Genomic DNA, 288358 nt, shown 5'->3' on the forward strand with positions numbered 1-288358 from the left:
TAATACAGATATTGTTCCATTTGGATTGGTCACACATTTCTCAATATTGTTTCATTCCTGGTGATCCTTTTATCTCTCTCTGTGTCAGCTTCTATGCATTCCTGTTCTCTGGTTTCTATTCCATCAATGGCGTCTTGCATCTTATCCATTCTGCTTATAAATCCTTCCAGAGTTTGTTTCACTTCTGTAATCTCCTTCCTGGCACCTGTGATCTCCCTCTGGACTTCATCCCTTAGCTCTTGCATATTTCTCTGCATCTCCGTGAGCATGTTTATGTTTTTTATTTTGAATTCTTTTTCAGGAAGACTGGTTAGGTCTGTCACCTTCTCTGGTGTTGTCTCTGTGATCTTGGTCTGCCTGTAATTTTGCCTTTTCATGGTGATAGGAATAGTTTGCAGAGCTGGGACGAGTGACGGCTGGAAGAACTTCCCTTCTTGTTGGTTTGTGGCCCTCCTCTCCTGGGAGAACAGCGACCTCTAGTGGCTTGTGCTGGGCAGCTGCATGCAGAAAGGGCTTCTGATTCTTGCCCGGCTGCTATGGAGTTTATCTCCGCTGTTGCTGTGGGCATAGCCTGCCTCGGGCCGCTGCTCTGATATGGTGGAGCCGCATTGGAGGGGGAACGGCTGGGAGGCTATTTATCTCCATGAGGGGCCTCCTTGCTCCCTGCTGCCCAGGGGTTTAGAGTGCCCAGAGATCCCCAGATTTCCTGCTGCTGGACTAAGTGTACCAGGATGCTTCCATCCGGTTTTGGGGTCCCTGTCCCTTTAAGACTTCCAAAAAGCACTCGCTTTTCTTTGTCCCAGGTGCAACGTCTTCAGGGACCCGCTCACAGATCTTACTGTCCTGTTTCCCTAGTTTCCAGCACCTCATGCATGCACTGTGTCTGCGCTCTCGTGTGGATGGCTGGGGCTGGGTGGTATTTAGCAGTCCTGGGCTCCATCTCCCTCCCACTCTGACTCCTCTCCTTCCGCTGGGAGCTGGGGTGTGGGTCGCTTGGGTCCCACAGGGCTGGCGCTTGTATCTTACCCCCTTCGTGAGGCGCTGGGTTCTCACGGGTGTGGATGTGGTCTGGCTGTTGTCCTGTGTCTTCTGGACTCTCTTTTAGGAACAGTTTTCTTTATTGTATTTTCAAAAATATATGTGGTTTTGGGAGGAGATTTCAGCTGCTCTACTCACGCTGCTATCTTGGCTCCGCCCATAGCTCATTATTTTATATAATGAAAGCTTCATGCTGCTTAAATTTGGGCTGTGCCATCCTCATGGTTATCATCATCACCATGGTCACCGTCATAACCATGGTCACCATCGTGATCACTGTGGTCACCGTCATCAGTCATCACCATGGTCACCGTCATCACTGTGGTCACCGTTATCACCGTGGTCACTGTCATTACCATGGTCACTGTCGTGATCTCTGTGGTCACCGTCATCACCGTGGTCACTGTCGTCATTACCATGGTCACCATCATCACTGTGGTTACCATCACCATGGTCACCATCACCATGGTCACCATCATCATCACTGTGGTCACCGTCATCACCATGGTCACCATCATCACCATGGTCACTGTTGTCATCACTGTGGTCATCACTGTCATGATGCTGGGCCCTTGTACCTTGTCAGGCACTTTGCTAAGCACTCTCTGTGCTTTATGTCACTAATTCTGAATAACAGTCTTTATTCTATCAATGACAGTGAGGTGTAGGTTTTTTACAGCGTTTACAAATGAAGAAACTAAGGCTTAGAGAATTTCAGGAGCATATACAAGATGACAGAGATTTGAACCTACATTTCCCTGGTATCAACTTCAGTCTTGTAACCACTATGCTTCATTAGAGAGTCCACCGTGTTGTAAGAAGGACTACGATTCTTGGCTCTGTACTTCGTACAAACCATTATGCTATCTGGACCTCCATCTCCTCATTTCTACTCTGGGTTTAATCATACTTTCCATATTTCATAATGCTGTGGCTTTGACTGGGTTTTCCCAGATAAAGTGGGTCACTTTTTTTTATTTCACCTTTCCTACTTCACAATTTGACTTTTGTCTTCTACTGTATAATAATAATTTTTGGTCTTCTTGGATCTCCCTTTCTTTACAAGGTACCTTCACCCCACTTGGAAGTAGATGGAATATTATTAAGTGTACAAAATAAGGCTAAAATATATTATGACCGATGGAGGAAGAATAATTTCTTTCCAGGTTGAAGGGAATATGCATCACAGAAAAACAGAATAAAAAGGATTGTGAATAGGTGACTCAGGTTAAATCTACCACTGAGATGAATTCTAACAAACTTAAATCAATATGTAAGTAGGGACAAAAAAATCTCATGCAAAATTTGAATTTTGGCAATAAAATTCTATTAAAATGCTAATATTACATTTCTTCTCATTATAGAAAGCAAAGCAACATGCAGTTTGAAATATAAATTAGAAACAGACACATTTGAAAAATAAGTTTACAGAATCTTCTCACATAAAATGATTAAAGGGAAAAGGAGTTTGTGAAGTGAAGGAAGGGAAATAATGTATCTATTTTTTACAATGCATAAAATTGTGAGTTAAAATACCAATTCTAATAACTTCATTCTGAATTCTGCTATGAGAAAAAAGAAATGTTAAAATCCATAGTTCAAAAAAAATCCATAGTTCATATAATTTTATTGTGGGAAGAGCCTTTCTAGAAAATTCTTTCTAACCTTCCATTGTAGAAATGGGGAGACTGAGACTCAGGGAAAATAGCTTGCACCAGATTACACACTGCTAAAGCTGACTGAATAAACCTAGGAATCCTCTTTCATACTTAGTGTTCTTACATAATGTGACAGTCCAAGTAATCAGTCTAATATAGGTAACAGCAGTAGAGCTGTTGTGTGTGCATGTAAGATATCCTTCCTTTGTTTTATGTCATTACCCTAGATCCAGACCCACCATCAGATTTCCTGATTTTTGGACAGGAAGAGAACACAATATATTTGTCCTGGCAACTCCCACAAGGAGGCTTTGAAAAGTTTCAGGTAAAGAGCAGAGCTACTATCGCACAACCTTAATGTTTATTGATGTCTTTATTTCCCTCTTGCTTTTCTCCTGATTTTACATTAATGGTTTTAGAAATTATTGTTATGGTTTTAGAAATTATACTCCTTTAATGTAAGATTTTACTTAAAGGTAATTTCTCTAAGTACTGCATCAAAAGTACAAACTTGTCATCGGAGGTTCCCACATCTGAGTAAAAGCTGATATTTGCCTTTAGAAGAGTTTGGTTTTCACTGGAGATAGATAGACATATGCTTCTGCAGTACAGAAGTGTGCATAAGGAATGTTGGTGCTGGAGGACAATGCTGACAGAAGCAGCCCGAAGGAAGATTCCAGAAGTTAGAGCTGGTGATGACCAGAGGCTCTCTTTCAATTTCATCCTAGAGGTTTAGTTTAGAGGGAAGTTTAGCCCAGGGAGAAGAGCAGGAGAGTAATTTATACCGAGAAGCCACTTTTCAACTATGTCTGCTGTTATTTGTAAGGTAAATGTGTACATTTTTGTGTTTTTTGTTGTTGGTAATGTAACCTGGCATCATGCGCAGAAACATTATACATGCCCTCAGGCTTACACTGTACTGTCTGCAGACAGAGTCGGCTTCCAGAGACAGCACTGTTGCTTGGTACTCCATGGGAGCAAACGACTTCTCCACACTTTCATGTGGTAGGAGATGGTAATTGTAATTATAGGCAGAAAATAACCTGAAAGTTTTTAAGCAATAAAGAAAAAATGTATTATATTAATGCAAGAGTGCTTCATGGAGACCAAGGTAAGTAATTTAACTGAGTGTTGGGAAGAACTGGAATCAGATATTTTACAGTGATTGAGAACCCAAAGATTATTGATTATTTTCTTTCTGTCTACTTCTGCTCATCCAATCTTTTTTTTTTTTTTAAAGCCAACTTTCTTTGCTAAGCAATCCATGTGGTAGTGAAATAATGCCCTGCAGAAATTCCAAGTACAAACGATCCATTATCATCCACAGAAAAAGATTCTCCCTGCATTCCCAAGGAAGGGACTGATTATTCCAAATTCGATTACACACCTGGTCCAGTTTCAGTCAACTTTGTAGGTCCCACATCGTGTAAAAACTGGTGGCCACAGTCTGTGGTGATTTGGATTATAAAGAGAATCATTAGCATCTAGGCAGATACAACAAAAGATGTTTCCTGTAACTAAAAAGTAACATAAAATTTAATAATTTATGAACTGAAACAGTCTAAAATTAACTAGCGCAATAAAATTACCAGGTACTTGCTAATTAGTACATCTGGGTTTTATATTTGAGTTTGAGTTTCTTAACAATTAAGGCTAATAAAAGGAACAAGATAATAGTCACTACATGACAGGCATAAAAAGAATCCACATTTATTTATTGTACCTGGTATTAAAGACAAACAGATAATATTATAGATCTATCTTTAAGGCTTGTATAGAGTATAAAGCCTTCTAGTGGCTCCCACTATCTAATAATATACATCCTGCTTACTGTCATCTTCAGAGCCAGACTCAAATAACCTCTCTAACCTGTTTTCCCAGTATCCCATATTTCAGTTGAATTGTATTGCCTACCGTTATCCATAAATTTTGTGTTTTCCAGATTCTATTTTTTTTCATATTGTCATTCCAAACAGAATACATTCTCTTCCTTGTTTTTCTTTGATTCTTCAAGACCCTGCTCAGATAATCACTCCTGCCATAAAAACTTCCTTGGACACCATTTATCGATCTCCCATACTAGAAATTTTAGTGTCATCCTTGACTTTTCTCTTTCCTTCATGTCATACATACTTGCTCGCTGAATCTTGATGACTTTAACTTAGAATTACTGTGAAAATACTTCCCTTCCTTCCCATCTCCATTTCCTCTGCCTTGGTTAAGCTCCTATCATCGCTGTTGGTTCCTTTCTGCTCCCAAGATCAAGCCATGCTTCAGAACAGTTCTTCTAAATCTGTTGAACGATCACCTCATCACCTTTTCCTTCACTCATCTTAAATTCCAGATGGGTATTGTAATTCATTAGACATGTTAGTCTTTCTTTCCTCAATAGCATACACCTCTTTGAAACTCATCTCTGCAGATATTTTCCTCTCTGAAGGCTTCATTTATATATTCCTCACTCTTACCATGTTTTTAGGGATGACTCCCCAGCTATTTCTAAACGTAGTGATTTAATCTCTTCTCTGACCCACCAACTGTCTGTGCATGTTTTTATCATAGCATTTATGCAATACACTTGTTCTGATGTCTGTTCAGAAGCAGACGTGATTGCCCATCAGGAATTTATTTGGATTCAAGGCAGGTGATGCAAACACACTCATCTGTGATTATGAATAAAGTACATTTAGTATTCATAACAAATTGAAGATTCTCAGAAAGAGATAGGCTCATGCGGGGGTCCAGTGAGAAGGGGAGCAGATAGGAGGGAGGAGGACTTGGCTTCTGGTTTTAATTGTAATTAGAAGGTAGAGCTGGGGCAGGGACTTTCTGGAGGGCTGGGAAGCTATACAGTTTGAATATTTTCCCAATATCAGAAGCTAATCTAAGGCCTTCTTATCTTGAATGCCAGATGTGGGTTAGGCTGGGAGACAGGTCGAGATCTAAAAGTTGTCAATAGTCAAAATAAGAAATGGAATTAACCTGTTAATTGCAGTGCTTAATTATGTATAAAGATGAAAGGAAATGAAGCAAAAGGAGATTCTTTTATTTTTTAGTGATGGGATATTATGCATGCCTTTAGGCTGAGTTGAAAGAGTCCTGGAATAGTACAGTTTCATTCATTCAAAAAATTCAACTTTGACATTACAAGAATCCATTCCTTCAGCAACAAATCTGTGTCTTCAGGGTGTTTACATTCTCAAATAATTGCAGAAATGAGTTAGTTCCTAGAGCAACAGCTCAAAAGAGATTGTAGAGGGTAAGATCAAGTCCAAATCCTCTGAGACCAAAAGGATGGGTGGTACTATGTGTTAAAGATCTAGTTGATTAATCGAGGCAAATGTCAAAAGGAACTGTCTTAAACAAATAAAATATTTAGTTCACCAAGTATTGTCAATTCCATTTTTGCAACATAAATTCCAGTTTTTTCTTAAAGGGTCCTCAGAAAACCAAACTATCTAAAAGGCCCTACCAATGTGACACGATGGAGTCTATATGACATTCAAGGTCATTCAAGTCTAAGTCATAGAGAACATAGAATGCAAGTATCTTATGTGTCTCATGAAATCACTGGACATCAACTTCAATCTTAAGCTCTTAGTGATATACTTATGCAGAATATTCTGGTGATGAATTTTATGACAGGGTTTTCTTTATAAAACAGAAGTCCTTACTTTGTTTAGCCCAGCATTCTGAGAGTTCAGAATAGAAGGAACATTTATTAGTATGGACAGACTGAAATTCATTTAAACACTGAATGTTTGTTTTAGTTAGTAATCTCCTGAAACTATTAGATTGCTAGATTTCTTTACATGATTGCTGGGAGTACAAAAAGATTTATATCCCTTAGAAGAATCTCAGAGCTATAATGAAGGTGCCAGTGAAGCCACTGAGTGTGTTCATCGCCACTAACTGGCCTTGCAGGCAATGCTGAAGAGACTTCTTTAAGCTGACAAGAAAGGGCACTAGTTATTAACAAAAAAACTTAGAAAAGTATATATTTTGCTGGTAAAGGTAAATGTAGTAAAGGTAGTGAATTAGCCACTTATAAAGCTAGTGTGAAGGCTGAAAGATAAAATGCAGTAAAAATAACCATAACTGAAATAATTACTCAAGGGGTACACAAAATAAAAAGGTGTAAAATGTGACATCCAAAGCACAAAAGATGGGAGGGGGAATAAAAATCCTGAGTTTTAGAATGTGTTCAAATTTAAATTGGCTTCAGCTTAGATTAGACTGGTGAATATAGTCTGTTATATGTCAGCCTCATGGTTACCACAAAGCAAATACCTATAGTAAAGACATAAAAGATATTGAGAAAGGAATCTAAGCATAATGTGAAAAAAAGTCAAGTCACAAGGAAAGAGAGCAAGAGAAGAAAGGAACAGAGAGGAGCTGCAAAATAGCCAGAAAGGAATGAACAAAGTGGCAGTAAGTACATACCTGTCAATAATTCCTTTAATGTAAATGGATTAAATTTTACAATCAAAAGGCAGAGTGGCTGAGTGCATAAAAAAACAACTCATCTTCAGATGTAAGGAATCACTTCAGATGTAAGGACACACAGAGATTTCAAGTGAAGCAATGAGAAAAGATGTTCCATGCAAATGGGAATCAAGAGAAATCGGGGGTTGCTCTAGTTATGTCAGACAAATTGGACTTTAAAATAGACTAATAAAAGTCGAAGAAGGTAATTGCATAATGACAAGGGGTTCAAGCCAACAAAAAGGCATAGGATCATGTAAGTACATAAAGACATTTTAATAGACCTTAAGGGAGAAATAGATACCAATATAATAATAGTGAGGGACTTTAATAGCCCTCTTACATCAGAGGATAATCACCCAGGCAGAAAAGCAGCAAACATCGACCTGTTGGTGTATGTCTGCTAGCATCACTTCTCCACATCCTGAAAGAATATTTAGCTATCCTTAGGGGTGGAATTCCAAAGTTATTATATACTGCATAAAGCAACACTTCCTTTTATTTGTCCAATAGTTTCTTCCTTCCCAGCTTCACATGCTAGTCTTCTAATACAGTGCAACTTTGATGTGCATGTCTATGGTCAAGTTCTCTTGCATAATTTTACAAAGTGTGGTAGGCAGTATAGTCAAATGGGAGAATCACAGCCCCCAATCCCAGCTTCACCTCTCCTGTGAGATCTTGGACAAGTTTCTATACACCTTTGGTCCTGTTTCTTTATCTGTTAAAGATTATTGTTATTCTATAGAATTGTTGAGGGAATTCAATGAGATAGTGTATTTGACAAATGCTCTGATGTGTAAATTGTCTGAGAGAAGGCCTTTTGTCTGCTTTGATCACCATTTAGTACATTGCTGAGATGAGGATCTGACATAGAGCAGGAGTCAATAAATGTTTTGATGAGCGAATGATTCAGTTATCAGTTTTCCTTTTCTTAGTTTTCACAGTTCATATTTCACAATCAAGGAAGCTTAATTTTAATACGATCTATTATGATCTATCCTTACCCTCTCCCTTGCCACACAGCATTCAGAATGCTCGTTCTTAAAAGCAAAATAGTTTTTTGTTATGTCGTTCTTGTGTTTAAAGGACTCCTTACCAGGTGGCAAAGATCTGCATTTCCCCTGTGACCCGACCCTGCTGCCCCCAGTCTCCAGTCTCAGAAAGGGCACTGCCCTGAAATCACTTCTCTGTTATCTTTGATTCTTCCCATTCCCTCGTCCTTCCATCCATCAGAGAGCTCTACCACTTTCACCTCTCAAACCGATCCCAGTGTGTCTACTTCTCTCCTTTTCCAGTGAACCACCCTCTTCCTAGTCACTATCATTTTTTATGGAGACCAGCAACCTAGGTGACGACACACTCTCACCTCCTAACTGGTCTCTGTTTCCTTTCTTAATTTCATTAGTCTACTTTTTACATAACAACCAGAGCATGAAAGTGAGAGAGGGAAAGAGAGAGAGACTGTTAAAAAAACACAATGTCTCTCACTAGTTCAACACCATCCCGTAGATTTCCATTGCTCTTCAAATGAAATCCAAGTTATCTGTCATGGTCTGTGACTGGGTCTTTATCTAACTAACCTACTTGCTCAGTTACTATGTTCCAACTACATTTGGTTGTCTTTCTATTCCCTTGGCATGCCAAAAACATCCCTACTATAAGGTTTTGCTCTTCACATTCATTTAGCATGGATATCTTGCTTCCCAATTTGGTTGATTTTTTTCCTATCACTGAGTTCTTAGCTCAAATATCATGTTCTCATCTCCTTCCTTGATTACCTAATCTAAATAAAACCTCTCTTTCCTTTCGCTCTATGATGTAACTGCATTATCCCATTTATTTATTGAGTTGCTTGTTGTCAGGTGCCACTACTAGAATGTAACTGCCCTGCAACCAGAAGTCTTGTCTATCTTCTTTACAACAGTATACCAATACATAGAATAATGCTTGCCCTGTAATAGATGCTCAATTAATATATGATGAATAAATAAAACTGCATAGCAGTGTTTCCATATATAATTAGGATGATTGTAGAGGGAATTATATCAATAGTGAATATAGTTGCCAGGAAAGTGTGCAACTTGAGATGAACTTTTAGTAACAGGTAGGATTCAGACTCATGGAGGAGAGGATATTCTTCACAACAGGTTCACAAAGTCAGGCGTGAGCATTCTATTTGTGACTTGTAAATGTCATTCAATGATAGTGGCATCTTGAATAATAAATCATTCATGACAAATGTGATCTCTTTTAGACTGATTTGATTCATTCCTATATTCAGTGTAGGTATTCTCTAGTAAAAAGTCTAAGTATTTTTAATGTTAAGTGTAAAAGATCCACGTTATTTCTCCTTGTCTGTCTGTCCTAATTCTCCTATTTCAAGGTGAATACCAAAAGTAGTGATCTTTCCTTGGGGTTAAGCGAGGCCTTAAAATTATTTATTGTCAGATAAAATATATAACCCTAAAATTACTTTTTACTATTTTTATATGAACACATTTTTTTCAGAGATTGATGTTATGAATCTATTCTTAAGTGAAACTTATTTTAAGAAATCATATTGTTACTTTTCAGGATTCCAGTTATTTTTATTAGCTCTATTATATCATTAATGGTTATCCTAGTCTTTCTCAACCAATGAGATTATTTGTTAAATTTTAATCAATTAAGCAACAGTATCCTGGTTGCTTAGCAAAGTGTACTTGCATAATTGGGATCATTTTCCTAATCATTTAAAATTAATTGTCCCAGTTCTTTAAACCATGCTTTAAAAGTAGGAATAAAGCGTGAATTGCATTTCTTCAGGTGGTTTCTGTTAGACACGTGTAGTCCACATACTTGGAGAAACAAACCTCCAGTTTTCAAATTGTATTTTGAAAAATTACAAATATGTTTTTCAATTGTAGATCCCTACAATTTCTTTTCCTTCATTAGTGCCTTAATATGACTCTTTGCATGTGTGAATTTAGCACTCCATTAAGACTGCATTCTGCTATCACATGGTCCTCTCTCCTGCCGTCCTTTTTCATACCAGAAGTTCTCAGCATTCTCCTCACTCTTCCTGTCTCTCCATATGCCAGACAAGCAGGTTAACTGTCAATGATGCCTTATAAATCAATAAGCACTGATATGCTTCTAGACCTCATGATTATCTTCCCAGATTGTCTTCCTAGATTGTCTGCCTAGGAAACTTATCTGACTCCTACTACATAACAATTACTTTTTAAAGCATAATAAGGTTTAAATAATTTGTAAGATTAAGCAGATTACTTTCATTTAGATACATCTTTTACTTCCTGTTTTACAAACATGAAATATGGGGTGAAGAAGAGTAAAGATTGTTATAAGTAGCTTTTAATGAATAAACAAATCTCCGAGGTATGGGAACTATTAGGTTACTGCACTGAACACTTCTAAAGGTAATGCCATTTCTCAAAACTTCAATGAATAATTGATTCACCCAGGTTATGATGAGAGATATGCTGGCCTAGAGTGTAACGTTTATCATTTACCCATTTAACAAAAAATTGGAGTGTCTTTTCTATTCCAGGTATCTGTTTCTGCTGTTTTCTCTCTTGCTATTTTTTTTCTCCTCCCCTAACTAACACTGAATGACATTTATTGAACAGTCCTTTGAATCCTGGCTCTCTCCCGAGGCACATGTGTGAGCTCTCTGGAGGACTCTGGGCGTTATCTCCACTGCCCACTTCCTGGACATGACAAACCGAGCTCTGGCTCAACTTCACCCAGCTCCTCTCAGCCCTTTCCTGTGGCCTTATATCCCACTGCTTTTTGCTGCAAGGGTCTCTTTGCCCAGAGGCCAGCCTTCTTGGATGGGATACTGGTAAGATGGTCCAAGCCTGATCACTCTCTGGTCACACTTGACCCATAGGAGATTCTGGCATCTTGTCAGGGCAACGATGGGAGTGTAATTAGATCCACGGCTCTTGTCTTCACTCAGCTCTTTCTCCCCAGATTCCCTTTTCTCTGATCAACTGGGCACATGAACGGGAAGTTTGCTGCCTAAGTGTATGTCCTTCCGGGAGGTGTCATTCTTTCTAGCACCTTCAATTTATGTAGTAAAACACATGGGGCCCTCCTCATTCAGCTGGGGTGTGGATGTGGGGAGAAGCACCCTATTTCCCATGACTTAGGGAGTCGGGGAAAGCCGTGGTGTTCTCCACTAGGCCAGAAAAGGGACTCCAACGATTCTTGCTTTCTTCTCCTCCAGCCTTCTGCTCACATGGAGTTGGGAGAGCGAATATGCAATCTTACCTAATATTTTTTTGCTTTCTGATAACCAACAGCAAAAGTCCCACTCAGTGTATTTATATATATATATATATATATATATATATATATATATATATATACATACACACACATACATATATATTTTAAATTCCATTTATCTTTAAGTGAAATTTTAAAAACACTTTGAAACTATTGGTCTTTTAATGCATGTACTTCAGTCCACTATGTTCATTATTATGTGAACTTCACTAACTTACTTATCCTTAACTGGCCCCTGACTATTCCTTAGTGAAGATAGGAAGGACCATACCTACCTGTGGTATTAATTAATGTGAATGTGACCAGTACAGAGTTGGTGCTAAGTCAATTCTTTTTAAACCATGAAAAACATAAATTTATCTTTCTTTTTCTAGGTATCCTACTGTGTGGCCTCTAGGAAGGAGAAACCTTTTGAAATAATCGTTTATGGCAACAAGGCCAAAGTAAAGACTCTGACCCCAGGTGTGGACTACATGTTTCATGTGGAGACAGTTAGAGGTGAAGATCACAGTACATCTGTAACGGAAACAGTGACGACAAGTAAGGGTGTATCATGAATAGATTTTTCACTGATAGTGTTATAAGAACTCAAAGTATCTTGGCTTGGCATAAATGAAGCTATTTTAAAACATAAAGCCTGATAGTAAAGGAATAATGATGATCATAAAAATATGATTAAGAGAACTCTCAAAAAGTAGGTAAACTTAAGTAATGTTTGTACATCTAAATGTATTGGGAACTGCATAGAGATTTAAAAAATAGTTTGTATGTATGTATATGTATACGCACAGATGTTATATATAATTTACCCTAATGATCTAAACACAATTTATGTTCTACTGAGGTAGGGATTTGATAAACAGAGAACTTTTATCTCCTCTCTGATGTTTGTACATTCACTGTCAGTCAGTTTCATAGTGTTTTGGGGTGGGGTGGAGTGATGGTATTTGTTATCAGCATTCTTGTGAAAGTCTGTGAGGTCTCTCCCTCCGTGGAGACCAAATGAAATGTAAGAGACAGCCCTGCTTCCGTTGCAAAGCAGATTAAAATGCAGTGATACAGGAATGCTAAAAATTCTAATGCAACCAGAAGAACCGCATTTGAAAGTACCCTTGCTTCTGGCTCTCACCTCCTCCTCACTTATTTGTTCTGTTTCATCTTTATCCAGCATCCAGCTAACTGCGAGGTGGCAGCTAACACACACTTGTGATTATTTTGTGTAAGGGAACGTCTGGTTCTGAGCACTCAGGAGGCACAAGTCTAAAGGAAAGACTACTGGGAGTGATTTGTGATTGACGGAGAAAAGATCTTTGGGAACTAGGGAGGATATTAGAGTGCCACTTAAATTAAAACTCGTATGTAATGTCCTATTTCTCTATTTGCAATACTGAACATGTAGGATGTTATACATGAACAAATTCAAGGATTATTACAAGATGTTTAAATGATATTAATCCTGTTTGCTTTATTTTTGCATGCATATATGCAATTTTTGTTTATATATCACTTACCTTTTCAATAGAACCATCTAGGATATGTGGTTTAACATTAAAAGCTGTGAATACTTCTTCTGCAAAATTAATGTGGAATCCAACAGAGACCAACTTCACTCAATACAAGATTTATATATCAAACAGAACATTTGTCAAAGAATATCTTATTTGGGAAATGATGACTGAACACACAATTACAAATCTGACTCCTGGTGGAATATATAACATCATGGTACAAAGAATGCGAGGCGATGTTGCAGGATCTGGCACATTGATCAGAGTTGTTGCAGGTATACACGTTCTTTAGATATTTTACAAATTCACATTTGTACTGCATATTGTACTGTTCTTTTGAGCTGTTTTCCTTTTTCGACACTGGTCATGGGAGCATATTTCTGCTTTTTCTCAGCTTCTCCAAATGCATTTTAGGTAAATTTCCTGAAATGCCAGAGCGCAAAGTTGAGAGATGCTTTAGAGCTGCACTGTCCACAATGGATTATTTGCAACATTTGACTACTGAGTGTTGAAATGTGGCTAGTCCAAATTCAGATGTGCTGTAAGTGGGAAGGACACATGGGGTTTCAAAGATTTCACGTGAAAAAGAAAGTGGTTATCACAATAGATTATATGTGAAATGATCTTTCAATATAGTAAGTTAAATATACTATTAAAAGTAATTGTATATGGGTTTTTATGATTTTAGTTTTTAATTAATTTTTATTAAAAAATTTATAATGAGGTACACAGGATAAAGTGCAAAGATCTTAGTGTGCAGCCTGATGAATTTTGACATGTGTGTGTATATTCATGTAACCATTGTCTAGATCAAGATATCAAACATTCTCACTAATTTTTTCACCCTGCTTTTTAAATGTGACTCATACTATACTTTTGCTTGGATGCTGATGCTTTAGAAAATCACAAAACTTAAGCATATTTAAGGCTCTGAGATTCCTACAATAAAGAAAACTCTTTAATTTAAAAAAGGAGCTATTAGAAAAAGTGGCTTAATCACCTAACATCTATTAAGCTCTAAGAACTTAGGATTCTGAGGATTAACTTTTGGAAAATTCTGGCCTAGAAAAATATCTAACTAAGCCTAGAATTCCATTTGCTGGGCTTAATTAAACTAAACACATTATGATTTTTTTTCTCTTAAAACTGCAAATATATCCACCTTCAATCTGAGTTTTATTGGTTAGTAATAATTAGGTTGAGAGTGCTATTTTTGTATCATATTTTCCCACTTTTTGAGAGGTCAAATTCCATGGAGTGCAAATCATGTATTTATTATGGATTTTACTTTCAGTTAAATGAATCTTCTAGTTCATATACTGGAATCCTTACTCTTCCACAATGACTTAGGCATCAATTAATCTCTATTACCTTTTTCTGAGGGCACGTCTCCCTCCTTTCCACCCAGATGACCACAGTATCCTACTAATTGACTTCTCACTGTCATTTTTGCCTCTTTCAAAATCATACATCATCCATATACCATTCCAGGGTAGTCTTTAAAAAAAAAAAACAAGTCAGATTGCTTTCCTGATTAAAATTCTTCCATGTGTTCCATTGCATTTAGGGGAAAAAAGTCTAAAATCTCTATTATACACGATCATTAGGCTGTTCTTCTTAATCCTAAAAACAGGCTAGCTTTTCTCAGTTCCGCTACATTCTGTCCATTTCCGGGCTTCTATCCAATCTGCTCGGAAAGGTCTTTACCAAACTGTCTTGAAGCTTCCAGGACTTTCCTTTTGATCAGATTGGCACATTTCCAAACAAATATATTCTTCCTCTTCTTGGTGAGACATGCTTGTTTCTTAGCCAAGAGTCCTTCTCTGTGTAATCTTAAACCACGGTCTAGGAAATTGCATCCTATCTCACCACCATCCCAGTAAGCACACCTTCATGACTTCCTTTTCCTTCCAGTCTCATCCCTGTCTTTTTCTAGTTTCTTGCCTAAGAATTCACAGATATTGGTTACTTTCTACCACCCCTGAAGAAATAGTATTGGCCCTCACATAAATTAATAAGTGGAGCAGTAGTTAGTGGGACTTTTGTCATGTTAGATTTTTGTCTATTTTAATATGGGCTGGTGAGGAGAATCAATCTCTTTTCAGTCAAGCTTGAGAAAACAGAGGACATAGGTTTGTGCAGAATGATCCAGGAAAAATGCCCACAGCTATGCACGACAAGGGAATTCTGCTCATTACACATTGGATATTTCTCTGATCTTTTACCTTGGATTTACAGTATTTCTGAGGAGTTATTATAAAACTACAGTGCTTTAGATGAACAATTGGGAGATGATGCCAAGAGAATGTTTGTTTCTGAGCATGTCAAGGTAGAAATCAATTGATCAATATCAGTTTGGGGTACTAGGGAAACATTAAAAGCATTACAGGAACTTTTCAGAGATAAAGAAAAAAACTTTTCCAAAAGTATTCCCCCTCTCTCCACACCAGAAATTAAGAAACTGACCTGTTAATGTTGATTTCTATTTTAGGCAACATACCCTAACAGTTTTTTTAAAGAAATGTGCATTTTATTTTTTTAAATCATCTTGGTAGAGGGGGTTTTAAAATGATAAAAGGAGTTCAATGATTAATTTCAGACTCCTTTCTTTTGGAAATAGTATTAGATTGGATCTTAGATTACAGACCCAATCTAATACTTACACATGCTTGGTTTCGTAACCTCTCTTTCTCCCCCTATATTGTTTGTCTGGAATCTGCACTAAAGATAAAGCGGTGTGAAACCCTGACTCCTTGATCACCAGTCAGAAGTCGTTTACATATAAAACTCCCTTCTAGGAGGTACAGGCAGCATCAACAAAACTTTGGGAATAGTGGAAGCAAAGGTAGAAAAGTATGGTTGAAATGGCTAGGACAATTAGTATTTATTACTTCAAAACTATGTAAAAAGTTAGCTTTTCTTTTAAAGAAATGCTTAGCTGAATATTCATCAGAAATGCTCACCCTTTAAAAAAATTGGGCAATTTTGGTTATTTTTTTTCCAATTATCTTCTGTTTGATGAATATCCAGGTAATTGGATAAATAGTTCGTACTTTGCTTTAAAATGATTCAGTTTTTCAATTAGAGCATAAGCTTTAAACAGCAATCTTGTCAATCAATAAATTTTAGTAGGTAAAGAATAGCCCAGAAGCAGATACACAAATTGATGCATAATTTCTGATCGTCATACTTAAAACTAGCCATTGTTAAAGATACACATGCCTAACATTGATGTATGGCTAGAGAGATGATTTAAAGGACTCAATGCTTTCTAACAATGTGATTATTTTGAAACTTGACAGCTTACTGATTTTCATATGTTCTTTGAAGTTTTAGGGGAATAACTATTTCAAACCTCTGTATTTCAATATCAGAACCAGAAAAACCCACGAAACTTAAAGCCTTCAATATTTCTGCGTATTCCTTTTCTCTGTGCTGGAGCCTGCCCTCTGGCCACGTGGAAAGGTTTCATGTGGATCTTGTTCCTGACAGCGGCTTTGTTACTATCAAAGATCTTGGAGGTGGAGAATATCAGGTATAGTTTTCATTATCCTGTTTACGGAGCCAACTTGTATTTATATTTGGTCCTAATAGGAAAGTTGTTTATGAAACTCATCCACCATGAAAACTTACTCCTTGGAGAGTTTTTAAATGCCTATGATGAAGATAAAAACAAGCCAAACTGATGAGTGTAAGTTTCAGTATCGGTTGACTGTTACCTCAGCAACATCTATGCCTTTTTTTTTTTAAGTCTGCCCTGAACCTACAGCCGGCCATCCAAGGGTTCATGAATAGTTTAGCAAAGAAAGGGCAGAGCTATTGAGTAATCCAGGCTCATTAATTGTGTGCTTGCCAGGAGGATCTGTCTTTAAATCATTAATGCAGGCAACATTTCTCTCTAGAGCCATCAATGTGATTCCACTGCCTGAAATATGTAATAATGATGGATTTTCTTATCATTTTTCTTTTGCTTTTTATTGGAACTTCAGAGACACAGGTATTCCATATACATTCTTAAAAACCAGGGATAAGCAATGGACTATAGATTTCTTAAGACTCTTAAACAGTTGTTTCTTATGACAGTGAGCTAGATAGAAATACTGATAGTCTTTGATAATGCAGTATATTGTCTAAGTTTTTGTTATGTTATTTGTTAAATATGTGATAGAACAAATTTATATTTTAAAATAATATGCCCCTTGAGGTATTTTAAATAGTGCAGAGTTATATAGTGAAGTGATATTTTATTTATTTATTTATTTATTTATTTATTTATTTATTTATTTGATTGTGAGAGATGTATTATTTTGGCTTTCTTGCTTTCCAGAAGGAATTTTACTGCATGAATTGTCTTTGGTGTTTCAGGTTGATGTTTCTAATGCTGTTCCTGGTACTAAATACAATGTAACCATTGCTTCTATTTCTGCTACAACATACAGCTCACCTGTCAGCAGAATAGTCACAACAAATGTAACAAGTGAGTATGTTTTCAGTCAGCCTTTTTAATGAAGTATTTGGAGCCCGTATAAATTTATTGGGTGGAAATACTTCTATTAGCAATATATGCATTATAGGCCTGAAAGCTCTTTAGTTATTAAAGCAAAATGGAAACTTAAGAAAGTGATCTGTTTAGAACCTGTGTTCTACTGTTTTTTAGCTTCCTTTACTTCCAGAGAAGAAGCATAATTACTTTATACTTTTTTGTGAAGTGGATCAGAGAGACTCTTAATGATGATATTTAAATAACACAGAGCTATGAAAATAAACTCACTACACTCGCTCAGGAACAATTACTCATTTTGTAAGACTGTTTTCTTAGTTTCTGAGTGTAAGCCTCGCACAAGTAAGTTTCTTTATAAAATGATCTGGCATCAAAAATGTATTTGGCATGTAGTATTTAGTAGCATTCCATTTTTTACATTCTTTATATAAAAGAATGTTTTTGGTATTCCCCTAAGGATTTAATTTTTTTTTCTTTTGGTAGCAAAATTTGAGGGAGGATAAACACATTCAAGACACCATTAGTCTTTGTGAATTTCAAAAGTCTAGATTTGTAAAAATATAACAGTTTTACCTAGGACTGAAAATACAATAGTTCTTTGATGTTTCAACACTTTTTTTAAAAAAAATAGAACCAGGGCCTCCAGTCTTCCTAGCAGGAGAACGAGTTGGATCTGCTGGGATTCTTCTCTCTTGGAATACACCACCTAATCCAAATGGAAGGATTATATCCTACCTTGTGAAATATAAGGAAGTTTGTCCTTGGACGCAAACAGTATATACACAAGTTAGAACAAAGCCAGACAGCCTGGAAGTTCTTCTAACTAATCTTAATCCTGGAACAACATATGAAATCAAGGTAATTGTTTGGCTAGTAGTTATTTAGTATTAAAATACTTCATCCATTTAAAAAGTAATGAACTTTTGCCACCTGGTCAGGCCTTCATGGCGGACCCTGTAAGTGACTAAAAAATGATCATTGGAGTTGCGGTCTCAGTGCCCATCTGGGTTCTTAAAACCTGAACAAATGTTGTAATCTCTTTTCATTTTTTTGTGTATTTATATAATTTATCAATTTTAGAGAGCATTAGCTTAGTAACTTATCAAAGAATAAATCAAGTTAAATACTTTAGACTTTATAAGTGAAAATATTCTGCCTTCCATAAACTTAAAGTTAGCTTTGTTATTTTTCTCTTAATCCCGTTGTATTTATATGTTATCAAAATTTTGGATAATGGTATGCATGTTTCTAATGAGCCAATTTCTCAAACACAATGAATTCAATTCAGTTCCATTAAAAAATTCTTTAACGTTTACTATATGTTTTGTGTTTATAACAATATTTAGTCCTTTACAGTGTTAAATATGCAAAATTTAACATCTTACTTAAAAATTAAGGAAGAGTATATAAAAAAAGGCACACCTAAATCAGTTAGGCTATTTGAAAATGCTTACAATTAAGATATGTATATGGTAGTTCCAGGGGATAGTAAAAAAATAAAGCTATGTTCTTGCTCCTCTCTATACATCAGTATGTTCTTAAGCTTTGAAAATAACGATATAGAGAAAAAAGTTCATAAAAGATATGTAAATATGTGATAAAAAATAACTAAGATGGCCCTCTCGATGGTAAAGAGATTTTGCCGCCAGAGTTTCCTTACTGGCAACATGCCTATTTGTGGAATCAAAGAACACAGTGTAAGAACTGGAGAGCACATTACAAAAGTGAGACTTCTGCAAATGAGAAAAGTAAGAAACAAACGTTTACCAATGCAGAGCTCAACATCAAAGATTTGTGGTGGCTATTTCATTGCAGACACATGTGTTAAAGAGTAAGAAACCTTCTTCTGACATCTGAAAAATGACATAGGACAGATATTTTCTATTCGTAAGCACATACTCAGATGAACTGATATGTTAAAATATGCTACTGAAGGTAATGCATAAGGATTAAATGTTAATGTAATATAAGAAGCTGCTGCTGACAGGTGATTTAGCCAACCTATTTCTGCTTAGATCTATTTTTGTGGCATTTGTATTGTTATTCCTTTGAATTCTCTTATTCCAGGCCTATTGGGAGACCTTTGTTATTCTTCTCATTCCACACTTCATAAATCATAGTTGTGACCTTTATGCCACTCAAATAAATGTTAGCCATTGCAGAATTCCCAAGGGTATTTGGCATTGTACATATGATATCTTCAGATGTAGATATCAAATCTACATGATATGGGGAAAATCCTGTTAAGCATTTTACATGTGTTATTTCATTTAATCCTAAGAACACTCCTATGACATAGATGCATTATTATTCCCATTTTAAAGAAAAGGAACATGAGGACTAGAACATTAAGTAGACTTCCCAAGCTATTCACCCAGGAATTGGTAGAGTTGCTGTTTTTATCAAGGTTATCTGGCTCCAGGTAAGGCATTTGGAAGAGCTTAGGAGTAATCATCTCATTTGCAACAATTTCTCTGCCTATTTTAGTCAATTTGACTAGACAACCAAGTTAAAAATAATTTGTCCATCTTTTAAATTCTAGAATTACTTAATTTGGCCTACTTGTTTTTAAAATTGAGTATCTATTTGCCTGATTAGACTATAAACTCTAAAGCCAGAGAGCAGATATACGGTGGTGTCACAGACATAATGCCAGTGTCCTTCATGGAGTGAATGCAGAGGGGAGAGCCTGCACTTCAGAAGAAACATCTCAAATGAATTCTGGTCCTACTACTTATTGCTGTGTGACTTTGGGCAAGTTACTTGACCTCTCTCAATCAGTTTTCTCATTTATAAGATGTTTTGACTACACCTCTTCTGATAATGTGGATAAAATGAGATGTTTAAAACCTAGGAGATCTCCTGGTTCATGGAAGTTGCCTATAATACTGTTACTGCTACTATCAATAGGCTGTAAAACTTGATTATTAATTTCTCCATTAGGAATCTGAGAAACCTGTCAAATCAAACCATGTTGTAAATAATACCCTCAGGGGAAATGGAAATATGAAATAATCCCATATTTGCCTTCCACTTCGGGTGTATTATAGGAATTAGAGGAAAGAGTGTCTTGATCACTTAAAATGTAGACAAATCAAGGTTTTTATCATTTCAGATTCTGTTTACATAGAAAATAAAAAGCTTGAACATAATTTGTTTGGTTTATTCTAGGTTGCTGCTGAAAACAGTGCTGGCATTGGAGTGTTCAGTGATCCATTTCTCTTCCAAACTGCAGAAAGTGGTAATTTTCCAAAATAGTTTATTCCTAATTAACTTAGTTATGAGTTTTTGTCATTTAAAATAAACAGGAATATAAACAAAGTTTGATGCCAAAACGCATAAAATTTTCAACAGCATGGCCATTCAGTTAATTTTAGAGTTAATTTATTCAGTGAAGTATATATTCTTTCTGATTCTAAAAGAAGGAAGTGTTATCTTAAAAACTTTGAGAAAAACAAAAATCTAAAGCACACAATGTTGTATCTATGATCCTGTTATATAAAAGACCCTGTTACTATTTTGGGGCATTTCTGGCTGGTCTTTATTTTCTCCTGTGAATATATATGTGTGACTATATATTAATCAAAGTATCCGTGTGCCTTTTATGCAAGTATATAGCCTGTTTTTCCTGTTAACATTAAATCATAAGCATTTTTATGACATTAGGCTTTTGGAAGTATGAATTTTAATGGTCATTATATTATTCTATAACGTGTAGTTATTACCCTGCCAATTCAGAACACCCCTGTTCTTCCAGTGGCGGAGAGAACATCTTGATGTTACCTTGACTCCTCTCTCACACAATACACTCTCATCCATCTGTGGTTGTGATAGCACCATATCAAAACACACCTGAACCTCACCCCTGTTGCTCATCACTAATCCATCATCATTTCCTGCCTGTACAACTGAAAGTCTCCATGTGTGTTGTCCTGCTCCCATTTACCTGCCTACAGGTGACTCTCTCCACAAGTTACATCATCCCTTGGAATACAAGCCAGACTATAGCTTCTTTCTTCCTAACATGGTTTGTATCGCATTCAGAATAAGACCCGAAGTCCTTCCATAGCCTCGTGCTCCGTGCTCTTTCTCCTCTCTGACTTCATCTCTTACCATTTGCCCCTCCCTCCATCTAATCCAGCCACACTGATCTTCCATCTCAGGACCTTTGCACTTGCTGTTCCCTCTGAGTGGAATGCTCTTTCACTAAATATTCATAGGACTCTCTCTCCTAATTAAAATATCATGTTACCTTTTCTGACTACAGTTTCTAAAATAGCCCCTATTTATTCCTGTCCATCTGTATTTCCAAAAAATTTATTTTTCTTCATTGGAACAGTGACATAATTACACATTTGTTTGCTTATTTTTTATTGTATACATGACCTTGTAGAACATAAACTGCGTGATAAAAATAAATTATTGGAGATGTTTTGCTTATTTAATAATTCTGCTATTTATTTATAATAACAAAAGTGAGAACCAATGAATAGAAAAATGGGTAAATAAATAATGGAATCTCCATTCAACAAGTATTTTCTGTGGTGTTTACATTCTAGTGGGGTAAAATAAATAACTGAGTTACTAAGTAATATGTCAGGTTGTTGAGAAGAGCTATAATTTTTATAGTTTTGTGCAGTTATAAATGCCGTACATATTTAAAAGATAAAAATCCCCCAGTGGTTCACTGCCAAAGGAATAAATTGAAACAGACCCTGTGTATCTAGAGAGGATGGTGTGATGGTCAGTGTTAAAAATTTTTTTTGCAAGCTTTATGGCCCAGTTCCTATTTGAGACTGCATCCTGAGAAGCACATGAATACATGCTTTATTCCATAAGAATTAAGAGAAAAGTCTGTAGTTTCTGTAAAATTATAAATTAATGATTCACAATGTCTAATTACTCTTGTTGATTTCAAACATATTGGCTTTCAGATTATTAGCACAATAAAAAATCAGTTGGGAAAATTATCATTTTAAAATTAAATATTCACTAGGGCATAAAGAAATATTTATTCCTTACATTTCTGGTTTTAGGGAAATTAATTGGAATAGTTTTTAAATGACATAGCAAATAGTTTTGTCTTTTTTTTAACCCTTATTTTGGTATGGCTTCTGATGAAGCATACTGCTTGCAGATTATGTTTCAATATGACAGTGTTATGAAGTTTATATATTTCGTATGTTTGCTAACTGGCATAATTTTTAGAGATATTAATTTTCTTGGAAAATTATGCTTGAGAGAAAGTAGAGAAACTCTAACATGTAGTAACAATAATTCTGGAACAAAGTCTCACTGTTTCTTGTGTAGCTTAGGCAAATTGCATAATTCCATAATATTTATCTTTCCTTTCCTTTTTGTAGATGTAAAGAGATACAAATGTAATGTAAACCTAAATTTAATTAGAGTAGTGATCTCCAATTTGTTTTCCCCAAATACTCCTTTTATTAGTTATGCTTCATGGAATCCACATTTAAGGAATATTTCTGTGGAATAAGTAAACTGCATTAATTACTGTTAAATCAGACATAATTTCTTTCCCCATAAATAAAAATACTCTTGGGAAGAGTATACAAGTTAATCAGTATACTGTACTGACCTAATATATTCTCTCCACAAAAACAAAAAGCTCAACTTTGTAACTTCCTATGCACATTATTTCAGGTAAATGTAAAATTTCTTTTGGCTTCAAAATATTAGCAATGTCTCTTGCACCTCCATTTCCAACTTGATGGATTCTTGGAAATGCAGGAAAATGCTTTTAGAAGTTTTCTGTATTTATGAAGTTTCTTTATGGCTTAATGAATGAATGCTTTGCATAGGTTACAGTTTGCAAAGCTGTAGGTACTGTCATATATGAACACGTATATTTATAGATGTCACCGGTCTAGATACATACTCAAAGTATTAGAAGACACTTATCTGAGAGATTAAATGACTTTGTTAACAGAACTTTTTTCCTATTTTAGTATCGGGTCTTTACTTGGGTCAAGATGGATAAATTCACTGTATAAAAATCAAGAGATAATGGGATTTGGGTACATAAAAATCCAGACGTAGAAACTAGAATATTTAAAATAGGGAAAGACCTGCCAATTACAGACAAGAGTGAGAATTAGTCTTCTGACACTAGAAAATCACAAAAGGAAAACAAACACAAACACATTTTACTGAGACAAAATAATTTAAAGCAAGTTAATAAAAAATACCCTCTTTTTGCTAAATGTTGTCTAAAAAATTTAATTAATTTCTATTTATTTAATTTTTTTGGCCTACTTTTCTTAACATTTTGAAATCATGCTATGGAATTTAGTAAAGGTTTGGTTACCTTATAAATTTAAATTTCTCTGTACTTGAGCAGTCCCCTCTGACTGTTGTTAAGGCCCATTTGGAAATGTGTCAGCTTATATTTAGTTTTATATATATATGTATATATGGCACACTTATAAAAATTTTGTATAGTTTACACAAATAAGAAATTCAAAAGGATGATTAAGATTCTTGAGGAGATTAAAATGGCAGTTACCCAGGGTTGGGGGTTGGGAAATAATGCTGATGTTGTTTAAGGGTATAAACTTGTAACAAGTAGTGAGTGAGCCGTAGAGGTCTGATGCATGGGGTAATGAATATAGACAACAATGCAGTCCTCTAACTATGTGATATGCTAGAAGTGCTAAATATTGCTCAGACAACAACAGTAATACATGTATCAAATTCACATGTATCCTGAAATTTACACATCATATGTCAAATATATTCAATGTTAAAAAAGTTCATGGTAAAAGTTTTAATTCTTATAATTCCATAGCATCATGTATTTATCAAAAGTTTTCCTTTTGCTTTGCTATGTTTTAACCACCCAAAGGAAATTCCAGTGTTAAATATTTACTATCAGAGAATTATTATATTGCCATTGTCTTCTTAAACTTTAACTAATTACATTGATGAGTTTCCCTTGGAGAAAAAAAATTCCATCCATTATTTCATCCAGTATTCATCATTAATCATTCTCCCAAATTGCTTTATTTTATTCTTTCCCATTAAGATGCAGCAGTCCTTTAATGTCTTAGTTTCTACACTTTAACTTACATTATTCACATATAGCCCTCTTTCTCAGGACCTAAAATTCTTAGGTTTATATTTCACAGGACTTCCATCTACAAATCACATTTTGGCATTCTTCTGTACAATGTACACCTAAACTCTGGTTATTTGGTATCTTCATATGTGACACTTCTATTATCACTTGCATTGTTTTACCCCAAACATTTGGTTTTGCTTTGATTTCTTTTATTTGCATGTTTGTCTTGTAATCTAAAAGATCTTGATTATTTACTCTCTGTGGTCAGTTTTTTAACAGATAGAAATTAATAACAGAAAAAGCATCATGAATTATGATAAAAGTTGATTTGAGGGTGTATGAAGCTCAAAATATAATAAATACAACCAATTAGGTGGTATCCACTTTATGTTATATATTAGGTATTTATTTACATTCCAGAAATGTGCTTTTTGGTACAGATTGTTAGATAATTGTTTCAATTTGCCATTTCTTCATTGCCTAATGAATTTGCATAATTCCAATTAGGAAGAGATTCATTATTTAAATGTGTTTGTATATTCATAAATAATTATTGATTGAATATTTTTTCAGACTTATTTAAAGTAGATCATCAATGGATGTATTAGCCAATAATCCTGAAATAAGGTTTATTTGAAGTAGATTTTTTTCAATGTATTGTACATTTAATTTCACATAAAATGGGAAATGTAATAACCTCAAGCTGTATAAATGCCATTATAAGTTTATAACAGTGCTTTTTCCTCCCTTTTAATCCCTCTCATTTCCCCAGCGCCAGGAAAAGTGGTGAATCTCACAGTCGAGGCCTTTAACTATTCAGCTGTAAACCTGATATGGTATTTACCACAGCAACCAAATGGCAAAATTACCAGCTTCAAGATTAGTGTCAAACATGCCAGAAGTGGGATAGTAGTGAAAGATGTCTCCATCAGAGTAGAGGACCTTTTGACTGGGAAATTGCCGGAATGCAATGTAAGTATCATGGGACACCTATATCTCAAAAATTTTATGTAAAGTTTTATTTTGGATACTGCTGTTTCATTTTGTTTTTCTAACAGAGTGGTCATTGGTTATTTGATGACTTACAGTATTAAGTTATAATATGTTATACACAATTGGCTATCTTCACAGTAGAACAGGGGAAGGGTTTGAGAATTGGAGTGAGATGTCAAAATCCCTTAGGGAGCCGTAGAAAGAGTAGCATTTGTGATAGGTTTTGGAGTAAGGACCGGTGGAGATTGTGAGAGGGAGTCATTATGGGCAGAGAATACTTTATAAAGCCCTGAAGTAGGAGGTTTATGATATCCCTGGAAGAAAGATAATATGTGACAGGAGGGGACGGGAACAGTCCAGGTTAAGTTTGTGGAAGTAGATTGTTTTTGCTGTGCATATCTTTGGTGAAGAATTAGTTACTGTTCTAGTCATTGATTGGAAATCCCTGGAAATACTTTAATAATGCCTTTCTAAAACAATTCTGGTGATCTTTGTGATTCCATTGATGGAAACATTGTCAAACTAAATTATTTTTGTTTTAAATACTTTAAGTTATGGAAATCTCAAAGCCTTTTTAAAATTACGATATATTTCTAATACACACACAGACACATACACATATACCACATATGTGGTAAGACTTTAGCTTTTGAGTGCTTATGAGAAAACAAAATGATAATAACAGTAAGAAAGTGACCTATACTTGAAATTTCACAACAGGGAAAATATTTCATCTCTTTGGCTCTTGAACTTTCAACATGAATTTTAAAATTTCTTGTTAATGATTTTGTTACAGTTTTACCTTTATTCTAATCCCCTTGAAATCCTATTTGTAAGATTAAGGAATAAAGAATGCAATAAATATATTCTATTCTAAAACTGTAGACATAAAATGGGTTTAATTAAAATCTAGCAAATTTGTACATGACTTGAATGGATAACTTAAGCTGTTAAAAATCTTAGCCAATCACACACATATACACTAATTTAAGAAAAATATTTGTAGTATAAAGAAAAAAGAATGAATTAGGTACTTCTCATGTTCACGAAGAGATACCCCATTATTTTTTCACTGATATTTATTTCACTTCTAGGAGAATAATGAATCTTTTTTATGGAGTACAACCAGCCCTTCTCCAGCCCTGGGTAGAGTCACGCCTCCATCACGTACCACGTACTCATGGAGCACCTGGGCACGGGGCGAGATGAGCTCTGTGTGGAAAGAGCCTATCAGTTTTGTGGTGACGCACCTGAGGCCTTATACGACATACCTTTTTGAAGTTTCTGCTGTGACAACTGAAGCAGGTTATATTGATAGTACGATTGTCAGAACACCAGAATCAGGTATGGTTTCATTTGTTTTTGTAGAAAAGGAGCTGAATCACTTATAGAATAATCTTTCATTTTTTTCATGTAGGTCTTTTTGTTAAGATCTTCCTTCTTTTTCAATATCTTTTTCCCCTAGTAACACAAGAAGCATTCCATGTAGGCACCCTCAATTTCATACTCTTTTATAATGTAAGCACCTGAAAGGAGACAGGAGATTTGAAAGAAAAGGACACTTGAGCTAATTAATACCCATGGTCCTAAGATCAGCTTCTATCATTCTGTGACCTCAGCAATTTTTTATAATCATCTCTGTCCTGCTACATCTTCTATAATCATCAGTACTTTTCTCTCACTGATATTGCTATTGCCAAATATGAAGGTAACACCTGCAGTAGTAGAAATATGTGATTTACATTTCAGTATCAGATAAAAACAGTAGATTAGAATAAGCCTACTTGTATCCTCTTTGCACTGTAGTTTCCTCATGTGAAAAATGAGACTGTCTTCCTTCCAGTGGTGGTGGTACTATTAAATGAGTATACCTCAATATTTTTACTACTTAATTCCAAGAGTACATATTTCTAAGTAGCATTTATGTAGTTTACTGTGGTATTAGGGTATTACAGTATTATGTATATGTAAACTTATGTAGATCCTGACATAATACCATACTAAATATATGGTATCACACATTCAGTTGTAATTGGCAACTTTTGAGGTTTGGAAATTATTACTGGTCAGATAATTTCATTACAGCATAGAATTTTTTTATCTGATAACATTGTTGTCAGCTTCTATCATTTCATGACATGTAAGTTTGGAGTTTTTTTTGTTTTAAATGACAATTTTGAATCATACCATTTCCTCCTTCCATATACCTTACTTGTTATACAGTAAAAAAATGAAACATTTCATGAGGGTCACATAAAGTGGAATTTAGTAGACAAGAGCTTTGTTTTGAGAAAAATGCTTGAAATATTTCATTTCAGTTAAAAGAACACAAAATATAGAAACACATCTGAAAAAGACTTTAAAAAATATCATTATTATTTTTTCTATGTTTCCAGTGGTACATTAGAATCTGCTCACTGTAGGTTATAAGTTTCTTCTCATAACCAAATGCAAATATTGATACAAATAGTAAAGGTCATTGCCAGTAGATTCTGAAGGTTATTTCCCTGCCCTTCTGGGTCAACCAGAGGAAGAGTGTTTATCAAGCCACATACTCAGGCCTTGCTGAACACAGTGTGAGTATATGCATAAGGGCTTCAGGGCGGTGTAACTTTATGGTGAACTACGTATTAATAAAACACCCTGTGAAATCATATACAGTATTAAATAAAACTGTTGTTCATTTTATTGTTGTTGTTAGTTTTAGTAATTATTGCAGATAAATCCATCTGATCATCTGGCATGTCTTATTCACATTCTGTTACATTTTTTCTTTTTTTTTCAGTTAAAAAACCTTTGTTGTTAGTGTACTATTTTATTTTCTCTCTGGTTTTATGCTTTATTTTGTGTGTTTAATAAGGTGTTATTTATTTGAAATATATATCTATTTATTGTTATTATTATTATTATTATTTTTTTTTGGTAATCATTTCAGTGCCTGAAGGACCACCACAAAACTGTATAGCAGGCAACATTACAGGGAAATCCTTTTCGATTTCATGGGACCCACCCACTGTAGTAACAGGGAAATTCAGTTACAGGGTTGAATTATCTGGACCATCAGGTAAGTCATATTAATTTTTCTATTTGTCTTGGAGTAAGAATTATATAAAGTATGTTACTAGTATCAAACTTTTAAAAAGTATCCAATTTTCAAAGACCCTATATGAAGCAAATCATAGAAAGGTAATAAGGAAAGGTGAGGCTTTTTGAGCTTTTTGTTTAAAACCATAAAAAAGTAAAAGAATGGCAAAATATTGTCCATGTTCCATATTTCATGAGGAAGAGCTGAAACAATAAGGTATAACCTCTCAAGAGGAGAAGTGTTAGAGGAGATATATGTGTTCAAATACTTTAAGAGGAGGACCTTGACTTACTATGATTGTAAATATATTCATGACAAACAATGGAGTTTGGTTATATTAAATCAGATTTCTGCTTAGAACATGGAACCCATTTTTATAATTAGAGCTCTCTAAAAATAATCTGGACAACTGTATGATGTGGTGAATTCTCCATCTTTGTGAACAAAGAGGACCTGGACATTCACGTTAGATATTTTTGAGGGATTCAAACACTGTATCATTGAAAGTTAATTAAGTAAACTCTAAAGTTCTTTCCCAATATGAGATCCTATGATTCCATGAACAAAGTTTATTTCAAATAGCATAATGCCCACAAAGTGCATCCATGTTGTCACAAATGACAAGATTTCAATCTTTTTATGGCTGAATAGTATTCCATTATATATGTGTACACAGAGACAAATACATCACATCTTTTTTTATCTATTTTTGTCCATTTATCTATCAATGGATGCTTAGGTAATTTCCATATCTTGGCTATTATAAATAATGTGATGAACGTAAGTGTACATATATCTTTTTGAATTGGTGTTTTCATTTTCTTTGGATAGATACCCAGAAGTGGAAGTGTTAGATTATACAGTAATTTTATTTTCAATTTTTAAAATAATCTCTGTTTTATTTTCCATAGCAGTTGCATTGAATTTACATTACCATAAATAGCACACAATGGTTCCCTTTCTTCCACATCCTTGCCAGCACTCATTGTTTCTTGTCTCTGAAAATAGCCATTCTGACAGATGTGAGGTGTTATCTCTTTGTGGTTTTGATTTGCACTTTGATGATTAGTGATGTGGCGCTTCTTTTCATGTACCTTTTGGTCATCTACATATCTTCTTTGAAGAAATGTCTACTCAGATCTGCTCATTTTTAAGTTGAATTATTTGTTTTTTTGTTATTGATTGGTATAAATTCTTTATGTATTTTGGATACTAACACCTAATCAGATATATGATTCACAAATACCTTCTCCTAATCAGTAGGTTGCCTTTTCATTTTGTTGATATAACAGGCTGTAAGCAGAGCATATGGGTGCAGATGCTGGTAAGGAAGTAATTGTGTTGGTGGGAGTCTATGGCAGATCTTTTCTGATTGATTTAATTTTTCCAATGTAATGAGAAGCAAGACCCTCCACAAGTGGAGCAGCAAGTATTTGAAATCTGGGGAAGAAAGAGAAAATATAAAACAATCATCTAGGAAAGTAGAGGATGATTGGACTATGGAAGCTGAGGAGGGGGCTAGGCACCATTTAGGGCTCATTTGAGGTGTGGTAATGAATAAAGTGAAATCGGTCAGAGTGGATTTGTGTTTTTCTCCAGCTCCCTTCAATAAGGGAAGTGCAAGGGAACTGAAGTCTTGTGTCAGGTAGCGACTGTAACTGAGAGTGACACTGAGGCCGCCCCCAGGGGTGAGGGACCAAACAAATCAAAAGAGGGGGAAGATCAGGAGTTTGGAGGTTCCAGTGAGCTTAAAGAGTGGTTAGCTCAGGCTTCTAGAGTAAACAAACAGTTGAAAGGAAAGAATGGTCAAGGAGAGTTGAATGAAATTGAGATAAGAGAGGATTTGCAGTAATAGTGGTATCTAAGGTATGACCATGAGGGATTGGCTGGGATAGGGTGGAGGACTCGATTATTTATAGAGAGCTTCAGGTGTTTACGGATTATCCCTAGGGATATTGAGATCACCACAAAATTAAGACGGTAGCACTGAAGAAAGTGACACTGAGGCAGGAGCTAAAGCATGCAGAATGAGGTGAGTGTCCCTGGGCTTAGAAGGCGACTGCACCAGCAAGGCTCGTGGATGTCACCGATGGCACGAGATCGACAGCTGTGAGCTTCGTAAGGCGGGGCCAGACTGGTGTAAGAGGAGCAGGGACACCGCCCACCACACCTGAAGGCAGTAGCCTGAGGACTGTGGGGAGATGTGGGTGCCACCGCCCGGGGTGGTTGCAAGACAGAGCAGAGTTCTTAAGGGAGAGCCAGGTGTCAGCTGGAGCAAAAGAACTCCTCAGAGGTTAACCTGAAAACTTAAAGAATATTGCCGATGGGCTATTTAAGTCATTTAGCTCAGAAACTAAACTAGGAACATTTTCTAAATGTATGTTCTCATAGTAGATAATGAGAATGGTTAGCATTTTGACTGAATTTCAGTATAAAATACTACCTGTTTTTATATGGTAAAATCCAATGTTCTCCTTTTAAATATGTCAAAAATAACATGATTATGACAGGGCTTTATGATTTCACAGGTTATTTTTAACTTGGAAAATCTTCATGTTCTTTTCAGTGTTTTAATTAAATTGATAACAATGGACTACTAAGCTAAATGTTTAAAATATATTCACTTTTAAAATTGCAATATCAAGCACTCACGCATAGGTTTGCAACTTAACTGCTATCCTTGGCTCTGTACTTACATGTGAGAATAATTATACATGCCTGATGAGAAAATAATCCACGGTATCTTCTGCCTTTTGCAGGCCGGATTTTGGATAACAGCACAAAAGGCCTTAAATTCGCATTCACTAACTTGACACCATTTACAATGTATAATGTGCATGTGGCTGCTGAAACCAGTGCTGGGATTGGACCCAAATCAAATATATCAGTATTCACTCCCCCAGAAGGTAAGAACACTTTCTTAATGTGTTCATATTTTTGCTCTGTGAATTTTATTGCACTTGCTACACATTGTATTAGAAGCCATTTTGCTTGTATTTACTGATACATGTTATTTCAATATTATCATATTATTACCTAATATATTCTGAACATGGGCTCCTCAGAACATTAAACCCACAGCATGCCTTATACTAAGAGGCACCAAGATGAAGGTTAGAAACACTACACCACAGTCTCAGCCTGTTAGAGGTTCCCGATGCAAGTGTGATTCACAGTGAATATTGGTGAAACCTCAGGAGGTCTTAAAGTAAGCAAACACATTTAACAGTGCTTAACACACACTTAATGTAGAATGTATTTTTCTCCCAGAATAATGTTCTGAGAAATCCATATATCCCCAATGCCTATAACAAATACGTTTATAATTAAAAGGGTATTTTAAGCAAGTGGAGATTACTGGAGGGTGCATAATACAAATTTACCAGCATAAACTGCAATTATTAAAATAATATTTTCCCCAAAGAGACTTTTTTATTTGCATGTATTAAACATCACAGTTTTAGGAAAGCTATATATAGTGTTTAAAAAATATTACCATATCGCTTCACAACACAAAACTGCTAAATGTCTTCTTTTCTATTTAGGGATTGGAATTATTGAGACGAATACAATAATTTTTTTACAACCACATTTATACTTGAAAAGTTCCCAGGTTTTATATGAGTGAGAGCTAACATACAGTAACCTGTATATTAAATACACATGGTTGTGCATGTGCACACACATACACACATACAACTAAAGATTGGGTGTATGTTCATCACACAGATCACTCAAGCACTTGACCATTAGAGGGCAGCAACTATTCGGGAATTTTTCACTTTTCCCTTTCAAAGAACAAATAAAACGTTGATAATATTTTCCTTTTGAAAGAATGCAAAAATTATGTTTTATATCAATTTTGAATGAAAATACTTACTGTATATAGTTTCTATACACATAGTAAGAAAGAGATGAATACTTATAAGAAAAATGTTCTCATTTTTTTCATATTAAACATTTCCATTGTGTTTCTATCAGTCTTTAAGCTTTGCATGTCTTCTCCATTAGATCTTTAATTTCCCCCACACCCTTCTTCACTTAAAAACTGCTCTTAAGTATTTCCAAGAAAGCTAGACAGATTTATGGATGGCTCTCAAACACAGCAGAGCAATCGCCCTCATCAGACTTGAGTCCTTGTCTTCAGAGTCAGTAGCATTTTCTCAACCAACTCAATTGACCAAGTAATTTCTATTCTTATACAATTAAATAAATTCACAAATTTTGCCTTCTTTGAAATCAAGCCAATTTTGATGCTTCTAAACTAATCAGTTTACGATCATTATTTTATTGTCATCATTCTTGGCCTATAGCATTTGACAAAAATAGGGAAATAATACATTGCCACGTATGATGTCATGTTGTTTATTTCAGATAGGATTTAAACAGTCATTTCCCTTTTTTTGTTTCTGCAGTTTTAATTCACAAAATAATAAGTGGAATTTAAGGACATTTTTCACTATATGGCTCATGGGTTATTTTTCACACCAAATTGTTTTGAATAGATGACTCTATTTTCCTTTTATAATTAGCAGTTTATCCTGGCTTTTACCTTACTACCTTCATGAACAACTCACCGTATAAATCACTTGGATCCGAGTGGCTCTGCAGCAATCCCACTGACCACAGGTGTGCTCCAGTAGGGGCGGGGACAGCAAGGATCTTACCTCTGCCTGCCAGCCTTCCTCCATGGAGTTCTTGGGGCACAATTCAAGCCTTAGAGAGAGCTTCAGGGGAATGCTCTGGCAAGAGTAGTGAATGTAGCTTTCTACTTTTGACACACAAATTAATCCTGGTCCCACTCATTAAAAATTGTAATAAAGGAGTATTGAAACTATATGAGAGCAATCTAATAACTCATTAGGACCTATACTTGCAACTAAAATTGGTATCTTAATTTTAAGCTGTTCTTTTCCATTTATTAATAAAACAGGGCTCTTTGTATTCTAATTAAGATTACTCAATTCATTTTCTTCTCTGTATTTAAAAGTACACTATAGTCTATTGAAAAATTCATTAGCACCAGTTTTTAAATTAATATATTTTAATACAACTGGTGTTCTAACAAATCTCTAGGTATTTATAGAAATATGTTGAATTGACCTCTTACAGAAAATGGTATGTGCTATCACATTATAATGGGGATGATTTTATTGACATTGGGCATGTTATGGTCCGTAGTCTACTCTGATCATCAAAGTGAATCAACATTATGATGTTACGGCAGTTTTCATAGAAATTTCACAAGGTGCTGACATATTCCTTAATATTCTACTGAGCAGGTTTTTACAGAGGCATGAAGAAGACGTGATTTTGGAAAAAATTTGATAGTTTAATAATCTCCAATGTTATAAAATGTCACAGAGTTGTCCATTCCAAAGGGAGATGATGCTGTTGAATATAACATAGGCAACGGCATTTTCTTACTACTCATATGGGAGTTAAATCTTAAGTAAACTTTGTAGTGCTTCAACGTCCCCTAATAACTTTTCTGTCACTAGTGTCAAATACCAGGTGGTTAGCATCATTTCTTAAAAGCAAACAAGGTATTGAAAGCCATATTTACTCCCCCACATATAGACTATGGAAGTGAAGACTTTTGTCTTCAATGACTGTAACTTGTGGTTTTCTGCACATAAAATCTTTTATGGGGAAATCACTGACAGACTGTCAACTTTGTGTTTCTCAGGATTCTCAATAACTTATTTTTTACTAGATTTTTCTCAAAATGCACCTCTAATGGCATGCTTGATTTACTAGATGATGGCAAAAATTACTTTAATGTATTTTCTTTACCCCAGTGCTATTTGTCTCCATTTTATTTTTTCTAATCATTTTTCATTTAAGTGTCAAATAATTTGGCATATTATTTATCAACCATATGTCTACTCTGTTTCCCATCCTTTAGTAAAATTTATAGGTGTGTTGACTTGAGAATGATTCTTAGGTAGACCCTGTGGACAATACCTTCCGAATTGAATCTGAGCCACGAATAAATTACTTTGTGTGTTTGATTTTCTTTAGTTAATTTGGTATCAATATTAAAGGAGTTTCGTCTAATCCATACTTCTCTGGTTTCCCCATAAGAATTCATGGTGTAACAGATCAAGTATCGCTCTAAAGACAAGATACAAGGTTGTCTACTCCATTTCCTTCATTCCCTAAGCTTTTTCTTGTTTTATTAGGAAAGAAAGAGAGGTTTACAGTCATTCTTACACAGGTTTGGGGAACATTTTTTAGGGTAACATAGAACCACAATCTTTACTTGACATAATTTTAGGCATTAGTGTCAGGGGCAATACTTACTAAGTTATACTGAAAAAGATAGTATAAATTAGAAATAGTCTGCTACTATTGTTAGGTTTGACTAACTAAATTAGAGACTCATGCATGTATTTTTTTCCTTTTGTACTGGGTGGTTTTTGGAGTCCTACTATACATTAATGTGTCATATCAAATGGAACTGAACATTTCACTTATTTTCTAGTAGGCAGGGTTTTGATGCCTGATTAATTTGTTCAGTGAGGTCATTAAATGGGCATCTTCAGTTGAAATTCTACGTGAGTTCAAATTAAACGACAAAAATGGCAGAGCTTGTCTATGATTTATGTTATACAATACTGGCTAAAGCCTCATCTATGTAGTGACTTTAAAATAAAATGTAAAAGAAAGGTGGAATGTTTGCTGTTTAAATGGCTGGGTCATTTTCACAGTTCATTGGACAGTTCCTCTGCCCTTGAAAAATGTGTACTCGTAAATATGATGATCGAAACCTAAACTCTAGGAAGAATACAGGTCAATGAAGTGAAACTTGTACAAGAGGTGATCTGCGCAAAGGCCTTTATCTAGCTTCTTTCTCCCTCTACCCTCAAGTGCTCAGAACAGAGACCATCTGATGAGGGCTCAGTCTGTTCAAGGATGAATGGCCAAGTCGATGACCACGGGGTCTTAGTCTAGAGCTCTTCCTCCACCTTCAAGATCAAACTGTTTTTCCTTCAGTTTAGAACTATGGTAGGATAAAATCTAGAGTTGTCCTTCTACAGAAAGATATACTGAAATGCTTTTAGAAAAAGAGATTCAAAGAATTAGCAAATTAGAGGTGTATCATTGTGCTTATCTCCCAGTTTTGAGCCCAGGGTTTACCCGTGCCGGACACTAGAATCTTGTCTGCAGTAATCAAATAGAGAGCTTTTAGGCCAGAGCAGCTTACTCATCCACCTAGCTATTAACTATTCCAAAACGTTTTAGAAATATTGATATAGTTACAATATCTAGGGGGCTTTTTAACGGTTGCTTCATAGAGACAAAGGAAAAAAACTCAATCTATTAGATGAAAACTCCGTATGATTTACTACATAGTAAACTTAAGCATAATTACTTTCACTAATTATAAATAATACTTACGGGAGTTGTAACAGAAATTTTCAGTTCCTTTCTGTTATCTTAAAAGGGAATAGGGTCCTTCTCCATTTTATATTATATGCCTAATGTGTTTCTATTCTAACTGGAATTTGCTAAGCTTATACTAATGTGTAATAGCTCAGTTTATGGATATGAATTTAATGTTTATCACATCCTTATCATAAGGGACATTGTTATGTCACATTTTTTCTGTCTTGAGCCAACATTCTATAAATTTTCTCGAACCATTTGTTCCTTAGAGTCATCTTGCAGAATAGGAAGAATGACATAATTACACTCATTTTATAGATAAGGAAACTGAGAGTAGAGGGTGAATTGGCTATTAATATTCACACAATGAATGTGATATAAAGAAAAAGTGGACAAAAGCCCACGGTATGTTTATCTTGATCCGTTACCTGGGGGCCTGGGCAGTTTCCTAGATGTCTCTCTCTTGGTGACTTTGTAACAAGCATTTATTTAAGTACTTTGTACTGTGCTTAGAAACAGTTGTTCATTTGTCCCTGTGTGTCTTCACTACTGCAGAATGTAAGGGCACCTGAAACTTGAGACTCATAATTAATTTGTAAAATAAGCAGACAAAAATAAATCTTCAAATATCTCATGGAATAGGTTAAAAGACAGCCTGATTTAATTTACTAACTACCTTTCAAAGTAGTTGCATTCAAAGTCTTCTAGATCCTATTTTTTGATATGCTGTGACTTCCATAAAGCCTTCAAGGTTTCTACTGGGCATTAATCATCTGTAATCAGCTTTTTCTGGGAAATCATTTTTATTAAAGAATTTGTTTCAAACAATTGTTATAACACTTTATTTGGGGAAACTATTCCATGTTACCCAATTTCTTTTTTTTTTATTTTGATATCATTAATATACAATCACATGAGCAACATTGTGCTACTAGATTCCCCCCATGATTAAGTCCCCACCACATATGCCATTACAGCCACTGTCCATCAGCGTAGTAAGATGCTATAGAGTCACTACTTGTCTTCTCTGCTATACTGTCTTCCCCGTGCCCCATGATATGTGTGCTAATCATAATGTCCCTTATTCCCCTTATCCCTTCTTTCCTACCCACCCTCCCCAGTCCCTTTCCCTTTGATAACTGTTAGTCCATTCTTGGGTTCTGTGATTCTGCTGCTGTTTTGTTCCTTCAGTTTTTGCTTTCTTCTTATACTCCACAGATGACTGAAATTTGGTACTTATCTTTCTCCACCTGGCTTATTTCACTGAACATAATACCCTCTAGCTCCATCCACATTGTTGCAAATAGCAGGCTTTGTTTCTTCTTATGGCTGAATAATATTCCATTGTGTCTATGTACCACATCTTCTTTATCCATTCATCTACTGATGGGCACTTAGATTACTTCCATTTATTGGCTATTGTAAATAAACATGGGTGCATATGTCTTTTTCAAACTGGGATCCTGCATTGTTACAGTAAATTCCTAGGAGTGGAATTCCTGGGTCAAATGGTATTTCTATTTTTAGTTTTTTGAGGAACCTCCATACTGCTTTCCACAGTGGTTGAACTAATTTACATTCCCACCAGCAGTGTAGAAGTGTTCCCCTTTCTCCACATCCTCACCAATATTTGTTGCTGTTTGTCTTTTGGATGGTGGCCATCCTAACTAGTGTGAGGTGATATCTCATTGTGATTTTAATTTGCATTTCTCTGGTACTTAGTGATGTGGAGCATCTTTTCATGTGCCTATTGGCCATCTGAATTTCTTCTTTGGAGAAGTGTCTGTTCAGATCCTCTGACTATTTTTTAATCAGATTCTTTGCTTTTTGCTTGTCAAGGTGCATGAGATCTTTATATACTTTGGATGTCAACCCCTTATTGGAATGTCATTTATGAATATATTGTCCCATACTGTAGGATGCCTTTTGTTCTACTGATGGTGTCCATTGCTGTACAGAAGCTTTTTAGTTTAATATAGTCCCACTTGTTCATTTTTGCTATTGTTTTCCTTTCCCGGGGAAATATGTTCATGAAAAAGTTGCTCATGTTTATATGCAAGAGAGTTTTGCCTGTTTTCTTCTAAGAGTTTTATGGTTTCATGACTTACATTCAGTTCTTTGATCCATTTTGAGTTTACTTTTGTGTACGGAGTTAGACAGTAATCCAGTTTCATTCTCTTATATGTAGCTGTCCAGTTTTGCCAACACCAGCTGTTGAAGAGACTGTCATTTCCCCATTGTATATCCATTGCTCCTTTATCATATGTTAATTGACCATATATGCTTGGATTAATAATGGACTGTCTATTCTGTTCTACTGGTCTATGGGTCTGTTCTTGTGCCAGTACCAAATTGTCTTGATTACTGTGGCTTTGTACTAGTGCTTGAAGTTGGGAAGCAAGATCCCCTCTGCTTTATTCTTCCTTCTCAGAATTGCTTTGGCTATTTGGAGTCTTTTGTGGTTCCATATGAATTTTAGAACTATTTGTTCCAGTTCATTGAAGAATGCTGTTGGTATTTTGATAGGGATTGCATTGAATCTGTAGATTGCTTTAGGCAAGATGGCCATTTTGACAATATTAATTCTTCCCACCCAAGGGCATGAGATGAATTTCCATTTACTAGTGTCCTCTTTAATTTCTCTTAAGAGTATCTTGTAGTTTTCAGGGTATAGGTCTTTCACTTCTTTGGTTAGATTTATTCCTAGGTATTTCATTCTTTTAGATGCAATTTTGAATGGAATTGTTTTCCTGATTTCTCTTTCTGCTAGTTCATCGTTAGTGTATAGGAATACAACAGATTCCTGTGTATTAATTTTGTATCCTGCAACTTTGCTGAATTCAGATATTAGTTCTAGCAGTTTTAGAGTGGTTTCTTTAGGGATTTTTTATGTACGATATCATGTCATCTGCAAACAGTGACAGTTTGACTTTGTTCTTACCAATCTGGATGCCTTTTATTTCTTTGTGTTGTCTGCCGTGGCTACGACCTCCAGTACTATATTAAATAAAAGTGGGCACCTAATTTTTATTCACAATTTTTAGTGTAGTCCATATTTAATTGTTAGTAAATTAGTAAATTGGCTTAGTCTATTTTCTAATAGAATTTCTTATAGATCTTAAATCATGAGCTAAAAATTTAGACAATTTTTTAAAATTTGAAAATGTAGTTTCAAATTAGCCCCTTCTTATTCTTTTTTTTTTTTTTTTTTTCAGTTCCAGGTGCAGTATCTGATTTACAAATTGTGGAAGTAGAAGCTACACAAATAAGAATTAGTTGGAAGAAACCACAACAGCCCAATGGAATCGTTAACCAGTATCGAGTGAAAGTGCTTGTTTCCGAGACAGGAGTCGTTGTGGATAACACTTTGCTCACAGGAAAAGATGAGGTATTGAACTTTCATTTCACATCTTGGTGAGGCCTTTCTCCTTTGTTCTAGCCCTGGTCACTTGGAAGATTTGCTAGCTTACTCAAACATAAAATATTGGCAAGCATCACAGTACAAAGGGAAATAAACTTTGCCATGTTGATAATCTAGGTCAGATTTCATTTTAAAACATGTATGGTTAGTTAAGTGACATTATTCTTTTTTTAGCACTTGAAAAATGTTAATTGAGCAATTATACAGGACTAAAAGTACTTCTAGGAGTGCTTATTATTATGGTACCTTAGTGAATGAATTGTTCAGAAACTCCTGTTAGGATTTAAATACTCCTAGGCTGTATTTGAAGTTTGGAACAATTGCCAATGAAAAGCACAGTGAGTTAGTAGCTGTTGTTGACAAATGATTTGTCCTGTTCAGTCTTTAGAAACTAAATTTCTCAGAACTGCCTTAGCTAAAGAAGGAATCAAACAAACAGTAGACATTTGATTAAAGAAATCGAATAACTAAATAAAAGAGATTAACCTATTTCATAGATATAAAATAGGAGAACAATGTGTTTGCTTCTGTGTACAAAGAAGTATTATTTTCTTCCCATTCTGTTAGCAAGTACAGGGAACACTGATTTCCAGTCAGTGTCTTCATTCTCCTCATCCAGCCAGCTATACACCTGTGAAAGCCATACAAGATACCAGACCAGTCAGATCCATATACTGACTACTCCCGAGGCACACACAAAATATACATACTTAGGACAGTGAGTACCATGATCTCTGGGCCTGGGCAGTACCACCTAGTGCTTATTCAGTGACTGGCTTCCACTGTTTTGTTCCAGAACCATGGTTTCTTCTGGCTGTACTGTTGTTTTCCTGCACATGTATTTGTCCACTCTGTTTCTAGTCCCAGCCTTCCTCACTCTGGTTCTTACCTGAAAGTTAACCTTACTATGTGCTCAATGCACTCTGGCCACCCAGGACTTATTACTCCAAGATGTTCACCATCTCCAGTCCAGGGTTAAACTATAATCCAATGTTTCTTGTTTTTCTATGTGCAAAAGATGTGAGCTAAGCTTTCTCTGATACTCTAGTTGACAACTGAGGCAAAGGACAAAAGCTTAGCCCTTCGCTCCTTCTGAGAAGGTCTTAAAGTAGATCCTGAGCTTTTTTAGGACAAGGTGACAGGCCTCCCACGTCTGCTTATGACTTCAGCTGGATGGCCAGGCAAACCTGTTTTTCTCTTGAAGCTAAGAAGGCTTCTTTCTGATTCTGCCTCTGTCTATAAGGCCTGCAGCTCTTGTGACATCCTAGAACATGAGGTTTGGGGCCATGTCAATCTAGGTTTACACCCTGTTCACCTCCTGAGCTGTGTGGGAGAGATGAAGAGGGTGGACCTGCAGGAAAGAGCACTTGGGTTTAAACCCTGGGGTTTTGCTGTTTCAGATGGTCTAACCTGGGGAAAGTTGGCCTGACCTCTCTGAACTTCACTTTCCTCTTCTCAAAGTCAAGGATTATAGGCATCTCTCTAACAAAGCAACAGTAATTTAGTGGGTTAATATGTGGAGAGAGCCTAGAACTGTACCTGGCCAGTGGTTCATGCTGTGCTGAGTAATTGTGCCCCATTGTGATTATTAATCATGGCATTGGCCCTGTCACCCTAGTTGACACTCAGTATTAAATTTCCGTATCCTTTTCCAATAAAAGGAGACATTAAGTTTCTCTTTATTACTGTGATAGTATCTCTCTTCCTTGGATCAGGCCCATCGTTGATATTTCTGCTGCCCTCTGTGACTGGTGTTGGGGTTCACTGTTCAGGTGGTTGATGTGGGAAGGCAGATGAAGCAGAGGCTCAAATCTGAATGGATTGGGTCCTAGCCTCTGTGACCTTGGACAAGTCTGCGTGTGGAGGCTTGGTGCCCTCATTTTTTTTTTAATATTATGGTATCATTAATATGCAGTCACATGAGCAGCATCGTGGTGACTAGATTGGTGCCCTCATTTTTAAAATGGGACTTACATTCCACTTTACAGGGCGAGGAGTATAGGAGACAATAGCTAAAAACTCTGGCATAGTGTATTCATTTATTGTCCTTTTCCTTGACCTTGGGACAGAAAAGGGCTCTCTCCTTCCATTCACTCTTCAGCTTCTTAAAGTACGGCCTCCACACTCTGGTCCCAAGAATTCTTTAAATCCTTGAAATCTTGTTAGAAGTCGCAGTGACCTCTGTGTCAGATAAGGTGGCTGCGTATTTTTAGCTGTCCGCGTCTTCCTTGTCTCCACCAAAATCCACCCCTCTCACCCCTCTTCTGTGCTTTGACACTCTGATTTCCTCCTCAATATTCCCTCCACTTTCATATACTATGACTGCAAAATTTGGGCCTCATGCAATGAATAGTGAAGAAAATTAAGACACTAGCTCTCTTTCTCGCAGTTTTCAACTCCTGCCCTTTAGAAGTATCGCCGAGTTCTGTTTTTGGCCGTCTCGTCACACTTCCTTCGGGTCATCTCACAGCTTCAGCCGCTGCTTCCTGCCCGTGCGACGCTTTCGCCTTGCTTTCCACGCTGATCCTTCCCGGGGCTCTGTATTCCCGATGAGAGCCGTTTCTGGAGAGGTTCTGTCAGGGTGTATCACATGTAAACTCATTTCCCCCATAAAGCAAAACAGACATCCTTTTTGGGATAAGAGGGCCTGGCTCATGACTGGGAGGAGAAATTGAAGTTGGAATGAGAAAAAGACACTAGACAGAGATCCTGGCGCGGTGCTGGGACCCCGTGAAGGCTCCTGCAGGAACACAAGAAGAAAGTCTGTCTGGGCAATGAATCGTTTCAGTGACTTAGAACGAGGCCTGGAGAGAGGCTGGCTTGAAGCCTACGTATCAAATAACAGGCTTAGCATTTCCTAAACCCATGGATGGTGCACATCACAGATCTCTGACCTGAAGGTCATTGACTAAGTATTTGGAAGGCTTTTGGGGATTTTCATAGGCCTGATGCTTCTCTTTTTGGTTAATGGTACTGTTATTTGCTCTGTCATGAAGGCTTGAAACCTTGGGGTTTCCTCTGACTTTGGTTATACTTAGAATTCAATAGTCACTCAATATTAAGGCCAATTATTTCTACCACCAAAGCGTGATCTTTATACATCTATAGTTCATCCCTGGGTACCCACCCCCAGCTCAGGATTCATAATCTCTCTCTCGTACTATTGTTATTTTACTACATTAGTTTTCCATTGTTGTATAACAATTTGCCACAGACTTAATTGTTATGCAACAGCTTGCCACAAGCTTAAAACAACTCATTTATTTATTATCTCACAGTTTCTGTGGATCAGGGGTCCAGACAGGTCAAACGAGTTCTCTGCCAAGGGTCTCATAACACTGCAATCAGGTCGCTGACTATGTTGTGTTCTCATCTGGAAACTTAATTGGAGAAGAAGCCACTTCTGGACTAACTCATACTTTTAGCAGATTTAACTTCCTTCTGACTGAGGGTTCTACTTTCCTGCTAGCTGTTTGGCTGGAGACTACCTTAGCTCTAGCTCACAGAGTTCTCCCACAGTGTCCTGCCGCAAGGACTTTTCCAACATCACCACTTACTTCATTGTGCCAGCAAGGAGAGTCTATTTAATATAATGTAATCATGAGCAAGACATTCCATCACTCTGCCTTATTCTATTGGCTAGATGCGCACCACAGCTCCCACCCAAGAGGAGGATATAGAAATGCATGAACAGCAGGAGGTAGGGACAATAGGGAGACTGCCTGAGAGTCTGTCACCACACTGTTCCAGACTGTTATTTTATATTTCACACATCTATTAGAATAATCCTCCCAGATTTGGGTATATTATTTAACCTAGAGAAGTAAATAAATAAGTGTTGAGAACAAAGGGAGACAGTGAGTATGTATCTAGTTAAGTAATCTAACTCCTCACTCTCATACCAGAAAGACATTTCTCTAAACTGTCAGTGTTTGTCACTGGTGGGCTTGAGAAGAAAGCCAGCTAAATGCTTGGCCAATTGCTGCTGAATGAGGCTGAGAACAGGATTTGAGAGTAGTTTAATAATGCCTGAGGCAAGTTTTTTGAGCATTAGGAACACAAACAGAATCAAACCTTTAGGATTCGTCACATAGGTAATGTGCAGAACGATACAGTATCCATTAGGAGGTTTCCAAACATATGCTAATAGCTAATTTTTCTTTTTTACCCCTGCTTGATAACAGCATAAATCATATTGTAGTCTATACTAAAATACAGAAGTGTTTTAAAGAGTAAGTCAAATTTTTTTTGTTCATTTAATTCAGCAGACTTCCAGTGAGTCTGAAGTGATGGATTAATAATAGAAGGTTTTTTAAAAAAATAAAATGAAATCACATTAGGTGTAATGAAGATTATTACATGTAGAGTCAGGTTGGTTTATTCAGGTGGATTAGGAATTTAACTCTGAATACTTCTAATTCTTTCACATAAATTCCAAAGATTCCTGGGAAGCCCAGGGGAGGAACTTCATGCTGATGAATGGCAGCATTCCTTGACTTAGTCGTTCTCAACCAGGGGCAGTTTTGCTCTGCAGGAGACATTTGGCAATCTCTGGAGACATTTTTTATTGTCACAACTGGGAGGCTGATTCTCCTGGGAAGGGACAGGGATGCTGCTAAACTTGCTACACCACCCACAACAGCTCCCTGCAACAAAAATTATCTAAGGAAGAATATCAGTAGTGGTGAGGTCGAGAACCCTGAACCAGCTAGATGAGTCCAAGACTTGGAGGTTGCATTAGGCCTTTTCTCTTCTATTTCCCTCATTTCCACACCTGCTTTCGCAGTCCCTTCCCATTACTCTCTTAAGTTCTGATTACTTCCCATTACTTCTGCTCTTAAAATGATTCATTTTTCATCCTTTGGAAAATCTAATCTATAATGCCTCTTTAGGAGGCGAAGTATGTGAAATAGTCATGACATGGCAGTCTTGGTGATAGTAATGTTCTGCACTGCTATGAAACCAGTGTTGAAATCATTACCCTAGTTAAGGAGCGTCTTTCTGGATTACTAGAATTTTGCAGAAATTCAGATAGCCAAAATTATTCAGGTCAGCTCTTACCTTGAAATGGCCATTTGTCAGCAGAGATTCATAACTTAGTTAATTGATGGGATGCTATGGTTTAATTCTCAATAACTTATCTGACGTGGGGAAAAAATATTGAGAGATTTAATAAAAAACCATAGGTCCTAGGGAAATTCTTTGTACTACTTCCTTGTACCTGCTCGAGTGCTCTGTGCACAGTAGAGTCTCAAAGAGCAGCCGATTGATAGTGAAAACAACTGTGTGGCTCAGGCATAAACTATTGACTAGAATACCATAGTATCTCTGAATCGTGTTTGTGATTCACACCCTCCCTGATTTCCTGGAGGAGGCAGGGCTGGAACTGCTGGACGCCAGAAGACCTTTCACTTGTCTCGTAGAAGGTTCCCCGTCCACGTTCTTCATCACCAGCCTTTTAGAGAAGATCTTAGAAGTGTACCCCTGCTTTTCATCACAATACTTTTCTGGCTAAATATGTAGCAAGATTTAGATAATTTTATTTTATAAATATTTGGAGCACTAGAGATTTCCTTGGATCTTTTCTTCATTCTTCTGTCTTTGAGAAAAGTTGATATTAAGTGACATGTCTTTGCAGATAATTAAATAAACTGTCTCAAAATTACTGGCCTTCCTGAGATTTTTCCTGAGCATCTACTATTTTTTTAAAATAAAATACCAAGTGCTTTATCCTAATAGAAATAAAACAACCTACTTTTGGCTTTAGGAGTAAAGACAACCCCAAATCCTCTTAAGATAATTAAAAGACTGTTTACCAAAACTTATAGACAGTAAAACCTACATTATGAATTAATTATAAATTCTGAAGGTATGAGACCAACCATGGACTTGAGAAGGAATAGAATGACTTTTTCTTTTTAAACAAAAGGGTTTTGGAGGTGAGTTTTGAAGGAGAACTTGAAAAGGAATTGACTAAAAAAAGAGTGATTTTCAGTGTTTTCTTTTTTCCAAAACTATTTAAGTTTGGAAAATTGTGAATAGGTATATTAAAAAAGAAAATATATAATGAGAACCCACTTACCCATCCTTTGCATTCAGTGATTATCAGATTTGGCCATTTGTGCCTCAGCTATCTCCCATTTTTGCTGCTGCTTCTGATAGATTTCAAACTAAATTACAGACCACATCATTTTTGCTCCCATATGCCTAAGTACAAGTCTCTAAAACACATGCACATTTTAGTTCTTTCCATACTTCGATTTCCACAACTAACAAAATGACTAATATTGTCTTGGTATCATCTAATACCTAGACTGTATTCAAATTTCCCTGATTATCTCCAAGTCTACATTGTTTAAAATGTACTAATTAAAATCTGATGTCCACACATTGCTTTTGGCTATTTTCTTTGATTAATGTGTACCCTTATTTCCAAGGTTGACAATCTACAAAAAATACTACTACCTAATACTCTTTGGCCCCAAAACCCTTTTCTCATTCTATCAGTTATGCTGTGTGGGGAGGGAGAAGGGACAGAGCTGTCTTGTCATCCCAACTGTGGATAAAGTGAAGGTTCCTGTGACCAGGATTCTCATCTGGCCCTGGTCGGCTAGCTCACTAAACATGTGTGGGCAATACACGGCTGTGGACTCTATAAAGAGCTCTACCCAGTGCTCTGGACACAACACAGTGGCAGGGCTGCAAGGCTGCAGGAGAACAGAACAGAGGCTGGAGTGGTGGCAGCGCCGAGGACAGAGGCCCAGAGGACAGCTGTGCGGGTAGAGAGGCCCAGAGGCAGAGACTGGCTTGCTACATGCAGACTCGCTCTGAGTGAATGGGATTCTAGTGACTGACCTTCCATTGTGGGAATAACATTGGGTATAACCCTTTTAATCCAAGAACAATTCACTGCCATTTTTTTTGGTCTCATTGGATCCATAGTGAACTTGTCCGGGGCTGAAACTCATTGGCAAGACACCAACAAAAACTTCTGCATTTTTCCATGATCTGCTTCTGGTATTTTTACTTCAATATTTGCCACTGTGGTGAACTTGACATACATGACCTAAGTCATGAGATCCAGGAACTATCACAGTTATTTAAAATATTCCTTAGGTCCTAAGCCTTGGGTAGGTCTGCCATGAACCTTGCTTGATAATTATGCCATTTGGCTTTGTTCATGTTTGTCACTTCACGTTCATACATAAACTACTATTTTGACACATATCAAGCAGGCATGCAGGTCTCTCACACCTGGTATACAAATGAAAACACACAGAAAGTGAAGCATAACACATTTTAATAAAGGAATATACTCAGAAGGTTTACCTTTTTTGGGGTGAACAGTTAAAATATTTTAGTCATGACACCTTTGCATAAGGATGTCTAATTTTACAATAAAGAACTTAACTCAAGTCAGAAACAAAATATCTACTTCTTCCCATAATACAATATTGATCTCTTAAGATATTATGATATGTTAGTAATCACAATATGTTACAATGATGTAGGGTTTTAGTACCTTCACAATGAAATCTTGGAATGTTTATTAGCTTATTAACTATTATTAAGTACAATGGTTTAAAGCTTTGTAAATATCTACTTTGAATTACAGTACATAAACAACCCCATAGTTCCAGAAACAGTGAATATAGAGTCAAAGACAGGAATATTTGAGGGTTCAGCAGAGATGTCTTCTGACCTGTACTCACTTGCTTCAGTTATGTACAATCATCATCTGTATAATAACTTTCCTGCATGGAATGGAGCTGAAGACCAGCATTCAGCAGTTGGTAGGTACAATTTTTATGTTCTATGAAGTATATTTAAGTGCCCAGTATTAGCTGGCACAGATACGTGCCTTAGCTTAGAGTTCAACCAAATTATTAATGGTTCATGGACAGGAGTCAGATTTTTTTTCTCCTCTGACTGTTCGGATAACCTCATGCAGCAAATGGAAATGCCACACAGGCAGAAGCCAGCCCCTCCTAACCCATCTGACCTTCCTTCTAGAGAACGTAGCACCCTAGAGTCTGTGGGCCAAGCTGCATAGACAATCAGTTATTCCAGTTGCCAAAGCAGGTGTGATGGGAAGGGATTAACATATCTTCACATCATTTACAGGCCTCACACTCTCTGCAGCTTTTGACTAATAGGTTTTCAAATGTCACTAAAGGTAAATAGGTCAGAAAGTTACAACTTGAGTGATAAACAGGTGTAGATGATCCAAACGACCTGATGTTATTAGTGTACACACTTGCTTTTCAGGGTCAGTGGATCTTATTGTTTCTATAAGAAGAATGCCATATATAGCAAATAAAAATTCTTGGTTAGATGACATAGATCGAAATTATCTCCCTGGTTTTTCTAAAATGCTAAGGGAAAATAATACTTTTTTTTTCATTGCCTTTTCTCTGATTTGGTATTTGTCCCATTCTACATTGGAAGTGTTTTTTTTTTATTAATAGTAAAATTAGTCAGAAATATCACATTACAATCAATATATGTTTATTTCAGTTATTGTTTGTTTTGTACAAAGAAGACTGGGGCCGACAGTAACAATAAAGAGGCCTACAATTTCTGGTATAGATATTTCCTTAAATGATTTACATTTGCTCTAATTGCCAATTAACATTGTCGGGAGCATGAACTAATAAAATAAAAGATAAACTTTAAGGTAAAAATTTAAAAATTAACAAATTAATGCATTTTAAAAATCTAACACTATTTGAAATCTCTGTTCAAATACATTTATGTGTCAGTTATGTGCGCTGTAAAGCTTTATTGGGTTTAATAAAGGTATGGTGAATTCTGAGTCCAAATAAAGGTCTAATTTCTATAACTTTCCCATTATAACCTCGCATTGATTTATAACACTTTGATTTGATATTATTATCTAATCTGTCTTTTCAGAAAAATTCCTAGACAGTCCTTTTAGAAAGTTACATTTTGTCAAAACACTAAGCTCATGTTCTAGGATAGTATATAATAAGTAGCAAAACTGTATAATGAGCACAAACATGTTTAGAGATACTGTTGGGGGGTATTCAGCATATTTATTATTAATTGGACATCTGCCTTTCATATAAAAGAGCACGTTAAGAGATTAACACATAATGTGAAATCAAGTTTAAGATTTCACTGTGGAGCAAAAATAATTTTAATTGTGAAGTCAAACACCTTTTTATAAACGGATTTCCAATAGGAACGACAAGGAATCAGCATATCACTGACCTCCCTGCTGAACAGCTGTCTCACGTTATCAGGGGACTTGTACCTTTCACGGAGCACATGATTAGTGTATCTGCTTTCACCATCATGGGGGAAGGACCACCAACGGTTCTCAGTGTGAGGACACGTGAGCAAGGTAAGAATGTATTTCCTCTGAAACAATTACCTGGCAATATTGCTCTTGCACATTGTAATATTTTTTCTTTACATTCATATTCATTGTTCATTCTCCTTTTCAAGTGCCAAGCTCCATTCAAACTATAAACTATAAAAATATTAGTTCCTCATCTATTTTGTTATATTGGGACCCTCCAGAATACCCCAATGGAAAGATAACTCATTACACAATCTATGCAGCGGAACTGGGTGCAAACAGAGCATTCCAGATGACTACTTCAGACAACAGCTTTCTCATCACAGGTAGGATGCACCCTTTCTTTAACTTTTCTATTCTGATGGAAAACATGCATCTTTCTGTATGACTTACACATGCAGTACATGTGCTGTATCATTCCTGATTTTGGTGGGCTGCCATGGATATCTTGAAAAATATGTGCAGAAATAACTTGATTAAATGCGTTTTCCTTTATATCTATCAGCCAAGAAATAAGATCATCAGATCACAAGGTCATAGGAATATACTTAACCCAGGGAATTTTATATCTGAAACATTGAAATACCAGGATTGAAAGTATTGGATGCTTGGATGAATGACTGTGGAAATAGGCTGAAGTTATTCAGCTGACAGGGTGTTGGTGCCAAACCAACTATATATTCCTTACAATGTGCCAACATTATTTTTCAGCCTCAGATTATTGCCTTGATAGTTGAGGGAAAAACTAAAAACACATAATCCACATGGATAGCCCCTCAAGTCAAGGAGTTTTGGGAGGTTGGAAACAAAACTGACTTGGAGAGCCAGTCTCCCAAATAAATTATTTTCCTTATTCTATGTCAAATGACACTAATCCAGGAATGGCGTATTATGGATTTTAAACAAATTACCTATTGTCATTATAGGGTTAAAGAAATACACAAAATATAAAATGAGAGTGGCTGCCTCCACCCATGTTGGAGAAAGTCCTTTGTCTGAAGAAAATGACATCTTTGTGAGAACTCCAGAAGATGGTAAGAATATCAGGTGCAGTTTTCGTCAAAAGAAGCAAGTGGTGTTTCGTGCTTACTGCCATCTACCTCACTCTGCCTTTAGTGCCTGTAGAAATAAGCATTAAAAAAATGCATGTGTTTAACATTTTGTTTTCTTTCCCCAGAACCAGAATCATCACCTCAGGATGTGGAAGTTGTTGAAGTTAATGCAAGTGAAATAAATTTGAAATGGTCACCACCTGAGAAACCCAATGGGGTTATTGTTGCTTATGAAGTTCTCTATAAAAATATAAATACCTTATTTATGAAGAACACCTCAACAACAAACATCATTTTAAGAGACTTGAAACCTTATACCCTCTATAACATTTCTGTCAGGTCATATACCAGACTGGGTCACGGCAATCAGTTATCTTCTTTACTCTCTGTAAGGACTTCTGAGACTGGTGAGTTTTTAGTTCTTTGTTTAATAATACACAGTAATGAAGGAAACCGTTGCCATATTGTTTATATTTTATATGATCTAAAACATCTCATTATTCTGCTTTGTATAATCCAGGGATTTAGTTGCTTTTTCTGGTAAAGTGTGGGGAAAAAGACTTGATGTGCAAATTTTTAAAGTCTGATTTACATATAAGGAGACTCCAAAATAAAAATTCATTTTTAAAATGAAAGATGTTGAGAAACCAAAGATTCTTCCAGTGGACCTATACATTTGGGGTTGAACAACTATCTGCCTTCTAATTAGGTAAAAGCAGAGGCACACGCATAAGAACAGATTCCTATACTCTAATGAGGTATGTGGATAGATAGAGGTGCCGAGTGGGAGCTCGGAAAGGCATGCCTAGGGGAGCCTATGGAGGAGTGGCATTGACCTGGACCTTAAGGAGTCAGGTGGAATGCACATGATAGGGGTTGTTGGGTGGGCAGCGAGGAGATAACCCACCCGAAGGATATTACACAAGCAAGGGGTCACTTGTGTTTCAATTTCAGTGATGCAAGAGCAAATGGCATGAGGCAAGACATTTTGGCTAATGATCTTAATTTATTATTTATATTATGTTTATAAACATATTGGAAGCATCACTCTTAGGCCAACTCTAGAATGAATGCTCAGAAGTAAGAACTAAATGTAAAGGTACTGTTTCATCTCTATGTTAAAAAAATGTATTGCCTTGCAACTGGCTGAACCATATGGAATTGTTATTCCTATAGGTCATAACTGGCCAAATATCAACAATCTCATATGGCTCAAAGAGATGCTGTAGGTGAGGCCCTGTCCATGGTCACAGCACTTAATGAAACGAGACGGCACAAGAGGGCCCATAGAGGACAGCAACAGTTGTAATTGCAAGAATAAGACAGTAGTGAAAGCAGCATTTTATGTCACCAGGAGTTATCCCTTCACATAACTCTAATTGGTATTAGACTATATATTGGCATGTTTCATTGCTTTTATAGATATTGTACTTAGAATATGTATTTTGGGGAAAATATCTACTCTTTATGCGACCTAGTTTTATTTTATGCTGGGTCAAGGAAAGAAATAAACATATTTTAAACACCTGCAAATTGCCATTGGCTCTGCTGTTGGCTTTCACAAAAACTGTCTTTTTAGTTCTAGAATAAAGCATTAAGGTATTATCTTCTTTGACTAATGAAAAACTGAGCTGTGAGACGTTCATCCTTTCAACAAATATTTACATTATGCCAATTCCTTTTGGGAACATAGCACTGTAGAAGAAAGTGAGTTTCCTCTCTTCTAAAGTTCAAATTAATTGGTGGGTGTTTAATTGCTTAAGGTCACCCAGCTGTTAAGAGATGGAGCTGAACTGGAACCCATATCCATCAGACTGTAAAGCCCATTTCCGTTCACTATACATGCTGTTTTGGAAGTCATGGGCAAAACTGGTAAATTAGAAAATATATCTAGGTCCTTTCTGTGTTCACTGAGTGATATTTTGCTGTTGGGGTTCTGCACAGCACGCGGAAGGAAAATAAGATCCTGTTGCGATATTAAACAATCACCATATTCATGAATGCTCATCAAATACTTCACTATTTAAGTGTTCCTAGTATCAAGAACATCTTGTTTTAATGATTACCTATAAAATAATCTTTTTGTTTGCTAATTACTACATGCATGCTTTCACTTAGTTTATGAAAAAGTGGATTTAATTTTTCTTTCATTATCTGTTGTATGAGCTTACTTCTAAGGCAGGGATAATAAACCTTAAGTGGATATAAGAATTTAACTTGAACTGTAGTTTAAAATGAGAATTTTAGTTTTGGAAAGTATCTTAGGAGACACATAGAACCCTTTATTTTATAGACAAGGATATCTAGGGGTATTTGAGTAAAATGACTCAAAAAGAGTAGATAACAAGCAATATTGGGACTTGAAGGTAAGCTTCCTGACAGCTGTCTCTAGGCCCCTGAGCTAGTGAGAAAAAGAGATAGAGGAACCACTTATACTGGGGCTCACTGGCTCACCCTTTTGGGTGGGTATATTTGGGTCATCTTGACACTAGATTCTTCAAAAGCAAAAGAAGCCTACGATAGAGCATCAGGTTCAATGCCCACACTGCTAGCTTCCGCCTCTCTGTCCTAAGTTAGGGTACTCCCAAGACCAGTGTGTTCTCCGTCTGGATGGAAGTGGACTATGGAATTGACATTAGTGACTTTTTCTAGATCATGTTTGCTACTATTGAGCCACCAGTTTTAGTTCTTTTTGCAGAGAGCACTCTAGAATTTTTTTTGTTGGAGTATCATTGATATACAATTGTATATTGTTTTCAAATATACAGCATAGTGTTCAACAGTTACCCAGTTATTAAATCCTCACCCCCACTAGTGCAGTTACTATCTGTCAACATAGGAAGATATTACAGAATCATTGCTATATTCTCCATGCTGTACCACCATCCCTGTGACCAACTTATATTATGATTGAGAATTTCTGTGCCCCTTTATTCCCCTCACCCACCTTAACTCCTCCCCCATTGTAACCACCAGTCACTTCTCAGTGTCTATGAGTCTACTGCTGTTTTGTTCATTTTTTTTGTTTTGTTTTTACATTCCACATATAAATGCAATCACATGGTATTTCTCTTTCTCCACCTGGCTTATTTCACTGAGCATAATACCCTGTAGGTGTTATGTAGGTCCATCCATGTTGTTGCAAATAGCAGGATTTCTTTCTTTTTTATGGCTGAATGATATGATGGGAATTTTCATTGCTTCCACATCTTGGCTATTGTAAATAATGCAGCAATAAACACAGGAAGCATGTATCTTTTCAGATCATGGATTTTGCTTTCTTTCGGTAAATTCCTAGAAGTGGTGGAATTATTGGGTATTTCTATTTTTAGTTTTATGAGGAACCTCTGTACTGGAGAAGGCTAGAATTAAAGTAGAGTCTCAAGGTGCTATTTGAAGCAGGATGTGCTCAAGAAAGACTATCTATTCCCAAGGCTCAAAATTCTTATTAAATACAATAGATTCATCCTCTAATTATTAAAAAAAGAGCCTGTTTTTCAATATTATTTCATGAGAAATTGAGGGGTGTGCTCAGGAATGTGTGAATGCTGCTAATTACAAATACTAGGAAATTATTTATCAAATGCTTTATCTTGATCAGGGAATCAGAGTTTACTAATGCTTGAGAGTAAAATACTCTTGTGTTCAAGCAGGAAAGATCAATACAATTGATCTCACTGTGTGTGTGTTGGGAGGAGAGAATGTGTGTGTGTGGGGGGGTGTTAAATAGAGAATGTGCAGTTGACAAACAAACAAGATTATATTTTCTCATATTTAGGGTTCAGTGATCACATAAAGAACTTTTAAGTTCTCATAAAAATACCTTTTGATGATCTATATATATTCTCTTTCCTTTTTAAAATAAATGTTCTTTACAGTAAGCCTTTAACCAGATACTTTGAATACACACTAGTGGCAACAACCACTAGTGGATAGTAACTCAGATGTTGACCAAAGTTTTGGGTAGAACTCTATAAATTTATTTATATTAATGAATAGCATTTCTTAACTTCTCTACATATTAGTAAAACTCTGCATGCCAGCAACAATTCTTTGGCATACTCAGAGTAACTTTCACTTCCTCCTTTAGTATCATCATGAACTAAATTATTTCTTGTTTTTAGCTTTTAAATAGATTCAGCATATTCTGATTATAATAATTACTTTTTATTCATAACTAATCTATATTATCTAATACATCTACAGTTGGAAACATTGCGCCCTTTCAGAAACCTCCAAGTGCCTCGTCACTTTCCCAAATCAGGATATAATTACGTCTGTCTTGTTTTTCTCCCTTGCTAGATTTTCCCTGAAGACCCAGCACTGCTTATCCCTTAAGAATTGAATAAAAATGCAGAGGATTGCAGCCTGGGGTCAGGGATGCATATTTGTGTCCTGACTTCTGGTGGTAGGAAGGCAAGTCCAGAGGGACAATTTTGCAAATTCCAATGAGAATTTTTCGAAATCAGAAATTATGCTAAGTTATGAAATTCAACCATAGCATTACTAATTCCTTTTATTCTTGCAATTAAAGGCCTATTTAATTCAATCTTATTTTTCTCAGCTGTGATTTTTTCTCTTGGTTTTAATCTATTCTCCATCCTGTTGAACCTATTTATTCATTCACTGCACAGATTTTTATGGCTTCTACATCTTGAGCTACCTGTACTGGATACAGCCGTAAATCAGACAAAATTCCTGTGTTCATGGAACTTAACATTCTAGAACTTTCACAGAATAAACAGTTAACAAATAATACAAATGACTTTTGGTAGTGGTAAATTCCATGAAGAAAATAATTTCAGGGAAAGAAAAGAGAGAATGATAAATTAGTGAGCAGGCTATTTGAGATAAAGGACTGGGAAAAGGCCTCTCAGAGGAGGTGCTATTTACCCAAAGGTATTAATAATGTACAGGATTAAATTAGATGAAGATAAGGAAGAAAAGTATTCTAGAAAGAAGAATTGCAATTGCCAAGTTCCTGAAGTGGGAAGACACTTTATGTGGTTGAAGAAGAGCAGACAATTTCTGTCATTCGAGCAGTATGAGTTATTGGGAGGAAATTAGCAGATGAGGAGAGACAGGCAGAGCTGGGCCATGAAGATTCTTGGGTGCCATTTTAAGAAGTTTGGAGTCTAACTTTAGTGGGTAGCTATTGAAGAATTTTGAGACAAGAACATGATGTAATTTACAATTGTAAAAGATTGCAACTGAATATGTTGGATTTGGGAGTAAAAAAGAAAATTCACAACTGCTAGGCTTTTGGTCTGGGTGAATGCTGGTGACATTTACTGAGGGAAGTCAGGGGAAGATATCAGTTTGGAGGAAATTCAGTTTCAGTTTTGAACATGTTTGAAATATCCAAGTGCTGGTTATCAAGGCAATTGGATATGTAAGTTTGAAATTCAGGAAAAACTTACTTTATATAATGTGTGTGTTTCTGTGTGTGTGTATATATATATATACATACAGTGTAGAGATAATTCAGCAAAGAGAGAAAAACCAACAACAGAGAAAGAATGCTTCAAGTCTGAAGTCTTTGACTGGATTGATGGAATGGAATCTCATGCACAGGTAGTGGGCTAGGATTTGGAAAGATGGAAGGAAGGAAGACCGTCAAAGGAAAACTAGTGGTAGAAAGACAATGTCTGAGTGTTTATTTCCTCAATGAAATGAGAAACAAGTTTGTCAGCTTTAAATAAGGAAGGGGAAGTGATCCTGGATATTTATGGCAAGAGAAAATGGTAAAAACATACATTGACTGAATGGGAGACTGAGTTGACTAAAAAAATACATATAGGCTGTTGGTTGGTGAAAAGATTCATTTGAAATTTGAGGTCATAAATTTAAATGAGGCTAGTCAGCATGGAGTTGTGTTTAGTTCAGACATTTTCAGCTGTTACACTGCAGATGTGGACCTAGCCCTGAGTTCATCTTAACGCAATTTGAATTTTGCCACAAAGTAAGACTGGAAAAGTAGTTGATAAGATTTCTGGAAGGTATTTTAGTGATTGACCCAAGTAAGTAGGAAGATGAGAACAAAGGGGAGGTGATCAACAGTGCAGATTTGATGAGGGTCATAGAATTGTTGGATTAGCCATTCAAAGTTCATTAAACTGGAAAGGTAAGAGGTGGTCACCAAAGAAAGGAATACTGGCCGTTATTGAAAATGACAAGGTTGTGGGTGTTGCCATGAAAGCTAGTGGTTAAAGTGAAATAGAGGGAAAGATGATTGGAATTATGGAGATAAAAGAATCAGAATCCAGGGAAACAGACAGGTCATTTGCATGGTAGAGAGGAAGTCAGTCATCCAGGTGATACCACTTTTAAGATGGTTGAAGAAGTTACAGTATCACTGGATGACCATTTTAAGGAGGTATAGCATACAGAGCTCTTTAGGAAAGAAGAATGAGAAAAGACCTGGTTATTGCAAACAAGAGCAATAAATACAACTACTGAACTCCTGGGTCCTATGGTTATAGGGCTTATAGGAGAAAGATGAACAACTACCTGTTACCCAGAAGGACTGAGATGTAGTGTTCTCTGCAAGTCCATGATTTTACACTGAGCCAGAGGTTTAAGAAAACATTCAGAGTATTTGCTGAGGATTTTTCTCAATGTAATGGGTTGGCCTGGGAAGGCATTAGAGAAGATTTTGAATGTTTGGGAAGGGGCAGTAGGATTACATTTCTACTACATCAAACAAATTAGAATCCTTTCCAAACTTTTAGAACTTTCTTATGTCATTTTTCCCTATGAAGTCTGCCTTAGAGGTGACACACTGCCTAACAGGTAACAGTTGGCGTTAGGGGGACTGCAGTACACTTCCAAGGTTTCTGAATTTTTTTCTCTTTATTAAATTTATTACTAGCAGTTTTTATATTCCATTGTGTTAGAATGCCAATAAAAAAGGTCCAATTCGCTCTTTTGAAAGGAAAGCATCTTAGGACTCTCTATTGGCAATAATGTTCACATTGTTAGTTTGTATTGTTCAACTCCCCAAATTAGTCATTTATTGCTATTATTCTATGGAGTCAATTGTTAAACATTATCTTGGCAACTGTGGTCTTTCATCTCCAGTAAGTGTTTTTCTGCCTAAAGTTTGCAATTTCATTTATTGAGGTATACTGATGGTATTCTCTGTGGTTGTGTGAATGTGTTTTTATTTTGTTCTTGTTAGTATTTCTGGAATAGAATTCCAATTGTTTTTTAGTTGAGGTCAGTTGTCCTTTGAGGTCTGTCTATGTAGATGATCTGTTATTTTGCTGGTGCTGTTAAGATCTCTTTGGTATTTGTACTTTCACAATGATGTGTCTAAATATGATCTTTAATAATTCCTGCTTAGAATTTGTTGAGATTCCTCAATCTAAAGTTTGATATCTTTCAACAATTTTGAAAAGTCTCAGCCATTAACCCTTCAAAAAATTCTTTTTTCTCATTTCTCTATTATCTTAGCACTCCTCAGTATAGTCTCTATGTCTCTTAATTGCCATTTTATATTTTCCATATTTTATTCTCTGAACTACCGTCTTGATTTTTTTAAAATACTATCATCCTTTTCCTTAAATTTCTCTCTAACTATGATGTGTCCTTTTATACACCAAGAGAATTTCTGTTATTTGGTTTTCTATTCTAGAAGGTCTATCTGGTTCTCTTTCAAACCTGCTTGGTTATTTGCATTATTATCCAAAAAGTTTAAAATAAAGTATTTTCTAGATACTTTCAAATCTATTTGATTGTGTGAAATATATTAAACTTTCATGTTTCTATATTTTGATAATTTCAATATCTGAAGTCTTTTGAAGTCTGCTGGGTGTGTGTGTGTGATCTTTTTCCTCTCCTTTGCTGACTTTTAACTGTTGGTGCCTGGTTTCCTTGTGCATTTCGGGCTTTTTATCAGTGAGCTCATATTCCTTGAAATTTCATCTGAGTTAATTTATCTGGCCTGAGTTGAACTTGAGTTTCTTCTGAGAGAATTTATGTTTGCTTTCGCTAATTGCTTATGAGCAATAGCAGCTCAGGATTATAATTATTTTAAGTTAAATTCTGAAATAGCAGTTTTTTCCAACTCTGTGGGCCACATATGTTCATAGGGATAGGCTTGCAGTTCCAAACTGCATACTTTTCCTTTCTTTTTCACTTCTCCATCCAAATGCCTAGACAATAAAAGTTTCCTCTCTGTCCTGTTTTGCCTGATGGGTTTACTTCTCATTCTCCTTTGCCTGAGAGACAACACACCACACTGCGAACGTCCAGGAGTTACCACTCACTCTGACTTCTGTGATACCTTGCAGAAGAATTCGAGGTGCCCCCTAGAGTTTCTAATGTAATGACCCTGGTTGGGATTGCATTCCTTTGGGGTTCCAGCTCTTTAGGCAGGGATATCCCTTACCTTCCTCCTACCAGCCCCCAGAGGCTTCCTCTTTATCTCGTACTCCGCACAGCTATTAACACAGAATCTCAAAGTCACAGGACTGACCAGTACCCTCCAAAGGCAAAGCTGGCTTTCTATCAGCTTCCATTATCTGTTTTTACTTAAAAAACTTCTTTTTTTAATTTTCTGATTTTGTTTTCTGGCTACCACAGTTTGCTAACTTTACTGTAAACTCTGCGATTCCTTTAAAGAAAAAATTTGTTTTAATTTCATGAAGAGTTTTAATTATCTTAATAAAGATAGCCATTCAGTTTAGGATGTCCACTCCAGTATTCTGCCAGAATTAGAATCCCATATGTAGTATTAGCATTTGAATATATGCAGAGAACTATTTTATAACCCTTGCATTCAGTACATTAAGAATGTTAGTAGACACATAAAACTAATTTTTATTTAATGGTATCTTTGCTACCAGGTCATAATATGCAACATTATATGTATGAAAGTTCCTTGCCTTATCAATTGATCTTGTATACTAAAACTGATTAATAACCTTTTATATATTATTATTATTATTAATGAAAGACAGAATCAATTTTTAGGTATTTTCAATCTTCTTACTTCTATCTGTATGTTCTGCAATGCAAGACAGCTTAATGCCATCCCAAATATTCCAAGAAAAAATACATCATATAAGCATTTTCTATAGGATTATAGGGTAAATTCTCTTTTGAGATGAAATTTTTCTTAAACAATTTTAAGTGTATAATTTATCTACACCTTACTACATTCAGGATGTTTATCTGGTGAACGTTCATATGTATACATATGTTAGTGCACTTGGGGAAACTTCAGCAGAATAGGTTTTTTTTTTTCAGGATAGATTTATAATATGGAATTGTTTTATGCATATATATCTTTGTGTTTTTTTCCAGTGCCTGATAGTGCACCAGAAAATATTACTTACAAAAATATTTCTTCTGGAGAGATTGAGCTATCATTCCTTCCCCCAAGTAGTCCCAATGGAATCATACAAAAATATACAATTTATCTCAAGAGAAGTAATGAAAATGAGGAAAGAGCTATAAATACAACCTATCTGACCCAGAACATTAAAGGTAAAATAAGCCTAGTGTTAGGTATTTACCTTTATATTGACAGCATGGCCAACAAATATTAACTTGTTATAAATGGTGAGTGTGATTAGTTTTATACAAGGTATGACCATTCTGGCTTTGTGGTTAAATAAGCTAAGATTTTATTTCAGGCCACTTGAAAGGATACTCTAGATCAATCCTTTTCCACATTACCCTATAACATAATGGGCCTTACTATAAAAAAGAGCTATATTCTCATTTCGTTTTTATTTTGGAAGAGTAAGAACCATTTCATAGTTTGCCTCTTGTACATCACTCAGTGGTATTTTGTAAGTCTTAACTTACCTATTTTATTTCTATTTAGGACTGAAGAAATATACCCAATATATGGTTGAGGTGTCTGCTAGTACACTCCAAGGGGAGGGAGTGCGGAGTGCACCCATAAGTGTACTGACAGAAGAAGATGGTAAATACAGTATACCTTGAATCCATCACATCTCATATAACATGGATCTAGAATGCAGATTTAATGTGAAAATGCCCCTCGCTTGAGGAATCAGTTGTTTGCCATGCCAGCATTATGCCAAGATTTCACAAGAAGCTAGCAAAGTCAGATTCACATTAAATACAATTAAGTTTAAGTCCTTTAAAAAAAATTCTGAAGTCATCTGTACTCTGTAAAAAATCAATAATTTTTTTATGGGAATTTTTAAGGCTAAAATTTTGGTTTGAATGGCTTCAACATCAACTACTGTATGTTATGACTTCCTTTTTTGAATTTTAACATTCGTAAGAATAGACATTTACATAAGTTTTGTGGTAGATTCTGTTATGTCACTGTGCAACATTTTTATTATATTTGATTAACTTGCTAATGAGTTCAGGCTGTTTTCCAGATTTCTCTACATTATTTGCCAAAATGCTACTCCTAAATGTTAATAGCCTTTATATTAAATATTTTAACATACCTTCTCCTAACCTGAATAAAATCAATGTTACTACTGAGACTACTTTAAACTAGTACATCACCATGTTATAAGCATACATCATACTAAGAAAATTACTTCTGAGGGATATTTTTGGGATTTGGATTTGCATTTTATGTTTTACACATTTATCTTGTAAGATTTTTTTTTGTAAAAAGAAGCCCTATTGCCATGAAGGGTGGGCCTGGATGTATCATAAGTGTTTGTAGAGCATCCTTTTCCCCCTTTCTTTCAAGGTTCCCCATCTTCGTGCTGGGCTGCACCCTGTGAGTGTCCCGATACTAGTCATTCACTGGACAGAATCTGCATTCTATACTTCTAGAAGGAAGGCTTTTTTCTGCATTATTCTTAGTTTATTCAAAATAATAAAGTCTTCAGAGTCCTCCTATTTCAGGTTCCTCCCTGTTTTGCCCTCCACCAAATTACTTCACCAAAGCATCCTGGCAGGGGCTTTGGGTTGCCCCAATTTGTAAGTCTTCTCTCGAGGTTAGTGTTCCTTAGTGATAGACTCAACTTACTATGCTTGTTTCACCATTAAAACTTATGTGTCCAAATTTTCATTTTTTCATAGATTCTTCTTGCTATCAAACTGGACATTAACCTACTAAATGAATCCTTCCCAACAGGACAATGGTTAAAGGCTAGGGGAAAAGCTTCGCTCTCCTTTCTATCTTAGATAATGTCTAAGAAAGGTGTATTAAATCATCTTAGCAATGCCTTTCTTGATATAGTAGCCATTTATTTACAAAGAAAACTGGACCAAGAGTGAACATATATTTTGAACAGGCAGAGGTTTTTACCATTAAGTCAATAGTTTCAAGTTAAACCAAGTATCTGATTTAACCTGGGCTATTAAAAATACAGTGATGGTAAACTTCCAAGTCCTTGGCCGAGTGACTGATATTATTGCTGAGGAACAGAATGAAGAATGCCCTCATGGAGTCTGAAGCTTAGTAGAAGTGATCTAAATTTGACAAGTGCATAGAAAAATACTTTTTATAATTTTATTACTGGTGTAAGTGTTCCCCAAAAGTATTCAACAGAACAAAAGAGATTTTAGCTACTCTGAGATATCAGAGAAAGTTTAACTGGGGAAATTATATCTAAGCTGTGACCTGAAGGCAGATGAGGAAAGAGGGAGGGTGTGAGATCGGGAAGATCATGCCATGTACCGAGGGTGAGGGCCTTAAGAATACCCTTCTCATCAATTCTCATCTGCTCTGTCCTGATGAAATAGATAGACTGCAGAAGATATTGTATCTATTTATTCCAATCTTATAATACCAATAATAATACCAAATGCCAAAGTGATTAAAACTTAGTCTACTATAGTAGATACGTAGTATTTTTAGATAAGCATGTTAATTACATGTGCTTAGCAATAAAAATTTTTACATAAACAAGAAAATACCCAAGCATACCCTGAAGATTAAATATTAAAAAAACCAGAATTGTCTGACATTCTACATTAAAGCCTTAAAGCATATTATAGAATAGAAATGCTTAGTTACAACATTTTATGTTCTAAATCAGTGCTACTTTTAATTGAAATCCTTTTTTTCCAGGAATAAACAAAACTTAAATGTTACAAAGATGTTAGGAAAAACATTTTTCCTAGGCTCTCATTTTGACAAATGAGAGTTCTCAGAAGTAATTCATATCTTGGGAAAGAGACGTCTCCAAATGATACATGGATTCTTGTGGTGACCAATATTTGATAGCATTTTTATTGTAGTCCCAGTGAGAATACCAAATGAAAATATAAATACAGCTCTCACCATTATTTCTTAGAGTTTATCCCATAAACCTTTTCCTGCTCAATACATTTTTTTGAAAATTATTGTTCTCAAAGTAATGAAAACACACACATACATGCATGTATACACACACAACTATAGCTGAGATTATTCAGAAGATCAAAAGGAAATTTAAATAATTCAGGTAGCATTTTTCTCCAAATTATTGGAAAAAGTGATGTCGACACATATTAATTTATCAATTTTAATGTTGCCCAAAGAGCTGAACAAATTCCCTGAGTATCTGTTAGCTACATGAGTTATAATTATAACAAAGAACAATGTTTTAGTAGTTTATACCCTTTTATATATAAAGTTATATGCTAATATTTTAAGATATTCTATGCTGTTACACAGCAACTGAAAAATGCCAATTTAAATGTTTTACCTGAAAGTAAACTTGGCTAACTACTTGCAGTAATTTTTTTAGTGTTTATTCAATGCAGAATAGAAAAAGTATTTGAATTCTTATACTATTATAGTAGATCAGAAACAGACCCGAATTAGAATCAGTCTATATTTTTATTTATGTGCTACGTTGTTGTTTCCTTTGCAAACCATTCAATTCTGAAGACTCAGTGAACAGATTCTGATATTATTTTACAGTTTAATGACACAACTGAAATTGAGGAATGTAGTTTTTATTTGTGAGGTCAGTTTTTAACTGCTGTCCCAATTTTATGCTTATCACTTTCCCACTTCTTGGATGTCTGATTTTTTCCCACCTCTTTTTATTGTTTGGGGAGCCTTTTAAACTGTATATTATATTCATTCACCCCAATAGTTTTACTTTAACTAGAGGATGATAAATTACCAAAATGTCTTGAACAGTAGGTGAATCACTGTGACATGTCCCTTGTTCTTTTTTCTCATGAAATATTTTTTTCCATTGAATCACAGAAACAGATGTTCTAACAGCACCATGCAAAATCTTTTCTCATCTCATTTTGAAAATAATCAGTTAGTCTCCTCTCCTCATGGAGAAAGGACCTTTACCTTATTCATTTACCAGAATGTTTATAATAAACACTTTGTACATTTCCCTTTTATCCTTTTCTCATATATGTTTAATAAAATGAATTATTCTATACCTTAACTTTCTAGCTCCTGATTCTCCCCCCCACGACTTCTCTGTGGAACAGTTGTCTGGTGTCACAGTGAAGTTGTCATGGCAACCACCGCTGGAGCCAAATGGAATTATCCTCTATTACACAGTTTATGTCTGGTAAGATTTTTTTTCTCTTTTGGAAATAGTTCTGAGAACAAGTATTAATCTGTAACATAACAGGAATGTAACTTTTTTATTTTAGAATGTGATGCTACATTAGGAACCTGATTATTAATAGGCTAGTTAATGTGCTTTTATTAAGAAACAAGTTTTTCCCATACTATGTAGAGGTCCAAGAATAGTCAAATAACATAATGCAATGTGCAGCAATTATATATTATGTGTAACTATACTAAATTTCTTCTCCTGAAAATCATTCACTGAGTAACTTAAATGAATACAAGAATATAATTTTAAAGTCTTTCAGTTTTACACAAATATTCTATGTCACTCTCTTTTTAAGTTTCCTTGAGCAGAATAATTTTAACTAAAATTTAATTGAAAGATATTTCTTCAGAGATGTCATTTAAGGTCAATTTTCCATTGAAATATAAGCAATGTATTTCTTTTTTTCCTTACCACTTTTATCTTCATTACCTATTTATGGGTCAGTTGTGAAAAAGATGAAGTCCAATAGTACATCTCTTGTCAGTTAATTACATGGCTGCATTGCTCATGAAAACTCAGTAGATAAAAATCTTAACTTTACTCTAATGTAAATCCTCTTAAAAGGATTCACCAGTTATGCAATATATTTCCTAGTGGATTTTAAATATTTCAGCTAAAAAAATACAATTTACACAGTGTTTGATAAAACATAAACACTTCTTACTTTTATATTCCTAACTTGGAAGGTACAGCATTGAGAGACTATGATGTTTTAAAGAAATCTACTCTTCTTCCTAAAAGAGTTTTCTTTCTCCAATCTCTCTTTAAACCCTTTGCATATTGCTCTTTAAAACTATACTTCCTGTTTTCTTTGTGGCCTGATTCCTAGTTATTTGCCTTCTTATGGCAAAATTGGGAGTGACATGGAAACCTTAGTGGGAAGAGAAGTAGTAGGTAGAAGGTAACCATTTCCCTCTAGTACCCTATTCACTCATTTATTCATTGTTTCATTCCTACATTCAACAATATTGAGAGAGTACCTAGATACCTGTGAACAAGACACACATATGACCCCTTGCCCTCAAGGAGTTTACATTCTAAAGGGATAACTGGATTATATACCCACAAACAGAAACAAATGAGGAGAAGCAGGGGAAAGAGGGCTACTTTTGTTGGGATGACTGGGGAAATCCTTCCTAAACAAGTGGCATTGAGTTGCAATCTGACAAGAAGGAGCTTATTGTGTGAATATCTGCAGGATGGGATTTTCCAGGGAGAAAAAACATCAACTCCATAGGCTCTGTGAAACATAACTTGGCATTTGGAAGACCAGAGAGGAAGTTGATGCTGCTGGGGTTAGAGACAGTTACACTGAGAGGGAGGAGGCACACAAAGGTCAGGGGCTGAGCCAAGGCTTTGGTGTTTCGCTTTAAGTATGACGGGAGTTGTTAGAGAATTCCAAGCACTTTGGATACCTTGGAGAATGAATTGTGCAGGTGGGGATAGTAGGTAGGAGGTATTTTATTAGTCTGGCAGCAGATGATACCAGTGGTGGAGGAGAGAAGTGGCAGCTTTTTGCTACACTCAGGAAAGAGAGTTGACAGGGCCTGGTGATGGATTGATTGTGGAGATTAAAAAAAGGGAGAGACAAGGGAGGAACAACCTAAGACAGGCACAGTCGCAGGGGGGCCATCAGGTGAGAAATTGGGGATCAACAGAGGTGAGGCTCAGAACCTCACCCCTGCTGTTTTGAGAGAAATCTTCTGCATCCGTGGATGTTTCATTGCCCTTGTCTAGCTTGGATTAACACATAGTCTACAGGCACACACCTGATCATCTACATTTGCTCTCTTACAACACTAAACTATGTTTTCTACCTTTATCTTGTATCTACCTACCACTTCAGCATTTTATTAAAAATAATAATAAAATAATAATAATAATAATAATAATAATAAGGGAGAAATGTGGGATTCACATATAAATCAAGTATAAAAATCAAATGAATATTCATATTTGACCTGATTGTTTATAGTTCATAATGTGTGATCAAAACCGAAAGTTTCTGTGACGACTGCCCTTGTACTGTTCACCGTGTAAGAACTTATTCACTATGTAAGAATTTGTTCTCCATGTAAGAACTTGTTCGTTATGCTTCAGAAGATTGGAGACTGATGAGAATTAGGCTTGGGGTGGATTAATGATTGTGCATTGAGTCCCCTATACAGAATTTTATTGTTGTTAACAACCATTTGATCAATAAATATGAGAGATGCCCTCTCAAAAAACAAATAAATAAATAAAAAAGGGAGAGAGATGTATCAATGACGATATCTAGATTTTTGAATCAATGGTGATGACTCCAAGATTTGTGACAGCACTTTACTGAGTTACAAAAAAAAACAAAAGAAAGAGAAGAAAAGAAAACAAGACAAATTAGTGAAAGAGAATCGTGATTTTCCTGGCTGCGGTTTCTAGTCTCACGTTGTACAGTCTCTCCCCAGTACCGTGATCATCGTGTAAAGTTCAGCTCCCCACTAGTGCCATTTCCCTGCTCTTTCTAGGGATTTCCCTTTCCATCTCACTTCCAAAGATGGATTCTAGGTATAGGGAAGCCCACTAAAAATGGGGTGATGGAATTTCATGTTTATGATATTGTGGCTCATCTCCGCTGGTTTTTGGCAATCATTCTGGTGAAAAGGAACCAAGGCCCTTATCTTTGATTCAACCTCAGACCTGTTCTAATGTTTTGCTCTTAATTTAGCATGTCTGCCTCAGCCCTCAAGAAGCTAGATGCTCTTGACTGTTTTCTCTGCATCTACCTTCCCTGGTCCACACCCTTCCCTAGCTCTGGGGGAATCTGCTAGAGGAGCAATTCGTTTGCTGGGCATGGTAACATACTGAGGACAGACACTTTCTAAGTGACTAGTCATTTTTCTCTCCTTCCTGAGCAGAAGGAGTAAGCCCTTCACATTGTCATTCAAACAAAATTATTCAGAGGCACTGAGACAGAGAGAACCTGCTCCTTGGACCAGCTGAAAAGCTTCAGATTGCAGACTTGAGGTGGCTGGTACATGCCTCGCCCTCCAGGAGAACCAGCCTCTGTGGCTCGGGACTCTGCTCCTGAGATGCATGATGAGAAAGTGGTTCTCTGGAGCTGTGGAGTGCTTTGCTATGAATTTTTAGCTGGGAATCCTCCTTTTAAGCAGCAGATACCAAGAGGCATACGAAAGAATATCATGGTTGAATTCACATTCCCTGAGTTTGTACCAGACCGAGTCAGGGGCCTCATTTCAAGACTGCTGAAACATAATTCTAGCCAAAGGCTGACTATGACACCCCCTGGATCATAGCAAATTCATCAAAACCATCAAGTAGCCAAAAAAAACACAAAGAACTAGCCTACAATCTTAGCACTCCTGTGGGGGGAGAAATACTTGAGCCAGGGTTGCTGTACCGTCTGTCAGAAAGAGTCTACTGACATGCTATTTTACTGTTTTTTTTCTTTTATTTTATTTTGGTATCATTAATCTACAATTACATGAAGGACATTATATTCACTAGGCTCCCCCCATCACCAAGTCCCCCCCACATTCCCGTTCACAGTAACTGTCCGTCAACATAGTAAGATGCTGTAAAATCACTACTTGTCTTCTCTGTGTTGCACAGCCCTCCCCGTGCCTCCCCCCAACACTATACATGCTAATCGTAATGCCCCCTTTCTTTTTCCCTGCCCTTATCCCTCCCTTCCCACCCATCCTCCCGAGTCCCTTACCCTTTGGTAACTGATAGTCCATCCTTGGGTTCTGTGATTCTGCTGCTGTTTTGTTCCTTCAGTTTTCCTTTGTTCTTATACTCCACATATGAGTGAAATCATTTGGTACTTGTCTTTCTCCACCTTGCTTATTTCACTGAGCATAATACCCTCTAGCTCCATCCATGTTGTTGCAAATGGTAGGATTTGTTTACTTCTTATGGCTGAATAATATTCTATTGTGTATATGTACCACATCTTCTTTATCCATTCATCTACTGATGGACACTTAGGTTGCCTCCAATTCTTGGCTATTGTAAATAGTGCTGCGATAAACATAGGGTGCATCTTTTTCAAACTGGAGTGCTGCATTCTTAGGGTAAATTCCTAGAAATGGAATTCCTGGGTCAAATGGTATTTCTATTTTGAGTTTCTTGAGGAACCTCCATACTGCTTTCCACAATGGTTGAACTAATTTACCTTCCCACCAGCAGTGTAGGAGGGTTCCCCTTTCTCCACAACCTCGCCAACATTTGTTGTTGTTTGTCTTTTTGATGATGGTGATCCTTACTGGTGTCAGGTGATATCTCATTGTGGTTTTAATTTGCATTTCTCTGATGACAAGCAATGTGGAGCATCTTTTCATGTGTCGGTTGGCCATCTGAATTTCTTCTTTAGAGAACTGTCTATTCAGTTCCTCTGCTCATTTTTTGATTGGATTATTTTTTGTTTGTTCAGGTGTGTGAGCTCTTTATATATTTTGGATGTCAACCCTTTATCGGATCTGTCATTTATGAATATATTCTCCCATACTGTAGGATACCTTTTTGTTCTATTCATGGTGTCCTTTGCTGTACAGAAGCTTTTTAGCTTAATATAGTCCCACTTGCTCATTTTTGCTTTTGTTTCCCTTGCCCAGGAAGATATGTTCATGAAGAAGTCATTCATGTTTATGTCCATGAGATTTTTGCCGGTGTTTTTTTCTAAGAGTTTTATGGTTTCATGACTTACATTCAGGTCTTTGATCCATTTCAAATTTATTTTTGTGTATGGGGTTAGACAGTGATCCAGTTTCATTCTCTTACATGTAGCTGTCCAGTTTTGCCAGCACCACTTGTTGAAGAGACTGTCATTTCCCCATTGTATGTCCATGGCTCCATTACTGTATATTAATTGGCCATATATGTTTGGGTTAATGTTTGGAGTCTCTAATCTGTTCCACTGGTCTGTGGCTCTGTTCTTGTGCCAGTACCAAATTGTCTTGATTACTGTGGCTTTGTAGTAGAGCTTGAAGTTGGGGAGCGAGATCCCCCCCACTTTATTCTTCCTTCTCAGGATTGCTTTGGCTATTTGGGGTCTTTGGTGTTTCCATATGAATTTTTGAACTATTTGTTCCAGTTCATTGAAGAATGTTGCTGGTAATTTGATAGGGATTGCATCGAATCTGTATATTGCTTTGGGCAGGATGGCCATTTTGACGATATTAATTCTTCCTAACCAGGAGCATGGGATGAGTTTCCATTTGTTAGTGACCTCTTTAATTTCTCTTAAGAGCGTCTTGTAGTTTTCAAGGTATAGGTCTTTCACTTCCTTGGTTAGGTTTATTCCTAGGTATTTTATTCTTTTTGATGCTATTGTGAATGGAATTGTTTTCCTGGTTTCTCTTTCTATTAGTTCATTGTTAGTGTACAGGAAAGCCACAGATTTCTGTGTGTTAATTTTGTATCCTGCAACTTTTCTGAATTCTGATATTAGTTCTCATAGTTTTGGAGTGGAGTCTTTAGGGTTTTTTATGTACAATATCATGTCATCTGCAAGTAGTGACAGTTTGACTTCTTCTTTACCAGTCTGGATTCCTTGTATTTCTTTGTTTTGTCTAATTGCCATGGCTAGGACCTCCAGTATTATGTTGAATAACAATGGGGAGAGGGGGCTTCCCTGTCTTGTTCCCAATCTCAGAGGAAAAGCTTTCAGCTTCTCGCTGTTCAGTTTGATGCTAGCTTTGGGTTTTTCATATATGGCCTTTATTATGTTGAGGTAATTGCCCTCTATGCCCATTTTGTTGAGAGTTTTTATCATGAATGGATGTTGAATTTTGTCGAATGTTTTTTCAGCGTCTATGGAGATGATCATGTGGTTTTTGTCTTTCTTTTTGTTGATGTGCAGGATGATGTTGATGGACTTTCGAATGTTGTACCATCCTTGCATCCCTGGGATGAATCCCACTTGGTCATGGTGTATGATCCTCTTGATGTATTTTTGAATTCGGTCTGCTAATATTTTGTTTAGTATTTTTGCATCTACGTTCATGAGGGATATTGGTCTGTTGTTTTCTTTTTTGGTGGGGTCTTTGCCTGGTTTTGGTATTAGGGTGATGTTAGCTTCATAGAATGAGTTTGGGAGTATCCCCTCCTCCTCTATTTTTTGGAAAACTTTAAGGAGAATGGGTATTATGTTTCCCTGTATGTCTGATAAAATTCCGAGTAAATCCATCTGGCCTGGGGGTTTTGTTCTTTGGTAGTTTTTTGATTACCGCTTCAATTTCGTTGCTGTTAATTGTTCTGTTTAGATTTTCTGTTTCTTTCTGGGTCAGTCTTAGAAGGTTTTATTTTTCTAGGAAGTTGTCCACTTCTCCTAGGTTTTCCATCTTGTTAGCATATAGGTTTTCATAGTATTCTCTAATAATTCTTTGTATTTCTGTGGGGTCCGTTGTGATTTTTCCTTTCTCGTTTCTGATACTGTTGATTTGTGTTGACTCTCTTTTCCTCTTAATAAGTCTGGCTAGAGGATTATCTAATTTTGTTTATTTTCTCGAAGAACCAGCTCTTGGTTTCATTTATTTTTGCTATTGTTTTATTCTTCTCAATTTTATTTATTTCTTCTCTGATCTTTATTATGTCCCTCCTTCTGCTGACCTTTGGCCTCATGTGTTCTTCTTTCTCCAATTTCGATAATTGTGACATTAGACCATTCATTTAGTATTTTTCTTCCTTTTTTAAATATGCTTGGATTGCTATATACTTTCCTCTTAAGACTGCTTTTGCTGTGTACCACAGAAGTTGGGGCTTAGTGTTGTTGTTGTCATTTGTTTCCATATATTGCTGGATCTCCATTTTGATTTGGTCATTGATCCATTGATTATTTTGGAACGTGTTGTTAAGCCTCCATGTGTTTGTGAGCCTTTTTGCTTTCTTTGTACAGTTTATTTCTAGCTTTATGCCTTTGTGGTCTGAAAAGTTGGTTGGTAGGGTTTCAATCTTTTGGAATTTACTGAGGCTCTTTTTGTGGCCAAGTATGTAGTCTATTCTGGAGAATGTTCCATGTGCACTTGAGAAGAATGTGTATCCTGTTGCTTTTGGGTGTAGAGTTCTATAGATGTCTATTAGGTCCATCTGTTCTAGTGTGTTGTTCAGTGCCTCTGTGTCCTTACTTATTTTCTGTCTGGTGGATCTGTCCCTTGGAGTGAGTGGTGTGTTAAAGTCTCCCAAAATGAATGCATTGCATGCTATTTCCTCCTTTAATTCTGTTAGTATTTGTTTTGCATATGCTGGTGCTCCTGTGTGGGGTGCATATATGTTTAGAATGGTTATATCCTCTTGTTGGACTGAGCCCTTTATCATTGTGTAGTGTCCTTCTTTATCTCTTACTACTTTCTTTGTTTTGAAGTCTATTTTGTCTGATATTTGTACTGCAACCCCTGCTTTCTTCTTGCTGTTGTTTGCCTGAAATATGTTTTTCCATCCCTTGACTTTTAGTCTGTATATGTCTTTGGGTTTGAGGTGAGTTTCTTGTAAGCAGCATATAGATGGGTCTTGCTTTTTTATCCATTCTATTACTCTGTGTTTTTTAATTGGTGCATTCGGTCCATTTATATTTAGGGTGATTATTGAAAGATATGTACTTATTGCCATTGCAGGCTTTAGATTCATGGTTACCAAAGGTTCAAGGTTAGCTTCTTTAGTACCTTACTGTCTAACTTAACTCACTTATTGAGCTATTATAAACACAGTCTGATGATTATTTCTCTCCCTTCTTATCCATCCTCCTCCATTCTTGATATGTTGGGTGTTTTGTTCTGTGTTCTTTTCAGGAGTGCTCCCATCTAGAGCAGTCCCTCTAAAATACACTGTAGAGGTGGTTTGTGGGATGCAAATTCCCCCAACTTTTGCTTGTCTGGGAATTGTTTAATCCCTCCTTCATATTTAAATGATAATCGTGCTGGATATAGTATCCTTGGTTCAAGGCCCTTCTGTTTCATTGCATTAAATATATCATGCCATTCTCTTCTGGCCTGTAAGGTTTCTGTTGAGAAGTCTGATGATAGCCTGATGCGTTTTCCTTTGTAGGTGACCTTTTTTCTCTCTCTAGCTGCCTTTAGTACTCTGTCCTTGTCCTTAATCTTTGCCATTTTAATTATTATGTGTCTTGGTGTTGTCCTCTTTGGGTCCCTTCTGTTGGAAGTTCTGTGTGCTTCTGTAGTCTTAGCAACTATTTCCTCCCCAGTTTGGGGACGTTCTCAGCAATTATTTCTTCAAAGACACTTTCTATCCCTTTTTCTCTCTTCTTCTTCTTTTTCTGGTACCCCTATAATGTGGATATTGTTCCTTTTGGATTGGTCACACAATTCTCTTAATATTGTTTCATTCCTGGAGATCCTTTTATCTCTCTCTGCATCAGCTTCTATGCATTCCTATTCTCTGATTTCTATTCCATCAATGGCCTCTTGCATCTTATCCACTCTGCTTATATATCCATCCAGAGATTGTTTCACTTCTGTAATCTCCCTCTGGACATCATCCCTTAGCTCTTGTATATTTCTCTGCAGCTCCATCAGCATGTTATGATTTTTATTTTGAATTCTTTTTCAGGAAGACTGCTTAGGTCTATCTCCTTCTCAGGGGTTGTTATTTTGCTCTGTATCATATTTTTCTGCCTTTACATGGCGATAGAGATAGTTTGCGGAGCTGGCGCAAGTTATGGCTGGGAGAACATCCCTTCTTGTTGGTTTGTGGCCTTCCTCTCCTGGGAGAACAGCGACCTCTAGCGGCTTGTGCTGGGCAGCTGCACGCAGACGGGGCTTCTGATTCTTGCACAGCCGCTGTGAAGTTTAGCTCTGTGGTTGCTGTGGGCGTGGCCTGCCTTGGGCTGCTGCTCCAATATGGCGGAGCCACATCAGAGGGGAAACAGCTGTGAGGCTGTTTATCTCCATGAGGGGCTTTCAAGCTGCCCTGCTGCCCAGGGGTTAGAGTGCCCAGAGTTCCCCGGGATTCCCAGCTTCTGGGCTAAGTGTCCCAGATGCTTCCATCCAGCGTGGGGTCCCTGTCCCTTTAAGACTTCCAAAAAAGCACTTGCTTTTCTTTGTCCCAGGGGCGCTGGCTGTAGGAACCCACTCACAGGTCTTACTGTCCTGCTTCCCTAGTTTCCAGCACCCCATGCATGCACTGTGTCTGCGCTCTGGCCTGGATGGCTGGGGCTGGGTGCTTAGCAGTCCTGGGCTCCCTCTCCCTCCCCGCTCAGGCCCCTCTCCTCCCACTGGGAGCTGGGGGGAGGGGCCTCAGGTCCCGCCGGGCTGGGGCTTGTATCTTACCCCCTTCACGAGGTGCTGGGTTCTTGCAGGTGTGAATGTAGTCTGGCTGTTGTCCTGTGTCTTCTGGTCTCTCTTTTAGGAAGAGTTGTATTTGTTGTATTTTCAAAAATATATGTGGTTTTGGTAGGAGATATCCGCTGCTCTACTCATGCTGCCATCTTGGCTCCGCCCCCTGTTATTTTACTCTTGACTTCCTGCCTACAGTCTAGAGCAGTACAGAAAATATTATGTATTTATTTATTTTAACTGAGCAGATAGTACCTCGGCCTCCCCATTCAGAAAGTTCCACTGCAATAAATATGATCCTGAAGTGAACATAGCCGCAAAACTGGGCTAACTTCTCCGGTATCATCGTTCCAAGGCAAGGTTCCATTGCAGCTGCCCCACAGTCTGTTTTGAGTAAGGCATCCTTGTGGAAGACACACCTGGAGTCTGACTGTGGGGAAAGTGACCACTTTACCTGGCTTGATCACTTAAAAAGTGTTCAATAACCATCCAGGGAGGTGAGTGTGGATGTAACTTATTGAATGGCTAAGCCTGGGGAAAGCTATTGGAATGAATATGTGGATCTTTCTTTTTTTGGTATGAAAATAAAGACTGTTTTAAAAGATACATAAATGTATTAAAACTTTGAAGATATTAAAAAATGTATTAAAGTCAGAGAAATCATTTCTTAATATATTAACTCTAGAAACCTAGGTGTCCTAGGGATTAGTTCAGGGGATACAGAAGGAGTTCCTCATAAAAGGTTTTAATATCATGTTCTTTGTTAAATTGGTAGTTGGGCACTTTTGGGGACATGGGTTTGAATCTTGGCTCCCATACTCAGTTATCTGTGTGGTTGTCTTAAAATGGTGGCTACAGTTCGCAGAATTTCTATTTCGGGGGTCCCTATTTGTCTTGTAATTCTCTGTTTCAATTATTTTAATTGCCTAAATAATTACCAAACTCTTTTAAAAACAGCACTCTTGGATATTTGCTATTTTTAGTAATGTCTGCAAAATGCAAGCTGCCTATTATATGTGTTATACCGGGTGATTTCTCTCTTTGCCATGCTTATTTCTTTACAAAAAAGCTCATTAGAAGAATGTCAATCATTTTATGACCACTGTTGTGTGAGTAACATTGATTTGTCAGTGGTATGCTCAGAAATCTGCTTTAGTCTGCTGCATTTTAGAATGATCTGGAGTTTGCATTGTGAAGTAACTTTTATCACCTATCCATATGGTAAAGTAGCATTTTTCCTCAGTTATATTGATAACTGAGGTTATGTCCTCAGTTATTATGTCCTAATAACCCCATCATAAGTTTAAAATATTGGAAGTTGGAAATGCATTTAATATTCTTATTAAACATGACAGCTAAGCTTAGCCTACCTTAAACATACTCAGAATACTTACATTAGCCTAGAGTTAGGTGAAAATCATCTAAGCACAAAATCTTTTATAGTAAAATGTTGAATATCTCATGTAATTTATTGAATACTGTATTGAAAGTGAAAACAGAATAGTCGTATAGGTACAGAATGATTGTAAATGTATAATTTATTTATTCTCATGATCATGTGGCTGACTGGGAGCTTCCTAGCATCATGAGAGAGCATCACACTGCATATTGCTAACCTAGGACAGGTCATAATTCAAAATTTGAAGGTTTCTACTGAAGGTATATCACTTTCACATCATTGTAAAGTCAAAAAATCATCTGAAGTTGAGGACCATCTGTAGTTGAATTTAACTTGGGTTTGTCTAACAATTTGCTTCTATATTGTCAGTAAAATTGAACAGTTTCGTTTATCAAACTTCTAAGTGAATACCCTATAAGATGTAACTAAAAGACTTTAGAATGAAAGTAATGCTGAAAATTCTAGTTTATATATATTTTCTTAGTAGTAATTATGAGAAATAATTGTGAATCAGTCTGACAAATGTTTATTATACTCTTAAAATGATTATAGACTAATTGGATATAAAATATGCCCATGTAAAATAATTTAAACATTCTTGCTGAGCAATATGTTAGGAAGTGAAAACAATGCTAATGTGGCTTTCTATTAAATGTCACTGGTCAAATAATTTCCCCTATAACATAAAAGCATACCTTTGGTAATGGCTTCTATATGCTAAAAAGTATGCCTAAGTCCTATTTCTTCAGTTTTCTAAAATATTTTCACTGTATTAAAATTACCTAATGGTTTGAGTGTCTGATGTGAATCAATAATCAGAATGAGGAGGGGACCATTTAAAATTTCTTGACTTTGTCTTCATTTTTGAAATGAAGGTGGTAAGATAGATTGATAATCAGAAGATCATCTCAGTGGGAATACAGACCAATAGTCCTCCCTTATCTACAGCTTCGCTTTCCATGGTTTCAGTGGCCCAGTCAACCACGGTCTGGAGAACAGAATGATCCTCCCTTTGAGTTATAGTCAGAAGGTCAGTGGCAGCCTAACCCTACATCACAGGGCCTGCACCATTCCCCTCACTTCACCCTATCGCGTAGGTATTTTACCATCTCATGTCATCGAAAGAAGAGTGAATATGGTACAGTAAGATATTCTGAGAGAGAGAGAGCACATGCACATAATTTTTATTACACTAAATTGTTATAATTGTTCTATTTTATTATTAGGTATTGTTGTTAATCTCTTACTGTGCCTAATTTATAAATTAAACTTTATCATAGGTATGCATGTATGTATAGGAAAAACCAGTGTATATAAGGTTTGGTACTATCTGTGGTTTCAAGCATCTGCTGGGGTTCTTGGAACATATTTCCATGGATGAAGGGGAACTAGTGTACATGAAGGCTTGAAGGCAGCATGAATGGACTGTGTCAAGAAGTTGATAAGTAGCATTCCATTGAAATGGAGTACTGGGGCCAGATTGGGATGACAAGAGTTATAAACACTGATAGAGAGGGTGGTTGAGTACAAGGGCACTCTTGATCATGTTTAAGACTTCATTTATATTTATCTTCTTTTATCACTTTCTGTTGGGGGAACAAAAAATAGGATACTGATTTCCACAATCTATGCAAATTTATACAGAGGCCAAGCATATGCCAGTACTATAGTTATAAATAATGAAGCTGAAGTCTTTGTGGACTATTTCCCAATATCTTTTGCATGTCTCTTCTGATGCAACGTGTAATATATCAGTTTCTTCTACAAGATTTTATGATCTGAATGCATTTACTGTGTATTTGCAGGTATAAATGCACATATGCACACATACACCGTGTGGCATACATACAGATGTAGATGATGCAGATGATATACAGATTACAAGGAATAAAGATATTTGCCTTATTTCACAGTCCAAAACCAAGAAATAGGGCAGGAATATCATATATTTATTATGAAGTGCATTAACTACACATAATTTATGCTTGTTTATGTTATATGGCATTATAAGCATAAAATTCTTCCTATAAATTTTTATTTTTAAGTGAATTGAGATTACTTTGATATATTTGTCCAATACATGTGTCATGAGTGTTTGAAATGACTGTGCATTTTATTTAATATACAAAATATGTTCATTTGATAATTCATATATTATATTCAATATTATTTAATTTAATTTAATTTTTTAGCTACTCCACCTGTTATTTTCTTTACAAAATTTTCTATTTTTCTGACATAATAATGCATATTTATAAATTTCTTGATATCTTTCTAAAAATATTTGTTTTAAATTATTGCTTTATTGCTTATATTAGTAGGTACAGACTAGTCCAGAGCTATTATAGTTTCCAACTAAAGTGTCATTTAACTAAAATTTTTTTTCCAATAAGATTTTTCTCTTTGTGTGTATGTCTGAAAATATTTCTGCTTGCTCACAGATGACTACTGCTTTGGCTGAACTGAGAACGCTGTGTTTGAAATTGTCATTTTACTCTGAGAAATTTAATGCAGTGTCTTCTAGTATTCACTGCTGCTAAATAAAAGTATTGTCTAATATGGTTATTATAAATTACCAGTGATTTACTGAGTTCGGTTGCTTTCTGTAAGCTATTTGGATCTTTATGTTGGTGAAAATCTGAAGTTTCGCTAAGTTATTTCTAATACTGGTAATTTCATTTATTCAATTTATTGTGGTGGGCACTCAATGTTTAAGTATTATTCTAGGTTGTAATATAATATAAATAAGTAAATAAATGTATGTATATGTTGCATAGACTTTAATATTTATATTACATTTTTAAATTTAAATTTGTTTTGTTATGTTTCATTGACATATTGATATACAATATTATATTTGTTTCAAGTATACAACATAATGATTGGATAGTTAACTACATTATTAAATGCTCCCCCCAACTAGTGAATTACTATTGTCAACATAGACTGATTTTATAGAATTATTGACTATATTCTCTATGCTATGCTTTATCCTCATGTCTAATTTACATTATGACTGAGATTTTGTGCCTCTTTATCCCTTTCACCTTTTTTACCCACCTGCCTCCAACCTTTCCCCCTGGTAACCACCAGTTACTTCTCAGGGTCTGTGAGTCTGTTTTGTTTGTCTTGTTTTTTTTCTGATTTCACATATAAGAAGTGAAATCATGTTGTTTGTCTTTGTTGATCATTTAACTTGAGGTGTCTGGTGGTATGTTAAAAAACTCTGTCTTGCCTTTCTTGCCAGTCATTTCTATGAACACCTTAGGTGAAAGCTATGTGCCAAGTCACAGACTGGCGACCTACGGCTATCCATGCTTTGCTGGACCTGCGAACTGTTAAATTCAAAACAGAATTGTTAACATTTAAAAATAAGTGGATATCTAGTAAAACTTCAGGTTCTTTGTTTCCTTTAAAAATCAGAATATTTTTGCCATATTCTCCATGATAAAAATCAGCTGGAGTTGAATAGAGGCTGTCTTTAGATGGAGCATTTTCTCTGCAGTCTACCACAGTCCCCACCACAGCTTGCTTTAAATACAATCATTTTAGTCATTTATTTTGCCTGCATGGATCTTTTTACACCTTTAATTTGGGGTCTTTTAATTTTATTTTCACAAAACAAAACACAGCTGGGAGAGATTGTGATTTCCTTGCCTTATAGACTCGGGGAGCAAAATATCTTGGGGAGCCAAAGAAAAGGGCTCAAGAGAGATGGTTGCAATAGCATTTGAAGAAAAAGATGTCCTCTTTCTTACTTATATTTTCTTATGCGTCTTTAACAATACCCTAAAGAGAAGAATATTATCCTCATTTTATAGTTTTGGAAACTGAGTCTTGATAAATTAAGGAGTTACTTAAGGTTACAGAGCTAGAAGATCACAGAGCCAGAAATTCGTACATTACTTCTTCATACACTAAGGTTTGTCTCACTTGCAAATCATGCTTTTTGTACATTGTTAGGAATAAGGGTTATAATTCATCTTTGTTCTAAAAACTCAGCAGTACACTTAAAGGATTCTGGAAGTCTTAGTTCGATAAAAACATTTGTGATAAAGACTTACAGAGTTATAATAAATTAAGATTATTGCAGCAACAGATATGGGATATTTCTACCAAAAAAAATCCCGACTTGATATTGGCCTGAATTAACTGATGTACTGTATGCATTATGAGAGAATATTTATTCTGTTTCATGGGTGAACCAGTTGGATTACTGATGTTCACAGTTTAAACAATATATTGACAAAGTAGACCTTCTTCAAGGGAAGAGTATTGTGAATGGTGGACATAATTAGGATCAAGGCACATGAGCAACTGTAGAAAGAGTAGGAATAGGTATTAGTAAGATTCTTTTAGTTTTTAGTGACCAGACCCAACCTAAATTGACATAAGTAAAAATGGGAACTTATTGACACATGTAGCTGGAAAATCTAGGGTGTAGGAACTCAAATAATTTCAGCAGGTGTGGCTAATAGTAAGACACTTGGTGTGAAAACTCAAGATGTATGCCTCTCAGTATTGTATAGGGTTAAAAAAATTTTTAACCATGCACCCAAAGATCATACTCCTGGAGAAAACACCCCAAGGGCTGTCCACTAATCTTAGAATAAAATTCAGACTTCTTATTCTGGCTTGAGGGACTGTGTCCACTCTCAGGGGATGAAACCTTTCTCCTCCAGCTCCAGCACAATGCCTTCTTTGTCTTCTGGATCCTAATTCTTTATGTCTGCCCCAAGACCATGGTCTGTAAGTGTGTGCGTCCACAGCTTCGACCTCATTCTCTTTAGCGACTTTTCCCTCTAATCTTATAAATGTCTTTTCTGCTAAATGCAAACAGACAAAACAAAATCAAGCCAAATCAACCAGCCAATCAAACGATGATGGTAAGAACAATAGCAACGACGAATGAATACTGTACTCTGATTCAGACCTCCTCTGACCTTCTAGGTAAGCTTTAGGATCATAGAATGTACAGCTTCTTATGCCTTGCTAGTTTGGGGTTGTTTAATACATCATCATTAGCAATTGATGCTACTCAGCTTTGCAGAGTAATTATTCTAGGGTAAGGTGCAACGTAAAAGAGCAGTTTTCTTATAAAGGGAAAATTAGTGAAAATTGCTGGTTCATATGATGAAGAGAATGATTTGACAGAGTCAGGCAAATGGGTGTTGAAATTATTTTTGCAAGTGGTATTTAGCAAGTGAAATATCTAGAATATTTACATATTTTCAGATCAAAGTTTTGAAAGTAAATTCCTAGGAACAGACAAGGATAGTGTATCGTCAGGTTAGATGACCCACAATGGAAGAAAATATCAATTGATGAAGATTAGAATTAAGACCATGACTTTTACAGGGTCTCAAACCTTACGTGGAAAATGGGGAAATAGTGTCTTCTCATGTGGTTTTGGTATTCAAGATTCCTTTGTAGGCAATTGTTGCTTAGCAGGGTCTTGATATAATAAGAGATGAGCAAAAAAGTGGGAAAGCAGAATAAAGAAACTGCTCTTATGCTATAGAGTTTCCTTTATGCTCTAGATGTCAGATGTGGTCTGTCTTTTGAAAAACATAAATTAATTAGAAATAACTTCATCTTAAATACTCCATTAATCCCATCCCAAGACATTTTCTTGGTGTTACCAATGAGTGTGGACAGATAGAAAAACTGTATTTGACATTTATTTAGAATAATTTTCAAGGTCATTCAAATTAGTTTGATTTCTCAAATTCAAAAACACTTTTAAAATCTAATAATTTTCTAGAATTAAATCACTAAAATGATTGCACTGAATTCGATTTGCTAATATTTTGTTGAGTATTTTTGCATCTATGTTCATCAGGGATATTGGTCTTCAATTTTCTTTTTGTGATTTCTTTGCCTGGTTTTGCTATTAGAGTGATGCTGGCTTCATAGAATGAGGTTTGAAGTATTCCCTCCTCTTCTACTTTTTGGAAAACTTTAAGGAGGATGGGTATTAGGTCTTCTCTAAATATCTGATAAAATTCATCAGTGAATCCATCTGGTCCTGGCATTTTGTTCTTGGGTAGTTTTTGGATTACCTATTCAATTTCACTACTGGTAATTCATCTGTTCAGATTTTCTGTTTCTTCCTGGGTCAGTCTTAGAAGGTTGTATTTTTCTAGAAAGTTGTCCATTTCTTCTAGGTTATCCAGTTTGTTAGCATATAGTTTTTCATAGTATTCTGTAATAATTCTTTGTATTTCTGTGGTGTCTGTAAGGATTTTTCATTTCTCATTTCTGATTCTGTTTGTGTGTATAGACTCTTTTTTTTCTTGATGAGTCTGGCTAGGGGCTTATTTATTTTTTTATTTTCTCAAAGAAACTGCTCTTGGTTTCATTAATTCTTTCTATTGTTTTATTCTTCTCAATTTTATTTATTTCTTCCCTATTCTTTATTATGTCCCTCCTTCTACTGACCCTGGGCCTCATTCGTTCTTCTTTTTTCTAGTTTCATTAATTGTGAGTTCAAACTCTTCATTTGGGATAATTGTTCTTTCTTGAGATAGACCTATGTTGTTATATATTTTCCTTTTAGAACTGCTGTCGCTGCATCCCACAGAAGTTAGGGTGTTGAGCTGTTGTTTTCATTTGTCTCCATATATTACTTGATCTCTGTTTTAATTTGGTCATTGATCCCTTGATTATTTAGGAACATGTTGTTAAGCCTCCATGTGATTGTGGGCCTTTTGTTTTCTTGGCATAATTTATTTCTAGTTTCATACCTTTATGATCTGAGAAGTTGGTTGGTACAATTTCAGTCTTTTTTAATTTACTGATGTTCTTTTTGTGACCTAGTATGTGATCTATTCTGGAAAATGTTCCATGTGCACTTGAGAAGAATGTGTATCCTGTTGCTTTTGGGTAAAGTGTTCTGTAGATATCTGTTAGGTCCATTTGTTCTAATATGTTATTCAGTGCCTCTGTCTCCTTACTTATTTTCTTACTTGTTGACCTGTCTTTTGGAGTGAGTGGTGTGTTGAAGTCTCCTAAAATGAATGCATTGCATTCTATTTCCCCCTTTAATTCTGTTTACTACTGCATTATTGCTAGTAATAACCAAAGGAAAAATGAAGAGAAAGACAACCCATAATTTATAAAAAATGTCTGAGTAATTATGATACACCCAGATTAGGCAAGTATAAAAAAAAGACATATCATCATTATTTACTTATGCAAAATAATTCAAAATATGGAAGAATACATACTTTTATAAAGGGAAATAGACTGTAATGGAACACATAATCATATGATCATATTTTAAACTAATAAGAACAAAACATATTTTTGATACAAAGCCAACTAGAGCCCAAAGTTACAACTGATAATGTCAGTGCCAAAGCGGGGTTCTTGTGCATGAGAGGGGGTGACCACCTGAACGGCAGGATGGCTGTCTGAGTTCATTCATCAGGGGGCTGAGAGCTCAGGCCTCCTCCCAGAACTTTATGTGTATTCCCTCCAATCTCTCAGGAGCACAAGAGCCAGGCTGAGTCAGACCTGTAGAGAGCATCACTTCTGTCTTTCCTTCTTGGTTCTGTTACATGACAATCTCTCTCTTATGTACCTAAGATACATTTTAAACTTCTATTTAATGTTGATGTTTAAACTGAAGTTTGTTTATGTCCAGCTATTTTTCCACCTTAGTTATTAACATATCAGCAACAGTTCTAAACTCCAAAAGAACAACAGACAAACCTCAAAAGATCAAGACATATTAGTATCTGAAAATTTTTTGCTAGCTCTATTTTGTCTCTGGAAGTAAAACAGGGTAGATGCAGAAACTATATATATGTGCTAAATGAGGTGAAAGACTGGATTTTGTTTTTCAGGTAATTTATAAAGACTATCTTCTTTTTACTGAATATCTGGATATGTGAGACAAAATTTATTTCAATCTGCATTTTCCAGGAAATTGCCTTGATTCTACATTAGCAACAGAACATAATAAGGGGCTTTTGTTATTGTAAGCAGATACATATCTGCAATATTTTGTTGTGAATATGAGGACAAAAATGTAGTAATACAGGACAGCAAATAACATTTGAAAAATATGCTTGAATAGGAATTTTAAAAATAGATATAATGCAATTAGGTTACTTTAGCTAATTTTATAGCTTTAAAGATCTGACTGGATTAGCTCTCTTGTAGTGTTCTGATGATCTGTGAGCAATGACAAGAGTAGAGAATTGGGTAAAGTTTCTATGACATGGCATCTTTCTCTGAAACTAATAGCCACAGCATTAAGTTTTAAAAGCCCCTCTCCTGTGGTCTCACTGAAGTCAGAGAAAGCTTTCTCTGCTGCTTCTAAAAAGGATGTCTGAAGAAACTACTTCATATTGCTAAATAGCCTGGCTAATCTAGCCTGTCTCTAATCGCATACTCTGAATCCACATTTTTCTCACCACGGTAAACTTTCCGACTGTTTTTCAGATAAATATACATACATTCGAAGTGAATTGACCCTTTTGTAATGGTAAAATCATGGCTGAAATGTATGCTTTATAGATACCTGTAATTCACCTGAAATCCATTATTCCTCTTAATGATTCAATAATTCGAGTATTGCACTGGTAAAGAGCATTTTATATTCAGAGGGAATATCCATCTGTTTCTTTGATGTCTTGTATTTCTAAGGGAGAAGAAAAATGAGATTGCATGAGATATATACTTTTCCTGTGAGGTTGATCATATTTCTTTATTTAAATTCTTGAACACTTAATTTTATTGCTCTTAAAATTTAAATTTGTTTTTAAGTACAGACTTTAGAACAACTCTATATTTACATTCATTCCTTAGATTCTAACTTATATCCAATTCAAAACTGTGGAAACTGAACTAATGACTAAAATAAAATAATTGTAGTGCTATAATACCTAACAACATTTTGTTCTTTAAACTCTTTTTCACTCTTGGGATTTCAGTACTTACTTGGAGAGATTTTAGTCAATATTTATTTGACTTGTTTTGTTTCCTGGAATGACATTTTGAAATACTTCTAAGATTTTAATTGGTTGAGAGATGTGAGCTGTGCTTTTGTCTTTCCTGACGTTACACATACATTATTTTCAATCTCATTTCTGATTAAATAAGCAAAGGATGACCCATAGGCTTCCTATTTAAGGTAATACTATTCAGATATTTACTATTTATTTATTTCAATTGACCTAAAGGAAATATTACTCTTGTACAATCTATGAAATATAAGTTTGTTTGATAAATAGTGTAAATAAGATTTTGCCAATACATTTGAACACCTAAAATATTGGGATGGAAAGGAACACCGTATTTACTTTGAATATACAGTATTCCTAGAGTCCCACTGAGATCAGTCCAGGGAAGCTCTAATATGAACATTTTATTAGCACTTGGTTGGATTACTGAATATGCTTGAAAACAAAAGAAGTTTATTTATTGAATTATTGTGAATTTCACTCTTTTCAGCATTTCAGGATAAGTGGCATCTTTATAGGTCTGGATATATAGATTTTTGTGCATAATTGTTTATTTTTAATAGTCATGTACTTGCACTCAGTGTATATGTATGTTTAATAGTCAGTTGGACAAACACTCTCTTTTTTTCTCTCAGGAATAGACCTTCATTAAAAACTCTTAATGTAACTGAAACATCATTAAAGTTTTCAGATTTGGACTATGATGTTGAATATAGTGCTTATGTAACAGCTAGCACCAGATTTGGCGATGGGAAAATGAGAAGCAATATCATTAACTTTCGAACACCGGAGGGAGGTAAGTTCTTACAGGTGAAGGCTGAGTGAAAGGATATCCTACTCAGAAAAAAATAAGTGTTGAATACTAAAATGTATTATTATGCCTAATATCTTCCATTTGTTAGATGCAAAACTGCTTTTTGGTCACTTGGTAGGTGTGTAATATTGGGAAAGTTAATTAATCTCTTGGTCTCAATTTCCCATCTGTATTATGGGAACAATACAGTACCTACCTCACAGGGTCCTTATGACAATAACATACATTTGTATTTGTAAGTGAACTCAGCACAGAGGTTGACACTTGTAAGCATGTGTTTGTTAAATGAAAATTAAATGCATAAAGTCAGCTCTCTACTTTTGTCCCATATTATTCCATTTTAGAATTTCATATTATATGTTCTATATTAGAAAGTTGTTATAATGTTGTTTTCAAATCTAGGGCAGTAGGCAGGTTTTAGAGCCAGGATAGTGTTTTATGAGTATGAAGTCCATCTTTCCCCACTTGGGTATTGCAGTAAAAGGGTTACAGAGATAGCTCCATGAGCCTTACGGATTTCACTGCCAACTTCTAGTTAGATATTATTCCCAATTTAAGTGTTTTTGTTTGGAAAACAATTATCACTTACCAAAGGCAGGTAAAATTTGGAATATTTCAGATATTTTTGGGGCCACAAGTACAGTTTTTTGTTCCATTCTTTGTTTTACAGCACCAAGTGATCCTCCCAAAGATGTTCATTATGCAAATCTCAGTTCTTCATCAATAATTCTCTTTTGGATGCCTCCTTCAAAACCTAATGGGATTATACAGCATTATTCTGTTTATTATAGCAATACTTCAGGTACTTTCATGCAGGTAAGACCTGAGTGGTCTCCTAGTTTTCTCAGCTTTCAGTTTTATTGATAATTATATAGACTTGGCATGGAGAAAAACATTTATCTTACATTAATAATTATGCATTAGACATTTACAAAATTCCCATTGACATAGAAAAATGTGGTGGAGAGATGTCAGATACCTTTTTATCTATCTATGCATGCTGACACAGACATTTCTATATCAGTTTCAAATGTTTTACAAACAATGAAGCTGCCATACATTTAAAATTCTGTATATAAATATGGCCCTCAAGCCCAGTCCTCCAAGAAGTGTTCTCTGAAAAGTCAATGGTGTCATTTACCCTCAATTCTTTCTCATCTAAAAAGTTTTTCCTTTTAAATTTGTGTACAATATAAATAGTTTTCATGTTTGGATGTGTTTGTGCATTTTTCTTCAATTTAAAAAATGTTTTCAACTGTTAGCAAGAGCAGTTATTATTATTATTACTATTACTATTATTTAATGTTACATGTAATGAAACCACTAGGAATGTGACCATTTAGCTTGAAGTGGGCAGGGTTGGAGAGCTGTACAGTGCAAAAATGGGTACTTTCTGGGATATGAATGATACTAGTTATGAAAATAGCTAAATGCACTTCATTTAGAAAAATATTTTTAGTTTATTCAATAGAATTCCTTCATTTCTCTAAAGGAAATCTTTCCTAGAACTCTAATATATGAGAAGGGTAAAACTGGAGTGGTTGTGATTGAATCAGGAATGGGAACAGTTAGAATATAATTTGGAAAATAGTAATTTAGAAGAAACACTACAATCAACAGAATATGTATCTTACTTGTAGAAACTGTTGACTGCATGTTGATTAGGACTGTGGTCATTCCTTTTCTTTGTATCCTTTTGGGCAGAAGGTAAATAGAGATAAGTCTCAGTAATTTCCAGTTGCTTTATTCCTTTTTTGTGACTGACAACCCAAACTTAAGTATGAGAGTTGGTTCTTGTGAGCCACAGATGTGTTCATTATGCAAATCTCAGTTTCTTCGTCAATACTTCTCTTTTGGATGCCTCCTTCACAACCTAATGCGATTATACAGGAACCGGGGCCTGACTTGCTTTCGTGTGTCAATAGGGCAGTTCAGGATGGTGAAGAGGGTCAGAGAGCAGGACTTTGCCATCTTCTCAGGACAGCCCAGCAGTGAGATGAAGTCACGATGTTGGCTCGGTCTTTACATTCTGTTCAAGGCCCTTGAATAGTGGAGTTGTACAATTAGGAGTATTTAAAACTTCCTCCCAAAAAGAAAACTGGTATACACAGGACACAAATATACAGATACAAATGTAGTTATAATTGTAGATTTTTTTTTTAACAAGTGCCTTAAGGAAGGAGCAGAAGGGAAAAGGGGGGCCCTTTCTGCTTTCTCTCTACTTTGTACATCAAGCATTTTTTGATATTTCTTTTTGTTGGGCTCTACTTGTAGTAGAGAAATGGGATTTGTATGCAATTTGCTATTTTTTACCACAATGCTATTTACACATTTAAGAATGTGTCATTATGTTCAAGAGGCCATTTGAAGCGCAGATTTTTCTTCTTTCATGGATTTAACAAAAATATTGCCAAGTGGTGTCAGTAGTTTTGCATCTTAGTAAAGGTTTTGCCTCTGTAGAATTTACTTTATGACTTATACATAATTCTGGTTTGGTTCTCTTTGTCCACACTTAAATAATCAAGTGTAAACATCTCTGTGGCTTCAATATGATCTTGTGAACTTACTGTTCGAACCTGGGTATATAATTCAATCCCATTTTCAATTCTCTATTTTAGAAAATGTAATCTTTCATTAAGTAAAACTAAGAATGCTTCCAAGTGTGACAGCTGCAAGAGGGCACAGGCTAATGATGTTAAAATATTTCTCGTATTGCTTGAGTTTCATCTGTGCTTTAATGTATTTCTAAAGTTAATGTTAAATAAAGCATCAAAATCTTCACTACCTAATTTTCTATTTGGTATTGGTAGACCAGAAGAAATCCTCAAAGTAAAAATTATATAGCAGAATAAATATGTAGCTTTTATCTTGCACTTCCTCCTTCCCATAGAACTTCACAGAGTAACTCATGCATGGTACCTCATATTCCCTCCTGTCTTGTATTCCTGATGTCTGCTACCTGTCTTAGCTCCCTTTCGCCATAGCAAACAACTGGGGGGAAGGGTAGTGTGACCTTATCTTTCCATCCCCTAAAGTCCTCTGGTACTGTATCGCACACAGACTTAGTGCATAATAAACGTTTTAATTAAAAGAACATAAAGTTATTATAATAGCCCATCATTATTTTCAGTCATAATTTTGGAGCACTTGAATTTGTCATGACGTGATCGTCCTTCTAACCTTGGGGAAGTCAATTTCTATGACTGTTGGCTGCCCACCTGGCTCCTCCTTCAGTACTGCACACTGGGTTTTGTATACACTGCATTAACTCTCGTACATTTTAATTTTTACCCACTTATATCATATATTCTCAGTGGGCCTGATGTAGTGTCTTACTGTATTAAAAAAGGGCTAGGTGAGTACTGGTTGATGAACCAAATTTGGAAAGCTGTTGCTAAAGAACTTCTGATTGCATTTATATACACAATGTAGTAAGCCTTAATTAGGTAATTTGAGCTGAAAGATTCAAATTTTAAATAAATAGATGAATGAAATAATCAGGTAGATAATTGATCTAATTCCAAATTTGTTACATGACTAAGCATGCTAAGTCACACATTCACAGGAATGACTTCTGGGTGATTCAAAATAATTCATTAGTAGTCATCAAGGTGATGGAGAGTCAGAATAAGTTCTGTAACAAAGAAAAATTAAAATTTGCTCCATAAAGCTACATTAATATATTTTTTCATTACTTCCCCATGACTTATTTAATTTATAACTGGCATTCTGTTCCTTTTGAGCACCTTCACCCCTTCACCCATTTTGCCTCACTTCCCTTCCACGTACCTCCTGCAACTAACTACCAGTCTGTTTTCTGTATCTATGAGTTCACATTCTTGTTGTTTTGTTTGCTTTAGAGTCTGCAGATAAGTGACATTATATGATACTCATCTTTCTTTGTTTGATTTATTTCATTCAACACATAATGTCCTCAAGGTCCATCCATGTTGCCACAAATGACAAGATTTCCTTCTTTTTTTATGGCTGAATACCTATGTTAATATTTTTAAGAGATACCTTGTATAAGCCAGTATTCCACGTGTAAAGTAGATGTGTTGGAGAATATGTAAGTTCACAGGTCATATTTTGTGTGAGATTGCTATCTTGTCTTCACTTGTCTGTTCCTAAACAAGTTACCTCAAAACTGAAGTAGATCTTTTCTTACACTTCACTATTCCCCCACCCCAAATTCTAACAAAAGATCCATAAAGATGTGTTGGATTTATTTTTTGATACACAGCAGAACTATCCTTGACTATAAATTTTAGTCAAATTGATTATCTTATGCTATTCATTTAAATGAACTAATTACATTTATTTTTTTAATTGTGTGCCATTTGTGGTGTTAATTGTTTTATGTGCTTCATATCATCTAACCCTCAAAAGCTCTCTATGAAGTGGAAACGATTATTCCCATTTTGTAGTTGAGGAAGGAGAAATTTTTAGATTAGATGATTTATTCAGGGCTACCCCACCAGAATTGAATGTAGGTCTCTAGGACACTAAAAGTTGCGTGTCGATTGGAATGATTCACATTTCTCAGTGGAGTGGACTTTATTATAAAGTTATTCATACTAATTGCCTACATGATTCTTTCAAGTCTATTTTCCTTTATTTTAGAATTAATTTTCTTTGTGTGTTTTGTATTTAAAATTTGATCAGAAGGAGATGATTGCATAAATTCCCAAATCATCAAAAAATGCCTTGGGAAAAATGCACCTAGGAGTCAGACCAAAGAATATTAAATTTTCTCTTATTCTGCATAAAAAGAATGCATCCCACTACCTCCCCAATTCTCCCCATGACTGTAGAAAAAAAAGACCTTTTACAAATGACTAATAACTATTTCAGCTCATAGACAGGTGAACACTTTCATAATTCCTTCATCATTAATAGGAAAAAAAATTAATTTTTATAATATTCCAAAATGTTAAAAAATCTGTAATCAATGTTTCAAAACATACTTGAGTGTTCTACAAGGACTGGCCCTGAGCGGTAGAGCTGCCATATTTTCAGTGGGTCACTGGACTTTCTCCATTACTGAGCTCCGAGCTTCTACTCTCTTCTACCTTGTATGTTGCTTTTATAATAAAAATTGCTACCACCTCTTCCTCTTTTATTTTTAATAATTATTTTTTATTGAAGGGTAGTTGACACACAGTATTACATTACATGAGTTTCAAGTGTACAACACAGTGGTAGAACATTTATATACATAATTCTAGGTTCCAGCTATCACCCTACCAGGCTGTTACAATATCTTGACTATATTCCTTATGCTATACATTACATCCCGGTTACTTATTTATTTTACCATTGGAAGACTGTCCATTTTTGTTTGTTTGTTTGTTTTTTGGTTTTTTTTGTTTTTTTTTTTTGTGAGGGCATCTCTCATATTTATTGATCAAATGGTTGTTAACGACAATAAAATTCTGTATAGGGGAGTCAATGCTCAATGCACAATCATTATTCCACCCCAAGCCTAATTTTTGTCAGTCTCCAATCTTCTGAGGCATAACAAACAAGTTTTTACATGTAGAACAAATTCTTACATAATGAATAAGTTACATAGTGAACAGTACAAGGGCAGTCATCACAGAAACTTTCGGTTTTGCTCATGCATTATGAACTCTAAACAGTCAGTTCAAATATGAATACTCATTTGGTTTTTATACTTGATTTATATGTGGATACCACATTTCTCTCTTTATTATTATTATTTTTAATAAAATGCTGAAGTGGTAGGTAGATACAAGATAAAGGTAGAAAACATAGTTTAGTGTTGTAAGAGAGCAAATGTAGATGATCAGGTGTGTGCCTGTAGACTATGTGTTAATCCAAGCTAGACCAGGGCAATAAAACATCCACGTATGCAGAAGATTTCTCTCAGAACGGGGGGGTGAGGTTCTAAGCCTCACCTCTGTTGATCCCCAATTTCTCACCTGATGGCCCCCCTGCGACTGTGCCTGTCTTAGGTTGTTCCTCCCTTGAGGAATCTTACCCGTCTCTGGCTAACCAGTCATCTTCCGGGGCCATACAGGGAAATGTGAAGTTGGTAAGTGAGAGAGAAGCCTTATTGTTTGAAAAAGTTAGCTTTTTACTTCTTTGCATATTTATGCCCTGTGGCTTCTATGCCCAGCATTTGTCTTGAGGTATCTTTACCACTTGGAAGAATTATGATACTCGGTAAATTTGATATGAGGCACGAATTCTATTTAAGGGTTGTAATTAGGAAGGAAGAAGAAAAGCTATAGAAGTAGCAGGCGGAAGAAAACATGGGAAGATTGATTATTTCTTTGATATATCTTCTTGTAGAGTAACTTCAGCATGTATAGGTTTTAAGCTACTACTTAAATTGCACACACACATTAACATAATAGGAGTATAGTTACATAACCAAAGCATATCTGTAATTACCAGCCATCTGCAGTGAAACCAAGAAAACCAGTTAGGCACCTTAGGCATTTGTGAAAACTTATCTATGATATGGTGGATATTGTCCAAATGAACTTGAACAGTCTGAGAGAAATCAGACAAATTAAAACAACCCATTCCTGGGGACTGTTCACATGCCATATGTTCTTTTAACAATAAATAGTTTGTAGTTGTAAGACTTTGGAGCGCTACAATTTGCACTTCTCCAAATTCTTGGTTGAGTTCCAACAGTATAGATCCAGTCCAATTTTGTTGTTTTACTGTATGCACAGGCCAGCTTAGATATCTCCTTACTCATTCCCATGGCAGGTCCAGGAACTGGTGGGATGAGTGCATCTACAGCTGTAGCAGTGCGTGGATCTTTGTTGGGGTTTTTTGATGATCATCTTCTGGCATGAGTCTTCCAGAGGGTGCAGATGTTGGAAGTTCTTTTTCATATCGTATCTTAGTTCATTTTCGGGGTAGCCCAATTAGGCTTTGATCCTCTGTATAAACACAAACAGACCCTTTGCCTACACTTTTATATGCCCTTAATACCCTTGTGTAGAACTCGTTGGAGGTTACCACACAGGAACTGCCCTTTTTTTTTTTTTTTTTTTTTTGCTATCACTAATCTACACTTACATGACGAATATTATGTTTACTAGGCTCTCCCCTATACCAGGTCTCCCCTATAAACCCCTTTACAGTCACTGTCCATCAGCATAGCAAAATGTTGTAGAATCACTACTTGCCTTCTCTGTGTTGTACAGCCCTCCCTTTTCTCCTACCCCCCCATGCATGTTAATCTTAATACCCCCCTACTTCTCCCCCCCTTATCCCTCCCTACCCACCCATCCTCCCCAGTCCCTTTCCCTTTGGTACCTGTTAGTCCATTCTTGAGTTCTGTGATTCTGCTGCTGTTTTGTTCCTTCAGTTTTTCCTTTGTTCTTATATTCCACAGATAAGTGAAATCATTTGGTATTTCTCTTTCTCCGCTTGGCTTGTTTCACTGAGCATAATACCCTCCAGCTCCATCCATGTTGCTGCAAATGATTGGATTTGCCCTTTTCTTATAGCTGAGTAGTATTCCATTGTGTATATGAACCACATCTTCTTTATCCATTCATCTACTGATGGACATTTAGGTTGCTTCCAATTCTTGGCTATTGTAAATAGTGCTGCAATAAACATAGGGGTGCATCTGTCTTTTTCAAACTTGATTGCTGCATTCTTAGGGTAAATTCCTAGGAGTGGAATTCCTGGGTCAAATGGTAAGTCTGTTTTGAGCATTTTGATGTACCTCCATACTGCTTTCCACAATGGTTGAACTAACTTACATTCCCACCAGCAGTGTAGGAGGGTTCCCCTTTCTCCACAGCCTCGCCAACATTTGTTGTTGTTTGTCTTTTGGATGGCAGCCATCCTTACTGGTGTGAGGTGATACCTCATTGTAGTTTTAATTTGCATTTCTCTGATAATTAGCGATGTGGAGCATCTTTTCATGTGTCTGTTGGCCATCTGTATTTCTTTTTTGGAGAACCGTCTGTTCAGTTCCTCTGCCCATTTTTTAATTGGGTTATTTGTTTTTTGTTTGTTGAGGCGTGAGAGCTCCTTATATATTCTGGACGTCAAGCCTTTATCGGATGTGTCATTTTCAAATATATTCTCCCATACTGTAGGGATCCTTCTTGTTCTATTGATGGTGTCTTTTGCTGTACAGAAGCTTTTCAGCTTAATATAGTCCCACTTACTCATTTTTGCTGTTGTTTTCCTTGCCCGGGGAGATATGTTCAAGAAGAGGTCACTCATGTTTATGTCTAAGAGGTTTTCGCCTATGTTTTCTTCCAGGAGTTTAATGGTTTCATGGCTTACATTCAGGTCTTTGATCCATTTTGAGTTTACTTTTGTATATGGGGTTAGACAATGGTCCAGTTTCATTCTCCTACATGTAGCTGTCCAGTTTTGCCAGCACCACCTGTTGAAGAGACTGTCATTTCGCCATTGTATGTCCATGGCTCCTTTATCAAATATTAATTGACCATATATGTCTGGGTTAATGTCTGGATTCTCTAGTCTGTTCCATTGGTCTGTGGCTCTGCTCTTGTGCCAGTACCAAATTGTCTTGATTACTATGGCTTTATAGTAGAGCTTGAAGTTGGGGAGTGAGATCCCCCCTACTTTATTCTTCTTTCTCAGGATTGCTTTGGCTATTCGGGGTCTTTGGTGTTTCCATATGAATTTTTGAATTATTTGTTCCAGTTCATTGAAGAATGTTGCTGGTAGTTTCATAGGGATTGCATCAAATCTGTATATTGCTTTGGGCAGGATGGCCATTTTGACGATATTAATTCTTCCTAGCCACGAGCATGGGATGAGTTTCCATCTGTTAGTGTCCCCTTTAATTTCTCTTAAGAGTGACTTGTAGTTTTCAGAGTATAAGTCTTTCACTTCTTTGGTTAGGTTTATTCCTAGGTATTTTATTTTTTTTGATGCAATTGTGAATGGAGTTGTTTTCCTGATTTCTCTTTCTGTTGGTTCATTGTTAGTATATAGGAAAGCCACAGATTTCTGTGTGTTGATTTTGTATCCTGCAACTTTGCTGTATTCCGATATCAGTTCTAGTAGTTTTGGGGTGGAGTCTTTAGGGTTTTTTATGTACAGTATCATGTCATCTGCAAATAGTGACAGTTTAACTTCTTCTTTACCAATCTGGATTCCTTGTATTTCTTTATTTTGTCTGATTGCCGTGGCTAGGACCTCCAGTACTATGTTAAATAACAGTGGAGAGAGTGGGCATCCCTGTCTAGTTCCCGATCTCAGAGGAAATGCTTTCAGCTTCTCGCTGTTCAATATAATGTTGGCTGTGGGTTTTTCATAGATGGCCTTTATTATGTTGAGGTACTTGCCCTCTATTCCCATTTTGCTGAGAGTTTTTAACATGAATGGATGTTGAACTTTGTCAAATGCTTTTTCAGCATCTATGGAGATGATCATGTGGTTTTTGTCTTTCTTTTTGTTGATGTGGTGGATGATGTTGATGGACTTTCGAATGTTGTACCATCCTTGCATCCCTGGGATGAATCCCACTTGGTCATGGTGTATGATCCTTTTGATGTATTTTTGAATTCGGTCTGCTAATATTTTGTTTAGTATTTTTGCATCTACGTTCATCAGGGATATTGGTCTGTAGTTTTCTTTTTTGGTGGGGTCTTTGCCTGGTTTTGGTATTAGGGTGATGTTAGCTTCATAGAATGAGTTTGGGAGTATCCCCTCCTCCTCTATTTTTTGGAAAACTTTAAGGAGAATGGGTATTATGTCTTCCCTGTATGTCTGATAAAATTCCGAGGTAAATCCATCTGGCCCGGGGGTTTTGTTCTTTGGTAGTTTTTTGATTACCTCTTCAATTTCGTTGCTGGTAATTGGTCTGTTTAGATTTTCTGTTTCTTCCTGGGTCAATCTTGGAAGGTTATATTTTTCTAGGAAGTTGTCCATTTCTCCTAGGTTTCCCAGTTTGTTAGCATATAGGTTTTCATAGTATTCTCCAATAATTCTTTGCATTTCCGTGGGGTCCGTCGTGATTTTTCCTTTCTCGTTTCTGATACTGTTGATTTGTGTTGACTCTCTTTTCTTCTTAATAAGTCTGGCTAGAGGCTTATCTATTTTGTTTATTTTCTCGAAGAACCAGCTCTTGGTTTCATTGATTTTTGCTATTGTTTTATTCTTCTCAATTTTATTTATTTCTTCTCTGATCTTTATTATGTCCCTCCTTCTGCTGACCTTAGGCCTCATCTGTTCTTCTTTTTCCAATTTCGATAATTGTGACATTAGACCATTCATTTGGGATTGCTCTTCCTTTTTTAAATATGCTTGGATTGCTATATACTTTCCTCTTAAGACTGCTTTTGCTGTGTCCCACAGAAGTTGGGGCTTAGTGTTGTTATTGTCATTTGTTTCCATATATTGCTGGATCTCCATTTTGATTTGGTCATTGATCCATTGATTATTTAGGAGCGTGTTGTTAAGCCTCCATGTGTTCGTGAGCCTCTTTGCTTTCTTTGTACAGTTTATTTCTAGTTTTATGCCTTTGTGGTCTGAAAAGTTGGTTGGTAGGATTTCAATCTTTTGGAATTTTCTGAGGCTCTTTTTGTGACCTAGTATGTGGTCTATTCTGGAGAATGTTCCATGTGCACTTGAGAAGAATGTATATCCCGCTGCTTTTGGATGTAGAGTTCTATAGATGTCTATTAGGTCCATCTGCTCTACTGTGTTGTTCAGTGCTTCCGTGTCCTTACTTATTTTCTGCCCAGTGGATCTATCCTTTGTGGTGAGTGGTGTGTTGAAGTCTCCTAGAATGAATGCATTGCAGTCTATATCCCCCTTTAGTTCTGTTAGTATTTGTTTCACATATGCTGGTGCTCCTGTGTTGGGTGCATATATATTTAGAATGGTTATATCCTCTTGTTTGACTGAGCCCTTTATCATTATGTAGTGTCCTTCTTTATCTCTTGTTACTTTCTTTGTTTTGAAGTCTATTTTGTCTGATATTAGTACTGCAACCCCTGCTTTCTTCTCACTGTTGTTTGCCTGAAATATGTTTTTCCATCCCTTGACTTTTAGTCTGTACATGTCTTTGGGTTTGAGGTGAGTTTCTTGTAAGCAGCATATAGATGGGTCTTGCTTTTTTATCCATTCTGTTACTCTGTGTCTTTTGATTGGTGCATTCAACCCATTAACATTTAGGGTGACTATTGAAAGATATGTACTTATTGCCATTGCAGGCTTTAAATTCGTGGTTACCAAAGGTTCAAGGTTAGCCTCTTTAGTATCTTACTGCCTAACTTAGCTCGCTTATTGAGCTGTTATATACACTATCTGGAGATTCTTTTCTTCTCTCCCTTCTTGTTCCTCCTCCTCGATTCTTCATATGTTGGGTGTTTTGTGCTGTGCTCTTTCTAGGAGTGCTCCCATCTAGAGCAGTCCCTGTAAGATGTTCTGTAGAGGTGGTTTGTGGAAAGCAAATTCCCTCAGCTTTTGTTTGTCTGGGAATTGTTTAATCCCACCGTCATATTTGAATGATAGTCGTGCTGGATACAGTATCCTTGGTTCAAGGCCCTTCTGTTTCATTGTATTAAATATATCATGCCATTCTCTTCTGGCCTGTAGGGTTTCTGTTGAGAAATCTGACGTTAGCCTGATGGGTTTCCCTTTATAGGTGACCTTTTTCTCTCTAGCTGCCTTTAACACTCTTTCCTTGTCCTTGATCTTTGCCATTTTAATTATTATGTGTCTTGGTGTTGCCCTTCTTGGATCCTTTCTGTTGGGGGTTCTGTGTATTTCCGTGGTCTGTTTGATTACTTCCTCCCCCAGTGTGGGGAAGTTTTCAGCAATTATTTCTTCTAAGATACTTTCCATCTCTTTGCCTCTCTCTTCTTCTTCTGGGACCCCTATAATACGGATATTGCTCCTTTTAGATTGGTCACACAGTTCTCTTAATATTGTTTCATTCCTGGAGATCCTTTTGTCTCTCTCTATGTCAGCTTCCATGCGTTCCTGTTCTCTGATTTCAATTCCATCAATGGCCTCTTGCATTCTATCCATTCTGCTTATAAACCCTTCCAGAGTTTGTTTCATTTCTGCGATCTCCTTTCTGGCATCTGTGATCTCTTTCCGGACTTCATCCCATTTTTCTTGCGTATTTCTCTGCATCTCTGTCAGCATGTTTATGATTCTTATTTTGAATTCTTTGTCAGGAAGACTGGTTAGGTCTGTCTCCTTCTCTGGTGTTGTCTCTGTGATCTTTGTCTGCCTGTAGCTTTGCCTTTTCATGGTTATAGGAGTGTTTTGCAGAGCTGGGACGAGTGACGGCTGGAAGGACTTCCTTTCTTGTTGGTTTGTGGCCCTCCTCTCCTGGGAGAACAGTGGCCTCTAGTGGCTTGTGCTGCGCACCTCTTCCTCTTTTAGTGCAAACATATTTCCAGTTTAATTACTGCAATTGTTCTGTGTTGATTTTACTCACAAATTAACATATTAAAATAATAAGAGACAACCAATTCATGGGCAATAATTCTTTGAAGTGCTCATGTATACAAACTCTATACTCTGAGTGATTAAAACAATATGTTTATTTTTCAGAATTTTACACTCCGTGAAGTAACCAGTGAGTCTGACAATCTGACCGCATCTGCAATAATAGATAAACTGGCAATATTCAGTTACTATACATTTTGGGTAACAGCAAGTACCTCAGTTGGAGATGGGAATAAAAGCAGTGACGTAGTTCAAGTATACACGGATCAAGACCGTATGTAAACAAAAAGCATATATTAATCTTTCGTGGGATCAATTTAAAACTTTATAATAATTTCAGAATCTTTTTCCATTTGTAGGTATTGGTAGTAAAATCTATATTTCACTTAGGCGCATTTAACTAGTCATTATAGAAGTTTGAAAATGCATCTCGTGTAGCTATTAAATTATTACAATAATAACAGCTTTTCTATTCATGACAACTGCTACCATCAAATCATGAAAATTCTGTCACATTTATTCCTTCAAAAAATGTCACAGCTGTCCAGTTATCGGCATGAAAAATACTGCTGCATACATGGACAGATTTTCCAATACTTAATATCCATTCATTTTAGGAACTATGTTTTTTTTTTTCTTGAACCACTTGTTTCCTTCTCATTCTTCAAATCCACCTAGAGCTCTATTCAGCATCTTTGCTCTTATTGCGTCTGTGACTAATATACCCAGAAGGTCTTTTTTTTTAACCCCAGAAGTTTCTTGTATGCGGCTTCAGCAGAATTCTCTTTGTGCTGAGTTTTCAGAAAACTATAATCATTGAAATTGCTTATGTTTTTTAGGATTCGGCTTCAAGTGTACAGTGATACCAGGGTCACTGCCTCTATCTTCTTGTGGTTGTTTCTGTGGTGCATTTATTTTTTCAAAGACTAGTCTTTCATTGAGAAATGCTATGGACCTAAACTTCTGCTGAGAGTAGAATGTTTATTGTCTAAAGATTATAAATTGACAGACATTATAAGTATGCTTTCCTTCTTGTTGGAGCAATCTTTTACATAGTTTACACATTGATCAGCAGAATGAACTATGATAACATACGTGGAAATAAGTGTTTCAGAGTTTTTCACTAAAGTACTTGGGTATTATGAGCAGTCAGTATCATTTCAGGTATCCTTTAAATGCAGATCTCCCCCAAGATTTTCACCAGCCTCTACATTTTATCAGTCATTATTATATGCCATGAATACTAAACATTTACTGTGCACTGTTCCAGCTTAGAGGCCCCAGATATCCTATATGTATGACAAGGCTGAGCTTTAGAAGAAAGAAACTAAAAATATTATTTGGACTTTAAAAATTATCAAAATATTTAAGTACGTGAGTAGGCATACACACATACATGTGTATATATGTATAATCTCTATGGTGTAGGAAAGACAAAAGAATACTATATGAAACAATTCTCACATGTGTTAAAGATGACAGAGTTTATTTTGAATGGTTTTTAGTGTAATTATTTAGAAGACATTTTATAATATGTTTACAACATCTGCATTTAAATAAGGTAAGAACAGAGGATATAATAGATGCTGTTTGAGCAATTATCCTCAGTTTGTGAACTTAATTAAATGTTATTTAGGGTGACTAATAATTTTTGTATTTTGCACATTACCTATCCTAGTACCTGAAGGGCTTGTTGGAAACCTGACTTACGAGTCCATTTCGTCAACTGCAGTAAATGTAAGCTGGGGCCCGCCATCTCAACCAAATGGTCTAGTCTTCTACTATGTTTCTCTAAGCTTACAGCAGACCCCTCGCCATGTGAGACCACCTTTACTTACATATGAAAGAAGCATGTATTTTGATAATCTGGAAAAATACACTGATTACATATTAAACATCACTCCATCGACAGAAAAGGGATTTTCTGATACCTATACTGCCCAGCTATACATCAAAACTGAAGAAGATGGTAGGCTGGGTCCCATTTATTGCCTATTAAACAGATTGGTGGTGTTCTCTTATTCACATTGTTTTCTGATACAAAATATTATTCTTAAACTTGTATAGATTCTGTTTGTTCTCAGGTAATTAGCCTTTCAATAAACACAACAACCTCTCCATTGCTTGAATTAAATAATCATCTGCTAATAAAAATTAAGTCACATTGTTGTTAAAGCCTCTTCTTTTTATGTAATTCCCTTGTGTTTCATTTAATATTCTTTTTTTCTTTTATAGTCCCAGAAACTTCACCAGTAATCAACACTTTTAAAAATCTTTCCTCTACCTCCGTTCTCTTATCGTGGGATCCCCCAGTAAAGCCAAATGGTGCAATAATAAGTTATGATTTAACTTTGCAAGGACCAAATGAAAATCACTCTTTTATTACTTCTGATAACTATGTAATACTGGAAGAACTTTTACCATTTACACTCTATAGTTTTTTTGCTGCTGCAAGAACTTTAAAAGGACTGGGTCCTTCCAGTGTTCTTTTCTTTTACACAGATGAGTCAGGTAAGCCAGAAGCCATGCTTCTTCAATGATTTTAGTGTTGCAGCACTTGATCTTTTAAAGGAATAGCAGGGAAAATGGAAGGATATTTGACTGTCTATTTGGTAACAAGCTTGTTATTCATCTACTTTGCTGAACATATTTTTTTTAATTCAAGCTTCAAAATGAAGTGTTGGTTTAAAGCTACTTTGCAACTATGAAGTTCCAAGTAGAAAAACAAAATTACTTATGCTATTTATTTCAGGAATTAAAGCATGATCATTTTAGAAACTTTTCTTAGCCAGTGTCTTCAGGAAGCTAGAGTCATGATTTTTTGATGGTAAAAATGTTATGAATATAAGTTTTATAATGTGTTTTCCTGCAGTGCCTTTAGCTCCTCCTCAAAATTTGACTTTAATCAACTATACTTCAGATTTTGTGTGGCTGAAATGGAGGCCGAGTCCTGTTCCAGGCGGTATTGTTAAAGTATATAGTTTTAAAATTCATGACCATGAAAATGATACTGTATTTTATAAGGTAGGTTGGTTATAACAGTATATGTTTATTTCAAAAATTCAGAAATTGAATTACAACCTTTTGACATACGGGGGGAAAATGGACCACTTTAAATTAAACACAAGGACCATCTTTTTTACAAAACCTTTTGTGTCCAATTAAGGATGTTTGTGGAAAACAGAAAACATTTGTCAGTCGTGGAAGTTGAATACCTCATAGAATGATTTACTGAGAATTTGTACCTTCTAGCTATCTGCAAGTTAAGAAATAACTGCACCATTTTGTTAATGTTGGGAAGTACATAGTAAATTTTTTCAAACTTTTGAAAACCTATTATTATGTTAAATGCAATATATTTCTATTTGTTGTTAAAAGAAATACCAAGTAAACGTTTTTAGCCTTTTCAGAAAAATATTTATACTGGACTTCTAGTAATCTTCCCTGATAGCATATAACCTCACACTAATTGGTCTTTAAAATATATCATTATTCTTTTCCTTTCAGTGCTGATTAGTTTTGCTAAACACCCTTTCCTTCCTCTATTTTTAGGTTCCAGAATTAATGAAAAAATAGCCAAAGAACTAATGTAACAAAGAGTCTCAAATATATTTATATGATTTCTAGCACTTAATTGTCAAAATATGTTATAATTAACTGGCATTTATTTATTTAAGAAACTCTTTTTTTCCTAAGGCAAATGAAGTATGGAATGCTCTTTTTTAGTCACAGCAAGAAGAGTGCAAAAACTCTGCAGTAAACATTGTCCCCACTATTATATGCATTATGCTTTATTACAGATGGCAAATCATTTTTATAATGTGTGGCTTACAAAGCGAATAGTAAAAATCAAAAGCAGTGATTAAGATCATCATAGGCTTTCTTCCTGGAAATCAAGATATTACTTTAAAATCTGATTGGCTGAGTAGAATTTGAATTATATTACTCCATAATGTAATTTGGAATTTGTTTCCCTGAACTGTGAAATTACATTAATGACACTAAGTCTCCACCCTCTAATATCTGTCCCCAGTCTAATCTTCACATTTTGCCATCTTTTATTTGCTTTGTCTGTATGGGTCACTGGGAAATTGCTATCAAAAGGGAAAAAGGAATCATTTTCTTTGTGCAGCCACATTGTTAGGATAATTATGTTTGTGTATTAGAGTGTGAAAGTGGATGTGTGATCTTTTCTCCTCTGAACAGTGATTTCTACCATCAGTGACACTGTTGACATGGTGGTAAATTAAGGGGCATCAAACTACCTGGTCAGAACCCCGCCTTTGAGTCTTGCTGGGCTGCATTAGGATCATTGCTTAACCTCTCATGACTCAGTTTCTTCAAGTGCAAAGCAGGAGTTATGAAGATCCACATATGAAAAGTGAGGATTATAAGGGAACATCTATATAAAGCATTTAGAACAATCACCAGGGCATGATAACTGTGTTAGCTATTGTTACTGTACATTGGGTAAAGAGAACAAAAAATCCACCCAGCACTGTAACAGTGTTAAGCATGGAAGGGCAGTGCACCTTCAGCTGAATGTGAGAACAAGTTTATTCTAAGATAAATTCTGCAGTAAACATTGTCCCCACTATTATATGCATTATGCTTTATTAAGTCTCCACTGTTACATGCATTATGTTTTATTCACTAAGATAATGTTTAGACCTTCTGTTTTCTCATAGAAATGCTACCATTAAAATTCCACTGGCAGCAAAAATATAACTTTTATACCATAAAGTATTAAGTATATCATTTTTGGTGCATAGGGAGTCATTTTCCTTTAAGACCTACTATGCTTAGTTATTCTTTTTACGTCTGTTTTCTTCTCCATTATTTTTCTTAGTTTCTTTCAAGTCCTTCTCAATATACCCTCATGCCATCTTTTTTCCTTCTTAACATTGAGTTTACTTTATCTGCTTTCCTCCCTCTGTTGAGCTTTCTCTCCAAGTGTGTTATTTTCCTTTCTATGTTTTCATGTACCTCTCTGTTGTGATTATCAGTTTCTATTTTTTTCCTTTCAAATTATAAGTGAGTTTGTGGGGGCAGAATAATTTCAGAACTATTCCAAATGCCCCTGGCAGCCCAGCCAATGCACATGGCCCACCCGGACATCACTCAGACCCAGGCCCACTGGCCACTCTGGTCACTCACATTTACCACAAGAAATTATCAGTGCATTTCTGTCAAAATATGTTTGGGAATATGTTGTGTAAATCTGTCCACTATCCCACAAGCTCTTCTCACACTATGCATTACAGTCTGTTGCACTGAGTCATTTCTTTGGGCACTAACCCTTACTAACAAAAATCAAATTTACCTGCTGTGTGTTTAATGTTTACTCGGTAAGCAGTTGTTTGTAGATTTAATTATTATAAAAATTCCTTGTTGACAGGGACTAAGTCTTATGTATCTTTACAATCTCTTGGCTATTTAACAATATGTTTTAAAAATATTAAGTGTGAGAGAATGAAAGGAAATAGTGTGATACAGTGAGTCCCCAAAGGATGTCAATGAATTGCAAGAGATTAATTTGATATACAGTTCTGACTGTAAATGCCCTGGGAGTTAGTATTCTTGCTTAATTTCTGTTACTAAATGTTTAATAATTAAGTCAAAATGGTTTACATTTTTTATCAGATATAATACAATTTTCTTAATATTATGCTACATAGGAGTTGTGTTCTCTTTCCATAAGGATAACTTATTAATTCTAATTGTTCTTTCAGTTGGGACAATTATCTATGAAGGAAAACTTTATACTTACTGGTGCTATTTTTCTACAAGAAAGCTCGGGCAAACCATGCTAAACTGTTTTATTGCTTTTTTTCATTTTCCTAAGAGACTGTGCAAAATTAGAAATCTAGGAGTTGTCTGGGAAAAATCCATAATTTAAGCTTCATGGGAGCAAATATTTTGTCTTATTCACTGCTATATTCTGCATAGAGTAGCTGATGAGTAAAATAATTTATACAGAATATTACTGGGTATTAAAAATGAATTTAAATGAATTCAAGAAAAATCCAGTATAACTGGCCCTCATAAGTTGGATTTAAATTGGGGAGTTTAATTTTAGAAAATTTAAAGGAACTAATCAGTATATAACTTCAAATAGGAACCATAGTTTAAAAAAAAAAAAAAAGGACAATTACGAGATTGTTCAGAGCTCAGGAGGTACCCAGTTCATCCTTATATCATTAGCTGAGCATGCCCTGTGGCACACAAAAATGTTTGATATTTGTTTTATTTTAATTAAAAATACCCATGCTTACTAAATCATAAGTTAAACATAGAATCATAGCTTTGATGTAATAAAATTTTCTTCCACTTACAAACTTCTGATGATTCACTGTGCCTAAGAATTTTTTTCTACTTTTCAGAATATTTCAGGTTTTCAAACTGAAGCCAAATTTGTTGGACTGGAACCCGTCACCACCTATTCTATCAGTGTATCTGCCTTTACCAAAGTTGGAAATGGCAATCAATTTAGTAATGTAGTAAAATTCACAACCCAAGAATCAGGTTAGACACAATTTTTTAATCCTAATATTTTTCATTTTATACACTTTTTCCTTCCTTTTCTCAGTTTATATGATAAAGTATCATTATTTAATAGTACTTTCAAAGGGAATTTGAATTTTAGTGCTTTAAGGCTAGATGGGGTCTTATCTGCAATCCAATATGCATATGTGTTTACACAGGGTTTTCCTCTGAACTGAGGAAGGTGAAATAAAAGACTAGTTTGGGAACAAAGTAGCCTTCTAGATGTTTGTGAAAACCATCTAATTCTTAGTACCATCTGGGACAGCTGGGAGAAAAGGAAGGCATGAACCAGTAGGCACTTTTAACAGGGTGATTTATTTCCTGAAACAGTATCTACGATTTTTCTTGAGAAGATGCCTTGTATTTGCAGAGCTCTAGTCATATGTAAGCTGCTTCTCCCTCACAGTGTTTGTCCCATGTGGAGAGACTATGAAGACTGCAACGACCATCGGTCTAGTTAAACAGCTTACCTGTGTTACAGGCCGTGGGTCACCTGAATGTATACTGATGGTTTTCTTTTATGACTATTTAATGTTGGCTTAGAAAGGTACTTTTCCTTCTCTTACCTGGACCGTATGTTTAAAGGTATCTCTTTCTCACTTTTCATAGTCAGTAATATTGAATGAGCACAAAAACCTGTTCTAGTAATTTCTTCTCTGTGCCTCTGCCTCTGCGTGTACATCCTTGTGTTTTAGTGAATCTCTAAATTGATATTGAAGACCACTCACTGATAAATTAATCATTCTTTCATTAATTTACGAATACCTGAGACCTTTTTTTGTCATAGCATGCCTATAATAAGATAGGCTAGGTAGTTTTTATAGGGATAAAAGTGTGTATGCACTTAAGTCAGAGTATTTAATTTGAAGCTCAGCTCTGGAACTGACGAGCTGTATAACTTTGGCAAAGGCCTTGACTCCTCTGAGCCTCTATATCCTTAACTGAAAAGAAATGCAAATTAGCAGTGGCCACTGAGAAGGTTGTTGTGAAAAACATTTGAAAAGATCCATATAAGGCAATTATTAGACTTGTGGAATACACAGTAAGTGCTCAAAAAATGTTACTGTCACCTCTGTTCCCATATTACAGATGAAGAAGCCATGATTCATGCAGGTCAGATTAAAAGGGCTGAAAAAATTAGTGAAAAACTGAACTAGAACATCAGTCTGTGACCTCTCGTGAAGGGTAGACATAACTGCAGGGAATGCATATGCTGCTCATTCATATCAAATGAATGACGCTATGTACAGATGTTAAACTGATAAAGGAAAAAATTTGAGCAATTTGTACATATTATCAGGTTAATAAAAATCAAGGCTAATCTTGTAAAGAGTGCTCTATAAACCAATAAATATTTTTATCAGTAAAATAGAATTATTCCACAGTTTCTGTGCTTTGATTGGTTAAATAAAAGAAAATTTTCAACTTTAAGAGATAAAATCACAGCTGATTAATTAATTGCTTTTAGGTTCATAGTCGGTGAAGTAAATGTTTACAAAATCCAGGCTTAAAGCTAAACTTAAGCAAGTAACTATCTCCTGTTAACTGACTTTATGAAAATATTGTTACATATTTTTGAAAATAAGGAAACACATAATTAATATTTAATTGCCAGAACCTGCATCAACCAAGAAATGATCTTTTCTTTAATTAAAATGCCACATATCCCCTAAATAATTGTCGTTTAGCTCTGATGCCTTTATCTTATAGAGGAAGAAGGGTTTGTAAAGATAAAAATTTATTCCAGTAGAGAGAACCATAAGAAGTCAAAGACTGAGTATTCTTTAAACAACTAGTTTTTGAATAATGACAGGAGGTTGTTTTCCTTTCAGTATTTGTTGTTTGTAATCCAGAAACTGACTGTATGCTAGTTTTCCTTCTAGCAGCCTGTCTTTAACAGGAAAAGCTATGCTAACAGTAGAGGAAATTAGATAACCTGACATTTCCATGTGAAGTAAGCCGTCTCTCCGATCTGCAGTCACTGACGGGCTGGGGTACTGCTCCTCAACCAGGTTCACAAGATACATGGGACCTCTGAAATACTGAGTTATTTCCATGTAAATTCAGGGAAGTTCTAGAGAAAACTGGGACAGAATTAAAAACTGAGGCTGATTTAAATCTTCCTTGGCATGATTTTTTAAAAGGTACTGAGAGATAAGGTCTTCACAGTTCTTCCACAGAAACCATCCAAATATACAAGGAAAACCCCTAAGTTGGTTCCATGTTGCCTCATACTCTGAGGCCCCGGATGTGCCACATCAGGGAGGCACCTATGTCTGTGTTTTGCATATAAAGTAAAGCAAGCTTCAAGCACTGCCCAAGCTTGAGTCTACACAGCTGTTTTGGAGGTTTTGATGTGACAGCTGCTTGGGCCCAGGTGAATACTCAACGACTGGTTTACAATATTATAAAGATGAACATGATAGCATAGAAAATGGGCCAAATGCTATTAGGTTTGGCCTATGTTGAGAATTTCTTGAGCACCCATTGAAAGGGTGATACGTTAAATTTTTCTTCTGTCTCTGCTCCTACACATGCTAGCAAACATAATTAAATCATTTACCTACGTCGTGTGTATGGATTTTAACTTTGGGTGTTTGTTTAATCTCTTAAGTTCCAGATGCCGTACAGAACTTGTGGTGTATGGCAACCAGTTGGCAGTCAGCCGTGGTGAGGTGGGATCCACCAAGCAAGGCAAATGGAATGATCACACATTATGTCATAACAGTTGAAAGGAACACCACTGAAGTCTCTCCCCGAGATCATATGTATACTTTCATGAAACTGCTTGCCAATACTGCATATGTCTTTGAAATAAGAGCTTCAACCTCAGCTGGTGAAGGTGACAAAAGGACATGCAACATCAGTACACTACCTGAAACAGGTAAGTAATGCGAACTAGGTTAACTAATCCGAAACTGGTGATTAACCTGAAACAGGTAACTACTTGTGGATTGTGTCATACATTTGTCAATACCCTTTGTAATCGCTATAGCACATTTATTGAAAGGTATGAAAGAAATACTGAAAAATACACCACATGCTTTTTTAATCCCCTGAGTACCAGCTGTGCAGTCCATTGGCCCTCTGCACAACATTGTGAGGTTGAAAGTGTCTGTCCCAATAAAGGTGTTTATGGACAGCTGGGGACCCAAAACTCTATGAGCCATGCATCCACTTCCTTCCTATAGACCAGCATTTGTCTTGCATATTATTTGGATAAAAATATCCAGGTCACTAAACTCTAGACTGCAAAGAAGAAAACTCTTGCTCTTCCTAACAATGGTCCATGCTTTATCATGATCTCCATCCTTCTACCTTCTCCAGTATTGTGCCTGCTCATATAAATGAACACTTGATTTCTTCCTGATAACATCACTTCCTCGGAAGTCCTCCCTAATTGGTTGGTGGGGATGAGCATAATTGTTTGCTTCTGGCACATCCAGATCATTTATCTTGGAAACATCTTCTAGCCCTTCTCTTCTTTCGAAATCAGCATCACCCAATTTTTCTCCACTTTTCTATCCTTAAGCCTATAAAACACAGAACTTCAAGACACAGCACATCTTCTCCCTGATTTCAACCTCCTGTTCAACATCCTTTCCTGCTCACCCATCCAGTGCAATGCTCCTTCAGACTTCAGGGCTCTCCTGACTTAGCCAGAATGGAGGCATTTGAGCGACACCTGTCTCTTGCTCTTCACATCTCAAACCATGTCATTGTGACTCATCTTCCAGGAGATTCCCAACTCTGAGAGAATCCCACCGTTTATTTTCACCAGATACTGGCTGATGAATCGTGCTACAAAAAATAGAAATAATTCTACTTTTTCCAGCAATAAACCAACCTTCTCTGATTTCCCAACTGCTCCACAATAGTCTGTATATCCCTTATTTACACTATCAGTTTTTCAAAGGACAATTCTGCTCTTGTTCTGAATGTGGCTCAGTTTATCCCCAATATGATCCATATTTTAAAATATCATTCATTTTACTAATACCATCAAAGATACTGATTTCTCCACCTTCAAAATTCACCTATTTGTTTATGCTCTCCAGATATCCTCTCTCAGGGATGTCATTGCCTTCTCCTCTTCACGATCCTGTCTGCTCTTTTTTGTTTCAATTTCACTTTTCCTCCAGAACATTACCCCATCAATGAAATGTACTTCCTCTTGCATTTTTATCCTCTTCTCTCTCTTGCACACACACACATACACGTACATACAAATTGTTAGAAAATTTCAACTGAGGACCTGGTTGGTATGTCAACCATAAGCACATTCAAGATGGAATTTACGCTATATGAATTCTCATTTTCTTCCTCACGTTTCTATGCCTGTTCTTTATATTCCATTGGGCTCCAAGCCTCATGTTTTTATGTGATTCTTTCTCCTGTCTCTCCTCTATAATCAGATCTATCAGTTGAGTCTCTACATGGCTCTGCAGTTTGCCCCTTCTTCTCCAACTTGACTGTCCCATTTTATATCAGACTTTTGTTGCTTCCTGTAGTCATACCCTGAGTAGCCTCATCACCTACACTTGTCTAGCCTGCCCATCAGCCTTATCTTTCCACCCACTCACTTTGGATTGGCTCTAACACACAATTTAGAGCATTTGTGTATTGGTGGTTCAAGTTTATTATCTGACAGGTAAGAATTAGATATGCATGTTTGGATACCTGAAGCACAGAGGTGGTAATGAAAGACACATGGTGAAGGAGATGGCCCTGAATGGCCCAGATGTTTTACTTGTGGTGTACAAAATATATCCCAGAAGTCTTCACCAGTTAGAATCTGGCTTCTGTCTAGCTTTTCATTCTTATGTCCCTCCATGTCATCTCTTTATATAGTTGATGTCTCTGGCCAAACTTCATTTATTTAGTACATTAGATTTCATATATTCAGTTCAAAAAAACATTTCAATAACTGATTACATTCTCTTCTTTAAACATTCCCAACACTTTTCCACCATCAGATTTCTTTGCTTCCTGTAACTATATTGTTCTTCTCCACTTCTGTCACATAAGATTGCATTCATTCTTAAAAGCCCAGCTTAAATATGTTTTTTCAAGACCAAGCTTATAAGCTACAGATTCTCGAACTTCACCTCAGACTCACTGAATCAGAGCCTCAAGAGGTGAAGCCTGAGAATCCGTACTTTTAAGCATCTCTTACTGATTGCTCTGTAAATTTGGGTAAATCCTGGAGTAGATTACCCTGGAACTTTAATGGCAGGCAATATGTAGCAGTGAAGCAAACAGGGTCAGAGAAGTCCAGAAAGGGGTGACAGGTGTTTCCCCAGTGGGTGGCCCACAGATTACTGCTCTGCAGTCTGCAAGAAGGAAATATGTTCAAATCCCGGCAGGTGGTCTAGCACCAGGTAAAATGGTTATGATCTTTGGACAGGAGTTGTTTTAGAGAACTGGGGAAAAAAAGACAGGACAATAATTCTAAGGTAAAAGACAGGTTCAGGGCTCTGCAAACAAGGCAGAGGACCCCCGGATCACTGAACCCAGTGGGGCTCAGGGTGACTGACTGCTCAGTCACAGGAAAGCAGCAGAGGCTCTGTTAGTAGAACTGAGAAACATACTCAAAGTACAAATATGCACTTGAGGAACTTAAGGTGCGGGTCTTTGTAAAAAATCCTTTAATTAGGGATTTGGACTGGATCTTAACTCAGGGGTAAAATACTATATGGTGGGGGTGGAAAGAATTCTGAATCAATGAATCAGGTAAATATTAGGCACATTGTGCTTAATACTATAGATAGATTCTCAAGGTTTAGGCTTCTGACTCCCTGCCTCAGCATATACATCTCTAAGGCCCTACTTCAGACCTGTAGAATAAAAAGGTGGAAATTAAGACTCACAAATCTTCATTTAACCAAGATAATGTGGGTAATACAGTGCTGAAATTTGAATAGCATTCTATTCCACTATAACCTCTTTGCTTGTGGGGACCATGTCTTATCTGTCTTTATTTTAATTACAATTCCTAGCAGACAGCCTGGGCATTCTAGTCTCCCAAATGTTTATAGAAGAAAGAAATAAATTTTTTCTCAAGAAATTCATAATTTGACACAAGGGTATTTACTCTACCCTAGTATATTTTTTCCACATTTCCATTAGGGCAAAATTATATACATTTTCTCCCAGGCAAATGTACAAATTTTTTTAATTATAGAAAGTAACTCATATGAAACATGAGTGTTAACTGCTGCTTCAAAAATATTTAAATAATTTTTTATCTTTAAAATTAAGTTTCAGATTTAGTATGTAGTTGCATTTATGATTACAATTTTCATTAGGCAAATTATTTGCTTTTATCTTGGTTCACAGGAATTGTTTGTTGATGAGACATTGGTAAGAACTAGAGATTCATTGTTCAGAATGGAAACAGTTTTATAGCTGCTACAAACTTCTAATTTATGGTGGTCTATGATTAGTCACGGTGTATAGTCAGCTTTGAGTCACTGACTCTGTACTTATTTTTGACATAAAGTAAAATCAAATTTGGCTCACGCTCTCACTGCCTAGTGTTTCACCTTAACATTCCTTCCAGGGATTGTTGGGTATTTTTCTCAGTGTAAACTTGGTCATATCTGGGCACAGTTAAGCATGCATCCTGATGATTGAATTTATGAGGGGATTAGTGTTTAGTGTCTGAGCTGATTCCTTTGTCACAGTCAAACATGTTGGACAAGGGCAAATATAGATGAAGGCCTCCAAACTTGGTACTTTTAACAGCCTCTTGTGTCAAAATATAACATATGAACCAATGCAATATTATGACCAGTCCATGTACATGCAAGATGTAACTTGCTGAAAAGAACATTCCTACAAACCACAAATTAGTTCAAATGCATGCCCTTATTCGTGTTATTTTCAACTCTTAGTAAATGTGATTTAATGTTGATTTTTAAAAACTTGTTCTTTCTCGGGGAGGTAATTTTAGTGTGGATTTATTCAAAGCTCTTCCAAGTTTAGTAATTTAGAATCAAAAGAGAAAAAAGTACATCCCTGGAATTCCTAAAACTTAATTGAGGGGAAGTGAAATGTGCAGTTTGTGGTTTGTAGGAATGTTCTTTTCAGCAGTGATTTATTAGCTTTTTGTCCAATAAGAGGAGGTATCAGGTACTTCCAAGGATCCACTGGAAATCCATGGAGCTTGCAAATATATTAACGGACAGTACAGTATGATTCTGAGAGAATGTATTCAGTTCCCCTGGTTTTCTCCCCACTCTTTGGTTCTTTCAAATATCCCTGTCCTGTGCACTAGAATATTATGTATACTCTCATACTCTCCTGAAAAGCCTTGACCACCATTCCCCTCAGAGCTATATAAGAAATGTTTTTCTTAGGCACTTTGGTCCACTTTGTGGACCTCTCTGAACAGTGCAGAGATTACTGAACAAACTGATCTCCATTTACCAGCTTTAAAACAAATAAAATATTTGTCACTTATAAGAATTCATATCACTCTTAAGTACCATTAAATAGGCTGACAGGGGTGGTAAAAGTGTTTCTCAGGGTTGCAGATTAATACACTAATTCCAAAGTTCACTGTTGCCTTTGTCTGCATCCCACTAACATTGCTCTCTTACCCACCTCTTCAGTTGAGAGAAAAGTCAAACATGCAAGAAAATTGCGTGATCTTATTTGTTCTTAAGCAAGTGAATTGGCACATTCTACTTACCAGTCAGTAAGTGCTGACAGCATAAAAGCTATTATAGTTGCCTGTCACAAATCAGAGAGAAATTGCTACTCTAATTGAAATTCATGTGTTTTACAAAATATCTTTCATACAGACTTACGTATTAAGTATAATACTTTTCTTATGAGTGAATATAAGATGAGGAATGTTTTACATGTGTAATATGGTGGACATTTGACCAGTATATACTTACTTAATGCTTACTATTGGAGGCTCTGTGTTTGGGGTTCAAGACCCAAGTTTGAATCCTGAATGGCACTAGTGATTTTTGTTCTTCACGTCCAAATAATTCCACCATTATTGTAAAGACATAACCAATAAATACAGAGCAATTAAATACAAATTTATGTAAGTCTGTTGGTCAATTGTGTGGATTGAAGATTGAATCAATGAGGAATTCAGGCGAAATAGATTTTATTGCAGGCTGTATAAAGAGGTGGGATAAGAATTGGATGTCGCTCACTGGTACCTGCAGAATTGCTTTATAGGACAAACTTGGACAATTGGATATGATGATGTGGTCTTAAACCTGGAATTTCATAGGCAGGTATACTAATGTTTACTTAGAATTTGTAATACAGATTAATGAGTGATTAATGAGTGGCCAAGTTTTCAAAATCTTTTTTGTTGTCCTCAATATGCTACGAGAAAATGTCAATTGTCCATCACAAAGAACATTCTTCTTTTTATATGAGCTGTCTTAGGTTGGTTGGGGGCAGGGACAGCTGAAGATTATGAATATGCTAAAGTGCTCATGGTAAGGCACCATCACTATCCCTGAAAATAGTGAGATTAAAGATAGAGGGGCCTAAGTAGGAATTCCATGATACAGCAAGGAAAAACCTACTGTGGAATACAGGAATGTGCCACTGATGTCAGACTGAGATGGCAGACTGCCCAGTGTATTCAAAAGCATGTAGGAGGGAGATTAAATAACTAAGGAAGACCTGACTGTGCTCTTCATTTAGCATAACTGTAGCAGAAGTTTGGCTATAACATCACGAAAAATTGGGAACTCTGATAAATTTAGAGTAGGAAACAACATAAGCAACTCTAAGAATAATGATTTGTTTTGACCATTCTCCTAAAACACTGCAGCCATCTCTTTAAATGGAGACAACTTTGTTCATTACATATTTACTGAGCCTGCCAGGTCACAAAGAATAAAGTCCATAGTCATTTCCTTGGCTCATAAGGTCCTTTTTCAACTTAGCGTTCTCTTTTTTCATTATGAATATGTCTCCTCTTTCATCTTTTGAAATTTATCTTCAAATGCCACCTCTTCAAAAAGGATCTGACTTATGATTGAAGCTCCTCCCAGCTAGAATTTTCTATCGCCCTTTTCTACTTTACTTTTCTCTATTGCATGTGTGATTGTCTATGGATCTGTCCTTACTACAAGGCATGCTCCATGAGGTTAGGGATTTTTCCTTGTGTAGTTCACCTCTAGGGCCTGAAATGTGTCTAGCTTGCAGTGCTATTCAGTAAATATGTTATGAGAGATGAGTGAATGAATGATGAATCAGCCGATCAATATGCAAGACCAGAAGAGTGATAGACATGCAGTAAACAGTACGCAGAGTTGGGCACCGTAAGTAGAAACATTCAGCCACAAAACCATTAGACAGTCATGTGGTAAATTAAGAAGGGCAGGTCTTCTTGAGTATGTTTTCTTTTTAAACGTCTTACTTACAGAGAGTTGTAATTGATGTGCAGTTCTAAGAAATAATACAGAGAAATACTGTATTTCCTTTATCCAGTTTCCCCCAAGATGTGAACATCTTGTAAAACTATAATACAGTATCACAACCACCATATTTATATCTATGCAATCAAGACAGAGAATATCTCCATGAGAATAATCCCTGGTGTTGCCTTTCTATGACCACATCCAATTCCTGCCCACCACCCTCCTCGCACCTTCCTTCATCTTAACCTTCTGACAATCAGTAATTTATTGTCCCATTTTTATACTTTTGCCATTTCATGTATGTTTATATAAATGCTTTTTTGGGGTATTGATTGATATGTTCATATAAATTTCTTCTTTAGCTTGATAATATAGCAGATTACATTAACTGGTTTTTCTAATAGTGAACACAAGCCTTTGGTCTCTGGAATCAACCCCACTTGATCATGGTGTGCTTCTTATGTATTTCTGATTTCTATTTGCCAATATTTTAGTAAGGAATCTTGCATCTATATTCATGAGGGACATGTGTCTGTAGTTCTGTGAGTTTGGGGTTTTTCCACTGATTTTGTCTCATGTTGGTGTCAGGATAATATTCGCTTCATAATATAAAGCTTTTGCCTAGAGAGAGCAGGATTCCACTAGGGCATTTTTGGTCTGAGCTGGTTGGCATTTCCCAGTGGTGGGCATCTGGGCTATATAAGGCAGAAAGAAAACCCAGGGAACTCACCACTGTGTTGTTCCTTGTTATTACTCCGACTTCTCTCCACCTTTGAGTATTGCATTTATTTTATATTTAACATCCTTGATTTTTGTTGTACTTAGTGGGATAAATAGGGAAAATAGACCTACGTCTTCTTCAAAGCAGAAGGCCATTCATGGGGGTATGTTTAATGGTTCTAGGTAATTTTGCTGTAAGCATCATATATATATATATATATATATAAAATACATATTAATATATATTGCATATTTAATTTACTATCTGAAATTTGGTATTTATTATATTTAATTTTTATTATATCTATTATATTGTAATATGTGTCTATTATAATTATGTATATTATATATATCATATATATATCATATATATTTCCCATTTCCCATAGTACTTTGGAACTCTATCAGTGGACATGTGACAATATACCAAGAACAAACAACAGTGCAGAAAGAAGGCTTTCACAATGCAATACAAAACTCAGATGTAATGTATAGCACAGTGACTATAGTGATCATATAGAATTGTGTGCTTGAAAGTTGCTGAGAGTAGATCTTTAAAATTGTCATTACAAGAAAAAAAGTTGTAACTTTGTGTGGTGGTGGATGTTAACCAGACTTATTGTGATCATTCACAATATATGCAAATATCAAATCATTATGTTGTATACCATAAGTTAATATAATATTACATGTTAATGATATCTAAAAAAAAAAAAGACCCAACCTACAAAGAAGGCGAGAGGGACCGAGGCTGGATCATGACTAATAACAAGCAAATGGTCTAATTACCTGTTGGTTGATAGGTTTTAAAATCTAGATTTCAAAGTGTTAAAAAGAAAAAATCTCAGTCACAAATATGTATCCCAGTATTTGGAAACTGATACCTTTCTTGATAAAGGGGCAAATTTTAGTGAAAAAAGAAAACTGTGATGCAAAGGAGGAGACAAATCAACAAGCAAAAAATGTATGCTATGAATGAAAGGCTTTGAAGACAGGTGCTTACGCACAATCTATTACTGTACTTGATTACCATGAGTATTACCATGAATCTATACAATACGTTTTGAATGTATTCAAGTATTTAGTATTTCACAGTATTTCAATTTGAGTATTCGTTTTCATGTTTCATTATTTCTTTTTTCATGAATGTCCCTTTTTTATTTTTTGTGATTTTTATCTTTCACCACAAAATTGCCTTAGGGACAATTAGTTATGTGCAAAAATGCTTGTGGTGAAGATGTTTATGGTGAAAATACTGGACACCATTTTTAATATCATGCATGATACCCTTTTTATCCGTTTATTTTAGGTTAAGTTATTTAATACATATGAAGTCCTGTGCTAGGGATTACTGAGAAGACTGTATGAAACAGACATTTTTTTCTTGTGCTCTTAAAACTTAGAATCATATAATTTTAAATCTCCATTGGATCTCAGAGATAAACTTATTCAGTCATTTCATTTTGCAAACATGGGAAATGAAGCACAGAGTTAAGTGTCTATTAAGTTAAATGATACTATTAGCAGAACTCTTACACAAAAATCTTTCTACGGTATTGTGACACCTCCTTTACCTTAGAAATTCAACAAATCATTTCTGATCATTGAAATTAGAATAGTTTTTCCCATTGTTTCACAGTATCTAAATAGAATCATTATGAAGTAGGCCCATTATATGAATTTTCTCATTAATTTGTTCAGATACAGTTATGATTTAAATATAGACATACTTTTGCCCAAATATGGATTTAAAATTCAGGAAAACTAAATTCCTATGATCAAATGTGTGCTTAACCTGTATTTCTGAAAATACTATCACTAGTACAATAAGATCTGTAATATACTGAAGCCATTCAGGGAAATTTTTTAAGTTTCTAGACTCATATCACTTGTTTTTTCCTAGATCAGTTTCAAAGGTGTAATGTTTGCTATCATGAAATTATCTTAGGTATCAAATTATAAATTATAAATTTTAAAGTTCTTTTAAATGTAATTCCTTTTGTAAAAAATGAATTTGAGTTACTCTGCATAATTCTCCTTGACTCCATCGATGCTCTACTACCTTTCATCCAGTGGACTCCAGGCACCCACTTTCCTTCATCCCAGCTCCAGCTAAAGCCAGCTGTTCTCAAAGCAGCATTTTTATTGACTTATTTAGGAACTGGAGCATATCTTATTACCCTATTTTCCATTCTTGTCCTATGCAGCTGTAGCTGATACTTTTCATAACAGCCTTTACATATCAACCTCCTCTCCCATTTTGCCCCATTTTTTTTCTTATTCTCTTTTACTTCCCTTTTTAAGTAAATTAAGCATGTGTGTGTGCATGCCAAAGCCCTCTTCTTTTTTTTTGGTAACCACATTACTTGAAAGCTCTGGGAATGTGCCTAGTGTTCCTATGAGATTAGAAGCTTCAGGGAAAAATACTTACTAATGGTGTAAAAACTGAACTGTAGAATAAATGAGTTTTACTGATAGCAAAATTCCATTATAATATTAAATTTAGACTCAATTTAAAACCAATGCAATACGAATACTTTTAAAGGGCTTTGAACAACTAGAAGGTTGTACAAATTATTGTTAACCATAATTTAGTGAATTTCAAGTATTACAAGTTTTATGGCATACAAAAATTATAAACTCTTAGTATATTAATGTTATTGTTGTAATTTGGATTGTTACCACCTGTTATTCACTGCAACCTTGAATAAATCACCCACTGATTCTGTGTCTGTATACCTTATTGAAGAATTATTGCTTTAAAAACAATAAAGTGTGCTTATTGATGCATTATTTACAACAGCCAAGATATAGAAGCAACCAAAGTGTGTGTTAGTAGATGAATGGATAAAGAAAAAGTGGTACATATACATAATGCAATATTATTCAGCTGCGAAAAAGAAAGAACTCCTGCCATTCACCACAATATGGATGGACCTAGGGGGTATTATGCTAATGAATAAGCTAGGTGGAGAAATACAAATACTAAATGATTTCACTTAGATGTGAATCTAAAAACAAAACAAAATGAACAAAATATTAATGGACTTACAGGCACTGAGAAGTGACTGATGTTTACCATGGGTGAGGGGTTGAGGTTAGTGGGTGTAATAGGTTGATAGGATAAAGAGGCACAAAATCTCAATCATAATATAAATTAGTCACAGGGATGAAAGTACAGCACAGAGAGTATAGTCAGTAGTTCTGTAACATCTTTCTATGTTGACAGTAACTACACTAGTTAGAGGGAGCATTTAATAATGTACATAACTGTTGAATCACTACATTGTTGACTTGAAACCAATATAATATTGTATATCAACTATACTTCAATAAATATATCAAAAAACAATTTGCAATGTTAGATAAATGTTATTCCATATGTATCACAATAATAAAATATATACTTACTAAAATATTAATAATATTAAAAATCAGTAGCCCAATTTTCTATTACTAATTGAATTAGCCTACTTTACACAGGATTTTTTTAAAACTGAGATGCCATTCGTATTTTCTTGAACACAAGTACATTAATATTTGTTGTGCATGAAAGATCTAATTTTTTTGAAGTTTAGAATTAAAATGTACAACTTTGCATTTAGGATGTTACTACAGTTAACTGTATAAGACATGCTTCCTAAAGCTGGATAGAACTCTATCCTCAGAAGTACTATTAGGAACTACACCTAGAGATTAAACAGTTATTGAAAGGTAACTGAAATTAGTTGATGACATTCTTGGACTAATTTGTAAGACTTTTTAAATGTGGAAATATGAGAAATACAATAAAGGTCATGATTATTTTTTCTATTAACTTCGTTTTATTAAATATTAGCTAGAAAATATTAGTGTTTAATATTTTAAATTTCTATATAAATGTAATATATGATTTTTATTCAATATTATTGCTACATTTTTATGTGAAAGCTTTCTCTTTTTGTGTTTTTAGGTTTTCTTTTTATGTTTTCATTTATGGGAAATTATTTTATATACAGTGAAATCCACATAATTTAAGTGTATAATTCAGTGAGTTTTCACAGATGCATACACTCATGTAACCACCACTTAAAAACGTACAGAATACTTCCGTCTCAGAAAGTCCCCTTGGACTCCCATGGTCCAAGGCAACCATTGTCTATTTCAATCAACATAAATTACTTTCAGTTGTTCTTGACCTTATGTGCTTTTATGTCTGGTCTATATCTTTCAACATAATGGTAAAACTCATTCTGCTGAGGGTTTCAGTAATTTGCTATTTTTTATTGTTGAGTCATTTTCCTTCATATGAATATGCCATTATTTGTGAGTCTGTTTCCTATGATGGACTTGTGAATTCCTCCAAACTAAGTATTCTGAATGAAACTGCAAGAGATGTTTTTGTATGTCTTTTTTTTTTTTTGTAGAAATGCTGGGTCATAGTCAAGAAAGAGACAGTTTTCTAATGTGGTTGTACTTTTTAAGATATACACCCAACAGCCACGTATGAGAGTTCTAATTATATCTCAGTATCCACAGAATTTGATGTTATCAGCTGTTTTAACTTTAGACATTCTATTTGGTGTAAAAGAATTTCTATTTTATTGTAAACTTAATTTTCATTTCAGTGATGATGAAAAATGTTAAATCCTCTAACATAGTTATTGACCACTCATATATAATCAGTGATAGGCTTTCAAAGAAGGGACATGATTGGTCACAGATTAGGATGTGCATTTGTTATTTATATAGCGATTTTGTAGACAGAAGAATTAGCAGTGACGTTTACTTTATCTGATTATTCATATTAACTTCTAGATTTATTAAATATTATCTAGAAAATATTAGTGTTTACTATTTTAAATTTCCAAATAAATGTAATATATGAGTTGTATTCAATATTATTGCATTCAGTATAATGATAACAGATTTTTAACCTTTGTTTTGGGCAGACATGTTATTTAATTAAACTACAGAAATAGAAGTTCAAGCATATTAGAATGTGCAAAGAGAGGATGTTCTATCTTCTTTTGAGAAGTTTTGTTTAAGTCTTTAGCCCATTTTCCATTGAGTTGTTTTTCTTTTTAGTATTAAGTTATAGGAATTCTTTATGCATTTTTTATACGTCTTTTACTATATATATATATATAACATTATCTCTTAGTCAATGGCTTGACTTTCTTTTTCCTTAATGGTATATTTGGATAAGCAGGTAATTTTAATTTTGATGAAATCCAAATTAGCAATTTTTGATTTCACATTAGTGTATTTTGTGTCCTAAGAAATATTGTGTACTTCAAGATCATGAAGATACTATTCTGTGTTTTATTCTGGAAATTTTATAGGTTTAGCTTTTACATTTGTGTTGATTCATCTCAGATTTTGTGTATGTGTGTAGTATGAGGTATGATTTAAAGTTCATTTTCTATACATGTATTCAATTTTAACAGAACTATTTGTTTAAAGGCTTTCTTTTTCCTTCTTGAATTGTCTTGGTAGCTTTGTCAAATTATTCACTAAATTATTCATCAATGATTGAGAAGGGAATGTTAAAATATCCAACTATGGCTGTGGATTTGTCTAGTTCTTTCAGTTCTGTCAATATTTAATTCATGTATACTTCGATGTTTTGTTATTAAACACATATGTATCTGTGATTGTTACACTTCCTAACTGAACCATTATAAACCATCTCTTAATCTTTGGGAACACTTCTTGTCTTAAAGGTTTTTCATCTGCTATTAATATAGACACACACCTTGTAGTTCACTGTTTGTTTGTGTTGTGTATCTCTTTTCCACCTTACTTTTGGATTATTTGCATTATATTTGAACTGTGTCTACTTGTCAGCAAAGCATGTCTCATGCACAGCATATAATTGGGGCTTTCATTGTTATCTGACAATCTCTGCCTTTTAAATGGAGCATTTAATCTATTTATATTTAAAGTCATTATTAATTTGAGTTTAGTGCTACTGTTTGCTATTTGTTTTTTATTTGTCCTACCTCTTTTTTAGTTCCTCTATTCTTTCTTGCCTTCCTTGGAGTTAATTGAATAGTTTTAGCTTTATATTCTTTTTCTTTTATTCTTTATCTTATTATTTTTAGTGGTTGCTCAAGGGATTACAACATAATTCCTTAGTTTATTATACCTGCCTAAATTAGTATTGTACTCCACATAAAATATATGAACTTTGCAAAAGTACGATTCCATGTATTTTGCCATATTTTGTTCTGATTGCTATACACTTGAAATCCATAAATTTTAAGTAATTTATATCTGTGTACATGTAAACCCTACAATTTATCATATTATTATTACTAACTGAGCCAGTAGACATTTAAATAAATTCAGGAAGGACCACATATCTTTCCTATATAACTAAGATTTTTGGTATTCTTTATTTATTCTGGTAGTTATGAGTCGCATCTAGTGTCATTTCCCTAGATAAAGATCTTCCTTTAGAATTTCTTCTAGCATATCTAGTGCAGATATGCTAATTTCAAATTCTCTCAGATTTTACTTGTTTGAAAAATAGATTCATTCTCTTTGCTTTTGAAGGAATTTTTTCTCTGGATATAGGATTTGATATGTTCCCACCCACCCAATATTTTTCACTTTAAAGAAGTTGTTCCTTTGTCTTCAGTGCTCAATGTTTCTGCTGAGATGTCAGCTGCCATCATTACATCATTGGCTCTTGTGTATGAAGTATGTTCATTTATTCTGGCACTTTTTGAGAAATTTTCTCCTTTGTCTTTTAATCAGTTTGACAATGATATGGTTAATGTGATTTTTGTTGCATTTGTTTTGCTGTGGGTTCATTTAGCTCTTTGTTGGTAAGTTCATATATTTTCAAAATTTGAGAAAATTTTGGCTATTACCTTTTCAAATATTTTTCTGCTCTCTTCTATCTGATTCTTCTGGGGCTCAAATTATGTACCTCTTGATATGATCCTTTAAGTGACTGAGGCTTTATTAAATTGTTTCACCTTTTCTTTTTATTTTTCAGGATGAAGTTCTATTGATATGTTTATTGAGTGTATTCTGTCATCTTTAATCTGGTGTTAAAGGAATCCAATGAATTTTCATTTCAGATACTGTACATTTAAATTCTAGAATTTGCATTTAGTTCTATTTCATTATTTCCACTGCTCTTCAGAAATTTCCGATTTGTTTTCTAATTATGACCATATTTTCTATTAAGTCAAATAAATATTTTAATAGCTTCTTTGAATTCATTTTCTGCTAATTTTCACACCCGAGTTATCCTGTAATCTTTTTCTATTAAACACTTTTTCCCTCTTAAATAGGAGACATTTTCCTGTCACTAGTAATTTTCCTGCCTGCCTAGTTATTTTTACACTTATGTTGGGTATTGTTGGTGATGATTTGCAGAAACTCTGGATTTTGTTGTCTTCTGAATAGTGTTGGATTGTATTCTAACAGGCCATTAAAATACTGGATGGTAATTTAGGAATGTGTAGTTTTGATTTCACCCTTATGTACACAGGAAATTCTTTAATCCTGGCACATAGAGTAAAGTGAATGTATAGCTCTTTTGGAATTTTAATATGGGGCCTGAACTGCTTTCCAATCCCTTACTTTGGTTAGCTTCAAACCCCAAACTCTGTCTCCCCTGCATCAGGTAGCAACACAATGTCTACTCAGTCTTGCATCTGCTGCCCCCCATGTTGTTTGGCATGTTCTTCATATGTGTAAAACCAAGAGATGAACCAAGGACTTCAGGGAAGTTCAAACCCCACTTTTGTGGCTCCCCCCTTTTCAACTATTCTGGCAGTTTCACATTCCGTTATCTGTTACCTCAAGAGAAAAACTATTTTTTGTTTTCCCTAGAGTTCACAGTTGCAGGAGGCCCTAGTCTGATACAAGCTATTCTGGCATCATCAAAACAGATCTCGCAAACATGTTTCAGCACTGGAATATTTTGATATAAATTTTTGGCTGCCTCTGCAATATTAGTTTTTTGCATGATTTTGACAATTCTAAGTCACACTAAGCGCCTTTTTTGTACAATAGCCTAACTGAACATTTTATGATAAATACATAAAAGATGCATGTACATGACATTAAACAGTACATATTTTTGTTCTGAAAAATATTTTGGCAATTAGGGACTCTTCTGTTGGGTACTTTATTTCGCAGTCTCTGATCTCACTCTGTCCTTTGATCTTTCCTCCTCTATTGATTTTTCCTCCTTCCATCTCTCGTTTCACATTTTCTTTCTTTCTCACAGAATCCCTGAAAAATCCAAACTTTTCTTTCTCTCTTATAAAGCATTACCCAATGTTTAGATTAGGACTCCTTTGTATATTTTAATCTATCAAGGTTTTCTGCACAGCCACAGTTCTTAGAAAATAGGAATGGTTTCAAGGAGCATTTGATTACAGTCAGCATTGGTGACACTCATTCATCAATCAACATTGATGACAGCATCGGTGACACTTTGTGCATATCCATGAATCCATCCATTAATATATTCATTTATTCTCCCATTTATTAAATATTTAAGTATCATATGTGCCAGACATTTTCTGGCTTACTTGAGTTTTTATGATCTTTTTCCTATGTTACTTCATTGCCCAACTATTGACTTAACAGAGCCTCAATTCTTTATTATCTGCTTTTCTGATATTATAAATACATCCCTTAAATGTTCATTCACTCTCATGATTTCAAAGCTTATGGATACATATTTATTCCAAATTGTTTTTTCCTGACATATTACGTTAACCTAAGATTGTCCTCCAAAGACATCTCTATTTATCTGCACTAACAAAATATGAAACTAACATTTCATTTGTTCATACCACCCTCAAGCAAATCCCCACAAACCAGTATGTTTCTCATTTCTTCATCAATGTCAATGGTTCAGTTTAGTCTCTGGGTATTAGAGTGTTCCTAATAGACAATGAACTCTGCTTTATGATTACTCTCCTAAGAATTGCTTCGTATTAACTATTGCAAATCAAAGTTGTCATTTTTGATAGATTCTCATGAGATGCCTCACTATATAGAGGTGCCAAACTAATGACTCTTATAAAACATATCAGCTCATTTTGCCTCCAAGTAGAACATATATAACCTGTGTTTTCCTTGTAGTTTCTAAAAATAAAACCATTTTTTTTCCTGGAAATTTTATTAAGATATTTTTATAAATAAGTTATGTGTTCAGTAATACTTGGTTTAAAAACTAATATTGTGGTAGCTAGCTGTGGTCCATAGAGTTTTGGGTCCCCGACTGCCCATCTGTACATGCACTGGGACAGACACTTCAAGAATTTTTAAGATATCTTAGTCCTGCATATGGATACTTTCTCAATTGTCTTTCATGCAAATGGAATGTTTTTAGATGATTTAATTTGTCACACTAATAAGAGTGTGTCAATCCATATTCTCAGCTTTGTAGTGTCACATGAAGTCATATTTGTGTAGCAGTTTCTGATAAATTCTGCCCCAGCTATTCCAAAATCTATCTCTGAATAAGCCAGACTGCCAGAGAGAAGTATATCTGACTGATTAAATTACAGTCTCTGAGGAAATAGTTTTACAAAAACATTTTTGATAATTATTCTACCCTCTCATATTGAGATATTATAAGAAAGCATATTTAATAGTTACAGTGAAAAAATGCTGTTGAGGACATTAAATACGTGTTATCCTGTTTATGTGATTTTGGGGGAGAAATATAACTTAGATCTCATTACCAGAGATGATTGCATTTTTCTTGTTCATTTAATTTGTCTTTATTTATGGTCATTTATAATCTTTTTTTTCTTTTGTATTATTTGCTATAACACAGAGCCAAATCATAGCCTACCTCTAGGAAGTGTACAGTATACATTTTATCTATTAACCTAATTACAGGGTTCATTCCATTTTGTTTTAATCCTATTTCCTCTGTGCCCAATAAATCATCACATTCTACCAATATCCTTTTTCCTTTCCTTTCAACTCTTTTCTTAATTATTCTGTGTTATCACTGTAATCTGCATTGTAATAAACATGTCTAATTAGTTCCTATCAAATTTACCTTTTCCTAATAACTAGCCATATGGCGGCTCAGGCTTTCTTTAAGTTCACCCTTTACCAGTTAATCTCTGTTGGTTGTTCTCCATTGCCTACTGCTGTCATCTAAACTTATCAGTGCTTTTCAATAACACCATATTTGATGGCCTTCCTTTTTTTCTTGTTATTTCCTCACACTCTCTTTTCTCCAGTTTAGCATACTTCCCACCCCTTGAGAACCATTTTGTTTCCACTTATGTTATCTCTCTGCCTACTCAATCTACTTAAACGTCTTTTCTTCCACATCTCTACTAATCTTCAGTTGTCTCTTTGAATTACAGTTCCCAGATCTTCTCCTTTCCTTGAGCCTCTCCATTTGGCACCACCTATTTGTGGTGGTCTCTATTAGCTAAATGTCTTTTCATCTATGTATGAAGAGAGCTTATACTCTAAAACTTACAACTTGCCCACATCATTCAGTGTGAATGTCCAATAAACGCTATTGTTAAATTCAAGTAGGTGCAAAATTTATATCTGGTACGTTAACATTTTCTTTGCACTCAACTTTGCAGGAATCTCTATTTTTACATTGATACATACTATGTTAGTGTTAGTAAACTACTTTTATTTGTGTATGCTCAGATCATATGTTTGTACCTTGTGTTTCTAAAAAGAATATAGATTATTTAAAATTAGCGGAGACAATATTCTTAATTAACTAGGAAAGATGATGCTGATACTTTTGTAAGTTTTATAAATATGATTTATAAATATAAATTTTCAGACATCTGTTTTGCTTAAAAAAGATTAATCTGTGCTTGAAGATAAAAATATATAGTCATAAATAAGGAATGAAATAAACTTGGTCTTCCATATGAGTATACTAAACCAATTCAGTGAGAGGTCAGTACAAATTACCATTGGAATCCTATCATGAGAGATTGGGAACTGCTATAATTGATATTCAGAAGTTTAAAGAATAATTACATTTTAACATATTTTCATCTTCTAAGTAGAATCTAATAGTCACTAAAAACTTACATACATTTAAAACTGTAACAAATTTTACTTCTATAGTTCTACAGACTTCCATTTCAACTATGATGAAAGTATTTCACTGATAAGAATAATTTATGAACAAAAATGTAATTTACGGAATACCTTGGCAGGGAATGTTGATCGCTTCATCACCGTTCAGTCATGTTTAGAAAATCTAAGCAAGCTGCGTGATTACTCCAGGAAGCATGGAATGATGTGTTCAAATTAGTACCATCTGTGGATAGAAAAAGTTTGAGGTTTTTAGTCATTCTTAAAGAATGGAAATCTGATTCTCCATGCTAAAATGAGCGTAATCCTTTTTGTATCTGTAATTCAATAGGGCAATTGCCTTGAAATAGTCTAGTTCAACACACAGTTCGTCAGAAGGGAAGATAGTGGGTATAAATGAGGGTTGCTGCTGGTCATTTATGAGTGCCTCTGAGGTAGCCTTGTTTAAAAACACTGTCTATGAGTTATACTACATATTTGGTCTCAGATTAGATTTATTTCTGGTTGATCTTTCTAACTACATTTGATTGAAAAATGTGGACAACACATACCGCATGAAAACCAAAGGACTGTTCAGTGAACTGTAATTTATTCCTATAGTCAGCACTTGCTGAGCCCCCGTATGTGCCAGACCCTGGGGTCTGTCCAAGGCCCATCCCTGTGCCTGTCACATGGATCCCTGTGCCTGTCACATGGATGGCAACTGCAATTGTTATTACTCTTCTTTAGCCAGGTTAAAAATAACTCCTGCACACACTTTGTTTCTTTGTCAAGTTAAAGTATTATCCTATTTAGACCTTTTCTTCTCTGCAGAACTTCTCCCCAGTACTTATTTGGAGTTGATAGGCTACTGAAAATGTTTAATGTGTAACAAAGTTTGCAATTAAAGTCTTCTTTCCTAAAATTTGAACATTGGAGGGAAAAAAATTTGGTCGTGGAGCCATGGGAATCTAGTCATCCCTCCTGCTGAAATGGGGAAAGCGTGGCCTCCTCTGCCTTCTCCAGTTCATTGTATAGCTAATGCATCCATTTTTTTCTCCCACCTCCAGTTGGTTAGTAAACCCTAGGTAAAGGAAATTGAAACGTGGGAGGGATGGTGGTGATGGACTAGAAAGAAAGGAAAATGTCTAGAGCCTACTCCCTGGCTCTTGTGGGGAAAGAGCAGGGTCTATGTTTTAATGCAAATGATAAGTCGATCTAAAACTTCTCAAGTATCCCCACTGCATTTAGGATAAAACTAAAAATCTTGAATTTAGTCTAGAAGGCTCAACATTATCAGATTCTGGCCTACATCTCCAACTTCCTAGGTTTCTATCCATCTCCTGGGGACCCAGCAGTCTTCTGTAAGTGTTTCCCATGTGCCAAACTCTCTCCTCCCTCAGAGTCTTAACACATACTGATGTTTTTCCTTCTGGGAAACTACATCTTATCTGTTAGTTTCTGACTAAATTATAATTCATCAGGAAAGCCTGACCACTTACCTAAATCAAGTCCCTGTTATATCCTCTTATTCATTTATTCATACAATCAAAAAAATATTTATTCAATGCCTGTTTTATTCCAAGCATTAATCTAGACCTTCAGAAACAATCTAGTATGTTGACATTTTTATGTGTATAGGATATATAAATAAACACACATATTTTGAAGTAATTGTTCAATCTTTTATTGATATGAATGCAGAACCAAAAGTTCTAGATATTTGACATAAGTGTTGGAAAGATGTGGAGATAAAAATAGGATTAAGCCTATTAAAGTGGGTTTTCAGTGTAGAATTAGGATTTTTAGGGAGGTATGTATCGGTTTAAAATATCGAAGGCTGTGCAAACTAATAGAGTTATCTGGAAATAAATGTTAAACGATTTCAAGATTTTGTTTTGAGTTTTGCTCTAGATGAGTAGACATTGGTCTTTCTGTAGAGGGAAGTTGCATTATTTTTCTATTATTATGTCACAAATTTAGTGGCATTTATTAGTGCATGGTTCTGTAGGTCCAAAGTCTGGGCATTGCTGGGCTTGGATTCTCTATTCAGGGTCTCATAAGCTAAATCAAGGTGTCAGTAAGCTGTATTCTCATGTGGAGCTCAGATCCTCTTCCAAACTCTCCTGGTGCAGCAGAATTCAGTTTCTTACAGTGGTACAACTGAGATCTCTATTTCCTGACTGGCTCTTAGCCAAGGGCTGCTTTTAGCTTCTAGAGATGTCCTGAATTCTTTATCATGTGAGCCCCTACTTCTTCAAAGCCAGCACAGAAGAAATTTTTGTACATTGAATCTATCTTTTGCTTTGAATACTGTCCTTTTTAGTAACTAGCCAAATAAAACTCTATTCTTTTAATGTACTTGTGTTATAAAATCAGGCACACTGGATAATCTCCCCCTATTTTAATGCAAGCTAATTTGAATTCTTGATTACAAGCACAAAATTCCTTCACATCAGCACTTAGAGCAGTTTTGGTGGAAAAACAGGAAAAAGGTGTGTATACAGGGGCTGGGAATGTTGGGGAACATCTGCCTATGTAAAGATCAGATATTAAAAAGACAAGTGGAACAAAAAATCATCTCTAAATTTCCCTCAGATATGATCCTGTGATCTTTGTTTCCTTTGCCTGTTGAATGAATTCAACCACCAAGACAGATCTAAAAATGTACTTCTTTCCTATTGCTACCATGTTATTTCATCTTTTTTTGAACTAATCCAGTGTCTATGAATTTGTGTCTTTTCCCCTTGTGCAGTTAACACTGGTAACAGACTTAATAAAATTTACATATGAACATCTCATTCTGACCCCATGATAGATAGCTTTCCATTGCCTGAGGAGCTGTCTGTAAGTCTGTCCCTCTAGAACAGTATGTCCCAGGGTGTTGCACAGTCTCTCTGTTTGTGATTGCCAGCATGAATTGTAGGCTATAGTCAAATCTGACTTAGACAGCATTACCCCCTTTTCTAATATCTTTACCTTTCCAGTCAGTGAAATCCCATTTCACATGCAGTCATTTCTCTTAAAACTTTTCCTGCATCTCCAAGTCAGTCATATTTCTCTGCTTTGTGTTGGAATATTTTGAAACTGTGTCTTATCTTAAGTAGTCTTAAGTTCAAATTTAGTGGTTGAGGTATTTGAATAAATTATGGAAATTCTACATTTTGGCTAATCTAAAGCTTCTTCTATAAAGGTAAATTTTCCTTAAAAATTACTTTTTCTTTAATTTCTTCTCTACATAAATAAAGATAAAGAGGGAATGTATTGTCAGAAGAGTATCAAGCGTTCTGTTTCTAATGCTGTAAAGGTTAATGTTCAGTTAAATGCAGTAAGATTTGATGGTAAATTTTATTATTTGAAACCGAGTTACTGAATCTGGTCATTTGGCTTCAAGTAATTTATTTCTTATTTTCCATGCCATTCGACTTCCTCTTCTCTTCTGGATTTAGGCAAGTATATTAGCACTAAGTCTATTCAGTAAGAATTTGAGAGGAAATTCAGAATTTTCTGAACTTAAGTCCAGACGTCTCTGCAGAATTCCACGCTCTAGTCCATGACATCGCCTTCTGGGTATCTGATAGGCATCTCAAAGCTAACATGCTCGAACTCAGTTTGTAATCTTTCTCCCCAAAGCTTACTCCTTCCCCAGTCATCTCTGTCTTGGTTAAGAGCGAATTCATCTTTCTATTTGTTTGATCCAAAGAACTTAGAACTTTTTCCTCTATTCCTCTCCTTCTCTTTCCTCTGCTGGTCTCTTTCTGTCCCATGTTGCACATCAGCAAATCGTGTCAGCTCTCCTTCAAATTCTATTCAGGATCTGAATGCTTCCTTTCCTTTCTGCTCTTGCGACCCTAGTTCAGGCCGATCGTGGTTTCCTGTGTTCACTTTGCAGTAGCCTCCTGATTACTCTCCTGTTTTCATCCTTTTTGTCTATTGTATTCCCAGCACCTACAGTAGTACTTGGTACAAATTAGGTGCTCATCATGTATTGAATGTTGAATCAATACAATATGTTTAAGACTTAATGAGTTTTCTAACTCATTTATTATTTTCTTATTTTAAGTGTGAATGTTACCATAGAGTTTTCATACAAGTCCTTGTTGTTCTATCTCAGCCTCCTGAGCAAAACCCTCTCACCTATACAGGGAAAGGCATGGTTGAAGAAAGTGCCCATACACTTAGCTAACAGTTCTTTCGTGTTTCCAACCATAACATGCTTATTTGTTGTCCAATGAATGACTATTTTTTTAAAACAAGGTGTTAAGTTATGTATCTTGAATCCCTAACACCAAACACAGAGCCTGACATACAAAATGCATACAACAAACCAGAAGTTAATATGAAACCCAATAAGCGACTCTAAGTAGGACCATGTGATTGTAGGTAATACACAGATACCTTAGTCTTTGTGTTAATATCTATCTGCTGGATGATGATCTAGAAAGGGTTTTGTTAATTTTAAGTATATGCAAAATAAAATAAAAATCAACTTATAAATTATTAATTAACCTTGTTTTTTAAAAATTACTTTATAATCAACATTTACCATATATAAGAGGTACTTGTGTCTACCTAGATATTAAAATATAAGAATATCTCTTTTGGAAACTGACTATTTAAAAATTCTAGCCATACTTAGGGATATACATGGGGTTATACAAGCATGTAGGTTTCTTTTGTACCAGTGCTAATATATGAAGCCAAAGTAATTTTATGTAAGCAACTTAAACCACTTGGGAGCAAAATTGGGAATAAAGCAAATCCCAGTTGTTCTGTCTATCCCTTTGAACCAGTGGTCTCTGAGGTATGACCTTAGGGTGCTGCTCATTAAATGTGGGGGTATTTATCTAAGGGCAGTTGGAAGAAGAAAGCACCCCTAGGTGCATAATAAGGAAATCATTTTAAATGCCGTGGCTTTCTTCTTTCCACAGAATGTTTGGTAATTTCATTTTTTTTTCCTTTTTCCCTTTTATTTTTTAGTTCCCAGTGTTCCCACAAACATCACTTTTTCGAACGTACAGTCAACCAGTGCCACACTGACATGGGTGAGGCCTGACAGAATCTTTGGCTACTTCCAGAATTATAAGATTACTACGCAACTTCGGGCTCAGCAGTGCAGAGAATGGGAATCTGAAGAATGTGTTGAATATCAAAAAATCCAATACCTCTATGAATCTGACCTCACTGAAGAGACGGTATACGGATTAAAGAAATTTCGATGGTATAGATTCCAAGTGGCCGCCAGCACTAATGCTGGCTATGGGAACGCTTCAGGCTGGGTGTCCGCGCAAACCCTGCCTGGCCGTGAGTACTGGCCCGTATAGGTTGATATACTTTTGCATTCAGGGAAAGGCTCTTAAAATGTTTTTGCATTCAAGGAAAAGCTCTTGAAATGGTTTCCCCTAGAAATCACTCAAAATGTAGGCAAAGATTCCTCTTGCAACCTTTGTTTTATATTTTAAAGTAACTGGTTGTCCTACTTGCTTAGACAATATCACTAACCATAATAACCATTAAACATAATTAAGGAAACAAATTTCTATTATTACTTCCTGAATACTGTCTGATAGAATTGTGATGGCTTCCATCTTAATACATAGATATATATGTATATCTCTGTATATACACATATATACACATTGATTTCTGTTATATTCTGTGTCTATATATTAATGATTTCTACTTGATACATTTGTGTGTAGAATTCATGACACATAAATGACTGAGTTAGTCTGCAAACTAAAGTAATATATTTATTTTTAATTGAATTGAATTTCAATGGGAAACTCTATTGCAGTCATTATTTGGGCTTTTCCCATATTCCCAGAGTGGTGCCATGGTCCCAAGTTTTATATTGCCACGAAGCATTACAAGTCTCTCCTGTGGCCGATCACTGGGCCGTACGGATTGCTCTTGAGCACCCTTTGTCCATGCCTACACTTTTCCTTCCTATTTGGAAGCTGTGCTGCTTTTCTGCCAGACTTTACAACCTTCCCAATGACTTCAGGCTTATGCACACACACATGCACTCACGGTAAACCAGATGAAATGAGTCTGCAAGTGGCTTCACAGATTGTGCTTTGCACCTGTACAAAATTCTGAGACAAAGAAATCCCACGGGCCTGGCTCCCAGCTTGAGATGGGAAGAAGAAAAAAAATACCGAGAAGAAACACAAAATGATCTCTCAACATTATTCTGCCATCCGCACATCTTTTAGGACTTTTGCATTCAAGAAAAAACTATTCAAATGCTTTCATAGAAATCACTCAAAGTGTAGGTAAAGGTGACTCTTGCTACGTTAGTTTCATATTTAAAAATAACTCGTTACCCTACTCTCTTAGACAACATCACTATCTGTAATTAAGTAAAAACATTTCTATTATTCATCCTGTCTACTGTCTGGATAGACTTGGGGTGACTTCCACGCAAAACTGATGAATAGCAAGTCAGCTGCTGCAGGCTGGGGCTCTGAGGCTTGACTACACTGTCCTTCAAATGCCATTCCTGCCCCAGCCCCTCCAGAGTGACTATCAGATCGGCCAGGTTAGCCATCCCAACACCAGCCCATGTAAACCCTCCAGAGAAGGAGCCTATGTTACCATCCTCCTGTCCTAACCAGGACTACTACTGGGTGATTCTTTTCAAATCCAAATGATATTTAAAACAAAAAATTTTCCATACCTCTTAGCAGAGTAATGTGTGTAAGTGTGCACACACAGATTTTCAGTGACAAATGGATGCTGTCAAGGCCTTTATTAATTAGGGAAATATTTCCATAATTAGTCAAGGAAACAAACTTTGATCTAGAGGCTTTCTTTTCTAGATCACTAAACAAGTCTCTTCTTACTATACCCTAGAGTAAGTGACATATTATCTGTAAAGTAAATGTTTAATAAATGTTTGTTAATGCAATTCAGCATTTGAGAAACAATCCAGACAACTCAGCCTTCGACACGGTTGTCCAGCCTCGCCTCTTTGTGGCACTTTGATTCTTGGTTTCTGTAAAATCTGCTCTTCTGGTTTTTTCCTACCTGCTTAGTAGCTCTTTCTCAGTCTTCTTTGCTCATTACCCTTTTTTTCTCTTAATCTAGGTTTGGATTGTCCAGAGATCTGTATTTGGCCCTTTTCTTTATCAGTACACAGCCCCTATGAGATCTTACCTGAAGTGGCCTTATTCTCTCCCATGGCTTTAAACTCTATTTATACAGTGATTATTCTCAAATATCTACTTCCAGCTCTGTCTGCTCCCTACAGCCCAGATCAGTATATTTACCTGGTCAGCTGACATCATGGGCCTGTATGTTGAACATACCTCTAAAAATTACCATGGTCTACACTTTCTCATCCTTCACCTTTATTCATCCGGTTGCAGAAAATGAAAATCTAGGCAATATTCTTTTCCACAACTCTGCCAATGACTTACCTCAACAGCACCATCTAAACTCATATTTCCATTTTCACCGCCTTCATTGTAGTCCTGTCCTTTGTTACTGTTCCCACTGCATTAACCTAACTGACCTCCTGAGCTTCTGGCTGATCTTTTTAAACCTAAATCAGACAATCTCACTTCCTTGTTTAAAGTCATCCAAAGAATCCCCATGACTCCAAATAAAATGCAGATTTCTTAACATGATTAACAAAACCCTACATAACCTGGCTTTCACCTAACTCCCTAACCTCCTCCATAGCCACTTTCCCACTTACCATTACCCTGCCCTCACTCTGGACATTTTTTCTGTTGCTTGACCACACTAACCTCCTAGAATTGGGGCCTTTTGACTGGAATGTTCTTCCAACTCCAAGTTTGCATGAGCAACTTTTTATAACTTATACCTCTACTTAAATGATTTTTGCTGAGAACAAATTTCCATGACCACCCAATCTAAAATAGCCATGCAGTATTTTTCTAGAATGTTATTGTATTTTAAAGAACGTTTATGATTACCTGATCATTTTTTATTTTTGTTTTGTTTGTGTTTAAAATCTGTGTTGACCATCACTATTTCTTTATTTCCTAGAATGGTGCTTGGTAACACTAGGTAACTATACTACTTAACTAAATATGATATTAATTTATAATATAGTCACTCTATAATGTTTCCTGAATGAATGAAACTTGAATAAATGAGTGAAAATAGTTAAGGGAGAAAGAATTGTTTTTCAATGCAGGTGATGGTGAGGATGATGGTGTCATAACAAAGAAAAGAAAAATATGGAACAATCAAATTCAGGTTGGGTTTAGTTAATAACTATGGCTATTTTGGACCTGTTGATTTTGAGAAGAAATAACTATTCTAATCCAATTATCCAATTAATAGAAAACTAAAAGAAATAGATGCTTAGAGATTAGAACATAGATAAAGCTAAGGATACTAATTGCTTCAACCAATAAGAATAAATAAAATCACAGGTACAGATTTGATAGAAAAATGGGACACTGACTGAATAAACTTTAAAGTACCAGGGGCAACTGAAAGTTACCTGACAGGGACCCTAATGAAGGAAACAGGCTGATATAAGGCAGTCGGGAGTGGTAGAAACCCTGGCAAATTAACAGAGAATATGCTGTCTAAAGGGACAGTCACTATTCACTTCTGGCCAACTACTGTCCTATAGACAGACCATGCTATTAGAATTTCTTATGTCTTCAGAGAAGATTTTTTTTTTTCTGTAGATAATTATTTTTTATTGAAGGGTAGTTGACACACAGTATTACATTAGTTTCAGGTGTACAACACAGTGATTCAACATTTATATACATGATAATTCTAGGTACCAGCTATCACCATACCAAGTTGTTACAATATCTTGACTATATTCCTTATGCTATACATTACATCCCGGTTACTTATTTATTTTACATTGGAAGTGTGTACTTTTTTTTTTCTGTGAGGGCATCTCTCATATTTATTGATCAAATGGTTGTTAACAGCAATAAAATTCTGTATAGGGGAGTCAATGCTTAATGCACAATCATCAATCCACCCCAAGCCTAATTTTCGTCAGTCTCCAATCTTCTGAAGCATAGCGAACAAGTTCTTACATGGAGAACAAATTCTTACATAGTGAATAAGTTACATGGTGAACAGTGCAAGGGCAGTCATCACAGAAACTTTCGGTTTTGCTCATGCATTATGAACTATAAACAGTCAGTTCAAATATGAATACTCATTTGATTTTTATACTTGATTTATATGTGGATACCACATTTCTCTCTTTATTATTATTATTTTTAATAAAATGCTGAAGTGGTAGGTAGATACAAGATAAAGGTAGAAAACATAGTTTAGTGTTGTAAGAGAGCAAATGTAGATGATCAGGTGTGTGCCTGTAGACTATGTGTTAATCCAAGCTGGACAAGGGCAATAAAACATCCACATATGCAGAAGATTTCTCTCAGAACAGGGGGGTGAGGTTCTAAGCCTCACCTCTGTTGATCCCCAATTTCTCACCTGATGGCCCCCCTGCGACTGTGCCTGTCTTAGGTTGTTCCTCCCTTGAGGAATCTTACCCGTCTCTGGCTAACCAGTCATCTTCCGGGGCCATACAGGGAAATGTAAAGTTGGTAAGTGAGAGAGAAGCCTTATTGTTTGAAAGGTTAGCTTTTTACTTCTTTGCATATTTATGCCCTGTGGCTTCTATGCCCAGTATTAGTCTTGAGGTATCTTTACCACTTGGAAGAATTATGATACTCGGTAAATTTGATATGAGGCACGAAATCTATTTAAGGGTTGTAATTAGGAAGGAAGAAGAAAAGCTATAGAAGTAGCAGGCAGAAGAAAACATGGGAAGATTGATTATTTCTTTGACATATCTTCTTGTAGAGTAATTTCAGTATGTATAGGTTTTAAGCTACTAGTTAAATTGCACACACACATTAACATAATAGGAGTATAGTTACATAACCAAAGCAGACCTATAATTACCAGCCATCTCCAGTGAAACCAAGAAAACCAGTTAGGCACCTTAGGCATTTGTGAAAACTTATCTACGATATGGTGGATATTGTCCAACTGAACTTGAACAGTCTGAGAGAAATCAGACAAATTAAAACAACCCATTCCTGGGGAATGTTCACATCCCATATGTTCTTTTAACAGTAAATAGTCTGTGGTTGTAAGATTTTGGAGCGCTACAATTTGCACTTCTCCTAATTCTTGGTTGAGTTCCAACAGTATAGATCCAGTCAAATTTGTTGTTTTACTGTATGCACAGGCCAGCTTAGATATCTCCTTCCTCATTCCCATGGCAAGTCCAGGAACGGGTGGGATGAGTGCATCTACAGCTGTAGCAGTGCGTGGATCTTTGTTGGGGTTTTTTGATGATCATCTTCTGGCATGAGTCTTCCCGAGAGTGCTGATGTTGGAAGTTCTTTTTCATATCGTATCTTAGTTCATTTTCGGGGTAGCCAAATTAGGCTTTGATCCTCTGTATAAACACAAACAGGCCCTTTGCCTACACTTTTATATGCCCTTTATACCCTTGTGCAGAACTTATTGGAGGTCACCACAGAGGAACTGCCATTTTTTTTTTTGGTATCATTAATCTACACTTACATGACGAATACTTTGTTTACTAGGCTCTCCCCTATACCAGGTCTCCCCTATAAACCCCTTTACAGTCACTGTCCATCAGCATAGCAAAATGTTGTAGAATCACTACTTGCCTTCTCTGTGTTGTACAGCCCTCCCCTTTCTCCCACCCCCCCATGCATGCTAACCTTAATGCCCCCCTTCTACTTCCTCCCCCCTTATCCCTCCCTACCCACCCATCCTCCCCAGTCCCTTTCCCTTTGGTACCTGTTAGTCCATTCTTGAGTTCCGTGATTCTGCTGCTGTTTTGTTCCTTCAGTTTTTCCTTTGTTCTTATATTCCACAGATGAGTGAAATCATTTGGTATTTCTCTTTCTCTGCTTGGCTTATTTCACTGAGCATAATCCCCTCCAGCTCCATCCATGTTGCTGCAAATGGTTGGATTTGCCCTTTTCTTATGGCTGAGTAGTATTCCATCGTGTATATGTACCACATCTTCTTTATCCATTCATCTATAGATGGACATTTAGGTTGCTTCCAATTCTTGGCTATTGTAAATAGTGCTGCGATAAACATAGGGGTGCATTGGTCTTTCTCAAACTTGATTGCTGCATTCTTAGGGGAAATTCCTAGGAGTGCAATTCCTGGGTCAAATGGTAAGTCTGTTTTGAGCATTTTGATGTACCTCCATACTGCTTTCCACAATGGTTGAACTAATTTACATTCCCACCAACAGTGTAGGAGGGTTCCCCTTTCTCCACAGCCTCGCCAACATTTGTTGTTGTTTGTCTTTTGGATGGCAGCCATCCTTACTGGTGTGAGGTGATACCTCATTGTAGTTTTAATTTGCATTTCTCTGATAATTAGCGATGTGGAGCATCTTTTCATGTGTCTGTTGGCCATCTGTATTTCTTTTTTGGAGAACTGTCTGTTCAGTTCCTCTGCCCATTTTTTAATTGGGTTATTTGTTTTTTGTTTGTTGAGGCGTGTGAGCTCTTTATATATTCTGGACGTCAAGCCTTTATCGGATGTGTCATTTTCAAATATATTCTCCCATACTGTAGGGATCCTTTTTGTTCTATTGATGGTGACTTTTTCTGTACAGAAGCTTTTCAGCTTAATATAGTCCCACTTACTCATTTTTGCTGTTGTTTTCCTTGCCCGGGGAGATATGTTCAAGAAGAGGTCACTCATGTTTATGTCTAAGAGGTTTGTGCCTATGTTTTCTTCCAAGAGTTTAATGGTTTCATGACTTACATTCAGGTCTTTGATCCATTTTGAGTTTACTTTTGTATATGGGGTTAGACAATGGTCCAGTTTCATTCTCCTACATGTAGCTGTCCAGTTTTGCCAGCACCATCTGTTGAAGAGACTGTCATTTCGCCATTGTATGTCCATAGCTCCTTTATCAAATATTAATTGACCATATATGTCTGGGTTAATGTCTGGAGTCTCTACTCTGTTCCATTGGTCTGTGGCTCTGCTCTTGTGCCAGTACCAAATTGTCTTGATTACTATGGCTTTATAGTAGAGCTTGAAGTTGGGGAGTGAGATCCCCCCTACTTTATTCTTCTTTCTCAGGATTGCTTTGGGTATTCAGGGTCTTTGGTGTTTCCATATGAATTTTTGAATTATTTGTTCCAGTTTATTGAAGAATGTTGCTGGTAGTTTCATAGGGATTGCATCAAATCTGTATATTGCTTTGGGCAGGATAGCCATTTTGACGATATTAATTCTTCCTAGCCACGAGCATGGGATGGGTTTCCATCTGTTAGTGTCCCCTTTAATTTCTCTTAAGAGTGACTTGTAGTTTTCAGGGTATAAGTCTTTCACTTCTTTGGTTAGGTTTATTCCTAGGTATTTTATTTTTTTTGATGCAATTGTGAATGGAGTTGTTTTCCTGATTTCTCTTTCTGTTGGTTCATTGTTAGTGTATAGGAAAGCCACAGATTTCTGTGTGTTGATTTTGTGTCCTGCAACTTTGCTGTATTCCGATATCAGTTCTAGTAATTTTGGGGTGGAGTCTTTAGGGTTTTTTATGTACAGTATCATGTCATCTGCAAATAGTGACAGTTTAAATTCTTCTTTACCAATCTGGATTCCTTGTATTTTTTTGTTTTGTCTGATTGCCATGGCTAGGACCTCCAGTACTATGTTAAGTAACAGTGGGGAGAGTGGGTATCCCTGTCTAGTTCCCGATCTCAGAGGAAATGCTTTCAGCTTCTCGCTGTTCAATATAATGTTGGCTGTGGGTTTGTCATAGATGGCCTTTATTATGTTGAGGTACTTGCCCTCTATTCCCATTTTGCTGAGAGTTTTTATCATGAATGGATGTTGAACTTTGTCAAATGCTTTTTCAGCATCTATGGAGATGATCATGTGGTTTTTGTCTTTCTTTTTGTTGATGTGGTGGATGATGTTGATGGACTTTTGAATGTTGTGCCATCCTTGCATCCCTGGGATGAATTCCACTTGGTCATGGTGTACGATGGTTTTGATGTATTTTTGAATTCGGTTTGCTAAAATTTTGTTGAGTATTTTTGCATCTACGTTCATCAGGGATATTGGTCTGTAGTTTTCTTTTTTGGTGGGGTCTTTGCCTGGTTTTGGTATTAGGGTGATGTTAGCTTCATAGAATGAGTTTGGGAGTATCCCCTCCTCTTCTATTTTTTGGAAAACTTTAAGGAGAATGGGTATTATGTCTTCCCTGTATGTCTGATAATATTCTGAGGTAAATCCATCTGGCCCAGGGGGTTTTGTTCTTTGGTATTTTTTTGATTACCACTTCAATTTCGCTGCTGGTAATTGGTCTGTTTAGATTTTCTGTTTCTTTCTGGGTCAGTCTTGGAAGGTTGTATTTTTCTAGGAAGTTGTCCATTTCTCCTAGGTTTCCCAGCTTGTTAGCATATAGGTTTTCATAGTATTCTCTAATAATTTTTATATTTCTGTGGGGTCCGTCGTGATTTTTCCTTTCTCGTTTCTGATACTGTTGATTTGTGTTGACTCTCTTTTCCTCTTAATAAGTCTGGCTAGAGGATTATCTAATTTTGTTTATTTTCTCGAAGAACCAGCTCTTGGTTTCATTTATTTTTGCTATTGTTTTATTCTTCTCAATTTTATTTATTTCTTCTCTGATCTTTATTATGTCCCTCCTTCTGCTGACCTTTGGCCTCATTTGTTCTTCTTTCTCCAATTTCGATAATTGTGACATTAGACCATTCATTTAGTATTTTTCTTCCTTTTTAAAATATGCTTGGATTGCTATATACTTTCCTCTTAAGACTGCTTTTGCTGTGTACCACAGAAGTTGGGGCTTAGTGTTGTTGTTGTCATTTGTTTCCATATATTGCTGGATCTCCATTTTGATTTGGTCATTGATCCATTGATTATTTTGGAGCGTGTTGTTAAGCCTCCATGTGTTTGTGAGCCTTTTTGCTTTCTTTGTACAGTTTATTTCTAGCTTTATGCCTTTGTGGTCTGAAAAGTTGGTTGGTAGGATTTCAATGTTTTTGAATTTACTGAGGCTCTTTTTGTGGCCTAGTATGTGGTCTATTCTGGAGAATGTTCCATGTGCACTTGAGAAGAATGTGTATCCTGTTGCTTTTGGATGTAGAGTTCTATAGATGTCTATTAGGTCCATCTGCTCTACTGTGTTGTTCAGTGCTACCGTATCCTTACTTATTTTCTGCCCCATGGATCTATCCTTTGCGGTGAGTGGTGTGTTGAAGTCTCCTAGAATGAATGCATTGCAGTCTATTTCCCCCTTTAGTTCTCTTAGTATTTATTTCACATATGCTGGTGCTCCTGTGTTGGGTGCATATATATTTAGAATGGTTATATCCTCTTGTTGGACTGAGCCCTTTATCATTATGTAGTGTCCTTCTTTATCTCTTGTTACTTTCTTTGTTTTGAAGGCTATTTTGTCTGATATTAGTACTGCAACCCCTGCTTTCTTCTCGCTGTTGTTTGCCTGAAATATGTTTTTCCATCCCTTGACTTTTAGTCTGCATATGTCTTTGGGTTTGAGGTGAGTTTCTTGTAAGCAGCATATAGATGGGTCTTGCTTTTTTATCCATTCTATTACTCTGTGTCTTTTGATTGGTGCATTCAGTCCATTAACATTTAGGGTGACTATTGAAAGATATGTACTTATTGCCATTGCAGGCTTTAAATTCGTGGTTACCAAAGGTTCAAGGTTAGCCTCTTTAGTATCTTACTGCCTAACTTAGCTCACTTATTGAGATGTTATATACACTGTCTGGAGATTCTTTTCTTCTCTCCCTTCTTATTCCTCCTCCTCCATTCTTCATATGTTGGGTGTTTTGTGCTGTGCTCTTTCTAGGAGTGCTCCCATCTAGAGCAGTCCCTGTAAGATGTCCTCTAGAGGTGGTTTGTGGGAAGCAAATTCCCTCAGCTTTTGTTTGTCTAGGAATTGTTTAATTCCACCATCATATTTGAATGATAGTCGTGCTGGATACAGTATCCTTGGTTCAAGGCCGTTCTGTTTCATTGCATTAAATATATCATGCCATTCTCTTCTGGCCTGTAGGGTTTCTGTTGAGAAGTGTGATGTTAGCCTGATGGGTTTTCCTTTATAGGTGACCTTTTTCTCTCTAGCTGCCTTTAAAACTCTTTCCTTGTCCTTGATCTTTGCCATTTTAATTATTATGTGTCTTGGTGTTGTCCTCCTTGGATCCTTTCTGTTGGGGGTTCTGTGTATTTTCGTGTTCTGTTCGATTATTTCCTCCCCCAGTTTGGGGAAGTTTTCAGCAATTATTTCTTCGAAGATACTTTCCATCCCTTTTCCTCTCTCTTCTTCTTCTGGTACCCCTATAGTACGGATATTGTTCCTTTTGGATTGGTCACACAGTTCTCTTATTATTGTTTCATTCCTGGAGATCCTTTTGTCTCTCTCTATGTCAGCTTCTATGCGTTCCTGTTCTCTGGTTTCAATTCCATCAATGGCCTCTTGCATCCTATCCATTCTGCTTATAAACCCTTCCAGAGTTTGTTTCATTTCTGTGATCTCCTTCCTGGCATCTGTGATCTCCCTCCAGACTTCATCCCATTTCTCTTGCGTATTTCTCTGCATCTCCATCAGCATGTTTATGATTTTTATTTTGAATTCTTTTTCAGGAAGACTGGTTAGGTCTGTCTCCTTCTCTGGTGTTGTCTCTGTGATCTTTGTCTGCCTGTAGCTTTGCCTTTTCATGGTGATAGGAATAGTCTGCAGAACTGGGACGAGTGATGGCTGGAAGGACTTCCTTTCTTGTTGGTTTGTGGCCCTCCTCTCCTGGGAGAACAGCGACCTCTAGTGGCTTGTGCTTCGCAGCTGCGCGCAGACAGGGTTTCTGCTTCCTGCCCGGCTGCTATGGAGTTAATCTCCGCTGTTGCTGTGGGCGTGGCCTGGCTCGGGCAGCTGCTCCAAAATGGTGGAGTCGCGTTGGTGGGGGAGCGGCTGAGAGGCTTTATCTCCGTAAGGGTCCTCTGTGCTCCCTGCAGCACAGGGGATTAGGGTGCCCGGAGATCCCTGGATTCCCTACCTCTGGATTAAGTGTCCCACCCTGCCCCTTTAAGAGTTCCAAAAAGCACCCGCCAAACAAAACAACGACCACAAAAAAATATATATATATATATAAAAATTAAAAAAATTAATAGAAAAAAAAAAAATGGCCGCTCGGTCGTCTTTATTCTCCGGCACCAGCCTCAGGCATCTGTTCACCGGTCTTGCTGCCCTGTTTCCCTAGTATTGGGGTCCCTATCCCTTTAAGACTTCCAAAAAGCACTTGCCAAAACAAAACAGAAAAAAAAAAAGAGAAAAAAATGGCTGCTCGCTTTTTTATGTTCTCTGGCGCCAGGACTCCGGTATCCGCTCACTGTTCTTGCTGCCCTGTTTCCCTAGCATCCAGGGCGCCCCGCGCATGCACTGTGTCCGCGCTCTGGCCAGGATGGCTGGGGCTGGGTGTTCGGCAGTCCTGGGCTCCGTCTCCCTCCCGCTCTGCCTGCTCTTCTCCCGCCGGGAGCTGGGGGGAGGGGCGCTCGGCTCCCGCGGGGCCGGGGCTTGTATCTTACCCCCTTTACGAGGCACTGGGTTCTCTCAGGTGCGGATGTGGTCTGGATGTTGTCCTGTGTCCTCTGGTCTTTATTCTAGGAAGAGTTGTCTTTGTTATATTTTCATAGATATATGTTGTTTTGGGAGGAGATTTCCGCTGCTCTACTCACGCCGCCATCTTCAATTAGGGTCAGAAGATTTTTTTAATGTGAAAATACTCAATTTCTTGCATGTGACAATTTAAAAGCATTTAGTTGTTCAAAGTAAACACAGCGGTAGCCCAGATCTGGTCTGTGGGCAGCTAATTAGTAACCTTTGGTTGAAAGAGACCTTGAGCCTGTGTCTGCAGCCACTGCGGGTTCCCATCCTACTTGTATGAGCATCTCACGTGGGCAGCACCTGCATCTTCCTGTTACTCGAGCCCCGCAGTGGCCTTTCTGATTGCTTCATCTTTTCAAAAACACGAGACAGGATGATAGGAATGTTCAGTCCGCATAAAACAGCATCTAACGTGATCAGCTCAGAAGCTGGTAAATGAACCTGGGAAGGTGGACTAGTAAAGAATCCCATTCTGAATCCTGAAAGTTTAGGATTCTTTCCACTTGAATGTCATTGTATCCACCTTAGTTCCTCCATTTTCTACCTTCTCTTAAAGTCTGTGATCCACTTGCTAGAATTTGGTCATTATCCATTCCCTGCTGCTCCATTTTGCTCATTCTGATCTAAAGGGATAATAGCATAATATTTCAAATATTTCACAATCAATGTGAACCTTAAACAATAAAATGAGCATTGCTTTCCTAGTTTTACCAGCATGGCTCCCTGGGCCATTGGCGGTGGATTGGTTGGTCTGCTAGTTCTTGGTATGACAGTAATTTTAGCCTTTCTTACACCAGCTCCCAGGTCTGTCTTGACTAATCCACGGAGGGCCTCCATGTGGAGTACCATGTTGTGTTCTGTCTGGTGTTTTTCTTCTCTTTGGGTCTAGGGTCTCACTGTCAGAGTTGGAATTCACCAGCAGAGAACACGTAAATATGAAGAAACTTACCAATACTTAAGTTCACTTACTTTCTATACTACTCTGATTCCCTTTTCCTTTCCTTTATCTGTGGCAGCTGACTTTCTACTCTCTGTAAATCAATAAAATGTAAGATTATTCCCAAGGGATATATGGAAAGTTCCTTTCTACCATTGATTAGAGAGAAAAGTGAAAAGACTTGTATATTTCAGAATTTAATTTTTCTTGGCATTGTCAAACTTACTAGCTTTTTAGCTGAGTGTTCATATGTGGGTGGTAATAATAATTTACTTAATTGCATAAGTTATGATAATGAGTTGGTTAGTCTTCCTTTAGTCTCAGGAATGGAGGGGACATTTTTCTAATGATAAATATATTTGAATGTCATAATTTTACAGTAAAAGGAAGGTTCTATTTTTTTATGTCAAGCCAAAAAAGGATAGTCTGAGATTGCATTTGATATGAAAAATGAAAAACACTCTAACAGTAAAGACACTAACACAAATGAACTAATATATGATATCGGATGAATAGAAATGAGAACAGTCTAGCAACAAAAATATCATGAACAGCAGTAATGCCTTTAAGATTAAAAGTAGATAATGCTTAGTTGTTGATTCTGTATACCAAAGATGAAAAATATTATAGACATATTGGAAATGTAAGAAGTAATCTGGGTGAAGAAAATTAATAAGTTTGTAGTATTATCTAACATTTATATTATCTAACATTGATTCAAAAAGTGTTATATTGTTTCATAATGTAAGAAGATAAAATGATAAAATGAACAATTTCCCTGAATTATAGAAAAGACCAAACAATATAAATTAGTATAAAACCACTATTTCAGATGTATGAATTTTATTCAAATGATATCAAGTTGTGCCCAAGAACTTACTTATAGAACTTCTTATCAGAACCTGGAGCTTTTTGATAAGGAGCTAGCAACTGATGGTTAGCTTGAAATCAGATTATTCAAAACTTGAACAACTCAAATGAAAGATCACCCAGTTTGAAAAAGAAAGATTATAAAATGTTGTACTAACTATCTGTTAAAGAAGAGCACAGAAAGTGAAGATCCAGAGAGCAAAGTTAGAATGAAAGCTGAGAATTAAATTGGGGTACTTTCTAAATGTGAGTCTAACACTGTACACTAGAGTGAATAAAGGAAACAAGATTCAGCCAAGTCAAGCTAGCATATGTTTCTCCTAGGTACTCTGATCTGGATAATTGAAGCCAAATTGCTCTTCTCCTTAAATCATCTGTATAAAAGCGATAACTCTCTACTTCATGCTGCGTGTGTATAAAAACAAACATAACTACAAAAATTCAAATGACGGAAATATTTAATTTGAAACATTAAAATCTTGCAGATTGTTTTACTTGTATCTTTTCTGATTATTCTTATACTCAAAAGCAATATGAGGTGTGTGCGGGGGAGGAATGTAGAATAGAAAGCCGTTAAATATCTCTGTGGTGCACAGTAGATGCTTATAATGCTGAAGAGCAAGTGTGGGTGTGAAATTCATATGGAATGAAACAGGACTCTAGTGATGTGCATCGCCAATAGACCACCAGGACTGGAAGACAGCAAGAAGGGAGAATTCCTGGGGTAACACTTAGGTTGTGAAGACCACAGGAGACCATGCTCATGAGGAATTTTAACTACCCAAACATCTGTTAGGCTAAAAAAAAAAAAAAAAATTCAAAAAAACATGCCTCATCAAAGAAACTTCCAAGGAATGCATCTTTATGATCTAAAAAGAAGAGAAACCAAATAGAAGGCCTTAAAATTTTTTAAAGTAAGAAATTGTTAATGAGTTAGTATTTTCCTTAACTTACTCTAAATGGTTTAGTGCACTTATAATTTGATAAATGCTATCATAACAGAACTAGATATTATCCTTTCTATAAAGGAGCAATTATATAATGATAAGAAGAGATGTTAGCTATAAATAAACAGGATAATGTAATCCAAGACAAAGAGGTGTATTTGCTGGCAGTGCATTTTTAGAATAGGCTCTATCCTTCTTCCACTAGAAGAAATGAATATAATTTATTTTAGACATGATGGTTGTACTTTTGTGAAATTTGTTAGACGTTGTTGAAAGTCTTCTAAGTTAGTTGCCTGAGACTCCCAAATGTATAATTCAAGATGACATCACTCTCTTCTAGATGCGTAGACTGAAGTTACTGGTATGACCCCTCAGGTTTCCACAGACATCTCAAACCCCATAGCACCCCAGTCCCACTGCAAACCTTTTCCTACTTGAGTGTTCCCTGTTTCAGTGTACTGCACTGTTGCTCATCTAAATGTTCAAGCCAGTAATCTAGGAATCATTCCTAATTCTTCCTATGCCATCCCCACCCCAAGTCAATACCCAAGCTTGTTGAATTTACCTTCTATATATTTCTCAAATTTCTTTTATTTTTTTCTCTGTTGAGGGTCTCTAAGTCCAGATCCTTGAAATTTGTCTCCTAGATGATTTCAGAAGATATCTAAATGGCCTTTCTGTTCCCATTTTCTCTACCCTCCAGCTAAGCCCTGCTTTTGAAGACACCTATCTGACATTACTGCTTAAAACCTTTGATAGTTGTGTATTTTACTGTTGTGTAAAAAATCATACTTTTTAGTATGCTCTGTGAGGTCATTTATGATTTTGCTTATATTCCCCACACATGCCTTGCACTTTCTCCTTTCTGCTCCAGAATCTTTGCTGTTTTTTCTTTACTGTCCCTTCTGTCCTCTTCTAAAGAGTAGCTGCCTTTTCTTTATGTTTCATGCTAAAATCTCCTTTGCAAAGCCTTCTATAAATTGCTCCCCGTTCCCACTTTCCAAAACTTTTATTGCTAAAGTACAAACATATTGCATCATAATTGTTTATTTCTCTCTTTTGAGAACTGAGCTTTTTAAAGCAGAGAAGGCCAGATGATCATGGCTTATGTATGTTTCTACCCTCTATGCTTACTTGACATCTAAGACAGAATGAATATGGCATTTGGACTCAAGGAAGGCATTTGACTTTAATGTGAAAGTATTTCAATGTTGAAATTTTCCGTATTGCAAAATAGTTCATACTAATTTTCTCCAATTACGTTTTGTCTGTAACTTGTCTTTTAAATTCTTGCATGCTTATTGCCAGAATTAAGATTTTCCCAGTCAGTTACTGTCCTTATTTGACATATTTAGCATCTTTTATTTTACAAAGCCAGTCCGTTTTATATCGATTATTTTTAGTTTTCCTCTTCATTAATTAACATAAGTCTGAATTACTGCATATAGAAAAAAATGTGCGTTTATTAAATATAGAAGGATTTCAAACAATGAAGAAAAATAATAAATGCCTATTTCAGCATGACTTGAAGCATTAGTATCTAAATGATTAACAGAGATATACTATTAAAGAATTTGTATAGCAAGGTGGGATCAATAATAGGTTGATAGTCTGTGAAGAAACAGGAGAACAATGTCTAACTTTCGGCTTATTGCAAAGAGAAGCTATTTAGGTGAAATCATAGTAGTAAGTATATATATATATAATTATCTAACAAAGCATTCAACTATATACTTAATTCAAAAGAGCTTTTGACAAGTTTACTAAGTCTTAAAGAAGTTAAAGAAAACATTTTGAAATCCTATTACATAAGCATATAGAATGTGTTTTTCAGCGTAACACTAAAATTCAAAGGCTATTAGGAAGATTATCACTGTGACATTTTAAAAAATCATCCATGTTATAGAAAGCCCAGTTATCATAAGGAAAAAAGAAAGGAGAAAAAAATCTGTCCCCAGTTATAACTACCTGCATTTATCTTTTAAAAGTTCAAATGAATTCTCTCATTTATTTGTCTCAAATTGCATTTATTGTGACACTTCTGAGAAACCTTGTATAGCACAGTGAGATCATAACAGGTTGATAGTCCATGAGCAAACAAAGGAGTACATTTTATTTGGACACTTCTGAAAAATCCTCTTCCTTTTAGTTCAGAAGGAAATGTAAAGTAGGCTCGATTCTTTGTGACTTTTGGTCAGTGACCTCAGTTCAGGTCTGCCTCAGTAGGAGGTCCTGGATCAACAAAAATTTAGCTCCATTTTCTTCAGTATTTGCTAAGAAAGTGGGGAGAACTCTGATTTGACTGTGGATAACTCCCGGTTCTGAAAGGGCCACGGGACTGCTGTACCTGGTGGTTTAAGGCACTTTATGGTTGGGCCCAGGAAATGAATTGAAAGCCCTTTTTGCTGGATAGTTAAGAAGAACAAGAATAGCTGAGCTTATGGAGTGTTTATGATGCAGGCTGGTTCTGTTCTAAGAACTTTATACACGGGTGGTTCATTCACAAGCTTCTTTCATTCCTAGAGTGGAGACTCCTATTAGATCTTGACGAGGACTTGGGTGAAGCCTCATGGTGGTATTAAAGTATGAAGAGGTGGAGCCTTCCTTAGCAGGATTATAGAGAGAAGGTATTCAGGTGAAATCATAATTTGAAGGAAAAAATATTAGACCTATAAAATTAAACTATTTATTAAAGCATTTGAATTCTATATTTAATGCCAAAAAAGCTTTGCCAAGTTGTTAAGCAAGTTTTCCAGGATATAAATAAAAATATTTTGAAATCCCCTTTGTGTTAGCAAAAGGAAGCTCTTTTTCAGCAAAAGCACTAAAAACCAAACAGTTGGGAATTTTAAGGATTGTCACCATGTGATGTTAACTTTGACACCTGGGACTAAGAAAGACCTGGAGTTATCACAGAAGCTTTTAGAAGATAATCTAATCATCTACATTCCCAAACAAATTGGATAGGACTTTGCCTATCACACATCACCTCAAAAAACACTTGTGGTTTCTTTGCTCTTTAATGACACCCTTGGTAGTTATTTTACTCTGATCATAACTGCATACAATGAACAGAAGGACCAAGTAGCAGCATTTATCCGGGCCCTAACCCTCCATTGTGGTGGTGGCCTTACCTGAATTATCCTAGGCTGTTCCTACACAGAGCTTCAGGGCACCATAGAACTGATGCGTTTTTCTTATGTTCTTATGGAACTTGATGACCTGTTATCACTCTAGGTACTTTGGGAATGGGAGGGAGCAACAGTGGAGAGATGCCTCTTTACAGTTTTCCAGAATTAAAGGAGACCAGTCTGTCGAGTGTCTGGATGTACATTTTTATTGTTGCCAGCTCCCAAGCCCACCACCACTACCTCCATAGCCTTAAGGAGGCAGTAATTTAACTCCCCTTTCTGACCTTGTTACCAAGAGTTGTGATCATTGTCCATCTAATCTAAAAAGTAATGGCAGTGCTTTTTAAAGTGGTATGATGATGTTGTAGAGCAGGGTGCTTAAAACTTGTACCACAGGCATGAGAATCCTCAGGAGGGCTTGTTACTCTGCCGAGTGCTGGGCCCTGCCCTGGGCATCGATTCAGTAAGTCTGGGTATAACCTTAGAATTTGCTTTTCTGACAACTTCCCAGGGAACATTGATACAATGGGTATGGGGAGTGTATTTTAAGAACCACTGTTGTAGAAAGTTTTTATAAACATAATGCTGTTCTAGAAAATGATGCCTTACCTGATCTAAAAGCAATAGTACTGATAAAAGAATATTTTCATTCTTACCTGTCAATGCTTAGCAAATTGGAAGTGAGTTTTTTCATTCTGTAGTTTTTTTCAACTTAAGCCAACCTGAAATGACTCAGGAAGCTGCTCATTAAGAGTCAAGGAAAATGGCCGTACAATGAAGTCTCATACTGTGGACACACATGAATCATTTTCAGTACTTATCAAATAGTCTAATTGGATAGATTCTTAGGCTTATAATATTTGCCCTTTGGGATGCCAGCTTGCTATTGGGAAATCTAACTGTAAGACAAAATTAAAGTCTTGTAAAGTGGTAGGGAATATTTCATACACCACAGTAGTAACCAAGATTAGGCAGTGAAGTCATCACCAGCTGTAGGGGAACATTCAACACTGGGGAAGGGTAGCCAATTAGTGCGGTATTATAACTAGCAAGCTATGTCCTGAGATGCTCTTATAAAAGCCTGCATAAATATGGCCAAGATAATTGCTGAACTTCAGGACCCTTGATACTGTGAATTGTTTAAGATTCAGGGAGTCCAACTAAGCCACCCAGCCAATTGTATTTCCTCTAGTCTCGAGAGACACCTAACACTTAGAGGTGATTCTCCTTCGTGTGCTGAATCAAAGCCAACTTGCATACTGAAGGGTTTTAAAACTTGCATAAGCTGAGAAAGATTGTAGTGCTTCATTTAGTGATGATAGCAGCTAAGACTCTGGTGGTCCACTGTACCAAATCCAGAAACTAAAATACCATGAAGGGGTGGACTGTTTAAATAAACTTTAAACTGTACTGAAATTCAAATAGATGTACAGTTTAAATCACATGTGGCACAGAGTTCACAATTTTCCATCTTGTGAGTTGGTGTCAAATCATTCATTTATTTATGTTTATTATTTCAGGAAAGTCACTACACCATGTTGTACTAAATGCCGTAGAGTATTTTCTACAACATTCCTCATCATTCAGTTAAATTTACAGGGACCTGCAGAAGGCAAACTTGTTAATAAGTCTTTGAGTGTGCTTGTTCTGAAAGTATAGTATTAGACACACCAGAATCTGATGGTTCTTAATCAAAGTGCCATAGGTTTGGGGGCATTCAAACTTTTATATATACTAGGCAAAATGATGGTCTATCCAGGCTCACCTTTCAGCTAACACACTTGGCATGGGGACACAGATGGATGGGAAAGATGACCCTGACCCACATAAGACCCACATTCCTGTGCAAGGATAGAAGCATGATAATCAGGAAATGATGGTTGTTAGTTACAGAAAATGCATTATTGTGAAAACCAGGGGAAAAGTGGGGATGAGAGGAAGTGATTGGATTATGGGGAATGAGAATAAGGATAGATCATTCCTACTGAGTAAATTGCTGTGATTTATAAGAGAAAGGGTATAGTGATATCTTGGCCCATTACGGACTAGATTCATTTCACAAACAATCCTAAATCAGAATGTGACAGTTCATGGGGAGACAAAGTCTCCCGAAGATGCTTATATGTTACTAAGCTTTTAAACTGGCAAGAAGAGTTCAACTCTTCATACCTTTATTGCTTTAAGCTTCCTTTATTTTGTTAGCTGACATTCATAATTGTAATTTTTCATTCCCTCTTATGTGACTTTAATAATGGTTTACCATTGCTAGAATAAAAGAGAAAAATAATACTTGATATATTTTATTATGTATTTTTGGAATTTTGATAAATTCCAAGTGAAATTACCTAGAAGAAACCTGAAGATACTGCTTAAAAAATGCCACAATATTCAGATAATATTAATATAACTAGATGCTGTTTTATAATAGAGGTGAGCATTTTGGTGTTGTAAATACTTTAAATTATCTATGAGTAAACCACATGACTACCTTTCATTGTTTCATAGAGTTGAAATGTATATTCAGTTATATGTTACATGCATATAGTATATTCATGTGCCAGTTCAGTTATGTATGTGTTTACTTTTATTTTTTAGTTCATATTTAAGAGTTCTCATTCTACCATATTCTGATTCTTCAAGAAAACAGAATATAATACATGCTATGAGAAATTTTCACAAAGGATTCAACACAGGAACATTTGCATAACAAAACAGGCAATTTCATCAAGTTTACTGAAAATCAAAACATTATTTGAAGTATTTGGTTCTTAAAAAGAAAAGACTTTGGGGAAAGTTCAAGAAATGGCATTAAAGCACAACTCAGCAAGGAGCTAAATACCAGGACATTTTGTAATGACTGATTAGTGTACAGAACTTAAAATGTTTAGTAATAGTGGTTAGTATGTACCACGAATAATCTCAGAATGTCAATTTTCTCTCCACTCTGCGTGGGGCAGTAGACACTCCTTGACGAGGGCTTTGATTGCTATATTAAAGGAATGATTGCAGGGTTGACATTTTACTAAAAAGATGAGAGGCTGAAGCAAAACATCATACTGCTTTCTGAGCCATTCTATAGATGTACTTGCAAGACTAGCCAGGGGTTACCCTTGGGAAGTGGATCTGTCCTCAGTTCTGACCCTAAAGAGCCAAACCTCAGAGTAGAGAGACATAGAAGGATTTCCAAACACAAGCTACCCTCAACACAGTTACAGAAAAATCTTATCAGCTGAGGCATAGAAAACTCTCAGTAAGCTGCCTGTGATATTTGGTGATATACCACTCTGGCTGCCTGTAGGAATGAGTTAGGTTTCAAAGTGTAGTCTCAACATTCATCAAGTTGGGATATTTCATTGAGGTATATGAATCAAATAGATTCTGGGGATAATTTGTCCTCTTGTGATCTAATTAATTTTGACCCATCTTTCTGGTATGAGTTATATACCATGAATCAAAATCTGTGGAGGTACCTTGGAATTCATGATAATAAACCATGGCATTTGTCTCTGTTGTCCATGATAGAGAGCAATTCTCACAAAGACCTTAGATTGGCTGTAAACCACACAGCCTGGCTCCCATTTCCTCTCTGAATCTCATTCCGACTTCCTTGGCTCCAGTCTCACTCGGGTCCTTGTTTTTCCTAGAACACACCAGGCATGATCCTGCCTCAGGACCTTTGCACTGGCCATTCTCCCACCTATGACATTCTTCCTTCAAACATTCCAGTGCTCCTTAAACTCCTTCAAGTCTTTGTTTAAATGTCACTTGCTTAGAGAGGCAAACCCTGACCACCATATATAAAATAGCAACTCCCATCAATATCTCCATCCCCATTATCCTGCTTCATTTTTTTGTCATAGTACATACTAATTCCTAACATGGTATATAATTTATTGCATATTAAATATTAATTTCTCTAAATTTTTATACTATTCCTGTATGTTACTTAACTTCCTCCACTAAAATAGAGGTTCTAGGCATGATCTTTGTCTTGCTGGTTTCTCCAGCACCTCAAAAATAACTGCCACATAGTAGGTGTCCAACGAACATTTGCTGGGTGAAGAAGAGCAGTTAAATACTAGAAGCTCTATCTGTACAGCTAGGTCCACAACTACCTTGATCCCTTCTATAGGCTTTGTATCTTCCATGTGCCTGACACATAGAAGGTACTCAATAAATACTTGTTGGTTGATAAATACATAAATTTCATCCAAAAGCCAATGGAATATTTGGGTATAAATAAAAAGAAAGGGAGGCTAAAATATTTTCCCATCTAATATCACTTGAAGTGTAGGCTTATCAGAAAACTGTTCCTCTCCTCATGGTTCTTGCAGAGCTAGAAGGCAGTGCTTGCAAAAACGTTGATAAATATTAAATAAAACACTATTAAATAGTTAATAAATGCCTTCATACATTTGTTTAGCTTCTAGTCCACTCCCTTTTTATAGAGTCAAAGGCAGAAGGTAGGCCATTGAGTTCCACAAAATATCTTACATTTTTCAGAGCAGAATTCCCCAGGAGGAAAGTATGTAATAATGGTCAGTGATGATGTGCCTGATCCTGCAGCTCACCCACTCCTCATTTAACATTTTGAATAAAGAGATTCAGAGCTGCCATTTGTTCAGCTGCTGCCTGTTAAGTGGGCAAAACACTTCTGAGAAATATATCCAGTTTGGTGAGGAAAAAGGGTTGCCACTCCTGAAGAGGAAGTACATTATTTTGTGAGGGCATCAGAAGCAATTCATGATGCTGGTGGCGGGAGAGCTCTCATAGCTCTCACTTCTCGTGTAATTAAGTGAATTTTGCCATAATTTAAGGAAGTTTTCTTAAATCTAAGATCATAAAGTTAGAGGTAATAAGACTGAAGATCTCAGGAAATACAGAAGGTGTTTAAGTGCTGAGATTCCACAATCTTTTCTACATCAGTTAACAAAGAAATGTACCCAATTCTGTCATCATTATTAGCATCTCTCAGCTTGTCAAATTGATGGATCCTGGAGTGACCTCCTTCACTCTTCCCCCGGATGCCTCTCTGGGCCAGACAGACTGGATCTCTGAGTCAGTGTTCCACGTACTGCGCAAGGGTTAAAGAAGTAACAGTAGGAAGATAGGAATGGCGTTCCAAAGGCATATTCTACAGAAACTTCCTTATACATATTTGCCAGATTCCTCTACAGTAACATTGGAATACTGTTTTAAAATGTTTCAAAGCTACTATTAAAAATTATTTTTATGGGCTGAGTTGGGCACTTAAGTTCCATACGAAGCGTTATTTGTCTTGGAGACATATTCTGAGTACCAGTTAACTCACTCACAGTTCAAAGATTGTCACTACTATTAACATCTTAAGTACCTATCTAGTATTGAAATGGTGTTGAAATAAGCTTTTTGACTCTCTTCAGAGCGTCTGACTCATTTGAACCACATACACTTGCCATATTTACACTATCCCAACTTGTAAGGGATTATCTGAAACTTTTTAAAAAGTCCCTTCCCGTCCTGGTCCTGTATTCCTAATTCTAGGCTAATTTCTCCTGTTGCCAGGTAGGAATCTCAATCCTTGTGAGTTTCTCAGACACTGTGAGTACAAACCCAAATTTAGCATCTCCTTCCATAGTCTCAGTATCTGTTCGTGAATGTGCTGTTGTGAATTTGATCCATATTCTCCCAGTATTAATATGCAAATTAACTTTTACTACAACCTCTATCTCAGTTTTATTTTCTTCTTTACGTCTTCTCAGGAATATTTGTTCAGTATTTGCTCATGTGGATTTAAAAAAATCATAAATACTAGGATATATTTATCCCCCAATATTTAATGTCCCTAGAATTGACTAGGCATCATAGGAGGACAGAGATGTGTATGACTTGGTGAAGGTCTATGTCAAATTAACTGTGACTAAATCCTTCTTAACATATTAAAAACTCTTCTAATTCCTAGCAGTTTCACAAACTGAAGTTTTACACAAGAGTTTTCAGCACTCAGTTCCTTAAACATATTATCTCTTATTTTGCACTCGATAAAAAAGCAACAATAATAAAAGTAGGAAAAATTAAAGAATTTGTTTGGAATCTTAATGAAGTTGGTAAATGTTTACATTTGTAAGAAAAGAGTTGTCTGCATAACCTATTTTCCATGTTACCCCCTCAGTGAAAATAAAACCAACCCAATTTACATTCATAAGAAAGCCCACGTTTAGTGTAATTTGTTGCTTGGGTTTCATTTTTCTATAGTCAAATATGTTTTTGTAAGCTTTCTTAACATTGTTAGGCTGCTTTAAAATAAAACTATTTATCAAAAAAGGCTTATTTTACCAATACTAACACTTTCTTTTCAAAATATCATTTTGCACTTAAAAATCCTATATTCATGATCATTAATCTCTGGCGTGGAAGTTCTTTATGTACAGTAATTATTGGAAAGGAATTACACCTTTAAATTTGCCAGTGCTGTGAACTATAAATTAATGTATAATTCATTAAAATATCCTTTTCTCATGGTCTTTTCTGTTTTGTACTGTAGCAAATACTAACTAATGTAGCAGGATAATTAATTTTCTGTTTCCACAGCTCCAGATGGTCCTCCTGAAAATGTGTTCGTAGCAGCAACATCAGCTTCTAGCATCAGTATCAGCTGGAGTGAACCTGCCGTCATTACTGGACCAACTTTCTATCTGATAGATGTCAAATCGGTAAGGCACATCTCATCTGCAAAGGCAGAACATGGTTAAGAAAACAGGTTTTGGAACTAAGACTGTTTGAACTTTAATCCTAACTCTGTTAGACCTTAGACAACTTACTTAACCTGTCTGGGTTTCAGTGTCCACGTCTTCAAAATAAAGATTGATAATAGAATTCAGGATGCAGAGAATTTGTGTGTAAGATCAAATTAATAAATATGTGCATAGAACTTAAAACATTGCCTGACACGTAATAAGTGCTCAGTAAATGTAAATGAAGTATTATTAACATCATGTTCTTCCCAGGGTATTATCCTCAGAATATGGATGACGTATATAAACAAGTGGTTAAGTTGATCATAATACGTTGGCTTAAAATTCAACCACAAAGAACCCACATTACAAAAGGAGTAAGGAGAAGGAATTAGGGGAAATAGCTCCCACACAAGATAACAGGAGGGCTCACTCTTGAAAAAGTAACTGAGTCAGAACACGAAAAGGAAATGCTAAGAGAAGTGTGAAAAACGGGTTTCATCCAAAACAAAGCTAGTCCGTCAGTCATTCAGGAACTGTGCGAACCTTCAAGAAGAGTGCGGAGAGAGGAAGTTGGGTGAGGATGCTGACTGTACATGGGTACCGAGTCTGGCTTTCACGCTATAGGCAGTGAGTGCCTACTGAGGAATTAAAGCAGTGTTGGGATAGAGGCGTCTATTTTACAGGAGCCGGTAGTTTTAGAGCAGCCCTAGGGGTGCAAAAATTAGGCATGGAGCAGGTAACTGTAAGAGTGAACTGGGAAGAAAAGATAAGGGTCAAGGAAATGTAGTAAGGGAACAGAATGAAAAAATCATTTAAATCTACAGGATTTGGTGAAAAAAATTCGTGGACGGTGAGTAAAAGGGATGCTCGAGGATGACCCTAAGGCATGTGTCCGAAGTGGGTTTGTGGAGGAAAGGAATGAATGAGCCCCAGCGGCCCTGAGTTTGAGATGCGTGGGGTTCCCGCAGGTGCCGTCGCCGTTAGGGTTCCCCGTAGGAACCCTAAGAAGTGTGGCTCCTAGGCGAGCGCTGCCGTGCTAGGATGAGATAGGTTAAGATGGAGCGTGTAGAGTGAGATCCGCTTCTGCAAGAACCAACCTGAGGACAGTACCCTGGGGAGTACAGACCGTTACAAGAGAGGCCGCGAAGGCGGTAGCTGGAGTAGCCATGCAGACAGAAGGAAACCCAAGCGCGAGCAGCAGGCTTTTCCCTGAAACAGGGAGCTCAGCGGTGTAAGTAATGCAGAATGCCGGCTAGGATGAGGACCAGAAAACCCCCTTGGCACGGGCTTGGGTTTTCCTGGGTGATGAGCAACGTCTTCAGGTAGCATCTAATGCATTAAATGAGGTAATTTATTGTGAATTCTCCTCTCCCTTTCTTGGTGTTTTTATCTCTTGTTTAACCTTCATGGTTTTATTATGCTTTTAGGTTATTTTTTAAATGGAAATATTTCTCTCTCAAAAGACTTGCCCTGATTAAAAGAAAATTTGAGGGATTATTGGTCCATTTGTTCTCCAATTCAGTCTGCAGCTTATGTTTCTTTTTTTACCTGTGAAGCACACTTGTGAAGAGTTTTAGTTCATAAATAGCCAGAAATAATCAATACAAATGATGAATGCTCTGGGAATATATAGTAAAACCAAGTTATAGTGATAACATGGCTCTCTATCAAAAGACTGTATTAATGAAAATAGTTCTGTCTTTGAATTTACGCTTTTAAAGAAAGGAAAAGTAAGACATTTAAAAAAGTGATTTATACTCTCATCTTTTAGCATTCTTGAGATTAAAAATGAGCAAGGGAAAAAGAGGATGGAAAGGTAGCTAATATTGTAATTGCGTATTTCATATCAGTTTTTAGCCTCCTCATATACATTATCTAATCATATCTAATGTTTTGGTGTAAATATTATCATCCTCATTTTACATTAAGTGAAACTGAGGTGCAGAGATGATCATAACTTCCCAAATAGTTAAGAACTGGCTAAAACCAGCAGACAGTGGTGTGATAGGAGACAGGAAAAATCATCAGCTAGCAAATAAAATTTTCCAAGTTGAAATATATGCTCAGCAAAACCCCTTTGCATCAAAGATACAAGAATTCAAAACAGATTCTAGTCTGTCGCAGTTTCCCTGGGATTCTTGGGCCTGAGTAGTCATTTAGTTGCTTCTTTCCTGCGTCATTCACACACTTGTAGGTACACCCAGCACTGTGAGAGGTGCTGGGCATGTAGAGCTGAACAAGTCTGATGTGGTCACTTTCTTTAGAGAGCTTATCCACAGCTCATTTCATGAATATGTAACTATCTACCTACAAGAATCATTGGCTCCCAGGCCAGGGAAGAATATGTTCATGAATTCAGGATTTGGCTCAGCTAAACCTTTGCCAAATACTAGCCACAAGGGCATAAAACTTCCCCTGGAAACCTCAAATTAAGCAAAAATTGACAATCTTAAATAAAGACACATGGGCACAGATATACCACCCTGGCTGATTCTACAGGAAATTGATGCATTTTGTAGTCCTTTGTTCATGGAGCCCTAATTTTTTCAAAATAACAAATATTTACTGCTTCAATTTACCAAGACAAGGATGGGAAACAACGCTTTGCTCTCAACTAGCTCATACTCTACAGGGAAACATTAGAATATAAACAACTAATTGTAGAGTGTGAAAAAAAACTGTAGGTATGCAGTTTCATGAAAAACGCTGGGATTATAACTAACAAAATAATTAAAGTGCCTGTTATGGGGGACACAGGATATAGAGGAGACTCACAGAGAAGGTTAAATTTGTTCTGGGACTTGAGGAATGAGTAAGGGTATGCCTGGTGGGGAGGGGTGCAGGTTGGGCAGGGAAAGGAAAAAAAATAGGAGTATGTAACTCCTGACATGGCAAACACAACCACCACCTTTTGAAAGTCATGGGAGACACTTCATGATAGGAATACTAGGTGATCAAATATGATATGAGCCAACTTGGATTTAATTGAAGGGAAATGATGGGTCGAAAAGATCTGAGGTTTGAGTCCTGGGTTAAGTGGACAAAATAATGGTTAACAATAACAAAGACAGACTAAGTTTAGTGAATAAAGATAATGAATTTCTGTATGTGCTCTATTTGAGGACTCAACATTCATTTGGGTTCTATTTTTTAAGATACAGGAGATAACATGCATGTTTTGTCATATTTTTACTGCTCAATGTTTGTCTTCCACTGTTTCATGAAAAACGCTGGAATAGTTTAATTTTACTTGAAGAGAGAAGGCCCAGTGAGCTTGTGATCTTGTAGAGAGATCTGGAATGTTGAAAGACCTGGGGGAAAATCCTGTCTCAGCTACTAAGTAGCTATGGAATCCTGAGGGATTCACCTAAATTCTATAAAATTAGAGTTCAAATAGAAATAGTAATCAGCCAAGCAATGTAAATGAGCAGACAAAATGAAGCCCACTGAGTGGCTTCACTGGAGAGGACTTGGAGACAAATGTTCCATTTTAGGAGTCAGCAGTCAGTCACCTCTAGATAACTGTTACCCAGCATGACTACAAGCCTAGTCTTAAGGGAAGCATTAAAAGCCAGGTTTATATGTGTTTAAATGTTGACAGCTAATTGAATCTCACACTCTCTACCAGTAGGTACATGCACTTGATCAATAGGATCCTTGCATTGATTGTTTTTTTGCCACTTTAGAGAAGTGGAAGTCTTAAGGTAGAAACAATCTATTTGACTTTGCAATGCTGATATTATTTATCAGCCTTTCATTGTGTTTCTCATAGGAACAGCTCCTTTTAGTTAAAAAAAAAACTTTCAGAAAAGAACATTTGAAGAAATATTAAACCAAAGAAGTCTTTCAAAAGTTGCAAGAAAGGGTCAAGTTTTAAATGAACTTCATAGGACAAACATTGTATACAACCTGGCTTTAAGTGTTTCATTCAGGTACAAGTAAATAGCTTGCATCACAGGAGTTTGAATTTTCTGATGTTGATCTCAAAAAAGGCCCTTCTATTTAGTGCATGAAACCATAGCTATTTTAATCCCGACAGTGAATAGGCCAGACTCTACATCAAAGACTGACTATGTTTGAACAAACTAAACAACTTAATTTATTTAACACAAATTTAACACACCTAGGTATAGTCATCTGTGGACATCTAATAATTGTGACATCCATAATTACGTCCTTGTCCACAGTGCCATGCATAATGTTAGATCAGAGTTTTTCAAGTAGTGATAATGACTAGAATTTTTAATGAATTCAAATTAAATTTAAAAGAGCAAAAAAATATCAGAATTCATTTCAGAAAAAAGTTACGTATCTGAACATTGTTTTCAGTTACAAGGAAGTATAGATATGAGCATAACCACACATATACACACATCCTGAATTATGTTACATAATGTGTTTTCTTTTTGTAGGTCATAGTCAAAAAAGTATCAAAATCTCTGTCCCAACTACTTCAGACCTATTTGTAAATTTTGACAAATCTCTATAAATGTTATCATCCCAAGTTTACAGAAAGTAAAACATTGAACGTACAACTGAGTTTTCCAGTGTTGCAGGAGCTATTAAGTGAGCATGTTGGTATTCAAACCTATCTATATTCTTTCTTCCATAAAACTTTGGAGTAGGAAGTAGAGTTTCTTTGACTACAGAAATGATTTCTGCATGTTCGTTAAATAGGTTGATTGATTGTGGTTGACTTTTTTTTTTGTTCATTTCATTTTGCTTTCAGTTGTTGAAATAATTGCTAATCTGTAAACTATTAAAGGAGCACTTTAAATTTCCCAGGGCAATCTGACTGTAGATAAAACAATAATTTAAATCTTGGCTAGATAAATATACCAAATGTAGTTTTGTCTTATTCTGCTTTGAGTTGGAGCTCAAGTGATGCTTCTTTAATTACTAGCTGTCTTTTCTTATAGGTAGATAGTGATGAATTTAATATTTCCATCATCAAATCAAATGAAGAAAATAAAACCATAGAAATTAAAGACTTAGAAATCTTCACAAGGTATTCTGTGGTGATCACTGCATTCACTGGAAACATTAGTGTTGTTTGGGGAGAAGGGAAGTCCAGTGCGGAAATGATTGTTACCACTTTAGAATCAGGTAAGGAGAATTTTTCATCATTACTGAAAATTGAGAGTTTGATCTCTTAAAGTTTGTCATACCCCACACCTCAGAGGGTATGTGCAACAAGAAATTCTTGAAATGTATAAAATATAAAATACAAAATTCAGTGATCCACTGTGATTGACAAAAGTGAAGCTTTCTTTTTACATTTTTGAGGCAAAGTGGAATTAAGTAGAATAATCAGTCCTTGCAGACACAGAAACAAGTCAGTGCGCAATAAAGGAAGTAGCCAGTTGTATTTTTTGCATTTATTTAAAAACCAAATATTTTGGAAATTGAGTTAGCTTGCCTAAGAGATTATTTTTTCTACTGTCTATAACAAATAGCACTTCATCTAAAATCCATTTTAGTTATTTCTGTCCCATGTTTCAGTGTACATTAAGGTAATAATAGTCTATTTTTTAATTATCAAGAATTTAAAATTAGAGTCCAGGTCATGCCCACCATATGTGTGTTGTTGTTGTTCTTTTTTTTTTTTTTTTTGCCTAGTCAAGCAACATGTTTTATTATATAATCTATTAATAAATGTCAAGTTCCTCAAGGTTTTGTGAACAGGGTCTGATTATAACCATAAGAATTAAATGTGGAAAGTCGGCCTCCCAGAACTTGCCTGCCCTCTCCTCCTTAGACCCCTGATGTTCTTTGCCACCAGGTATCTCTTTAGAAAAAGCACATGAAGGGATGTATTGCTATAGTTTATTTGTTGGTATCTATAAGGTAAGTATAGGAGGCAAAAATAGTTTAGATAGTTTTTCATTATGCTATATGTTTGTCTATAAAGTTGCGGTTCTAAATTATAAGATGCATCTTATCCTCAGCATCCCTACATGGCCACTAGTTTTCCTTTGCTGCCTTACACATCCCAGATATCCATTTTCTTTATATTTTTGCACTGCTCCTTCATCCCACCTATCTGTGAGTAAAGATGCTGCTCAACTTACTCACATTCGTACCGTGAAGCATTGATAGTTAGATCTTAATAGGCTCCCTCTCCCAAGGATATGATGGTTTAACAAATTTTTACTAAATCACTCAGAGTAGAATTCCAGACATAAAACCAAAGATATTTGGAGGATAAGAATTTTCCAGCATTGAGAGAATTCTTTCACTTATCCGACTTCAAATCTAATCCTATTTTTAGAGACATCTCTTATAAAAATAAAATAGATTTCTTATGTATCATAAAAATGTATAACAAGAAAATCTTGTGAAAGTATGTGTTGAATGAATTTAAACTTTTCTTTAGCTATGAATTTTCCACTTAAAATGTGATATTTGGCATAATAACATGTTTATCTGCTTCTCTTTTTCCCTCACTGTTATTTATTGACATTTCTCCTGCTTGCTACAGGATATTATTTATAAAGATGTTTGCAAGATAATTAAGCTTGGGCATCTGAACAATTGACAGCCAAATATTAACAACCTTCCTCATGGAAACACTCTACTTAGTATAGAAAACATATCCATGTCAATTTGATCAAAATAGATACGTTTATTTAATCAGTCATTTATGTAGAGAACACTAATTATGCAGTATAACAAGAACTAGTTCATATATTCATAAAATAATTTTATCATGTATATCATTTTCTTTCATGATACTTAGCTGTTATATGTTAGACTAATTTTTATTTATCAAAAATGAATTGGAATAACTAGAATTTATAAAATACTCTCAAAACTCAACACAAAAAAAAAACAATTAGTAAGAGATATGGTTAACAAACTCATGATGAGATAGATTTTCAGAATCATTAGCTGTTAGGGAAATGCAAATTAGAACCACAATGAGATAGCCTTATGCATCTACTAGAACAGATCAAATAATAATTTAAAAAATAGTAGTAATGCTGGCAAAATGCAGAGAGACTAGATCTCTCATACATTGCTAATGGGAATGCAAAAGGGTATAGTCACATTAGAAAATAGTTTGAGTCTTCTATAAACATGTACTTACTACATGATCTAGCAATCTCTCTTAGGCAATTATCATAGAGAATTGAAAACTTATGTTCACAGCTGTGAATGAATATGAATAGCAGGTTGATTAACAAAAAACCTGGAAACAACTGGTTTTTCTATGATTGAACAAATGCTGGTACATCCATAAAGTGAAACACTACCCAGCAATAACAAAGAAGTAGCTATTGGTACATACAACAACCCTGATGGACCCCAAGGTCATTATGTTATTGTCCTTCTTAAAATGACAGAGCTATGGAGATGGAGAATGATCAGTGTGGGGAGACCATAGAGCACACACAGCAGGGGCTAGCAGGCGGGAGGTCCTTTATGGTGATGGAATAGCTTTGTGTCTCACTTCTGGTGATGATTACAGGAATCTGTATGTGGGATGAAATTACTTAGGACTACTCACATGTACACAAAAAATGAAAAATGGTGAAATCTGAATAAGATCTGTAGCCTAGTTGACACTATTCTATCAATAGCAGTTTCCAGGTTTGATATTAAACTACAGTTATATAAGATGCCGCCACTGGGGAAAGCTGCAGGGATTTGCAGGGGACAGTGTGTACTATTTTTGAACTTCCTATAAATCCATATTATCTTTAAAAAAGAAGTATAAGAAGTCATAGAAATGCATTCTGCATAAAAATAAGTATATCTAAAAGTCAAAATAAATAAGTAACCTAACTGGATTACTGTCATAGTTTCTGTAACTATAGATATGAATAATTTTAGCATGCATCAACCATTTTGCTTTATTTTCATAATTTATATGGTTTAAATCATTTGTGTAATAATTTAGTAAAGGGAAATTTGAAGAAAACAAATTGTATATGGAGATGAAAAAGAACACAGATTTTTAAATAATTAATGTCTAAATGTTTCCTTTTAGTCCCCAAGGATCCACCTAACAACATGACATTTCAGAAGATACCAGATGAAGTTACAAAATTTCAGTTAACATTCCTTCCTCCTTCTCAACCCAATGGAAATATCCAAGTATACCAAGCTTTGGTTTACCGAGAAGATGATCCTACTGTTGTCCAGATTCACAACCTCAGTATTATCCAGAAAACAGACACATCTGTCATTGCAATGTTAGAAGGACTAAAAGGTGGACATACATACAATATCAGTGTAAGCATTCATAGTTTTTAATTATTCACCTATTCCTCAGTCAGATTAAAAACTCAACACTCAAAAATACCACAGCTTATGTGCACACAATGTCTGAAATCTTTTTCTGGGATTGTTTGAGATGTGCCAACAGAAAATATATTTAGAGCAGTGAAATTGCTTATTTCCTATTATAATACAGCAAGTACTATGATAATATGGAGAGAATAAAAAAGTTTTCACAATCCAGTAGAAATCCAGAAATTAAAATGAAGGGCAAAAAAGGCATATTAAAAGTACAAAAGCAGTGAAATGTCAAGAAATAATTCTGCCTAAAAGAAAGCTGTTTATGTATAATTATAAATGGAAAATGGAAAAGCAAATCTCAAAGGCAAAGGGCAGAAATAACTATTTGTATGTTGGAAATTCACATGCATTTCACGTAACTATACCTACAGACAACAGAATTTATATCTCTTTAATCTAAATTATCCATTTTAGAATGTATATATGTGTGTTTTATATATATATATATACACCTAGACACATAACACAATTTGTTTCAGAAAATTTGTCAATTTTTTTAGTATGTCTTGAAATTTTAAAATAGAATTATGTGATTCAGAATATCATCTTTTAAGTAACAGATTGCTCACTAAACCTTCAGGTAGCTTAGTAACTAACCCTACCAACTCTTCATGATTATTGATATAATTATCAGAATGCTGTTATTAATAATTTGTGTGTGTATACATATATATATACACATCTTCATTCCTTCACTCACTTTATATCTTATTATATAATTTGCCTTGCTGCATTATTGTCACACATCCCATTAAATGGGCCACCATTGTGAAAGATTTACTATAGGGAGGGCAGTGGTTAGAAAAGAATGAATTGATTTGAGTTCATATTTTGGCTCAACTGTTTTTCTGTTTCTGGGCAATTTCCTCAAATCTGTATCTCAGTTTTCTCATCTGAACAATTACTAATAAGAATAATAACTTCTTTATAGGATTTTTGTGAGGATTAAAGATGTATAGTTATGGTAAGCAGTGAGTGCTATATCCATTTTGCCTTTTGCAAATAAAAGGAAAAATAGGAGATAAAAACAAAGTACAACTAATTCATAATCTAAAGAACCATAAATAAATCCTCTGATTCCTTACAAAGTGCAATTGACAGTATCCTCAACACTTGAGACTTTATTAGAAATGTAACTTTCATACATGTCCCAACCTACTGAATCAAAACCTCATTTAACAGTGCTTGCAAGTGACTTCTTGCACACTGCAGTTTGAGAAGGGCTACCCAACTTTTAATTTATTATCTCACTTCAGTGTTAGGTGTACAACCTTAAAGAAATTAAAGTAATGAAGCAAACCATAATATCACTTTTCACTTTGAATACTTCCTTTCTTAAACTGACAAACTCCAATAAATATTTTCTGTAGATATTTTTTAACCACATTTTTGGGGCTTGGTTTATTTACCATACCCACCACATCATATATATTATTATAATTTTAATTCAATAAAATCATTCTCAGAATATCTATAGTGTAAGGTGGGCCATTACTATATAAAACAAATTAATAATTCTGATAAACTTATTATATTCTGATTTGTTTTTATCAAATATAATGAAAGTGGCCAAGAACTAGTCTTTTTTTATATAGCAAGATAAAATGAATAAAGGAAGATTCTGCATCTACAGCTTTCTAAGCACAGTTAATTGAAAGGATTCACATTTGTGTAAATCACCCTCTGTATATACAAACAGAAATGCTTTATGTGTATATGCTGCATTATGCAGGTTACAGCGTCAGATACTTTGGGGCAGGGGTGAAGAAGGGCATAAAGGCCAGCTTTCAGAGGAATGATTTAATACAGGAAAACTGGCAGGCTGAAGGAATAGGATTTCATCTCAGAGAAGGAAAAAAAGGGGATCTTGAATATGGATTTAAAGAAAGCCAGAGTTAACTACAGAGAGAAAGAGCAGATGTCAGAGTAGATGAAGAGCAGACATAGTGGCTTTTCTGCCCCACTCCTCCTATGGGTTCAAACTGAAGCCACAGCCTGTCACGGTCTCTGCAGTAGGGCTGTGTAGGTCATTCAGCCTTTGTTCTCAGGGCTTAGTATCATAAGATCACTTTTAAGAACTATTTTATTGTTACTGTTCTTCCTATATATATTTTGTATTCATTTAAGTGAGCACAGGAAAAAGATAATAGACTATATAGAATTGTTTTAAAAGGTAGACTCATTTAAAAATCATATATAACCATAATTATATATATATATATGTATACATATATATATACACACATATGTGCAATCACTTGAAAATAGTAACAAGATGTCTTTGTTTTAGGTTTATGCCATCAATAGTGCTGGTGCAGGGCCAAAGGTTCAGATGAGAATAACCATGGACATTAAAGGTACATACAAGTGATGCCTTCACATGAAATAGTCATTTTAATCAAAGAATAATTATAACTTGAATTCTATATTAGAGTTAAGGATGTAGTCAAGCTTTTAAATGATGCATATGCATATGCATTAATGTATGCTTATTAAATCTCTAACTTAAATGTCTAAATAATGATGCAGATTACCATCTTAAAGAAAGAAAATGTCCATCTGCTATTTGTGCTTCTTTTCCTCTAAATTACAACTTTTCTGAGATAATTTTTATAGTCTTGTTATTTTGGTTTTTAATTTATTGAAAACTCATTGTTTAAATTACCCGTGACTAGATTTTGACTAGTTCTAATTAGATTCCTTGATTGATCTCTCTCTTGAAAATCAGATTCTTCTCAGCTTATCAAATAGTGTTTACTGAACTACCACACATTCAAGTTTATGGTTCCGACTATAAAGCAGACCTATCAATTCATATTCTGATGGGTATTTCTCATAGAAAATATAACCATAATTTGAATGCTCTCCCCCAAAAAGTCCACAGAAAACAAAAAAGATTAAGAGGAATTTAGGGCCATTCAACCCTTCAGGGTAACTTCTTTCTGAGACAGAAAACATGCCCTTAATGGTGTCATCTCTCTAACAATCTGTAATTAAACCATCAGAGATCAAAAAAACTGAAGTACATGAACCTTTAGTTTTGAATTACACCCAAGGCTTCTCTTTTTGAAGCAAAAGCTAACTTTTCTCAGTCTTTGGTGAAGACTGAAGAGCAAGTGATCTCATGTCAAACCTCTGTGGTCCAGTCCTGGACTGGCCACTTAGTAACATCTGTTTGACTTTGGGTAAGCTTCTTAGCCTCTATAAGCCTGTAAAATGGAGGTAATACTAATTCCTACCTCACAGGTTTCTGTGAGGCTTGAAAGAGATAATCTTTGAAAAACCCACAGGACGGTGCCTAGAAACTAGTATTATTAAGAATAAGAAATATTCACTGTAAGAAGCTGATATTGTATCTTTCCATCAGTGGGTAGTTTATACAGTTGTCATACTGGTTCTAAGTGTTAATTATTTTCCTTTACTAGATAAATTACGTACCTGGAATATACAAATGTACAAAGTCTTCAACAATATCAGCTATTTTACAAAATGACTACACAAAGAAGAGCTAATCCTACCATCTAAGCTTCTCTTTAGTTATTCAGTGGCAGATGTGTTGGCACACAGCTAACAATAGGTACAGTGCATTTATTCATTAGTGAAACTTCTCATTTCTGATGCTTTGCTTATCCCCAGATAAAGATGATTAGTTCTGACTTTCCACAGCTTACATAGGTCGGGTAGAGAAGATACATGAGTATTGGTGGCAGTGTTTGGAGGCCTAGAGAAATTAATTTTTCTCTAGTAATAAGCCTGATTTTATTGGTGACATGGAATGACACTGAATTAATCATGGTCTTACTAAGTTTGCATTTGACATGATATCAAGTTGGATATCATGTGGAAAATGTGCAATTGGAGAATATAGGTAAGAGAATTTAATTCTTTCTGTGAAGGACCATGTGACTAATGTGCAATATTTTATTTTTCATTCATTATTTGCCATCCATACTAATGTACAGGTTTTAGAAACACAATCCTAGTCTTTTGATTGATGATGAGCTAAGCATCAGAAATGAGAAGTTTCACTAATGAATAAATGCACTGTACCTATTGTTAGCTGTGTGCCAACACATCTGCCACTGATAACTAAAGAGAAGCTAAGATGGTAGGATTAACTCTTCTTTGTGTAGTCATTTTGTAAAATAGCTGATATTGTTTACCTCAGTCTCAGCAATAATTCTTTGCTCTTTATGCCATCAGACATCTGAAGGAGTGATTGAAATCTCTACATTTTACTTTAACGTTTAGCATTTGTAGATCCCGTGCCAGATGCCTCTAACAGGAAACATTTTCTTCGGGGTTCCCCACTGTCCTGGCTCAGAGTTTCTCAGAACTCCCAGAACCTGAGACATTTATTGCTGAAAGTCTCCTTCCTTCTGTCCTTTCACAGGTGTCAGACCTGTTACCTCTGGTTGAGTGTCTCTCGCCACCTACACCTGCTCCCTGTCCCTTTATTCTTCACCGATATTTCCCATAATAGGCTTCCTACACATCTAATTCCATCCTGGCCTTTGCATCTCAGAGGAGTGAGCTAACAGGTCAAGTCAAAATGATATGGCTCAAATCTTGATATTTCCCTTTTATAGCCATTTCCTCATGTATAAAATGGAAATATTGCCAATTTTATGGCATTGTTGAGAAGCTTTTTTCAAAGATATAATGAATGATATTGAGGTTTGATTAAGCAACTTGCTGATGCTTGGGCAGCTAGTCTATTTAGCTATAACATGAAATGAAACAAACAACTTCTACAGATAATGATTTTGGAGATATTTGTGTGCATTGATAGTAAAATATGAATTATCATGACACTTTTAGAAATTGTTCTGGCAATATTTATTGATGTTAAAAAATACATATATCTATTGTTCCAGAAATTCTGCTTTTAGGAATCTATTCCATAGAAATTTTTAAAAATCAGCAAATATGGTTAAACATGTAAAGCTGATTATTGCAGCAAATTCAAAGCCTGTAGGAAAAGTAAATTCCCATCACTAGATGGATGATTAAATATATATAGTGCAGACACACATGATGTACAACACAGTCATTAAGGAGAATGAGTTAGCCCTGTGCTTCGTGACTTGGAAAGACTGACATAAGTCATATTTAAACAAGAAAAGCAGTATGTGGGGGGTAATTATAATATGTAATAGAGCCTCATCAAAAACACAAACACTGAGAAGAACCCACTATGTATTTTTATATGAAATGTCAACATGGAGAAAAGAATGGAGGATATTCTCTATAAATTTATCATAGATAAATTGTGGGGTGCTGGTCTAGAAATTGACAAGCCAGCTAAAGGAGAGAGAAAACCAGTAAAATATTAGTATGATTTGATACATTCATGAAAATTATATATGAGTTAGAGTATACATAATTTGAATTCTTTCAGCATGTAAAGAGAAGTCAGATGCCTGACAATCACACCTGGGCCCCATTATCTCAGACAAGTCTTAGATATGTAATTACACCATGAGGGGGTAATGACTGCTGTACCCAAACAAAATGGTTTTCATTTGTCGTTTGTGTTTGTCATCACCTTGTCTATAAATTACCTGCATGAAATGAGAACTTAAAATGATTTCCTCTTCTCTTCAGAAACAAAGAATCAATCGTATTTCTTCTTTGCTTATAGCTCCAGCACGACCGAAAACCAAACCAACCCCTGTTTATGATGCCACAGGAAAACTGCTTGTGACTTCAACAACAGTTACAATCAGAATGCCAGTATGTTACTACAGCGATGATCACGGCCCCATCCAAAATGTGCAGGTGCTGGTAGCAGAAACAGGAGGTATCATCAGCTCTCGACTTGTCTTGTTAAACTGTAGAGTGAGTTGCTGAGAATGAAAAAAATGTCGCTTCAAAATTAGTAATATAAGGTTGACTCTCAATTATCACAGAACTCTCGAGCTTAATAGATTGTTAATATCATCATTAACTAAACTAACCATTGATTTATGCCTAAAATATTTCCCAAATGAAAAAAAAGGCATAGTTAAAATATATGATTCGTTTACTCCCTATGCTAGTAGGATTGTTTCGATTTGGCAAGAGGGAATCCTGACAGCTTCTTTGTTTGGTGTGAACGAGAGGGATGTGATTTTTCTCCCTGTGAAGTCATCCTCCACAGTAATGCCTACAGATTCTTGTGTGTTGGGGAAGGATAGGGCTGCCTGCTTATCCAGGTAGATCAGCTGACCATCACTTGTGATTCACAGTGACAATCGTTACATCCAGCTTTTCCTCAAGCAGTGACAGAAGTACTCTTTATAACAGTGAAAGTACATTTATGCTGTACTTGTAATCATTATTCTTTTTTTCTGAAATAGCTCAGCATGATGGAAATGTAACAAAGTGGTATGATGCATATTTTAATAAACCAAGGCCATATTTTACAAATGAAGGCTTTCCTAACCCTCCATGTACAGAAGGAAAGACAAAGTTCAGTGGCAATGAAGAAATCTACATCATAGGTGCTGATAATGCGTGTATGATTCCTGGCAATGAAGACAAAATTTGCAATGGACCCCTGAAACCAAAAAAGCAATACCTGTAAGTATAGTTTGTACTTAATGTGCATCACGTGAACAAGCTAGTTGACTTCTTTCATCCATCCATCTACGCATCCTTTCATCTTTCCAGTAAGCACCAGGCATTCATAATGTATTATGACCTGACACATAGTAAAGATCCACAAGGCACTGTCCTTACATTCCATAAGTGTAAGTTCTACAGGGGAAGTAGGCAAGCTTGAAAGTCATTATAATTTAACATGGTAAGTGACATTGGACAATATGAAAAATGTGCAATTGGAGAATATAGGTAAGATAATTTAATTCTTTCTGTGAAGGACAATGTGACTAATGTGCAGTATTTTATTTTCCATTCATTATTTGCCTTGCATGCTAATGTACAGGTTTTAGAAACACAATCCTAGTCTTTTGGTTGATGATGGCTTCAGTTTACCTCAGTTGCAGCAATAATTCTCTGCTCTTTATGCCATCAGACATCTGAAGGAGTGATTGAAATCTCTACAACTTACTTTAACGTTTAGCATTTTGTAGATCATAATAATCTAATATAGTAAAAACCAATGCTGATCTTTTAGCTTTATTAAATGCTCTGGTAAATTGATTATTTTTCTCCAATTAAAGTTACTGTACTATTTTTCTGTCATACTATAATTTTTTAATCTTTAACTTTCAGAATGTAATTTTTGCTACTAAATTTGAAAAATGTAGCTAGTTTCATTTTTGCCTGCTAACTAAAGCATTATTAAAATCTTTAGAAACATCCTAGGCCAAGTTAACATTAGAAAAGTTAGAGAACTTTAAGCTTTTGAGAAAAGGAATGCTCTACCATCTATTATTAAGTATGATTATAACTTTGGTGACTAAGTTATTGCCTGAAATTTAATCATCATACATATGACAGTTGTGAAAATTATATATGACAAAACTTACTATTTATTCAAGTATTGTGTATTTTGTATTTTTTCCAAAACAGACTCTTCATTTTAACAATAAAATCATAAGAACTTGAGAATAGTAGAGATTAAATTATTAATGCAATTTATTAATGTAAATTTGTTTTACATCTTAAAATGCCTGGATATCTAAGGTAATTTTTAACTAAGGTAAATTTTGTTTGTCTCTGAGGATGTTAGAATCAATCAGTGATTTTTAAGACTGATTCTCTTCTGCAGCTATGTTCTATTTCAAGTCATAAAAGAATAGAAAATAACAACACAGCTGAGCACAGACAGAATTAAGAAGCATTGTTTCTTATTTGTTAACAGGTGAACAAGATAAGTTTTACATGAGAATTCTTGATCTGGTTCACAGGTATTTTCAAAGGTGGTTGAAGTATAATAGCTTTTATGCTTTATATTTTTAAGGTATATATTTGTGAAACACTTTCACACAGACATTGAATCATTTTATCCAAAAAACCTATGAGAGGTGATCTAACTTCATCCAATCAACCTTCTGACTGCTCTTGAGTCTGACCAAATTTTTAGTCACTTTCTCATGAAGTTCAAGAGGTTCATGTGCAGAATAATTATTCATTGGACATAAAGGTAGTATATATTTGTCCTGATGGTGATTCAGTTCGAGTATGCATCTTATAAATTCATTTCCTCTTGAATAAAAATATATATATTTTATACTTATTTGTTAAATTATTCATAGAAAAAGGTCATGTGCATGTAAATTGTTGGTTTTTATTTTTATTATTTTTTTTCTTCACAGATTTAAATTTAGAGCCACAAATGTCATGGGACAATTTACTGACTCAGATTACTCTGACCCTGTTAAGACTTTAGGTAAGACATATCGTGTAGCTTAATTTCATTTATAATCTGAGCATGCTGATCACTTGTGTAATGTTCATTAGTAAATATATTAATCCATGACTGAACATTCTCAATTATAAATTCATTTCAAGGTTAATTAGCCTGATTAAGGAAAAGATTGTATTTGTAATATTCTTTTAAGTAATGGATGTTCCACCGATTTGAATCTAGATATAGATTTCAATAAGATACTGGTTCTCTGCTGATGTGTACTAACATTATACTAAGCACATCTTTATTTGGCTATTTAATACGTAATTTTATATGTAAAACATTTTAACCTAAATTTTTTAAAAAGGCTTATAGAAATTTTCCTGAAATAATCCTAAAACTGGAAGCTTACCAGTTCTCTTTAATTTTACTTTCTTTCTAATCAACTCTTACATGAGTTTTTCAATTATTATCCACCCAGTCAAGCCTAAATAAAGCGTAAGTACAGTGCAAGTAGAAGTAGACAGATGCAACTATATTTGTCGTCTTCATCACCATCACCATCATATCTAACACTAAATATTTGTGCACCAGACACACTTTTATGCTCTTTGTTTGTATTAATGGGTGGATTCTTCACAATTAACCTTTCATTTAGGTCAGTGCTTCTCTAACAGAATGCTTTCACTGTCCGGGGACATTTGTCAGTGTCAGAAGCCGTTTTTGGTCGTCACAAAATGGGGTGAGCCACTGGCATCTCCTGGGAGGCAGGGATGCTGCTGGCATTCGACAGCTGAGGACGGCTTCTCCAGCAAAGAACTGTCCAGCTCATACTGTCAGCGGTGCTGAGGCCGCCATGCCCTGGAGGGTGCTGGGCTAACTCCATTTTACAGCCAAGGCCCAGGTTAAGTAATTAAGTGTCTCTGCCAAGATTCCAGCATAGATTTCATAACCATAACACCACAAATACAGGATTTAGACCTGGATTCAAATCTTGGTTTCGCCACTGGAGAAAATTTAATTTCTATGAACCTCGGTTTCCTTATTTGGAAAATGGTGATGATAGTGTATACCTTGAAAGATTTAAATAGGACAACCTATGTAAAGATATTAATATGTTACAGCTAGTAAAATTTTAAATGCTTACTAGCTTCCTTTTGGAGAGGTTATATAACCAAAGATTTCAGAAATACACTTCCTTAAGTAATAGGAAACTATTTCCCTGAAATTTCTCTGCTGGCTCACAACTTCCTGTTTCCTCTGCATCAGGCTCTGAGAATGTGGAACGTTGTGTTTCGTTCAGAACCACAGCATACCATGAGCTGCAGTAGATTTTAGTGAGAGTTGTAGCTGGAGGAAGATGGATTGTTCCGCCATTTTCAGCTAGAAATTCTCATCGGGTTCTGGAACATGAGTTGTATAAAAAGCCAGCTTCTGCAGCCTCCACTTAGTTAAGGAAACTTTTGGTATTGAAAAAATGAAAAAGGGGCATGTGGTTTACATAGATGTTTATAGAAGAATGACACCAAACATATATATATATATAGTCTTTGGCTATACTAATTCAAAAAAATCACTGGTTTGCTTAATTTTACCCAGTAATTCAGTCATTGTAAAACTGGCTGACAAGACTCATGGTTTTGAAGTTGTGTCAAGTGTTCCTTCATTTCATAGATGAGTTTATCACACCCTGACACCACCACAGTAATAATGTAATTTCCCTCAGGTTACAGCACTCAGACATGTACCACAGTAAGTGGTCCTGATGTGTTCACTGATGGAAGATAAGAGCCATAGACAAAGTGGACAGTTATATGTCTAAGGCAGATGACATTTTGTAGCTAAAAAGAGATGGCCTTGCTGTAAGCTGTGTGCCTCAGAGCGCCCTGGTTTCATGCACTGGTGCAAGGACGTGTTCGGTCAGTTGGCTAACAGGCAGATTTGAGACCTACAGGGTAATAGGAATGAAAGAGGGGGAAAGCCAAGCTCAGGAACCACATGGTTCCTTTTTTGAAATTGTAACTGCCACCACCCCAGTCACCCAGAGCTAACGTTTCCGTGCCCTGGTCATTGCGGGCATCTAGAGGGAGCATAAGACGTGGAATGTGGAATGAAGGCAGAACACAGGATCCTGCCCCAGATGGGCAGGGGCGAGGGGTGGAGCATGGCTGCGCAGAGTAGGTGGAAAGCTGCTGGGGTAGCAAGGGGGTAGTAACCAGCAAGTCCCCGTATCTATGATAAAAATTTTCAGAGTTCATGTATTATTTGTGGAACATAAAGACCTCCGTAGTATAGTCTTCCATGGACTCTCTCCTGATAGGTAGCAGCTTTGTAATAGACTTTTGCCCTGTCGTGCTTACTGATTGATCACATGGAGTTTTGGTATCCAGATTGTCATTTATAACTAGTAAAGGAGCAACAGGCAAGAGTGGAGATTACTAGGAGGGCAACCCTCAGTTGCAGCAAGATGCGGTATGGAGGTTTGGAGCATGGAGTATACCGTTGGAGCAGACTTCCTCAGTGACCAGTAAAGTAGCCTAGTAGTTTGGCGGGTTAATGAATTTCTACCATAGATTTCTGCCCTCACATTAGTTTTTTCTTTTTTAAGTATTATTATGGATATTAGGTGTTGTGGCTCTGTGGATATCAGACTCACCCTGATGGGGCACACACCAAAGAACACCCGCCAGAAATACTCTGGCCTGTGATTTGACATTAATAGCAGGTCATGGGGTCATAAGAGTTTCTGGAACAAGAACATTGCCAAGGAAGATAGAGTAGAACTCAAAAAAGAAAGAAAGTCTGCTATTTCTATGCTGGTTAATGGCATAGAAGGTTTCCTAAATACGAGAATGGAAACAAGCAAATAGTAAAATGCATTGACATAGTATTTCTGGTGTCCTAAGATTACAAAGGCTATTTGAGTCCTTTTGGTCTCTCACACATGTCATGCATTGAGATACATGACAGCATTTGCAGCAGGCTCGCATCTCCTGATATTCCTAACATGCCTGCAGAAAACTTATGTGTGTATGGGACCTCAGACAACAGCAAAAGAAGCCTAGGTCCCATTACGTTCTCACACCGCTAGTAAACATATGTTCATTCACTGGATTGCACATCACAGGCCCTGAGCTCTAAGCTGAACTGCCTATCAGTAAAATCTTCAGGATTAAGAGCCTTCCCAAGGCTGTGATTCTCAGTTAGTATAGGGTATATGCGCTTCCAGGAAAGACCATTTTGACAGTGTTATGTCCCTCGAATATAATCTTATAATCTGGACATTAAAATTAAGGGCAAAAGAATCCATACTGATGAACTAAAAGGTTTAAGTTTAGTGAAAGGGGCTAACAGAAGTACAGGTGAGGAGGAGCCAGGCACGGCTTCGCGGGATAAGGACAAGTGGGTAGAAAGAGAGTTCGCGCTTAGGGAAATCTACATGGCCTGTAGGACCCAACATGGAGAATCACACGTGCCATTATTTTAATCCTAAAGAATACTTACAACTTAATTTGATTCTGTTTTCACTCAGGCTTGAGCATTAGCATTCTTATTAACAAAATTCACAGGCATCCTTCTTAAACTTAAAAAATAAATCCTCCTTAGGTCCATCAGTCTATGGAAACTGCTTGTAGGCAATGTTTTGATTACAAAGTTTAATTATAGTGGATTCCTGTGATTTGAAAACCAGAAGCTCCTTTCTGCACCTTCCAGGGCTTCCTTAAAGCCAAACAAAATGAAACCTCAAACCCCGTGGCAAAGACCCTCTGATTGTTTCCTTTTGTCATAACACGTCTTATTTAGTTACTAGGTTAACAATGAAAAGCCCTGATATGCTTACTTAGAAACAGAAATAGGGAGTTGCTATGAATTTTTTTACAGCGAAAGGATCACTCGCCCCCAAGACACCAGAGGATCAGGGGAAAGTTTTATGATGTTAATGAAGCAGTTGGTGATTGTGCTGGTGAGCCTCATACACTTTGAGTCAGGCAGGCATGTTGCAGGCAGTTAGGGCATACAGAGAATTTATGTGACCTTGGGCTATTACTTAAATTAACTTCTGAAATCTTATTTCCAAAACGAGAATCATAGTACCTACCCCATAGGCTAACTGGAAGCCTAAAGGAAATGAATGCATGGATGAATGAATATGAGATGTTTATTAATAAATATCCTAAACACTGTTTATGTGCCAAACCTTTCTTTGAGTATATATATGTATCCTCTTGCAGTCTTCACTACAGCCCTACAACATGATCTGATCTCCTCCTTAGAGGTATCCCCAGCTCCTTGGTAATAGAGCTCAAGGTTACAGAGTTTTGACATAGCAGCACCAGCTTTCAGACCCAAGCAGCATGACCCCAGTCTGCTCTGCTCGTAACCACGGTACCACATTGCCTAGAAGTCGCTGAGAGCCCAAGTAGTTTTCCATTTCATTGCTCTGGGTGATTCTTCTGTTCCCACAGACTTCATGTTCTTGCTCTACCATCGTGTGTTCTCAACATTTTTAAAGATTCTAGCTGTTCTCTTTCCACCTCCTCATCTTAGCTTTTTGAGGTTAACATTCACACATGAGTATGCTCTATTTTTGCACATAAAATTACAATAATCCCTTTTTGTCTTTTTAACAATGAATCAGTGTGAGTCTTCTCTACACCCTGGAAACTACTGTTTATTATGTATTTTAAATATTTTTCCAATCTGATGTGTGAAATTAACATCTGTCTAGGGTGTTTTCATTTATATTTCTTGAATTATGAAATTGAGTGACTTTTACTAAACTCATTGTGCAGTGTTTGAGTATCTAGGATGACTAGTACTGGGCCAAAAGGGAAGAACTCCTTATGCTTAAGTTCTGTAGTAACAGCTTGTTTTCTTTTAAGATCAATGATAATACTAAGAGGAAGATCTTTCACATAATATACATCTATATCAAGAAGTAGACATTATCCTATGAGCTTTATAACTCATTTAACTCAAGCTTCTTCTTAGAGATATAAAACTGGCTTAAAAATCAGATCCATAAACTTAGTTTAAATGATGTTTATTTCAGTCAAAAGATGATATGAAAAAGTAGTGCTTTATAATTATGATTTGCTTAATTGCACTAGTATATTTTATTATGCAAATAAAATATAATTTAATTTGACCTTTCATAAGATTTTAAGTCTAGCCAGGAAATGACTTGTGCTTGTTACAAAAAAAATCAGGTCATATTTTCAAGTGAAAGGATTCCATTCTCTATGAAAGGATTTGGAGACGTGACTTCATTCTGCGCTGCTAATGCTCTGTGGGTATGTGTATAGCATAGCACCAGAATTTGTACTTGACAGTCAGTCATGGTACATTTTGTCCTTTCCTTGTAGTACTTTTGTAATACATGTACCCAAAGGATTACACATTGTTTATTAATACATTATATGTCATTTCCTCACTTCATTTGGCTGGTGCTTTGAAATGCTAAGCTAACCTGAAAAAATTTTTGTGCTTTATGAAATTGTTTTCTTGCTCACTGGGTTCTAAGGTCCAGTGATTAAATACATTACCTGATGAAGATGATTCTTTAATCATCATCATATTTCCTTTCCCAAGCATATTCAGTTAGAGTCAGCATGTGAAAATTCATAAAAATAAACCATTCATATATTAATGTGTAAAAAAGGGTGTATCTAAAGTACTTTATGAACCACATGCTGCTTTACAGTCTTCTCAATTTATCTGGAGATTCTAGCAACCATGAAATTCAGATAACTGTTTAAGGCTTAGTATTCATTCAAATCTGCCATGCAGAAGAGCCACAGAAACCCTTTCCTATTGTTAACATTTCATCTGTACCAATCCAAGAAAAAATGATAAAATATTAATCCCTGTATATTTTATAGAAATTTAATCTATATTATTTTGACACTTGATTTTAATACTTTCTACAGTAAAATTATAAATTATAAATCACATAGCTTAAAATCAGTTACAATTATAATTAATAGTTATTTTTAAAATAAATGATTGATAATTTGTATATTCTTATTTGATGCAATGCCTGATCTTCAGCCTGAGAATTTTTCATATCTATTTCAAAATCAATATTTTTACACATTAGTAAATTTAGCAAATATTTATTGAGCATTGACTATGTCTGGTACTATTTTCAGAACTTTGAATATAGTTTTGAATAAAAGATTTCTGTTCACAGGGAGCTTATGTTCTGGACAGACAATAAAAATTAAGGATAGTAAATAAATGAATTATAAGATATGTTAAAAGGTGACAAGGGAGATAAAGATAAGAAAAAATAGAACGGAGTCAGAGTATGTAGAAGAGCACAGGTAGGAGGTGACAGAGTTGTAGCATTTGATTTTGGCTAGGGTGATACCTTAGTCTGCTCTCTGCCATAGCAAAATACCATTGGCTGGGTGGTTTACGCAACAGAAGTTCATTTTCCCATGCCTCTGGACAGTGGAAGTCTAAGAACAAGTCTCCAGAGCCAAGGTTTGATATGTGGTGAGGGCTCTCCTGGCTTGCCGAAGGCCTCCTCTCTGTGTCCTCCCCACGGCCTTTCCTCCGTGTGTGCACGGAGGGCGGGAGCTGGCGTCGGGGTCTCTTCTCATAAAGACACTACTTCTGTCAGATTAGGGCCCAACAGTCATGATCTCATTTCATGTTAATTACTTCCTCACTCTAAATACAGTCACTCTGCACTTAGGGCTTCAGCATGAGAAGTTTGGAAGGACCGCATATATTTAGTCCATCCACGGTGGTCAGCGTACACTTCAATAAGAATGTGATCTTTGAGCAAACCCTTGAAAGCAATAAAATGACTACCCTGGCAAAATATACAAGGGAAATACCTTTCCAGACACAGGAAGAGCTGGTGTAAAAGCCATGTCAGGAGTGACCTGGTGTGTTCCAAGAACAGCAATGAAGCCAGGGTGGCTCCAGAGGGATGAGAGAGGTCGCGATTGGAGGGGAAGTGAAAAAGGTAACAGAGAGCTGGAGTTAATGAGGGAACAGATTACACAGGCCACTGCAAGGACTTCCGCTTTGCTCTGGGAGAGATCAGAAGGATTTTAAGTAGACAGGTTAAGTTTTAAGAAGATTACTCTTGCTGCCATGTTGAGAATAGATGGAAAGAGGACAAGAATGAATACAGGAAGGCCTGCAGTAATAAGGTCCATGCAATAATTCATGCAAAACAGACGGTGGCTTGGGCTAGTAAAGATGGCGAGAAGTGAGCTGAGCATACACCAAGTTTTGAATGCTGTAGTGAGCCCACACAAAGACCTTATAATGAAATTTAATAATTTCTAACATTTTGCCCCATTTGTTTAATTTCTGCATTTTTTCTGAAGCATTTCAAAGTAAATCACACAAATCATTATATTTCATCCTGAAACACTAAGTATGTTTCTCTAATAAGTATATTTTTATTATACTGTCACAATTAAACAAAACTAACAATAAATCTTTGATATTATTTAATGCTAGATACATTTTCAAATCATCCTTTGACTTTTTTCTTTAGTTTGAATCAGAATCCAAATTAAAGACTCACACATTATTTTTGATTATTGTGTCTCTTCATCTCCTTCAATCTAGAAGAAACTTTTTCTTCTTTTCTTCTCCCCTTATGCCATAGACTCATTGAGGCAACCAGGAGAGCTATCCTGTGGGAGGGCCATGTATCTCAGTCTGTCCGATTGCTCTCTCTTGGTGTCATTTTCTTTTTTTCCTCCTTTCTTATAAATGAGAAATAAGATCTAAAAGTTTGAATACTCACAAGCAACATTTCTGGCAAGAACTTTCTAAGTGTTACTGCTTAAATCAAAATATCTCATGTCAGGAGGTTTATAATATCTAGTTGTCACATTTTCGATGATGTTAAAATTGATCAGTTTAGAGGAGTGACAATATGATCCTTCATTGGAAAGTTGTTTTTTCCCTTGTTACAACCAGCAAATAATCTATAGGGTGATAGTTTGGCATCTTGTAAATATCCAATTCCCTCTCAACTATCCTCCTAATCATTTAAGGATACATTTATTATGGTTACCTTAGTCAATTATTTCATTAGGAATAGGAATGCAAAATTAATTTCTAATTTTATTATCCCTCCACATTTATTAAACAGAGTTATCTTCTAGTGAAGGGCTTTTTCTTCCTTACCTGGAACTATTTTTTTTTTCAATTCATTTCCTGCTCATTTATCATTTCAAAAGAGAAATCCAGGAAAGGAACTCCTTAATTTTCTCCCTTTAACTACAAATTTTTAGAACAAGGAAATGGTAGTCTAGCTATAACCAGCACTTAAAAATGAGTAATTTTTTATTTATTCTTCATTGAATAATACTAAAACTTATGGATTTTATATTTTCAATCTATTTCGACCAATTTCATATTTAACTCATTATAAAGTCTAAATTGTTTCCTTTTTGGCAGGTAGGGACCTCATCAAGATGATCTCTTGTTCTTTGCATACCATTAGCCTTGATAGCTTCCCCATTTCAATGTCCCAAATTTCTTTTGTTCCCTAATCACACTGAAGAATTACTAATTCTCCAAGTTTCCCAGTTTATTTTAGTGAAGAGTATATATATTTTGAATACGGAGCCCATAGGATTTCCTCAGAGATTTCAGATGTATTCTGTGAGAAAAAGAGAGTCAAGTATGGCTCTAAGGGTTTCGGCCTGAGCAACAGAAACAGCGACGTTGCCATCAACTCAGAGGCAGGGCGCACAATTGTAAGGAGGGAGGTATTGGAGTTCAGGTTTGGACTTACTAATTTTGAAATTTTAATGACATTTCTAAATAAAGATATATAGCAGGCAATTGGATAAGCAAGACTGGAGCTTGTAAGATAACAATTAAGTAGTCATTAGAGATGAAAAGTAAAACCAGGAGGCTGAGTGGGCTCACCAAGGGAATGGATTTGGGTAGAAAAAAGAGAATCAAGGATTGAGTCCCAAAGTTAGAAGATCTAAGGGAAGAAGAGGAACAAGCACATTTGCACATTTAATTACATTCTTGAGAAATAAGTTAAGAAAATCTTTACTGTGTTTTGTATTCCTAGATAGTATTTAAAGCTAATGTCTTGCTTCTTCCTCTCTAGGGGAGGGACTTTCAGAACGGACTGTGGAGATTATTCTTTCAGTCACTTTGTGTATCCTTTCAATCATTCTTCTTGGAACAGCTATTTTTGCATTTGCAAGGTAAGATGTGTTTGTGCTCACATTCCTAAGATGCTGTGTGGGCGTTATTCAGTCCTGGTCCAGTCAGGGGGCAGAAACCACAACGGTTACCTGAGTGTGAAACATTTAAAAAAAGAATTGTTAACTACTAGGAATAGTTGACTATTAAACATGGGGAAAGAGAATTTTAAGGGGTCCAGAAATTGCAAGTGCAACCAAGAGCTGCTCTCTAGGCAGAGGTGGACAACACAGGGGCCGAGAATGGAAGACATCTCACTCCCAAGCCTGATGTGGTATCTCCCCCACCGGCACATGCAGCCTATCACCTACTAGTGGGCGAAAACGTCACAGGAGGAAGAGGCTGGAGCTGTTCTGTGGAAGCTACACATCCTTATTAGAGGGCGGGCAGGCTGGAACTGGTCTATAACAGCAGCTCACTCTTGCCGCGTGGTGTGGGTGGCAGGAGCTGGTGGGCGGTGCTCACTGAGAGGAAGAGCATGTACTTCAGAGGCAGCTAGAGCTCGTCCAGGGGGCTGCTGGGCTTCCACAGGGAGTGATGATAACCCAGCCCTGGGAAAAACAAGGGCAGTATCTCCCTGGCCCCGTTGCCTTGTAGGGTCACTCTAGTGTCCTCTACGGACAAGGCTTAAAATCCTGCCCATTGGCAAAGGAGAAATGTTTTACAGTCTAGTTCCAGTGTCAAAAAGTGGATTTAGAGCCGAGAGACAACCAGGTGATAACAAAAGATGAAGGCGCCAGGAGTTCTACATTTTTTGAATAATTAATAGCTTTGATAGATTTTATTAAAAGTATTTTAGTCAGTTCTAATTTTAAGGTTTATAAAGAAGAGATCATTTTTTACAGTAAGGGCAACACTTTCAAGATGTCCAACTTCCTTTCTATCGTGGGCTCCCTTCCTCGTGCTTACTTTACCAGCATGTCTGTATTATGTTTTCCAAGTACCCTTTCCAATTCTCAGTATAGCCTCTTAATTTCCCATTTTTTTACAGAACCTCAGGGGAAATCCTTCTTTTCTTTTTACATTTTTTTAATATTGAGGTAGATAAAATAAAAACCATAAATCTTGGTGTACAGCTTGATGAATTTCGACACGTGAATGCACTCATGAAACCATCACCCAGGCAAGATACCAAGTTTATGGTCATAAAATCTAGCTTGATAAAGTAGATTGCTGAGTTAAAGGGACCTTACATTTATAAAAAGTAGCCATTACACTAAATCCCTAAAGAGCTCAACGTGCTCAATTTTTACTTTATGGGAAGAACTTGTCCTGTATTCTGTGTGCCATACATTATCTAGTTTCATCTTGATCTCTTAAGTCATCATTTTGATGGATAATTTGAAGAACCGAAGAAGATACTTTCTTATGCCACGTACTACTCTCAGATTCAGCCAGAAGATGCAGAAAGTCATTATTCTCAGCACTTTTAAAGATAGGCTGTATAAGATATGGTTCTTGTTCTTGAGGGGCTCTCATTGGCCATCTTCATACTGTGTTCTTGCTCTAATCTCTTCTGAGTCCTCATTTCCTTACAGGAGGAACTCCTATGTGGGCAGGAAATGGTCCCCTCTTACTCCCTACAACGTCCCTACGTACTCTTAGCAGACAGGTGCATTCTCCCCAGAACAGTCCTTAGGCTTTATATAGCTTTGCTCTTGCTCAGTCGGCCAGAAATGCGGTCTCTCCTCCTCCTCGCTCTGGAACACCCAAGTCAGATCCCACTTCTTTACTTCCTCTAAATGCTAATAGTCTTAATCAGTAACATAATACTTTCTAACTAATCAGTTACTGTCCTGTGTGATTTGCATCTTTTTCTCTTTTAATGCTTTCTCTATATTTAGATCTTGCTTCTGAACTAAATTGCAATGTCCTTGAAGACAAGGATCATATTTTATACTATTCCATACATAACTCATAATAATAAATGCTTGAAATATATTAAAGATGGATAGAATAGCTAAATATTATTTTGTAATATACCATACTAAGTACTAGAAAATAAGCCTGTAAAGGGTTTAAAATGACAAGACTGATTTGATTCTCAGATTCATGTAACTTATATTTTTGGACCTGAGCTTTCTGATTATAAATAAATTAAGATATTATCTATCTCACAGTATTTTTATAAAAAGCCAACGAGGCAATTCAAAACAGACTTTTATCTATTTTCCTGTATGTAAAAACGTTTTGTGTATGTAAAAACAATGATGCAGCTTTGTCTTTTAGCACTGGAGCTGATAGCGGTGAGCTCTTCTCACACTGGCATATTTCCTTTTTATGACAAACGTGTGAGATGTCTAGAGGGAGGGAAACAAGTTGTAGCATCAGTCTCATTTGCTCTGTATTTTAAATCAGTGGCTGTGTCCTTAATCAACTAATTATCATTAACATTGAAACTTTGACAAAACGTGTTGGAAAACTATAGCAGAATAGGTCCTATGGAATTAAAACAGGAAAAAGAAGTTGAGTAGCTATGCATTTGAATACATTCAAAAAAGTGATCCCAATGAAGAAATTATTGGACTAATGTAATGTCTTTATTTAAAAGATAACTAAATCTAATTTCAAATGCTTTCTACAATATTCCCTTCTCGGACTTTACTACACTTACTTTAGAATTCGACAGAAGCAGAAAGAAGGTGGCACATACTCTCCTCGGGATGCAGAAATTATTGACACTAAATTCAAGCTGGATCAACTCATCACAGTGGCAGACCTGGAGCTGAAGGACGAGGGATTAACGCGGTGAGCACAGTCCCCTCGGCGAGCAGTGGTCCAGAGGGCCTGGGGCCGTGACCCTATTCTGACCTGTGCTTGTTGGAAGTGTTTGTGGGGCTCCTATTTACACAGGTCATAGAGATCTTCTTTCAAAGGGTGACCTCCATCTTCTACACACTTCTCACTGGTGTTCAGAGAATCACTTAATCTTCCTAATACTTTGAGTTCCTATGAACCCTGGACTATAATGTTCCACCCAGCCTTTAAATTTTTCTGAGACAAATATCTTTACACATTAAACCTTTAAAACGATGTTTAATAATCACTTCATATGATAGATTTATTTTATATGAGATTTTCTGGAAATAGCTACATTTGTAATCACAAGTTTAACTTAATTAGATTTGTAACTATTTGATGTTTCATAACACTATTATGAAAGCCTTTCTTTCCGTTCATTTTAGTATAGAATTACATGAAAAGTCTAAATTGTATATTGATACTTCATTTTTTAAGTTGCTTAGTTTTTAAAAATAAAATACAAAGCAAAAATGACCTTCAGAAGGAAAAGTAAAAATGCCTGTACTAAATATGTGTCATGAGTATGTATTGGAGATAGTACAGAGCTTAATTTTTAAAAATAAGTAATTCTGAGTCCTTTAAAAATCATTATAAATGATTCAGAATATTCACACACTTGAAACTTCTGCCTATTAAGAAAATTCATCAAATTTCCTACTGTTAGGCTGTCTTGCAAGTTTGGATCTTATAAGATCCAGTAATTTTTGATGCTTATAAGCACATGACAGTTGTTACAAAGTACTTGCACAGCTATGTTGAACTTTTAAAAATAATTATTAACTATGAAAATATGGCATCAAAATATAACCAACCAAGTTGGTCTTTACCGAACAGAATGACTTTGCAAGAATATTTGCAGTTTCTAAAAACATCTAGTATTTGCTGTTGAAGGGAGTGTCATCTGAGAAGTGGGGTCCTTCCAGATACCACAAAATGAAGTGTTTTCATTAAATTATGAGGAAATTTGGTTGGATATGCAAACTTACTTCTTTATATTTAAATATTTACCTTTATTTATATTCTAATACAGGTGGTTCCTATCTAAAATGGATAGTGCCCTAAAGACTATGATAAAGATGGTAATATATTACCCAGGACATCACTTGCCACATCAGAGATGTTATATCTGAAAGATCAATAGATTTGCAGGGTAGCCTGGCAAAGCTGAACTGTATCACAGGAATAACAGAGGATGACTAGCACTAAGCGGGATCCTGGTGCTCAGTGTCGTGCTGCACTGAAGAAGGACGTTTCTTTTTCTTCCCCGCCAGAGGCCAATTGAATTTCAGTAGCATTCTCCCAACTCCCTTTCTGCCCTCCTTTCTCAATGCCCTTGTGCCCCTTCCACAGGCCTTGGGTCTCAGTCTCTTTCTTCTCTATCAGAAAGTGTACAAGAGATAAAACTTCAGATCTCTCAATGCAATTATTTCAGTTGTTTCAGCAATTTAGTTGAATCTGTTCATACTAAAATGTGAACTTCTAAGGGTCCGAAAACTTTCAGAGCATTTTTTAAAGGAATCTTTATTAATCCACCAAAATTCTTTAGTAAGTAGATCCTTAGGAGATAGAACATAATAAAATGAAAAAATAATGTCAGTACTAAGAAAGTATTCTTTATCACAGAGGTTACCATTCTAGGCAGGCTATGGGGAGGTCAGATCCCCTAAGCTCTGTGTGTTTTCACAGCTTGCCCCTTTTTCCACTTTTGAAAGCAGCTGTTATCAAAAAGCTATAGATTTATTTGTTCAACAATGTCATGGCAACTAATGGAAAAGGTGGACAATAACTATAAATTCTCTATTATTGGGTACTTAGAATTCAGGGACTGCCTTAGTTAACCGTGACTCCTCATTATTTGTTTTCCTGCTTCCATTTTTTAAATGTATATGTTGCTTTATTTGTTAAAGGATATAGAAATGTCTTTGAAATATATATCGAATAAATTTTTTTATTTATTCTTGCACGTAGAAAATTAGTATATATATTTCTCCTAATAATACCAAAGTTGAAAATTTAGTTTCCATGCTTTTTTCTTTCCCCTTTGTTATGATTCCAGTATTCATGAGTATAAAATATTCTTATTTGTAATTCCAATGGTAGTTTATAATGTTTTGCTTTATTTACTACAGAAATTTATTAAAATAACCATCAAATGGTTTGATATGAATTCTTTTCAATACAGAGACCTATCTCCAACTTTACTATTTATTGAAGTTTTTTCACATTGATAAAGTCACTAATGCATTAGACAATAAAACAAGAAAAAACAGTAACTAATGGGTCCCTAATTAGTTTTGTGCATATATGCATAGAGCCAGCCTTCAGGGAAGATCTAAAGCTCTACACCTGCCTCTCTGGTGCTAGAAGGTCTAAATCTATTCAAAGCCATACGGGTCTAATGTGGGTGGAGCAACAGGTGGTAGACTGGTGGTAGATTCTGGGAGTGAAGAATCAAGGAGTTTGAATTACTTCCAAATTGATGAGTTACTTATGCCTTTTTTTGCAAAGAACTTTGATGATTTCCTTTAAATCTACCCAGCAAGTCTGTGCTCTTTCTGCTTGAGTCTTAGGCATATTCTTTTCCTTCTAACCTGCCCATTGTTTTCAGGCTAATTGAACTTGCAACTTTCCTCAGTGTTATATACCTCCACACATCCATAAAAGAAATGATAGAACAAAAATATATAATAGATAATGAAGTTATTTATTTTAGGCACTTACCTCATTGACAAAATGTCATTATGATGACAGGCACTAAATCCTTTCAAGGATTTGGGATTTTATAGTTAAGAATTTCTTTATTTTTATGATTCTGCTTGCACATTTTACAGTTCATCCTACAATTTTTGTATGTGTAAATGCTCATGATTTAATTGTATTCTACCTTGTTTCACAAAGGATTTGAAGGTTTCTTTCACATTACACTTTTCCTTCCTGAAGAACGAAACTCAAAGATTTAGTATTATCTCCTTGAAAACATCCAGGAAGATGCCAACATAATGTTTTAAATTCTTATTTGGAATGATAAGTATATCATTTCATTATGCATATTTTATACTTAAGTTTAGACAACACAAGCTGTATTTCTTAGGAAGAGTATTGAATATTTTGGGTTCCTGTATGCCATGTTCACCAGATTAGAAAGTGACTCATAAAAAAAAAAAAAAAAAAAAAGAAAGTGACTCATAGGTTATTTATTTGATCAACAAATGAACAAAATGACATTTTGTGATGGCTTCTTCACAACCACAGAAATGAGAAAGATACATAGGAGGAAATACTGGCCAAATCAGTGTAAGCACACGGGTAAAACATAGAAAAGCCTCTTTAAGATTGCTGAATGGCCGCCCCTGTGGATTTCTTTCAACTAATTTAGCTGTGACACAGACTCACCTTGCAAGAGTTCTAACACTTGCAATTAAGTAACCCAACAGAATTTGCACAAGTTGAAGACTCTATTTGCTAAAGAAAGTTTATTTTTTTACTGTCATCTTTCCACACTTAAGTCATAGAAATTTTATTTCCTATGTGACTAAATAAAAAAAAATAGTAGAATAACATTAATCAATGTTACTAATATTCTTATTTGATAGACCCTTGATTTCTTTTGGGCCTCAAGTTTTTCCCCAAAATTTTGTACATCATTCCAAACTAATTATCTGCCTATTTTAGTTGAGTGAATGTAATGGTGTATTATTTTAAGACTCAAGGCCCAATCCAGTAATCATGAATGGAATTCAAATTTTCAACAAAATGAAACAAACAATTGAATTGCTATTTTAAGAGTATCTTTTTTCCTCCAACAACTTTAGAGATTTGCCTGTTAAATTTGTCTTTAGGAAATGTACCATTTAAAAAAATTCTATGAATTTGCTTTGTAAACTGTAAATCAGAATATATTTGGTATTGTCATTGTTATTTATAAACCTTATATTAAAAATTACCCCAATTTGCTTTCACACACAGGGTTTTACTAACATGATAATTAGTACTCTTTATGAGCAATTACTATGTGTTAAATTCTGTGTATAATGACCTCACTTAAATCTTTCAGTCCTTCATGGTAGGTACTCTTATCCCCATTTTAGAAGTGAAAAACCAAAGATGCTTAGAGAATTTAAGTAACTGTCCAAAGTCATACATGTAGTTAATAGAGCAGCCACAATGCTAGCCCAGGTCTGGCTGATGCTGAGGAACCATATAAGCCTTGTGTGTATGTATTTAACTCTTGAGCATACCTAGACGAGATCAATATAAACCCTCTTAAATAGACAAGGGCTGGTGGTATCCTTCAAGCAGCATTTTCTATGCAGAGAGTGATTCTAAGGAAATAACTGCTTCTTTTGAATTACTTATTCTCTATTGATATGAGGCACAAGAATGATGATATTTTAATGGAGATTCAAACTTGTAGAAACTGGAAGTTCTTTAGTAGTACAATTCTCATTGTAGTTTCAATAAGAATGCATATTTGACCTGTATGTGATACTATGTAAAATTGTTAGCATTTTAATTGCCATAAGTTCTTGACAGATTCTGGTCATTAATTTTACTTCTGTCTTAAACCATTTTATAAGCAATAGAAAAAAATATGTGAATGCAAGACAAGAAATGCCCTGAAGTAGAATGAAGCTTAAGACATTAATAAATAATGAATCTTTACTTCCAGATACTCTTCATTTTTCTTTAGACGCAAGGAGATTTTTGTCATCCAGTAAGTTACTGTGTTATGGTGGAAAGATCTGCTGTGATTGTTTAATCTTACCAGGTGGTGTGCTCTATATTTTTAAATGCAGGATCTTGAGTGTTTTGTTGCTATTTTTTCCAAAGCCAAAGAAAAAAGAAAAGGCAAAAACCTGTGGTTTCTACTTACAATATGTTCTCTTTAATATTGCATGTTACTGTTACAGTAAAGTTATTCTTATCAAAATGCACATTGACTCATAATGTGCATGTCCTGAGAATGTGCTGTGTTCTCATGTTGTGTTAGCTTTCACCTAGATTTCTTCACATGCTTCTTGTCTTATTATTACCGTGACGCAAGAGCTGAGTTCTCCATCTGACGGATGGAGTCTGGGTTCACACTTCACATAAGCTCATATCAAGAACTGCAGGTGCTAATATGTAGGAGCAAAATGATGACGTTTCCCATTCTCTGACTCTGGAGTGTACATAGAGCAGCACATTTCATGGAATCTGCACTTCTGCCCTGACCAACAGGTAGCCAGCTGTGCATGCTTTTGGGCACTCACTTCTGCTCAGAAATGCCATTTGTATTCTATCACGAAAATTGCTTTATACATTCTGAGGGTAGCATAGTGAAATGTCAGCATTAGCAGGGACCCCAGCAACTGATTGAACACCCCAGAACTAGTCAGTTTCTTCATGGAAAGGATATGAATGGAGACAGAGAATGAAAATGCATTGACCTTAGAATCTCATATCTGCTACAGAAGAGTCAGTCTCCATGGGCCCCAAAGCTGGATGGGACCAAGGCTCCTGACATTCTCACTGATGGTGAAATAGTACTCAGCATCCTTAAAACAGAGTAAACCAGGACTATTTCTATGCTAATAACATTTAGAAATTTGGGATCATAGGTAGCCTTGTTTTGCTTCATATTAACTAACTGACAAGTTCCCAGTAACAGAATTAAAATAGTTTTATGAAAATATGTTTTCTTCAAAGGACATGCTTGATCAGATTCAAACATTTGTCAAAGGAAGACACTAAAGATTTAAGAGATCACATCACACATAAAACATCCATTCCCAACCAGCACTCAAAGCTGACCTCTCAGCGTTCCAGACTCACAAGTGGTCTGGTTGAGCAACTCTGCTGAATGCCTTTCTTTGTCATTATTAGGCAGAATCCTTTTATGTCTTTCTACTTTATGCCATTAGTACCTCAGAGAAAAATGCTTCCATTTGTATGACACTCTCATTGTCTCTCCTCTATCACTGACTGTTCTCTCCTAGAATCAGTGGAGAGTCTTGCTCAGTTGGAGCTCTTCCTTTGGTAGAGCTAAAACTTAATAGTTTGGACTAATGAGAACCTTTATAGAACACCTCTGCACAAGTCATGTTAGTTAAAGCAGATGGTCTTCTTCCAAATCTAGTCCTCTGAGCTTGCCTTCTAAGCCCTACCAGGGGCGCCACAGTGCCTTCCTGCCTCTCCAGCTAGGAGTTCCAGCTGTTGGACTTCTTTTTTTCCGTGGCATTGTGTTATCTGCCCCTCTTCATGGAGTCCGCACTGAGAGCCTGTGCCCACCTCTTCACGCAGCTGTCAGCAGCCACTTCTTCCTCTCTCTCTGCTGCTTCTGCTCTGTTGCCCCTAAGGCAGCTAAGCATGTGCCCACGGTTTCAATTTAGAAGACGTTGTTGACAAAATAAAACATCTGTCAAGAAGTTGTTTTCGAATCTGCTAATGTGGTGAGGCTTAGTCATAAGGGAAATGTAACTCCTTGCCGTCCTGGGCGTCTTAGCGTCTTGGCATCGGCAAGGAAATTGCTTCCCCTCCCCTATCTGTAAGTCCATTTCACCTTGTGTGAGTAGAGGCTACATCAGGTGGGCACCCATCAAGTGCCAGGCACTGTTCTAGGTGCTGGAAATACTGTGATGTGAAAGGAAGGGATGTTGTCTCCAGAGAGCTGCCCTTCAAATAGCTAAGCTCCTTTCAAACCTGTTTGTTTTCACAGATAAGGGAGGCATTCAGATAAAGTACTTAGATATCACTTACTAATTGTTTTTCTAATTAAATAAGAAAAATATTACATTACTCACTTACTCAGGTGGTTTGTTTACCTTAGAGAGTGAAGTTTCAGAGCCAACTGTACAGTCCAGCCAGTGGTTAGGATTTCACTTCTAACTTTTTTCTGTTCTATTGAGAAATACATGGCATAACATCACCTTATAAGATTAAGGCACACAGCATGATGGTTTGATTTGCATATATTGTGAAATAATTACCACAATAGTTAGTGTCTGTATCCTCATAAAGATACAATGAAAAGAAGAAGAAAGAAATGTTCCCCCTGTGATAAGAACTCTTAGAAATGACTCCCTTAATGACTTTGCATACCATACAGCAGGATTAGCTATGTCAGCATGCTGCACATTACACCCCATCACTTAATTATCTTGTACCTGGAAGTTTGTACCTTTTGACCATTTTCCTCCAATTCCCCCTTCCCACACACTCTGTGTCTGGTAACCACAAGTCTGATCTCTTTTTAGATGAGTTTGATTTTTTTTTTTATTAGATTCTACATATAAGTGAGATCATATAGTATCCATCTCTTCTATCTGACATATTTCACTTAAAATAATGCTGTCATGGTCCGTCCATGTTGTCACAAATGGTAGAATTGACTCATTTTTTTATGGATGAATAATATTCCATTATATATATGTAACACAACTTCTTTATCCATCCATACACCAGTGGGCACTTAGGCTATTTCCGTGTCTTGCCAATTGTGAATAACGCTGCTATGAACATGGGCTTCACATCTCTTTCTGAGTTACTGTTTTCACTTCCTTTGGATATATTCCCAGAAGTAGAATTGATAGGTCATTTGGTAGCTCTATTTTTAATTTTTTGAGGACTGGTTAGGATAATATTTTTAGTTTATGTTGAGCGCCACAGAAAAGTTATTGGTGATTTGATACAAGAATGAAGAAGGATCAGAAAGGATGGGATGTGATTTTGAGGCCTAGCACAAATAAAAACAATAGGAAAGAACAAAAATTAAGATACCTTTGAAAGCATTACAGTAAATGCTTTGGATAAGTAATGGAATATCATTGTAGAAGTAGATGTAAATGTTGGAGTAATTAATGAATTGATGAAATATGTAAACTAAAAGCTCACCCTGAATAGTTTGCAAAGTTTGGGAAGATTAATGTTTATCAGAGAGATAAATTCTTCACAAATGTTTATTTGAATATGAAATCTACATTAGGGTGACAAACATGTTTTTATATAAAAACAATAGAATTAATTTGAGGTTCTTTTCTTTTTAATGTAATTTAACTGGTTAAGTAGAAAACACAGTTTCTCAGTTTGTCCTGTGCTGCTGGTAATGCTGGTTTAAGCTGCTCTTCTATAGGCTGTCATCTATGGTTCTCTACTTGGACGATATTTTAATTCCCTATTGATTTCAACTAATTGACCTTTAGGGAAAGCTGAGTCTGTGTGACAATACGGTCTTCAATCACCACTGCCAACATAAATAAATGGTTCCTCTCTGGATCTATCAAGAGTAATCTGAGTGGAATTGAAGTTTTTGATAGACTTTTTAAAAATGAGACCAAGGAATGAAATAATACCCTTTTCAACAAAAAAGAGCATAGGATTTCAGGCAGCCAAGATTCATGTAATAAAAAGTGTTTATCCCTTTATATTGGAAAATGGTCAGTTATCTTACTGAAACCTGGACAACTCCCAAATTGATTTATATACGAATGAACTGAATATGATTTGACGGTGCCCTTCACTATCCTGAGTAAAGTAAGAGTGTCATACCTGTCTAAAATGCTTCCCAAGGAATCAGTTATTAAAAAGCTTTTAAAAATGTTTTTAAAAAGTTTTCTATCTGAGTCTCTTTGACTGTCTCCACAGATTTAGAAACAGCGTTCCTTCTGAAATAACAGTGTTGACTTTCATGAACGGTAATTTTTGTAAAGTCTTTTTTTATGTTTATATAACCAAAAATTTTTCCTTAAAGGAATTTAATTTCCTCATCAATAATAAGTAAATGCATTTTCTTCATGTTATGCCCCAACTTCTGTTCTAATTCCTTGCATGAATTGTCCAAATTAATATTTTTTAAGAGAAAAATAAAATTTAGAATGCAGCTAATACTTAAGGGAAAAATATACCCATGCAATATGAGGCTCAGAATTAAAGCAGTGATGTTGATACCACAGACAACAAGAAAAAAGCCTAATTTTTATTAGAAACAATCAGGTAACTTACACTGTAATATCTTCACAATTTAAGCTATCCAGACCACATTTCAATTTCAGTTCACACATAATTGTGATGTAAGCAAAGACTAGAAAGTTACATAAAAATTAGACTGTTAGAGGCTCTATTTCTCACATATGTAAATACAAATGTGAAGAACAGATTACATAAAGTGATGGAGTTGTAGATAGAATGATACAAAAGAAAATAAAACCAAATAAATCTTACTTCTTTTTTTGAAGCCTATTTTTTTATTACTTGAATACACAAAATGATCTTGTTGTTCATATACCTAATTTTCTAAGCACTATCTTGTACCTGTTAACTTCTAATGTTAGGAGTTCTGATATATCTTTCTTTAGACTGGTATGTTGTTTATTGGTGCATCTATTCATCATACGTACGTCAAGCTTGGTGTAGGGCCTCCTGAGAATTCTCAGTTGCTTAATATTTGAGTGGATAATTCATTCAATTCTGACATTATCTATAATAATCAGAATACCTATATTTAGCTTGCTGTGTATCTTGCTTTGAATTCATCACAACCGTATTACTTATTGATTCACTCATTGATTTAAAATGACATACTCATTGTCAACAATGTTATGAGGGACTTGTAATAAGCAAAGTGTTAATCCTGTCCCTGCCTTCAAATAAACAAGAATCTTAATGCATGTATCCTTAATACATGTACTTATAAAGCCACAATACAAGGTGGAAGGTAAATTGTGCATAGACATTTGGTTTCATAGTAAGAAGAAATTATTTTCTCTGTACTAGAACTGGGTATGGTCCATGGAAGAGTTAACATTTGAATCAGCTATTAAGGAATCAGTAGAATCCTGGAGTGGTACAAACAGAAGAAGTGGTACTAAGAATACCTGGAGTGCAAATGGTACATGAAGGGTAGTTGTAAGGAATGATGTAAAAAAAAAAAAAAGCAGATGTGATTAGAAATGATTTTGCATGATAATATGAAAACTGAATTATTACAGTCCTTATAGTGTTACAGATTTATTTTGGATCTTGATTTGAGAACTAGAAAACTAGATGTGGATTTCAAGTCTAGATATTTATGGCCACTTTATGCCAGGGCCCTGATTAGAAAGAATAAGAAACTTTGATCTTAATTTAACACAGTCTAGTCCACCCAGTTTTGAGTAAAATTAAGATAGGAACTTCTATTAGAAACAAGCAAAAAAAAAAAAGGCTTTTTTATATCAGTATCAATTGTAGAAGAGATTAATAGGAAGAGATTGAGTTTTACAAAATAAACTAAAAATAGCAATTATAATACTAATGATAGTAACTAATATTTATGTATGGCCTCCAAAGCCACAGTCATTTCCAAACATTTTACATATATGGGCTTGATTTACATATGGTTGCATAATATTTTCTAAATTAGGAACTGAGGCACAGAAAGATTAAGTAACTTGCTCAAAATAATGTAGCTGGTAATTGTTGAAGCAGGTATTCGAAGCCAATAAGGGCAGGAAAGAATTCACACATTGTCTATCCAAATCCAGTGGCTATCTAATTAATGGTTTAAAATTAACATCTTTAAGGAGACCTTTCCAATACAAAATAAAACAAGAATACTAAAGAAAAAGCAACTTTCTGTAGAACCTTTCACTGAAAAGAAATTGACCAAAAAAGTTATATATTATTAAATTAGTTATAATTTCTGAGAGTAGACCTCATTAAGGAAAAAAGCAAGGGTGTAAATAATAATGTGGTGTTTTAGCTATTTCTTGTCCATTTATATTTTGATGATTATTCATGTTTAATGTCTCTTGGGAATTTCATAAATGTGTCCTGATTCCTCAAATGACTTATTGATGGCTGCCCAGAAACTAGCTCTGTTTTAGATTCTAGATAGCCCAGTGAAATATTTAGCTAATACCACCTCAAATTATACTGGATCCTCCAAGAAAAGAAAGACTCTCCCTGCCTTCAGATGGCAGTCTGACTGTCCTTAAATAGACGGGCCATCAGCCTGTCATTAAATCAGATATGGTGTATTTGAATATCACCAATCACAAACTGAACAATGTTCCCTGTTATTATAAAAGTGATCTCCATGCAATTCAAGAATCTCCATTTCTGTCTGGGAGCAGGGAAACTGATCTTGCTAACTCAAGAATCTCATTTATTTCTATCTTAAGCTTAGTTCATTAGGATTTGTCCAACTTAACCCCCCCCTTTCCTTCCCTATTTCTGATGAACATCCTGGCATAAGAACATTGGAGCCTTAGGCATGTTAGGGGGTTTGCGTGGTGTGGCGCTAGCCCATGGTTGTCTTTTTCCTTGCTGGTCTTTCCTGAGGACTAATTATTTCCAAGAGGTATTGATGTTGCCTCCGTCCCCACTTCATCTGTTTGCTGTGTTAGAAGTGTTTCCAGGTCCTCAGTTCAGGCAGTCTTCCTGTCCCAAAACCAAGGATTCTTCTGATTGAATAACTCATTCATCCATCTTCATATCTATATCCATCTAGCTAGAGACAGGATTTCTCTTTTACCTTGTTAGGATCACTCGAGGTATTGTGGGACGCCCACACACTCCTCCACCAAGACTTTGCTCCATTTTATCACTGTGATACCACATTTATGGGACGCTCTGCGAAGTTACACCCCGAGAAGCTGAGAGATAGCTCCTTCTGCTTTGGGATACTTACATCATGAACCAAGAATTCTATCACTCTTCTTAATAATACTTGCTCCAGCATCCCGGTATTTTTCACCAATTCCTGCACTATAACAAAATATATTCTTTTTGACTACATTTTCGTCATTGAACACACTTCTTTGAGACCATTTACAGTATTCATAATGCCATATTTTTCAATCTAATTACTTAATTTTTTTCTCTAATTTTTTCCTTTACTTTGAAAACCACATCCACTTAAAAGCATTTTTTACTTAAGGAATACAGGCAAATCATCTCTAATAATATTTAAAATTGAAAACTCTGAAGAAGTTACATGGTCTTTATTTTATTTCATTGTATGTTGTACCTTTTCTGCTGTGTTCATTTGTTGTGCATGACAAGTATGTTATTAAAGATGTGCCCGCCTAAATTTGTGTGTGTTGCACAGTCTATTTAGGTGTTAAATATTATTTCAATTTTTTCAAAGTATAAGTAACTTGATAAATGAACTGTCACAAAAAGATATGTCTAAAATAACTGAAATGATTTTGACATTTTGTGGTTGTATATTGAAAACTCACTCGTGGAACACAACTTAGGCAATATAATGTCATTTTTCTAAGATCCACTCCTTCTGGTTCAGTGCCCTCTTTGGACAAAGGAAATACTTTTAAAATCCATATTAACTCTCACAGACCAGTAGATGCTATGCAATATGTAAAAAAAGTGATCCATGTTTAATGTAGTACCCCAAATGTCTAACAGTGTAAAAAAGAGTACCTTCTTAACCTTAGAGGAAGCTGAGTTATTATTTGGCCAAATTTAGGTCCAAATAATATAACTTCAAAGAATGAAATTGAATTTAAAATAATGATTACATATTAGTTAAAGGCTTTGACTTTGTACATTACTGATTTATTATTTTTTTCTGATTTTAATCTAGAACTCTTTCAGAAAGAGCTGTACCCTCAACTCATAATACATTTAATACAATCTCTGTTGCAGGTTACTTAGTTATAGAAAATCCATCAAGTAAGTTGTTAAATATCTTTCTTCTTTTTGAATATCAACTCTAGATTCACTGATTCAATGAATCTTAATGTGTGGTTCCCCTTTTGGTATGTTTGTTAGAAAACCTCCAAGCTGCATATAAATCATAAAAGCATGACTAATTGCATGGTAACTGGAGAAATGCTCTCTCTCTCTCTGGGGTGAAGCCTGCATGTCTGTATTTTAGCTTGGGAAGTAATACGGGGATATTTAAACTCCTTTGGGTTTAAAAACCATGTCATTATGAGAATGAGGTCACTGCAATATTTTATATCTTCTAAAACCTTGTAATGTATAAAATGTTTTCTGTATGACAAAGAGGTATTATGTGCTTTAGGATTCAATGATAACTTTATGCCCTTAAATTTACTTGAAAAACTTTCTTCATAAAAATGTTCAATCATTCACTGAAAGTCACTTAAAAACTGAAGGAGTTTTGTACCATGAACACAAAGAAAGCCAACTTAAAGGGGGGAAAGTTAATTTTATGAATATGACAGAGTGACATTAAAGGACTGTGTGGTTTATGGGTTTGAAATGTCCATTGTGCTTTAACTTGCTGACTGTACAGTTAGTACCTGTGCTAAGGCCAGAAAACTCCATCTAACGTGACTTCACTTTATACCTTGCTTTGCTTGGAGGCCGATAAGCAAGAAATCCTTCCTGCAACATGTTGAAGAGCTTTGCACAAACAACAACCTAAAGTTTCAAGAAGAATTTTCGGTATGTTCCTAGCAGTTGTCACAACATTGCCAGACCTCCAGTCGTTTCATGTGTCACATTTCATGTCCATTTTAAGCACACAAGGCCATGAAAGATTCTGGCCTTGATAATCAATACCCAATTACCAGGTTGATTGTTTGGATAGTAATGTTACACTGGGAGGCCTCTGGTGCAACCTGAACAGAATTATTCACCTACTGTGTCAGGAAAAGGTGCTCCTCTTTAGACCTCCCCAGCAATGGCAACCTGGCCTCATTTCTTCTCTGCTCTTTTATGCAGATGTAGGTGCAAATCTGGAATGGTGTGTTCACTAGTTTTTTGCTTGTGTATGAAGTTGAGGTTATACTATAAATGTGGTTTTATATTTAAATAATTAATTTAGATTTATAAATGAAAAAATTCCATTTTCTATTTGTCTGCTTAGTTTACATTAGCAGTACAGATAAATCTGAGAACAGAACTTGGTATTTCCAGAAATTATAAAATTAATGTTTTAAAAAAATTAATGTATAAAGTTATTCCTAGAACTATCCAAAAAAAATTTTAAAAAAACAGGTAAGTAATACCCATGTTTTATAAGACCTAGTTTTAAGTTACTATGGAATAAGTGGTATATATCACATGTGGAAAATATGTATTAAGAGCTTGCCACTTTAACACTAAGATTAATTTACTTGTTCTTATCATTTTATATACCTACCTATAAAATTGAAATTAGATGGAAATATAAGGCATATATTAGAACTACAAGTTTTAAAAATGTGAGCCTCTTTCTTAACTTAGGTGATTTTTTTTTGTATTATATAAATAAAACACATTTCTAAATGTCACCAAAAGCTTTATTTGTATTTTTTCATGAAATTTTTAGTGTGTGAACTTACGAAACAAAGAATCAAACTTGGCTTGAATAATTCAAGATTATATTATTTCAGTCTCTCTGGGAATAAAAGCAATGTGAGAAGATTAATGGCATTTCCTACGGCTTTTTGGTTATGCTTCTTAAGTAATATTGGTCTGGACCTAACAAAATCAATGGTACTATAAAACTCTCCTTAGCATTTGTACAGTGAGGTCGCTCAATTTTTCAGGAGCAAAAGTGTAATTTCACTAGAATGGGAGCGAATATAATTACATTATGTGTGACTGAGTAGATGAAGTTTTATTAACAATAACATTTTCACATGTATTGATAAAGTTTCTATTTGAACTCTTTCAAAGATTATGGTTTTAAGAATGTTTTTAACCTTTTTAATGTAAAACATAGGTTATGTATTATACAGATGTATCTCTACAGGTAAGGAACTTGGGTTTTTTAAAATCATTTGTTATCCTAATGCTGTATTAAATTTTTTAAAGCAAAAATTATGTTTTAGTCAATAAGTGCATATTTGATGCAGATATTTGATAAACCTTTTACCTTGGGTCATGTTCACTGATACCTTAAATACTCATAAGCTCCTATTGTGTGATAAGCATGTATTGCATGGTAACTGGAGACATTTCAACACTAAATAGCTAAACGACCTTGGGCAAATCAAGCTCCCTGTTCCTCAACATCCTTTACAATTTTGGTTTGTGAAATGATAATATCTACCTCATTGGGTCATGAACACTGAAATGACTGAATGTGTGTAATACTAAGAATAGTGGATGGCACAAGTACTAGCTATTATGAGGAAAGAAGCTCATATTACAAGAACTGCAGACAATTACAGTTCATATAAAGTGGTAATATGCACTGTATCATGATAGAGATACACAGAAAGAGGTGGGGATCCACTGTATGCATAGCAGTCAGAAAACTTCCCAAAAAGGTGACCTTCAAGAGAAAGTTTTAGGACAAGCAGAATTCCAGTAAGTAGATGAAAGAGATAGGGTATTCCCAGAGACAGAGAATGAACTCAAAAGCATAAGGATGCAAAACAGTCCCATTTCATCCGTGATCCCCCTGAAAAGAGGCAACAGCGAGAGTAAGAGCTAAATAGAGAGGATGGTTGAGGCCCAGTGCACCTGATGAGAATAAGGCTGAGTGTGACATTCCTATCCAATCAACCTGGTAATTGGGTAATAAATTATCAAGGTCAGAGTCATTTAAATTTATAAATGGAAACTTCTATGTGAAATAATTACAGAATGGAAGTACAACTTCTCAGGAATTTCCGATTCATATTTCCTTACCCCTCTCTCTCATGGTCTCCTACAATATGCTGGCATTTATTCTCAAAACCTTGACACAGGGAAGCTGTTCTAGGATTCTTCACCAGGTTAAAAAATTTTTTTCTAAGCCTTTCCTGCCCACACAAAGTCAGAGGCTCTATCTCCTTCCTCTAACACATATCCACATGCAAAAGCCCAGATTTTCTTTGTGAGGGAAAATAAGGGGGAAGGGAGAATGATCCATTAAAAGAAACAATTTATAATGATGTTGAAAAAATTGTAAAACCATAAATTCTTAACACTTTTTAAGGAGTTTGGGGTTGAGACATTTCTAAAATGAAAAACTATAAATTTCATGTAAATCATCAGCTCAACAAAATAATGATAAACACATTTCCTTGTACCGGCTTTCCTAATGATGAATAGATAATAGGAGTTTTACCAAAATGTCAATAATAGATCTCCTTGACCTTCATCTGAGTCTGATCATTCTTAATCACACCTTTGCATTCCACTTCCATCCAAGGATGCCTACTGAGGATCAGGAACTGACCTTTGGCATCTTCTCAAACTGACCAATGTTGTCCCAATTAATAAGCATGAAATCACACTGCCCGAGGAGAAAAAACAAAAAATAAATCACTGAACTCTCTTCTGCTACTAAGTAGACATTAAAATATTAAATAATACTGACAGCATATCTGAAGAAAGCATTAGTAAAGCATGGAAAAGGGTCACTAACGTGGTTGCGACAACTTAGAGCTCCTCAAAGTAAAAAGAAATTACCCCAGAGAGAGTGAAGCTCAACTGGCCAGTTTTACTCAGCATATTTGCAGTGAAAATGAAGATAGGTTTACTACTGTTAATTTGACCTTGTTTTCACAGTTAAGTGTTTTCCATTTAAAAGTAAAAGGTCTTAGAATTTTTAAAAAGTCTTTTACTAAGTGGAATTTCTGGTTTATACCTCTGAAATAAATCTAAACTTTGCAATGACTTCATTCCACAGGAATTACCAAGATTACTTCAGGATCTTTCTGCAACGGATGCCGATCTGCCTTGGAACCGAGCAAAAAACCGCTTTCCAAACATAAAACCATGTATGTCCATTTATTGTCTCTGTTCTTAACTGTGAAATGTTCTTAAGTAAGCACAAAATGCATCTGAGCGTTTTTTAATTTCTTAAATATATTTTACTACATATTAATTGAATTATAATAATGCATTTTATAAGCAGCAACTTTCAAACTATATCTCTTTTGCTTTGTTAATGCTTATTGAAGTCAATGATTTTCAGCTTATCCCACTTCCACACGTGCATGCAAGAAACTGTAGACCTAATAGTTTCTTACTTTGTAATTTAACCCAAGTAAGGAACCTCTCTAACATCTTCCTAACAGACCTCGTTCTCAAATGAAAGGAAGTACTAACTTTGTGCATCAGTTTCTCTTAAGAGCATGGTAATGCTTTCTTATGCAATATAAAAAAATGCATTGCAAAATATTCCTGGAGGATCAGAGTAAATGTATGCTTACCAGCATTGGTTTTACAGGAGAGGAAGGTTATTCCTTATGATAGTAAACACGTCTTCATTTTTCAGTCAATAAGAAAAGAAACCCTTTATTGTTTTAAGAATTAGCAATGATGTGAAAGGAAAAACGTAACATTCCTCTGTTAATATTAGCTATATGTTTGATATTACATTTTTTGAACAGATGCTCCTACTACCTATATTCTAATTCAATTACACTTTATTTTCCAAAATAAAAAACTGAACTTTGTGATGTTCTGAGGTATTGTCAATATTGTTTCAAAATGTAGAATTTTTAAATACTCCTAATTTTAGAGTTAATATATGTTTTTTTCCTATGTTCTATGCCTTTTCAAACTGTACTGGGGAAAGTTCCATACTTAAAAATGAACTATTCTGTCTAGAACAACATGAACTTAGAGAAGGATATGATCATAAAGGATACGGATAGAAAGAAATAGACCAAATTCTGATATTCTAGAACTGGAGGATAGTTGAGTCATGAAATAAACAAATTTAGGCAAACATGAAATAGGAGGTAGTGATCTAATGAAATCTTGTTAGTTCCCAAGAATTAAAATAGAATAAAAATATACATAGCTTTTATCACTTGAAATCCCTCCTGGAACAAATCATAAGCAAATGACTTTAAGGGCAAGTTCACAAAGAAGATGTAGGAAATCAGAAGTGTTGGTATTTCATCTCTAAATTTCTATGGCATGACTTTTCTCAGTGGGTCTGTGTTTTCCCTTTTGGAGAGTTAACCTGTGTTGAATGCATACATTTAAGAGATGTGGAAGTTCATAAGTGTTTGTATTCATCTATACCTGAATTTCTTCCAGACTGTCTGCTTCATGCTTATTCAGTGATATTCCATGAAAATTAATGCTATCACCAGACTGAATGACAGTTACTATGGAATATTTAATATTCATTTACCTAATATTTATTTACAATTATATATTTGGCTGAAGTAATTCATATCAGTAAATATAAAAGAAGTAAATCAAATATGTCTAACTTATCTCCAAAGACCACAGAGTACCTAATTTAAAAAACCGAGAGCTTAGAAAGATATTTGCTAAATTTAACCTTTAAATGTTTTATTATTAAGATCTCAGTGCATTATTTTCTGGATTTGCATCATGGCTAAGTCAGACAATACTACTTATTACATATAGGATAAGAAGGGAATAAGAGTGGTTGATGGAACTAAATAAACAACCTTAAAGCAAGAAGGACTAAAGAAGTATCATTACTCCAACTCTACTGAGGTGAAGAAAAAAATTTGAATGATGGAATTATGGGTAAATCAAGGATTTCTGGAATAGTATAAGCACTGGATGCATTTTTTCACCTTTGCAAATCAAATGGATAATGTCCAATTGTTTTCTGCTTTCTTTCTGATTCCAGTACAGAAAACTTATGTACAGAAAAAATTTTCAAATATGTCACATCTACATTTAGTACCCCTTACTAGATTTCTAGGGGAAAGCTTTTTCTTAGCTGCCCTCTTAAAGAGTAAGAGGTCCTATAAAAAATAATTTTGTTAGGTAGAATTCTGTGTTTCATAAGTATGTTATTAGTATAATCTATTAATGCAACTAACATATTCCATCTGCTGTACAGTGAAAACGCTAAGAACATGTGGGCTCTAATCAAACTTTCTGGGCTGCAGTCCTGTTACCTACTAACTACCTATGTGACGAGATGCATTTTTCAGTGGTTTCTACTTTATAAGGTTATTATGAGGATTAGATGAAACAGTCCCTAAATCACTCTGCCCTGTACTGGAACACAGAAACCCAATATGTGTTAGTTCTAATAATTGTTAGTAGTCAATAGACTGCTTCTTTTTCAAAGCTGCTAACTTTCTGGGTAAATAAGATTTAGTAACAGGCTGTGACATTACAGAAAGCCACCTCTATGGACAAGTATATCTGTCTCCCACCACCCTCTCCACACATACACACAAAGAACAAACAAATGAGATGTTAAACTATATATATTCTTCCACTGTTGTGCTTGCAGAAAAGCCACTAAGCTGAAGAAATGTCATTTTACCCCCTGTAGAGAATGAATTCATTTTAATAGAGTCTGAATTTTAACCTGAGACAGCTAAGTGAAATACATTGTTTCCCTTGAGTAATGTAGGAAGTAGGATTTCAAATATCGCAGTGCATTTTAGAAGATATTAGCTTACAGGGCTTTAAGATGCTAGAATTAGCAGCAAATGCTTGCAGAAGAAATTTCCAGACCTGTTTGACAGGACAGGATGACCTTCAGAAGTGCTCCAACACCGAGAAAAAAAGTTTAGCTTGTTGTTGACTCACGTAGTTACAAGCAGGCATATTGAGTTAATAGCAACCTGATGGCTTCCCTTCCTTTCTTACAGTACTAGCCACAATGTCACTAAAATAGATCATACCAAACTCAGAACTGGAGGGACATAAATCATTTGCATAAATTTGCTTAACCAATCCCCATCTCTAAATTTAAAAACATTGAGCAGATCATTATGATTACTAACAATATGGCAAAGTCCTTTTACATCTAATGTACTTAAGTTGTAAGGAGGTTCTATGCAGTTTTATAAGTTCTTTAAGCTTTCGTTTAATTTTTCCTTAAGAGGATTCCACAAAAATAAGTATTATAATGATATAGCTGAGGTAAGAAGGAGCAGAGAAGCTAAACAATTCATCCAAGGTCATTAGTATGGTAGATCATCTGCAATTCAAACCCAAATACATTTACCCATTTTTCTCCACTAATGAATGCCTTTCCATTGAATTTAAAAAAAAATTTCAAAATAATTAAGTATTAATGATTATTTTCTATCATTTCCATGTTCTAGTTAAAATTAGTACTGGACATTCCTAATTGCAATACCAACTTGGTAAAAATCCTCAAAAAAAAACCCTTTTGATACTATTCTTTGAAGAAAAGTAATGGGTAGTGGATATCGAATTTTACCAGTTGGGTATTCAAGAGAGAGTAGGGAATAAATTAATAGAAGAGAATAAATAGTCCAGAAACAGGCCTAAGTACAAAAGTGGTGTTTTGAATAAGGTAGAAGGGTGGGATGTTAAAAAATTCAGGACTGTTTGTTATTCCAAATGGCAACAAACATAAAAGACAGATTTGTACATCATTCCATTAAGAAGAGTCCCCATCAATCAAAAATCAAAATACTTAAACCAGAAGCAGAAAAGTTCCATTAGAGTTCTGAAACAAACTGAATGAATTTGTAAAAATAAGAATACTTGTGTGACAAACACCTTTGCATGAACTAACACAAGAAACCATAATGAAGCCACAGTGAAAAATAATGAGAAATTTGATTATAAAAAAATAGAAATTGTACGTATGGCAAGACAGGTAAACTAATTGATAGAATCAAAGGCAAATGACAAATTAAAACGAAAATTTCAATACATATAATATGTTTTTAGTATGAAATAGTTTTTAAAAAGAAAAATAGTACACTATGAAAAGGCAGTTAATAGAAAAGATTATTAAAGTGAACAAAACATAGGCAAAGAAGCTCAATTTCACTTGTATTTAAGGATATCAAAATAAATGCTATGAGACATCAATTTGTGTCTATCAAAAGATCATGAATTAAAATGTTTAATAATATCTTGTGGTAGTGAAGTAAGAGGAAATGTTCACTTTTCAAACACTTTCGTTCTAAGAATGAGTTGATATAATTAGAGAACTATTTGACAATAGCTTTCAAAATTTGAGATGCACAATATGATTTGGGAATTTTACTGTTGGTAATATAGTCTACAAATACACTTCAATGTATATGCAAAAGTTCAGTTATGTTTATTCATCATTTTATAGTAACAAGATGAAATGAATTTAAGTCATCATGAAAAGTTAAATAAGTATATTCGAACAATGACATATGGTTTTTTAAAGTACTGAGCTTCATATCTTTGTTTAAGCTGATATGGAAAGATAGGTAAATGAAAACACATTTGGATAATAGAGTGTGTATCACTCCACTTATGGTTAACTTTCTATGAATATGCCTAGAAATTCTAGAAATACAAGAATATATTAATAGTCGATGTCTCTGGGTAGTAGAAATAAGAGGGAACTTCTACTTTAATTTTATATCCATATGTAATATTCGATGTTATATCATGAAGTTCTTTGTATTTTAATTACTCTTTAATAGTAAAAAGGTAATGGCAATTTAAAAATGGAATTAGTATTAATTTCTTATATTTCCTTCTAGATAATAATAACAGAGTGAAGCTGATAGCTGATGCTAGTATTCCAGGATCAGATTATATTAATGCCAGCTATGTTTCTGTAAGTTGCTATTTTTTATATATTTTATGTTTTTATAAAACATAAATACTGAAGTTATATTACTCTTTCAAGACTATGGAAACAAGAAATTCATTGCAACCTCTATGGATTTTAATGTGCCAGTTCCTTACAACACTATGTACCCCCATTTTGTAGATGGGGAAATGGAGGCTTCTAACAGAGTTTACAATTTGCCAACTATCTTTACACCAGTAAGTGGCAGATGTATAATTTCAAGGTACATATCTTTTGGTCTTTCTACTATTTCACATGTTTGCCAACATATGCTCTATACAAAATGAGGACTACCAATCTCTTTTTTCAAAGAAAAAGTAGACAAATGAACAGTCATATCCATACAATATAAATCCTAATGTGCTCTTCTTCCCTTCTAGATATTCATTTCTTCAGGGGGACTACAATGCCATGTTCTTTTTATCCTCAGCTACTTTTAGAACACACACTCCATTGTAGCTACTCAATAAACATCTTAAATAAACAAACATGGGGTAAATTGTGACATGTCCAGTGTGCTGTCCTGCACATTGTAAATAATAAATGCTTGTTGCATTGGACTTAAAACTGAATGAAACCAAAGTGTCTTAGGAATCTCTCCCTGTTCTTCTCCATGGATCATTTGTTCTCTCAGTGCTTGTCACTATTGTAATTACATAGAAATCTTACATGTACCCAAGACCTCCACTTGGGTTGACACAGTCATGGAATTTGGGAGTAGAAATTGCCTTGGGTTTATTTAATTCAACCATTCACTTTCTAACTCTTTTCCAAAAAGTTCCTCGTAATTAAATGTTAGCTTCTTTTGGCATTGGTTCACCTACTTCCTCCTAAGGCAGATGATTCTGTCTCTGAGCAGCTCTAATACACAGGTATTTCTAAAAACAAGATTTGTTCCCTTTTATTTCCACCCCCTGGCTTCAATTCTAATACATAGCAAAGTTAACCAAAGTTATGGTGGCCCAACAAATGCCTGAGAGTTTCTTCCGCCACCCACACTCCCAGAGACCTTTGGTTTTTCTCTTGCACGGTTCTCACCCAGGGCTGCCGTTGCCTTCGGTCCCATGAGGCTCTACTTCTGTGATGCTCCATCCTTTCCCCAACATCAACCGCAGCCTGTTGTGTGTCCCATTTCCTTCATACCTCTGTTACAGAGGGAAAAAAGCTTCTGTTCTAAATTCTGTATTGGTTCATAATAATTCCAAAATTGCAATCATATACTGTGTCTTATTGTGAAAGAACTGATTAATGGGAACTTAAGCTTTCTTATTAGAAGAAGTGAGGGGGTGTTGGAGAAGTTAAGGCATCTTTTGAACTTCATCCCATTTTTATGCTAGAACTCTAAATCTGTTTTGGCAAATCACACAAATTTACTGTTATGGTAACACACTTTATTCATTTATCAAATAACTGACTCCTTCAAAAATATAATTCTTCTCTAAGGATTTTGGTAAACTTTTGCACTTACGAATTTTCATTGTAGCCTCATTCTGTTGCATGTTGGACTTTTACTCTGAAATACAGAATGATACATATATGCATTTAGATATTTAAATTTAATCAGTGCTCTAATGATCATGTTTTGTGATACCATAGAACAGGACAAGGGCAAATGGTTGTATCAGTGACTTATTGATTTGTACCACTTTTTTCATCAATAAATAGGTACAAATGAATAGCTTATATCCTCTAACGTTCAACTAGATATGGAGTGACATTATAGGATATGAATATGGTTAGGAAGGAAACCAGACAATTTCAGGTGTAACTGAACCACATAAACAAAAGAATATTTGCGAACCCCCAGTGTTCCCTTGGCTAGAGGTTGTCAGGAGACAACCATGAGAAGATGATAATGCAGGACAAGCAATAAACTTAAGAAGTCTGAATATACATGTGCTGCTATAATCAAGTGATGTTGTAATAAATCGTATAACAAAGTTACTATGACCCATATGTAATGATACACATAATCATTACTGAGCTGTATGATGAGCAGGCCCAGATGGAAAGCGCTTTACATTAAAGCAGTGTTGGCATTAAAGTGGCCAGTATATTATATTGCTCTTACTTTACAGGAAATCTCCTTTGCTTGGGATGCCAGGAACAGATGGGAACAGACAAAGCCATGATACTGTAATGGCCCTTTCTTCTCCATCCCCAAACTGGGGTAGTCTTCACCTCAAAGAGAGTAAAGACTTTGCAGAAAGAATGTCTAACACCTCAGTTTCCCCCAACTACACCATTTCATTGCACAGCACTTCCACCTGAAAGTTCATGAACTCTTGTTCTAAGAGCAGAAGACAGAGGCCATCTACAAATGGACTCCAGATTTCTATTTCTTTGGAAGCTAGAGGAAAAGGGAAAAATAAGAAGGGAAGTAGGGAAGAAAGTAAAATAACTCACCTTCAGATGGAAAAAGAAAAATCTAAAGTCTGGGGAAGAGAAAGGGAAGGACTAGGAGGTGGTCTGAAGGATGTACTTTAAGACTGGGAACCTCTAGACCAGAGTCCATAACTAGATTAGTATTTGTTTATTCCTCTGCTCTTGCCTGCTCCTGGGAATTCTGCTCCTGAAGCTGAGAATCATGAAGAGCCTGGAAAGTTTTAAATAAGGAGGGAGTGTGGGAGAGAGGTAGGGAGGAAAGAGATACTACTTCCCTATAAACAGCCACTCACTGTACAAACGAGTTTAGAAACGTTTTCAAGAGAGCTAACAACAATAACATTAGGTAAGGGGCCAGGTGGAGGCCCCAGACCCTCAAAACTATCCTGTCAACCTGAGATGCCTGAAGTTATAACATGAGTGTAACTTTTTACCATAACTAGAGATTAAAGATTAAAGACTGCATGATACAAATGAGCTTGTAGTAACACCAGAACCATCCTATTTGTTCCCATTTGATAAAACTATAATAGTACCAAAACACACTGAATCCCTAAAAAGGTGAAATGAAAATGCCCAGGAAAAACACTTTACAAATCAATCAATTACTATCAATTGTCCTGACCTTTGAAACATGTTCTTCACTTGACTTCTTTGGACCCACCGTTCTCTTGATTTTTCCATCAACAGCTTTGATCTTTCATTTCAGTTTCACTGGTTCTCTCTTATCTCCTTGACCACCAAACATTGAAATTATCTACAGCTCAATCATCGAACTTCCTGTCTTTCCAAACTCATTTCTTTGATAATCTCATCCCTTCCCCTGATTGTAAATAAGATCTATGTGCTGATTACTTTCAAATTCATGTCTCTAGTTTAGACTTGTTTCTGAATTCCAAACTCATATGCCCAATTGCCTTCATGATATTCCCACTTGTATATCTAATCGGGATGTCAAGGTTAATATGGCCATAATGAATTCCTAATTTTCCCTTCAGATATGCTCATCATGAAGTCTTCCCCATCAGAAATGTTTTAGCGTTTAGTGTATATGAGAGACTCAAAAGTTTTATCCCAGATACTATCACTGGCTAGCACTATGATTTAGAAAATCACTCAAGTGCCTCATGAAAGTGAAATAAACTGATTGGATTAGACTTTAGGGTCCCTTGAAATTTAATATGCATATTATTCTTGTATATTCTTTGGCCACTGAGACGATTTCAATTTAAAAATGAATTTTACCTTTGATCTTCATTCCTTAAAATACTTTGAGGTTTGGAATAGATGTAATTCCATGACTACCTTTTTATTTATATAGGACTTTTCTCCAAGAAAAATCCAGAGATACTGCTCAAGTGGCATGCCTGTATTCCAGGTGAATGGACCAAGTTTTAGAACAATCTGATAAAAAGTCTAAGAGCTGCCATAGTAGAGCTGAGACAAATCTCAAGTCCTCTGTTAGTTAAACGACCTTTATATTACCTCCCCATTATTCTTGGTTCAGAGGTCTGGAGGATAAATACTGAGGCCATAGTTTAAGTAGGTAGGCAATATTTTGAAGGAAGAATATGAAAATACCTGCACAAGCCATAAATATACAACAATAATATGGTGCAGTGAGTATGAGTCAGCTCTTGACTCAGCCTGTCTTACCCACTCTGTGACCTTGAGCAAATCACTTCACATTTCTAAGCTTTACTATCTTCTTCTGTAAGTGAGGATAATTTTTTTAAAACTACTAATTCACAAGGTTTTTATAATAAACAAATGGAAATATTAACTATAATTTGCCTAGCATATTGTCTTTCATAAACTGAGCACTTGATTAAGGCCTGCTATCACTATCATTGTTATTTTTTAGTTTTTAATGTTTTATTTGAAGTTAGAATTAATTTTAGGAGCAATTAGTTGTATAGTGTATTATATTGTGAGATTAAAATTATGGAAATGTATGAGTTAGCATTCAAAACTGTACAATAACTAAAAATATTAAGTCATTTTACAACTAGTGTTTTTTCATATATTTCTAGAAAGCTAAAAATTACTATACATACATAAATATTGATGCAGTGTTATAATTATATCCTTCTAGGGCTACTTATGTCCAAATGAATTTATTGCTACTCAAGGTCCATTACCAGGAACTGTTGGGGATTTTTGGAGAATGGTGTGGGAAACCAGAGCCAAAACATTAGTAATGCTAACACAGTGTTTTGAAAAAGGACGGGTAAGTTATTTGGAAATCTTTTCACAAATGTTATTTTATAACTTTTAATATATGTATGACAATTTCAGCTAATACTGTGAGTCATCAGTAACTGGACATCTATAAGGCAGTTTTAACTTAGTATCAATAATTGTGATATATATCAATATAACAGTGGTCCTTTTTTATTGAAGTATAGTTGATATATATTCTATATATTGATTTCAAGTACACAACACAGTGGCTCAACAGTTACCTATATTAAATCCTCATCCCCACTAGTGCAAGTTACTATCTCTCAACATAGGAAGATGTTACAGAATCACTGGTTTTATTCTCCATGCTGAACTATCATCCCTGTGACCAACCTACAGTATGATTGAGAATTTTTCTGCCCCTTTATCCCCCTGACCTTCCCTAACCACCCACCCCAAACCCTGGTAACCACCAGTCCCTTCTCAGTGTCTATGAGTCTCCTGCTATTTTGTTAATTTTGTTTTGTTTTGTTTTTATATTCCACAGTCACATGGTATTTGTGTTTCTCTGCCTGGCTTTAACAATGGTTCTTATGACTGGTGATTTTCCCTGAATACAGATCAGATGCCATCAGTATTGGCCAGAGGACCACAAACCAGTTACCGTCTTTGGAGATATAGTGATTACAAAGCTGATGGAGGATGTTCAAATAGATTGGACCATCAGGGATTTGAAAATTGAAAGGGTAAAAAAAGGCAGGGGAGGGCAACACAATAGTGAATATGAATGTTCTAAATGTCTGAAGTAAAATTAATTTCCAGAACTATCCCTTGCAGTGATATCTATATATTCAACGATGCTATCCTATTATTTTCAAAGCAGAAGTTTTGAACTGGTATTTTATTTCAATTTCTGTGCCACTGTGCTTAATTCCAGATCACGTGGCTAACTTGTAAGAAATGATCATCATATTCTTAGATAGACAAGGGGAAAAAAAAGGAGGAAACAACTAAATTACTAGGTTTATTTTATTTGATGAAGAAACTGTAGCATTTGACTTAAAGCAGGAATTTCCCTAATCATTCATCTTTACCTGCATCTAAATAATTTGATTTTCTATTTAATCCAGAACTATTGCAGATGAGAAGTGTGGAATACTGTTTTATCAGTTTATATAAATGCCTATACTCACAGAAAATGTTAAAAGGACCCTTGTACTTTCTGACATTAGGCACTCAATACCTGTGTTTTGAATAATCGGTGAATATGTTTAAATTTTGGGTCAAAATTGTTTCAAAATCTATTCTAGTGCTACAAAATGATACATTTGCATATAAATACTCTAACATCATCTGTTTGCAAGCTTTCTTATTGTTTCCATTCATACTGAAAGGCAATTTATTTTAGCAATAATGAAAGATCTTTCTTACAAGAAATAACGAAACACAGTTTCCTCTGTTTGGTAAATATTCATTTTAAAAGATCACCTTCAAAAGCTAGGACGAGCTGTCTTCCACTTCCATTGTGGTCCTTAAATAACTGTATCATGCTGCCATTAACTGTCACTTTGTCTAGCATGGGGATTGCATGACCGTTCGACAGTGTAACTTTACTGCTTGGCCTGAGCATGGGGTTCCTGAAAACAGTGCCCCTCTAGTGCACTTTGTCAAGTTGGTCCGAGCAAGCAGAGCACAGGACACCACACCTATGATTGTTCACTGCAGGTAAGAAAGGTATTTTTAGAACCTCATATGAAACATTAGAAATGATCTGTAAACTTAATGTGTTCTTTTTATTATCATGATACCATTGATTACTTTCTGGCAGAATGTTAATGCAGAATCATTCCAGCTTTCAGTTTTCAGAGATTTAATTGGCTATAACAAATCAAGATGTATGAAGGATTAGATGGCAGAAATAAAATAAGTAATGCAAGTGTCTAAAGTAAGGGAAACTCTAAATACTGATACAGTAATTTTCCTGAAATCGTGACTGGATTATGCCTCTCAAAGACTTTTAATATTTTTTAAATTTCAGCTCCTCATTGATGTGGGTGCTGTGTGTGTATGTGTAGGATTTTAAGAATTGTTTGAATGACTAAGCATTAATCCCACATTATTTCAACTGTCATTAGTCTACTATTACAATTAAACTTTTTTCGTAAGAGCAAATTGCTAGATTTGAATCACAAAGGCTAAGTAAAAGGAAATGAGCTTTATTAAAACAAAGATCAAAGTAAGTGACCAACCCAAGTATGATAAAAATTTTTACAAAGTCTGGCTACTCAGATGTCTTCCTTTGACCTAGCTCTTTGAACATGGTAAACAGAATAGGATTATAAATTGAAATTTTCTCCTCATTATTTTCATTGGTATTTAATACTTTTTGAAATAAAACTGAAGGTTGTCCAGAATCAGGATTTTTCTGGGCACCTTAATAATGATTTATGTTTTCTAATATGATGTATCTAAATAAACCTCAACTTGAGTCTTTTCAACAATTGGAGTGTGTAAATTAGAAAAAACGTGGGTGATAATATACTGTTCTATGATTCCATTTACATGAGATACCTAGAATAGGTAAATTCACAGAGACAAAAAGGAGAATCGTGGTTACCAGGGGCTGAGGGGAGATAGGGATGGGGAATTATTGTTTATAGGTACAGAGTTGCTTTGGGGGATAATAAAGAAGTTCTGGAAACAGAGTAGTGATGGATAAACAACATTGTGAATCTGCTTAATACCACTGAAATGTACACTTAAAGACGGCAAAATGGTAAATGCTGATATGTATCTTTACTGCAATAAAAAATTTAAGTAACAGTGTCTTTTAGGAGCATTGATAATGAATACATTATTCTAATAATTCCAACAACTGATCATTTTTCTAGGAGTATACAATAGTTAATGTGATTAAATATGTGAGAAAATATTAATTCATGCAAGGTTTTTAGTTTTATTTAGAGGAAAAAATTCAATATGTATTTTAAATGATTATACATTTTTCCAGGAATATTTTGGATTTTTTAAATTATAAGAGTAATACATAAATGCTTGCTCATTAGAATATATCTGAACAAAGTTTCTATTTTAAAAGCCTATAGAACGGAAAGTAAAAACCTCATAATGCCCTCCCAATTTCATTTCCTGTCCAGATACATAAAATTTTTAACAGATTAATATATAATACAGATAGAATATGTGCTTCTAAAATCAGCAATTGAATTTAATCATCACTGATGAAGAAAACTCTAAGGGCAGTAGTTGCCCTCAGCTCCTCCATGTCTTGGAGGCACTAAAATTCATTACGAAGGAAAAGTAACTTCTCCCTTATAGCCTCAAAAAGAGTGTAGCTCCTCCTTTGTAATTTAAATAGATAAAAGAGGTTGGTAAAAAAAGTATGTTCACCTTTAAATATCATTTTAAAGCATTACATTTTTATCTCCAACCCCAACTTCTCACCTTCACTTTAGACTTACACAATGAACTTCCAATTCAACAGCACAACGTGAATGAGCGAGAAATTCTGAAAATTTGATGTGTCTGAAACACTTGATTCAGTCTCCCAACTCAGTCCTCCTCGTCCCCGTCTTGGTGAACAGCAAGTCCACTCTGCCTGGGTCAGAAACTCGGAGGACAGCTTTCCCTCTCCCCGCCCTCTCACAGGCAGCCCCCAGCCCTCCAGCAGAGGCTCTGATCGCTGGCCCCTCTCTCCTCTCCCCTGCCCGCCCCCTCGCTGGTCTCCTTGATCTTTGAACGCACAGAACATGCTCCCACCCCGATCTGCTCTGCTCCCGCCCTCTCGGGAGACGAAGCAGCTCCTCTCCAGACACCCGCCTTGAGCCCCTCTGATCTCATTCAAGTTCCTCTTCAGCTGTTACACTATCAGAGAAGCTTCCTCTGATGACCTTATCCTACCCTATCTCCCTCTGTTTCCTTAACCTGACTCACCTTTCTACGCAGCATTCACGACCCTGGGCTCATTCTATTCCTGCTTGCTTATTTGTATGCTGCTGTTCTCCATCCTTCAGAATATAAACTCTGTAAGTCCAAGAACTTTGTTTTGTTTTGTTTTGGTGTTAGGAATATTAGTTTTACTTAACCAATTTCACAACTGAATATTACATAAAAACTTTGCAGATTGTACAGTTTATATACAGCTCAAGCTACTACTGAGTGAAAAAGTAGGTCCCACAGACACAAACTGCTGCGCCAGCCAATCCAAGGTGAAGGCGGGTTTGCACACTACCGCTCCCCACGCAGCCCGCGGGTGGTCGTCTCTAGGTGTGAACTGCAAAACTGTAATAAGGTTTCGGTTTCATTTCATTTTTCACACATTTAATGATTGCAGGCCCAGAAACCTTTGTATTGTTTGCCATTGTTCTCCAGATGCCTAGGACAGTGTCTGACGTTCAAAATGAACGGAATGATGTCGTGACTGGCTGCTGTGTCTGGGCATTGTTTATGTGTCTCTGTAATCGGATTTATGTTGTAACGCTCACTACTTCTTCAGGCAAATCACAGGAGAATGCTGACATTTGACTATTTCTTTCCTATACAAAAGGCAGTTTCATGTTCACAGTAACATTTCTAAGACTGGGTGACCTTTCGAATGTCTCTTTTTTTTCAGACGTTATGTGCTATATTAACTGTTAAAGTACCTAGGAGTCTTATTTTTCTAATGGGAATTGCTGAATAAATCTTGTCAGGTTTACCAATTAACAGTTTCTATAGAGCACATACTTGTCCTTTGATATTAAACTAATTATTAAAAGGAAATAGTTTCTCATGGTTATTATGTATAGGAAGTAGAAAAAAATTCTAGGGAAAGAAAGTGAAAAACACAAACAAACCATGAGAGACTATCAGTATGGGCAGAGGAAATGCCATATGGGCTAAACAGTTAAAGTATTAAATGTTCGGCATTTCTTTGGGCAACCAAAAATATGTTCAATGCAAAATTCCTTTTGTTAAGAATTTCAAACAATTTTTAAAGATCTTCTGTATACTTCCCCAACCACAGTCCTTAAAGTTATATGAAAAAAGAGGGAAAATTCAACTGGTTAAAAGAAACTCAAATATTTGATAGAGTATTAATGACAATCATCTTGCTCTGTCTAAACGGTCTTGGTCCCATCACAGTATAAATCCAAAGAAAATCTACCTCCAAATAAGAAAAGAAACTGTTTATAATTTATTGCTGTCATTGGTCATTTTCTTCATCACCATCAAATGAACAACCTTTTGCTAAATGGCATTCATGTAATTTCACTCTACCTATAGTGCTGGTGTTGGAAGAACTGGAGTTTTCATTGCTCTGGACCACTTAACGCAGCATATAAATGATCATGATTTTGTGGACATATATGGATTAGTAGCTGAGCTGAGGAGTGAAAGAATGTGCATGGTACAGAACCTGGTAAGATGTCCAAAACTGTGTGGGCTGTCAGCTCTAGAAGTTCTGCATGAGAGGAACTTAGTGGCAGCAGTCTGGCTGGACATGGACTTGAACCTGTATGCGCATAACAGACACACTCTTTTCCTGCAGTACAGACCTCCTTGTGGGAGGGCTCGGGGAAGGCAGCCGATGGAGGTGATAGCACAGAAGTCCATGTGCCAAAGTCGTCCTTCAGCACTGTTATGGATTGTTCATCCTAACCTATTTATACTGATAAACTTAAAAATAATTCATGAAACTGATTTGTCTATAACATTTGGCATGTTTGGGAGCTTAGGAAATGAATTTCTTTTGTATACATGCTAAAAAGTTGCAATTGGGAAAAGTTTAAAATATTAGCTAAGGGTTTTTGCGTATTTGCTTGTCCATATTTATCCCTATTGCATATTAGTACAATAATGATTGTTATGGCATATTAATCAACTAACCTGGAGTTGTTAGTTTTGCTGCTTTGATTTGGAGACAAAAGTACCTAATTTTTTTTCTCATTAAAAAAACCATGCAATATGATGAGACTAAAAACCCCCCACTGAGTGTCTAGTGGGTTCCAAGTGCTATAGGCGATACTTTACCTGTATTATCTTATTTAATCCTTGTAATCCTATATTTATAAAGCAGCACCAGTGAGACTAACCAGCAGAGTAGGTATTGGCTCTGCTTTACAAATAGGGAAGCATGTGTTCCAAAGAGTTAAGTGATATTAGGAGGTTACACTAGTAAGTGTCAGAGCCAAAATTCAAACTCATTTGTCTAACTATAATATACAAGATGTTCCTACCTGTGTCTTTGGATTGACACTTGTATGTTACACAAGTAGAGATTTTCTCACAGTAAATATGCAGATCTGTAATTAAATTAAAATTAGTCAGTAAATTAAAAGATCCTGCTCTAGACCAGGAGACATCCAGACTTGTTGGACTACATATCCCTTTCAGGAAAAAATGTTTGGACATTCAACTCCAATACATATATATTTATTTTTTAAATGTAGCTTGTATAATTATGTAAATTCTAAAACATACAAAATAAGAAATTGAAAATCATGAGATAAAGATCAAATAGGAAATATTTTGAAAACCTTGCTAATTCTGATGGCTTCATATTATCATTAGGTATTTGCAAAAGACAAAACACAGACTTAGTACAAGATAATTCTATTTCAGTAGTGGTTTTAAATGCGTATTTTATAATTTTTTTAAGTTGATCTAGCTCTTTGTCAGATCTGATTACAATGTTTTTACCTGATAGTATGGCTGTAAGAAGATTCTGGATGTTTGAAGAATGTCAGCTCTGCCACTTTCTTGTCATTCGAGCTTGCATGATAAATATTATCTCCAATCCATAGCTTCTTTGTAGGAATCATTTTCTGCCAAATCAATTCTGTGATCATTAAGTAAAACTAGGTAATGAAATCCATATGCTTCCCTTATATGCTGAAAGAGAACCATTGAGGGAAGTATTCTTCCCTCAGAGTATTTTGGAAGTGGAATCTGACTTCTGAGGAGGGTTGGCTTCATGTGTATGCAACCCATGAAGTCCCAGAGGGTGCTTGATTCAATGTTTGCTGTCACTGTCTTTAAAATCTTTAATAATTTTTGAGGAAGGGAACTTGCATTTTCATTGTGCAGTATACCATGTAAAAAAATGCATAGCTGGATCTTCTCCAAGGCTTTTATGCAGTGTCCAATGTCAATTAACCATTATTAAAACTCAACTTCTTATTTTTAATTAACAATACAGAAAAATAGAAACTTAACATATTCCTCCCATGTTCCTGGGTGTACACATGTGCACTGGGGATGAATGCTCTTGACATTGATCAAGACAGGTTGGTTCTCTTGAATAGGATAGAAGGTGGGACTGATTGAATATTGTTTTCTTCTAGAGTCTAGAGTCAATGTAATGAAAGTTGAATAACTTTTGCCATGCTCGACAACTTCACTCAACTTTGTAAAGAGTGTTCAAGAATGCCTGTTAATAAGTTCACATGATTTAGTACTCAATATACACTATAAACTTCAGACATTATGTTTATTTAGCCAGCCAGAGTAAATGTTGCAGGTTGTGTAAGGGCATGGGAAAAGCATGGATTTCAGAGTTAGAGAATTGAGTTCAGATTCCAGCCCCATATTCGCTTGCTCTGTAACTTTTTAAATTGCCCTCTCTGAGCATTTTTTCTTTTGTAAAATAGCTGTGCTATACTTCTTGCAAGTTTATTACCAATATTAATTAAGAGAAAGCATCTAGCACACCAAGCAGGCAGTAAATGCCCAGCACGCAGTAAATGTCTGACAAGAGTCTGCTGGGTTCCCTCCTTGCTAAAAAGCTGTCCTCCAAAGCTCTCTTTCACCTGAGTTCCTGTGCAGAAGTTATGCCTCTTACTGTCCTTTGTACGTGAGGAAAAAAGGGAATGTGACCACACCTCGGCTCCAGTCCTTACACACCCAGCATCGTCTTGCCTGAGATAGGTTTCTTATTTTCTTCCATTGCACCTGGGAGTGAGTCCAAATTCTATGAAGAGAGCTGTCTCAGCACATGTTACAGTAGCCATGGCAGGGCTGGGGAGGCGGGGACCTGGGTAATAGAGCCCCCGAAGGGGCACTGGAGGGGCGTGGCCCCGCCCCAGGCAGAGCTTTGACTTCTCTCACTGTCTACCAAAAAGCTCACAGCAGCAGCAAGAGATTTAAAAGGATTTTCTGAGAGAATAAGCTACAGTGGGACAATATAATGAGATACTTTCAGTGCCTCAAATAAGGGTTGATCCGGATGCGTCCTTTCCTGCTCTGGTTCTCCTGGCAATTTACAGATGTGAGCTCTTTAAGGTGGAAGAAAAAAATTACTAATACTTGGGGTGCCTAGTTTTTTGCCAGACACTTTACATATGTTAAGTCCTTTAAATCTAACAACATAGGTTTTATGATTCCCCCAGATGAAGAAACTGAACGTCAGAAAAGTTTAATTTGAAGTCACATGACTATTTAGCTAGTGTAGAAATGGACTTGACCTCTTCCCTGCCTCTTTGGCAAGAAGACACCAGGGCCTTGGGTTTTTGGAAAATGTAGTGCTGCCCCACGGAGCTGAGCCTGTGCTGCTGGCAGGATTTACACTCACATTCTTTCCAGTGGAGAAAATGAGAGCAGGACAGTTAGAGGCTTCCCATATTAAATGTGACTTCAAATTCAAAGTGGCTTAAAAAAAATACCAGAACTCATAAATGTAAATGATTGTTTTTTTCAAGGAAATTATATCATGTCAGTATATTTCTGCCACTGTTATCATTGATACAATGTATATTTGAAAACACTCTTTTAGAATTATCTTGAGAAGCAATTCACTAGCCATTACAATAGATTTTTTTATTGTTTTATAACAATACTTCATTTCTTACTAAAATTGAATTATATAACTCAATCATCCACCTCACTTACAAAACTTGATCCCTAATGACTTTTGGATGTTCTCCAAATGAAACCTTTCCTTAAATGGTAAAGAATGGCTAGCCATAAGAATTAAATGAGACTAAGTCAACAAACATTTATTACGCAGCTATTATGTGCCAGGTACTATTAACAAGCAATGGGAATATAGCAGTGAATGTGACAGAGTTCTGCCCTCATAGACCTGACATTCCACTGATGAGATGTTTGTGGAAACAGTTTGTAATCCACAAAGAAATAGATATTCCTAATAATGACCAACAAGTTCTGCAGACAGCTTCAACAGAGGAGTTCCAGAAACGTTTTGAGATACAGTAGCAATAGATATAAATATAACCTTTTAAGATGGTCACTTTAAAGAACATCCTATTTAAATGAATTTTCAGTGTGTGTGTGATATATATATATAAAGTCTTAAACATTCGGTGTATTCCTTTAACATCAGGTATGTTTCCTATGTAAAAATGGGGGTGATTTTCTATGACTGTAACCTTAGCTACTTTGGGGAAAGTTCAACTCAGTTATGCTAACAGATTATACAATTACATTGAATAAATTTAAAGAACTCTGATGGTACTGAATTTAGCCCAAATATTTAGATGAAATGTTAGAAGTCCTTGTAAAGCACCTGGATGTTTAGTTTGGCCAACTGACTTGTATTTCAAATTTGGGATGATTAACAGAATTGTTAATGTATTTTATATGTGCTGAAGGTATGTAGATATACTCATTCACAGATTCCAAAGTAGATTTGACATCTGCATTCCACAGCCATTCTAACAAGAAAACTTATTTATAAGAAAAAAAGGAAACTCATAAACAAATTTAAATAATCTAATTGGCCCCTTTTTATAATTACAGCAAAAAAGATTATATTAACACTTATTATTTAATGACAAGTATTTTAAAAAACTTGAAGCTACAAGAAATCACAGGAATTTAGAAAACCTTATGTTTGCAATGGTAAAAATCATTTATATACATGGCTAATTCTGTGCCTCTAAATTTAGCTCCTTAACATTTGTTGAGTCAATTTTACCTTTCACTATAATCGTATAGCTCCCCTCATAAGAAAAATCTGCACCGCATTCATTTATCTAACCACTGTTTCTTTGGTATCTAGGCACAGTATATCTTTTTATACCAGTGCATTCTGGATCTCTTATCAAGCAAGGGAAGTAATCAGCCCATCTGTTTTGTTAATTATTCAGCACTTCAGAAGATGGACTCTTTGGATGCAATGGAAGGTAAACAGAAGTAATATGTACCAATTTACTAGTTTACTACCTATAACATGAGCATTAATTCAAAAATAAGCATATGTTGAAATATTTAGATGTTTGGTTACTGCATATATCAATTTTTTCATTCCTCTCAAATCCAAATTAGGATAATAGCCTTTCCATCTGCACTGCATTTTTGCCACAAATATTTAAATCTTTTGAACGGTTAACTTCAATTCTTTCTTGTGACATGTTACTATTATGTTACAGGTGATGTTGAGCTTGAATGGGAAGAAACCACCATGTAAATATTCAGACCAAAGATTATAACTGGAAGGTATTTTCAAATCCCAGGGGCCAAAATTACCCCTAGATTCTTCTGAATTGAAATATGTAACCTTAAAGAAATCTCTGTGATTCCCATACTGTGCCTTACTAAATGGACTGACATTTCATGAATAGTTCTGAGAAGTATCTAATTCAGGAGAGTTATTTGTTTTGTACAGAATAAATATTATGCATTTAAAATGTGTAAGAAAAAGTATTCCAGAGATTTTTGAAGTCTTCGATATTTTTGGAATGAGCCAAATATAAAAATTATTATTATGTTAGTATTGATGCTTCAATGTAAATTTCCCCTACATATTGGGTTTAATCTTGAACACGAGTTGTGAATGTTGATTCAGTCATGTTATTTTGGCCTCCAGGGTGTTAACGTTTCTTGCGGATAACTTCCACCACTGTCATAATGATCTGTACTTCCATGTATGCCCCTGTGTTTTGAATCCTCTGTTTTATGAGTGCTGAGATATCATCTCATGATCTTGAACAGCTGAACAGTAACCCCCTGACACTGAAGGGATTACTTAGCCTTTATACAGCACACAGTAGCTCTTCGGGGACACTAGGGCTATTTAAATTGCATTGTGATCTCTAGTTTGGAAAAAAAAAAAGAAAAATTAAACAATGCGATTGCTTATATGAAGGTGTAGAGTACTTTCCTAGCCTCTCCACAATTGTATATTTTCAGGGACAAGCTGTTCCACTGTATTGTGTATTTAAACACATCATTAACTGTATAAGAGTATTTGTTCATAAGATGTATTTTCAACTTAGTATTAACAGTTTTGAAGGGTTTCTTCAGCAGAAATGTATAAAAACATGGAATGTATTACATGCCTATAAACTAATGATGTGTTTCTGTGGTGCCAACAGAGACTTCTGAATAGATTGTATCAAATGGTCTTTATCTCACTTCCCAAGGTTGATTACGGAGGAGTCTATTTGGTGGGACTGAAAACAAAGAAATTAACCAGCTTGTAACAAATTAGAGATTTTTTTTAAAGGAAAGTATTTTCACCTCCTTATCATTAGATACTGACAATGTACTAAGCAAGTTTTGAACTATATGAAATTATGTTGTCATAGATTTCAAATAAATGTCATAAAATGAAATAGTATTATTTATTATATTTCATCTATGATCAAAATTATAGCTTATGCTTATTTCTGCTGAAATATACATACAAAAAATATATGACCAATAAAATTGAGTTTTAAAGAATTGAGTTACTTTGCAGCATGATTTCAGAGGTCCTTATAAATGTAAATTTGATTTTGTATTACATATTAAGATATAGCTGATAACGTAACAAAGTATATACAAATAAATAAACATAATACAGTATAAATAATTAAGATATGATTATTTCTCATGGTACCCATAGAGATAACAGGTAATTTTAAAATCAAATTCATTATCCAAGAAATTAAATGCTTTAGTCTTACAGTCATGCTTCCGCTTTTTTTTCATGTAAAGTAAGTATAAATAAATGTAATATACTACTATCCAACCAGTAAATTTACTCTATAGAAAGCTACAGAAAACAATAAAAAATTATGAGAATTCTAAAAGATTCAAGTTGGAGTTAGAAGTTCTTCTGTTTGCTTCGGATGTCATTCATTGAAAATATGTGGCAAACCAGTACTAATAAATGTGGGGTTTTGTATTCATGGAAGACATAAAACAGCTGTGGAAAGTATTGGTGAGGTTCTTTTTATTGTATTAAATGATAAGAAAATAAATCATTCAATCTACAGGCCAGTCCACACTCTATAATATCTGTATAGCATACTGCATAGTTTCAGGTGTGATGCATATGTATATGCATGTGCGTGTATAAAACAGTTTTAATATAAAGCTTCCTCTAAAACAGTGCTTATCAAAATAACACATATAAAAACCACATGGGGATTATGTTAAAATGCAGATTCTGTTGCAACAGGTCTAAAGTAGGATCTGAGAGTCTTCATTTCTAGTAAGTACTCAAATTATAATATTGCTGCCTGATCTCAGGCCATACATTGAAAAGCAAATCTCTAACAGACATTAGGATCAAAATAATTTCATGTCCACCTGAAATTATCCGGAACATGTTTTAAAAAGATTTGTATGCATTAACAGATAAAAATTATAACAGAGCACCTGTTAAATGTGCATAATTCATAGCTATAGCACAAAATGGTAACTGAAATTGAACTGAAATTCACATAGCTAATTTTCCCCTTAATTATATTGTCAAAGAGCTAGTGTATAGCCAAGTTCTATAGGTGGCTACTAAGAGCTCTTAAATAATGAAGAACTAAGTACTTAAAATAATGAGGAACATCTGTAACATTTTTAAATCAGATATGTCAAAATACACTGAGGCACATGTACAATAAATGAGCAACATGTGTTTCATCTGAACCAAATGAAACTGGAGCCCCTCAGAATGGTTTGCCAGAGACCAGAGCAGCTGTGGGTAGCACCTCTACTTTCATCCCGCTTTAAAAAGCAGAATTTTCTTCTTTCAGTGGATAGGTGAAATGTATAATAAGTCTTTGGTAAAAAGCTAATTAAACCTTGCCTTCTTGGTAAAGGAGATGTCGATTCACTCTCTGCGTCTGGTACCAAACACTAGGTTTTAAAAATGGAATTTAATTTAAGCAAAGTGTTCTGCAAGTCCATAGCATTATTGTGATGAGTTCATTTTCATGGGCCAACTTTGAGAAAGCTCACAGGGAAATTGTTGATGAAGCCTGAAACACAGAATGATCTGAAACTCTCAACTGACTGATATAAAAAGTGAAAAAGTGAAGCAAAGTTTTATAAAACATAATCTTGGCAAAACAGCTTACCTTCTTATAACAAATAATATTTCATATTAAATGACCTCATAAATATGCTTGGAATTTCCATGTGGAATAAGAACTTGTACATCCACCTGTTCATGAGTATTTTCTGAAGAATAGATTAGATCACACATATGAAAGTATTTCAAAAGTACAATGAACTCTACAAAGTTAAGATAATCTTTTGGTCAGTGTGTAATGATTATCAGTAAAAGAATGTTCCCATTCTAAGATTGTATTGTATTCTGTGGTATTAGCTGTCATAATTGCAAATCTGTTTCACATGCACAGTTTGAAGAGAAAATTATAACAGTTACATTGACTTCTGCTAAATAGGACCACTGATACTTTCTTTCATGAAGGATTAAGAGCACCCTCAAGGAATTTTTAGACTAAAATGGATAGAAAAATAAGATAAAATGTTATTTGGAAAACAAGTCAAGAAAATTTGCATTTCAGTTGTTTCAGTTGGACATTTGGAGTCACTGTCTGCTGCAATGTAGTCATTTGAAAGTAAAACTGTAACTTAGTAGAAGGCAACAGAAAGCATTATTCTCTCCTGTTAACAAAATTATGTTTTCTAGAGCCACAAACTTAAATTATTTTAATTTTCACTGAAAGCATTCTTGGATTGGGAAGTCATTTTAGTGAATTATAAACTTTTTAGAATACTTTTACATCTATCATCCCCATTAATACCTTACAAAATCCTCTAAGATCTTCAGGGTCCTATATTACAGATAAGTATAATGAAAGCTTAATTGCTGTGCCCAAGGCAATGTTTAGTAAGCATATGAGCTGCATATCATAATCAAGTTACTAAAAGTTAATGATAAAGATAATATTTTAAAAGGCAAATTTAAAAAAAAGTGGAGACTTGTACAAGGGTTCCAGGATAAGAAAATATGCTGGCTTCTATTCAGAAATAATGTAAGCCAATAGACAAAGCAATGACATACTCAAATGCTGAAAGTACTTCCTAAAACTAATTAAGGGCAACTACAAAATAGCTGGAGCTAATACACTTAATGGTTAAATATTGAACACCTTCACCCTAAGACCAAAAAAAAGACAAAAATACTCATTTTTATAACTTCTTTTCAACATTGTGCTGATGTTTCTAGCCATTATAATAAGGCAAGAAAAAGAAATAAAAGGAATAAGGTTTGTAAAGGAAGAAATAAAACTGTTTATATGAATAGGGGATATAATCATTGATTTGTAATCTTTATATAATTGATATAATTATATTCATAAACATGAATATGAGGAAATTTCTGAGAAATCTACAAAATAATTACTAGATATAATGAGCAGCTTTAAAAAGTTATAGGATATGAGATCAAGACACAAAAATCAATTGTATTTCTACATACTACCAGTGAACTACAAATTGTAATTTTAAATACCATTCACAGAAAACATGAAATGCTTAAGAATAAGTTTTTAAAAAAATGTACAAGATACACACTAAAAATTATATTGATAAGAGTAAAAGAAAATTAAAATTTTTTAAATGCATGTCCATGAACTCAAAAACTCCATAGTGTTAAAATGTCAATTTTCCTCATATTGGTCTATAGATTCAAAGGAATATCAATCTTAATCCCATGAGGTGTTTTTTTTCATAGAAATTGATAAGCTGATTTTACAATATGAGTAGATATGATGCAAAAGATCTAGAATAGCAAAACAATGTCTAAATATAGTTTAATGACTTACACTATGATAGCTAGTATTTCTCATTAAAAGGAAACTAGAGGCAAAATATAAATCTACACATAGCTGGTTAATTGGTTTTCAATGGAGGTGACAAATTCAATGGAGAAAATATAGTCTTTCTAATAAGTAGTGTTGGAATGACTGGATGGATATCCATTTGGAAAAACATGAAGCTTCTTCTCTATCTCATTAGACAAACACAAAAATTAACTTGAAATGGAGCACAGATCTACATGTAAAAGCTAAAACTACAAAGCTTATAGAAAAATCAAGAAAATTCTCAAATTAGAATAGGCAAAGATTTCTTACAGTCCAAAAACATGAAAAAGGAAACAATTGATAATCAGTACTTTATCAAAATTATGCTACTCTTCATTTAAGTCTGGCATTTCACTAAGAATCTGAGAAGTAAGCCACCGGCTGGGAGAATGGGAGAAAATATTCATAATACACGTGACAAAATAACAAGCCCTGAGACTTGTATTCAGAGTACATGTATATTTACAGAATGACACAAACACACACACACACAAATAGCGAGACGAAAAGGTGCTCAACGTCTTTAGTCTTCAAGGAAATGCAAATTAAAATCAGAATACTTAACAGAGTACTTAAATGACTGGTAACAACAAGTCGTCCTGGCAAGGATCTGAAGCAGCTGCCACTGAAAGTAAATGATACAATCACTTTGGAAAACCGAACTGTTTCTTGTAAAATTACATAATACCGTATTACTCAGCATTACCACTCCAAGTCATTTATCCAAGAACAAATGTATTTCCAGAGAAAGACTTGTATTAATACCATGCTTAGCAGTTTTATTCATAATAGCCAAAAAATGTAGAGTCCAATTACTCATCAGGAATGAATAAATAAGTTATGGTATATTTGGACAATGAAATACAACTTGGCAATAAAATAGAAACGAACTATTGGTAGAAATAAGAATAGGAAAATCCCAATAAACATTATGCTGAATGAAAGAAAACAGGCAAGAGAGTACATACTGTCAGAATCTCTTACGTGAAGCTCTGAAACGGGTTAAACTAATCTGTAGCGATGGAAGTCAAATCAGTGATTACCTAGGGTGGGTGTATGTGAGGAACTGACTGCACTGGGCAAAAGTGAACTTTCTGGGGATGACAAAAATTGTTCTATAGCCTGAATGGAGTGATAATTAAACAGATATAGTCATTTGTCAAAAAACTTGCAGTTATATATACACGAGGAGTGCATTTGTTTCATGTAAATTATAATCCAATGAAGTTGAATTAAAAATCAAATGATAATGAAAAAAATAGTTTCATGATATGACGTCCATAAAAATACAGTAAATACTACATATTTTTATGAGTACATCACAACAGAATCATGGTTTCCTCTGACAGGGGGGAGGAATGCAAGTAGGGAGTTGGATTGCCACGGAATCAGGGAGATCCACAAGGGTTTCAAACACATTTGTGAATTTTATCTTAAAATTTGAAGCAGGTATGGCAATACAGATTTGTTCAGGTTAAGTAATAAATGTAAAATATGTTGCTCTTCAAAGTTTTCTTTGTGTTTGAAATATTTCATAATTTTAAAAGTAAAAGTAAAATGTAAACTTGAATCATTTATTAAAATGACATCTAATGTGGATTATTTTCACAAATCTATCGGAGTGTCCTGCTCTCCTACTTGGATGAGCACCATAGAGAAAGGAATATTTACTTACTGTTGTTATTTACTTACTCCATTCCTGCAGCATTAGCAACTGGTGTTTTAAACCTTAAAAATAAAACTTGACATGATCCAAGTGCTTTCCACAGAATTCACTAGGTTCTTATACACTTAGTATTTATAACCAGGTGAGTTGCTGTGGAAGGTATGAAGGACTCACTTGAGGGACTCTCATACTGGACAGAGCTCCTCAGTCCGAGTGCATCACATTCATGAAGTTGATGCATACCAGCCGGATCAACACCTACAATGGGGCTGTTACATCAGACGGTTTACATATTTGAGTTTTAAAGAATACACTTAAAATTGCAATATGAGTAATCTGCATAAAGTAAGTAACTATTGCAATTTTATTTATTGTGATTAATAATAGCTTTCTTTTTTGAACCATGACTGTGTCGGAACTCTTCTAAGGACTTTACAAATATTAATTATCTCCTGAGAATTCTACCAAGTTCTACTACCTGCCTTTTACAGATGAGAAAGCAAAAGCAAAAAACACACAGATGAAATAACTTGCCCAAGGTTACACATGAAGTAGGTGAAAGAGCCTAGACTTGACACCAGAAGTCTGATCTCAGAGCCTGCAGGATCAGTCACACGGCTGTATTACCCAGAGACCGCCAGATATATAATAATGCACTCGATCCTACCTACTTGGACATGGAACATACATGTGGACACTAATTTCTCTCATCAAGAAGAAAGTTTCCTGATATTGCCTTAACAAGGCCTTTATGTAAATTATCCTTTTCAGATAGCCAGTGATAGTGCTGGCCTTTGAATTCAGGTATCAAGTCCAATATTCTGTTTTTTTCTGCCTCCTCCAATACATATTTGGTCCAAACCAAATTGTATTTTTGTTTCCCAGTTCTTTGCTATTAGTTGCCAGATTCGCCTACCAAGCTCTCAGCTCTGATCATTTCACTCGATCTGTTTGGTGGCCCTTCATTGCCTATTGAATGAAGCTTTAATTGCCTTTCCCACTGTATTATTCTCGTTTTCCAGACCTATGCCAAACTGGTACCCCTGCCACCTACTCAAACACCCCCACGCATTCCCGATGCCACGCTTTGGCTCCTAGATTTTCCTCAGTAGGTTTTATCCTCTGATGTTCCCCACTTACTAGACTGTCGGCTGCTGGTAAACAAGGACTGACTTTTTCTCATGATTTTAACCATGTAGCATTTTGTACATAAAGAAACTCAAACAAATGTGTTCAACTGAAAGTTTGCTTTAGGAGAAGTAACATAATGTTGCCTGTGTCACAGTGTTTTCTCCTACCATTCCACACATGCTAAAATATCTTTTCAATCAGGGAGCAAACACCGCTGGATCAAAGATAAATAACCAAGGAAAAGCAGGGAAAACTGTCAGACAGTACTGTGTCATTTGTTCAGGATTATCGGTTGCCCAGTTTGAAACCAAGATCTTGAAAGTATGCAAAATAAAAAATAAAAAAACCTTTAAATAGCTGCACCTGACAAAAAGGAATACCGTGCTTGGTGATTAACTTAGTACAAAGTAGTTCATCAACAATCTTTTCTCATATTTAGACACTTAAACAAACTTGGTTTGCCAGTTCACAGCAGTTTGGAAACAGTAAAACTAATGGCTTATACCCCTTATACTGTGTGCGTGCGCGCACACACACACACACACACACACACACACACACACACACCCCTTCCTGTTTAAAAGCACATAGGCCTTCAAAACAGGAAAATCTGGGACGATTTATTGAAATCCAACATATTTCAACAACCACTGGATAAAACAAAAATAACTATGACAACCAAAGTTCTCTTTAAGAAAACATGTTTTTCTCTTGGAATTACATTTTATTTACTCTTTAAGGAGCTAGAATAGATTTAACACATTTCCTAAAAGACAATGAAACTTGGAACAAGAGATCCCACGAGGCGGGGCAGGCGCTGGAGGTGCAGAGGCAGGTCTGGAATCAGCTGCCAATGTGCACATGCGTGGAGTCAGACACCAGGTCCAGAGAGGACAGTCATGAGCGACAGGTGGCAAACCAGGTTAGCAGGACACACGAGAGTGGACTAGTAAGAGGTAACAGCATATCATAACAGGCAGGTGGAGCAAGGAGAAAGAGAATCCAGGAACTGGTCTATGCGGATCTAAGAGAAGGCAGAGGCGGTCAAGTGGGTCAGCAGGGAGCAGAGGCCCACTAGCCAGCTAGATTCAGAGGCGACTCACTTCCTCAGGAACAGACATGAAGGAGAGAGACCCTCTTTCCTTGAAGATGAATGGATAGATGATGAGATAGAGAAAAATGATAGAATAGATGATAGAGACAGATAGGAGATGATGGATTGATTGATCACTCCTTCACAGGGCACCAGAGTTCTAAATAAATGGGAACTGAATGAACAAATGAATGCTCTAAATAACTAGGGTACTAGAGGGATTTTAAAGGCAAAAAAAGTATCAAAATGAGAACCAAAAATGTATACTGCCAATCTGACCAAAGGAATAATGAAAACAAAAACAACAGTAGAAGTCAAAATTGCCATTATTTGGATAAAAAAATATTGCATACCTAGAAGATACAAATATAGACTGAAAAACTGTAAGTTGTAACAGATTCTCTAATGTTGATGACTGCCAAATAAATATGCAAAAAAACAAGCAATGAATGAAAAGATATAAGGGAAAAAATTAGTTCACTGATAATGTCCAAAACATAAAATACCAAGAGGTTAAACTTATAGGGCATTTCTGAAGAAAACTATAAAACAGAGATATCTAAAATATGATTACATTTTTTGGTAAGGAAACCCTATTATAAAACACATCATTCTTCTCAAATTATATCATAGACTTAATAGCTAATTTAAAGATCTCTATAGTATTAGATCATTTCAAATTTGTAAAAACTTCTTAGGTTCATCTGGAAGGATAAGTAATTAAGAAATAGGTTACAATGTTTGAATAATAAGAATGATGTGGGGAAAACTTCACTTTCATATATTAAAATGTTTTATTACCTAAATGAAGTTAAAGCATATTATCAATATAAGAAACAATCAATACCTCAATGAAACAGACAAGTTTTTCTAATGCAGACCATATTAAAAGATTTTAATATATCAGTAAGGAAGGATCACTTATCGATGGGAAAAAAATACCTCATTCAGTAAATTACAATGTAGAGAAATTGGTTGCTAGGAAAGTCAATGAAATCATGTAACCCCCTCACCATAAACCAAAATGAATTTTGGAACAAATAAATCTTAGTATGTTCTATAACCTTGTTTCCCTTTAAAGACCACAAGCAATTCACTGTCATAGGTTATCACTCTCCTAATGTCTAAGGCTCAGTGGATCCTACTGTCCCAATGGGAAACATTTACATTTTTTCTAAAGTTCATAAGAATTCAAAAAGTGTGCCCCAGAGATAAAACCTGAAGTTTAAACTATTGGGCTACTTTGAATAACCTTACTTCCCAGACAATAAATTAAATTGAAGTAGCATATAACATACTCCATTAAATTTAGGAAGGGCCTTATTCACATAACTGACTTTCCCACATAATTGAAGCTTATCATCTGGAGCAAGACACCTGGTTTCCTGCTCTCACAATCCTCATCTCTGCACCAGAAGCAATTCAGTTTAACCATAAAGCTCAGCCTCACCCCAAACTCTGGGAGGGGTTTAGCCTTTATTCAGGGGAATTTAAGGTATGTTCTTCAACACTCCTGGGTCTAGAGCATTTTGCTACAAATGTACAGGCCCTGTTTCCTGGTCCTAAAACTTAAGATTCTGCCATCTTTGCCACATTCTCTAGTTTTTGTTGTGCTTAAGTTCCTGTTTTATTTGATGTTTTCAAATACTATTCGCTTGATTTTCTCATTTCAAAAGTAGAGAATGCTTACTGTAAAACTGTTTTAATTGCAGAAAAATCTTTAAAAAAAAGTTTATCAACGAAACTCCTGGTACTTAAGGATGCCAATCACTAACAATTCAGAGCAGAGCTTTCCTCTCCTTTTCTGCTGGTCGTGGTCACAAAAAGAAATGCCTCAAGATTCCATGAAAACACCTAATAGGATGATTGGGGAGTCTTTGGCATTGGCTTGAAGTACGATCATTTTGCAAATTATATTTAATATGAATCCATTTAAAAATCTGCTAAATTAAGTCAGTTGAAAGAGAAGGCCTGCTCTATGGAGCTTTCCATTCTTATGGAAGTTTTTCTGAGAAGTCACCGGATCACTATTTTTTAAAATGTATGTTTGCTATATTAATCTCAGTGTTTGAAAAATTTCCTTAATTATTTTTGCCTACTGAATACAAGCTAACTCTACGAAATGAACTTATTAGTGGCTTTTAAACAACAAAGCCCCAGTAAATTTAAACATATCCCAAGTACAAATAGAAATAGAAATAAATATCTAATATAGACAAATGCCACTTCAGAGAAGATGAATGAGGGTTTTGAGAATTATCGCTTCCATTAATTCACTCAGCAAAGATTACATGGTACCTGTTTTCCACCAGGAAGGCTTGTAAGCTCTGGTGACTGTGCGGTTTCTGCCTCAGAAGGGGTGATCTGAACAAACCATAGGGTGATGTGGTAAGTGCTCAGTTATGAATAATCATAGAAGCAGATATTGCAATAAATATGTGAAAAGAGACATGGTGAAAAATGGGTGTAGTTCTCTAGTCCACACCCCACAGACACTCTCCTTGTAAGTTTCTCCTTATAGTCATTAACTTGGGATAGGAACATATAAGTGACAACATTAAGTGCTTCCAAGCTTCCTGTGATTTTATACCTTTTCACCAAATTTTATTCCCAAGGAAATACACCATTAAAAATGTGCTTTACCCTGAGGCATGTTGTGTCAATCCAGTAATACTAAGCATTTGAAATAATTCCAAATTATGCCTTGATGTTCAACACATTGCAATTTTTTAAAAGAGTTTATTTTGATAGAAGTCTGGCAGCATGATTTTGCAAGCCCTCTTTTCCCTTCTAGCCTCTCCTCTCCCTCTCTTCTCTTTCCCTCTTTTCTTCCCTTAGCTCTTCCTTCTCACCTTCCATTACTTGTCTTTACTATCGATAGACTCCCCAAAGCCCCAGAGCCCCAGAAAAGTCTTGCTGCCCACTTCTAAAGGTAAAGCTAAATTACTGCAGCCTCAGGAAATCTCACGCTAATCTTAGAGGATCTTATAAGATCGTGCTTTATTTTTTCCTCAGGCTAAAGTTATTGCTAACTTTAATGTATTTATAAAACTCTTCAACATACCACTGCCAAAAATAGTATTATAGTATTATCGTATGTCCAAAAGCTGATTTTAATTACCACTTTAATCTTCAAAAGATAACTTATTCCATTGAGAAGACTGGGATTTTCTTCAAAGTCAGAAAAAAATAAGGTTTTTGGTGAATTAAATGGATAAAGATTAAAGGAAAAAATCTGCAATGGGAGTTCTGGAAAGCTATATAAAATCCTCAAAGAAGTAAAAATAAAGTTGGAAACATTAGAAGTCTAGCTATCTTAGAATCATATATAGAACATTAAAGAATATCTTCAAATTACTCAGTTCTCTTTTTAAAAAGTAGCATATCTTCTGAGTGCTATCTATTACATCATAACATAATACAAAATCTTAAAGACTAGCCCACTAATTGATCTGAATAAAATGGCTCAAAAATAGAAAAACAGCTAAATATCATTTATTGCACATACTACTTTTAAGCATTAGCAACCACAAAAAAGAATTGCTACCTTTTGGCAAACTTCAAATACAAACATTTCCAGGAAGAGCACCACAGATTGGTCAGGCACAAGGCCACCCTGGCTTTTTGCATTCTTTCTTTGTGATGTGATGTTGTTCAGTGACCTAAAACAAAAACTGACACACAAGAAAAGAGCTTGTCGTGCCGTGGAAAAGTCGTACCACTTCACGGTCCAACTTCATTTTATTACAGAACAAATATTACCCTCATCTACAGCCATTCTTATTATTCATTTTTATGCCTTTTAATCCTCAAAATGCAGGGGTTTCCCAATCATGAATAAAAACTTAACAAGGTTGACCATATTTTACAAAGGGATACAGCAATCATTCCCTGTTTCCTGGGATCTGTTAGTGTTTCCGGTCATGGCTGTCAGATGACCTCACTCGCAGAGCGGTACACACACACCCCTCCCAATCCGAGGGGGGAAAGGATTTTTGCTGTCCGCAGTTTGTAACTAGAAATCCATTGGATCCACTCAGGTCAGGTGTGTGGAAGGATGAATGCAGGTTAGGAGAGGAAACAGTACAGATTTACTGCTGTCAATTACTTAATTATGTCAGACATAAAGTCTTGGTAGAGGGAACTAATTGATTTCGCTCTTTTCATTTTTTAAGAGGTCAAGCCCGAGTCTCCCTCTGTGCGAGGGGGTAAATGGAACAAGTGGCAAACTGCACTAATGATGCTTGACATACTCTAGGGCTCTGGTGTTACATAGTCTTCTGAACACAGAAAGAATGTTCAACAAAATACCGGATCAGAGGAGTTTGTAAAACCTTAAATTACTACAACAGCTGAGAGAAAAGAATAGTTCTATTGAAAGGAAATTAATGAACAAGTGTCAAAATGGACAGTTGGTGTCAGTTCCTAGAGGATTTGGAAGTGAGAAGTGGAGTTGAGGAAACCATGTTAATAGAGCCTTGTCTGTATAAAAAAAACATCAAACTTTACCAAGTATTCATCATAAGGGTCATGCTTGTCCCAGTCCGCATTAGTTTGCGTTTAGTAGAAAAAAACGTTTTATTCCGGTCTATGGAAGCATCTTAGTTTGTTGATCTCCCACAGCAAATGATCATCTGTTTTCTTGGAAACAGTTTAGAGAGAAATTCTACCCTCAGCGATGTGGTAGTTCTTGGACCAAAATGTGCCCATTACTTTTGAGAAAGAAAAGACTCTTTCAAGCTCAAGCTATCTTATTTCTAAGTGAGTTTAAAAATATTTGGAACTAAAAGTTTTAACTTTTAGCCTTTCTCAGTAGTAACCCCATTGAAAACTAAATCTTCTCTATTCTGTCAACTAATAAATAGTAATAAAAGTAAATAAACATTTTCCCCTTGATTAATACATCTAGCTAAAAGCATTATGAATATTGATTGGAAATTTGAAATATATTCTTTCTCTATCTCAGGAAGACATTATATTAAAAGGATTTCTTACTAAATACTTTCTTTAAGATCTGTTAATCTGTTAAACTTCAATGCCAAGGTCTTTCTAAGATCCTACTTTTCCATAATATCTTCCATTTATTCAAATAATCCTTCATTCATGCCATATTCCCTACATTATTCATTTTGGAAATCAACTGTCAACTGATTTGTATCATATGTAACTGTTCCAGAATGTACATAGTTTATCTCTAATTAGATTGTAAACTCTTTGAAGGCAAATAATATATAGACCTTTCTAAGTTTAACATAAAATTTTGCACAAAATAAAGGCTTATTAAGAGAATGAGATTAAAGGGAAATTTTAAAAAACATTTGATGTGGGGTGGAACTAAAGAAGTTTGTGGAAACTCTCTGCACTATTTGCTTAATTTTTCTGTAAAACTAAAACTGTTAAAAAAGGGAAAGCCACCTTGAAAAAAAGGAAGTAAGTACAATAAATATAGAAAACAAAAGTGGTGAAACAAACAGGGATCTATTGCTAGTTAACCATATCGTTTGTAATATAATACGAAATCTAAAAATTCAAGAAGGGTAATAGTAAGTGATAGTTTCTCTCCAGAAGGTACATAAACTTCATGTGGCATATAAATTTTGGTGCGGGATTATAAGTAGGTAAAATGGCATTTTTCAAAAAGAAGCAAAGAACAAGGAATGGATAGAGGCAAATAGAAACTAGAGGATGTTATTAAACTTTTATAAATATAGATTAATGTTACAGAAATCAAAGAAATTAGGTAAGAAACTAAGAAAAAAAATCAAGCAGTAGTAGTTCTAGTGGAAAGCATGTTATTATTCTGAAAGGAGATAGAATATACATTTGCTGTTATTTAAGAATATTCCATTCTTCCATACATACAGCGTAAGAGGGGAAAACAAGGAAAATATATGAAAGTAAATATAAAAGCAAATGGCTTGGAAACCATGTCAGTCATAGGTAAAGTAGGTGTAGCCTATGCTTGTCATCATAGGAAAGGGTGGAGGGCAATTAAGCATCAAATAACCAGGTTGGCCTGCAGCACCCAGTATTCAGGGGGTCTTACAGCAATCATTCATTGGTAAAATCCAGTTTGGCCTACTTAAAAAAGCCATGGCTGCCCAGCAGGTTATAGCTCTTAATGAGGTGTGTAAAGCACCCATGTATTGGTTCCAGACATCTTCCATCTGCTGAAATCCCTTGCTCACCCTCATTTCTAGCCTTTGTAACTATCATAAGTGGGGCCAGTTGAAGGAGAAGGAGGATAGGACATACGAGCATTGTGTAATTTAGGACTTAGAAAGGATGATCTTTCCAGCCACTTTTACCCTGTTCTACTCCATATTTCCCCCCTTGATTCTTACTGTATATTTAAAAATAATGAGACAGACTGTGAGTTTCAAGCTCCTTCGTTCGAGCATCAGTTTCATGACCTCCAGAACAGGCTGCCTGTACGTGGCTGCGTCCATGGAAAATGCAAGTGCATCATCATTTCCCAGTGGGCAGAAGGCAGTTCCAGATCTCAGCCAGCAGCCAGCAGCTATCAGCGCTGTTTCTTTTGGCCACTCTAGTAGAAAAACGGAAGTTAGCCTGCATGTTGCCAAATAAACACGCAAAGGCCCTGTAAATTAGTTTGCCTCTCCATCCCCCAGCACCCACTGGAGACCGTCCTATTGGTCACTGTGAGGAGACTCAGAGTAAGAACTTCTTTTTGATTACATAAATCAGTGCTATAGGAGCCCGAATTTAGTTTATAAACATGATCTTGGGCAAGTAGATTCATTTCATTTTGCTTTATCTCGCTTTAAAATGGAGATGACTATATAACATACCTGATAAAACATTGTGAAGATATAATGAGATCATTCATTTGAAGTACAGGGCCTGCCACTCACTTTTGTTTTTTCCAGAGGTGAATAATGGCTACAACTTTACAAAATATGTATGTAATTACTTTTTATTCTGTATTGGTACTCTAAAAGTACCAATTCTTGAACATTATATTGTCAAACAACTTACATCTCATGATGGTTTATCCTTAAATATAAGAAAATGAAAAATTAATTTAATTGGTTTGATAAAAATGTTATACTTTTATTGTGGAATTATATAAAAAATATTTTCCAATCACAACATCCTGCCCAGATCATGACAATCAGGGAAGATAAAACTTAACAAGATTAATTTTTGTGTGATTAATGACATGTTGAACATGTAATTCCTATACTTAAAAAGCTCCAGATTATGTACAACTTAAACATATCATAACTTTTGGTATGTTTCTACCAATTACTATCCTATCTGAGCTTCTGGAAAAGTGTGAAATGTGATGTGTGTGTACATCTGATTAAACAACTTTTTTCTCCAAACCGGTAGAAAAACTTTATGGAATAAATGTGTTTGTACAGTGGTGACTATTTGTCACAGTGGACTCTGACATAGGTATTAAAGAACCAACTATTTTGGACAATATGTCATACCCAGCCAGTTGGAGGGCAGTAACAAAATACTTGGCTCATCATTCTATACTAAAGACATCTGTTTATCTCAGCAAGCTAGTAACACCAAACGTACTGTAATTTGGATCATCTGAACACCACAGTTCATTTTGTTTTTAAAAGCTGTTTTAAAAGCAACATTGAAAATAATTCCATATGTCTTAGACATTTTAGCCATTAGTGGTAGGTACCATCATGGAAATATGTTTGTGTAATATTTTAAGTTAAAAGGCAATATTTGCATAATATCAATTATATTTAAATTTTTAAATTATGTAATGCAAAATTTACATTACGTAACATTACACGATATACAATTTTTGGTCATATAGAAAATGAAAAAACAAAGAGTATGATTTATTGCGGCAACATATAGATGGATGGTGTTGTCTTCAAATGGTTTACTATGTGCTAGACACTGTTTATGAAGTGTTTCATTGGCATTGTCTTAACCTTTAAAAAAAACTTATAGGGTAACCTTATTTCCACTTTACAGACCAGTTCATTGCGATTTAGAGAAATTATATAACTTGCCCAAGGTCAAATATTAGCAAGTAGTAGAATTGGGCCTAGAACTTGGGTCTAATATCAAACCCCATCTTTGTAATCACTGTAATTTATTTTAAAGAAAGATGTCTACTTTATATATCTTGTACTCTGCCCATTGTTCTTACTTATTAATAGATATTTGTAAGCTTCCATCCTGTTTCTCCAGCTTATTCTGATTTGCGAGGGATTTTCCCAGTTTTAGTGCAGAAAGTTGGGCCTCCTAGGTCCCCATTCTAAGCAAACCTAAGCCAGTTGGTGACCCACTAGAAAGTAATACATTACCTGGGAAGATTCTAATGGTTCACAAACTTTGCTCTCAAATTCATAAATCTGAATGAAAAAATAGAGGAGAGCACAAATATGAAGAGAACTCCATTTCTTTAAGCACTAAGGAATGAGTATTTTTCTGGTAAAGGAGCATTCAGTGTTTCTTTCCTGGAAATTACGCCAAGAAAATAGACGAGCAGCAGCCTCTTTAAGAAGCATTTTGGTGCTCATACAGGAACTGAACACAGGCTTTTGTGAAAGCTGTGCTCTACTCCCAAATGGGGGGTGAGAGCAAAGAGCGAAGTATGTATTTCTTGAAAAACCCAAAGAGCAGCCTGTCTGGGTCCTTCGCTCGTCTTCTTTGGGGCTGGTAGCTCCACAGCAGGCCTCAAAACCCAAATGCCCTAGCCCAGCCCCATTTCTCTGCCACCATCTGCAGATTGCCAACGATTCACCTTTAAGCTAGTTTCTTTTCCTCTGCTTGGTTCGTGCAGTGTTGTCTAAAGTGACTCAAATGTTCTGTCAGTCTAAGTGCAAAACTATTTTTACCACAGTGTTCGGGAATCTCTGGGCACAAACTGTCTGCAGATGAGGTAAATTACAGGTGCTCGGGTTCATGTTACTCATTTAGCTGTGCAAGTTTAAAGCCTTAATCTGCCTCTTCTGAATTCTCCCATTCAGTCAGTGGCTCTTCCTTCACCTTGTTTTCTTTTGGGCCACTCACCAGCTTTACTCATGATCCTTCTAACCCGCAAGTTGAACAAAACTCTGCTCATTCTCTTTCTCTCTTCCTGTCACCCTCAGCTTTCTTCTACCTCCTTTCCTCTCTTCTCTCTCTTCACTGTTGAAAAAGTACAATCATTTTCTGTCTGCCTCTCGGTTTTTCATTTTCTCAGCTATCACTGAAACGGTTTTCTTGGAACTCAGCTATGTGACAATGACAATATTGCCAAACTCCATAGACATGACCTACAAACACCTCTCCACCAGTGTCTGACAAACCCTCATCTGTGTCTATTTCCTCCTTGAGTTTCCTCTTACTGTCACTGCCATCCCAATACACAGGTTTGCTAAAAACCTTCAACGTCACTATCTAGAAAGACCAGCCCAATAGTTTAGGAACTTGAGACCCCAAACCAGCTCGTCTCATGGTTCCCTTTCATGATACTCTTCATTGTTATATTCTCACATTGCTTTCCTCCAAAGTTCCTAGTTCAGTTTTCCTTTGTATGATTTTTTTAATGAGTGTCTGTCCCCCAAGACATTGGAAATTTGTTAAGGTCATAAATACATTAAACAGTGCTATTGGAGTCACTAGTTTCAGTATTCTGATTTCCATTATACCATTAACACAAATCCCTAAATTTATCTTAAACATCTGTCTCACCAAATCTACGTACTTCAGTTAATTCACTATTCTATTTCAATCAGAGACATTATGAATTGAGTAGCAGAAGGAGGGAAATTAACATTTGTTGAGTGCATATTCCAGAACATGAACTTACCATATATTACTCATTTTATGCTAACAACAAGTCTGTGATGTATATGTTATATATGACATTCATCTCTTATAAACCTGAGGCTTGGAACATATAGTTAAGAATGGCTAGAATGTATGTTCTGTCTTACTCCAGTGTCATTTTTCCACCACATCCAGCGCTTTCCCAAAGACTCATAGCTAAAACCCACCACTGACTGAGTTAGCCATCATCCTTCCCTTCCCATTCATTTTCACAAAGAAGAACTCAACATATTCAAGCTTTTGTGGGGATGATGGGAAGAAAATTCATTTACAAATAATTAAGCATCAAGTAAAAATAATGGAGTGGCAAACTGAAAACTCTTAAAATCTCAATCATAATTATAGTCACAGGGATGAAAGTACAGCATAGAGAATATAGCCAATGGTTCTGTAACATTTTTCTATGTTGACAGACAGGAACTGCACTAGTTCGGGTGAACAATTAATATATATAACTGTTGAATCATTGTCTTATATACTTGAAACCAATGTAATATTGTATATCAACTATACTTCAATTAAAAAACTTTTCCAAAAACATGAAAACTCAATTTTATCACCAATGTAGTTTCAGATTTGTTATGAATGAACTCTAGGTCCCTGAAGTGATTTTTTTATACTTAATATTATTATTCTCTTATTATGATTTGCTTTCATCATAATTTTTTTTAAGTATTTTAAATTATTTAAATCTTGGAGGACTTCAGTTTACACAAATGTTTTGACTACTTGCTAAGGTCTGTGGCTCACAAATTCTGCTGAGAAATCATGTAATTGCAATTACAGGCATCTCATATTTTGTAAACAGTTTGAGCTCCAAGAGTTCATTTGTTGATTGTTTGGAATCACTGTGTATTTTCCCATTACCTAATCTAATAAAGGATGCTTATTTCCCAAGCTGGCATTCCCTTTTTCTCTCTTCTTTTTCTCTCTTCTCCCATCTCCCGAAACATCAGCAAAAGAGGAAAAAGTCTGTTGAAACCAAGATGAATAATAACACTAATTTCCCTGACCTGAGTTCTAGAGAATGTTGGGAAAGGGGCTTTGTAATTTACTAAGAAATGATAATTCAATACTGAAGGTCGAATTCACACAAAGAAATGTTACCACTGTCTGGCAGGTTGCTGTTGATAAGCACTCCAAAGCTTTTTCTATATTTTTCTAGAATCTTCTCTTTCCACATTTTGAACTCAACTGTTGCTCCAGTGAAAACACTTGAATGTGGGAAAAATAAAGGAGGAAGAACACATTTTTGTATTCTTTAGCAGGTTCATGATGTGCAAAACACATTTATCTGATCCCTCCTAAAATCAGTGGTGAGTCTAAGAATGGTACATTTTCTATTATGCAAGCAACAAAATCCCTCATAAGTGGTATTTTTACCTCCTTTTTTCTCTACAGTTAATTGCAGTAATAAATGTACTCTTATTTTATGGAGTATACAACATTTTGGAGGTGATTTCATATTTCTAAAAACTTCATCTTCATTCAAAACAACCTTTGAGAGTACGACATCTGTCAAATCAATTTTATGGATAAAAAAAACTAAGAATTTGATGTATTAGGGTTGGCTAAGTCCTCACAGGCCCAAAATGATTGTAATGCAGGCCTTCCACATCCCAGTTCCAGGGCTATTTCTCCCACTTTTCATCTCAGTCAATTTTGCTCCCCCTTCTAGATTCAAACTCCATGAAAAAAGGGCTCATTTTCACCTATTTGTCCTTAGCATTGAGAACACTATCTAGCATTTAGTAGGTACCCAAAAAGGGTAGAATAAATGAATTTCAATTATTGTTATCTTAATAATCTTAGCAAAAATGCCATATAGTTATAATAGTTAAAAAAATTGCTTTTCAGATTGTCTTCACCATATAAGATGCAGCATAAATTAAGACCACAAGGTGATTTTCCATGATGGATGTTAGACTATACCCTGAATCGTTGGAGCCTCCAACCTCCAGTCTCACTGCTGACATTAGCAACATGGGAACTGGTACAAATAGGAGAAAATATCACAAAAGAGGTATTGGCTTCTTCTTATACTTTCCTGTGTTTCCTACTTTTTCCAAAAACCTAAAAATGATTCTCCAACTTGATAAAGAATTATTCAGCTGCCCAAAACCAAAACCGCCAAAAATAAAAAAAGATGTCAAAACGTAACACCCCAAGTCTGTGGCTCAATAGGAACAAGCTGCCCAAAACCAAAACCATAAAAACAGACAAAAATAAAAAAAGATGTCAAAATGTAACACCCCAAGTCTGTGGCTCAATAGGAACAAGCTGTAAAGAATTATCTTCTGGAAGAAGTGACTTTACTCAGAAGGGTACCTAGTGCCTCCAAGTGTCTGACTACTGGCTCCTTGTATTGTCTTCATTCATTAAACAAATGGAGCCCTATTGAATGTAACCTATGATTACCACTGCTTGGGGTAGAATAAGAGGACATTATGTTTCCATCTTTTTTTTTTAGGCATCGCCTATAAAGGCTAAAACCAAAGTTGATCGTCATCCTAAAGGACATTTACAGGTGAGGGAATCTTTCCAGAGCTGTGGGAGGAAAAAGGAAAGGGAAGGGAAGAATAACAAAAGGGAAAACAAAATCGACCTCTGCAATAGGTGTGCTTTATTTCACAAGAAATGATCTTCACACTGACACAGCCTCATGCTTTAAATGATAACTAACGGCCAACAAGCAGCTAACAAAAGACTATATGCTTCATAAGCATGATATCATTGGATCGAATCCTCACCAAAATTCTCTAAGACAAGCACTCTTATCTGGAAGAAATGGAGACTTAAGAAGTACCTTAGCACACACAAACAGAAATTAATTTAGCTAGGCCTTGAAGAGAGTCCTTTGGAATCTAGGACCCCTAAACTTCCTCCTTCCGCTGCACTGCCTCCCCGCCCACCGTGCCTGCATGTATTGGGCCACAGGCAAGCAGAGGCTGAAATTTCTTTCCTTGCCTGTGCCTTAGATGCTACCTTTCTCATCTGGATCTTATAAAACAATTTATTTGGAGTCCATGGAAAGCGAGAACGTGAACGAAAAAGCTGTGAGCACAACACGTATGTACAACAGGAACATAACAGAGGCACCCTGGGGTCAGCGCCACATTGGATCCTGAATTACCAAGTGGCCATAGTGAGGCTTGTTTCCACAAGAATGATTTTTGAAGAGAAGTTATTACATGAATTGCATCTCCGTCCTCTGTCCCACCCCTGATCTCATAGCTACTATTGCTCCATGGTGGAGGGGCACGAAATTCAGATCTTGGTTACCAACTCCCCACAAAAATAAGATAGCCAAGGAAGGAATCTGAGCACCCTCCAGCCACCCCTCCAGCTTCCAAATCATCCTAGAGCTTTGGTAAAAGAGAGGAAAGAGATTTACCTGCTGCTATGGAGGCTGAAGCCTGAAAGTCATGTATGACCTTTGAAGGACTGTAATGGTTTTAATCACAGGAATAGCATCTTTTTGACAGGCAAGAGAGAGAAAAGAGCTGAACCACTCTGCAAATATTAACCAGGCTATTTTGGAGCAATGGCTATTGCATTTGAAATCTTTCATCATTGGTCTATACTTAGAATTGAGAAGAGCCTGGGGGAGGAGAATGGAGCAGTGCTAATCCGCAGTTGTTTTGAAGTTACCCTGTAAACAGGTTAGCATCTCAACGGCGGCAAATGGAAGCATTCAACGCTTTGTTTCAATACGGGGATTCGCTCCGCGTATTTTTTTCGCTGTTTTACCTGTTCTGCATATAGGTTGTCACATCGTTCTAGGGTTGATACTTCTCAGTTTTCTTTCAAACTAGATGTTCTAGAGAGCACTGGCTGTAATCACATTGGGAGACTGATGCTCCATGACAGCTAAAAGTTGGATTGAGTTTCAGGAGCTACTATATATAAAGCTGGGGCGACTTATGTCACCGCACTAATTAAATGCCATCTGGGTGGTTCCTCTGGGTTTTTGAGCCCATCACCCAGTTCAGACCGAGTCAGAGGCCAAGGAGGAGAACATGATGATGGACCTTTTTGAAACTGGCTCCTATTTCTTCTACTTGGACGGGGAAAATGTTACCCTGCAGCCGTTAGAAGTGGCCGAGGGCTCTCCTTTGTATCCAGGGAGCGATGGTACCCTGTCCCCCTGCCAGGACCAAATGCCCCCGGAAGCTGGGAGCGACAGCAGCGGAGAGGAACACGTCCTGGCGCCCCCAGGCCTGCAGCCTCCTCATTGCCCTGGCCAGTGTTTGATCTGGGCCTGCAAGACCTGCAAGAGAAAATCTGCCCCCACCGACCGGCGGAAAGCCGCCACCCTGCGCGAGAGGAGGCGGCTAAAGAAAATCAACGAGGCCTTCGAGGCACTAAAGCGGCGGACTGTGGCCAACCCCAACCAGAGGCTGCCCAAGGTGGAGATTCTACGGAGCGCCATCAGCTACATCGAGCGGCTGCAGGACCTGCTGCACCGGCTGGACCAGCAGGAGAAAATGCAGGAGCTGGGGGTGGACCCGTTCAGCTACAGACCCAAGCAGGAGAATGTACGCGCAGATGCTGCCAGGGCAGGGAATGCAAAGGCGGATTAGACGCTCTCCTCGGGGCCTTAACGTCCAGCTGCTCGGTCCCCTTTCCCGTCCCCCTTCCTCTCCCGCCCCTCCCGCTCCGTCTCTAATGAACCCCCAGTGACCCGTGAACACGGGGTGCCCACAATAGGCAGGAAATTCGTATGCGGCCCTAGCAAGCAGGGGAAGACCCCCCCCCCCACAAGCCCCACCAGCCCACCCCCGGAAGCGACGCTTCTTTCCTAATCTGCTGCCTTGGTTTTCCTCCAGCTTGAGGGTGCGGATTTCCTGCGCACCTGCAGCTCCCAGTGGCCAAGCGTTTCGGATCATTCCAGGGGGCTCGTGATAAGCGCCAAGGAAGGTAAGGTACAAGAGAGGGCGCCGGGCTGCGCTAGAAACATGCCTGCAGGGCTGGGGTGCTCGCTCGGGGCAGAAAGGCCTTCGAACGCGCGCGGGGACGCGCCCTGCAAAGACGCTCCTGGCGCGCGGCTGCGCCGCCCGCCCGCGCTGCCCAAGCGGGCCCAGGCGGGGCGCGGAGCTGTGGTTGTAACTTTCTTGACTGCTACGCGTGTTGTGTTTTTGTTTGTTTGTTTCCCTGCGCTCAGGAGGGGCAAGCATTGATTCGTCGGCCTCGAGTAGCCTTCGATGCCTTTCTTCCATCGTGGACAGTATTTCCTCGGAGGAACGCAAACTCCCCTGCGTGGAGGAGGTGGTGGAGAAGTAACTCGGCGCCGGTGGTCGGGACGTTCTCCACGCAGCAGAAGATCCCACCCTCCCTTCTTCCCCTAATCCTTTAGATGAGGTCACATTACATGAGTATTTAGGAACGCGGACCCAGGAGTTTACGAAAGGGAAGGAGATGCTCACAAAGAAACTTCTGGGAAACTTGTGCACGCCAGAATGAAAAAAATTAAGCCCTTTGGCTTCGGGCTTTTATTTTTGGAACTGCGAGTGGCTTAGGTCTAGCGGCCTTATTTTGTTCTTGTTTGGTTGATTTTGTAATGTATTTACTTTTATTACGGTGATCCTTTTGCGTCATGTTCAAAAAGTTCATTCCTGTCTAAAGCAAAGTGGGAACGTTGCATTTAAATGTTAGTGGTATTGAATATATTTTTGTAAATAATGTTAGTACTTTCGTTTTTTTTTATGTAAACCTAAGAAATACATTTTAAATGTGGAATGACGTATTTGCATATAAAATGTGCGAGGATCCTGGTATTGTAATATTAAAAAAAATAAGTTTCTATATGAACAAAGTTGGTCCTAATTTGATTCAATTGAAGAAAAATGGTTGAGGGCATGTGTACAACAAAGAGGAGCCCTATTTTAACTTGGACACCACACAGCCCATACTTTTTTGGTGTTTTCTAAAAGGCTGGCTTAAAAGGAGGAAAACTGGTAGTTTTGCTGTGCGTGAAATAAACTGTTCACTTTGCTCTCCCACGTAGACTTCACACCTGTGGTCAGGAATGCAGAATACCCAGACTCTGCCAGTCTTTCTTCTTTCAGCATCCTGTTTCTTTCTGTTTTAACTGTTCTATATCTGGAGATGTGGGTAGGATTTACCTTCGCAAGTTAACAGCTGGATTCTCAGTCCAGTGAAATGGCCTTGTTGCAAGAAATTGCCACACAAAAACTTTTTGCTTATTTCCCTACAAAGATCTTCAGCAAATTTAGCCCAAATTGCTTTCCCTCTTTGGCTTTCCCAGGCCCCGCCTTCCATGAAGCAGCCTTCATCTGGAGGACCCAGGGGCTGCCCGGCCCCCTCCCTGGGTTTCTTGAGCTGAACTAGTGGCTAGAACACCAGAATATCCTCACGGCCTCGTGGCCTGGGTTTGTTTTCCAGTCAGAATGCTGAGAGCAGGAGACAATCTGTCTCTTCCGGGAGGGTGGGCTTCTTTGAAGGAAGGGTTGCTTCAGAGAAGGAAGGGTTAAATGGTTGAGGTCAAAAGACACCACCACACATGAAACCTCTTAGCTGGACCAAATAGCAAAGCCCTAGAGAGGCTAGAAACCCCAGGAGCTCCTCACCGTGAGGATTTTACGACGTGTGCCAGGTCTGTTTATCCTGTAACCTCAGGAAGAACCGACCACCATGAATCGCAGTGGGCAGTGAAGCCGAGGGGAGGGTCAGCCATTGTTTGGAATTGCTACTTCTCTCTAACATTCTATAAAAGGCACCTTCACTCTCAGCCCCCTTCCCCACCCTTAACTTCTTCCTTCCTTCTTTTTCTCCACAGCTGGTCCTCGGTTCACAGATGTGGAAATCAAACCAAATTCAGTATTTCCTAGTCATTCTTCCTAACCCTTCAGTCCGGACCTCCCAGTTGCACACCAGATACTGCCACAGACAATGTCTCCTGCAGGCACAGGGCCGTATCTTGCCCCTTTTCTGTCTCAAAAGGCCTTTTCATGAGGGAAATACTTTGTTTTCTGAGCATCTGGATGATTCTAGTTACTCCTAGAATACTTCTAAATGCAGAAAGGTTTATAGAGGAAACTGACATGGACATATAAGCCCTCCCAAATGTTTGAGAAAAGCAGACAGGCATGTTAGTGAATACAAACTGCTGAGTTTCTGTGGCTGTTGACTACCTGGCTTGAGTCCCGGCAACTGCTGTGTAGCCTCGGGCTGTCCCTGCTCCCCTCTTCTCCCGGTTTCCTCATTATAAAGTAATGGGAATGACAATAATGGTGCTTAACTCCTGGGGTTGTGAAGATTCGCTAAAATAACACATGTAAAGTGCTTCGCCAAAACAGAGCACAAAATAAACACTAAATGTCGACTCTCTTTATTTTTTATTCGTAAATCTAAATTGACCATCAAAAGGCTTTTCTTCCACCAAAAGCCAAAGTTCCTTCAGATTGAGTTTCCCAACCTTTGCCAGCTCTGGCTGGGGGAAAGTATTTATAACAATGAGACCAGCAGCAATATGAATGAGCCATTCTTAGCATTTCACATATTTACTCATATAATCCTGCAAAAACCTTCAAGAAGTACTGTTACCTCTTATGAAAACGCCAGCCTTTGAGATAGAAAGGTTCTTGCATTTTAAGTACAGAACCAAAATTTAGAGCCAGTCAATGTCAGTGGCTTCATGTGATCCCTCAATCCCCACGTACCCTGAAAGAGAAACCTTGGGAAAGAAAAAGATGGAATATTTATGATCCATAGAATAATTTGGCTCTCTTTGACAACTGTTTTCCAAAAGCTCTTTCTCAAGAGTGGTTAGCTAGTGGACTCTAGAGCAGTCATTTAATTAAAAGATAAGTGGTATAGCCTTTCAAATTATCTAATTAGAGCATGTGTGGATATGTCTGAGTAGTATGCATATCCAATAATCATGCTTATCATGTATATATAATTTTTTTCCTGAGAATCAATTGAGATTTACCCTAATATGTGTGTATATATAGATTTAACTCAGATTCATGCCACAACTGAAATCAAACATCATAATTGACCAGGTGAATTCATTTACATTATGATTGCACATGTATTTGTAAGATTTGTATTCTAAACTGCTAAGCAGCAGAATGCTTTTATCGATTCGTGAGCTTTACTTGCTGATAGATTTTATTCAGTCTTTGCAAACCAAATCTTCTCTATCTCCCCTAGCTGGGTAACTTGAGAATTGTTTGAAATAAATTTGCCTATAGAAGTCTCTTTGTTAAGTAGAGCAAATGTTTCCTAAAGACTTCACTGTCACCCCACTGCTTTAGCTGACGTGTTAGGCTTTGCAATGAAATCCTTGGTGTGTTTGCAATTAAAATATTTTTTATTTCATATTAATGATGATAACCTTTACTAGGGCCAAAGCCAAAACAAACAGGGCCATGGAAACAGAAAATCAAGATGTAATAACTCAGTAAAGATAAACAACTTGGGATTCAAACTGAGCAGCTTTCCAGAGGCAGGCATAAAGTTACCAAGAATAAAATAATGAGTGACTTTCTTTTCTATATTACTATAGAAATAATTTGTGGAACATCAAATATCAGCTTTCTCAAACTAACTTTAATCATCACACCTGGATCACTGAATTTCAGCCCTGAGCACACTGGAAATTAATTTATGTCTAACAGACTTATTTTGAGGGGAAGGGATCTTTCATATATTTGAGAAGTGAGAGTACCACACTGAAACTCAGTGATCCTCATCTACTCCTGAGCCTGACAGAGAATTCTTGGGTTGCAAAAGTAACCTCTATCCTTGAAAAGACATTATTTACTTCAAGTTAGGATTTATCCACTTGTACTTTTCTCTTAATTATATTTTATCCCATTTATTCATCCCCAAATCTTCTTCCCAGACCACCATATCTGAAAAAACCGTATTAAAATATCTTTGTTTAAACTTTGAATATCTCATTTCCTAATCTAATATATTAGTAAATTAGCAAAAACATGGTATTTCCCCCAAAAAGCCAAGGAATCAGGCATGTCTCCAACAGACACCCCTTCAATCATCTCTTAAACTCAAAAGAAGTGTTACAGAAGGTGACCCTAGTCCAAGAGGTTTCATTCTGAAAAAGCAATTTGGGGCAAGCCTAGTTCAGAGTCACCCTGTGAGATGGAATGGCTATGCCATGTGCTGGAACAAAGACAATGCCGTGTAAGAACTGGCTACTTTCTCTACTCTCAAGGCTGCTAACAGTCCTTCCTTCGGCCTTTGATCTCTCTTGGGAGTCTTCGAATTCAAGCAGAGGCCAATGTCTTCTTCAGCTGTCTTCTGCACAAATTCTTCCAGCAGCTTTGGCAGGTACTAATGTGTTTACTTAGGTGTGCCTGGTTCCCAGAGTGATCAGCAGCTTGAAATTGTTTAGCACATTGTAAATTCAAATATGATAAGCAGAAATCTCCAGAAGAACTCTCTTTGTCCAGGAGTTGATAAGGGCCTCAGGTAGCGGCAGCAGTGAATTGAAATGGGCTTATCTGTCTACATGTATTTGGTTTCTCCCTCTAGGAGACACATGGAGAATTTTCAGTAATAAGAATCCCTGGGGTCTGCAAAATTTACTAGGAAGGGAAGCGCTGAGCATCATTTTGCTGGTGTGGTCTGTCCATCAACACTAGGATTGTTGCCATAATGTTTAAACAAAAATAGGTTCTCTTAAAAAAAATAAAAAGGTTGATAATTACTTAAAGGTTTATGCCATTAAAACTTGTTCATAAGTGTTAACTGTAAGAAAATCAAACATGTATGTACTTTTCTTTGGAATGTATAGTGAAAAAAAATTTTTTTAATTATCTACTGCCCCCAAACTTGGTGGGCTTCATTTATAACAGCAAACATGGCTTAGGTTTCTTCTCAGTCCGCCTCCTGCAAGGCTCTCCTCACCCTCAGGATTAGAATAGCATGTCTAACAACCTGTTTACATATTAAATGTACGTGAGTTTTTGTTGCACGTAAGAAAGGCACTTCTCTGGAAAGAAAGTATTTTCATTTTTTTCTATGAGGAACAAAAGCCAATCTAATCTGATTTTGAGTAAAAGAGCACAGGGGGAGCAGAAGATCTTTTCCAAAGTTACTTTTAACCTTTCTTACACTTCCTTGTTCAATCTCCCCACTCAGAAAAATTGTTTTTCTGCTTACCCGCTTTCCCACTTGCTCTCACGCGGGCTCCCCTCGGAAAAGAGCTACCTAACCTCTCCTGAACTGGGGGACCCCGGGCATCTTTGAGGCGCTGACTTCCTCCCTTCTTTGTATAATGCCTCCCATTTTTTTTTCTCTTTTCCACCTTTCGCCCCTGACAGCGGTTTGAAAGTTTTGTCTCGTTTTTTACCTTGGTGCTCTGAGATCCTGTTTTCAGCACTTGAGTCCCAAGGGTCCTCAACCCCGGACCTTGTGTCCCCCCTAGCGAGTCCCATTAAGCCGCCGGGCGCTTGTGTTTTCTCGGCTTCTTTAGTTCCACTAGCCCGCGGCACTCTGGTAAATTTGTTTTGAGATCACCTTACCACCACAGACAGCCCTAACCTCCGAGAACTCCCGTCACTGACAGGGCCTCCTGAGTGACAGCGTCTTCCCAGGCCCGGGAGGGCAGCGGGAGAAGCCCGACGCCCCAGCTCCAGGGAGTCGGCCCTGCAGCGCTGAGTACGCGCGCGCACTGAGCCCGAACTGCTAGGAGAAAACAAACAAAATTCACATGTGGAGCGCCAGGTCCGGAGAAGGGGATGCCTACTTTTCAATCCTATGCGACCAGGGGCATATTACCTACCCCTTGAGCTTCTGTTACCTTCTATTTAAAAATGGATCTAATAATAGTTCCCAATGAGAGGTTGGAAGTGGTAAACGAGTGGATACGTGGAAAGGGTTGAGAACAGTGCTTGGCAAATAGAAAAGTCTTAATAATTGTTACAAATGCCGCACCCTGAGGGATTGGGTACAAAGCACATTAGGTGCCCGGTGGACAGAAATCAGCAGAAAGGTGAGAAGCAAAACTTATATATTCCATTTAAACTCCAGACAGCATGTTTATTTGTGCCCAAATCATGTATCTAAGCTGTTTTACCTGCGACCAGTGTGGTAACGTCTGGGCTCCGTAGCTAAAAGCAGTAGTATTACTGCTGCTGGTCAGAACCTGTGGGGCCTGGGTGAGAACATCTCTCCAATATTGTACTTCAGAGGTAGCAATGGGCATGCCTGCCAATGCTTCCACCAGTCTTCCATGCCCCCTGGGTCCTTTAGGAACTCGACTCTTAGCTGGTGTAGCCCTGGTACCCTATTCATTTCAAAGTCACCCACTTGTTAATAGTGCTAAATAAAGTGCAGATGGATTTCCCACTGGCCATTTAGGCAGCGCGTTGTTGTGAAAGGGGGCCTGTCTTTCACAGGGGTAGTCAGGGTGTCTTTATTTCAGGGATGCCCTAACGGGAGAGAACAGAGGCGAGCACGTTTCAGCGGACTTTAGTACCTGACACTCCCCCATCCCTGGTTTTCTGGGCCTTGGCTTTGGGGAGTGGGTCTCCCCCTAAAAAAAAGTGTGCATTGCTCCAGCAACCCTTTAGGAAAGTAATTTTACGAAAAAGCAAGAAAAACAGAAGTGCCCCTCTGCCCGCTCCCGACTAACTTTGGAGCCACAACACTTACTGGACTGAGTGAGCAGAGATCCGGGTGAGAACACTCTCTCCTGTTGTAATGGGATCTGGAGGTGGGTTAAGGGTGGGGGAGGATTGGCAAAAGCTGATTAATAGATTCACTCTTACTTAAATGGCAGCCCTCCCCTCTCCCCTTCTACCTACCAACATTTCAAAGACTGCTGCGACTGCTTTTCTAGAAGGCTTTGGTCGCTGGAGTGTGTGAAGTTACTCGGGGTTTGAGGAGCTGGAAATTTTACACGAGCGGAGAGGGATTGCTTGCCGGCAGCTGGGATGCATCTGTAACGGTGTTCGTTTGCCTGAAGGCAGAAAATTAGAGACCCCAAAGCCCAGCTTGGCTGTTTAGTCTGTCGAGATGAGGGGGCGGAGCAGATAGAGAGGGAGAAAGGAGACGTGCCCCTGGAAAAGAGAGTTCGTCGTCCATAACTCAGTTTCCTAGAATAAAGCTCCCAGAGTGGCCTCAGCGCGGGTCTTCCGCCGTCTCGGGGTCTAGCAAAGGCCTGGCCCAACCGGGGAGGCGCTCAGGAAACGTGCAGAAGGGGAAGGGCAGGGAGCACTGCTCCTAGTCACGGGCTCTTCATCCCACCTGGCTTTAGATGAGCAGACACGGAGAAAGAACTCAGAGCGAGCCCTGTCTTGGGGAAAAAGAACCTCTCCGCTTACCCCCAATAACACAGAGCCTATAAAATGAAAAATCTGATCAGAATAGATCTCCCTTAAATCTAGGTTCACTCTATGATTGAAAGTGTCAGTTTAAGTCTTTAGCAACCATTATGTGGTTCACTGACTGAAAAACTTTCCGAGATAACCAAAACTCATGAAAAAAAGAAACAAACACCTAAAACTAAGGTGAATCCTCCTGCCCAGGATTAGAAGGAACGTCGGCTTTTGGTGTCGGCTCAGAGGGATTTCTGTTCATTTTCTTTATAAAAGTGTGAGCAGTTGCTAAAAGTTGGACTTCCTTCGTTCCTTTTTGTCTGTGACACTCTTTAAGTGATTGCTTGGTTTAGGTAATCTGGAGAGAGCCAGTGAGCGGGTAGGCGAGTCAGCCCCCCGCCCCAGCAGAGATGCAGTAAAACAATTAGCATCGAAAGGAGCTGTAAACAGCAAACTGTCTCTAGAGGGAAGGAGGAGGTTTGCCCAGACAGCCCCGGCGGGGGTTGCGGTGGGATATGCTAATAATGCCCGGCCACCTCCCTCCCACAAGAATATATAAAGAGCCCCAACCCTAGAGCGCAGACCCAGGCCGCCAGACGTCTGCCCTTGTTAATTACCAGCAACACAGACCAGGGGGCTCTGCCCGGGATTTGCCCGCCCGCAAGCAGCTCCAGGCGCCCGTTTTCTCCCTCATCTCTCTCGCTGCTGTCCAGGTGCACCGCCTGTTTCACCGCAGAGGATGGACATGATGGACGGCTGCCAGTTCTCGCCTTCCGAGTACTTCTACGAGGGCTCCTGCATCCCGTCCCCCGAGGGCGAGTTTGGGGATGAGTTTGAGCCACGAGTGGCTGCCTTCGGGGCTCATAAAGCAGAGCTGCAGGGCTCAGACGAGGACGAGCACGTGCGAGCGCCGACAGGCCACCACCAGGCCGGCCACTGCCTCATGTGGGCCTGCAAAGCATGCAAGAGAAAGTCCACCACTATGGATCGACGGAAGGCGGCCACCATGCGCGAGCGGAGACGCCTGAAGAAGGTCAACCAGGCCTTCGAGACTCTCAAGAGGTGCACCACGACCAATCCCAACCAGAGGCTGCCCAAGGTAGAGATTCTCAGAAATGCCATCCGCTACATAGAGAGCCTGCAGGAGCTGCTGAGGGAGCAGGTGGAGAACTACTACAGCCTGCCGGGACAGAGCTGCTCTGAGCCCACCAGCCCCACCTCCAACTGTTCGGACGGCATGGTAAGAGAGAGTTCTGGTACCTACTCAGCCACCCCGATCTTTTCCAAAAGTCTCTGCATCCCATTTAAACCAGGTGTGGCCACCAAATATCCAATGGTTATTGGTAGATGGCTGGGGGTGGCAGTGAGGAGGCAGTTGCTGCAAGAGAAAAGAGGTGCCAGATTTAGAGATGCCAGCAAGCAGCTGCTGAACAGGATTTTAGTGTGATTTCCTACCAGGTTCTAGGTATTCATTTTAGGAGAGAGTTGTCATGTGAGGTAGGTGACTGTGAATGATCAATAACATGTTTTCTCCATTACTTGGTTTATTTCCAAAATATACCACCAGTGGACCCTGCCATACAGTTACATCTTAAGGCACTTGTCTGAAGCCCTCACTGCCTCACAGTTTATAAAGTAATGAAAGAAGTGGAAAGAAATACCCACATGGCCCCAGTCCCTGCTCTGCTGAGGCCTGGCTGGAAGGAGATGTTGAAGCATTCTTTTCAGAGGGTGTTTGCTCCAACGCTGCCAGGTTTTAATGTGTTTTTGCCCTGGGAAAGTGTTCTTTCCCTGAATTAGTGTGGCTTCCTTTTACTCCAATCCATTTTGCATGGTTAACCAATGCCCGTTGCTGCTGAATTCCACCCCCTCTTCCCTTTGTTGCTGTTCTCCTCTCCTCCAAGCACAGAGCTTGACCTCGGTGCCCTTGCAGTTGGGTGAGGGCTAATCCTTCCTAAACTGAGGCAGTGAAGGTGACTGAGAGTGGGCAGTTAAGGAGCCAGTGGGCAGGTGCTGCCTCCCCGCTAGGTCCGAGCATCTTTTGCCAAGATCTGAAAACAAACTTCCTTTGTGTCTTATATTATAGCCTGAATGTAACAGCCCTGTCTGGTCCAGAAAAAGCAGCAGTTTTGACAGCATCTACTGTCCTGATGTACCCAATGGTAAGAATTGATGACCACTCGGGTGTTTAAAGATGAGTTCAACTTCCCCATTCTGCCTGTCAAAGCAGAATCAGTTCTTCCAGGCAGTACTGGAGAAGGGGAGAGAAAGCATCCTTTCTTATGGGCAGTTTTTTTGCAAAGCAAAATGTACACATATCTTTTGCTCAAAATCCCCCTAACAGATAAACACACATGTAGACATCGGTGGTTGAAATATTACTAGAGGGATTCTCTGCTCCCTAAATTCACCTAGTGAATTGCTAAGTATTTGTTGCAAATTTCTACATCAGACTTTCTTTGACCATCTGACCTCTGGGTGTCAAAGGAGCTGACCTATTTTTAGGGGTGGCATAAGCAAGTCTGTCTATTTGGGGATTTCCTTTATAATGGTTTTTTCCTTGTATCCTTAGTGTATGCTACAGATAAAAGTACCTTGTCTAGCTTGGATTGCTTATCCAGCATTGTGGATCGGATCACCAACTCAGAGCAACCTGGATTGCCTCTCCAGGACCCGGCCTCTCTCTCACCAGTGGCCAGCACCGACTCTCAGCCTGCAACTCCAGGGGCCTCTGGTTCCAGGCTCATCTATCACGTTCTATGAACTAAAATCTAGTCTAGATCAGTTCTGCCCAGAGGGCCTATTACACAGGAGGAAGGAGGCCTCAAAAGTCCGAAAGCAAGACAACGTGCATACGAAGATTTCCTTGCACTTGTAAATTTGTAAATATTATCTTGCCACTTTATAAGAAAATGTATTTAACTAAAAGCTAAAAAGTCACCTTTGCAATTAATACTTTATTATTTCCCTCCTCCTCCTTCTTCTTTGCTTTAGATACTATTAGTTCCAGTTATATTACTTCTGATAGGAGGCAACTCACTGAAGGTAGCTTAATGCAACACTTAACTTAAGTTTTTTTTAAAATAAATATTGCTTATCAAGATATTATCTCTGGTATTTAGATCTTTATTTTTTCCTTCAAAACATTAGAACAGCTGAAAATCAGTTTCAGGAAGCTTTAAATATATTTAACTATTGTTTTTCTCTTTAGCCCTTTGGTTATATTGTATTAAATAAAAAGGTAACAATACTGCCTAATGGTATATATTTTTATCTCTTCTTACAAAAAATGCATATTTTAATGTAAACACAAAATAGTACTTTGTGGATAATTTCAAGATATAAGAAATTTTGGAAATTCCACTATAAATAAACTTGTTTAAATGAAGAAATGTTTTGGTTCATGATTTTTAGAAAGAACATCCCTAAAGGAATTAGCAGTCATTGACATTAAATCTTTTTAAACAGTTGACTTTGTGGATAAATCTGAATATGTGCCATCTCATGGATTCTGTCTGGGTCCTGTTGATGTCACAAATGAAAATGCCATATTTCCAATTTAATCCTATTTCAAAGGAGCCTACCAAATACAATTTTTTCTTTATCTTACCACCATATCATATATGTCAAGTTGTGTGTGTGTGTGTGGAGGGAATGTGGAAATTATTCAGGACAATAACATATGTTTAAACAAGAAGAAAGTACAACACTACATCATTTTAATTCTTACAGTACATTGGAAATAATGAGTTAGATCATATTTATCTACTTGCCTGAAAATATATCAATACATTAATATATTAATATTGTCAATGAAATACTTAAGGATATTGAGTTAATTGAAGAATAAGAAAATTCATACAACACAGGAAAGTAAGCAGACTGCATTGACTTCCTTGTCTTCACAGGCTTTTTGACTTTGTCAGTCACATTGTGCATGTGAGTGATGGATATGAGTCTGTTGCTGTTTATCAGTAACAGACTCCTTTAGAAAGTCTCCTTTAGAAAGAATTGAGATGAAAAAAATAGGACAACTAAGTGAATAATTAGGTTGAGACAATCATGGGATAATTCTCACAAGCATACCATCGAAAGAAATAGAAAGGAAATATCCTTAGAACATCTGTAGTAGCTGTTCATAGCAAGAACATAAAGATAAATATTTCACCCTCTTATTTGGACATTAACTTAGAATTTGGCTAAGGGTTTGTAGCTACACAGATTAATCAACCAAAGCACCCAGTGTCTGCTAGAGCTTGGCAGTCCTACTGTTCTCAGGAAGATTTCCCCTTCTTTCGGATGTGGAACTTGTGCTTGCCAAGTCATCAGGCTTAAAAGCATAGAAATTATTCCACAAAGGGAGGGAGAGGAGAGGGGCTGATGTCAAAAAGCAATGTAGCCACAGTCAGTCTGTTAGCATTGTGCCCTGATGTGCAATGCTTACTTTTCACACACAGGTCAGTCTTGCTTTACCTATGATTTGGTAGAGTGAGGTTATGAGGTGAGTGGAGAGTTCAAGGGGGCACCATAGAGGTGCAGATACAGTTTCAACCTAAGTCTGAGTTAGTCGCTTTCATTAGACACTAGGTACTTTTTCTCCTGTTTATGCTTTTGTGGAGAGGCTGTAGATTCATTGGTCTTTGTAAAATTAGAAAAAAAGGTATTATCCAAAGATTGTTTTGTGTTTTTACAAATTCATTTAAAAAACACATTACCATACTCTGTTCCACTTAATAAAAGTAAGCAGAGAATGTAATTTTTAATTCATGTAAATAAAAATTAACTTTCTTATGAAACCCTAGTTACTTATATGACTTGGAATTGTATTTGATGTTCTAGTGACTGTTATGATGCTTCAAAGTATTTAGAGATTTCCTGTGGACTGGATTTAATATGGGTAGTGATCAATGTATCATTAAAGACCATGCGCTCCATGTCGGATTGCTTAATTAATGTCATTTCCAGCATACTAGTGTTGAAGACCCGTCTTCCCTCAGTAAACGCTCAGCACAACACATCACATGCAGTCACATATACTTGTCTGACAAAGGGCCTTCTGGAATTGGTTCTCCAGTAGGCCAGACCATCACAAGCCTTTTCTTCAAGAAAGTAAGGGGCGGGGAGCGTTAGTGCCAGGGAAGGTGAGATACTGGTAAAATATTCTGGTAAGGACCGGATATTGCTGTCAGAAAGAAGTCCTCTGGAGTGAGCAGGTTTGGCTGACAGCATGTTTCAGACCACTTCATCTCAGCTGGTGGTAAAATTCAGTTAACAGTCAAATATCCGGAAACAGCTAGGAAAATGGTCCCTTTACTATTTGCAAACCTGAGGAGGAGTAGGTTCACAGGAAATAGAGGCAAAAAGATTCCTTTCTCCTCATGCCTGGGAAATGCAAGCTGACTCAGTTACATAGGGAAACTGTGTGCAATGAGGTTATAGAAATTGGAAAGGACTATTTGGAAGCAGGTTGCTATATAAATCAGAGTGTCTTGATGGTCCTTACTTCTTTCTCTTTTGAAAGATGCAGGTCAGATAAAATTAGTAACTATATTTTTTCTGTAAGTTCTTCATTAAGTTGGCATTCATATATATATATATATATATATATATATATATATATATATATATATATACACACATACACACACACACACACACACACACACACACATATACTTACCTTGAGAGTGGTTATTTCCCGACATTCATTCTTTGGGGTTGTAAGTTACTAGATTAAAGTACTCATTCAACTTTCTGACTTTCAGAGGAATGATATTTCCGGGAATGACATAGAGTACATCTATTTGTAACTTCAGACAGTCTCTGCTCAAATGGCAAAATACCCCTGAAAATATCACCACTGAAAGTTCCCACATTACAAAAAGCACAGAACATCAACTTTATTTCCCTTAACAATTCTGATTATAGATATTTCAGTTAACTAGTGATTTAGTTGTTTAACATGGTACATTTTCGGAGCAAACTCTAGAATTTCATCCAAAGTCTGAAGTGAGTCTGAAATCATTAATGTATTGCTATCCTGTAAATTATACTTGCTACATTTGCAAAATGGAGTAAATGATAGGTTATCATAAGATCATAATGACCACTAAAATTATTTTAATGTTACAATCTTACACAAATAATCCTTTGCAAAGGGAAAATAAGCCAGATTTTATGTCCATCTATGCTACTTAATTCACTTCATTACAGATTAAGTGGGCACTGATGATAAAGCACAACTAGCAATTATTGAGTATTTATTATGCAAATAAGAAAACTGAGGCGTAAGCAGTTTAGTAATTTGCCCAACAACACTCTGTTTGGGCTTCCTCATAGCACATGTCCCAGGAGGCTCAGGCACAGGTTACAAGTTTTCTATGATCTAGCATCGGAAGTCCCAGAAGATCACATCTGCTGCATTCTTCCGGTCGAGCAAGCTGCTACAGCCAGCCTAGATTCACGGAGAAGCAAATTAAACTCCATTTTTCAATGAAAGACTAGTCATGAATTTGTAGCCACATTTAAACTACCACAATGACTAGTATATACTCGCCGTCTCTCTCCTTACCTCTCGCCCATTCCACGCATTCGCTGTCACCGGGCTCTGACTCTCCCACTATCTGTGGTCCAGACAGCCTTCAATCAGCGGGCTGTTCCTGCACCCGGCAAGCTTATACCTCCAGCCCAGATGTCTGCCCTGATCTTTAGAGTTATTCTTCGCATCTCTTGATGTCTCAGTAGCCCCTCCAATTAAACATGCTCCAAATTAAACCTACGATGCTGCACCTCTCTCTCTACCTCTTCACCCAGCTCCCTTTCGGGGTGGACTCTCTCAGTGAATGTTACCAGTTGTGTAAGTATGAAATTTCACTTAATCTCTTGTTTAATTCATTACAAAATCCTATGAATTTATTCTAAAATCCTTCAAATCTCCACCCTCAATCCAAACTATGGTTACCTCCAACCGGGAGTAGCGTAAGAGTCTCTTTACATGTCCTCCCATATTTTCCCTGGATCTCCTACCTCTGGAGACAGCACACAGGGTTTTCTTTGGAAACTGTCCCTTTCCTTTTCTCAGGCCATGTGGTTCAGGTGGAATGACTGTACTTACCCCTTGGCTCCGGAACGACGCAGGTCATTCAGGCCTGACTGTGAGTGTGTCTTCTTCCCGAGCCATAACACTTGTTTCATGGACGTGAGACTTTTATCACTCGTCAGGTTCCTCTTGCCAAAGGAGCTTTACACATTCTCTCTGCCTGCATTGCTCTTCCACTTCACCTGATAGATTCTCAATATTCCTTTAGATCTCAGCTCAGGCATCAACTGTATGGCAAGTTTCCCTTGAGCTCTTTTATAGTATCAAGTTCTCTTATTCTATGATCTCACAAAAAAAAACCCATATACCTCTTCTCTGTAGCATGTCTTATAACTGCAATTATGCATTAATTTGTGTGATTATTAACATTTTTTGCCATCCACCATGCAAGCAAGGACCTGTTTTTCCTCAAATCTGTGTCCCCTGGGCAATAGTAGGATATTTTGTGTATATTTTTGAATGGGTTAATGTTGTTAGAGAACTTGTTACTGTGAAATGCACTCATTTTCAAAGTCTTATTCATAGGATTTCTTAACACTATTTTTTAATTTTTCTACTAGTTCTCTTAATTGTTGTTATATGTTAATTTCTTGGACTGACTTCTCTTATTCGGGCTGATTCTTATGTATTAGTTTCTTAGGGTTCTTTTGTATCGCCTCTTATTTTTGTTCTATTATGGACTATTTCTACTTCCATAGCTTCACAACCTCCTAAGGGTAGAGTTGTTTCTACCATTGTCTTATCTGTAACTTCTAAGAAAAGCTGCCTTTATTTAGCCACTGATTAGCATGATTGGTCTTTTTAGTAACTGTTAGTCAATTAGGGATGGGTATCTGACCTGAGGACAACTAATCCATAGACTAACTAGCATTTATGAAATGCAGAGCTTGATTCCAACATATGAATTGAGATAAACAGATTCCTTTTATCAGGAGCTCAGACTCAGAGAAATACATTGCCATTTAATAGTGGGAACTAAATTGAAAGTTCGTGATGTTGATGGGGCTGGAGAGATTATGATAGGCTCTACATAAATTGAAATTATGGGGGAATACAAGATTTAAATAACCCCAAGAAGCCCATTGGTAGTGGGATAGAGTGGATTCAGAGACAGAATAGAGTGCAGTCCCTGCTCGGTGTTCAGTATTTAGAGGAGATCTGGGGCCCTGAGCGAGGGCTGAAGTTGAGTCCTGCTTATTTACCACTATCTGTGGGAACTTAGTAAGTTACTAAAATTCTCAAAAGCTGTTTAATCACCCATAAATGTGAATAGTAATGGAATACAAATCACAGAATTATTGTAAGGATTGCATGATATAAGGCATGTAAAATACTTGGTTTAGTGCCTAATACATAACAAATACTCAAGAAATGATCATTAATAAAAGAAAGTATAATGGTTCAGACTTAGGATTAAGACTCATAAACATCTCATGGGGGGTCTTTGGAACAGTCCTGATTCCAGACGCATTTTCCTGCTTCAGTACCCATGAGCCCAAGTGATTCCCTTACTACCCTTCACAAATCCTGTGTGTGAGTGAGCTGAGGGGATCTGCAACTAAAAGAATCACATACAAACATTCTCTAAATATTAATCATTGGGTTTTTCCTTTAGAAGGCCGTTCGTGCTTTCAGTAGTGAACTGAAACTTTCCCCTTTGATGGCCATCTCAACAGGGACAAAATCGTACTCCTCTTCTGCATATTCTGTTTCATTTTGTGGCATCATGTGCATAGAAGACTGCCAGCATTTTAGAATCATTTTTGATTCCTCCATTTCCGCAAAGCAATTAATTGAGTTTCTCTGGAATGTAATACAGAAAGGAATTATAAACAAGTGTATTTCCTCAATAAGCATAACTTTCCACACTTGTAATTTATGAATCAGTCTGACTTTTATAGTCTTTGCATACTATGTTTAATGGAGGAAGATTCCTTTTTTACTCAAAAAATTGTTTGAAGTTAAACATCTGATAATCAAAGGGATTTTAGGGCCTAGGAAATGTTGACCCTAGGCGGAAGTTAAGAAACAACATTTATTAGACACTTCCTTTATACTAGAAACTGAGTTTTACATGTCTTATTTTAACTAGTAGATAAAAAATACTTACTTCTGCTCAAGGAGTGACGATTATGTCCCTGAAGCTGTTTTCTAAGTCTGGGATGCATAATATTTAATCATTAAAACAGCTCAATGAAATGTGTATTACCCAGTTCAGGCTTTAGCTGAGCAGGGGCTTAGAGACAGAGGAAAGTGATATGATCAATTTATTATTAGGGTTATCGTAGAACCCTTCTATTACAGCCCTTTGCAGCAACTAGAGAGTTCAGTGAAAACCTGAGGCAAGGCAAGTATATTAAGCCAGTAACTAGGATCTTGAAAGTGGTATTTAGTGTTCCAGTAGTATGGAATGAGGAAAAGGTAGAGTTAGGAGGACTAATTAAGAGGGTTTCCCATAGCCCGACCATGAAGTGACCTTGTTCTATAGGATAGCCTCACTGTGTTGTCCAGCAAAAGTTGGGGGTGGGGGGTTCCTCAATGAAAGTTGTTGACTGATCCAACCACTGAGGTTGTGTCTGCATGATGCCAGACATCTGGGTATTAAGAGTAAAATCCAGCCATCCAGATGTTAAGGTTACATGATACATTGCCATCAAACATTTAAAACTTTTAACTGATTGACTGCCTTTCTTTACTTCCAGATGAATAACATTGAGTTAACTCAGCTTGAACATGTACCAGTTACTAGTCCTTGTTTTTTTTTTTCCCTGTAGGAAATGGCTAATCAAGTTGCCAATGCTGACAGATTACTAAAATATGAATGGTATATAGAACACAGGTGAATGTTGAAATAAGTGAGAGCTAGTAAATAATGAAGAAAGTGAAAGTTTCATATCATCAGAGATGCATTTTAAACTCTGTGGTGGTTTCCCTTCTCTTTATTCAAAGAGTTTTCATTGGGTTGGGTGTCTCAAGCTTACAGCATTACAGTTCTCTAAGTAACTATTATTTTTTCACATCAAAGCTAACTCCCTGGAAATATTTCACAGACAATTAAATGTTAACACTTTCCTTCTGTGCACAGTTAAAATGTGATATAAAAGTGAAGCATTGCAATACCATATTCAGGTCACTAGAAGTAGATTTTATCCTCCTAAATAAATCCCAACTTTGAAAAAGTTGTACTGTTGCAATTAAATAATGGTGGTAACATTAAATAAATCAAGCTTTGGTCTCTGAAAAAATTAGCTCCAAAGAAAAGTAAGTAAAACTTGAAAATAATAATATTGATTTATCATTGAAAATAATGCTTTTTAATCAAATTCGTTCTATACCCAAATGCTAACCTGACTTGTTGAGATGTGAAAGTGTGGGTAAAACAACTGGCGAACTGGGGTTTTGCATGTATGATGACAAAAGATCGGCTGTTACGGGATGGCCATTTTTTCCTTGAAGAAATTAGTGATTTTTAAAGTTACTTTTTTGAATCAATTGTCTGGTTTTACATTCTGTGGCTGGAGATAATAGTAACTAGGAAAGTGAGCTGTCAACACAGGAAAGTAACAAGGAAAATTGAGATGACTTCCTGGACCACTAAACCCAAAACTCTACTGACTTTAGTTGTCATTCCACTGGGGGAGGAACATGAGTTTGTGGCTAAAGAACATTAAAAGTATGGGGTTTTTTTCCTACTAGGTTAAGAGTTCCCTGAATGCAGAAATGCTCTCTGCATCCCTAGTGCCTAGTCCTGTTTTGGACACATAAGAGGTATAAAATAAATGCCCATTGGGTACATTTCTATAATCTCATACTGATTTGTATATGTGAGTAGAACCTCTATTGCAAGAGTTCAAGCTTCTTTCCATATCTAATTGTAGATCAGAGCATCCACCCTGTTTTAAATGCTATAATCTCTTTTAGAAGGACAGGATATATGATATGAATAGTCTCATCTCATACAAATTTAGAATCAATTCATGAAGAAATGAGTATCCACTACAAAAACATCTCTTTACAGTCACAGGCTTAATAACAGAGCTAGAAATAATTGCATCAAAACAATCAGCTGGCCATTGAATGACAGAAAGAAATTTTTTATAAAGTTACATGAAGAATTCTGAAAGTCTTTCAGGCCGGCTTTGCTGGAAGGATGTCCTTTACATTGACATATTGCCAACTCAAAGCATCTAAAAGTCCTTATAATTACATACAAACAAGAATCTGTTCACCCACCTCTGGGCTGGAATGTGACAGCTGTTTAGAGCATAACAACACCACACAACAATGTCAAACAGGATGAATGGCTTAACTATCAAAAATAGAGCCTCCAAGTAGAACTGCTCAAATTAGATTTCTGACCAGGGCAGAAAGGTTCAACGTTCTGCACTGGTATAAAGTTCCTAGGATCTTTGATGATCACGAAAGTCATGTAAGTTCAGCCAAACAATTTCAGATGTGATTCAACAGCTCAAGACTTCTTTAAAATCAGATGGAGGCTTTTTGTGGATTTCAGATCCAACATAAAGAATGTAGAAGCTATGTGTACAGTAGCTAAGGGAATGAACGGTGGAATAAGGGTGTCCTTGGTCAAGTCACAAGCTGTCAGTGTATAAATTGACCAAGCTGCTTTCCATCTCTGTGCTTTATTTCCCTCAGTCATAACATAGGATTCTTAACACTCACCTCTGAGGGCTATTTTTAAGATTAGTTACACATATAATATGTTCCTAGTACATGCAACACACACTATACATGGAGATCATTATTTTTACCTATTAATGATCAGTAGAATTCATACAAATGTTGAGAAGGGGATTCTGAGAAATATTTCCCCATATACTAAATTATTCTTAATCTAGGCATCAGACAAGTTGTTGGCCCAAGAGATAGTCTAGTTTAACTTCAGGTATTTCAGCAATAGTGGTAAATTAAGTATCATAGTCAGAAGTTATGGTTAGGTGGAACTAAAGTAGACATAAGCATACAAATTTTTTCTTTTTTTTTTGTTTCTGCCTACGAATCAATATTTAATCAAAATTCCAAAATAAATTGGTTCGAACTCATTTTTACAAACTCTAGGATTTCCAAACAGATCAACTATTCATTCATATGGGAAGTTATATAATGCTCTAACATTAAAATTATTATTCCTTTGATTTTGGTTAATTTACAAGTCTTAATAAAGTCTTACTTTCTTCACCAAAAACTACATCTTCTCTATCCCACTTCCTTGCTGCACTTTTAAATTACATTTAAATTCATTTTATTTTTCATAATTAATATGTATTTTTTACATTTTTAAATTAATAACTGAAGATATCTTAAAGTGTCTTCATAATATAAATTAAATTCTGAAGTATTAATAAATATATGTGAGCCTATAGTGCAAAAGTCTTACAAGCTATTTTCTAGTAATCCTTAGGGAAAAATAACCAAGTTAAATTTTGAAATTATAGACCAGTGATGGCATAAGTGGTCTACAATCATAGTGTTCTTCAATCTCTCTAGGTTTATGTGGCTATTTCAGTGTACATAAGAAGATCATTTTTAATTCTTACTTGAGGATGGTAGGCAAAACCATCCCTTTTTACATCAACGTATAACAAAAGCAGAGTGGCAAGACCTATAGCTCACTGAAACTTAAATACATGGGATTCGAACTGTTAGTCTAATCCCCTCCGGAGGTTAATTCTTAAAATCATGGCTATTAAGTTTCATGTGTTATATTTACTGCGGCACTTGGGAACACTGACAAAGTGTTGAGTATTTCTGGTATGTCCATTCTAGCTTAACTCGCTGAGCCATATCATTTGCTGGTAAGCTATATGAAAAACTTCTCTTTTTAAGGATGGTATTTTTTTCAATTACTTTTTATATTAGCTCCCAGTAGATGCTGAGTCCAAAGTAATGACATTTTACAAAATGTTGCGAACTCTGTCATGCAGTACTTGTGCTATGTATTCCTAGTTATTGGAATACAAAGCATGGCAGTGTATTTGGATGGAGGAACTATGGATATAATTGCCTCATTACTTTTACATTTTTAGTTTTTTCCAAGTTTTCTAAATACACATTTTAATAAAGAACACAAGACAATATATAGTGACTTATATAAACTCTTCTTATATCAACATTATTTGATCTGTAATTTCTTTTTAGAGAGTTAGTCGACTTTTGAAAGCATCCCTAAGATTTCATGTTCTGTTTGCACATGGGCACATCTATTCTCATTAGATCTGACCAAAGAAGAAAGGATAGTTTGGGAGATGTATAGGAGGCTAGGCATTGGAGTACTTCCCAGACTTACTAAAGCCCCTTAAGCTTATACAGAGCTCTGCTAAAAGCCTTTGTGAAAGCTAGATGAAGTCTATCTCTTTCCCTTCTGCTCCAATGATCACTTAGACTACCCCCTATAGAAATGTTCCCCCAACACACATTACTTGTACTCTGGATATCTTTAAAGAGAACATGCTAATTTTAAAAGCCAGAAAAATGTGGATTTCAACTAAAGAACTTGTCCCAAATCTATTTCAGGGATAAGAATAGGTACTAATAATTGTAACTCCAGTATCTCTGCTTCTCACTAACTAGTCTTCCAATGCAATTATTAGTTTCAACACACTACAGTGTAATAGCTTATGTTAATTCTCTTTGCATAATTTTTATTTTTCTTAATTTTTGTAATAAAAAGGGAAGTGTAGTCATACATCCAAGAATCAAATAAACATTTAAATGTGAGTCTATTACCAGTGTATCTCTTGTTTGTTTTCTTTATTCAGTAGACAGAGCCATTTCCCCTTGATAAAAACAAATACTTAGAGCCATTTGTAGAGCATTCCAGAAGCCCTAGGAAAAAATTAGTCTTTATTGAAGGCTAGAAATGAGTGACATAAAACTGTAATAAAAATCCATGAAATAACATGAAGACACACATTTAATGTGTTCCCTAATAGATTTATAGGAAAAAAAACTTTCTAATGAAAACAATGAGCTTGCTAGCTGTAAATTAGGAAGAGAAACTGAATGAAGAAAATATTCTGGTGGGGTCTTGCTGAAGCAGAATAAAGGGGATTGTCAGGGGTGGAATTGTGGAGCTTTCATAGAAAATCCCACCAGAGGACATAAGAGGCACAGAAGCACCTGGAACACATTTCTCCACTGTTTCTCTCTCCCTCCAAATCCCTTTCCAGGTCTCTGCTCTTGCTTTTACTGCAGTGGCATATACCTTCATATTTCAAACGTTCTTCCAGTGAATTATGAACACCAAATAACTGTGAGTAATGTCTGTAATGCTTGCCTTCTACAGGACTTAAACTGGGCTGCATAGTTTATAGCTGATAAACTGTAATGATGTATTCACTGCACTGAGAACCATTTCCATTGTAAATTAATGCTTGAAATGTTGGACCATAAATGTCATCAGTATCATTACCCAATCTGCCCCCAGAAGAAGCAAGTTGTCAGCCTGCTGCAGGTGCTAGCTTCTGAGAGCGAGGTGCTCCAAATCAAACACATTAAACCATGACTCCCCTTCTAAAAGCAACTCCTCTCAAAGGCCTCCTTACTCTCCGATGCTTGGCAAAGAGATTAATGGATGCTGTTTCTGATATGCGACTGGCTTCAGGGATTTTGTTTTGCCCTTTTGGATAGGGGCACCCTTGAATGCCTCTTTAACAAATATATTTCCCAAATGTTCCTTCTTTAGAAAAATGTGCTAGTGCAGTCAGAATTCATCCTTTTTATGCCCCTACTTGGCATATATGGACTTGAGAGATAACCAGTTGTCATATCTTTATTGAGTCATCAGTGTGCAGGGAATTTCCTGGAGATTATATGGAAGGCTAAAAGGATCAGACCATACAGGGCTGCCCTTGAGGTGCTTAGGTTTTTGTGGAGTGAGGAACAAACCTGCCATGATAAATCAGGGACAAATAAGTGAAGCTAATTTGAGGTATTTGTATATTTTCAGCATTTTCTGAGGAAACAATGTTTTTGGGGAAATCAGAGTAACATGAAGGTTTAGGTCCTGGGCATAGGTTTTGTTGAATAGTACGTCTTTTAGAATTTTAAATTGATTCTACAATCACAACACACAGAGTAGAGAAGAATTTTATAGGCAGCTTTCTTGTTTGCCTTTAGATGTTGTCTTCTTTTTAAATTGTTTAGATTAACTCAGTAGAGTGTGCATAAAATCAAAAGCCCAGGGTGTATTGATTTGGTAAAAAAAAAAATGCTTAGGTGCTGCTGGATAAAACTGTTGTTTTATTCATCTGTCTTCTGATTTTGTATTCCAGAAAAGTACTACGAAAGTGTTCTACTCCTTTGGAAGTCGGTAAGGAAGTGTTAAAAGCCATTCACCTGAAAGCAAAAATTTGGTTGAATAATTCTAAATTGGTGTTCAATCAGTTTAAGTAATGAGCAATGAACTGGAGCCCCTGGACTTCTCACATGTATTTATGTGCCTACATCAGAAGGACTTTAAGTGCAGTCTTGCCTCAATCACAGGTATTTGCTGAGGATTTACCTGAGGGCAGTCATTGCCATCGTTCCTGTACATGCACTGTTATACACATTATGACATCACGCTGAGTATACATGGATAGATTATGAATTTTACTCAAATGTCAGACTAGTAGTGAAGCCCAGGGTGTATGGCAGAACAATTTCCTTTCTTCCTATAATTAGATTTTTCATGTTCAAAAGAAGGCAGAGCGAATCTATTTATGTCTTGTCTAAAGAATTTGTATTTTGTCCTTCTTCCTTCCGCCTTTCCTGGTTTTTACCTCCTCCTCTTCATCCCAGCGCATCAATTCTTAATTTTGCAGGTCAACGTGGTACTGTGTCAGGCCTCCACTGCTGGTGAGCGTCATCAGAAAGCACACTGAAGATAAGTGCAAGGGAAGAACTGGTTATTCTGGACATGTTTTCTTCCTGAGAGATCAACATTATTCAAGGACTTAAAAAGTACTTTATGAGCTCTTCCTGAGTGAACAAATTGTGGAGCCTATTTTCAAGGCTTTACAATCACAAGTAAAGAAAAGAAACAAAAATGTTTGCCTTCAGGCTTCAACCTGACTCTGAAAATGTATTGCACGCAGTAATTACTCACTAATTAATGACATTGTGGCAAAGGGAATCTCACAAGACCCTTTGATCAGTCTAGCAATCAAAAATATTTACTGAGGTTCTTTTAAGAATCTCAAATGTAAATGCTGAGAGGCAATTTTATATACATATACATATATATATATATGTATATATATATTTATGTTTGGAGTTTAAAAAGAGACCGAGATGGAAGTAAAATTTTGAAATTTTTAATTAGCTGGCTATTCACTGAAACCATGAACATTTGGGAGGATTATAGGAAAAAGAGAAGATGATGCAGGAAGGATCTCTGAAGACTGACAATATTTAAATATCAGAGAGAGGATGAAGAATTTGTAAAGGAGGCTGGTAAAGAGCAGTGTGAGAAGTTGGAGAAAACTAGGATAGGAAAGTGTTGTCAAATAGAATGTGTGAGGTTGTTTGTAAATGTTTGTTTTTGTGGTAAGGAACGATATCCGTTGCTCTTGATAGGGGAGTGAGGATGGGGTTATTTATCACTAAACACTGTTTTCTGTAATGCCTCTAGAAAGATGGCGTTAGGAACAGGTTTAGGAACAGAATGCGGGGTTTGGTGGTGGCAGCAGCACAGGAATTAAAGAAAACGAATTGGACTTTTGGTTTCAATTCTGAAATGTGAAAACCTTGGAAATCATCCGCTTGTTCTTACAAGAATAAACCTGAACAAACTGAGTATCGACAAGAGCTCTTGGGCCGAAGAACTGACACCTGCCCGGGACAAACTGCCACCCTGAAATCTGCAAACACAGGGGAGCTCAGGGAAGCAGAGTCACTGTCCGCGCATCCGAAGCAGACGCGGCGGGGGTCATAAACCGGAGGGAACACTTAACGGGTAACCGACAACTTGGGGGAGGGGGAGTGTGGACTCACTTGATTCTCCTGGGAGAGAAAAACTGATAACTGAAGACAAATAAATAAACACGTTTTTTTGTGACTTCTTCCATTTTATCTTGGTTAACAAAGGTTCATCTTTATTCTTCCTAGTCCACCTTTATTTCTTATTTTCCATTATTTTTTCTACATTATAATTTTTAAGGTTTTTGGTTGTTTAAACTTTTCCATTATGTTGTTCTTTTGTAATTTCCTAATTTGGATGAATAGCTCATTTGATCTGATTTCTTTCTTTTTTTTTTTTTTTTTTTTGTAGATAATTGTTTTTTTATTGAAGGGTAGTTGACATACAGTATTACATTACATTAGTTTCAGGTGTACAACATAGTGATTCAACACTTATATACATGACAATTCTACGTACCAGCTATCACCATACCAAGTTGTTACAATATCTTGACTATATTCATTACATCCCGGTTACTTATTATTTTACCATTGGAAGTGCGTACTTTTTTTTGTTTGTTTTTTTTTTGTTTTTGTTTTTTGTGAGGGCATCTCTCATATTTATTGATCAAATGGTTGTTAACAACAATAAAATTCTGTATAGGGGAGTCAATGCTCAATGCACAATCATTAATCCACCCCAAGCCTAATTTTCGTCAGTCTCCAATCTTCTCAAGCATAACGAACAAGTTCTTACATGGAGAACAGTACAAGGGCAGCCATCACAGAAACCTTCGGTTTTGCTCATGCATTATGAACTATTAACAGTCAGTTCAAATATAAATACTCATTTGATTTTTATACTTGATTTATATGTGGATACCACATTTCTCTCTTTATTATTATTATTTTTAATAAAATGCTGAAGTGGTAGGTAGATACAAGATAAAGGTAGAAAACATAGTTTAGTGTTGTAAGAGAGCAAATGTAGATGATCAGGTGTGTGCCTGTAGACTATGTGTTAATCCAAGCTAGACAAGGGCAATAAAACATCCACGGATGCAGAAGATTTCTCTCAGAACAGGGGGGGTGAGGTTCTAAGCCTCACCTCTGTTGATCCCCAATTTCTCACCTGATGGCCCCCCTGTGACTGTGCCTGTCTTAGGTTGTTCCTCCCTTGAGGAATCTTACCCGTCTCTGGCTAACCAGTCATCTTCCGGGGCCATACAGGGAAATGTAAAGTTGGTAAGTGAGAGAGAAGCCTTATTGTTTGAAATGGTTAGCTTTTTACTTCTTTGCATATTTATGCCCTGTAGCTTCTATGCCCAGCATTTGTCTTGAAGTATCTTTACCACTTGGAAGAATTATGATACTCGGTGAATTTGATATGAGGCACGAATTCTATTTAAGGGTTGTAATTAGGAAGGAAGAAGAAAAGCTATAGAAGTAGCAGGTGGCAGAAAACATGGGAAGATTGATTATTTCTTTGACATATCTTCTTGTAGAGTAACTTCAGCATGTATAGGTTTTAAGCTACTACTTAAATTGTGCACACACTTTAACATAATAGGAGTACAGTTACGTAACCAAAGCATACCTGTAATTACCAGCCATCTCCAGTGAAACCAAGAAAACCAGTTAGGCACCTTAAGCATTTGTGAAAACTTATCTATGATATAGTGGATATTGTCCAACTGAACTTGAACAGTCTGAGAGAAATCTGATCTGATTTCTAATTTCTAACTTGCCATTTGTCAGCTTGCAGCCCACAAAGTTTAGCATAGTACTAAACATGCAGTCCTACGGTTTTCTAATATCTATTTTAATCTCTGCTTTGGCCCCCAAATTAGTTAGGATTATAGTTTTAAAATCTTCTAATATACGGGTTTTTGTAACTTATTTTATATTTGACATCTAAATTTATTGCCAGCAAGCATCTCTGCTCCAACGTCCTATCTCCCCAGGCCAACGACCTCTCTCTTCTATACAAGACTATAATCATCACAGGAGAGAGAGAGAGAAAGGAAGGAAAGAAGGCACCCAGGTAGAATGTAAATATGAAGTACAAAGCTTTTAGAAGAAAATATAGAATATCACTGTGATGTTCAGGTAGTGATGGGTTTCTTACATAAAACACATAACACAAAGCACAGAAGAGAAAAGATGACAAATTCTTCTACATTAAAGATTTTGTTAGGTTCATCACAAAAACATAATAAAATATGAGCTACAAACAAGAAGCTATTTTCAACACATAATCAACAAAGAATTGCATCTAATATATATAATATATATAGCATCTATCATATATGGAATATATATGAATATACTTTATACATGTACATTAAAACCTCTCAAAGCAATAATGAAAATGGGTAAAATAAATAACCATCCCCAAAATGGGTAAACTATATATCCCCAAAAATCATAAAGGAGAAACTGGAAACTTGAATAGCCAGTAAACATGGGAAATCATTTATACTTAATGTAATTTTGATCATGCACACATACACAAACAGTTTTGTTCCTAAATATACAAACCCCACAACAAAAGTCTTCAGACTGCATGACCTATATATCGCAAAATGTTCAAAGACTTTCCAAGGCATATGAGAAGATAATATCAAAAGAATAGATTTTCAGATCTTCAGTTTCCATGTACGCACTTTCTTAGAACTGGTGTGCATGAGAATACATTTCAATAAGCCTCTTGTGCTCTAGGAGCAGTAAGGGTGAAAGAGAAAATTTATGACTGGCTTACCATTTTCGTGTATATGCACTTGTATGCATTGTAGATACAAAGTTATTGAAGATTTTTAAATATGTAATAGGGAATCAGACCTGAACTCCTGAGAAAGAACTGGCAGCAAACAGTACAGTTTTTAGGAGCCTGTCGTGTAGAGACCACAGGAGCCAGAAGAGCCCTGAACTTTAGAAATGAATTCCTAGACAAGGAACAAATACCCATAAAAATACCACAGTAGGATGAGTTAAGTTTCTGGGAAGAGAAAACATGGCGAAGCAATCAGATCCAGGCTGTACAAAATCATAGGCACATGGATGGGAGATGAGTCTGGGGACAATCTTAAGCTATGAACAACTGTTGAAGATCTCTCCCTTGACTGGCATCCTTAGACATGGATCCCAAAAAGAGGATTCATGTACAGTAGTTTATTAAAAAGTATTCTCAGGAACCAGGTGAGAGAGTGAGTGGATCGGAACAGGGAAAGGAAGCAATTCAAGACAAGGATGTGGTTTCAGACAAAGATCTAGCATCAATCTGATCCCATGGGGATCTCTTGAGGGTAAATTCTATCTCAGAATTTGTCCTTACTGGAAGCAAAGGAACTGGGCCTTCATAGATGAGTATCAAGTCAGTCATTGGCTAAGAGCCAGGTGGTGACCTTCCAGGAACGACCTGTTCTCTGCACTTGCTGGCAAAGTGGCTTTAGCCAACGTCAGTATTTTATGTAGAGACATGGCACCCAGAACCCAGAGACGGGGGCACAGGCAAGATCAAAGGGCTGTGACGGGACCTGGGCAGAGCAAAGATAGTGTCTACTCCCCTTTAAAATAGATTTTTCTCAGTAGGAGGCAATGCTATAGAAAGAGCAAGCTAGCTTCTGTAAGAAGGTTTAAGTAGGTCATAGACAGGAAGGTTTACAGGGCTCCTAGGAAATTTAAAAATAAAAACAATACCCTCCCTAATAAAATAATTTTTAAATATGTGAGAACTAGAATGGGAGCTAGAGTGTTTAAGGGATATATTACTCCAGTTTTCTTCATTTTCTTTACTGTTATAGGAATGAAATAAGTTTGTCATGCCAGCCATACTACACGAATATAATTTAATTAGATTGTACTTTCTAAGCTTTAAGAAGGAGCTGTTTGGCATAATTTGGAGGGCAAGGGGAGGATAAGGGAGAGAACGCATTTCTTGAGTTGAGCCTGAGCCCGTGCTATGATGATTCTGCTGGGGTGCAAACTGTATCTCTCGCTACTAGAAAAGAAGACACCCAGGATAAGCGTAAGTACAAATGTGGGGTTTTCTTAGGCTTATTGTTGCATAATTGACCAAAATTGTACATATATAAAGGGTATAACTCAGCGTTTTGGTATATGTATACATTGTGAAGGGATGGCTGCAATCAAGTCAATTACCATATACATCACCCATCACCTCACACAGTTACCACTTCCTTTTTCTTTTTTCTTTTCCTTCCCCCTCTTCCTCCTTTTTCTTTCTGTCTTCCTCTTCTTCTGTGGTGTGAATCTACCTCTTAGATTTCAAGGTTACAAATGTTTCTTGGCTGCTGTCAGCACCGTGTAAGAGAAGTACAAATATTGAATTTAAGGAGAAAATACAACAAATAAAATACCAATCGGAGTTATAGTCTAATAAGAAGGAAGATGTGAATCATGGTGCATATTAAATTGCAGTTTGACTGAAAGGTTTAAAAACTCACTTGCTTGGGAATGACCAACTATAACTTTAAAGAGATAAGGTTGGGCCTTTCTAATCATACATTAGCTAGAAATGCTTTGGGCTGAAAGTCACATAAAACTCAATGCTACAATGGCTAAATAAATAGAATAGTACAGGCTAAAGAATAGGGTCTAGACACAGCTCCAACCCTTAGGTAGTAAACATAAGCAAATTATCTCATTTCTCTGTGCTTTAGCATCCTCCTCTAAAAAAGGAGTGGAAATAATGCTAATATCTAGTTTATGTTAGGTTGTAAGAATTAAAATTCATATATGTAAAGTATCTTAAATATACATGTATATAAAAGGGTACCTGGAATGTGGTAACATATAAATAAGTAACTTTAAATTTGTTTGAAGTTTACATAAGTAAGACATAAAGATGGTTTTATTGTCATGGAGTTTTATTAATCTGTAAAATAAGTTACCAAGGAGCTAGTGTCTGGTCCAGCTCTCCAATAGCCCAGGCTTTATTTGTAGCAGAGGGATAATTCTGTGCCTGTTCATGTTTTATGCAAGTGGAACACTACCTATTTTTCTTTATGTTTTGCATCTTGCTTTAAGCAATATGCAGGCATCTTTCCACATAAGTAAATGTAGGTTTTTCTCATGCTTTTCAAGACAGGTAGAGCATTCCATTTTATGACTATACTACCATTTAATTTCACACTTCCCATACTGATGGACATATAGGTTGCTTACAAACAACACTGAAATGAATATCCTTCATACAGATCTTTGAATATTTATATGAATATATTTGGAAGGCAAAAGTAAGAGATAAAGCATATGATGTGGTTCCACTCTGCATAGACCATTATAGTAAAGATTAAGAGGGATACAGAAAGATGAGAAAATGGAAAATATGTTAAAATTAGACATTGAAATATATCCTACGTGATTTAGAACACTATAGTTAAATCTAACTTCTAGATTTAACTTAGTGTTAAAACCAGGGAATGAATTAATACAAATGTACAAAAAACTCATACCACAAACAAAAAGAAACAAAACAAAAATTAATTCTATGGAAGACAAGCCGTTGTGTGGGAGGGGAAGAATAAAGCATACTCTACAGGGCCTGTCTGTGAGTAGCTCTGAAAAACTCTAAGGCTGAAAATTGGGAGTAATCTGGAGTGGGGTAGTATCTTAGCCTGGCTGGCGGATTTTAATTCAAATGTTTGATGTGAGTTCCCAACTGATTTGATCACAAAATCTCAAAAGTTGATTAGCAGATTGGGAGCACTGAAAAATCTGGCCACGATATTTTGCTGTGTATCTGTCAGCAGCTGACCTTGCGGCTTGCTTTGGGAAGTAAAATGTGGTGTACATGTGGTGTACCTGCACGTCGTCCAGGTTCTGGACCGAGGACTCAGGAAGTTCTGCCACTGTGACCTTTGCCCAGTAGGACCCCTGAGCCCTCATGCTGCAGAAAAGCTCAACCCAGGCTTCTTAAAGAACTAAGAGTACACAGAAAGGAAGATGCTGCCATTCCAGTGCCCAGCTGAGCAACGCCTCCACCAACACGTGAACTGAAAGTTGCCCAGCAGAAGAGCTACCCAACCATCCACAGAACCAGGAGAAGGAATCAACTGTCATTGTTTTAAGCCAGTAAGTTTGGGGAGCAGTGATAGGTAACATCTGCTGCTACCAGTAGCCCCTCTTCCCTCCCCAGCCCCATTTGATCAGTCTTACCATGAATATTGCTAGCTGCTACTCTTCCTAAGAAGAGCTTGGTTTCAAATCCCTTTCTAATATATGCTTTGTACCTATTATGGATCAGGCTTTATTTTTTAACATACGATCCAGCCTCAGACTTCATTGTTGGCCCCTTACCCCCATTGCATCGCTTGACGCAGCTGCAATCCTCCTGTTGTGGTGTTTAGCTCATGCCTCATAGGCTTGAAGATATCATTCCCTCTCTCTGGAATAATCTTCCATCCTAATCGGCCTAGCAAATGCTCACCTAGACACATTGTAATACTGCCATTTCTCTGCAAAGTTTAAAATTTGCGATGTGGATCCCCAGTGACCAGATCTTACTTGTTTTTACTCAGCATATTCAAACCTTCCTTATTTTCATCTCCCAGTAGAACCTGTGCCTATGCTGTGGCTCTGTACTAACGGACCAAGCTCCTGCCATCTCCTGGGCACATGGATAAGAGCTGCCCTCGCTGCTTTCTGTGGTATTATTTCCTTAGGCTTGTGAAACCCCCTTGAAGAATAGGACAGCTCTATCAGTGTTAATACAGAAAATTTGGACCTATTGGTAAGATCGCCACAGAAACTCAAGAATTACTTGGTAAACTTTCAGTGTAACAGGCATTGTCAGCAGGCTTGCAAATGTTGCCTATGTCTTGAAGGAATATGCTCCAGGAGTTTTTGACATGAATCCCAGGGAAGACACAGACAAGATGAGACACACTACAGGAAGCTGGGCAGAATAATGTCTGATCTGAATGTTTGTCTGATGGAATAATGCTTGATGCCTGCTCGGGAAGGTCTTCACCTGGTTTCCACATGTGTTCAGGGGAAGAATCACCTTCAGCAGATTCCCGAACTGATGCTGCTGTTGAAAATTTGAAGCTTGTGTCTTAGGGTCCAAGAAAGACCAATTCCTCTACCATGTTGCTCCCGGAGGCGTGGTCTCCCTGAAGCATTAGAATGTTCCAGAACTTTCTTGTGCATATTTTTTAAAGAACTTTTTTCTTTATTTCCCTTTGATATTTTTCTACTCCTCTTAGTAAAGGGGATTTCATCTTTTAGAGTTTGCTTGATTCTTAAATTGTTCCTTTTCCTGGATTAGACAGGTACAAGTAGCTACTATTTGGTGGATTTGAATGTCTTATTTTTTTCATTTCCTGGCTCAGACTTTATTTTTCTTACATCTTCCTGTAGATTTTTCATATTGGTATCTTCCAGACAGAAATATGAAGTTTAAAGAGCTGCTAAAAGCTTCTACTACTCAAACAAATTATGTCCACCTTTATTTCTTCAAAGTCAGATAATCTCACCCTGGAGATATTTTTCTATCAGACAAACATTCAGATCAAGCATGGACTCTATTATTTCATCCTATTCGTCAAGGGGGTTTTCCAAGTGTGCTTTGACTCCTCAGCTTTACTTGAACTAACTTCATGATTCAAGGTCAGTCATTTCCTGAATCCTACTGTTTGTGGAACATTTTAACCTTTTCTTTAAGATCTTGCTTCTCTTTCTCTATTAGAAATTATCATTCTCTAGTTACCTTTTGTGAATAACTGAAATAATTCTGCTATTTGATATATTCTCCTTAAAAGAAATGAGATCTGAAATCCTTTCCTTTTCTTTTTTTTATATGTTTATTGTGACCTTGAAGATCTAATGTCATTTTCCTTTCATATCTGTCTAGAATATCTTCTCTGATCTTAAAACTAAAGAATACTTTCTTTTCCTCAAGTTTAGTTTTTTGCCTTCCTTTATTGATTTTTATTCTCTCTTGTTCCTTTCTGAGTGTATGGCTGAAACCTACTTTTTCAAACCATTTCTTGGGAATCGTGATTCTAAGAAACATGCTGTTCCAGGTACAAACCTCTTTAGTACCTTTCATAGTCTTTAATTTTGCAAATATCTCATTGGGTTGTTTCTCTGACTCTAACCAAGAAGGATTATCCACTTTCTGATAAGTGACTACATAATTTTATTTTATTTTTCATAATTACAAAAATTGACCACCCTACAATGAATACAATCACAGTTTGGGTCACTAAAATTAAAAATAATCGTCATAATTTGTGTAATGCACAAAGCCATAGTCATTTCAAGACTGCGTGGTGATGGTGGTGGAAAGGGTAATGTACAAACACATGGACAAGGAACATGACTCAAAGATATTAGCCCTCACTTTGCTAAGAATGCAGTTTAAGACAATAAAAGGAAGGATGGAATTTTAGGCAGCTGATCTAGCACTGTCATTTAATAATAATTTAAATGATTATCAATTTAAAGACTGAAACTCACTAGTGGAGCCCACTTAGAACTCAATAGCCTGTGCTGTTCAAAGTCCTGATCTGGAAGCCTGGCAGAAAAATGTATCACAAGTGGCAAATATTTCTCTCCCTTATCAGTGTTTGAAAAGAACAAATTCACTTCTCTGTCTCTTTTGCAGTGTCAAGTCAAAACTACAGTTTACAGTCAAGCTACAGTGGTGTGCCTTATAGACCCCAACATCTGCCACAGTCGTTATAGCCTATGTGCTGATGTGCACAACTGCCTGAGGAGAGAGGCCCTGGAGCTGTGATGACCTCTCAAGGTCACAATGACCATGGAGCTTGTACTTACAAAATCACAAGTCCTAAAGCCACTCCACTGAGTCATGCCAGTTTAAAGTCAACTATGCAACCTTAAAAGCATGCCACATAGTAAAATTTTGACTGTCATCGAGTTTAAGAAAAAAAATGAGCACTTGGTTAAGTCAACCTCCACCAAACTTCAAGACCCAGGTATTACCAGAAGCCTAAGGACAGACCATATCTTATTCTCTGGAGGCAAACAGATCTCAAAGGGAGTCCAGAAGCCGGGCCACACACACTTAGTTCCTTCCCTTAAAGCCTCCAAATGGCTGAGTCACTTCTCCTTCATAAGAGGCCTGGGATTTTATTCTGGGTCAGTTGCACTATACCACTAGTTCCCAGCTGGGGGCAGTTTTGTCCCAGTGGCAGCGTCTGGACAAATTTCTGGTCGTCAGAATTGGAGGGGTGTTACTGGCATCTAGTGGGCAAAAGCCGGGGATGCTGTTAAATCCTCCATGAAAAAGGATTACCAGGCTCAAAATGTCAGTCAGGCAAGGCTGAGAAACTGGGAAGTAATACTTCTTCCTAACACTCTGGTTTGCTATCTCACCAAAATTATAAATGAGGAGGTAGACATGATATTCCATAGGATAGCGGAGTGCTGGTAGGAAGGAGGAAGGTACTAGAGAATAAAATGACAAATATCTTTTTCAAAATCATGTGTATGTGTGTGTGTGCATGGATGTCAAATGGTTAAGATTAGCCATCAACATGGCAGTATTTTAGGCAATTTCCATTCTAATGTTTCCTTTTCAATTTATATTTTAGTTTTTCCATAGCAGCTAATGAATATTTTTGTAGTGGTACATTTTAAGGAGGAAATGACTTCCTTTACTTGACATATCCAGTCGGAGGCCAAGTCAGGAGAAGGAGAATATATCTGATAACATGACTCTGAGCTTCCCGAAGACACCAGGGACCCTGTGTTGCAATACTGCAAAAACATACTGTTCAGAATCTGACAGTTCTGCCAGGAATAAAGACGAACTTATTACAATTATTATTATTTATCTTTCAAGTGGCAACAGAATTCTCAGTGCTCTGCAGAATATAAAGGAACACATGAGTTGGCAGATTCTTTATCATGAGTTCTCTGATGCCTGTATTCTCCCCTTTTGTGTCACATAATGGGGGAGACACAGTTGCTTGACTCTTAACATATTATTAAGTCTAAATCACATCTGAAACAGGAGCCCTGCAAGGAGGATTTAGATAACAGCACATCAAAGAAAAAAATGCAGTCTAAAAATATTTGGTTTAAAATCTCATTCACAATGTGCCAAGTATTATTTTCCTTGACATGCCCTCTTGTCTGCCTTTGCAAAACTATAATCAGAATAATTTCACACTCATATTCAATGGGGAAGAGGGTGGGGATTTCATGATCCAGCTGGCAAATTCATAGAAATTGAAGAAAGTTCAGGTCAAAGTACTTTAGAATCATAAAATACTGGAGTAAAAATAAAAATATAATTGCCCAAATTAATTTCCCTAATTTTAGAAGCCTGGAAACTGAGACCCCCAAATGGAAGTGTATCTTGCTGAAGATTGCATAGTGCATTAATAGAAAAGCCAAAGGTCCTAACTAACTCCTGTTCTAGTTCCTACTCTACACTCTGGCATTTTCTCATCTACTGCATTATTTCTTCATCAAATTTTCATTGAACATCCATTATAGGACCTCTGGCAAACCAAAAATAAAGCACAGAACTCTTACAGAGCTAGCAGTTGACTAAGAGAGACAACTTGTGTGTTTATTACGAGAATAGACACTTAGTGACATGCTCTATTAGAGATAAAGGCACTAAACAAGAAAATCAGAAAAATGAAACTCAATTTCCTATAGAAACTAGACAGGTCATGTAAACAAGCAACAGAAGCCGTGTGTGATTAAAGGGATTAGTGAGGATTGTGGCCAACAGAGAATCCACAGAGTTTACAATGTCAGCTCTCACTAATTATCACCAAGAAGAAATGCAGGCCCATTTTTTCTAAGAGAAACGAAGAATCTCACTTTTTATTTTTGAATGGTGTCAACTAAACTAAATAAAATTTGTTTAGAGTTCCCAATTTTGTATGTGCATGGTGGGGAAAAGGAGGAATGATAAGAAGAGAAAAAAGTGGTAGACTAGAGAGATGACGTATGGCTTCGGGGATGAGGTGGCCATTAAAGTAGAGTGATAAATATTATGCAGGTTTGCAACTGATCTTGTTCCAGCAATCTCTCTCTCCTTAGGATCCTAATATGTTCCATACTGACCTTTTTTGGTTTTGTTTTAGAATAAGGTAATTATTGAGCCATCTATTTCCTATGTCTTTTCATTATCTCAATAGTAACTGGCACATTTTCTGAACTGTCTGGCACTACTATTTGCATTTTTCTTACAAATTGAGATGTGAAATATCTCTGCAGGTTTTGTGCTACCCCTTTGAACCTTAGGTGGGCAGTGAATCTCTCTTGTGACAAGTTAATATTGAAACTACAAACAGATGGGAGTTCGCTAGAAATCATAAAGAACAGAGAGAAGCCAGCCACGAATTATGATTGCCAAGAAATCCTCCAATGTTATTCTATATTAACTAGTATGGAATATACTGGAAGACCCAGAATACTGAAAGAATAATGGAGTTCATTGTTTTTGTCAAAGAGTAGTGAAAGTTTTTTGATAGATTTTAAGCACCTGCTTTCCTTCTCCTAGAATGGAGGTGGCTGATGATTTCTTTTCAGATAGGGAGTGGTTGGGGTACAGGATGTGGAAATGCTTGCTACTCAGGTCCTTTACCACCCACAACAGGAGTTGCTGTGCCACTACAGTGTGAAGTGTTGTGTAGAAATGGCACTGCATAGAAGACATAGACTCTCCTTTATGGTGCCTAAAATAAACTATGTGTAGGAATGAATGCTATTTCAGCCATGTTTTAGTGTAAAGGAGAGAGAAATCGAGTTGCTCTTAAATGAAGATAAGGAAATTGAGAGCAATTCACTATGGATGGTTTTCCAGTTTTCATAATTATTCTGTTTTTCAATGGACAAACTATACAAACCTGGGGAAAATATTTATTTTGCACTTAGTATGTGCATGGTCGTCTCCTTGCTGGAATTTGTCAGAAGAACAATGTAGTTCTCGATGTATGCCACCCTCACTTTTAGCCTCTCAGCTTTGGTAATGCCGTTTCTTCTTTCTGAGATACAGTTCTCTTCTATTCATTCTCCAGAGGTTAGCTTAAAGGATCTCTTCTCTAGTAAGACATTCTTGCCCTTGCAACCCTGGATTAAGAGCTCTGATCTCTATGCACTCTCCTAAAAGCCTTTGCACATCTCTATTCTAGCCTTGGACTTCCTGTCCCCTCCTTTAGACTAAAACTGAAGGCAGAGTTTTATTCAACCTTATAGCCTCAATTCTCCCATAGTGTTTTTTTTAATTAAGATATCATTGATATCCCATAATGCATTTTTAAAATTAAGGTATCATTGATATACAATTTTATGAAGGTTTCACATGAGCAATATTGTGGTTTCAACATTCACCCATATTATCAAGTGCCCCCCCAAAACACACCTCACTGCACTCACTGTCCATCAGCACAGTAAGATGCTATAGAGTCACTACTTGTCTTCTCTGTGCTATACTGCCTTCCCCATGACCCTCCTGTGTTGTGTGTGCTAATTATAATGCCCCTTAATCCTCTTCTCCATCCCTCCCCACCCACTCTCCCTAACCCCTTCCCTTTGGTAACTGCTAATTCATTCTTGGAGTCTGTGAATCTGCTGCTGTTTTGTTCCTTCAGTTTTGCTTTGTTGTTTTACTACAAATAAGTGAAATCATTTGGTACGTGTCTTTCTCCGCCTGGCTTATTTTCACTGAGCATAATACCCTCTAGATCCATCCATGTTGTTGTGAATAGTAGGATTTGTTTTCTTCTTATGGCTAATATTCTGTTGTATATATGTACCACATCTTTTTTATTCATTCATCTACTGATGGATACTTAGGTTGCTTCCATGTCTTGGCTATTGTAAATAGTGCTGTGATAAACATAGAGGTGCATATGTCTTTTTGAATATAGATCAAAAATTTCCTGGGTAAATTCCTAGGAGTGGGATTATGGGTCCAATGGTATTTCTATTTTTAGTTTTTTGAGGAACCTCCATATTGCTTTCCACAATGGTTGAACTAATTTATATTCCCACCAACAGTGTAGGAGGGTTCCCCTTTCTCTGCATCCTCGCCAGCATTTGCTGTTCTTTGTCTTCTGGATGTTGGCCATTCTTACTGGTGTGAGGTGATATTTCATTGTGGTTTTAATTTGTATTTCCCTGACAATTAGTGATGTGGAGCATCTTTCCATGTGCCTGTTGGCCATCTGAATTTCTTCTTTGGAGAAGTGTCTGTTTAGATCCTCTGCCCATTTTTCAGTCAGGTTATTTGCTTTTTAGGTGTTGAGGCATGTGAGTTCTTTATATATTTTAGATGTTAACCCTTTGTCAGATAAGTCCTTTACAAATAAATTCTCCCATACTGTAGGATGCCTTTTTGTTCTGCTGATTGTGTCCCTTGTTATACAGAAGCTTTTTAGTTTGATGTAGTCCCATTTTTTCATTTTTGCTTGTTTCCCTTGCCCACAGAGATGTGTTCAGGAAAAAGTTGCTCATGTTTGTATTTAAGAAATTTTTACCTATCTTTTCTGCTGTGAGTTTTATGGTTTCATGACTTACATTCAGGTCTTTGATTCATTTTGAGTTTACTTTTGTGTATGGGGTTAGACAATAACCCAGTTTCATTCTCTTACGTGTAGCTGTTCAGTTTTGCCAACACCAGTTGCTGAAAAGGCTCTCATCTCCCCATTGTGTATCCATGGCTCTTTTATCATATATTAATTGGCCATATATGTATGGGTTGATATCTGGGCTCTCTATTCTGCTCCATTGATCTATGCATCTGTTCTTGTGCTAGTACCAAATTGTTTCATTTACTGTGGCATTGTAATAAAGAGCATAATCTTCCCAGCTTTGTTCTTCTTTCTCAGGATTGCTTTGGCTATTTCTTTTCTCCCTTCTTTTTCTTCCTCCTCCATTCTTTATATATTAGGTGTCATATTCTGTACTCTTTGTCTATCCCTTGACTGACTTTGTGGGTAGTTGATTTTATTTTGCATTTGCTTATCAATTAATTGGTTTACTTCCTTTCCTGTGATTGTATTTCCTCTGGTGACAGCTATGTAGCCTTAGGAGCACTTCATCTGTAACAGTCCCTTTAAAATACAATGTAGAGATGGTTTGTAGGAGGTAGATTCCCTAAACTTTTGCTTATCTGGAAGTTGTTTAATCCCTGCTTCAAATTTAAATGATAATCTTCCCAGGTAGAGTATTTTTGGTCTGAGGCCCATCTGTTTCATTACATTAAATATATCATGCTGCTCCCTTCTGGCCTGTAACTTTTCTGCTAAGAAGTCTGATGATAGCCTGATGGGCTTTCCTTTTTTAAGTGATCTTTTTTATCTCTCTGCCTGCTTTCAATACTCTCTCCTTATACTTAGTCTTTGCCATTTTAATTATTATATGTCTTGGTGTTGCCTTCCTAAGGTCCCTTGTGTTGGGAGATCTCTGCACTTCCATGACCTAAAAGACTACTTTCTTCCCCAGATTGGGGACGTTTTCATCAATGATTTCTTCAAAGACACTTTGTATCCCTTTTTCTCTCTCTTCTTCTTCTTCTGGTACCCCTATAATGCAAGTATTGTTCCGTTTGGATTGGTTGCATAGTTCTCTTACTATACTTTCATTCCTAGAGATTGTTTTCTCTCTCTTGGCCTCAGTTCCTTTGTTTTCCTTTTCTAATTTATATTTCATTTACCGTCTTCTCTACTTCATCTAATCTGCTTTCAAATCCCTCCATTGTATGTTTCATTTCAGATACTGCACTTTTCAAAGTGTCTGTCTCTTTCTTGATGTCTTCCCTGAGATCTTGGATATTTTTCTGTAGCTCCATAAACATCTTTATGATTTTTATTTTGAAATATTTATCAAGATGATTGGTGATTTCAGTTTCACTTAGACCTCTTTCTGGTGTTTGAGGGATTCTGGTTTATACAAAATTATTTTGCCATTTCATGTTTCTAATGATTACTATGGAATAATAGCTTTGTGTAGAAATCACCCTCTAGTGCCCAGAAGCTCTACTCTCTGGAGCTGCTGAGCACCTGGAGCAATGGTGGGGGTCACAGGCGAATGGTACCAGCACCTGCCAGGAGGAAAGAGCTCTTCCCTGCTTCCCAGCTGCAGTGCCCATCTCCACTGCCAGGTCCAGTGAGCTGTGCACACAGCAGGAGCCTCAGTGTTATGCTCCCGTAACTGCCTTAGGTGGGGCCACCCTCTGGCTGGCCTGGTGTGATGGCAGGGGCAGCAGGTGTGAAGACCGTTGCCTGCTGGGAGGAAGGAGCAGCAGGCTATGTATTGCAGTGGGAGGCCTTGGGGCTGTGCTGCCAGCAAGGGGGATGGAGCATCTGAAACTCCTAAAAGTTCCTAACCCCCTGAACTGAGTATGCTGGGACAATTTTGTCCACCTGCCCTTTCTTCTGAGCAACAAGCTCTGTGTAATCTTTGCCCCTTTTGCACCTCTGTCGCTGTTGGGAAGTCTTTCAAAGTGCCCACCTTTTTTGTCCTGTAGGGGCCGGTTGTGCATACCTGCTCTCCACAAGCATCTGGAATCTCAGTCTCTCCAAGTATTCTGCCTGTCTTTGCTGTCCAACCCCACCAATCTCCAGAGCACCATGTAATGTGGGTTCATGCTCCCAGAGCAGATCTCCAGGGCTAGGTGTTTAGCAGTCCTGGGCTTCTATTCCCTCCCTGCTCCATTTCTCTTCCTTTGGCCTATGAGTAAGGGTGAGGGGAGGGCTTGGGTCCCACTGGATCACAGCTTTGCTACTTTACCATTTCTGTGAGGTTTTCCTCAGATGTAAGCAGTCTGTTCTGCAGTCTTCAGGTGGCTTTTTCAGGATTAGTTGTATTTGCTGTATTTTTGTGTTATATGTGGTTTCTGTAGAAGGTTTCTGCCTCACTTCTCAAGCCTCCATCTTTTTTCCCTTCCATTTCCCATAATGCTTATATACTGACACACTCAATGAATGTTTGTTGCCTGAGTGAATCAACAAGTGAAGGAATGAATGAGCAAATGAATGAATGGATGGACGGATGGATGAAATTTAATCCAGAATAGAGTATAAAAGAAGTGGCTTACTTCTCCTCCTCAAGGAATCTGGAAAGATTTTACAGAGAAGATGGAAGATTTTACAGAGAAGTACAAATACTTGTTTGTACTAAGCATTCTTTAATTCATTTAGTAAAGATTTCTTGAGAGTCTAATCTGTGCTTGTTTTGGCAGTAGGAATAAAGTCCAGAGCAAAACTCTCAAGTCTCTGCTCCCAGCGTTTACAGAATAGGACTAACAGACTATAAACGACAAAGAAAGAAGAACATTTTAGGTAGTGATAAGTGCTGTGATGCAAATAAACCAGTATTTAATGCAAGGGTATGAAAAGGGGAAAAAAATGAATACAACTTTTCCTGATTTCAGCTTAACCAGAAGTCTTTGTCCTTTCATTATCTGATTCTGTTGGACTCCCAGGCTGCCTGCTGTGAGAGGTACCAAAGCTGTCTTCCGGAAGGCACCGTTTCTCTAGGTGGGCAAGATCTTCAGGACTTTGCTGCTTCTTCCTCTTTCCATTCCCAAACTCCTGGCCTTTTTCTACTACATACTCAACAAGACTCCACCCTTCTGCTTATGTGAGTCTAATATCAAACTCCGACTCTCTTAGCAAGCAACCTGTATCCCTTTTTGTGTCCCTAGTCAAATAATCCAAGGAGAAAGCAAGGAAATATAAAAGAAAGTGGTGTGTTTTGTTTGGTCGTAGAGTGAAAAGAATGGGTTTTGGGGTGGCTGGTCACAGCAGGCCCTGAGGCAAAAATGTCTTCCTCCAGAAAAGGAAAGACAATACTGTGAAATGTCATTCTTCAGGCTTTCCACACGGATAGGTAGTAAATCTTCGGATAGCGTGAGATGGATGGCAGTCCAAAATTCTCCTGCAAATGTACTTAACTAATAATCAAAGAATTTAGACACTGGTCAACCCAGAACATACTTTGCAAGTTAACAAAACATAGTGGAAGTGCTGAAGTGTCAACAGAGTGGTTAAAACTCCCTCTTTGAAGGTGAGCATATTCAATTCAGGCATTTCATGGCTTATACCCATAGGCTTTGGGGCTGTGTTCTATAAAAATCCCAAAATTCATTAGAAGAGCTATGGATGCTTAATGAGTTAAATTCCACTCACATTTATTGCTTACATAAGCAGGGCTCTTCCAATAGTGATACATAGGCTTAATAGCATACAGACCAGAAGCAGGTCATCTCTGCTGTCTGAAACATCACTGAGCATGAATTATAATGCCCATTATTATAGCGTCTGCATCACTAAGGCAAAAAGATCTAGTTTCATAATAAATTTAAGATGGCTATATTATGTACAGAACTTCTCAATATACAGGTATCCTCTGCTGTTGAAAAGTTCCCATTAAACCACTTGACTTTTATGAAAGACGACACTGAACCTATTTTCACTAAACTCTTTCCCCTATTTGAAAGAAATCCCAAGAGGATTTTCATTTTTATAAGAGCAGGCAAAAACGAAAATCGCACGTTTGGTGTTTGTTTTGCAGGGAGCCGTTCTAGAGGCAGCGTTCACCTGGAGCAGAGAGAGTGGCTCCTGCCCAGCTCTCTCCCTGGGAACTGCACTTGGCTCTCAGCATCAAACCACTGTAGCTTTGAACTGTAATCTGTGAGCATCTGTGCTTTATCTCCATTTATTTTGTGCATCCTTTAGCAAGATGTATCCTAAGGTATCAGAAAAGCTTAAGACAGGACATTTTTTTAGGTCTCAGAATGTTAAAAAAATGTTTTCCATGTAAATTAAAGGTAATTGCCTCTTTGCTTTATGCCATTTCAACTTATGAAAAGTTTAATAGGAACATTTTATTTTTAGGCAGCAGGGGGAAACCTGTAACTTGCTGCTTCCAACTTGGATTTTTTAAGTAAGCAAATAAGCCCTTTAGGAAAACTGCCCTGACCCACTATAACCCAATGGCTTCCTGTTTATTGATTCACTCAGCAAATATTAATTGGTGGATGCAACAGTATGTACTTTCTAATTAGGAAGATATTAATCAAATAATTTATTCAGGTAAAAGTTAAATTACAAATGATAAGCAGTTACAAAGGAGAGAAATAAGTGACAGGAACCTTGATATAGTGTGCAGAGTCAGGAAAGTCTTCCCTGGGGAAGAAATGAATGATGTGAGATTTATAGGAGTTAATCACGTGCACAGATGGTAGCAGGGGAGTGAGACTGGGAAAAAGAGTCTGAGCAGAGTGCAAGTCTACATACTCAGCATACAAAGTCCCTGCACTGAGGAGGGGTTCAACCTGAAGGGCCATGAGCTGAGAGATACGAGTAACTTGACTCCTGGTTTGGGGTCCCACAATAATCCCACACATAAACAGGAATCAGTCTTGCCATAGTATAGAGAATGACTTGTAGGGGCAAGAGTCAGTGTGGAATAACCAGGTAATTAATCCAGGGCAAACGTCCAAGTGAGATATTAGGGGACATTGGACTAGAAAAACAGTGGAGATGGAGAGAAAAAGATGCTTCTGAAAGATACTGGGGAGGTAAAAATCTATAGGATCTGATGTTGAATTGGCTATTGGATGAGAAGAAACATAGGGAGACTTCAGACAATTCTTAAATATCTGGTTCTGATTTTATCATTTTCTGAAAAAGGGATTATTGATATGGGGATTTTTCTCATCATTTTTGATTCGGTTGTACACTTACAATTTTGATCATCTAAATAAAACACATTCCAATAGTGGTGCTCATGAAGCTAATACTACAGTAGTTTTGATTTGATGCTTACATTATGTTTTATTTGATTCATACTCCATATTTTTGATTCATTTAAACTTCAAATAATGAAATGAATTAAGCTGAGTCTAGTTAGCACTTTAGATTATGGGAAGTTACTAGATTAAAAAGTAATATCTTTAATAAAGCTTCAGGATTCAGGGCTTTGTACTTCAGAAAGCATTTATTAAACAAATTGAGGTAGTGACAAAGGAAGCACATAGAGTCTGATAACATAAAATAAAACCCATAGCAATTATGTGCAGCTGGCTGAAGTCAATTTAGTTGAAGCATCTTGCAGGAGATAAACATACACACAAATTTAAAATGAAATTTAAAAGTGAGTATCTCCAAGTGTTAGAATTAATCCTTCCTACTCCTATCTTTCTATTGTGCTCTGTACCTTTATGATAGCACTTATCACATTCTGCAGTGAATTACAATTATTGGTAGTGTATGTCTTATGTCTCCCACCCAATTATAACCTCTTACTGGGCAAAGACAATGTCTCATGTTTTTGTGTCTTACAGCTTGCACATTGCTTACTGCATAAATATTAATTTATCTTCTAAATTAACTTATTGTTATAAGTTATTGATTTTAACTTCTGCTGAGACAATTGTTTTTTAATAGTCTGGGTCCAAACAAGTTTTCCTAAGGAAGTGACTTATAGGCAGGAGACAAACAAGACTGCTGGATCTTAAACCATGGAAACATTGTACTTACATACCTTCTGAACCTCCATTAGAGGAATTTGCCATTTTCTTTTCTTTCTGATTTTTGCTCCCTACTCTTCTTATTGCTATTATTCTGACCCAATTTTATACACAGAGGTAGTGATGTGACTACTGTGGTTTAGCATCACCTTCTGGTATCTGAAAAGCAACTCTGAGGCAAGAAATGATGGTACATCTGATACATTAACAGAGGCTTGAATTTTTCCAATCATCACATGAAAGAGGAAAACAAGTAAATTTGTATGGGAGGGTGCTTAGATCAGTGATCAATAAATTATCAATGTGCCTTAAATCCTCTCTACATACGACTTTTTTCCCCCAATCCCATTCAGTCATTCAGCAAATATTACTGAGTGTTTTAGGTAGTTGGAACACATCAATGAAAAAAACAGCTCAAAATCCCTGCCCTTATGGAACTTATACCCCAGTAGAGGGCATTAAACAAAATAAAAGAGGCAGTAGGAAGAGGGAAAGGGAGAGAAGAGATGATAAGACATACGTTTTGAAAGGCGATAGTCACTAAGGAACAAGAACAAGTAGAACACAGCAACGTGGGTTGGTGGTGCGAGGTGCAGCAACAGGCAACTTGCAACATTAAAGACTGGGTAGGGTAGGCCACACTGAAACCACACCCAGAAGGAAGTCATGAAGGATCTGCAGGAATCAGTCAAGGAAGAAGAGCATTCTGGGCAGAGGGAAGAGCTGGCTCAAGGTCTGAAGGTAGATAATTTTTCGGGAATGGTACAGAGGGCCGTGTGATTGGAGGCAAATGGGCTCGTGGCAGCTGGTAGGAAGGGAGGCATGGAGGTGAGCGCTGGATCACAGCCAGCCTTGAAGGGCATGTAAGAGACTCGGTTTTCATTCCAGGGGAAGAGTCGTTACAAGGTCCTGAGCAGAGGACTGACACAATGGGAGTTGTATTTTTAAAGGACCTGGATGCTGCCTTGAGAACAGCCAAGGGGGTGTGGGTGTGGAATCAGGGAGACCAGTTAGAAGTTATCACAGCCATGCAGGTCAGAGATGCCGGCCAGGGCCAGGCTGATGATAATGTAAGTGGTGGAAGGTGATCAGCTGCTAGATACATTGGGAAGGTCTAGTCAGCAGGATTTCCTAACAGACTGCATGTGGAATGTGGTAGAAATAGTGGATTTGGGGGTCATTCTGGTATTTATGGCTTAAACAGCTGGTAGGGTGGGACTGCCATGAATGAAGATGGGGCTGGGGTGGCCAGGGGTTCAGTTTCAGATGTGCTGGGCTGGAGATGTTTGTTAGTCATCTGAGACCTTACCTTAGTGCTTCTTAACTGGGAAAGAGCTTTGAGACTGCAGCAAATACAGTATTTGTCAGTCTAGTCAACTCCATTTTCCTTACAAAATGAGGGGTTTATTTGAAGAAAAACTTGGATGGCTCACACAGGTCACACAGAACCTGCTGTCACAGCCAGTTGTTCCTTTAAACTGTGGTTCAGGCATTAAATCAGAGCCGAGCTCAGGATCCTCTGGCCTATTTAAGGGAAAACCTGTCAGGGGTAAGGATTCCAGTCATCTGAGAAGGGGCTTATAAAAACCTCCCTTGTAATGAAGACATGCAACTAACACTCATTAAGAGTTTCCATCATGCCAGACACACTGTCTCATGATCTCACTTCAGGCTCACAGTGGCCCCATGTGCCAGGTCCTATCACGATTTTCCTTGTTTTTACAAAAGAGGAAAACAAATCATACAAAGGTTTAGCAATTTGCTACAAGGGACAGAGCTAAGATTTGAACCCAGCATTCTGAGTCTGAAGTCGTGTGCCACCGCTTCTCCTTTTAGCTGAAGTGTTCAAGCCCTGTAAAAACTCAGTTAGTGCTTGGAAGGAAGCGTGACTTTGGAAGCTAGTCACTATGTCTTTTATTGCAACCTAAGCTGTGACAACAGGTGCTGTGAGAGGAAAGGAGTAGTTATGTGTCTGCGGGCACCGGGGAAAGATGGGGGCTGAGGCTACAGAGCATGTGAGAGTTAAAGACCTGGGAGGGGGAAGATTAGAAGCCCCAGTTTTCCAGGACAAATTTCCAACTCAATTCTAACTAAGATTGATTACCCTTTGGATAAGCCCTGTTTAAATAAAACCCAGGGGAAGTTTTTATAACATGAAGTGATTACATTAAAGGTACCTAGCATGTTGATCTTACATATTAAAGAATAATATATTTGAACTTGCCTACAAACAAGAATTTTATACCATGAATTTATTGATTTTATAGTTGATGGGCTGTAGTTTAAGATGTACCGATGGTAAATAAGCTTTTTATCGGCACTTACACGGCTAAGTGAACTTGAGAACTCACTCGTCTTTTCACCTAGCTTTGCTGTGACTGAAGAGAACTTCTAGGGGGGCATCTCGCCATGTCCGCTCTCTTTAGCACATGCGGGAATTCCGGGAAGCAGTCAGGAATATGGATGCATCCAGGAAGCCCGCGCACATCTCCCCTCTCATGAGCTCTGGCTCACCTTCAGAGAGGGCAGACGCCGCTTGCTCAATCCGGACCAACGAAGACGGTTGATAAAACCTTTAAGTATATTGAGCTGGAAAATGGCTAAGATGTTTGTTTTAGCATATGCCTTCTGGCATCCTTTATTTTGACAACAAAATAACCTTTGTGCTTGCCAGTGCACTTTATTTCTTTGACTTTATTTACATTCCTTTTGTGGTGAGTTTTTGACATTTGTCTATTTGATTGAAGAGCCTTTCTTTCAAGGCATTTGTCTGCTACCTGGTGGTCAGAGAGAAAACTGCACTTGCAACTGCTGGTAAACCGTGTCTGTATTTCGGGGCGGCCTTAAAAGTAACACTATTTCCAATTTGCATTCAAAAATCTCTTGTCTCTCATTTTATCAGCAGGTGGGTCCTGCAGTAGTTTAA

The 288358-nt window shown here is 36.4% G+C and overlaps 3 protein-coding genes across 3 annotated transcripts; all 3 read left to right on the plus strand.

Moving 5' to 3' along the window:
• The first annotated feature begins 1341 nt into the window (after positions 1-1341).
• PTPRQ (protein tyrosine phosphatase receptor type Q) lies at positions 1342-219544 on the plus strand. Its single transcript, XM_057488019.1, has 47 exons — positions 1342-1612; positions 2924-3021; positions 11849-12014; positions 16357-16517; positions 17348-17459; positions 18115-18341; positions 20655-20724; positions 25337-25536; positions 26652-26901; positions 28493-28621; positions 31402-31548; positions 39250-39422; positions 47071-47248; positions 48661-48822; positions 48927-49106; positions 49707-49814; positions 49958-50239; positions 59142-59324; positions 59668-59769; positions 63190-63310; positions 83655-83815; positions 84504-84649; positions 96386-96554; positions 97959-98249; positions 98516-98791; positions 99153-99304; positions 102664-102805; positions 105441-105710; positions 128962-129285; positions 153121-153242; positions 158186-158372; positions 161260-161504; positions 163861-163927; positions 167215-167373; positions 167912-168134; positions 169835-169908; positions 178976-179075; positions 181693-181821; positions 195186-195267; positions 198431-198521; positions 203202-203278; positions 207774-207908; positions 208483-208608; positions 209439-209587; positions 213146-213281; positions 217881-218004; positions 218251-219544. The coding sequence occupies exons 1-47, from the start codon at positions 1342-1344 to the stop codon at positions 218286-218288; spliced, it is 7515 nt and encodes a 2504-aa protein (XP_057344002.1). The 3' UTR covers positions 218289-219544.
• A 20781-nt stretch (positions 219545-240325) lies between these two features.
• On the plus strand, positions 240326-243974 carry MYF6 (myogenic factor 6). Its single transcript, XM_036912331.2, has 3 exons — positions 240326-241162; positions 241454-241544; positions 241789-243974. The coding sequence occupies exons 1-3, from the start codon at positions 240644-240646 to the stop codon at positions 241905-241907; spliced, it is 729 nt and encodes a 242-aa protein (XP_036768226.1). The 5' UTR covers positions 240326-240643; the 3' UTR covers positions 241908-243974.
• A 122-nt stretch (positions 243975-244096) lies between these two features.
• Positions 244097-252320, plus strand: MYF5 (myogenic factor 5). Its single transcript, XM_036912308.2, has 4 exons — positions 244097-245945; positions 249652-250178; positions 251025-251100; positions 251511-252320. Exons 1-4 carry the CDS (start codon positions 245762-245764, stop codon positions 251699-251701), a joined length of 978 nt encoding a protein of 325 aa, XP_036768203.2. The 5' UTR covers positions 244097-245761; the 3' UTR covers positions 251702-252320.
• Positions 252321-288358: the final 36038 nt, after the last annotated feature.

Source organism: Manis pentadactyla, chromosome 10, assembly GCF_030020395.1.
Source record: "Manis pentadactyla isolate mManPen7 chromosome 10, mManPen7.hap1, whole genome shotgun sequence".
Lineage (NCBI taxonomy): Eukaryota > Metazoa > Chordata > Mammalia > Pholidota > Manidae > Manis > Manis pentadactyla.

Excerpts from the sequence above, each read along its gene's own strand:
- PTPRQ (XM_057488019.1), top strand. The coding sequence starts at position 1,342 with ATGGTCACCGTCATCACTGTGGTCACCGTTATCACCGTGGTCACTGTC. Across the intron at positions 98,792-99,152 it reads CTTTTACACAGATGAGTCAG|TGCCTTTAGCTCCTCCTCAA; the intron begins GTAAGCCAGAAG and ends GTTTTCCTGCAG. Across the intron at positions 181,822-195,185 it reads AAGGACGAGGGATTAACGCG|GCCGATAAGCAAGAAATCCT; the intron begins GTGAGCACAGTC and ends CTTTGCTTGGAG.
- MYF6 (XM_036912331.2), top strand. The coding sequence starts at position 240,644 with ATGATGATGGACCTTTTTGAAACTGGCTCCTATTTCTTCTACTTGGAC. Across the intron at positions 241,163-241,453 it reads ACAGACCCAAGCAGGAGAAT|CTTGAGGGTGCGGATTTCCT; the intron begins GTACGCGCAGAT and ends GTTTTCCTCCAG. Across the intron at positions 241,545-241,788 it reads CGTGATAAGCGCCAAGGAAG|GAGGGGCAAGCATTGATTCG; the intron begins GTAAGGTACAAG and ends CCCTGCGCTCAG.
- MYF5 (XM_036912308.2), top strand. The coding sequence starts at position 245,762 with ATGGCTATGCCATGTGCTGGAACAAAGACAATGCCGTGTAAGAACTGG. Across the intron at positions 245,946-249,651 it reads TCTTCCAGCAGCTTTGGCAG|GTGCACCGCCTGTTTCACCG; the intron begins GTACTAATGTGT and ends GCTGCTGTCCAG. Across the intron at positions 250,179-251,024 it reads CCAACTGTTCGGACGGCATG|CCTGAATGTAACAGCCCTGT; the intron begins GTAAGAGAGAGT and ends CTTATATTATAG.